Source organism: Triplophysa rosa, linkage group LG13 (genome assembly GCF_024868665.1).
Source record: "Triplophysa rosa linkage group LG13, Trosa_1v2, whole genome shotgun sequence".
NCBI lineage: Eukaryota > Metazoa > Chordata > Actinopteri > Cypriniformes > Nemacheilidae > Triplophysa > Triplophysa rosa.
The window spans coordinates 11,197,739-11,426,721 of NC_079902.1; the positions used below are offsets into that span (position 1 = coordinate 11,197,739).

The 228,983-nt window shown below is 38.4% G+C and overlaps 21 protein-coding genes and 1 long non-coding RNA gene across 29 annotated transcripts; 7 read left to right on the forward strand and 15 right to left on the reverse strand.

Annotated features, from left to right (window-relative positions):
- Positions 1-1,881: 1,881 nt before the first annotated feature.
- Positions 1,882-7,854, reverse strand: npas4a (neuronal PAS domain protein 4a). The gene is made up of 8 exons (XM_057349683.1): positions 7,372-7,854; positions 6,756-6,919; positions 6,533-6,635; positions 6,119-6,425; positions 5,893-6,002; positions 5,517-5,652; positions 3,648-5,419; positions 1,882-3,528 (listed from the first exon to the last, which is right to left on the reverse strand). The coding sequence occupies exons 1-8, from the start codon at positions 7,544-7,546 to the stop codon at positions 3,500-3,502; spliced, it is 2,796 nt and encodes a 931-aa protein (XP_057205666.1). The 5' UTR covers positions 7,547-7,854; the 3' UTR covers positions 1,882-3,499.
- LOC130563888 (uncharacterized) lies at positions 5,566-25,344 on the forward strand. The gene is made up of 4 exons (XR_008964172.1): positions 5,566-5,675; positions 5,872-6,018; positions 11,129-11,271; positions 25,231-25,344. It is a non-coding gene; the product is annotated as an uncharacterized LOC130563888 (long non-coding RNA).
- Positions 23,267-36,638, reverse strand: efemp2a (EGF containing fibulin extracellular matrix protein 2a). Its single transcript, XM_057349684.1, has 11 exons — positions 35,625-36,638; positions 30,174-30,414; positions 29,858-29,906; positions 29,579-29,782; positions 28,908-29,030; positions 27,937-28,053; positions 26,505-26,624; positions 26,295-26,414; positions 25,990-26,116; positions 25,199-25,394; positions 23,267-24,446 (listed from the first exon to the last, which is right to left on the reverse strand). Exons 2-11 carry the CDS (start codon positions 30,279-30,281, stop codon positions 24,285-24,287), a joined length of 1,326 nt encoding a protein of 441 aa, XP_057205667.1. The 5' UTR covers positions 30,282-30,414; positions 35,625-36,638; the 3' UTR covers positions 23,267-24,284.
- A 2,077-nt stretch (positions 36,639-38,715) lies between these two features.
- Positions 38,716-42,445, reverse strand: fibpa (fibroblast growth factor (acidic) intracellular binding protein a). Its single transcript, XM_057349580.1, has 11 exons — positions 42,322-42,445; positions 41,832-41,939; positions 41,523-41,721; positions 41,313-41,439; positions 41,138-41,238; positions 40,828-40,961; positions 39,998-40,106; positions 39,826-39,889; positions 39,597-39,683; positions 39,390-39,487; positions 38,716-39,033 (listed from the first exon to the last, which is right to left on the reverse strand). Exons 2-11 carry the CDS (start codon positions 41,914-41,916, stop codon positions 38,964-38,966), a joined length of 1,074 nt encoding a protein of 357 aa, XP_057205563.1. The 5' UTR covers positions 41,917-41,939; positions 42,322-42,445; the 3' UTR covers positions 38,716-38,963.
- Positions 42,446-44,264: 1,819 nt separating this feature from the next.
- Positions 44,265-47,137, forward strand: ccdc85b (coiled-coil domain containing 85B). The gene is made up of 2 exons (XM_057349464.1): positions 44,265-44,858; positions 44,970-47,137. The coding sequence occupies exon 2, from the start codon at positions 45,132-45,134 to the stop codon at positions 45,732-45,734; it is 603 nt and encodes a 200-aa protein (XP_057205447.1). The 5' UTR covers positions 44,265-44,858; positions 44,970-45,131; the 3' UTR covers positions 45,735-47,137.
- Positions 47,138-48,557: 1,420 nt separating this feature from the next.
- fosl1a (FOS like 1, AP-1 transcription factor subunit a) lies at positions 48,558-52,511 on the reverse strand. Of its 2 annotated transcripts, none has more exons than XM_057350195.1 (4): positions 52,065-52,511; positions 51,384-51,644; positions 50,427-50,534; positions 48,558-50,314 (listed from the first exon to the last, which is right to left on the reverse strand). In XM_057350195.1, exons 1-4 carry the CDS (start codon positions 52,185-52,187, stop codon positions 49,760-49,762), a joined length of 1,047 nt encoding a protein of 348 aa, XP_057206178.1. In that variant the 5' UTR covers positions 52,188-52,511; the 3' UTR covers positions 48,558-49,759. The 2 variants fall into 2 exon arrangements, with proteins under 2 accessions (XP_057206178.1, XP_057206179.1); XM_057350196.1 differs by having other exon boundaries at positions 51,384-51,641; positions 52,065-52,510.
- Positions 52,512-54,874: 2,363 nt separating this feature from the next.
- yif1a (Yip1 interacting factor homolog A (S. cerevisiae)) lies at positions 54,875-58,227 on the forward strand. The gene is made up of 9 exons (XM_057349609.1): positions 54,875-54,925; positions 55,232-55,273; positions 55,671-55,912; positions 56,057-56,161; positions 56,431-56,509; positions 56,660-56,717; positions 56,917-57,072; positions 57,185-57,278; positions 57,578-58,227. The coding sequence occupies exons 2-9, from the start codon at positions 55,243-55,245 to the stop codon at positions 57,734-57,736; spliced, it is 924 nt and encodes a 307-aa protein (XP_057205592.1). The 5' UTR covers positions 54,875-54,925; positions 55,232-55,242; the 3' UTR covers positions 57,737-58,227.
- A 211-nt stretch (positions 58,228-58,438) lies between these two features.
- Positions 58,439-62,397, forward strand: si:ch211-145o7.3 (forkhead box protein N2). The gene is made up of 5 exons (XM_057349868.1): positions 58,439-58,831; positions 59,721-60,321; positions 60,645-60,766; positions 60,912-60,967; positions 61,426-62,397. The coding sequence occupies exons 2-5, from the start codon at positions 59,767-59,769 to the stop codon at positions 61,716-61,718; spliced, it is 1,026 nt and encodes a 341-aa protein (XP_057205851.1). The 5' UTR covers positions 58,439-58,831; positions 59,721-59,766; the 3' UTR covers positions 61,719-62,397.
- A 760-nt stretch (positions 62,398-63,157) lies between these two features.
- Positions 63,158-72,854, forward strand: atl3 (atlastin 3). The gene is made up of 14 exons (XM_057349910.1): positions 63,158-63,262; positions 64,154-64,366; positions 64,470-64,604; positions 67,728-67,832; positions 67,947-67,997; positions 68,629-68,685; positions 69,457-69,549; positions 69,637-69,775; positions 70,057-70,184; positions 70,261-70,317; positions 70,394-70,465; positions 70,778-70,969; positions 71,128-71,367; positions 71,453-72,854. The coding sequence occupies exons 2-14, from the start codon at positions 64,157-64,159 to the stop codon at positions 71,519-71,521; spliced, it is 1,548 nt and encodes a 515-aa protein (XP_057205893.1). The 5' UTR covers positions 63,158-63,262; positions 64,154-64,156; the 3' UTR covers positions 71,522-72,854.
- A 1,078-nt stretch (positions 72,855-73,932) lies between these two features.
- Positions 73,933-79,826, forward strand: cfl1 (cofilin 1). The gene is made up of 4 exons (XM_057349965.1): positions 73,933-74,066; positions 78,351-78,649; positions 78,753-78,829; positions 78,903-79,826. Exons 1-4 carry the CDS (start codon positions 74,064-74,066, stop codon positions 79,019-79,021), a joined length of 498 nt encoding a protein of 165 aa, XP_057205948.1. The 5' UTR covers positions 73,933-74,063; the 3' UTR covers positions 79,022-79,826.
- A 2,792-nt stretch (positions 79,827-82,618) lies between these two features.
- Positions 82,619-86,144, reverse strand: LOC130563803 (serine protease 23). Its single transcript, XM_057349585.1, has 2 exons — positions 85,760-86,144; positions 82,619-84,693 (listed from the first exon to the last, which is right to left on the reverse strand). Exon 2 carries the CDS (start codon positions 84,673-84,675, stop codon positions 83,515-83,517), a length of 1,161 nt encoding a protein of 386 aa, XP_057205568.1. The 5' UTR covers positions 84,676-84,693; positions 85,760-86,144; the 3' UTR covers positions 82,619-83,514.
- An 18,062-nt stretch (positions 86,145-104,206) lies between these two features.
- ubl3b (ubiquitin-like 3b) lies at positions 104,207-113,037 on the reverse strand. The gene is made up of 6 exons (XM_057350127.1): positions 112,522-113,037; positions 111,986-112,138; positions 107,444-107,552; positions 107,185-107,271; positions 106,950-107,027; positions 104,207-105,791 (listed from the first exon to the last, which is right to left on the reverse strand). The coding sequence occupies exons 2-6, from the start codon at positions 112,019-112,021 to the stop codon at positions 105,739-105,741; spliced, it is 363 nt and encodes a 120-aa protein (XP_057206110.1). The 5' UTR covers positions 112,022-112,138; positions 112,522-113,037; the 3' UTR covers positions 104,207-105,738.
- A 364-nt stretch (positions 113,038-113,401) lies between these two features.
- On the reverse strand, positions 113,402-126,488 carry slc7a3b (solute carrier family 7 member 3b). The gene is made up of 12 exons (XM_057349936.1): positions 126,358-126,488; positions 123,562-123,971; positions 123,147-123,308; positions 122,697-122,871; positions 121,347-121,465; positions 121,039-121,261; positions 120,599-120,738; positions 120,418-120,520; positions 120,089-120,321; positions 119,710-119,876; positions 115,681-115,789; positions 113,402-115,502 (listed from the first exon to the last, which is right to left on the reverse strand). The coding sequence occupies exons 2-12, from the start codon at positions 123,929-123,931 to the stop codon at positions 115,357-115,359; spliced, it is 1,947 nt and encodes a 648-aa protein (XP_057205919.1). The 5' UTR covers positions 123,932-123,971; positions 126,358-126,488; the 3' UTR covers positions 113,402-115,356.
- Positions 126,489-126,732: 244 nt separating this feature from the next.
- si:ch211-126c2.4 (uncharacterized) lies at positions 126,733-131,540 on the reverse strand. 2 transcript variants are annotated; one of them, XM_057349833.1, is made up of 9 exons: positions 131,400-131,539; positions 128,980-130,975; positions 128,834-128,876; positions 128,149-128,304; positions 127,869-127,958; positions 127,287-127,352; positions 127,131-127,202; positions 126,976-127,047; positions 126,733-126,847 (listed from the first exon to the last, which is right to left on the reverse strand). In XM_057349833.1, the coding sequence occupies exons 2-8, from the start codon at positions 130,954-130,956 to the stop codon at positions 126,980-126,982; spliced, it is 2,472 nt and encodes an 823-aa protein (XP_057205816.1). In that variant the 5' UTR covers positions 130,957-130,975; positions 131,400-131,539; the 3' UTR covers positions 126,733-126,847; positions 126,976-126,979. The 2 variants fall into 2 exon arrangements, with proteins under 2 accessions (XP_057205816.1, XP_057205817.1); XM_057349834.1 differs by lacking the exon at positions 126,733-126,847 and having other exon boundaries at positions 126,975-127,047; positions 131,400-131,540.
- A 2,487-nt stretch (positions 131,541-134,027) lies between these two features.
- foxo4 (forkhead box O4) lies at positions 134,028-141,883 on the forward strand. Its single transcript, XM_057349709.1, has 3 exons — positions 134,028-136,765; positions 136,889-138,340; positions 138,453-141,883. The coding sequence occupies exons 1-2, from the start codon at positions 136,334-136,336 to the stop codon at positions 138,314-138,316; spliced, it is 1,860 nt and encodes a 619-aa protein (XP_057205692.1). The 5' UTR covers positions 134,028-136,333; the 3' UTR covers positions 138,317-138,340; positions 138,453-141,883.
- A 1,001-nt stretch (positions 141,884-142,884) lies between these two features.
- On the reverse strand, positions 142,885-155,671 carry sesn4 (sestrin 4). The gene is made up of 9 exons (XM_057350100.1): positions 155,478-155,671; positions 147,574-147,771; positions 147,190-147,372; positions 146,841-147,086; positions 146,301-146,403; positions 146,011-146,135; positions 145,578-145,744; positions 145,237-145,381; positions 142,885-145,068 (listed from the first exon to the last, which is right to left on the reverse strand). Exons 1-9 carry the CDS (start codon positions 155,541-155,543, stop codon positions 144,979-144,981), a joined length of 1,323 nt encoding a protein of 440 aa, XP_057206083.1. The 5' UTR covers positions 155,544-155,671; the 3' UTR covers positions 142,885-144,978.
- A 6,685-nt stretch (positions 155,672-162,356) lies between these two features.
- Positions 162,357-165,189, reverse strand: lg13hxorf65 (linkage group 13 CXorf65 homolog). The gene is made up of 6 exons (XM_057350111.1): positions 165,118-165,189; positions 164,848-164,934; positions 163,361-163,483; positions 163,093-163,158; positions 162,890-163,005; positions 162,357-162,645 (listed from the first exon to the last, which is right to left on the reverse strand). Exons 1-6 carry the CDS (start codon positions 165,140-165,142, stop codon positions 162,613-162,615), a joined length of 450 nt encoding a protein of 149 aa, XP_057206094.1. The 5' UTR covers positions 165,143-165,189; the 3' UTR covers positions 162,357-162,612.
- On the reverse strand, positions 165,041-170,356 carry il2rgb (interleukin 2 receptor, gamma b). Its single transcript, XM_057350109.1, has 8 exons — positions 170,244-170,356; positions 169,731-169,815; positions 169,416-169,594; positions 168,801-168,940; positions 168,552-168,717; positions 168,373-168,469; positions 167,914-167,998; positions 165,041-167,812 (listed from the first exon to the last, which is right to left on the reverse strand). The coding sequence occupies exons 1-8, from the start codon at positions 170,329-170,331 to the stop codon at positions 167,588-167,590; spliced, it is 1,065 nt and encodes a 354-aa protein (XP_057206092.1). The 5' UTR covers positions 170,332-170,356; the 3' UTR covers positions 165,041-167,587.
- A 148-nt stretch (positions 170,357-170,504) lies between these two features.
- zgc:92907 (uncharacterized protein LOC436733 homolog) lies at positions 170,505-172,106 on the reverse strand. The gene is made up of 4 exons (XM_057350112.1): positions 171,947-172,106; positions 171,620-171,782; positions 171,073-171,211; positions 170,505-170,845 (listed from the first exon to the last, which is right to left on the reverse strand). Exons 1-4 carry the CDS (start codon positions 172,025-172,027, stop codon positions 170,734-170,736), a joined length of 495 nt encoding a protein of 164 aa, XP_057206095.1. The 5' UTR covers positions 172,028-172,106; the 3' UTR covers positions 170,505-170,733.
- A 1,348-nt stretch (positions 172,107-173,454) lies between these two features.
- On the reverse strand, positions 173,455-175,978 carry rap2c (RAP2C, member of RAS oncogene family). Its single transcript, XM_057350121.1, has 3 exons — positions 175,699-175,978; positions 175,124-175,428; positions 173,455-174,337 (listed from the first exon to the last, which is right to left on the reverse strand). The coding sequence occupies exons 1-2, from the start codon at positions 175,969-175,971 to the stop codon at positions 175,150-175,152; spliced, it is 552 nt and encodes a 183-aa protein (XP_057206104.1). The 5' UTR covers positions 175,972-175,978; the 3' UTR covers positions 173,455-174,337; positions 175,124-175,149.
- A 1,175-nt stretch (positions 175,979-177,153) lies between these two features.
- Positions 177,154-217,630, reverse strand: mbnl3 (muscleblind-like splicing regulator 3). Of its 6 annotated transcripts, XM_057348905.1 has the most exons (10): positions 217,244-217,630; positions 204,876-205,999; positions 197,851-198,015; positions 197,554-197,754; positions 197,085-197,318; positions 188,703-188,853; positions 187,569-187,604; positions 186,505-186,612; positions 185,561-185,655; positions 183,392-183,529 (listed from the first exon to the last, which is right to left on the reverse strand). In XM_057348905.1, exons 2-10 carry the CDS (start codon positions 205,047-205,049, stop codon positions 183,512-183,514), a joined length of 1,182 nt encoding a protein of 393 aa, XP_057204888.1. In that variant the 5' UTR covers positions 205,050-205,999; positions 217,244-217,630; the 3' UTR covers positions 183,392-183,511. The 6 variants fall into 6 exon arrangements, with proteins under 6 accessions (XP_057204892.1, XP_057204891.1, XP_057204888.1 ...); XM_057348907.1 differs by lacking the exon at positions 186,505-186,612 and having other exon boundaries at positions 217,244-217,628; XM_057348906.1 differs by lacking the exon at positions 187,569-187,604 and having other exon boundaries at positions 217,244-217,626.
- Positions 217,631-218,162: 532 nt separating this feature from the next.
- hs6st2 (heparan sulfate 6-O-sulfotransferase 2) lies at positions 218,163-227,777 on the reverse strand. Its single transcript, XM_057350116.1, has 3 exons — positions 227,575-227,777; positions 226,915-227,481; positions 218,163-220,430 (listed from the first exon to the last, which is right to left on the reverse strand). Exons 1-3 carry the CDS (start codon positions 227,577-227,579, stop codon positions 219,581-219,583), a joined length of 1,422 nt encoding a protein of 473 aa, XP_057206099.1. The 5' UTR covers positions 227,580-227,777; the 3' UTR covers positions 218,163-219,580.
- Positions 227,778-228,983: the final 1,206 nt, after the last annotated feature.

Here is a 228,983-nt window from a genome sequence, read left to right on the forward strand (position 1 = left end):
ATATTTTGCTGCTTATTAAGAATTTTCATGGAATGCTCACTGAAAGTACCAACTGACTCACTCCACAGTTCAACAGTTTGTTTATTTTGCTAAATATGCTTATATTTAAAGCAGATACCTGATTGTTTAAACCATAATTAATTGATTGCATTCTTAATGCATGTTTTGTGTGTTAAAGATTGAAGATGTTTTTTCAGGATTTAATAAAAACAGTCACATTGGAAAGCAAAGAAGAAAGCTCTTTGAATGACCACATGGTGGCACTACATCTTTAAAAACATGGTATATGATCATCGCATGAACTTGTGTCTGGGGTGAATAACTCTATATAAAAAGACATGAGAAACTGTTCATCGTACCCTGCGTATAACTGCAAGCAAATTTTGCCACACTGAACCAATAATGAAAGTTGGTATTAGAGTTACTCTAAAAAACAACCTGGAATTGTTTTTTCCCATCAATTCACACATTTTTATTCTCTTATTTATTGGTAATTAACAGTGGAATTAAGGTTTTGTCCAGATCAATACATTTGTGACCATTGTTATTTTGTATAGATGCAAATATTAGTATAGTGAGCAGTCAAATGTGTGTCTCTCTGTGGATATCATTTAAAAAAACAGGCAAATCTCTCAGGCTTTCCACTTCTGATCCTGGCTTTTCGACCACTCATTGATTGTCTGTCATTGGCTTTACTTTGATGTGTACAAACCTTTGTTAACCAGGCGCTTAATTTCAAAAGCCTATTTTAAAAATGCGTTAGGCTGTTTAAAAAATGTCTATATGGGTTTTCATTGCTCTAAAGCACTGGTAAGCTGACCCAGTACATGTTTTGTTTTGTTGTTTTAAAATTACTTGCTGGTTTTATTCAACAAACCTGCTAGTTAAAGCTCAATTTGATATTTATGCCTAAAACTGTGAAGAGGATTTTCACTTCCCAGCGTGTGTTACATGGGACTAGATAGGAAGAGTAATGTCCATTTATTTACATACATTATACATACATATATAATTTATAAATAATAACTTATTTAATTTAATAATGATATATATTTATTATAAATTCATTATTATTCTTTTTTTTTGCTGGCTGAGAGGTATTTCTTTTATTAGTCACCAGATGGTGAAAGAGAGCCAATCTGGGTTTCTGTGACACTATTTAGTCTCGAGCCATAAGGACAGAGGCTGGAACAAAATGTTCACATGCTGACGCACGGCACAGTTCTTCTCTTTTATGACAGTTGGTTACTATACTTATGATGCTTGATTATATCTAAGCTCCCCAAGGTGCGTTGTGTCTAAAAATAGAAGGGAAGAGAGAGAAAGAGAACCCTTAGAGGTGATTGTGCTTTACACAAAAGAGCTAGAATAGGGAGGAGGCTTCAGATTGCTTCTTTTGGTGACTTGACATCAGCTGCTTTAATTGGCTGAGTGGCCCGTGCGCGTTAAATTCATTAGCATAGCAACACTGCTCTCCTCTCTCACACACTCTCTCTCTCCTTATTGGGAAGGATGCTGAGAGGATGGGAGGAGGGAGCTAAAATTGGTGCCTCACAGCAGGAAAGCCCATATTTGGAGTCTTACGATGCTGTCATGCGACGTCAGAATAGCAGGTACATTGAGTGTGGGCTTAAAGGGGAGGGGGCTACGTGCGTGTGGCATTAAGTACGTGTGTGCGTAAAAGCGGGAAGCTGGCGGTCTGTGTGAGTGCCTCTATGTCAAGTGTGTGCGTCAGTCTGAGTCAGATAGCGTCTCATCGTAAGCGTGCGTCAGTGCTGTTGCTGAGCAGTCCACGCTCCAGGGAAAGAGCGAAGAGAGCGCTCGGAAAGGATGCAAATAGAAGGGTGATGGAAGGACGAAGGTGGTTAGCAGCGGTGGTTAGCAAGGCAAGACAGTAGCAGGAACTGGAAACAAGAAGCTAGGAGACAAGAGTACTTTTAAGTGCACTTTAATATAAATTCCTCTGTTTTGACAACCAAATACATTTATCAGCGACACATAAGAACACTGATCCACAATGTCCATTGTTCATAAATAGCATATGTTTTCATACACTATAGAAATGTCTCTGATATGTACAGACTGTCGTTTGTACAAATGTACAAATTATTACAATCTTTAACCGTTCCGCAACATGCCTAGCTAGAGGCACGTGCACCAAGCACCCATTCTGTAAAACAGCATACATACAATAAAACATTTTAAACGTAGCATGTAAATAGCTAGAACATAGGAATCAATCCTTTACTTGACCGTAGACAACTCTACGTTAGCGTGTCGACACCATGGGAATAGAACCATTCTCAACCTGTGTCGATTAGTAACTAAATAGAAACAGAACTCCATCCCCATTTTCCAGCTCATTTTTTAAAACAAAACATTGCTTCGTTTTCAACCCCTCTCAAAAAAGAAGAAGCCTTCATTCACACATTGTCACCACTCCGCACCGCAGACAGCAAAGTTACGATGTCACCGTGGTATTCACTAAATTAAGGTGCCGTTTCTCTTAGTTCTGCATCCTCTTGATGTGCCAGGCACACAAGAGCTTCTGCAGTTTGCGAGCATTACAAATATTGATGCCGCAAAAGTCCAGTGCAATTGCTTCTAGCCGGGCTCACCAGAGTAGCCGGCTGAAGGATTTGTTACGTTGTCTCTGTAGTAGATAGAAATAGGTCTGTCCAGTAATGTCCGTGCATGCAAAGCCATGCACAATATTTTGTCCCTCTTTCTGGCGGCTTCTTCTGCAGCTTGTGTCCACCGGCCAGTAGAAGAACAGTGTGAAAACGAGACTTGTTTTGGAATTTGTTCACAATTTAAAGAAACATTTGTACATCACATTGATACACATTTGAAATGAAATGTCCTACAGTTGCATTCACAAACACAAAGCCCAATGTAGTTTGATTTTTGTCATTTATATTTATGTTGACATTGGAATTCCTATTACAGTTAGAATGAGGAAAATGAATCTGCTGTGGGAAGCATGCTGATGTTAATACTTATTTAGAAAACTCATCACATCTTTGATCCATTACATGAATATTTTTCACACATTGGGCTTTGTATTTGTGGTGCTGGATGGCAAGCACTGAGCCATAAGCTCTGTTGTTACTGAAATATTAAAGAATCTCTTTTCACTACAAGTGAATACAAATGCAAGTCTGTAAGTCGGTTTGCACTTACAAAGTCAGAGCTGTAACTCTCACTTATATAAGCTCTTGTTACATTATATCAGAAAGACGTAGATTGAACTTTTAGTCCTTCTTTTCAAGACTAATATATTGCATTGCTAGTATAAACATAAATGAATGGATAATTTGATGAACAGTTGTGAACGTGACAATTTTCTCTGAATGAATTTGAGGAAGTTCAAGTCTATTTAGGCATTATATACATTATGTATATATTATACAGTTAAATAATATTCACTTTTCAGCAAAAGTAGCTCCATGAAATATGACAATATGCCATACTTAATGAAGTAAGTCACAGACTTATTTTAGAACGGAGGATCACTTCCACTCCCATCTGCAAGACAAAAAAAGAAGAAACAAAGGAGAAAGTGTTAGAAAATAACATTAGTTTTCATAAAAAATCACAGTGAATTTACAGCAAAGCGTTCAGTAAAAAAAAAGTCTAACTCTCACCTTTGCGGAAGCACTGTTGCGGCGCATGACTTTGGAGTTGATACAACTCAGGTTGTTGCCCCAAGCCGGGGGCGATCGAGGCACCTGCCCCAAACATGGGTTCCAGGGCGGCCAGCTCCTCGAGGAGGGACTGAGCGCACGGCATGCCGGGCGACGCGGGGCTGTCATGCGAGGAGGCAGGCACCGAAACTGGGGAGGCGGGGGAGGCAATCAGCTGCAGTGGTGGAGATGTTGGTATTTCTGTGAACAGAGGTGATGATGCTACCTCTGTCTCCATGGCAACTTCGCCTGCCGCCTTCCCATCTGTCATACTGCCTGCATTGACTGGCGACATCGTAGCCCCTCGCCCGGCCACATTGTTACAGTGCGCCGATTGGACGCTACAGAAGTGACCGCCACTCACAGCAGAGATCCCGTCAAAGTGCAGGGGTGGGCACCAGCACTCAGGAGTGGAGGGGGAGGACGGAGGACTGGATGGAAACGAGGAAGAGGATGTGGGTGAGAGAGGAGGAGAAGACGTGAGGTCCTGCAGAAGACTCTCCAAGACACTCTCTTCAAACAGATACTCGTCATCAGGGAAGATGGGCACATCCAAGCCTTTCCATGACTTGAGTTGATAGATTTCACCCAACAGTGGGATTGACTCAAAACCCGAATCCAGAGATGGAGATTGAGGGTGTGGAGAGATGTTTGAAGGAACCAGCTTGGAGAGGAGTGGATCTAGGTAGAAGCCCTCTGCTAGTGTGCTAATGTGCTGGGCTAAAAGTGAGATCTCTGTTCTTTCTTTTTCTCTCTCAAGCAGCGAGGAGAAGAAAGATAGGCTGGGCTGTTTTCCAGGTGAGGCTTCAGGTGTGAGTAGACCCTCTGGTGGGTATGGGAGGGGTCCATGGGGTACATCAACAAACAGTGGACCACGGACCTCTGGCAAAGTCATGACCGTGCAGTCCCCATCACCCGGACTGTCAGGAGTAGGAGGGAGTTTCTCATAGAGAGAGCCACTGCAAGGCTCTACTGGGAAGATAATCTCTGTGGTTGGAGATGTTATTGTGAGTGGCAGAAGAGTAGAGAGTGTTGTTGTTGGAGGAGGTGGGCTGCCTTGTTGCTTTGATGGAGAAAGAGATGGAGCCAGTGTGGTTGTTACTGTTGCGGTTGGAGGAAGAGGAGGTGGTGTGGTGGCCCCAGTAGGATCAAAGCTGAAATGAGGTTCCCCAAAGGGAAAATTGCTTCCACCTAGCTGAGGTGTGTAGGGGGGCGTGCACACAAACTCCTTGGTCTGTTGGGCCTGGGAGGTCGTTACAGGTGGAAGAGGGAGTGGCAAGGCCGGTAGGGGGGGATCTATCTGGAATGCTGGTGGCAGCAAAATGTTCTGAGTGAGGAAGTCCAAATCAGACACTGTTGCAACTGTGACTGGAATGGGAGATGATGCCGAAGAAGGACTAGCCACAGGTTCACTAGGCTCATGCTGGAAGAAGCTCTCCTCTTCCAGAGAGGAGAGGCTGGAGCGTGGGCCACTTTCCATTTGTGTGGCCTCTAGTGTTGAGCTGCCACCTTGCTCTTCTGTCGAACCCGCACTGCAGGCAGCCGTGCTGAAGTCAAATGACTGACCAGAGAGGCCACTGCTTCCGGGTGTAAACACTTGGTCGGGGCTGGAGAGTGTTTCTGGGCTTTGTAAACTTAGGCTCTCCTGTTGGGAAGTGCTCGAGCCCAGCGCCAAAGAGAGCTGGGTCTGTTCAGAGCTCAGCTGCTGCCTGACTGACCAGGCCTCTGACTCACTGCAACACAGATAAAAAGACAAAAAAATTGAATTTTAGTATTAGTTCCGTTTAGGTATTAGATTAAGTGATTTGGAAAATATAAAATGAGCCTTACCTGATGATATAATTGTTGCTGACTATAGGATTTTCCCCAGTTTCCAGCTGCAGGACCATGTAAAGCCAGACCCACGAATGTTCGGCAGTCTCTATGCGAACCACCATCTCAGCTCTGCCTTCTCCTCCCTCTCTCACTAAGCGGGGAAAGAAACACAGGGTAAGTTGAAACATAAAACTTCTCATGAAATTTTATATCATGTCTTGATGGGTGGTCAAAAGTGCTTCTTCGCTGCAGTGGTGTATTACTGATGAATGCTTACTGTGAGTGTCAAACTTTGATAGGCAGCTATGTGGTGAGAGTGTGCTCATGCTAAGCCTAACCAAGGAAATGAATGTAACATTTCTGCTTTTAGTTTTTCAGGAGTGATACTCACACAGACTGCAGTGCTGAGCAGAGGCATGTGAAAGATCTTGGGGATGTAGGAAGCTATACCAGGATTGGGCCCGAAGAGTCTCCACATTCACACCCAAATAAACGTTTACGCTGAAAGTTGATAAAGGTAAAACATAAGGCATGACTCATCTTTCCATGCTCACCTGAAAACATATTTTTTGTATTTGACAGAATTAGAAAATAACTTGTGGGGTGTTTGACCTCACCTGTCTTGAGCCTCCTGAAGTCTCATGTCATGGCTATGCTGAGAACGGAAACATGGCAGGAAGAAGTTGCTCTCTAGTGCTGACACAGAGGGTGGTTCAGGTTCAGAGGAAGTTCCAGTTCGGGATGCGTGAGGCTCCAGAGGGGCACAAAAACACACCCACACTGGGTTGGAAGTCCAGTAGGTTGACGGGGAAGATTGACTGGGAGTTTGTGTCAGGCAGTGGGCTCGGATTAGAACGAGTTTATTGCCTGCGCTCTGCCTACGCACTGATTTGGAGGTGTTGAATCTGCAGCGGAACAAACGATCTGAGGGGGAAAGACAGAAAAATGATAAATGCTTACATATTTGTGTGTATTAGCTCTCTGTGTGGCAAATAATGTGTGAGGTGAAATTGTTTTTAAAAAGGTCTTACCTGTGTCAGGTGAAGTTGGCGGTACCAGGTTACTCCTCATAATAAAGTGATCTGTGGGGTCGATTATGTCATACACGCTGTCCCCTTGAGCAACCAGATCTACCTAAATATTTAAGAGAACAAAAGTGAACTGCATGTTTTGAATGGCATGTGTTTATGAATGAAAGCCAAACGAAGTCTATAAACATTTAATTAAAATAACTATTTTATCAGACTGACTCACCATTGAGTGTCCTAGGTGCTCAGAAACGCTATCTGACAGGTACAGTAGCTTTCCTTCTCTGGTCAACAGCAGCAGAAAACCTGGCATAAATTGTACCAACTCATGTAGCTCATGAAATTGAAGAAATCCAGGTGTTTCCTCTGCAGTGCTCGTGGAAGCTGTTTCTGAAATAAGTAATGTCAAACCTGAATAAACTATTTCCCCACATTAAGATGCGCATTATCTTTTACATAACAACTGAACTGTACGGGTGCGAGTGCACGGTTTTTTCTTTCAGAACCATGGACAGCTCTCGTGTTTCAGCACCGTGGACAGTAATTCCGCTTTTACGCGTTGTTCTCACTAAACATTATTTTGTATTATGTGTACATGTATTATTTTTAAGATAATTCGTATTATAGGACAGATAAACAGCTGAGATGTTCATAAGCAAATCCAGTTTTACGTCCACCTGTTGCTGCACTTGCAGAGCTTCCAGTGCGTGCCAATAATACCAGCAATACATCAGCAGAATTCTTTGACACTTATTTCATTTCATGCTTTAAATATAACGTTAAACAATTGTTAATAATAATATATATCGACTACATTTGCTATAGTTCTTAAATTATGTTACCTTGACTGAAGAAGACAGCCTTTCTCGTGTACATGCAGGCTAGCGACATGATGTGAAGATAGGAGAGTCGAGACTTGTCCGCATCGGAGATGGGCAACAAGTCCTTTAGGTTCCTAATCTCTGCGTTTATTTGGTCCCTCCGAGCTTTCGACGCTCCTTTGGTGGACCGATACATTGCGTTTTTAGTGATGGGGAAACTCTTATTGTTTCGGCTGAAAGTTTTAACTGCGCTTCAAGAAAAGAGTTGTCAGGTCTCTCTTAAGGTGTTTTCACGAGTGTGTCATCTCAACACATGTCCAGAGTACGACTTCTCTTCTCCTTTCGCCTGCCTCTCCCGGGTTTTATCACGCGGTTCCGCCACAGCTCCAGGCTGAGGTTACGGACCGGAGGCTGGATGGATTTTTCCTCCGGGTCGGAGTTTGAGTCAGTCGGCTGCAGTCTCTCACACAGATGTCGGGAGTCCGTAAATCTGGTGGAGTAATTCTGCAAGCCGGTAATTTATATAGGCTGGGACTCCACCAGTGTAGGGGGGCTCCCAACGCGCCAACACCGACGTAAAAAAAGGAGAGAAGGGAGGGGGATAGAGTAGAAGGGGGCCTGGGGGGATTTATACGTATCATATCAGTGTTTTCAATGCTGAAACTCACTCTCTCACCCCTCCCCATCCGTGCGCTCTGACTCTGTTCCGACGTCAGCATCTCCTCTCTCCGTTGATGACGTTGGCTTGAAATCGGGAGCTCCGGCGACGCAAAAAGCCCGATTTGGACAAAACCGAGCAATGGGCGGAGTCACAACGTGAAACGTAGACGAAGTCACCGCACTCCGGTGTATAGGGGGTTCTGCTACTGAGCTTGCATACAAACGAGATAGAGTACCACTGTGTCTGAATTCACGTAGAGACTTGCTGATTGCCACCAAACGACCGAGTTCAGTTATGATTCATAAAATGATTCCTGTTTTGCATTCCAATTTCTTTCACTGCATGTTCATGGATGCAGGTTTTTAAAGCAAGAATACAATGACAACTGACTGGGATTAGTACTGGTTGTCTCATGGTTCACTGCATCATTATGTCAGCAGCGCATTCAGTTTCTGCATTTAACAAGCTATATGAATGAATCATGAATAGACATTCGTCAAAAAAAGACATGGTGTTGCTTAGAAAGCACGCGCCCCGCAAGACTTATTGTAAATTGCGAGAAGCATTTATGTGATTGTATTGAAAAAAACAAATCCCTCAATGCAACAGTGCAATCGTACAAATTAATCCGATGTAACACTGAATTATCCGTCTAATTATTACATAAATCCTAGCTCCCTTTCCTTATAAGGGAAAGTGGAGCGAGTATAGAAAATGACAGCAGTTGTATTGCGTTTTGTCTAATGAGTTTGTGTGCGTAAGGCGGCATTATGTGGAATGGCCAATGGCTTTCTCAGGATCTAACAGCGCAAAATTGGTTGCTTCGTTATGAATTTGAGATGCTCCCGACAGGGCAGACGGTGAGAGATTGAGTGGACAGATAGCGGTTATCCATCGTGCTTAACTTGACTGCTGGATTTTGTGCATGATTCATTTATATTTCAAACGAACATTAATTCACCAAAAACACCGTAAAATTACATATATAGCACACGATAATTTTTTGACATCTCTTCTTTGCGCAGTTTGTTCTGTCCACACACAAGCCAGAGAATGCAACTTTTGCCATCCAGGAGATAAAACGCATAGCCCCACCGAACTATTTTTAGTAACTTTTAAAAACTCGTGCTTTTTGGAAAATTATTTTAGTGTTATCCTCGAGGCTGGCTCTTGTCAGAGATCATTCATCTATATAACCCTATGCTGATTTTCATTCATGGTGTCCAGAGGATTGCGTAAATCTGCACTATTTTATTTGGTTTATTTTATTAATTTTTTTAATATTCGACTACTACTGTAGACGCAATTCAGGGTGTTAATAGTCTTTATCAGTGGCACACGCGCGCGCCTCAGAAACCTGTTGCTCGTGAGGCGTGCGCGTGAAACGTCCGTTTCTCTCTTTCTAAAAATAGCTCGTGGCAAGTGTTGACAAACGCACTCAAAAAGATTTACCTTCCTCGGCAACACGTTTAGTCTTTTAATCACACATTTCTGTTTCGTGATCGAAAATAGAAATCTGTGTGGGTGTATGAGGTCTGGGGCGAATATAAAGGTTAATTTAGTGGCTACAATATTTAACCAACTTTTATGGTTGGAGTGCTTCGGTTAGCCTAATGCATGGTCACATTTGTTTTTGTTCGTAGCCGACTTTTTCATAAGTTGTTCTTATCATATTTAGTCAGGGCTGAAATTTTAAAAACAGCACATTAAAACAAATGAATCCTAAGAGTAATACTGTACACAGGGTCCCTAATTTGCTTTTAGTGCCTTATTATCAAAATTAATGTGTTGTTATGTAAGCTCTACATTATTAACTATAGACTTTTCTCTTAAAATCAATAAAGATGTGATGAAAAACACATCCCACACTTAAAAGTAATTAAGATGCACCAGCATGCAGGGGTACAGCTATGCATTAGTAGACGTGGGGTGTAGATCAAACTGATGATGGTCATTTGTGAAGTTATGCATGTTTTTTGTAGGGTTTTTGCAGATAAAATAGCCTGTTATTTGGTATCTTCATAGACACTAGTGTTGTTAAGGTGGCTAACTTCAGCAGCACCCACTTTTGGGAAGTTGACAGCAGCCATGATTAAGAAATTTTAACAAAGCTATGTTGGTCACTTATTATTAGGATTTGGTATAGGGTAGTTAGAACTGCACATGCAGAAATTTTAGGACATGCTTTTTGTAGATATGCTTATCTGTTGGTTATAAGTGGAGTGTACAACAATTAATAAAGTATTTAAATATGTACCAGTATCAATGTTTGTAACTGTTTGAAAAATTTGTGTGGAGGACGTTTACGCTCATGGAGGAACATTAACATTAGTATATTGCTTTGTGTTTATACTGAATTGCAAAAATGTTTTAAATGTATTATGTTGCATGTAAATAAAAGCATGGGATAAAGGATTAATTACATGAATAACATTTTAAGATCAAAGAATTGACGACCTCAGTTTCATGCATGAATCATTGGATGTTCTGTAATGGTTGCTGTTGACCGTAATTGGCACCCAAGAGCTAAAACGTAATTTTTGTAGTGGTCTTTGTATTAAAATATGGATTTTGTCAGCATCAGTGGGGAAAAAATAGAAATTCAATGTTTAAGTGGCGGATGTGAGTAAATGGAGGAAGAGGAGGTGAGAGGAGCACAGATCAGGCACAGGAGGATGCCTGGTATGATGTCCCTCTGTCATCACGAAGATGTCACTTAGCCTGTGCCCAGAGAACACGAGTGAGGTGACTGTGCCCAGTTAAAGCCCCATCTGATATTACACACGAGTGACAAAAATAGCCAAACAGGAAGTTTTCGATTTGTACAAATCACGGTCCTTTTTTAAACTCTTTAGCACATTAGGTACAAAATAACATAATGTTTCTAAATAACAGTGTTTGGATCCACTTGCACTAGTTGTGGACATTATGGTGAGGGAAACCAAAGAGCACATGCAGAATTGTAAGAGTGCATTTCGGAGAAATAAAGTATACACCGAGAGTGGTTGCAAATATACTTTAATGCCAAACAAAATGTCAGTGTCCTGTTCTGTGGTTGAAGTATGCTTGTCCTCTATCTCAAGATTTTTTATTTCCGCACTGTTTATTTTTACACAGAGAATCAAGGTCTTCATTCTGCCTCTTGAAAGAAAGGAGCTAACCTGTCGCCTAGCAACACCTCCTACTCCTGCTGGAGCTAGTAAGAGAGAGAAGAACAGGATGGATGGAAGCTGTCTGTGAAACTGATGAGGCTGATGGAGGTGAGAAGTAGGGTATTGGGTTGACTTTACACGAGAAAGGCCAGCACATCGTAGCGTAGTGTGCTTGTATTTTCTATATATTCACATCTTCTTGAGAATCAATGAAGTTGCACCTGTCATGGTAGTTAAATAATGTATTTAAATGAAATGATCTATTGTGTTGGGCATGTTTGCTGCCTTTTTTAAAGGCACATGCGGTGCTCAAACACCCACACAATCTCGCTCCCTTCCCCACCTCTGTCAGAGATACTTCCCTAGCCGCAGCCTGGTGAGGATTTTTTCTCTTGCAGTGTATTTTTAGACCTAGGGCTCAGAACAGGGAATATTTTGACTTTTGTTGAAGTATTTCTATCTTTCTTGCTCTCTTTCACTATTTCTGAATGGTAAAGACTAATTCATGACTCTTTAGTACGTTTTCACTGACAAATCAGCATCACTGTGTATTATGTAAAGAGTGCAAATTTACATCACCTTCAGTTTTTTCAAAGAAATAATAAGTGCTGAGCTATTTATAGTCTAGAATTATGTTTTTTTATTGGCATTCCATAATGCATTTTTCCTTGCCGTTTAATCTCACTATTCAGTTCTAGCGCTACATGCCAGCACATTGTGCTCTCGCCCTGTTCTCTCGCTCTCTCTCTCTCTCTCTCCCTCTCTCTCTCTCTCTCTCTTCCTTCGTAAGTTGTTGCTGATGCAAGGTTGCTATGGTGACGTGATGTAGATGTGTGACATCAAAACAGACCTCGAGCATCAGATTTTTTCCCCCTTCAGTCTGACGCTCACTCTGTTCTCCCATCTCATTTCATATCGAGCCAAAGGCATTGCATTACAAAACACCTCCATGAGCTTCTGATCTGAAGCAACCTCGCAAATGTAAGAAAGGTTCAGCTGTTCCTCTTCAAATAATGCAGCTCTTAGTGGCCATAGCGGGTCCATTATTCTTCGCCATTCAGGTCTGCCTTTGATAATAGCAGGAAAATGCTCAATGATTCAACGTGCCCCGCTTCATTTCTCCTGTGGTTCTCCGTGCCCTTCTCTGCGCAGCACAGCCTGAACACAGCCTGCTCTGAAATGCAGCTGTCTTTGGTTTCAGTTGTGCATGCAGATCATCCTTTCTGCTTTAGGATTTTTTCCCAACTTCATGTTCCATTTGATGTTTACATGGTTTTCAGGTTAACTGTTAATGGTACACAATTAACTCTGAACCAGTTAATACTATTAACAAGAAATCAATACTGTAGTGTTTTTTAATGTTAATGTTCCAATGTGCAATTTTTGGAGGATCTATTTACAGAAATGCAATATAATATACATGTCTTCATAGGTCCTAACATATTGAAACGTTATGTTTTATTACCTTAGAATGAGCTATTTCTATCTGCGGGTCCCCTTATCACCATGTTGTTTCTACAGTAGCCCTAAACGGACAAACTGCTCTGCAGAGTGCGCTTCGTAATTACGTTATCTCTTTTGACAAAGAAGCAAAAATGTGACTGCATCTTAGTTCTGTGAGAGCTGCCGTAGTGCTTCGAAAGGGAAGGGTGGAGTGAGCCTTTGGTTGCAATTCGCAACCTCACCGCTATGCCGCTAAAATCTCCACATTGCACCTTTAATTCAAACAATCACATCAAACTTATTTTATGCACATTTATAACTAATGTTGCTTGGCTATTATTTATTGTCACCTTCCTTCAAGGGGTAGCGGTGACGATGTGTTTGTATATACGACTTGTATATACAAACTTGTGCAGTTGATGGATGGATGAATAAGTAAACATAAGATTTGATAAAGCATTGCATGTATATCAGAAGAGAACATAGAGAGAATGTTAGAAAGAGGGAGAGAAAGAGGTAGATAAAGATAGTTCAGTGCCTTTTTTAGCTCCAGGCTGAAGTTAGGATTATTGCTTTTATCCATCCTCAATATCTCTTTTCCTCTTTGCAAGCAGATATGTTTTCCCCCAGGATCTGATAGTTTTCTAGTCATTAGTGATGAAAATGCTTTTGTACTTTTGGAGCAGTAAAGCAGTAGAATGGGGTGTGTCATACTCATGGCTTTGACAATAGCAAGTATTTTTTGGCCCTCTGAATCATTGATATAAATTCATGAATGGGGAGTCTATTACCCGACAGTTTTCCTCAACTCATGCTCTGAGTCATCCGAATGAACAGGCTCTGTTTTCTCCTCACTGCATTTGTCTCACTGTGAAGGGGCTTGTCATGAGGAATCAAACTTTTCTTGATTTGTTTAAATGAGAATTAATCATACTGTGCTTTAGGAACTTTGGAGAACTTGTTGGTTAGTATGAAAGACCAGGAGTGTTCTGTGTTTACTGTTCAAAATATACTTTACAGAACTTTAAGACTATGGCTGGTATCAACATGCAGACAAATAATCTACGTGATGCATATCAGATACCAAACTTTATGTTCTTCTCTACAATAAGACTTCCATTGGAAACATCATGTTTGTGAGTAGATTTACAGTATAGACCACTTTGGAAAACGCAAATAATGCTGATCCATAAGAACTTCCTGTTTCAGTTTTTAACACTACACATACAGTATGTTTACACAGAATACAACCAACAGTTTATAACTGAATCAAAATGTTAAACGCATATCTGTATAATTTATGAAGTAATAAAAATGGAACCGCTTCTGGACCAGTGTTCATCATGCGAAGTGAACTATAAGGAATATTTAGAAGAATTAGGGCACTTTTGTCTTTTCAGTTTGCAACATATAGTGACACGGTGACGCTGTAAAAAATTTGGTGGAAATGCTTTTGAGGCGTATGTACTGTACGCACCAATGAAAAGCATCATGTCTCGATTGGCCACCACCGATTGAATCACCTGACTTGGATGTTTAACCAGGTTAAAAAAGAAACTACTTGTTATCAAGTGAACAGGCAACTTAAAAGATTTACCAATTTACACCATGAGTACAGTAAGCGCGTCATGAAGTCATCTGGTAGAGCAGTGGAATGTGAGTGTGATTTGCATTTTTGCAATATGGTGTTAAATCTGCCTAGAGCGTCACTGAGTTTTGCCACAGAAGCTGTTTTCTAACACCCTATGTTAACACTCAGCAGTCAGACTCTCACCCGCAGGCTCGTTCATGGTGACAGACTCTCACACATTACTCATTCATTCATCACTTTCCTGTCTCTCTATCTCTGACATGGAGAAGCAGCATTATTAAGTCTCATAAGCCTTTGTTCTCTCTTGAGGCTCAATTTGAAGCATTAGGTTGAATATATCTAAATCCGTGCATCTGTAGGCCATATGTACGTAAAATACAGAACTAGAGGAAACCAGAGAGTTTTGCTTATCATTCTGATAGTGCAGGAAGGATTTTGAATGCATTGCATTTCATATAAATCCCCTAGAACCTGAGAAGAATTGATACAAAAGATTTTAATAGCTGCGCTCACTTCTTCATTGAAGGAGCTCTCTCTTTATTGCCGTACCCTCTGCCTGTACGCCCACGTGCCCATAGCAACACGTTGTCGTATCATAGTAACCACATTCGCGCAGGGAGAAAAAAATGAGGGGTGGGTTGTCGAGGTATCTTTCGCTGACCATCGTGAGCATGAGGCTTGGTGATGGCTTCTCTTATTTAACCCGTTACAGACGAGATCTTAGACAAGAGTAAGATTATCAAAGCTGTTTTTCACTAATTCTGTCGAAAATATTAAACCTATATGTTTAACATGTGACAAGCTCCATAAGATAAGTAAAACCTTTTGTTGTTATTGCAAGGGTATCATTATATGTTTGAATGATTTGTTTCAGCCGTATCCAGAAAATTAAAAAAAAAAAAATTTCTGTCAACATTTACTCACCCTCTTGTCATTTTAAACCTGTATGACTTACTTTCTTCTGCACAACACAAAAGAAGATATTTTGAAGAAAGTTGGTAACCGAACAATGGCAGTACCCATTCACTTCTATTGTATGGACACAAAACCAATGCAAGTCAATGTTTGGTTACCAATCTGTTTAACTTTAGGTGAAAGAAAGGGAAATGCCCAGAACTATTAGTGATGTATTTAGTTAGTTAAAGCCGTTAATATAACATCACATATCACAATATTTTTATAGATAATATTTTAGTGTGTTAGTCTTGCTGCACCTATGACACCTATTGAAGCACCACTTCAAATTTTACAATTTTACAAACATACAAAGAAATTGCCGCTGTCGGGCGGAATCCTCGTATCTCCAAAACCATTATTTTTCAGGAAGTTAAAAAACTGCATATTTTTTGAGTTATTAAACATTGTATCGTTAAAGTTGATATTATACCTTATATTGCTATCATATACTGTTGTGTACCAACATTAACACAAAAAGATGTTGGATCCCCAAAACCATGTTTAATCGGAGATACAAGGTTTATAACTTGGGAGCAGGGAGATACGAGATTACGCTGTCATTGATAAGAATGGTACGGACACAGACGTCGCTGCTGCCAGCAGTGTTCATCAAAGTCTGCGGTCGCGTTGAGCCTTTTGACAAGAGACGAGGCTTTAAGAGCTAATGAAAGCTAATGATTGTGGTTACATACATCTTCCTAAACTCTATTTTAAACGTTAGAGCTATGAGTGATGCAATACCAAAATAAAACGTTAAACAGGCTGTCTAATATAGGCGGAAATTAATCTGCACGCAAATAAAGTCGGCGGTCGCGTTGAGCCTCTTGACAAGAGAAAAGGCCTCAATTGTTAACCAAAGCTAACGACTGTGGTTACATTCATCTTCTTAAACTCTATTTTAAAGGTTTAAGAACTATAAGTGATGTAATACAAAAAACGATGAGCTGACTAGGCTGTCTAATAGGCGGAAATTAGCCGAATCTGCTCGCAAACTTACCTTCGTGGCTCACGGACTTCCTTCTGCACCGAAGCATTACAGCTATCGATTTTTAACAAAACAGACCTACTCAAATGTATCTAACCTAACTATTTTCACTCGTTATTGTCTAAAAAACTTTCAATCAGGAGACGTAATGCCGAGAAGCTCCAGCGGAGTGAAGAAGAGGTGGAGTTACGAGACTTCTCAGACAGTTGAAGTGTCCAATGGAGTTAAGAGATTTGCTCTCGAGCTATTTTCAACACTTTAGATTGGTTAATAATTTGTAAAAATAACAGACCCACATGGGGACTGACCAATAGCATCGATTTGTGAAAAAATATGAAATTGACCAAATTTGGACATAGGAGGTTTCCGCCCGACAGCGACGAAATGTAACATATTAAACGTAGGTAGGGTTGGTGATTCTTTACAGAATTATTTTGGAGGAGGTGTGGCTTGCGGTCTATCTTTCATTAAAGGGATACTCCACCCAAAAATCACAATTCTGTCATGAATTACTCCATCCCCAATCATCTTTCCTACTATGGTATTCAATATCCCAGAAGTTTCTAACATTTATCCAAATATCTGTCTTTGTGTTCATCAGAACAAAGAAATGTATACAGATATGGAACAGCTTGAGGGTGAGTAAATGAAGACAGAATTTTCATTTTTGGGTGGAGTATCCCTTTAAAAGCCACCTTGTTAGCCTCTTCGAAATTGCCTTTATTTTTTATTTGTCAGAGATTGATTCGAGTTTGCCTACCTGTCAATCCTAATTCTAGTCCCCAGTTTGTGAGCCATGTAATGTAATTAGCCCCTGTGGTTAGGTTCATGTGAATAGCCAATCAATGGCAGATGAGGTAGATGACTCTTATTCTCAAAGTCACTCCAGCTCGGACAAGGGCTTAATCAAGGCACATCAGTAATATTCAGAGGTCAATTTAATTCCCTTAAACAAATGGCCCAATTATCAGTGACCAGCACGTTTCCTTTTTTTACTCTCCATCTCCTCACAGGACCATCACCTGCTCTTCTGTGGAGATCCCCATTTAATTGGGATGCACTGGCCCGGAGCTAATGAAACATGCTAATGTCTCCGAATGCCTGTTTGAGCCGGTTTTACCTCCACACGGATAACTGTCCATTGGGGTGTTGCAAAACGTCTAGAAAGTGGCAACTTTATTTAGAAAGGCTATTTATAATCCTTTGTAAGCATGTTTTTATTAAACAGTGTGGCATAGTTATGTGGTTTGCATATTTGGGGTCACACGTAAAATGAAAATAGAAGAGATTCTTCTTTGGTTTGCTGACTTTCTCCCCTCCGACACAGCAAATATAGATCATTTTCTGTTGTTTGTGATGTAATTAATGCAATGGAAGTCACGGATGGTAAGTGCTTGTTTTGTTATGGCTCAATGTGCGGATATGAAAGAGGGGGTGGAGGGCAATAGCGTTTCCTACTTTCATTCAAAAATAACCATTGATATCAAGGTAAACATAATTAATCTGTCTCCCTGACTAACAGCATTAGTGTTTCGGGGGAATTTCCTGGGGATGCTACAGGACTGTATGTCTCTATTGTGTTAACTCTCTTGAAATCGTATACCCAGGGTTATTGTTAATCCAGGGTTATATGTTTAATTTTTGACCTGAGAATGTCCCTTAGCTGCTAAAATGAAACACAATACTGTAAAAAACACTCTTATTAATATTTAATGAGAAATAAGGAAACCATTGAGTCAGTTTATTTCTTTAACAATGCATTGTTACATTACATTCTAGCATTTGTTTACACAAACCTGTTACTACTCTGGAGCAGAACTTGAAACAAAATTGGGGCAATAAAATGTTTTTAACCAAGGGATGAATGTAGTGTACAAAGCCCTGCAGATATATGCATTGTACACAACTCCTTGTTCCTGCTTGTACACAATTAATATCAGATCAGCAGTTTCGTTCGAGTTGCCGACACACAATGAAGGATTGCAGGTACAAGAATCGCTGTCATGGCCAGAAATTGCACTGAACTTAGTTTGCGCTCATTCATTAGACTGAATTTTGGTCTGTAAATTTGAAACATGCACCTGGACAATGCACACAGAAACCTGCAATTTGTGAACGTACTACAGTTATATAGTCAAAGTTATATATTTGTACCGGGGCTGTCGCAATATTAGACATTCACATGATTATCGTGGCCAAAAGAATGAACAATATTATCGCAATGCCTATTGTTTATTTTCAGCTTTCTCTTCTGTTACAGGGATAGTTCACCCAAAAATGTATATTCTGTCATCATTTACTCGTATGACTTTCTTTCTTCTGCAGAACACAAAATAAGATATTTTGAAGAATGCTGTTAACCGAACAGCGCTGGCACCCATTCACTTCTATTGTATAGACACAAAACCAATGCAAGTGAATGGGTGCCGCTTAACAACATTCTTCAAAATACATTCATTTGTGTTCCATGAAAGAAAGTCTATGAAATGACAAGGGGATGAGTAAATGATGACAGAATTTTCATTTTGGGGTGAACTATCCCTTTAAGGCAAAACTTTAAATGGGTGCTGATGCTGAATAGTTTACGATATTATGATGTTTGTCAAATTAACACATTTTTGACCACCGTGGTTTTTAATATCATGGTTACTGTTAACACCAGTGTATTGTGACACCTCTCATCTTTACAATTATATGTGGGATAATTGGGAGGATTAGAGGAGTTTGTAACCAACTCTGTACGTTATTCGGTTACATCATTTGGTCTTGAGGCAGAACGTAGATAGTAGTGCATAAGCTCTCCGTAAAGTAATGCATAGTCGCATAATATGACCTTTACCTTCAATAGTCCAATTGCAGCCATTAAAGGGATATTTCACCCAAAATTTTAAATTCTATAATCATTTACTCACCTTCGAGTTTACTCACCTTTACTCACCAAATCTGTATAAATATTTTTGTTCTGATGAACAAATATTTGGAAGAATGCTTATAACCAAACAGATCTTGCCCCCATTGACTCCCATAGTTGGAAAAATTACTTTATCATTGTTTTTGTTCTATTGAACACAAAAGAAGACAATTTGAAGAATGTAGGACAGCAAACAGTTCTGGGGCACTTTTGACTACCATTATATTTTTTCCTACTATGGGAGTCAAAATCTGTCTGGTTATAAGCATTCTTCCAAATATCTTTCTCTGTGTTCATCAGAACAAAGACATTTATACAGATTTGGAACAACTCGAAGGTGAGTAAATGATGACAGAATTTTCATTTTTGGGTGAAGTATCCCTTTAAATGCGTGAGAAAAAGTTGTTGAAATGTTGTGAATTTCAAAACGTTCTTTATTTAAACTTATTTTACCTCACATAATAATGATAAAAATAAGTTTTTATTAAATATAATACTGCGTAATCATAAATAACAATAGGTATTTTATGAAATATTTCTAATTAAGATTAATAAACAAATGCTGATTAAAAACAATACAACATAATAAAATCATAATAAATGCCATGTAATACGGGTGATTTCATTTTACCGCCAAATAAATAAAAATATGATTTTATTTTGACATGTACAACACAGGCAGATACACAACGGGTTCTTGTCAGAGCCGCTAATGAAGTAATGTCATCACATGATGTCAGCATTATCATATGTGTAAAGCATTGAAGAATGTGTAGTGAAACGAGCTTATTCAGTGAGTCTGCTATTTTATTCCAAAAGTTACTCCTGACTGGAGGCTTCCGTAAATATTTAGTTTATAAATAATGCTACAACTAAGTTGAATGGTGCAACTCAAAAATATTTAGTAGTGTAAGTTGTAACTTAGTGCCCATTTAAGTCAAAACTAGGCTAAGTTGTAACTTACGCACAGCTGGTGCAACCAGTAAACAGGTCAAGTTTCTTCTCTCCATTCTCCCGGGTCATCTCTCCTTTTTTTCCGAAATGCCCTGGGATTTTTAATGAGCACAGAGCGCTGGCTTTTTATAGTTTGTGGTGGTGTCCCCATCGCTGTATTGGGGCACTGTACTCACACAAACTGCATGGTGAGCACCACCTGTTGGCCTCACTAACAACTTTTCCAGCTGCAACTTTAGTTTTCACAAGGAGGTCCACCATTCATGACATACGGATTGACTTCACAGCTCAGGAGAGTATGAAATAATGCCAGCAAACCAAAGCCCTATGAAGTTAAAACGTACTTGATTATGAAATGAACAACAAAATGTTGCCTTCACAGAATAGTGTAGTTATGGCATCTACCAGCAGGGGATTATGCTACCCAGCCAAAACTTTACCTTTCGGTCCATGCCCACTCCACCCACTCAACCACGCATTTGTTCGGACCGGCCCAACCTTAAAGTAGGATCATATTTGGCATGAGCTGTTTAAAGTGTCCCCCTGCTCCACAGGACACGGTGACAAATATGTAAGCGTAACGTTTTTATACACATTCGAACGTGCACGATCAGTCACACATACACCTTTTCTCAAGGACACCTCCACATGCGGAGGCATCATCATTGGCACAGCTCATCAACCCTCCTCTCTCTGTGCCTGCTGGGTGGATAGCGGCACACAGTTGGGTTTACTGTTTGTCTGCCGTCCCTCAGGAAACGTTCTCACCCACATACATCCCCGTCACCCACTTCCCAAACCTGTCTCTATCGTGATCTCTGCTATGAGGTAATGAATGAAACAACCTGCTCGTGCCATCTGTGTCCGTATATGTGTTTATTGGTAAACATGCCTGGTGTGTTAAAGCTGCATGCGTATGGGTTCCGACAGGGCTGTGACCACCAAAGATTGGGTATTCTCCCGTTAACCAAATTTTGTTTAGATTCTTAATCGATTACATTTTATCCAAGGGATAGTTTACCCAAAAATCTAAATTATGTCATCATTTATTCACCATATTTATATAAATTTGATATTTCAAGAAATGTCTTTGTGGTTTTGTGTAATTGTGTACAGTACAATAGAAGTCAACGGAGTCCAATGTTGTTGGGTTACCAATGTTCTTCAAAATATCTTCTTTTGTGTTCTGCAGATTAAAGTAAATCATACAGGATTTGAATGACATGAGGGTGAGTAAATGTTGAATGAATTTACATTTTTGGGTGAGCTATCGCTTCGCAGCATCGGTTTAGCTGAACTGAATGAGCATGGTTGTGGGTTCAGTCCCAAGAAACACACATATTGATTTGTATGAATGACCATTCGCAGTTGTACAGTCTAACATAGTACATTTAGCCCGCAGTCGGCTCACAGGAAGGAGGAAGAATCAGGTTCAGTAGACAATTAGGTTACAAAACCAGCTACAAGATTCCATCACTTCATGTTATGTCTATTTTGGGCCTAAAGACTCTGTGTACTACACTGCCCCCATGTGGCAGACCGGACTCAATGTTCAGCCCTATAATTATGTAAGATATTGCAGTGAATGAGTCATCATTGAGTAGTGTTTTACAGCGGGGTAGAACTGTGTGTGGCATGGGCGAGCCGTGCGGGGGGCGACGGAACGTGAAAGTGGGTTTTTCCCGTTTCTATTTTTTTGGCTGATCGTGTCAGTGGACGATCCTCAAAACCTGCTAAAGAGCGAATTTAAATGTGATGCTGTTGATTGTGGGTGGAAGTTTCTGGAACTGCATTTCTAGCTTCAAATAGACAGAATGTACATTTGATCTTGGACCGATACTGACCTTATTCTTTCAGGTCAGTCCGTACTGGCGTAATGCAGCATGTGCATATTTCAACTTAAAATCGTCGTCTTTGGACCAAAATGAATTTTTCTTATATTTAATTTCACATTAATTGTAAAAACGGGGTTCTGGTTTAATCTATTAAAACATCTGATGAATGTAGTTCTTGATGTATCTCGTGCCCTTCTCCTACACACAAGCATATGTCTTGTTACATCATTACCCATTAGCCTCAAGTACAATCATTCCATTATGATTTAGGCTTCCTCTTTCTGTGCAGTTCTGAGAACTGAGAAAAGACTCTTTTGCTGCCAGGATAAGCTTTCTTTGTTTTCAGATCAGATCTGGAGAGCTCTATTAACCTACGTCTGTGGCTCAGTGGAAAAAACAGTTGCATCGATCAGAAAAGATGAATCAGTTTTGCGATAGTGGATTGTACTTTTCAAAATGAAATTACATTGTCTGGCACCTTTAAAAGGTTTCCAGATATAGTTTAACGCAAGATGCTTCAGATGCTTCTGAGCATCCGATCAATGGCTCTTCAGTACTGGGACAAAACAAAGTTACAAAAAAAAATACGTATGAATGAATTATTTTGTATTTCTTTGTAATTTTGTATGTATAACGTAATTTTACTGTTTTTTTACGTATAATGGCCAAAAAACTGTAATTTTACGAATGTATTATTAACTGATTCTTCTCATATTTTGAAATATGGTCAAAACCCGTCAAATTACAGGAAAAGACTGCAAACAGGAAAACATAATTTTTCGGGGAGGGGGGGATTTTACGGGATTTTTGTACAGTCTATATTTTGAAATACGGTCAAAAAACATTAAATTACATAAAAAGACAGCAAATTTACAGAAATTGTAAAAAATATATATTTTACGGAATATTCCTGGCACCCCAGTTTTTTTTTTACTGGATTTTCTTTACAGTGTGTGTTTGGATGCAATTTGTTACTGTTTTTCTTATTTTATCACTCAATATAGTTTTGAGTTATAGATTGAGGGCAGGTGATTTGTTTTAAAGGGATAGTTCACCTAAAAATAAGGTTATGTCATAATTTATTCACTCTCATGTTGTTTAAAACCTGTATATGACTTTTATTATGTGGAACAAAAAGGTAAATATTTTGAGAAATGTCTCTGTGGTTTTGTGTCCATGCAGTGGAGGTCAATGGGGCCACTGTTGTTTGGTTACCAACTTTCTTCAAAACATCATCTTTTGTGTTTTTCAGAAGAAAGAAACATTTTACAGAGTGAGTAAATAATGAAAGAATTTTCATTTTAGGTTAACTATCACTTTAACTTTTGTCAAATATGAAGAAAACATAATGAAGCTCTAGTAATCACTAATTCCAACATATAAAGGTTGAAGTATGAAATATGAATTGCAGGTAAAGTTGAGGGACATGTTTTGTCTCGTGTCTGTAGATACACTGCTATAAATAACCGTCTGCAGACGTATTGATAACAGCACGTCTTTAGCACAGTTCTCTTTCTCGTCAGGCTTGTACTAATGAGACTGCAGAGAGGCGGACAGCTCCACAGCAGGATTCCAGTCCATCCTGTGGTTAGATGACTCAAGAGATCGGAAGGGTGGGCGGCAGGGTTAAGCGGGGCATTGAACGTGACTTTCCTTTAGGCGAAGAGGAAGTATAGCAGAGAAGTGGCAAGAAAATGTGCTCAGAGGAATGCAAACAATTGCAGGTCTGGAGCCAGATTTTTATGGTTTTATCAAATTTATTACAGTAATAAATCCAGGATTGAAAATACAACATTGGCAGCAATGGTATAAAAAACGACACAAAGTAATGTTGTGAACATTATTGATGATGGTGGGGGGTAGAGGTTTGGAATGACTGAGTGGTTACTGAAAAACAGCAATGAATAACAACAAATACTAAACTCAGGGATGGATTACACATAGTAGAAATTAATAATGGCTTTAGCTCGAGGCTGGGTGCATACAGAGATGCATTTTTACAGCCTCGGTGCCCTGATGTTGTTATTGCTACATCTGATTGAACAGGAGAAATTATTATAGTGACACGGCAGAGCTGCACCCCTCATCCTGAGGACAAGATTCTCTAAAGAAATAAACTATAATATACTTTAACATGGGAGAGTATCACAAAACATGAGTCGTACAGCAGGTTTGAAGTCATAGTGCAGCTAGAAACGTTTTCCATATGAGACAACATAGTGAGTTGAAATCGTACAGACATTTTGTCCATAAAATATAGTGCCTGTCTCTAATATCCTATATCTAATGTAGTAGTTGCACTGGTTGCTACAGCTCCCATGAGAATGACCTCTGTACAATCTTGGAAATGTTGGCAGATTCAGCTCATAAAACCCCATTGTTGGATGAATCAATCAGTGCTTCCACTCTTCCACCTCTGGTTCCCTCTCTGGCCATCTCTCTCGGTTAAAAGGCATAGGGCCCGACGTATACTGTTAAGCGAAGGGCTGAACTGGTCTGGTAGCTCATGCGAGGGTTGACAGAAACCATCTCAAGATCTAGCACATACTCTGCGGGGCCGTTAACGGCGCGGGCGAGAACAAGCATGGCGCTGATGTTGTTGATTTGCTGAGGAAAGAGACATAAAAGGCACGCGACTGTTATAAAACTCTGCTCTGTTAAAGGTCCAGTTCATGAAATTTAGCGGCATCTAGTGGTGAGGTTGCGAATTGCAACCAATGGCTCACTCCACCACTCGCCCCTCAAAGCATTACGGTGGCTGACACAGGACTAAGATGTCGTCACGTTTTCGCGTCTTTGCCAAAGGAGACAATGTATTCACGAAATGCGCTCTGTAGAGCAGTTTGTCCGTTTAGGGCGACTGTAGAAACAACATGGTGAATTCCATGTAAGGGGACCTGCGGTGTATGTAGATAGAAATAGCTCATTCTAAGGTAATAAAAACATAACACTTCATTACGTATTACCTGAAGACATAGTTATGTATATTATATTGCATTTCTGTTAATAGATCCTCCAAAAAATTACACACAGCACCTTTAAAAACAAATTGAAGCTTTTGCAAAAGATAATCAGTTTGGAAGGCAGTAATCTCATGAGTCATTCTTCATTTGACAGATTATTACTGTAAATTTATTAGCATTAATCAGGCTTTAATTATTGTCAGTCATTCTGGCAAATTCCTCTGTCCAAAAGTAATACACTATTAGAAATATTAGCATAAAGATGTTTTTTAGAATGTACACTTTGATTCTTACAGCAAAAATGATCAGACTGCATGACAGTGTTCAGTATAATCATATGCACACACTTCATTTTTATGAAGTACACACAGTCAATTAATATTATTCGGAATTTACCCTGAGGTAGAAGTCTCCATTTTCATCTCCAGAGCGGATGTGAAAAGTGTTATAGGCTCCAGGATAGACGATGGTTGCCTGGATCTGAAAGATATCTGAGGGAACAGAGCGTTCGGAGGTGATACTCATGTGGCGATGCACAACGGAATAGGGAAGGTCTCGACAGCCAGATGTTGTTATGGGACACACACAGCGACTAAAATGAAGAAACAGAACATCACAAGACTTGCTATCAAATTCTAGAAGCCTTCTACAAGCAAATTCTTGTATAAATTCTTCATAAAAGTTGTTCTGCACTGAAGCCAAACTTGTGGAGCAGACTGAACTGAATCCATCTTCTCTAAACTGAGTGGAGACCATTTTGAATTTCTGGACTGGTTGAGACTGGTTTCGTTTGAGACACACTAAAGAACACTCTTTAGTTTACAATGTACTAAAAAAAAAAGTGTTAAAAAATGTTTTTTGCATGACTGTTTCGCCACAACTGTACCAAATTAAATGAGAATGTGTACCATATGTCAGACATATTGGCTTAAAAAAAATTTCCCAGATATTTTTTTAGAAATGCGTGACCACCTGTTATTCATTAAAAGTTTGTGAAACTTTACAGACGATGTTGAGACACAGACTCTGGCATGAGATATGGAAAAATAAACAGGGCAATTTGAGAAACTGTGTCAGTAATGCCTCAAAAAGAAGTGATTTAAATAAAAGACATCCAACGGAGAAGAAAATACCTCTGAAATTCTAATGTGCAACTGTATGTGAGACAATTTGCTTTGTTTACTTACTTGTCAGCGACTTGTACATAGGGTTCCTGACAGCTTTTGGTGTCAACACATTTATGACCTCCATGAATGTTCACACAGGTTTGTCCATCTGAGCACTGATGAGTTCCCACCTCACATTCGTTTATTTCTAGATTTTGGAGTAAAACACACACAGCAAGAAAATAAAAAGCCTGAATGTTAAAAGAAAAAAACTCATAGAGTCAACAAAATTAAGTGCAAAGTCTTAAAGGATCCGAGTGTCCCAAATCTTCGGAGTAAATTGTAAAGCTACGTGTCACTTAAAGCGTAATTGAATTGAGACAAACCTTGGCAGAGACGCGAGCCCAGTAACTGATACCCATCAGGACAGACGCAGGAGAATTTCCCACGCTCATTAACACACTGATACTGGCACAGATAACTGGAGAAACTGCACTCATCGATGTCTGGACACAATCGACAAATATTTCCAGTTCTTTTAATTGTAATATGCACAGGTATTAAAAGTATTTTGTTTTCATTTGCTCCCAACTTACCATTGCAAGCGAAGCCATCTGGCCCCAGCTCATAACCCGTCTCACAGCGACAGAGGAACGTCCCGTATGTGTTGTAACACCTCTGACTGCAGGGGGCCCCCATGCCACACTCGTCAACATCTGAACTCAAACACAATTTCATGGCACATAATATATTAAAACATTTAGTGTAAGACAGACAAATCAGATAAATAATACCGTGTTCCACTTCAACCTTTTATGCAATTCCCTTGATCATTTCCTTGTTTTATGGACTTGTGTATGTGCCTCCTACCGACAGAACCAATGCAATGGGTTTAAATTGAATGGCTGCGGCCCATGATCATCTTAAACCCACTATCACTTTCTTTGCACACTTAGTAAAGTGGAACTGACATCCAAAATGGCATGAAGTATCCTTTTAATTTCACTATGATTTCAATCTTTGACATGGTATTACCAAAGTCCGTTTACGGAAGTCATGCCACCCGGCAGTCATGTTTGCAACGCCTCTGGGCAGTTATTTACGTCATAGCAAGTTAACAGTCCTGTCTTTTTGAATGTTGGAAGGCGGATATTTCTAAAATCGCTGGCGAAAATCACAATTAAATAGCATATTTCCAATCAATAATTTTGGTTTGCTAAGCTTAAATTGCAATTAAAAAAATCATCCTTTTAGAGGTCGCTTCAGCTACACGCTGGCACAGCCTGGCGAGCGCCTCACATAAACCCCGCCCCAGAGAATCGTCAGTCTTTTTTGATTGACGATTGGATCATTCTATTGGAAGGCGGGACTATCTTCGCTAGAGCGGCCATAGTGAGCGTTGCATTCCTCTCCACTCATTGTAATGGCAGTGGAGCATCTTGTTAATATATATTACTCATTCAATGTTATATTTCTTTACATTATGAAGAATGACTTCATGTAGAAAACAGTAAATCACGAAACATGCTGGGTTTTCACAGACTGGGTCACATTCAGAATGATGTAAGAACGCCAGAGAATACTTCTAGTGTATTCTAGTGGTAAAATATCCATAAACCACTGGCATAGTGGTCCATGAACCACTGTTCTAGTGGTTTTTGGATATACTGTGCCTCTAAATGCTTTTTTACTGTCATGTTGAAAACTCAAGCAGCTACTTCAGCCAAAAATCTCTGTCATGTGTTATTTCAGAGATATATTAAGCAACATTTCATTTAACTCCAGCTTTTTCCTCATTTTAACAGCATTAACATCCCTCCGTCGAGCACAAAGTCCTCTTTCAGCGCTTTAGATTTTGGCTCTGTTGAATTTAAATGAAGTGTAGGATGTTGTTGTGTAAGTATGTGGGTTTGGATTGCAAGTGTTTGTGCGTGTGTGTGTGCTGTTAAAGTGTGTGTAGGGTGTGTTGACCTATGACTCAGGGTATGGCAAAATAGGGTGTGGGAGGCAGCGTGTGGGTTGGCTTACCGATACAGGAGCGATTGTTGCTCGCCAGCTGGAAACCAGGCTCACACTGGCAGGAGAATGAGCCCGGGACGTTAACACAGCGATGCTGACAGTAGCGATACCGGCACTCATCGATGTCTGAAAAGTATGAACAATAGATCAAAAAGTAGATATTTTTTATGTGCAGGTTATATTGCTGTAAACACTCTACACTTAATTTGATGACTTTAGATTGAAACCAAGTTAACCAGATCAACTATATAAATTGTATTGATCTTATTATTGGGTGTGACTACAAATGTTTTTTAAATGGTAACACTTCACATTAAAGTACCCTTTATAAAGCATTTATAAATGTGTTCATTAATAATAAATAAGTCATTTGCAAATGCATTATGAAGCAGTTATAACTGCATGAATAAAAGGAGGGATTCTAACGAAATACCTGCCAAATAGTGAGCCATTTTTAACTCACACGTTATAAATGCTTAATAAATGTATTTATTCATTATTTATTTGACTCGAAAGCATATTCATTATTATCTTGATGTTGTTTGCAATATAGGCTGTCAGACTGGAGACTGTAGGGTGTTATGTTGTCTGTCTTATACCTGCTCAGCATTTGGCAGGTATTTCGTCAGAATCCCCTTTTTATTCATGCAGTTATAACTGCTTTATAATGCATTTGTAAATTACTTATTAATCATTAATGAACACATTTATAAATGCTTCATAAAGGGTACCCTAATGTAACGGGTTACCAATTAAATAAAAATTATATAAAATTAGTATAGTAGTCAATTGTGGCCAAGAACTGTTTGGTTATAAGCATTCTTCCAAATATCTTTCTTTGTGTTCATCAGAACAAAGACATTTATACAGATTCGGAACAACTCGGGGGTGAGTAAAAGATGACAGGATTTTGAATTTTGGGTGAACTCTTAGTTTTTTTTCAAGTTTTAAATTGATTTTTAGATTTTGAACTTTCTCACCAATGCATTCCGTGCCCACTTTGCGGTAACCGTCTGGACATTGGCAGGTGAAGGATCCTTCTGTATTGAAGCACTCCTGACTTGGCTGACAGTCATGCGTGTCTCGTTTACATTCATCCACATCTGCGTTTGTGAGACAGAATGATAGAAATTGATTGTGGATACATCTCTGGCTCCGCTTACTTCTGGTCTCAGTTATGGCCCTGTAGCTGCCATAACTCTGGAATGTTATTATTGCGGCAAAGACATTTATTAGTTTACAGCTAACAACTCATGGGATCTTCATAAATCCTCACTCGCTTTGTAAGTGCCTGCGTGCCGCTTCCAAGAAACGCTTTCTCTATTCACTTGACGGTAGACAACAGCTGGGATGTTTCAGTCTTGAATTCTTGGACCCCCTGCAGATCAGACCCCTGCCAAGACTTCAGCAAGACTCCCACAGTTGTCTGAGCGCAAACACTAGCTGACCACTTTCTAAATACCACCTGTTTCTGTCTGAATCATTCAAGTGTGAAGAACCAAAACTCGCATATAATGTCCCCCAAAACCACAACTACTATCACTTTCACGTACAGCTTTGATCTTAGGACACATGATTCAGTGACTCTCAACATTAGTGTTCTATTGTTTACGCAGGCCGTCTAACACCTGTTCTGAAAACACATGCTCACCCACGCAGCTGTCTCCCAGAGGCTCAAAACCAGTAGGACATGGATTGAAAGGCTCGTTGGCAACATTCTCCAAATTGGGGTGAATCTGGTTTGGTGGCTCATTGACGCCAATAGAGCGAGGGAGGCACAGGTACCCGCCATAGTGGTTGAAACACTTCATCTCTCCCTTACAGGCCTCTGGGATTGTCTCGCATTCATTTATATCTGCATACACATATTTAAACACGTTAGAGATGTTGATGATTGAGGTGATGTAGAAGATGAGTGGTGGTGATGTACCTTTGCAATGTTGTGTCTGTGGATCCCAATGATACCCATCTGTACATTTCTATGACATAAAAACATAGATTATGTTTTTTTCTTTGTTTCACTTTATTTATTAATTATATAGCGTAATTAAATTAATTAAGTAATAAATATAAGTATTTTAATTAAAAATAATTGAATTCAATTTATTTTATTATTTTATTTTCAAAAATAACAAGATAATGGCCTGAAAGGATCACACATCATTAACACATTTAATATGGTGAGGAAACATAGAGGGAGAGATGAGCAGAAAAGAGAGGCAGAAAAAGCTTTCGTCCCTTCTTACCGTGTAGGTGTCAGTTTCTGTGGGAGGCTGTGAAATAGCGTGGTGGAGAAACACAGAGATGCACATGCAAAACACCAAAAGATACATGGGCCGCATCCTCACACACATCTTCAGCACTCTCTTATGAGCAAAGAGGAAAACACACTTCTGGGAGTGTTGAGAAAAGAGAAGGAATCAGACACACATGCACACACTCGTAGAAGTTTGGTGTGGATTGGTGCTGAGAGGTTACAGAAGGAATCTGTAGATGAGAAACAAATAAAAATAAAATTCAGAAACAGCTCAACACATCACTGTAATAACACATTGTTAAATTATGACCACAATTTCAGTTTCTTGTCTGGAGCTTTCATGTTATTTATGCTCATGGTGCTTGGCCTAACATATTGCTTGATGATGGGACTCCCCCTGGTGGTTATTTTGAAATTGCTATAATTTTATCACATTATCGTGGCAATTCAAATAAAATTGACTAAAAAGTATATATATTCAGTCTTGACCAAAAGTGATGTCCATTTTAATTCAGATATGTGACCCAATCTGTGAAAACCCATTTAAAACAATCTTTATGTGATTTACTGTTTTACTTGGTCACATATATTAATAAAGTATTTAAACACTTTATATTTTCATTGCACATTTACACTTGGAGTATATAATAAGTGTAAAATGAAGCTCATCTTTGGGACTTGACAAAAAATTCCAACAACGCTTAAAGGCGGGGTGTTCGATTTCTCTGAGCCGTCGTCGATGTTCAAATCACCAAAACAAACACACCCCTAACTCCATCTTTCGCTTTCGTCAGCGCTCGGCTCGACTAATGTCCGTCCTGTGCACTGTGATTGGCTGTGATTACTGCTGATTGGCTACAAGGTTGTTTTGGTACTTGGCCCGACTCGGTTGTCTAAAGCGTAATTCGGAAATCGGTTACCCAGCCTTTAAAGGCACAGTTCATCATTCTGTCATCATTTACTCACCCTCAGATTGTTCCAAACTTCTATACATTTCTTTGTTCTGCTAAACAAAAATGAAGGTATTTGGAAGAATGTCAGTAACTAAACAGATATCACCCCCCATTTACTGCCATAGTAGGAAAAATAAATACTATGGGAGTCAATGGCGGACAAGATCTGTTCGGTTACTGACATTCTTCCAAATATATTCCTTAGTGTTTAGCAGAACAAAGAAATGTATACAGTTTTGGAACAATCTGAGGATGAGTAAATTATGGCAGAATTTTTGGGTGAATTGTCCCTTTAAATCAAGGCCCAGGAGAAAGACTACAAAATATTACTACACAAGCGGATCAATAAATATCAATAGCAAATTAGAAATCTAGTCAATGTATGCCTCTTTAGCTTTATGTTTTTCTATATTTTTCTTTGTATATTTGAATAAAACCCAAAATCATTTATATGCTTTTTGTTAAATAATTTTGTGCAAAAAGTACTTTTACAACTACAGGTTTCAGTGTTTTTACCATACACCTTATATTTTGATGGCTTAACCTGAAGGGGGTAAATATTGTACAAATATTCCCTCCTGGACGTCACTTTTGGCCACAGCAAAATCGCCAGTGTTAAAAAAGGTCAAATTAACTCTCATAGTGTATATATAATCCACACTTCGGTAGTGTGGATTATATATACACTGTGATTGTTAATTTGACCTTTTTTAACACTGGCGATTTTGCTTATTCATGTGACCAGGCAGGAGAATGTTATTTGTCATGAGGGCACTTATTTTTAATAGAGATGTAAAGAAATGAGGGATGTTACACTCTTCCCTCACAGTACTGAAGTGATATCATGGTACAGTGATGATGTCAGAGATTAATATAATACTTATAAACTGTTATTACGATGGTGCTTGAAGGTACTTCAGAAAATACCATTTTGACTTCCTGAGGAGTCAAGAGACAAAAAACATGACCAAAAACCTAATACTAACACACAAGGTTTAGAGAACCAGGAACAAAAGTATTGTCACATTGACTCGGTGTGACGAACAGCAAGCCACAAGGTGACGTGCAGATCTGCACATTCTGCCTGAGTTACATCACTTTCCAAACAGAGCTGTGCTTTCTTGCCCAAACCATGTGAAAATAATTGACTTGCAGGATCCAGCATGCAAGACACACATTTAAACTTTGTTAAAACAGAAATATGCTTGCTCAAATCTCAGCTGTCTGAATTACTCTTTTCTCCAGACTGACTTACGTGCTACTTATGGTTTCAGTAGTGCCCCGAACCAGGCTGTCCCGGTGGTTTTGCGTAGGACTGGGAAAAACCTGAAATCAACCATCATAACAAACTTGAGGCCAGTAGGAAGTTATGTCCAGTGACTTGGCCAGAGTGTGGGTGTGGGTGACGAAGTCTGCCATGCCTCAGACGAGGGGCAGTTGACCCTCTGGAATGTCAGTGGAGAGGATGTGGGTACCACTCTGCATAACGGTCAACTGGACCATTGCCGTGTTTCCCAGAGTATCGCGTTCCAGCGAAACCCCCCTCCGTGGTTCTCCAGAAAGGTCAAGTGTAGCTTCCCAGAATGCTCTAGAGTCCCCTTTTTAACAATCATATACCAGGTGTTTTAGATTTAGTTTGTGATTTACTTTGAAACCTTTCTGTCTATTATAATTTATAATTAAGACTTCTCTTGTATGGACGCAAAAAATATCTTTTTAGTGTTTCACAGAAGAAAGAGTCATAGAACAACATGAGGGTGTATAAATGATAACAGAACTGTTATTTTGTTTGAGTCCTTTCGGAGCCACGTGCATCTACATGCACACAGTCTACTGCTGACTGACTTGACATCCAGTGACCTCCACATGATCTGATTGAAAGTCATTTCAAAAACGGCTCTGGGAAATTAAGTTAGTTCTGAGAAACCACTTGGTTTAATATTATAGAAAATTCAAGTGTGGTTTATTAACTGCATGTACTTTTAGCAGTTTCTGTATAATACATGATGATCTGCGATGCATAGAATTAAAAGGATAATTCATAATAATCTAATTCATGTGTTTAAGTGTGGGGTTGTCATTGTATGGCTAGTTCTAGGGCATAATAAATTATGGTGAAGCACTTTAAGTACAGCACTTTAGTTTTGTTTGCTGCTCATACATTAGCTAACTAACACTGTATATACACTCTACGAATGTTGGGTTAAAAAGAGACAAACTCAACTGTTGGGTTATAAAATAACCTATCCTGTGTTGTTTCAACCCAAAATTATGGGTTGTTTTAAACCTATTGTGTAGAGTTAAATTAACCCAATAGCTGTGTTTGTCCCTTTTTGACCCAAAGCTGGGTTTAAAATAGCCCCGAAATTTTTAGAGTGTATATACATACATATATAGATTTAAATGTTGTGTAATAAAACCTGACCTTACAAGCACAGTGCAAGGACCACACACGTCTAATGGCAAACACTATCTGCCTACCTCTCTACCGCTGGAAATCTGACATGGTGGTCACTGCACATGTACATTTAAAATTCAAACAGCTTCCCATAATATTTGGACATCACTATAGGCTACTCATAAACCGATGTGTCTACAATATATAAATCATTATTTATGTCATTGCATTAAATAATAATATGTAATTATTATTACAACATTTAGGATAACAAGCTAATTTCCAAGCAAAACAACAAAGAAAGTTTAACTTATGTTTCGACTGTTCAAAATGAAAATATTCGTTGTCGCCTTGGAATTATAAGGTTCTGTCTGCATTCTGCAGAGTTTTGAGATATTGAGCTTTAAAGTGTTTGCATTTCCTTTGACTTCGTAGATAAAACATTTTTGTTTTCTAAAAATCCCCAAAATGTACAACACAATGTAAAGAAAAATACATCACATAATGTTAATGAGTTGTCACAGAAACATGTAAACTCAATTTTGACAGAAATGTCAGATAGAACCTTCTAAAGTGACGATGTGGACGTGCGAACATCATATTGATACTTTACATTTGACTAAAAGTATAATTTTAGTACATTTTAGTAGCACAGCAGCTGTTTGAAAGTAATTGGAAAAAATGCTATTTTGTTAATGCTTAACATTAAAATAAGCCAAATCTGTGGCCAAAAATGGAATTCTATTATCAATTATAATGCAATATGTTTTTTACTCTAAAATGAAACGCAAAGAAAAAAGATGTGTGGCAGAGTATCCAAGCCATGGTTATCCCTGGTCCGCAACTACTTTCATTGAAGGAACTCTGTCTCATATCTCCGTATGTGTTTCACCGTAGAATAAAGACACAAATGGGTAGAATGACATGACGGTGAGTACATGATAAAAGAACTTCCATTTTAGTGTAAACTTTCAGTAATATTTTCAAAATGCAAATGTCAAGTAGAAATTCTAAAAACGACTACAGTGGCTGTAACAAAAGGCTGTACTAAGACTCACTTTATGCCCCCATCACACTTTCTACTTTTAGACGAATACTCAAGTCAGCATCCAGCCATATAAAATAACTAATGAACAAAATATATAAACAAATGTGACGTAACTGCTGGGTATAGAAGTGGTCTGTGTAAGTACAGTAAGGTAGTGTTCCCTGTTCTGATCTCACATAGTCATTTTATTATGTGGTCATTTTTGTTACAACACCTGTATTTCCAAAGGGGTCCAGAAAGTTTTTATGCAAACACAACCGTTACCAAGAATACCACAACCTTTTGTTTGTCCTTAGAATCCGCTGGCCACACGCTGTCTATGTGTAATGTTCCCATTCTGCCATTTCTTGCAAATAAAACCAGCTTGTATAAACAGACAGCAGCGAGTATGAATAAGCTTTTTGTTTTCAAAAATAGAGACATTATCTAAACAAAGTCACCCGTTTACGTTCGCAGGGATCAAATAACCACTTACAGTGAATGGCAATAATCTGGTTGTGAAACAGTGGTTGGAAAAGCCATTGGAAAGTTTTGCAACACAGCAGAGTGTCTCAGAGCTAGATGTGTCGAGATGTGTAAAAACCCTGATGATGGTTGAGTAATAAATGCTAGGGGAAAAAATAAATTCAATTAATGTTTATGCATGTGCACCCTGTACCGGGGGCGGAAAGTTGTAAGATGATACGACGGTCACTATTTTGAGCTTGTTTGGTTGGAGACATGGAAAGTGCTGAATAATGTGATTGATTGTTTTCTCAATAGACTGGAGTGCGTGGTGTCTGCAGGATGTGGAAAGCGAGCGTGACGTGTGCAGCCCTTCAAAAAACTTGAAATTTTCCCTAGTCTGTTCTTTATCTCTTTATCTCGTCCTTTGTTGCACGCTGTATGTGGCATAACTTAAATTCCTGATTGACCTACATGATCATATATACAACGGCCCAGAGACCCCCCTCAAACAACAACCATCATATGACATTATTACATTTCAGTGCATTCACAAATATTTTCATATAAAGTCATATTTAAGTGTGCTTTACTTACAGGCCAAGCTTCTTCTGCACGTTTCTTTCTGCTATGTTCTTCCGGTGGCTTTGTGGGTCAGCACCCAGGATCCTCTGCCTCTTGTACGTCTTCTGTCCTTCCTCAGTCTGATAGAGCGAGCGTGGAGACGGACAGCTGGACTATGAATGTATGCAGGGGAGGGAAAGTCGGAAGAGAGAAGGACGGCCTATTCCGATCCCCATACAGCCCCCCTGCACGGCCAACCTCCGCCCCCAGAACCCCCCCATTATGAAAATTCCTGGTCTGTGGCCCAAATTCCAAATTTGTCCAACTCTGGAAGAACAGAACAGCGTACAGATTCACACACATAACCAACCAACCCCCTCCATACACATAAGCACCAGCCCCCGCGCACACCGACACCCCACCTGGTTTCATTTAAACTCACCCCCCACAGCCTACAACTTTCTTTCTCTTTTTTCCCCTCCGCCTCAAGTCACCCTTCATCTGTCCCATCTTTTTTGGTCTTACTCTTGGTCTCTATTCCTTTCATTCGGCCGGTTATTTATAGCTTGGGAGAAGCTAGTGGAATGTAGACAAAAATTAGAGAGCAAACTAGAAAGAGAAAGGGAGTTTTTTTGCCCATGTCTAAATATTTAAACTGGTACACGCATGCTGATATTAGGATGGAAATGAAGGGCAGTGGAAAGACTGACATTTTTACTGCCATTATAGCTTTACAGACTCTAAATATAGTACAGATTAATAAATCCATCGTCTAATAAACTTCAGACCTTCAGACTCGAGCTTCTCAGCTGGTTCTGCTTCATAGGACAAAGATTTTACATCGAAGTGGCAACCTAGTGATAGTGACCCAAACTATCCAAAAAATGTATTGTACATAGGTAAACAAAAATGTCTTTTAGATCGTACATAAAATCGAACGCAAGTGACACTGAATTTAATACAGTCTGGGTTATATTTTACTTCATGATTTTTTAGATCTGCCATATGACAGATAAACATGCACCAAACTTAAAGGAGTAGTTCACCTTCAAAATGAAAATTCTGTCATAATTTACTCACCCTCTTGTCATTTCAAACCTGTATGACTTTCTTTCTTCCACAGAACACAAAAGAAGATATTTTGAAGAACGTGGTTAACAGCCTCCCATTCACTTGCATTGGTTACAATGCTATAATGCAGGCTGTGCTGTTCTGTTACCAACATTTTTCAAAATATCTTCTTTTGTGTTCTGCAGAAGAAAGAAAGTCATGGCGTGTATGTGACGACAGAATTTTCATTTTGAAGGTGAACTACTCCTTTAACAGAAATAGATTGGAAGTATGGCCTTCATATCTTAAGGTCTAATGTCAATAAATAATTTATAATAATAATAAATTTTAAATGTTGATAAGCCTTTATATTTTGGTATAGGCTAATATTTATTTTACTCTACACTGTAAAAAAAATTCTTGCAGAAAAAATAAAATAAGTTTTGTTATTTTTTTACAGTGTGAGTAGAAGCACTTAAAGGGATAGTTCACCTAAAATAAAAATTCAGTCATCGTTCACATCATTCACCCTCACTTGTGAAACACAAAAGAAGATATTTTCAGAAATGTCTCAGTGGCTTGTGTCCATACAATCGAAGTTGTTTGATTATAATATTTTTTATAAATATCTTTTTTGTGTTCTGTAGAAGAAAGTTGTAAAGGTTTGGAAAGACATAAGGGTGAATAAATGAGGAAAGATTTTTAATTTTGGGGTGAACTATCCCTTTAAGGCAGATATTGCCTCTTAAGAGTAGCAAAAATCATAGAATGTTATTTGCATACGTTTAGTTTAAAACAGTTGGCATGTGAAAAGATTGTACTGTATGGTTTTGGAGGCATGACATTCCAATTTCATCAAAAACCACAAAAGGGTAACGCAATCTGCTTGCTATTCCAACACTTGTCCCAAAAAAGGGCTGGGTGGTGAGGCTGACAGCTGTCATTACAAATTGTTACTGCCAAAACACACATTATGGCACCAGGGCCCAACAAATTGTGCTCCCCTACTGCTTTCCAGCCCCCCGTGGACCCACACATAGACATGCACCCATCAATGTGTCATGCACCCACTTGTTCTGGTTCAAGCCAGATGGGTCAAGACGTGATCAGGTCCATGACACCACAAGCTACAATAGGCTCACATGTTCAAAACACAACATCACTTGTCATGTTTGGGTTAGTCCTTTCACCAAAAAAATGAAAATTTCAGTAATCATCGTGTACTCATCCTCAAAACCAGTATGACTTTATTTTTTTATATGGCACTATTTATAACAGAATTTACAGGAAGCCATTTTGTATACAGTTAAAGAGAGATCACTGTCGTCAGGAAATTTTGACTTTAGGAATTTTCTTGTATAGAAGGGACCTATTTCACGTTTCCGGCAGCGGAAGTCATCATAGTTGGGTAAACTTCTATAGCGGTGAATGGGAGACAGCCACAAATATATTTTTTGCATTCTCATTTGCTCAGATAGCAAAAGAAAAACTCAACGATAATATTCTCACTACTTTCAACAAAATGAAAAAAACAGACAGTCAAAAGAGAGGATGAAATTTACCGTGACTTCCATAGATGCTGTATAAGAAACATCCTCGCATTAGCATTACAATTTTTTTGTAATTCGATGCAAAGGTAATATAATACAAAGTATGTTGTTATAAACGTACATTTTTTAAAATTAAAATATAAAAAACTTTGGACGATTTACGATGCTGATGACCGTTGAACACGTCATCTTGTGAAAAAGGTCCATTGAGGCAATTGAAAACTTTTGTGTTCCCTAAAAAAAGGCATAAATTGGTTCAACATAATCAAAATAAAACAACGACAGCATTTTTTTTACTTTTAATAAAAAATACTAATAATCAATATTGTCAAAATATATTACTCTGTGTATGTATGTATGTATGTATGTACATTAGGTAAATTACTTTAATCTAAAAAAGAAACAAAGTCAAAGAATGCCATCAATGCTGTCATAAACACATTTACCATGTTTTGTCAATGGGTTTGGAAGCAGTATAACCCACACACAGCAGAGTTTTAAAACAAGACACTATGCAGACAGTGTCTGTGGAAAGCATGCTGTGTTTATTTGCAAGTCATATACTTCTGGAGGCCAAGGGGTGAAAGAATGAAAAGGGGATAAAGGAAAAGGGTAGGGAGGTGAAGAGATGGACAGCTGGTGGGGGACATATTTGGGAAGGGATTAAAGAAAGAAGATTATAAACAGGGGAATTAAAGACAATTAAGACATCAGATGCCAGACCGCATCACAGAAAGAGGAAATGGAGAGAAAATGTGTAAAGGGAGATTCTTCACTCGTGGTACATTCTAAGGATGCAACTTTTGATTACTCCCATGTATCTAGTCCACACACTATGGTGCCTGAGAGAGAGAAAGAGAGAGATTTTAAAAAGACTGTATTCTGTTTCGTCATACCATTATTTCTGTTCTGTGCAATATGTTTTTGCCACTATATATGAAATGTTGTTTTTCATAAGAAAGTCTTCCTTCATAAAGGTTAAAATAAATACATATTTTTAAGCAATTTTGGGTGTCGTGATTTGGCCTGTGTAAACACAAAACCACATTCCTCAGTGGTTCAACCACATAAATGACTGGACAGGAAACAAATCTGACTACATAAAACAGTATGCATAACACACAATGCCCCCTACTGGTTACAAAGAGAAGTTCACCATAAGTTTTCAGAAACTGTGTACAACCACAGTAAAACTTACTTGAAAGTGTCAAGTATATGTGCAGAGTTAGTATAATGAGTAAGGTAGAGGTTCACGTCTATTGATGTCCATCTGTCTGAGCGACAAGGTTCAATAAACTGTAAAAAAACAAAAAAAACAAGCAATTAAGGCCTGGTGGCAACTTCAGATCTCCATTCCGATTTCAAACTACATTTACTCAGAATTCAGAGTTCAAACTGCATCTACCTTTTCAACAAGGTCAATGAAGAAATCACGGACATCTTTTGCATTGATTAATTTGGCAGCAATATTTACAAGGCCCCTTGAGAGATTCTACAGCAGATGTTTTGAAAACAAAGTACACAGAAATATATATTACGCCATATACACAGTACGCATAATCTTTTGTGTGTTTGTGCGAAATGCAGACTACAAAATTATTGATTTCAGATGACGGATGCATACTCATGCTGACCTTAAAATTGGCTTCCATCTCAGTAAAGACATTGGTTTTCCCCCGCAGAGCAGTACACACTAAACTGTGTAGACAAGAAGGTTTAGATGGAGATAGTCATCATGCACTGTGATTTTTAGAGACTTAGTCAGAACCACATCTCTCTTTCACACACTCTCTGCTGAAAACAAACCTTTTGTGCTGATCTAAAAGATCTTTGTCTGTGATTAGAATTTTGAGTTCTTTGAGGTCTTGAAGGAATTCCTTATCCAGATCGACATCCATGTCTTCCATCATGTTATCTAAAGAAAAGATTTAGTGCCGTTTGAAAGGGCAGATCTGAGCACATGTGACTGTTTAATCTATGACATTACTACACAGGTTGTCAGGCTGACATCATCCATTGTTAAACCTTATGGGCTAGATACCCCAAAACATGCAAAGGTCGGTTTAATGCAATATATAAGGCACTAAAGGGATAATTGAGTATGTGCAGTCAGCTGATCATTATTAATAAATCCATAAAGGAAGATCAGGGTTCTGACGTTATATGGAGGGATCTTTTTACAGTACATAATTATACTGTGTCTGATGGCCTACATCTATACTATATACAATTTTTGCAAGCAAAATTCAGTATGCAAAATGAGTAGTATGTCAGAAATTTCAGTATACAAAAAAAAGAAAAAAGTATGCAAAATATCCAGATGGTAATCTGCTTCCATTGAGAATTTTCATTATGCGTCATGGACACTTTTTAATGCCATAAGGCCGAAACAACAGAGAAGCTGCCAAATTCAATTAGTTAATACATTAAAAACTCCAGAAGCTATATACCAATTATCCTTTCAAGTGTAAGTGATATGGTGCAAATAAATGTATATTTTTCATGGTATAATTGTATTTTCTTCATACACAACAATACACTTTAGCAGTCATTACAGGAAAATGACAGATCAAAATGTAGTATTCCAGACGGCAAAGGAATAATGCGTGTTAAATGAAATATTCAATCAGTCTTACCCACAGCTCCTAATGTCCAGTTGTTGATAAGCTGACCAGCACAGAGGGCAAAGTCTTGGAAGGTGAGATACTGCAACTTTTTCTTACCCGTCTCAAAGCGATTATTGGCAAAGAACACTACTGCAGCATAGTCCCTGCAGGACACATTGGCAGGATTGTTCAACAAAAGAAAAAGCGCTTTATCAGCATTGAAGCCATAGAGTATTGAACTTTCTAAAAGCATTCATATAAAAAGCCATTAAATGTATTTCCAAACAAAGAATAAATCCGAAGCAAAATAATTGAAGCAATTCATGTTCATATATTTTACCTTGCTAACTGGTCAGGCAGCAGAAAGTGTTGCCTTATGTTTTCCACCAGAGGGCCCTTGAGTTCCTCCACCACTTTGAACACTCGCTTAAAGTTATCAAACTGTGGACATTGGGAAAATGTTCAGTTGAAGAGGAGACATGCATCATTCCATTGAGTCTTTTGATTCTGCCTACCTGTCTCCTGCAGCTCTTCAGCGTAATGTTTGTCTTTGCACTGACATCATCCAGATCTTTCTTGGTACCCTTGGACAGCTTCTTTCCAAGGACCTCGCGAGCAAACGCATCATCAAAAGCATAATACCTTCCAAAGACAATGCAAATGAATTTACCTTGATAAATTGAAACTTAACCAGAAACAATGTTAAGGCACATAACTGTGCACACCTTTCAATGAGCATGGCTTGTCGGTCTGGTGGTATCTGGAAGAGAAGCTGATTGGCTAGTTTAGTTGGGTGATGTAAAAGCCTCTCACACATCTGGAAAGTTCTGTACTGGTCCATAGTGTCACTGAGCAGGACTTCTACACTCGCCTCACACTCCTCCATTATGCCGCCATCTATCCGCACTTTGACAGCATCATTCACTAAGAGCGCAAACACATCATAAACAACCTGTGATGTCACTAACATATTCCTATTTTCCTAATATTATACAGTACAGTAGCTCATGATCATATATGCATAATATTTTTACCTGTATATCCATTCAGCCACAGTTGATACACCTCTTTGTCCATAATGGTGGTGTTCCCAACAAATACATCCAGTTCCACAGACATCTTGACATCAGTGACTTACAAAGCTGCAAGGACAACATAGGATTAAAACACTCAACTCTTCGACATGAAAAGTATAGCAGAGGACTGACTGGTCCCTGTCTGACACAAGCTACAGCTTTTAAATTAGCAGCCTTAACCTTAAACCGTTAACTAATATCGTTACATGACATTAGCCAGTTAAGCATACCACTCATAACACAGACATACAACATTACGATGCAGTTTGTAACTATTATTATAAACCCGATGTGGACATACCGGACACAGACGTCACAAACTGCGACGACGTGTTTATAACCACAAAATGAACTTAAGATGTCACAACATTAGCTCTGTTACTATCTAACGTTACATAAAAGCATTAGCTCATGACATATGTAAGTAAGTATGTATAGAAATTGTTACCAATAAATGAATCGCTATGTCGGGATGACCATACAGTTGTAGCATCACATAAATCGTTATCAAACACCAGCTGTCATATCCAGATATTAGCTCAACTCCATAGCAACAGCACGAAGTCGTGACGACTTCCGGGTGTATGCCGCATTCATATTGCGTCACATTCACGTGACTGTATGTACTGCTGTTATGGTAGAAAAGCTCTGAGCTCTCACATAACTGGCATTATATTGATAAATGTATTTTAATAATGTTGTATATTTTAATATTATAATAGATTATATTACAATGTGAGATAATACTATACATTATTATGTAATTAAATGTAATTATTGTATTTTTTAATTGTTAAATTTTGATCCTCACAACCTTTTAACTGGAAATATGTATTTTGTTGCTGTCCTTCTGAAACCTCCAAATTAAAAAAAATGTCACCTCCAAATAAAAAAGGTCCAATTTGCTGTTTTTCAGGAAATAGACAAAAACAAAGTACTTTTTAAATTATTAAATACTGTGTTGTCAAAGTTGACAAGCACTTTTTAATACTTTTATGGGTTAGATATTTGCAAAACCCAGTGACAAACATAAAGGGTGACTAATAACAATGATTTATGGCGTCAACAAAGAATAAAAATTACAAAATATGGAGATCGAAGGTTTCAGAAGGAAAGCAGCGGTTTGTAAGATTTAGCACAATACTTTTTGCAAATGGCACAGTAGGAATACTTTCTTTAAAGTGTTTTTGTGACAGCACAGAATCGTGCAGACAAATTTAATATTGCTGAAGAAATATTGAGTATAAAAAGATTATTTATCATTAAATCAGATCACAAAGATGTTAAAGTTCAATGTTAAAGTGAGACTTTATACACATCTGTAATGGTGTCAGTAGTATGTGATTAGAGAACAAAATGCTTACCGTTTAAATCCATGTGTCTAGAAACTGAAGAGTTAATAAGATCTATGTAAGTACTGTCAGTACTGTGCCTTTGAGCAGGCATACCTAGGGTAAATGTCCTCTGTTTCAGTAATATACTGCCAATAAGACATGCAAAGGTTTGAAAAAATAATTCGTAGTACTCATTATGAAAATTACTGCACATTTAAAAACTATATTCCCAAAAGGGCTAACTAATAGATCATAATGTAATATTTTTGGACATGTTATTACATCACATAGTGTGCTTCAGTCACTGCATGGCAAAGGGATTTGTATTAATCGCAGATGCATTTACAAGTGAGTCTTGTCCTCTGGTTAATTAAGTCTTATTTCTCCAAAGAAGATTAAATAAATACATTTCTATGTTAGTATACTTCCTAAATCTCCCAGGTAAAGGTTCAATGTGAATCTTATAAAATCCCAAACTTTTCCCATCCAGATTGCAATTAACTCTCACTAAAATCACCCGAAGAGCATGTGTGTATTTTTGACACACTCTTTTTGTTCCACGCCTCTCCCCCGGTGCCTTGCATGCTATTGTTTAACCCTCCCTCTCATTTATCCTAAACTCTGGCCTGTTTTCATTCCCAGTCCAGCAACCCCCCTCTCACCCCTGGCCACGGTTAACACCCCACATTGTTACAGCCTCGTGGTAGCAATTGTGCTGAAGTGCTGGCCGGAAGGATGTGGCTAAATACCACGGTTTAAAGCACAGAAAAGCCTTTTGTCACTGTTTCCGTTAGTTTCGTGTGTGCTCCTTGTGCATGCTGTCTCATCCTGGACATGTGAAAACTTTATCCAGGTTGTTTTACAATCCAAACATCAATGGCCTTTACTATGTAGTATGTACCATCATTGTATTAGAAGTATATCACAAAGCTTTATACATCAGAAACAGAATATGTGTTGCTTTGTTTTGAATTAGGTGGGAAACTCCCTGATCTACAGAAAAGTGCGTATTTTTACTGTAAGGGAAGAGGGGAGGGGTGCACAGGAGAGAAAGGGGGAGGAGAGCAGGAGATGGGGAAGACATCACTGCCTCCCCAACCACTACCACCAAAGGAAACACTGTAATCTCAAGGAAAATCTTGAGTTCCTCAGGAATTAAGCACGAAGTACGCCTGCAGTCTTTTTACATACATTTCAACCTCGTTGCTTTGGATTATCCGATGTCTTTGACTTTATAAAACAGACCAATCGCAGGTAGCGACACAACCAGGCTGACCTACATTGCGTCTCTTATTTATTTATTTTTGCGTGTTTACAACGCCTTTTCCAAACGTTGCTTATTTGAGGTTTTGCCTGTTTTTTTTTTAAGAAGTAGAAAATAATTTAGGTTATCGAAGAGAATGCACTGGCAGGCTTTAGGGCGGAGAGAGACGGATGCGTCCGAGCCAAGAGAGGAACGATAAAAGCGCGGACATTGTGATCCTGATAACGCAGAAGAGATGCTGCACGAGGATTATTTTAAACCTCTGTGCTGATGTGAGGACCACGAGAGGAGGAACCAATGTGATTCTGCTTCTATAATTCGCGAAATTATACGAATTTATGTTGCATGAATACGAAATTAGTTACGTTTTAATGCACGAGGAGAGAGGTAGGCCTGTTTAGTGTTTCATTTGGGATGACTTTGTTGTTTATATCGTGCAATATGGTGCAAAGGTCCGTTACAAAGGATTGTGCATTGTATTTTTCCTCCTTTATATAGAGAAAATGCACCGTTCTGCTCGTGCCTGGATGAGGAACGCTGCGATCAATTGAAAGCGATTGACATCCCATGTGCCTCCCCCGACTGACAAGATAACAGATGGTGCATCCGTTGTAATATTAAACTCGTGACCGTTTTTTGGCGTATTACTTTTTGTACAGTATGGGGAGCGACAGTGAAATATTGAACCGGGAGCTGTCAAAGATGTCTGATGAGGACTTGCTGGCTTGCTCGAAGGAGGAACTCGTGAACCGACTGCGCAGGGAAGAATCAGAAAAGATGTCAGCTCTGATTCAGCGTGGTCGATTAATCAAAGAGGTCAATAAACAACTGCAGGGACATCTGCTCGAAATCAGGGAACTCAAAACCATCAACCAGCGGCTTCAAGAGGAGAACCAAGAACTGAGAGATTTGTGCTGCTTTTTGGACGACGACCGCCTGAAAGTGAAGAAGCTCGCGCGAGAGTGGCAACTCTTCGGCAATCACGCGGCCAAAGTGATGCGCGAGGACCTCGGCGGATACCTCAAGAAACTCGCCGATCTGGAGCGGATGCAAGACGGCCTGGTGAAGGAAAATCTGGATCTGAAGGAACTGTGTTTGGTGCTCGAGGAAGAGTGCGTGAGCAGAAGTGATTCCAGCCCGGGTGGCTCTACGGATCTCAACATACCGTGTATGGTGGCCCGAGACTTGGGTGATGGGAGCTCGAGCACCGGGAGTGTGGGAAGTCCAGACCAACTGCACTTGGTGTGTTCACCGGACGACTGAAGGAGAGGGACTGGAGCACAGCCATATCACTTTAACCTTCTCGTTTTATGCTGAAACGGACTGTATGCGTCTGCAAACTCAGAGAAGCGAAGTAGTTTACATTTTCTGAAAATGGCATCTCAGTGAAATAGAAGTGACATAGGCTAGTTTACTCATGGCCTTTTGATGCCATGTTTCATCAATTGCATTTTATAGTTGGTCACCTTTACAACAAAATGTTCTGAGGTTGGCAAGCAGAATGAAATTAGTTTTAAGCTTCACACTTTCACAGAAATCTGCAATTTGGCAGACATTATGTGTAGAATACATTGATGCTTAATACATATACTGTACATTATATGTATATGTATGTATTTTAACTGTATTGCTTGCCAAATCGGATTTCTTGTCCAAATCAATCCCATTTATAGTATAAGTACCATTATTTGAATGTAGGCTACTGCATGTTTATTGCTGGAAGGGTTTCACTCATCTCTTATAGGCTGTAGGAAAATAGGTTTCAAGGTTAACATTTTAAACAACATTGGGAGAAACTAACCATACTGCTAACTTTAACCAGGTTTAACTGTGCACTGATCTGTTCACGGGCTGATGTTTCTCCTGATGATGCACTACGACAGGGCTGAAATAAATCCTGAATCTTTAAAGATTCACATTTTTAAACTGATTAGAGCCATATATACGATGTAGTGGTCTGTTTAAGATCATTTACTAAAAGCACTGAATCATTTTCAGCGATGCAGAAGTATCAAAGGATTGTGCAAAGTAAAGCCTCTAGTGTAAGCAGATCAGATTGATTTTTGTGATTTAATATGTAAATTATGGCTGTATTTTGGAGGCCCGACAGTGATTCACTGGAAATGCACGTTATTAACACTTTTTTACTGTATGGATTTTATTTTGTTTTGTTTGTTTTGAACTGGACAATATAATTGACTAGATGTAGTGATGTGTGCTCCACTAAACAAAACTTTTCACGTTAACCCCACCTTATGGCATAACACAACTGTACTGTACAAAGCTTTTTGTGTTGAACTGTTGCTTTTAACTTTAATACGTCTTTAATTGACACACCGATGTTGGGACAGGACAACATTGACACATATGTAATTAGTTTTAAAATATTGTGATAGGTATTGCTGTTATAGTCAACTTTTGTTGGATTTCTTGTATTTGCTGCATACTACAAAACCCCTTCTACATAAGATTCCTCTGTTGTATGTTGTATATGTTTAAATCATATCATGACCAGTATTATTTCAATGACTGCAGATTGCAATGATTTAGACCAGACCCAGTTCTCTGATTTACTAGCCTTTGCTTTGTTTCAGGCTATGCTCGGAATGAAGGACATAGCTTTAAATACACTTGACTGAGACACCAACTTCTTTGTGTGTATCTTTCATTCTACATGGAAAAGGAAAATTTGTAGTCAGATAATACATCACTATACCTTAACTCCATTAGATTATTTTTAGCATACTGTAACAACAGTAATACTTTCAACCCGCAGGGCATACAGAGATCCTTTCACCAGACCATGTGCTTGCTGGTTCACCCAGTACAAACTCATGTTCTCAGAGTCACCTCCAAGTGACTCACTTGAAATCAGAACGATAACAGAAGGCTCAGTGTGAAGAAAAACGGTCATCATGTTTTTTAATTTGCTCTCTATTTTAGTAAGTTGCCTCAACTGCTTCTGCCTGTTTGTTCTCTTTGATACATACTTCTCTTCTCCAGGCCATTTATCTGTAATTTATTTCATTGTGTTCTTGAATTCCAGAGTGTATGCTGATAAGCGTCCGTCCTTGAGTGATATCATGCCTGTTGTGCCAAGGAAAGATGATTTTAAGTGCCCCCATCAGATGAATTTCTAGCACCAAACAGATAACATACTTTCAGTGTTCATTCAGAGCAGAGCATCTTTTCTGTTATTTTGATCTGTTTCTGCAAATAAATGCAAACAGAAACAATCTTTTTATTTAAAATTTGGGAGAAATATTGTTAGTAGTTCACAGAATGAAACAAAAATGACCGTTTTGCCTAAACACATAGCTATAAACAGTAAATTCAGAAACTGAAAATGGTCTTTTAAAAGGTCTCTTAACTTTTTCCACGGCTGTAATTCCAATACATATTGACACTGTTGAGGATATGACAGTCTAGCCCTTACAGAAAAGACACACGAAATTCACATGTGCAAAAAACACATGTGATCACATGTGAAATGTGTGTTTTTGGAACATTTTGGTCTGAATTCCATGTGAATTCCCATGTGAAACACATGTCATCCCATGGGTTTTTACATGTTATCCTATGTGTTTCACATGGGAATTCACACCAAAATGTTCCAAAAACACACATTTCACATGTGTTTTTTGCACATGTTAAACACATGTTGTATACATGTGATCACATACGAAAAACATGTAAAAAACGTGTGAAATTCATGTGTCTTTTCTGTAAGGGAGATGTTTCACATCTAGTTTCATTCTGAAGGCAAATCTGTGTGGTATTGAACTTTCAAAGTTTCAGTGATGTCATCAGGACATCCTAGGAGGAAACAGTGCGCTCACTCCTCCTTTCCTCTTCGCACGCAGTGTATTGAGAGGGACTCACTTTCCAATATGTTCTTCGGTTGTGCCGTATTGTTCATCTGTTTTCCCATTGAAATTATGTTACAAATGCAGTCTCTAGGTGGCACGTATTACTGCATCTTTTTCCACACAAATGAATGAAAACCATACTATCAAGGCACCCAAGCAGTGTAGAAAATAGCTCAGATAAACCCTTCTTGCAAATGATTCCATTAGCAGCACATACTATCAGTTACTGTTTATTAGACAATAAATAGCATGCAACAGTACTCGATATGAAAGAACAAACATATCAGTATAAAGTGTCATTTCAAAAATATACAGTTTTCAAAAATAAATACAAATCTATACTTTTGTGGTCAAGCCTTGGTAGAGTCTAACAAAGTGTACTTGGTTTAGCATAAAGTGTAGATCTTAATAAATTACCTATACTGGCCTGTGAACATCATACAACTTTGCTGCACTGTGCTGTGGAGTGATATTTTCAGTTAACGTGTAACTATGCAACCAGTGTAACGGTAAACTGTCATTGAAGTGCACTTTCCCAGTGTTATGTTGTGTTGAAAACAGGCAGAGTGCATCCCTGCAGTTTCTTTAGAACTAGCTTATTCACAATAACATGTATAACTTCGTATTATTCAAAAACATTGAGTAACAAAACAAAATAACTACATTCTGGGCATGTACAGTATAACCCAATAATCTTTTTTAGTAACTATTATACTGTCTCTAATTGAGGCTCTGCCATTTTTCTATTTGTAAATAATAATAAATAACTTTCTGTTTGGAACACACTTCTGCTTAGCCAAAGTACACAAATCACATCCCTTCCTGAAGAGACCGATATCGATAGATCTGGATTGTGCTTACAATAACTATCTAGCTCCCACAGCAAAGACTAAACAACTTACTACCAGGCCAGATATTTTACTGGAACAGTACCACCACCAATCTATTTAGCTATCTTGAAATAAATATGTGAAGTAAATGGACATTCCAATAATACTATTATTAATGCTAATACAGTCACATGTTAAGGCCTTTAAAGTCAGTCATTCTTCCTGTGTTACATAACAGACAGTGATGAAATACTTTCAGTCTTTCGCACCACATGAAAGATTCTGTTACGTCTAACTTTACAAAAGATATGCATGTCTGAAAGGCTAAAAGAGGAAATTTCTGTGCCACTAGCATCACCAAACCAAGCTTCCTGGCAATTCCCTCCATCCGCCATTGGTCAGATTATTCGTCCACAAGATACGTTTTACCTTTAACTTATGTGCGCCTCTTATAATGCATTTGTGTTCATTATTCCTATTATTGAAATCAAACACAATACCGTACAATCATTAATTGTTGTATTTGTTAAGCCTGTAAGGACACTTATGGACGACTGAAACACTTGTTTCGCACAGGGCAGATGAGTTTTCAAAGGGTGAGGATGGTTGGTGAATTAAGAGAATGATCTGACTGATCGCCACTGCTGCTGCTACGACGGTGAGCAATGCTACACGGCTGCGGGTTTTGAGACTGGCTGATACCGTGCTGAGAGGCAGATATGTGAGATGAAGCGGCAGAGCTGGTATCTAGTGAAGAAGAGGGATAGCTGAACATCAGACTGGCTGTAAAAGGAGTAAGAGAGGGAGTAGAGATGAGGATAGGGGTATGAAGAGGCTCAGATTCCATGGGTGTGCTGGCAACAGAAGGTGGCGGCGGGATGGTTATTTTGGGCTTGGGTTTATTAGGCTTAATGTGACTTTTTGATTTTCCAGAAGGCCCGGGAAGATCTGGGTCCACGGGCTCGATCTTGATTCCACAAAGGTCAGGGAGGTCAGCGTTGGAGTCAGAATCAGAGTCTGAGTCTTGGACTTTGCAGATGGGTCTGTGGGCCTCGAATACCAATTCTAGCTTCTCTTTTTCCTTCTGGAGATTAGCGATCTCCTTCTGCAGATGTGATTTTTCATCCTCCAGCTGGTCAGTTTCCTGGAAGGAAGAGATTGTGAATTTAATTTAGGTCCATGGTATTGAGTTATCTTTTCATTAAATTGTTCTCAGTTGTAAGCACAGTGTAAGTGAAGAGAGAGGATCAGCTTACGTTCTGCAATGTGTCGGTCAGTTCCCGTCGCCGATTCCTACACTTGGCCGCAGCCATTTTGTTTCGTTCTCTTCTAATTCTGCGCCTCTCCAGCTCCTCGGAAGATAGCTGATAAAAAAATTACAATTCATTTACAATGACAACTTTGACATCTGTAATAAAACAAAATTTGATTATAAGACCTGACTTTAAAAACACAACTTTCCCTCTTAGCTGACAGTTTAAATAGCATATAATATTGTGGAAATACTGCCATCTAGTGGATGTGATTTTTAATTTAGCTTTAAATGCATCAGGAACTTTAAAATTCTCACTTCTTTCTGTAAATACTTTCTTATCATTTTATTGATAGGCTATTCAGTTAATTAAGTTGATTGCGTTGTTTACTTTATGTGTGCATCATATGCAGTTTTCTGCTCTAATTTTGATGAATCACCTGCAAACACCCTAGTGACTCAGGTATGAGTCATATGATTCTACTCCAGTGAATCACATGATATCCCATTTCCTGTTTTATTGTGTCACCCCCATAGTACCCAAGACTTGGACGAATGAGTCAGACAGATTTCACGGGTTAATATTGGATGAGCATCTGCCATGTCTCCTCAAATTCATTTAGAGTAGCTATTTTCTAAATAGCGCCTATAATATGTATGTCCTATTCATACATATACCTAATTAACATTTACAGCTAAATACTTAACTCATTCTCCCAAACAAGCTTAATTGAGTACACCCAGGTCATGTATACACCCTACCGACTCACAACAGGATATTACACATTCTATGATTCTTGCACACTTTTGCTTTCAACTGTCTCATGTCGAGAAGTACAAGCGCAGCATAGGTTGGGTGCTGACAGGTGACCGTGGTGACAAATCATGCTGTCATGGTCTGCCGCCACGAGTCACCAGGACTCGTTTGATTCAAGAACAGACCCACAGGCTGATCACTTACATGGTCATCAGTTCTGCTTTGTGTTGATCTTCCAATCCCTGTAGGTGCTCTTATAACACCTGGTCGGGACAGATGTGAATGGGTGGGTTGAGGATGCATGGATGGTACTCTCAGTGGAAGGGGGTAAGAGGGTCGCAGTCCCCTGGACGGCCCCGGGGTGCCCAAAAGGGAGGGCTGAAGCATCCATTGAAGGTCCTGGTTTGAAGTTATAGCATTGAGACTGGGCACAAAATGACTGGATCCTGCCACAGAATACTTCTGCTTTAAAGAACAGGTGAAACAGAAAATGTGTTACTGTGTATTCATCATCATTGTGATAAAAAAAAACATTGTTTTGAAATGACAGAGGGAAAGAACAAAACACATCACACTCATAAATATATTTTTCGACACATTATAACCATCACTGTTTTCTTAATTATTTTCACTATTTTGTTCTATTAAAATAAGTGGGTCATGATTTTACATGAACAGTTAGTGGAGGTTTTTTTTTGTACGACTCAAATTTTACTGTAAACTGTAAAATAACGTTACTGGTTATTGGTAAAAATAATACTAGCCACCTGTCCAGGTGTATAGCATAATAAATGAATGAATGGTGAAGTAATATTTATTTAAAAAAGAACATTAAAATTCTAACATATAAAAGTTCATGAGATATGTAAGATAAAAGATGCGCACCTGTTGTTGTTGAGATGTCACAGTGGTTGACCTAGTGATGGACGCAGAGCTCGATCCTGATCCAGAGCTGTTATCTGGGAAGGTCCGGTCGATTCCTCTGCCTAGATTTCCGTAGTTGTACATGTATGCCGTTAACCGTTCAATAATCCAACAACAGTGAGTTGACGAAATCTGCGTTACTGTTTCTTTACTGCGTCTGCTTTCGCCACTTAGCCTTCGTCCTTATATCAATGACAGCTCAAACTAAATTCAAAAGCGAGTTGAAAATCCACCTTGTTGCGGGAAATCGGTAGAATCCACCACGGTGCGCTTAGGGGAGTTTAGAGGTAACTGTCCACGTTCGCATTGCGAACAACTATAGAGAACCTGTTCAAATAACGTTTTATCATTGTGAATTCCACTTCTATAATTCTACAAGTCTGTTGGTTTTCAGTGTTCTCGAGAATATAAATAAGTGATGAAGAGCCGCACAGTTTTCGCCCCTCCCAATTTACGGGAAATGGTGCTGCCAGCCTATTGAATGACGTACGGTCACATGGAAGATGACGTACATGACCATATTTGGTTTTTTCCGGGAACTCCTTGACTAAGCCAGTCATAGCTGCTTTATTACAGCTCTGTATCGAAACTTACATTAAACTGACCTTGTTGTTGTTTCAATTATTTAGTGTTTCAGTTTGACAAACTTGCTGAACACATTTTTCATACACTTGCATCCGGTTTTAGCTTAACATCTAGTAAGCAGTATTTGTTTTAAATTTAATTGGTCATACTTGCCAATTCAAGTACTTGTTGGATGAGTAAATACCAAAAGTGGTTAATGTTTCACTCTACTGAGGTTTCAGCACGTTCCAGTGGAGACCACATTAGAGTGTTGTAAAGTGAAACGATGAAATGAATGTATCAGAACTCATGAAACTATTTTCACTGTTTCACACTATTTAGCTAAATCATCCTTACAGCTATAAAATAGGAAATGATTCAACGTAATTAGACATGCACTCTAGTGTATTTTGAGTGCTCCTATTTTTGTCACAGAAAGGTAACTTTAAGTGAGCTTTCTCAGTTTACACACGACAAAAATATTAAATTGTATTTCCATTCTCCATGCTCTGTTTTTACGTTAAACGTCTGCTTCTTTTCATTATCATTGTCATTATCATTATGAGTCATTTGTATCTGCTCAGAATTCCATTGTACTCAGTACATTTTGATTGTGAAACAATGTTTGTAAAAATGAAACCACAAGGGTTAGATAGGCTATCATATTTTCCTCACTCATGTTGTTTGAGGATTAGTTAACTTCCTTGCATGGGAATGATGTCACTGTTCCAGTTGTCATTAGTTCTTCGTCTTTTCAAATGATATAACTGTTGCATCTCGGATCTCTGCTAGCCAGATCTGGTTGTAACCAGAGAATTAGTGCAATATCAAGTGAATTATGACCTAAGAAGTAGGGAATGTTGTGATGACACACCTCATGCAATTCTCTGGAACATGCCTTGACATGCCAACAAGGTGCATCTCAGCCAATTAAATTGGATCTGCTGTTACCAAAAGGTTTGGTACTGATGCAAGCAATCAATGTTGCATGTAATGGACACTAAATTATGGCACTCCTCAATTAATACCCACACCTACACCAAATATGTAAAACATTTGAAACTATTTTTCTATTGATCACAACATTGTTGCTAGCTCTTCTTTTTTGGCAGACAATGAGGTACAGTGCTTATTATTTGGACACAGTATGGATTAAGTATAATTAAGTGGATTAAGCCTGTTTGAATGTTTTCTTTTATTTAGAGCTAGTACATACAGACTGAGAAAGAAGAAAAATATGTCTTTATAAAACCCATTTAATTGCACTGGCTACAATTTAGTTGAGAGTTTGAGAGCTGTGAAGAAAGTTGTATTTTATGTTGCATTGTATGTAGATGTATTTGAAATGAAAAAGAAAACACAGATGGAATAAACAGTTACTCTAACAATTTAATTCTAGTTTATGACACTGAAAGATGTTTCGAAGCTGTCTTGGAGCTTGTAAAAGTGAAACTACTTTCAAAAAAATGAACAACAATATAATAATATAATATAGAAATATATATACATCATGTCAGTATCTATTTTGGATTAATAAATAACATTGCTCTCATATAAATCATGCTCACAGGACCCATTTTAAGTCATCACAGTTGTGACCAGTGGGAAAATTTAAATTAAATGTTAAAATAAAAATGTAAATGTACATTATTTAAGTAAAATAATGAAAATCTTGCATTTTTTTCTTGGTTTATGCATTGTGTCGTAGCACATGTGGAAATATAATTTTTAGATTATATTTTAGAGAATATATTTTTCATGTGGAAAAATGAACACTTTACAACATAAACACAGAGAAGTGTCATAAAGTTGAACCTGTAAACTGCTTTTCATTAAAACAAAAGCTTGGGTCTGAAATATATGATTACACTCAAACAATGACAAACATATTTTTTCTGTGTCCTCTGTAAAATATTTATTCATTTGCTTGCTATTTGTCTGCCTGTTTGTTGTTTAATTAAGTCACTGTTACACTGGACATTTCTTGACATTATTTAGGGAACAAATAACAGTTATACTACTTTTACCGTATGGACAAGAACTCAATAATCGCACTGTGTTTGTGTTTTTTTACCTCATAAAATACGCTGCACGTTTTTGATTGTCTGTGTCTACAGCCAATCATAACGTAGAAGCGCCAGCACGTAATCATGGTTTTAACCAATGCAATCGTGATGTTTCGTTTCTCTGCCACGCAGGCACATTCTCATCAGCCAATGAGAAGCAAGCGAGGTGGTCGTAAGGGTGAAGGCGTACCTGTGAGTATAGGCTAGCCCTCGAATTTACTCATAAATGAATATTTTAAACGTATATTTTAAATGACTGCCGATCGCGTATATCCACATTAGATTATATGTATTATTAATTACTTGTGCGCTACATTCAAGAATAATTTGACGCGTTTTGTTGGTCATGTTTTAGAGTAGCCACATAGCAAGCTAGTATATTATTAGTCTGATGCTGATATCAGAAACAATATATTAGTGGTGAAATTTACTATATTGAATTGCAGATTTATTCGGTGGTTGTGAAGCTAATCAATTTATTTAATTTTATATTCAAAGTGGGAGAGAAGATGGATTTTCAACATCATGGAAACCGGGCAAGTACGTAAGAAACAACTTGCCAAGAGATTGTTGTGCTTAATTTACCTGACATACGTGGGCAACATATTGTACTTTAAAAGCATCAGATGATTATAAGATGTTTGGCACCAAAGTACGATGCAGATAGTAGAGCAACAGACATCTTAGCTTGATGACGTTTTGTTTTAAAATACTTGACCACGTGCAACTAGTAGGTGCCACATCACAGACAAACCTAAGCAACCCTAAAATGAAAACAAATGTTCTAATCCTAATATTGGTGAGACAAATAGTGATTATAGTGAATATATAGTATTTTATGTAAGTTATAATTTCCTTAAATGAGACATTGTGTAGAGAACTTTGTCAGTCATTTCTCTTTGGAAATCTGTTCTGTAAATATCTGTTTTATCTGCAGCAAAACCCAGAGCTAGAGCATCTCCACCTACCGGAGGTCCACTACTTTTTGATGACACCAGTTCTGGGCATCCGCCCATGAACAACCAAAACTACTATGATTCAGGTTATAATATGGCAGGCGCACCCGCGGTAGGACAAGAACCCGCAGTGAGCAACCTGTTTGCAGATCCAATGGCCAATGCTGCCATGATGTACGGCTCATCACTTGCCAATCAAGGCAAGGATATGGTAAACAAAGAGGTGAGATGGAATGTTTAACTTGTTGAGAAGGTGCACAAAAATATCATAATGGTGCAGACCAAGTTAACACTTTAGGTATTACTGTATAGTTTAGGTTGTTTTGTTGTGTAATTAATTTTATCCTCCCTGTTATCTTTTCTGCAGATTAGCCGATTCATGTCGATGAACAAGTTGAAGTATTTCTTTGCAGTTGATACCAAATATGTTATGAAGAAACTGCTGCTTCTCATGTTCCCATATACACATCAGGTATATTTTCAAAGGGTTTGGGATTTAAAAAAATAATTGTTTCATTTCAACCAGTTCAATTTAGGTCTGCCAATGACAATAAATCATACTAAATATTTTTAAATATTAAATTTATGTGTCTGTGTCTGGTTACTGTAACTAAAAGTTACTGTGATTTAAAAGTCAAATTTGTCCTGCATTACCCATTCATGTGTTTCAGATTTATTGAAAAGATTTTGCCAACAAAAATACAATTGATACTTGATATTAATGATGCTTTTTATTATCAGGACTGGGAAGTGCGTTACCATAGAGACACTCCTCTCACACCGCGTCATGATGTCAATGCTCCAGATCTCTACATACCTAGTAACTCTCATTTTTTATTTATGAACAACCTGATAAATTGCTCTACTGACAGTTATTAATATTAGTAAATAATCATCATCTCAAAAAACATTCTTTTTATGTTTTATGATTATGTACTGCTGATTTATTAAAATTATTTTTTCCATCTAGCAATGTCTTTCATCACCTATATTTTACTGGCTGGAATAGCTTTAGGAATTCAGAAACGGTAAGTGAAAATATTTTTTGGGGAGAATCACTAATAGAATTTGTTTGTCTGTTTAAAAGGTTGGAACAAAATAAACATAACACATTCACACATAAAAGTAATAAAAACACATTGCATGCCCGTAATCGTATTAATTGTTGCAGTCATAAGTGTGCTGTACAACATCATAATGTTTGTTTTAATTTCTCTTTGTTTTCAGGTTCAGCCCCGAGGTTCTGGGGTTGTGTGCAAGCACAGCTCTGGTTTGGATCATCATTGAGGTTCTTGCAATGTTGCTTAGTCTTTACTTGCTCACAGTTCACACAGATCTCTCAACGTTTGATCTTCTTGCCTACAGTGGATACAAATATGTGGGGTATGTTTCGTAGTTATGTTGTTGTGTCTATGAGAGCTGTGTTTGTACACTGGTCCTTTGTTTAATAATCATGCAGTAATCATGGTTTCGTTGTTTTCTTTCTGTTTTTTAGGATGATTTTCACAGTATTGTGTGGATTGCTGTTTGGTAGTGATGGCTACTATGTTGCTCTTGCTTGGTCTTCTTGCGCCCTGATGTTTTTTATTGTGAGTATTTCTAGATGGTTTCTTTAGAAGGTGTGGCCTTTGTTTTAAGTTAAAAAACTTAAAGTTTAAGATCTATATCTTATTTTAAACTTTTAGAATGTGTTCAAAGGGATGAAAACTAAAGTGTCATCTCGTAAAAGTGTCATTTTTAGTCATTGTATTAAATAAGTACCATTACAGACTAAAGAAGTTGATAGTTTACTAAATATGAACATGTTGTTTTCATAGTCTATTTAACAAAAATGTTATTTCAATATGTATTTTAAGAACTGTATATTTTGTAAATATTTTTTCTCTAGGTGCGTTCTCTGAAAATGAAGATCTTGTCTTCGATCTCAGCAGACTCCATGGGTGCAGGAGCGAGTGTAAAGCCCCGCTTTCGCTTGTACATTACTGTGGCTTCTGCTGCCTTTCAGCCAATCATCATTTACTGGCTCACCTCTCATTTGGTCAGATGACCTACAGTGTATATTTGTACTCAATGGAAATGAACTTAAAAGTGACTTAAAGCAATGCTGGATGGGAGTGGATGTAACCCTCAATATTTTGGCATTGGTACAAAAAAGTGACTTTGCTCGGGATGGACACCACAACTGTCTCTTATATTGGCTCTATCTGCAGTCATTTGCAGATCAAATGTTAAAAACATTTAAATGTTAAAAATGATTTTTACCAGATTGTGTTTTGCCGTCTTCACGTGGAGGAGGTTTGATATTAACAGATGGATTGTTTGAGCGCTCTTGTGACTTAACCATGCTGCTTTAGTGACACAAAATCCTGACTCCTTTTAAAGAGGCATGCTAATTTATCTGCCCTGTGTGGTGATTTTTGTTTGATGTGTAATTGGTGAACACATGGTCAACTCAAGTGTCCTTCCTTTTTGGTTTTCTGTGCATGAACAGCAGTGTTTTCTTTAAAGCTAAATAAATTCCATAATTTAGAATTTTAATATCTGTTTCAGCACTGTTTTTTTTTCATTATTTTACAACACAGTTAAATTTATTGTATCATGCGTGTGCTATATTCATCTGTTAGTTTCCTTTGCGCCTTCTACAATCCCAAAGTGTTTTTTCACAACATCTATACAACAAAGCAGTTAGGTTTCATGTTACATGTGTTGTATGTCGGGTTTGGGAGTTTAAGGATTTGTTGTGTGCGGTTTTGTATTGCGTTTGCAGTTAGGTGCTTTAAACACTGGGTTAAACGACACAAGCATGTAAAATGAAGATAAAATGCGTTTCCATGTAAAATATCAGCACAAATAGCAAGTATCAAGAGTCGTTACACGATCAAACTAAACGCGTTTCAGCCACTGATCTATAGATCGTTCAGCCCAGCGCCGAGTGTGTCTTTAAGGAGGGGTCGAGCCGGCTGCAACGCGTCCTTCTGGTTTCCAAGGAAACGTGAGAAAGGACGACGCAGACAGGAGCGGGATAGTGTGATACACAGCACTTGCTTTTAAAGACATTTCAACACTTTTTTTGCGAAACTTTTCATCTGTACGAGTTCAGAGTTGGAGGTTAATTGTTGTAAATTCATAAGTTCCTGTTTGGGTAAGCTTTTCGCTGTTGTTTTGATCTTTTGTCATGCCATGAAAGGTCCACGCGAGAATGAATGCTTGGGTTATTATTCCAAATGTAACCTAATATTCTTGCGCCATTTTCTCAGGTGTATAGACCATGTGGCTTTCTGTGTTAATGTTTGTTGCAGTAGAATCTTAATTTTACTGATGAATTTTCATAATTTTTAAATCAGGATATTTAATTGCAGCTTCATGCAGTTAATGCATAATCTAAGTATCATATTCTGTGTTAGTTTAGTACAGACTGAATTGGTATATTATGACTTGGTTGGTTGGCTGCTCAATCGTTTACTTTAATCATTTACTAACTTACTTGTGCTCTCATTATTCTTAGTGAATTTGGAAAGGAATGTGACTTCTGTGGGTGGGGACTGATTTTCCAGCAACCTTCCCTTGTTTCAAAACCTTCGAAGTTTTTTTCCATGTAGTTTTGTAAGGCAGTATTCGTTGTAAATCTGGCTTCTATTATGAAAAGTGTTGAAGTTTAAATAGAAAATTTTAGCAGACTTTTAGACCTATGTCCTTCGCTGTCCTTCTGAAATCTCATATGTCCAAATTCGCTGTTTTTCAGGAAATGGGGAAAAAAACACGGTACTTTTTAAATGTTTAAACACTGTGTTGTCAAAGTTGACAAGGACAATATTTTACTTTGCGAAGATATTTGCAAAGCCCAATGATAAACATAAAGGGGGAATAATAATGATTTATAATATACAATTCATTATACAAAATCCAAAAATATGGAGATACGGGGTTTCAGAAGGACAGCAGTGATATTGTGCTCATAGACACATACTTCTTGTACATGTGTGTTCTTCTAAGCTTGCTATTTGTATTAATATATAATATATTATCTACAGTTCAACAGGTGAATGTGTGGACCTGTTCCCTGCAGCTAGAAGACAGATGGAGATAAACACACAAGCGCTGCCACCCCATTATCCTCTGCACACTCCCAGAAATCATCCAGAGTCCCTGTCTCTATCCCCCTCACTTCCACAGCCTGCTTCTCTTCCTCTCTCCCCAACCACCCCCTGCCCTTCCATCCCATCTTCCTATCTCCACTCCTCATCAACCCCTCAGGTATCTGGAGGGTCACACTGCCTTAGTCCCTCCACAGCATCTGATCAGGATGACCTGACCTGCCTTAGCTGGCTGCATCAAAGAGGGAACCTCTTGCCTCTGAAGCCCCTGTCCAGAGTCAGCGCACAGACCCTAGACCCCATTCCTGCCCAGTCACTACCTGCCTGCCCCGCTAAGCCCCCATACTCTTTTAGTAGTCTCATCTTCATGGCAATTGAAGACTCACCAGAGAAGAGACTCCCTGTGAAAGGAATTTATGAGTGGATTGTCGACAACTTCCCCTACTACAGAGAAGCTTCGGGTGGTTGGAGGAACTCTGTTCGCCACAACCTGTCCTTGAGCAAGAGTTTTCAACGAATACATCGTGACAAGAGTCAAGTACGTCAGTCCACTGTTCTTCCAATGATTGTGTAATAGTTCACCTAAATGTGTCATTGTTGATTTACGCTCTAATCTGACTCTTTGTTCTTTTGAACACAAAAGAAGATATTTTGTGAAATGTCTCTGTGGTGTCCATACAATGGAAGTCAATAAGGAGCGATTTTGTTTGGCTACCGACATTCTTCAAAATATCTTACAGGTTTGCAATGACATGAGGGTGAATAAATGAGAAATAAAGAGTACTCAATGATATGCAGTATATATACTCTGACAACTTTATTGCTTAATTCAAATAAATATTCCTATGTTTTGTGTTATAGTCGATTGGAAAGGGCTCCTTGTGGCGTGTTTGTCCAGAGTATCGTCCGGCCCTTCTGGAGGTTCTTCGAAAAACACATTATTGTCATAGTACAAACAGCAACTTGTTGAACAATACTGCTTTGTGAGTTTTTGTTATTTACATTCAATACACAATCTGATTTATACTATTTAATAATGGATCGGCTGATTTAACATTCATGAAGGGACAGATTACTGCTTCCTTTTAATGTAGGATATTGAGTCTGTCGTCTTTGCATTTTGAACAGGTTGGAGGCATCTAATAACGGGCAGATCTGTGTTAATGACAACTTGGAAATATCAGGTCAGTCGCAATGAAAGTATACCACACAATAGCATAATAGAAAACAGAGTTCATGGCTACAGTTTCGAAAATGTATATAATTTAGCACTAGCTTCTTTAGGTTTTGCCTGATCTTTTGCTAGCCGTCATTCTCTTTTTTGGAAAGCTGTAGTATGTTTGTGAGCTGTTGTCTTGGTAACAGCCGGACATTACTCTGGCAACCTATAGCCACAGTGATGTGATGGCAGGTCTCTTTTTGTTAGGCTGTTTTACTACAGGGTAAGTAGTGTAAACAAATCTTGAACGTATAGTCACTTCTATTGCTTCTATTTTCACTGTGTATTAGAAGCAATAATACAATAGTGAGCATTTCCGTAAATGAGAGAAAACTATAACGTTATATCTACAGCTCACAATTCTGGTCTAGGTTTATTGTATACTGTGATTCTAAACTGCACCATTCTCATCATTTTCCTCAGATCTTGACTCTCTGTCTTCAAACCCACCATACTCTTTGACTCCAGAAGATGAGGAGCTGGTCCCCATGGACTCTGTAGAACTTACAGAGGTTTCAGGCGAGGAATCAGAGAAGGATCCATTAGCAGACAGTGGCTACATTGAGTTACACTATTATCAGTATCAGCAGTATCAGTACTTGGTTCTTCCAGGAGACACCGAATTGGACCTGGAGACGGTTGAGATACTGCAGCTTGACCCAGAGGCTCAGGAGGCTGCAGGGTCACTACTTGATCTTGCAGGAGGAAACCACTGAGACGGATATTTGTATGCGCTATGTACCAGCAAGAAAGGTTAATATTGAAATGGGTCCACTGTGTTGGCTTGATGTACTATTGTCACTTTATAACTGCCTGAACTTTTATTCACTGTCATTAAAGGTGCAACACAAGCATACTCAAATAATGTAATGATTTTAAGACGTATAGGGAACTGACAGCACTGTGGGGAATCATGTGGGGCTTATTCTTGCTCTTAGTGTATTGTAACCTTGGATAAAAGCATCTTCAAGATGACAAAATATTTATTGTTTATTGTCATGTTTGACAAGTGATATTTAATGCACTTCCACGCCATTGTTCATCAAGTCATATGTTTGATTTGATTAACTGTATTCTATTCACATTAGAGAGCTCTGATGTGCTTTTGAAACATTTTTACAGTACAATGTGGTACAAAATTCTGAACATTTTTAAGTATTATTGAGACAAACTGCCAGCTGTTATTTGGGTGTATGAAAAGATTAATGACATTGATTTCTTGTTTCTTATTGTCATGCTAAAGCATTCTGAAGCATTTTGTTTTCTGTGTAGTGTAATGCATGTCATATTTTGCTTTATTCGTGTTTCTTTTTTTAGTCTAGTATGTTAAAGAGACTGACAGTAAATTACACTGTGACCCCATGTACTTACTAACATTCATTTAGCAATAAAGTACTGAATTCTTACAATAAAACATTCGTTTGATTAAATATGTCAATTATATAATTAATCTGAATGAGCACCATGTAGCATGTTTATTTTAGCAGATAGTATAGACCTAGGCTATACATAAAATGCATAAAAAGGCATTTAAGAATTCTGTAATTGCACTTTCCATACTACCATACACATTATTTTATTAGTGTTATACTTTAAACTTCAAAGTGTACATTTAAGTTTTACTATACAAACAATTAATCATGATTGTGCTATAGCAAACTATGCTAAACACTGCTTTTCTCAAATGAGACATTTCTCAAAATATCTTCATTTTGTGTTCAACAGAGAGAAGAGTCATACACAGGTTTTGAATGACAAAAACTTGGTCTTGTCTATAGTTAAAGAGGAGGGCACCGTGCTGATATGACTCACTTCTTGTGGAAAACTTTGCAGACAGTCCCTGAACATCTGACAAAACTGTACGTTACCTCTGAATGCCTTGTGGCATTCACATGTTGGTATAGATTGACATTGTACTACCCGTTTATTACAAAATGTGTGCAAAGCTATTTCACCATGGAGTGATATTAAAGCTGAACATTAATGTCTTCCGCATCCATAACCACTGCTATTTAACATCCGTGCACTCTGATAGGACCTGATAGAAATGAGGTTGCTCTGGGTGTGTCTTGGATGTTGTAGTTTTATGTGGTCTGGAAGCAGTACACAAGTCCGCGAGTTCTTCACCAAAAGAACTACATTTCCCAGGTGTGCATGCGTTGGGAAGTTCTTAATCGGACAAAGTTGTGTTTATTAAAACTAAACGTTCATAATCTGAAACAGAAGCGTGGCAGGTCTGCAGTTAAAAGATCAGGATAAGGTATTTGAATTCATAATTTACTTATAAAATAATCTACATGTCAGGTAACGTTGGATGGTTAACACGCGGAAGATGGCTTATTGACGTTTCGCTAGTTTCTTAAATCGTTTTCTCGAAAGGTTTGATTGAAGCACATCAGTCCTTAAGCGAGGCGACAGTTACGAGCAAGTTTAACATCAAGCGGCTAGTTCGAATGTATATACAAATCATATACACGCGTATTTTCATATTTCATCAAATAAGCAACTTCTGGTTCATATTTGGAAAATATTACATAAGTGAACTGGAACACAGCCATTCTGTAAAACGAGGAGAGGTGGTGCTTTGACTAGAGTTTAAGATGTGTATTGCAGTCGTAATCATTACTGTTTTACTCGTGTTTACTTAAACGTGACTGGGAGAGATCTTAGTGACACTTCAAGGAGGTTTGTGATGGCCATGAGCATGTTCATTTCAGCAAGTCTTTTCCTGTTCCACACCTCATTTAATAGGTTCCACCTCTGCGTTTTATGTGTATTTAACAATGTGTATTGTTTTGCTTACATATTTGTGCCTAAACTGTTTCACCATAAACAAGCCTTGCATAGAGCAACTTTCTCCGTATTGTTTTTAAGACTCATATTTGCCCACGGTTGAAAGCAGTCGGATTGATTGTAACAATGAACGACATTCAAGATAGTGATTCTGTCAGTGGAGACGAGCATGTTTGAACCTTTCAGCTGCTTTGCCACATCGCAACTTGCAAACAAACCCTGCCCTGCTGACCAACAGGGCCAGTACTGTCTCAATAATGCCTCGCAGAAATGATTTTATATGCTTGAACCTGAAAATGAATGTGTGACTGCTGAGAATACTGAAATAACCATGTTTTTGTCCTCCTTGTAATTAAAGAGAATGGGGACTGAACCTGGCCCAGTCCAAATCGTGAAAGTCAATAAAGAGAATCACTCCTTTGATCTGGATACAAAGGCGCTTAGTCGAATCCTGTTGGCACCTGAGGTTCGCGATAAAAATGTGGTGGTACTGTCTGTCGCCGGTGCCTTCCGAAAGGGGAAAAGTTTTCTTTTGGATTTCATGCTCCGATACATGTATAGGAATATGAAGGTTAGTGAGTACTGTTCTGTATAATCTGCACCTCCTGTTGTTGCACTTAAACCTACTTTCTATGTATATTCTGTTCAACTGTCCTTATTTTTGTCCCCAACAGGCTGGTCAGGACTGGCTTGGGCAGGAGAATGAGCCTCTGACAGGGTTCTCCTGGCGAGGAGGCTCAGAGCCAGAAACCACTGGCATCCAGCTATGGAGCGAAGTCTTTGTTGTGCAGAAGAAGGATGGAAGTGAGGTAAGAACCACTCACTGATCACTGTATTTGTGCATGTTTTGAGATATAATTACTTGAAAATGTATTTAGACATTAGAACTGACTACACTTGGCTCTTACCTGTTTTTATTAGAAATGTATTTTGTCATCATTTTGAAATATACACTCACCTAAAGGATTATTAGGAACACCTGTTCAATTTCTCATTAATGCAATTATCTAATCAACCAATCACATGGCAGTTGCTTCAATGCATTTAGGGGTGTGGTCCTGGTCAAGACAATCTCCTGAACTCCAAACTGAATGTCAGAATGGGAAAGAAAGGTGATTTAAGCAATTTTGAGCGTGGCATGGTTGTTGGTGCCAGACGGGCCGGTCTGAGTATTTCACAATCTGCTCAGTTACTGGGATTTTCACGCACAACCATTTCTAGGGTTTACAAAGAATGGTGTGAAAAGGGAAAAACATCCAGTATGCGGCAGTCCTGTGGGCGAAAATGCCTTGTTGATGCTAGAGGTCAGAGGAGAATGGGCCGACTGATTCAAGCTGATAGAAGAGCAACTTTGACTGAAATAACCACTCGTTACAACCGAGGTATGCAGCAAAGCATTTGTGAAGCCACAACACGCACAACCTTGAGGCAGATGGGCTACAACAGCAGAAGACCCCACCGGGTACCACTCATCTCCACTACAAATAGGAAAAAGAGGCTACAATTTGCACGAGCTCACCAAAATTGGACAGTTGAAGACTGGAAAAATGTTGCCTGGTCTGATGAGTCTCGATTTCTGTTGAGACATTCAAATGGTAGAGTCAGAATTTGGCGTAAACAGAATGAGAACATGGATCCATCATGCCTTGTTACCACTGTGCAGGCTGGTGGTGGTGGTGTAATGGTGTGGGGGATGTTTTCTTGGCACACTTTAGGCCCCTTAGTGCCAATTGGGCATCGTTTAAATGCCACGGCCTACCTGAGCATTGTTTCTGACCATGTCCATCCCTTTATGACCACCATGTACCCATCCTCTAATGGCTACTTCCAGCAGGATAATGCACCATGTCACAAAGCTCGAATCATTTCAAATTGGTTTCTTGAACATGACAATGAGTTCACTGTACTAGAATGGCCCCCACAGTCACCAGATCTCAACCCGATAGAACATCTTTGGGATGTGGTGGAACGGGAGCTTCGTGCCCTGGATGTGCATCCCACAAATCTCCATCAACTGCAAGATGCTATCCTATCAATATGGGCCAACATTTCTAAAGAATGCTTTCAGCACCTTGTTGAATCAATGCCACGTAGAATTAAGGCAGTTCTGAAGGCGAAAGGGGGTCAAACACCGTATTAGTATGGTGTTCCTAATAATCCTTTAGGTGAGTGTATATATGAAGAGTTTGGTTCCAAAATGAGATAATCATGTTTTTTTTACTGTGCATTCCAATTAATATCAATCAAACTGCAGTTGCTTTGTTTTGATTTAAACCATTATATCTATGAAAATACAGCTAACTCACACAATAAAAACATGATTTTTGAATATATATATATATTATATAGGGATATATATAGGGATATATATATATATAGGGATATTATTTAGTATTAACTAAAGATGCACCAATACTAAATTTCTCCAATACCGATAGCAGATTATTCTGCCTATATCGATTCATTTATACATTTGGCAGTGAATTACAAGTAGGAGAGCATATAAATGCCATATCGATACCGATTCCGAATATAACGTTAATATTTCTAAACTTTTTTATGTTTTTAATTTTCTAATGTTATTCATTCATATAATCGGGGATGTACATAAGTGGTGCGCACATGCGCACGTGCGACCAAAATTACAAATGCGCTCTGTAAATAAGTTTAGAACGCTCATTTGCGTACTGACATGGTTGAAACCTTTTGATGCACAATCACTGTTTTAGACCGACTAAATGTAATACTGGATAAGATTTCCGTTTGTACTGAATGCTGCCAAATCCACTGATATCTCGTTTGTTCCCGGTGTTAAACGGGACCTGGGTGTAAATGATGAAAAACGGAGTATTGGTAGCTCCGCCTTTGTTGGTTCTGCTTTCGTTACTAGAGAAGCACGCGGCACGCGCAGCCTCTGTGAATGTCTGGAACTGCACTGCGCTGCACGTCTACCAAAACACCGCTTCTCTTAAACGTTCTAAAAGGACAAGCTGATTAAACTTGACACTTGCACGCAGCTTGTGTTTCTCTATGCTATACTCGATCCTAGCTCCGCACCGCAAGTCTCCATGTGCGTTCGCAAGTGCACATCCCAGCAACTTGCCAAAAACCAAAAAGGTTGTCGTTTCAGGTTTCATAATTGGTGTTGAAAATTAATATTTATAATGTAAAAAGAAAAACAAGAAGAAATACATTATCATTGTATTTTAAGTGTACTTAAAATAAGTAAATAAGTATAAGTATTTATTGTTCATTAAAAAGTAACTACTTTTTTACTTTTATTTTTAATAGGTAAATATAATTTGTCACACTATGTGCAATGTGAGCACCAAACCGAATCTCCAGGTGCTCTCTTGAGAACCAGGTAGAAAAACTTATGTGCACCCCTGCATATAATGACTATTAATATTGAACATCAAACTGGTGGTGTTTCTTAACATTTTCTAAATACAGAGCACAAATTCATTGCATCCTCTTTTTATTGACAGGATATATTGACCCTTGCGACCGATACTGATTATTGGCCAATATATCGGTGCATCTGTAATTATAATTATTATAATTATATCATTTATAACCAAGAATACTTTTTTAAGAGAAAACCATTTGGTTTTTGTCTTAGTTTATACATTGTGGCTTAGTAAATAAATACTATTTGTCACTTTCAGCTCTCTCGAAATTCTCTATGACAGTTGTACTGTGAACTTTATTGTTAATCTGGGTCTTTATCCAGTAAGCAATATGCACTTGTGCAAGCACTGATATCAGATTTATGATAACTGTGTGAAGGGATGGCATCATTTCCTGCCAAGATTTAGTTGTCGGTGATTCTGGCTTGTTGCATAATATGCACAAACAAACCATTAAGACACACTGATACTTGAATCATGTTTGTGGTCACTTTTGATTCCTCTTGAGTTTTCTTGCTGTAGGTTGCAGTGCTTTTAATGGACACACAAGGAGCATTTGATTCTCAGTCGACTGTGAAGGACTGTGCGACTATTTTTGCCCTCAGCACCATGACCAGCTCTGTCCAGGTTGATTCAAAGCTGTTTTGTTTTTCTTTATATACATATATACTTGTCTTTCCTTTTATGTTCTCAGACATTCAGCACAACCCACCATAACGCTGTACATTTATTTTTTTGTAGATTTATAACCTGTCACAGAATATTCAGGAAGATGATCTACAACAGCTTCAGGTTAGTTCAATTACAAGTATGGAGAAATACAACTCGGTATCTGCCAGATACTTCACTGGTTAGAATACTCTGCAAACTTTTCAAATTGACCTTCCTTTGTGCATTTGGCTGCTGTAGGCACTAATAGATATTTTCCTACAGAATCCCTCACCCGAATCTTACTGTTACTACAGAATACATTTGGATAGTCTTTATATAGTCATAATATTTGTATATGTTATTTACCTTAATGGCGGCAGTCTACTTTTCATATTCTGTGCTTTTGATGTAAGCGCCAGTTGAGTGTTTATGGTTTTTTATTCTTAACATTTTCATTAACGTTGTGAAATCAGTATTGCTGATGTGACATTTCTGAATAAAAGAAAAACAAAGAAATCGTCTTTATTCTACAGAGAAATGTAGAAATGAAACATTTTAATGGAATGCAGTGATCATGCCAAAAATCTTTTTTAAAGATTTGTTGCATTTATACATACACATACAGTATGTTTACATATACTGTATGGTTTAACAGTGTTTTTATTATTCTCCACCTACCGTATACTTGGGTTTAAAATGTATTTTACCTGCTTCATGTAATGCTTTTCAAACTTAGTATGACTGTTGTAACATTGTTTTTGTATGTCTGTAGCTGTTTACAGAGTATGGCCGTCTGGCAATGGATGAAATATTTCTGAAGCCTTTTCAGGTAAAAACAAATCATGTCGTTAAAGGGATAGTTAAAGTTAAAAATCCTGTCATGAATTACCCAACCTCAAGTTGTTCCAAACCTGTATACATTTCTTTGTTCTGTTGAATAGAAGGGAAGATATTTGGAAAAATGTTAGCAACTGAGATTTCTGGGGCACCATTGACTACCATAGTAGAAATAAATAAAACGGTAGTCAAATGTGCCAGAACAGTTTGTTTTCCTAAATTCTTCAAAATATCACCTTTTGTGTTCAACAGAACAAAGAAATATACAATATTTTTTTCTACTATGGTAGTCAATGGCGCCCCAGAAATCACAGTTGCTAACATTCTTCCAAATATATTTCTTTGTCTTCAATCAAACAAAGAAATGTATACAAGTTTGAAACAACCTGATGGTGAGTAAATGATGAGAGAATTTTAATTTTAGTTCAAAAACTTTCATCAAGTTTGTCTGGGTGTAAGTGACACATGTGCTATGCGTTCTAATTTGTATTTCAAACTTTGTGGTTTTCACTTGGCATTCATGTAGTTTATTGAGCACAATATCTTTAGGGCCCAAAAAACACTGTGGCGGCACTGATACAGTGATGGGAACCGCATTGTCGCAGATGTGTTAATCTAAAGATTGAAATAAATACATACAATGCCATTATACTTAAAAAAGTATATATTAGATAGGAATCAAACTGAAAATGCATGTTTCTGTATGTGTTTAAGCAGGAGAAAATACCTTTTCATGCCATTTTAACTCTTTCCATTCCCGCAGTCTCTTATGTTCCTGGTCAGAGATTGGAGTTTCCCTTATGAATACAAATATGGGTTCAAGGGAGGAAGTGATTTCCTGGACAAACGTCTGCAAGTATGTGATTACACACAACTTTAGGAACTTGTGGTCTTTCCGTTAAGTGCGTGTATTGATCTCTCTGTTTTGTGTTGTGGCGTTCAGGTGAAGCAGAGTCAGCACGAGGAGCTTCAGACAGTGAGAGAACACATTCACTCCTGCTTCACCTCCATTTCCTGTTTTCTCTTACCACACCCTGGCCTCAATGTGGCAACAAGCCCTGCTTTCAAAGGACAGCTGTGTGGTATAGACTGCATTCTTGTTTTAATATTCATACACACTGTACATTATTCTGCCAGGACTAAAGATGGGCATGAGTTATCAGAAGTGGTAGCTGGGGTTTGTTGTGAAAATGGAGTCATTTAAACTAAACCATTTAACATGAAATCCATCAGAATGGATCTTTATCCATTTCAATTCAACCATCCATTTACATCTGTATTGATTTTTTTGTGTTGACTTGCATCAAGCTTTCTAAATGCTCATCTCTCCAAACATCTGTCCGTCTTTGAATGTGTGTCTCAGATGTGGCTGCAGAGTTCAAGGATGAGTTGCGTGTCCTCATTACACACCTGCTGAATCCTGATGAACTGGCTGTGAAGGAGATCAATGGGAATAAAGTGACCTGCAGGGGCCTGTTGGAGTACTTTAAGGTGAGCACACACCTGGCCCCATGTGATCTTGTTTGTCAGCAAGCGTTTTTCTTATGTTGTTTTTCTTATCTATCAGGCATATATCAAGATATATCAGGGAGAAGACCTTCCGCACCCTAAATCAATGCTGGAGGTAAACCTATTCACAGTATTATTAATATTTGACAGTTTCTTAATATGTCTATGAATATTTCATTTAATCCATTCAGGCTACAGCAGAGGCCAATAATCTTGCGGCAGTTGCGGCAGCTAAAGACCAGTACTACAAGAATATGGAGAAGGTTTGTATGATGATTGGAATGCATTGAACACCCATTACATAGGAGTTTACACCCATAAAATGTTCTGATAGTATGCTTGCTGTGTGTTGTTTTGTTAGTCTGAAAAATAATCTTGATTTTTTTTTCAAAAATTATTTTGGGGTTCCCAAAAGAGTCGATCATATAAAGCTCGACATGGCCAGGTGTAAATGTCTTCTGTTTAATTGCAAAACATCTGTGGGCATTGTATTGCTTTGTGTTTACATAATGCATGTAATTCTCACATATTTCTCATATACATTATAAACCTTTCCAAACTAAATTCACTTTTAGGTGTGCGGTGGCGATCTGCCTTATGTGGCCCCTGAAACACTGGAGGAAAAGCAGCGTTTCTTAATGCAAGAAGCTCTCCGTCTCTTCACTAACACTAAGAAGATGGGTGGGCGAGATTTCTGTAACCGTTATCAGGAACAGTTGGAAGCTGAGCTGAAGGAGATGTGGGAGTCGTTCAGTAAGCACAACGAGGTGGGTAATGTAAAAACTAAAACCTAAAATAAGCAGGATTAGTTTGCAAGAACTGTGGTGGTGTTTTAGTATTACATTTTTTGCACACTTTGTTCTTTGTTTGAAGAACACAATGTAAGATCTGATTAATATGAATATTTTTCTGTTTTTCTTTTCAGTCAAAGAATTTGTTTAGTGCTTTCAGGACACCTGCGGTGCTTTTTGTCGTGATTTGCCTGCTGTATGTGCTGTCAGGACTCTTGCTCTTCATTGGCCTGGAAACGATTTCCTTTGCATGTGACTGTGTAATCGGTCTGGCCATGATTGCTATGTTGACCTGGGCCTTTATCCGATACTCTGGCCAATACAGAGAAGTAGGCACAGCCATAGACAAGGCCGCCGGAGTCGTCCTGGAGCAGGTAAAATATATAAACCTTAAAATGGTTATAAAAATGAAACCACAAAAATGAATTTATTAAACAATGTTGTCCTTTCTGTTTCCAGGCCACAGACGCATTAAACAAGACGAGAGGCCAGGGTCAGCGGGCTGTTGAACACAAGAAAACAAGATAGCTTCTCAGGCAAACCAAAGATGCCAAAACGAGATGCAAACTGCACAGGAGCGACCAATAATACGATACCAAATAATAACGCACATCTCCAAGCATAGCACTTAAATCTTTTAATGCTTATTTTGACAGAATATCTAGAACCAGATTTTTTATATCAATGCAAACCAATAAGACCAAAAATCACAACCAGCGGGTAATTTTTCAGGGACAGGTATGGATTTAGCACAAGGGCTAAACTCTCCATAGTTGCATTGATACATTCGCAGTTCATTCCAATACAGCCAAAGACTTCTGTAGTGACACAGACATCCTTACTAGCTGGATGGGGTCCTTTTACTAGATAGCACTCTGTAGACATGCTGTCTTGTTTTTTTCTTTAGCCAGAAGTACCTTTGCACAATAACTAGCATTATTCATTAAATCCTGAGCTTACGTTGTATAGTATTAAAAATGTACCTACACTATGTTATGGGACCTTTGCAAGAGCTTTACTATGATCTTTGCACCAAACTGTGGCCTTCTATGCATTCCATCAGTCCAGCTTATACAGTCATCTAGGATTTCTTTGGAAAATCATGTTAATCATTTCTAATGTCTTTGCACTTTTTGGGGGTTCATAATCAGGTTTTACACATACTACTCCATTACAATATTCATAAGTGCTTGACTGGTGCTACGCACTTCTTCTAAACTGCTATCGAGTTGTTGCGTGTCTAATATAGACACATTCATGAAGATGTACTGAAAGTATTGAGAGAAAAGTCAATGTTAACGGTTTAACGGTGTCTTGAAGAATGCTCAATCAGTGTACTCGGTTCTCTTTTTCTGAGAGATAAAGCTGTTGTTTAATGCATTTTTCATTAGTAAACATCAGTTTCTGTAGGTTTGTTTATGTATATTTTGGGTATTAATGTTGTACTTTGGTTTTTGGTCAGCTTGAGTAGTTTTCCGAGTGGTGTTGCTCTTATTCTTATTACATTTCATGTCCCACCGATCACAGTAGTTCTGTTGTACCATGTATAAAAAATAATGGTACTTGTAAGTGTGGTATTGTTGAAATATTTTGTTTTCAGGTATATGTCAAGTAGCTGACAGTATACACCCAGATTTTAATGAAAGGAAAATTTACAAGGAAAATATGGATTTTATGGTAAAGTCTTTTTTTTTCATTCCAGTCACCAGAGCCTCATTTAGAGGCTTTGAAGGTGTTCTGTGGTCTGTGCACTTTTTTATTTTATACACCTTGCCAAAACTGACCAACAGGGATCATTCTGCCACCTTATATACATTATATATATATATTCTTAAATAAATCATAAAACTTTATGCATGCAGTGGATAGGGTCTTGGTTGCTGCGTAATTAAATGACCGTATGACAATTTAAACCAGAAGTCAACAATGCACACTAGATGTCAGCATTAATGGGATGTCTGTCTGTGTCTTTGAGCACCATTTTTTGCTGCCATGGCCACTGCCGTCATTTAAATCACGTGAACCTACAAATAAGTTTAGAAACCAATGACGTTGGATTCCTTTCAGATTGAAAATAAAGTGGCTATTGTATACCGCTTGGTCAGCGGACGTTTTCTTTTCTCTTTTGTCGTTTCATTCTTCACTGCTGCAAAATCGCTCCCTCTAGCGCGTGCTGCCTGAATGTTTCCTATAGAATTGAAACGTCCTCGTTTCCTTATATGGCGATTGGAGTCGCGAACCGCCTGATGTGCGCGGCTTCGGCTGATGCGCGCTCACGACTGTCACCATTTGCTTCCTTATTTGGAAGCGAGTTAAGCGAACCTTAAAAAGGGGCAGAGACAAGCACAAAAGGTTAGTCGCGGAGAGCAGGATGTCTTGAGAATAACTAACAAACATTGCACCCAGTGTAGTATGTGTTTTAGTCAAATTAGCAGTTCGTTACCAAAGGAATTTTCCACATGTCTAGTCACAATGCGTCAAATAGAAACCCTCCCGTTCAATAATTTCCTCAACCCTATTCATTTATGAATGAAATTAATAAATCAAGTGGCTAGTCTACATTTTTGAAAAAAATGTTTAATGATTTATATACTAAATATATAAAATATACTAAATATAATATAAATTATATAATGACATAAATTAAAATAAACGTTTACATTTTTAAATATACTCTTACATTTTTAAATACTTATCAATTTGTAATTGATGTTAAACACACAAAGTGCCTTTAAATGTAATATACTTTTTTATATCATTTATAATTTATTTTATCAGCGCATCCTGAGATTAATTGTTTCCTGCGTTACAGATAAAAGGTATTTCAAGTGTCAATTAGTGAGCATACTGTACAGGTGTATATTTAAATGTCCTCAATTTATGTTGACTAAAGAACTCCAGCTCCCATAACACACCGATAAGCGCGTGACATGGTTGCTCGTTCCCATCTGTCTCACGGCCACGCGCAAAAGGGCGCGTCCGTGAATTGTTTCAAGTGTGCGAGACCGAAGGACTGCATCACTGCTCATTCAATTTCTCCCCAGACGCCGACTAGCACAGAGATACAACCATGGTATGTCCACGCTTAAATAATTATATAATTTACCTTTAGTTTAAACTTATTTTAATGTTGTCTTTGTAATAAGAGTGTGGTCTTATTCGTTTTTATGTGAATAAATAATGTGAAATCGGCAGTATTCGATTGACGCCTTTCTTGAATGCGAAGGCTTCGCTCCGTACGCAGGTTATCTGAAGTGACAAGGATTGTTGCAATTAATGATTTTTTTTACTGGCTCACTTACCAGGGCCCACGGGTCCTATTTTTAAACGTGGAATTACACTCGCCCTTCTAGGTTGTTTTATGCTTGTGCGTGGCCTTTAGCTATTCGGATGCTGTGAGATTTACAAAAAAGCCTGAAAAATAACTGGCGCCATTTCCCCGCTCCGCTTCTTTATTTCCGTGTATTCAGGCCCAGGAAAGGCCTTTCTGTGCACTTGACACACCACCCGCAGGCCCAAACGCTTTACAAATCCGTAACATTGCACGGAAAATGAAGGAGGAGTTGAACAAATCGTTTACCTCCGGCCGGTTGTGTGTATTATCGTTAAACTATTTTAGCCGTCAAGATGAAGCGCTTCCTCGAGCCTGTTCTTTGTCTGAATAAGGCCATTGGCGGCATCCTGAACACACTATCGTTTTTACCGCACTAGAGAGGTTGCGTGCATGTGTATAAACGAACATGCCATCATAATATAGAAGCATTAAATGTTTATTTCTTTGAAAAAGGCATCAACTTGGCGGTTTAATAGAACACATGCACGAACACTGCGATCGTGGCCCCACCCTAATTCTTTGATGCACAGAAGATGGTCTTGGTTATTTCTTTGGGCAGAAAAAGAACTAGAGTAAAAATGCACATTAGCTGAATTATTTGTCTTTTAAGGGCTGAAGTTAACGAATAATTGCATTGGATGCAAGTAAAGTGTGTTTTAAACCGTTACGTTGCATTTGCGTGTCATCAGGCAATGTGTGCGCGACCAGACTCTTCCTGGTAGGAACGTAACTGACGTCGCGTAATGCGTTTGGAACATTGCAGCTTTTTCTTAAACGCCAAAGTCGTGGCTTTTAGCCATTTCGTCCAGTACCGTTTAGGCTTTTGTGGGGCATGAACACGTTTGTCTTGCTTGTGATACGCCATGTAGTACGAATATATATTGTGTAGAGAACAATCTTTGCTGGTTTCAATCTTGTTCGCTGTATTTTTAAGACCTTTCAAGTTGTTGGAGAAAAATGGTGTTTTAGGCATAAGGAAATGCCGGTTCCGGTACGAACAGTCTCAGTATTCTAGTTGCAAGTACGTGAGGCCGGGAACAAAAAGGGACCTTGAGCCACAAGCTACGTCATTTTTTGTTAAGACACGTGATATACCTTATTTTAACTCAAACTGATTCGACATCTTTAAAGTATCATTTCCGTTATCCCTGTACTTATGTCTCACTGTCGGTTTTACTTGTTTCCTCAATGAACGTAGGTGAATTAGCGGTTGCACTAGTGTCATTGGTAGGGATGTAACGATTCACCGTGAGCCGGTTGAAAATCGGTTATAATGAGTGTCGATTCAAATCGGTTGAGGTATGAACTGAATCGCAATACATTTTTTGAACAGCAGGGGCCGCTATTTTCATTGCAAATCTAAACGTGGACATGCTGATATTTCTTAAATGCAAAAAAATCCAAGAAAAGCTCAGACAGTATTAGTTTGTTTATATTAAAGAGACTTTTTCTATTATTAATTTGTTATAAAATTGCAGTTTAGTTTTGTTATTTGAAATAAAACATTATTTTATTATACAAAGAAACGTGAAGCATTTAAGAAATAATGCAAGGGAAGTTGTTCATTTCTAATTTGTTTCAACTCATTTTGTAAAAATAAATCGCATCGTGAGATCAGAATCGTGACTCGCATCTCGTTACATCCCTAGTCATTGGATGTACACTTTTGACTTTACACCTTTGGTATTTTATAGCAAGATATGGCGGATGACGCGTGTAAAGATGCATTTATCTGAAAATTGTAGCAATATGTTCCTAAATCAAACATACAAAATTAAATTTATAATGATTATATTAATTATAATGGAGTATTGTGTTCATTATAAGTTTTTTTTCATCCATATTTTGGGACTTTAAATCTGCAATTTTCTCCATATGTCCATGGCCATGTTATGTAAAGAGTAGTCTGACATGTTTGTGTTGTCCCGGTATGTCTTTCACACCTTAAACATACCTGTTTATACCATATATATTTTCTGTAAGTGGGTCAGTGATGCATTGTACCTCTTAAAACCTGGACTCATGCTGATCTGAGGCTGTTGCTCATGTTCACATCTTGTCTTAATGTACTCAGTAGCAGGAAATGAACATTTTTCGTTAAGAATTGTATGAAGTTTTCAATCTTATGTTTAATATAATAGGATAGAGGGGTTGCCGCTTTGACTGTTGTGGGACCGTTTGTTGTAATCGAAATCAAAACCTCTGAATAGATTTATTGGGGTGTTATGACTGATGCCACTTTAATTTTCACAAAAGAATCATTGTCTCTTTAGTTGTTGTCTATGACAACGCTACTTCAAATGGCATTAGGCCCAACTTGTTATATTTAGCGAAGCCAGCTTTATCTTATCCAAATCATCCAGTGCATACTGCTATACATCTCTAGCCTGTAAGCTTGCACCCTACCATCAGCACAGATTTCGTCACAGACCTTATGAGGAAGTGCCCAACCTTGCTTCTGTTCAAATGTGTTGGAGCATGTCTGAGAAATGTGCCTTAAGAATGTATCAGATCGTCTTTGGGTCCGGTTTCCGTTGTTGAAAGGCAATCCATTCAGTAATTTTCCCATGATATTGGGTTTGATCCATCAATCTGCCCATTGGAACTGATTACCTTACCTGTTGTTATTGAAATGTGCTGATTCTCTTGTGTGTCAGTAAGGGTCCAAAAAAACCTAGACACAAGTCACAAAACGCCTCGGCTCAGTAAAAGGCTACCACCTTTGTCAAAAGGGCAGTCAGTGTAACTAGGACAGAAAAGACTAGTGATCGACCGATATTGGTTTTTTGATACAGATACCAATTATTTGCATGTTTATTTGCCCGATATGCAGAACAGATGTTTATTTACTGTTATACTCCTGTTTTTGACACACTGATTACAACACAACTGAACAAACTATTTTAGTCCCTCCTTCCATAAAAGTAAATTATTTGCATCTATACACCAATAAATAGACGGGTCTGAAAGAGTGAAAATAAAGTGCACTGTTACTAAAGTGTCTTACATGTTAAATTTCATTTTCAAAATGCAACAATAAAAATATTTTAAAAATCATCAGAAGCAACAACACTAATATTAACAATAGGCAACAAAATGTAGAAGGTCTAATATTTTCAAAGTAAGATCATAAATAGAGTTGGAGTTCATTTTGCAGTAATAAAATTAAAAAATATATATTTTTAATTAATTTCAAATCTCATTAAAAGGTGAAGAATAATTCGCTTGATAACATTAATTTACTGGATAGTAGCTGCAAATACATGGTCATGAAAGTAACAAACAAAACTGCATATAAATAATTGCATATCTCAACTGGAATGTTACGTTAATATTTTTGTCTTATTAAATACCTGCGGACAAAGCACTGTTTATATATGCAATTACTAACATTATACATTCAAACTGCGGTCGCTTGTGGAGATAGAGCATAGACAACAAAGGTAATTAAATTTAGCTCTTTTATTCCCAACATGAATTAATTCATAGCTGTTTCACTTAATTCATGTAAAGTTACGTCTTTATTGGGGGAGGAATTGATAGCTTAGGCAATGGGACTCTGTGAGTTTGTCTCTATTAGCGAAGCTGCATAAACTACATATCAGGCATTAAATGTAACATCTCATTTGTGCATTAATTGCTCTCATGTTAAATAGAAGTGTATTAATAAAGCAAGTGAGTATACATTACCTGTGCACGCTGTCGTTTCTGTCACGTCTCCCCTCAGAGGCTCTGCTGCAGTGACGGTCCTGCACGCAATTCTCTAAACGGCCACAAGATAGCGGAGCTTATCGGTGAATCCGATATTAGAAAACGGATACCCGATGATGGGAAATTGATTAAACATTGGGAAAATTATCGGGGAAACAATGTATCTGTCGATCTCTAGAAAAGACTGTTTGTTGCAAAACTTTCACTCTTTCAGTGTCATTTATACTTGATCATCAGTTCACTCACTTCCGTCTGTTCAAAGGTAACCACTGATAGGCCATGTGACCTTATCCTGTGTTTGTGTGCTTGCAGGCCTCCGGAGTTACAGTTGATGAAGTCGTGTTGACGGTCTTCAACGATATGAAGGTCCGCAAGGCTCAGGCCAGTGAGGAAGAGAGGAGGAAGAGGAAGAAGGCCGTTCTCTTCTGTCTGAGCGAGGACAAGAAGCGGATCATTATGGAGGAGGGCAAAGAGATCCTTCAGGGAGACGAAGGAGATCCTTACCTTACGTTTGTCAAGATGCTTCCATCTGACGACTGTCGCTATGCTCTGTATGATGCCACATACGAGACAAAAGAGACCAAGAAGGAAGACCTGGTTTTCATTTTCTGGTAAGTGGGTGGTTTAAGAATTTTGCTTTACTTTTAATGGACTGCTATGAAGTGTAGTTTGTTTTGATTGATGTGAAATGCTTTATTCTGTTTCATCGTTCAGGGCCCCGGAAAATTCCCCATTAAAAAGTAAGATGATCTACGCCAGTTCCAAGGATGCCATTAAAAAGAAGTTCACAGGTAAAAGTTAGTTTGTTTGTTTATCTTTACACTTTTATGAGGTCGAGTTGTAACGTTCTGTTTGTTCTTACAGGTATTAAGCACGAGTGGCAAGTGAACGGTCTGGAAGATATCAAAGACCGAAAGACCCTTGCTGAAAAGCTTGGCGGAGCATCAGTGATCACTCTCGAGGGGTTGCCTCTGAACGATTGAGGCTGACACATTTCAGGGGTTAGCGGTTCATTCCAACATAGGTGGGGCAGATGGGCTAGCACAACTGTTGTGGGGCCACTGGGTGGGTAATTGTGGGTGGGGAGGGTTGAGTAAAAGTGACAGTTTACAAACTCCACACATGCAGGAAAATGTAGGCTGTCATTCCAGTTCACACATACAATGAACAAAAACACAAAAAAGAAAAAAGATCTTAAGACGAAGATGAAGGACGATTATAAAAACAAAGTAATATAACTGTAAATGTGTATGGACAGGTTTTTGTTCTTTCTGGGTTCCCTTAGATTGTTGAAAGGAATAAGACGGCAGACATTACATTACAGCTATTCAATCCTGCGACATACTGTTTGTTCAACAATTACAGCTTTTTTTTTGCCAACCTACTTGTTCAGTTTTCTAAGTATGTATGTGTTGAGACTAGGTGTAGTACAAAACAATTTACTCCAAAATCACAACGTATTGGACCATTCTGAGAACACGGTTATCCCCCTGTTTTATTTTGAGCTCACAAGTTGTTTTAATGCAATTCCATCCAATTTATATATTTCCAAATGTAATTCAAAACCATGGCACTGGTGTCAAAAAAGTGAACACATTCCTTATACCTGTAAAATCTGGGACCTGGAGGGTGAGCGGTCTGTGGATGAATTGGATTGAGTGAAGGTCGCGGATCAGGTTAGATGGGGAGCGATAGGTTTGGACAGCCTGTGTACAGAGCTTTGATGGATATTGGTCAGTGGATGTTTTGTATCGTCTCCTTATCTCTAATAAAAAAGCACTAAACAACTCTGCTGTGTTTACAACTTTTTTTTTGTTTTACTTTTTTCGCCTATCTGCACTTTCCTTGTGTTTCATGCATTCCTGCTCTTAGTGTCCAGTCCACATACAGTATTGTTCTTTTAGTATTGATTTATAGATTCTTGATCAACTGTCCATGAAGATGCTCTTCATTTTGTTTCTGTTTTCAGTGTTCCGCATGATTTACTGCAATATGTGATGGCTTGCAAAATGTGTAAAAAAATAAAAGGACTGGTTGCTTTGTCATACTTTCCAGATTTGATAAGTCGCAGATTTCATAGAAAGTGTCAGGCTACTGCTCAAAAACAAGCTTTAAAAACAATAGATTTGCACTGTGGGGTATTACAACAATATTTGATGAGCACACAGAAGTGCATGTCACGGATGTTTGGGAACCGGGTTGAGCATGAAAAACACATTTCTGTGTTATGATAAACTGCTACCTGGTAAAAACGGATTGTAGTGAAAATTATTCTCCACCTGCCTCCAGTTTTCTTATCACAGCTTAAGGCTATGTGACATGGTCTTGTGATTATCAAGGCAAGTCTCAGAGACGACGAACATCTGAACATTTGAATTCAAGTCAATATTAAAGCTATCAAGGTTATATTTTCACCGAATGATCCTTACGTTATGAAGGGTAATCGTAGGAAACCGTAAATCAGTAAAATGACGAGCTGTATTTGTAGCGTCACATTTGTTCAGAAATCATGTTGTGGTTAGATTAGCAACGCTCGTGTTCACTAGTAACAACACATTTGTTTTTAACACAGTTTAAATGAAATTTTAGGAGTCTAAATAACGTTACGTCGTGAAGAAGTGAAACGTCATTGGGAAAGAAACAGCTAACGTGAAAATGTACTTTGCGTTGCTTTGTCGACAAGGTGAACGCTTGTTTAAATATTACAGCGATGAATAGAAGAAATTGATCAAATGAAATGCTCTCTTGTGAATAGTTATATTTTTACACAAAAAACCGACACTGTTTGCTTAATTTGCGCTAGTATTGAAATGCTATAAACGGCCATGTTATGCGATACAATGAATAAAATATGTGCTCATCCTCAACCAGTGGAGGGCAGTAAAGACTCGCGAATGAATATGGAAACCTGTAGATTTCCACTCTCTGGATCTTTGATAGCCAGTTGCTTGGGTCTTTAATCTTTGAAACATCACGGCAGTAATGATTTTAAATATTAAACGTCATCAAGATAAAATTATTATGATTAATATTTGCTCCTGGCCTACAAGACCACCACTGGTTTGGCACCCCCTTATCCCAAAAATGTAAAAAATCGCTCTCACGGACCTACTCTGGATCTGCCTGCTGCTACTCAGAATCAGCAGATTCTGTGGCCATCTTCAAGAATCGGCTGAAAACGCATCTCTTCCGTCAGCACCTGACCGATTATTTATGACTGCTGTATCTTTTCTACTCTTTTACTTAGTAAAAGACTACTTTACTTTTACTTTTACTTAGTACTTATTGCACTTATGCTTTTTGTTTTCCTAATGTTGACCCAATTGCTTCCATTGTTTACCCAACTTGTAAGTCGCTTTGGATAAAAGCGTCTACTAAATGACTAAATGTACATGTAAATTAAGACCACTGTGTTATTAAATTAAAACCAATATTCTGTGTTATTAAAATAAATATTAAATATTCTGGAAAAATAATTGGACGTTTTATTAGATGTACTAAAACCACTGATAGAATATAATACATGCATAATACAAATTAAGAAATAGTGGAGCAAAGTGTCCATGACTATGTTATCATCCATGTTAAAGGGACGTTTCTCCCAAAAATGAAAATTCTGTCATCACTGACTCACAGTCAAGTTGTTCCAAACCTGTATTAGGCTAATTTCTTTGTTCTGTTGAACAAGCAAAAAGCACCATTGACTACACCATAACAGCTTTCCCCCAAATGGAAGTCAGTAGTGCCCCAGAACTGTTTGGTTACAAACATTCTTCCAATAACTTTCTTTGTGTACAGCAGACCAACAAACTTTATACACGTTTGGCACAACTTGAGGTAAATTATGAAAAAAATTTTTTTGGGGTGAACTGTTCCTTTAACATTTTTTTAATCTTTACATTAGCCTAAGCTTATCTTGTTTGAAGTAACACATTTGCCTTCCAAATGGCTACCAGGTTAACATATTTTTTATCTCTAGTTAAAAGTTTTATGTTCTTGTCATACTGTATAGTTCTGTATATTGTATGTACTATAATAATACTATATATTATCTATAATTTTATTAGGTATGATTTATGAAAACTCGCTTAGGCATCTATCTTTTTTAGACTGTTACGGTAATGAGATTTTTACGGCCTTATTTTGAAAAAAGTGTTTTAAAACATTTTAACGTTATAAAATTTCGAACATGCTTTTATGCCTAAAAAGGACATTTGTTCATGAAAATCATGTTGGAATCCAAGATTAATGCAAAAAGTTTGTGTAAAAATGATTTTTAACTCTAAAATGAATTTGTTAATGTAAATGACCTAGCAACAGGTGTTTTTATATGAACTACACTGGTGAAGTTTTAGTGTTCTGCACATTGTGAAAAGGCCTAGAAAAAACTGAATTGTGGACTTACCACAAGAGGGTATCAAAACTTCATATTCTAAATATCAGCTCATGTAAAATGTTATAATTATCAGACTATAAAGCATTTGTGTTCTTTAATAATATGAATATAAAACACTATCAATTATCCTATCATCGATCTTCTGCAAAAGTGAAAGCAATTCTTCAAGACACAAAAATGAAAAGACATATTTTAGTTTATTAAAATAAAAGCTTTTTTCACATATAATTATATTCAGCATGTACCCCACAACCTTTGTCTTAGTTAATGTGCAGTCTTTATAGTGATGCAAAAGAAGAAAATAGATGGCGATTTCCCAGAAGATATTGTAATGTTACAATTGTGACTGCTTTGTTGAAGTTGATTTTAAAACTGAAGAAGAATGAATTGTCAGCTTGATTACAGATTCAAACAACGTAGAACAAGATTTTTGCATCCTACTATAATACTCTATATTAACTCTTTTAATTTACCATTGTCTACCCCCATACTGCATCTCCCACATGTCTATTTTATTTTTTTATGAATATTTCAGACAACATTGCTATCTTTAGAGGACCAAACCGATATTTTTGACAACACTTAGTCACAATAAAATACACACATCTCTGTATGTTACTTGTGTTACCCAAAAACAAAGACCAAGTGAGTCGCTGAGATGGTTATTATCCCAGATTTAACCTTGCTCTACCCTTGATCTGTGCTTTAAAAGTGCAAACAGTAACAGGCTTCTGTAAAGCATAACTTAAGCATATCAAGGCTGTCTAATGAAGCATCTTACTGTGATCGGATATCTGCTAAACGCTGGCAAAGACCTGACATAAGATAAATCTGTTTTGTTGGCCTGGAGTCTAAAACAATGTGTAACAAGCTAGTGGTTAAATAAGATCCAGCTTAACCCATGTGAACTTAAAACCTGTGGGAAGTGATCTACAAGCAATGAAGTCTCGTATCTTATATAGTAGCCACAACCATTAAAAGACTGATCGTAAAGTGCAGGTTCCAGAAATCAGACACGTTTTGTCCATTCATGTACTATTCTCACATTCTTAATTTTCCCTCCTCATCTGTGCTGTGTACTCAGTCCTGACTACAGTCCACCTTATTTCCATGAACCCAGTAACAGATCTGAGCAAATTTAAGTGGAGTAAAGCGAACAGCCACATTATAGTCACGATTCTCCCCGTTGATTTCCAGCCACTGGTGTCCCGAGAAGATGCCAATGACTTTACGCTCCCAGCGTTCTAAAGTGTTGTCCCACACACGACCGTAGACACCAGAGCCACTTGCCCCCGGGCGGGCGTCACAGTGCTGGTAGATCAGATCATTGGACTCATCCTCCACTGGACAAAAGCGGTACACAAGCTCCCCGGCCCGGTCACTGTCAAACCCAGAGAAGTGGATGCGTTTACCAGCCAAATCGTCAGAGGAGGGCAACACAGCCAGTCGCATGAAAGGTCGCCTGTGAGGCCAACGCAGCTCTAAAAGTGCATAATCGAAATCCATGCTGACCTCCGGTGGACCTTGAATCCAACCTCTGGGTACGCGGGTACGTTTCACTCTCACCCAACGCACTAAAGGTTTCTTGACGGGAGCCTGACCTGACCTTGTGCGGTTAAGAAAAGGAGGGATCAAAAAGCCCACCCTGAGTTTTCTTGCTCCCTTGACATAATCCTTCCCATCATGCACGCAGTGGGCTGCAGTCAGCACATGCTGCTTAGACACCAGAACTCCGGTGCAACCCGTGGAGATGCGAACGGCCGTGGAGAACGGATAGTCTAGCAGGAAGTGGTCGCCGCGGATATTAAAGCGTCCGTCGGATCCGTAGATCTGACGTTTTAGTCGCTTACGTCGTGGGGATGTAACTTTGGGAGGCCTGAGTTGAAGTTCAGCATTAGCCAGAGGCTCATATTCATTTTCTGTCAGGTCAACAGTAGTTAAGGTACGGAAGCCATCCGCATAAAGCGTTTCGAATCCTAATTGCTCAGTTAGGTGCTCTTTATCGCTGTCTTCTCTTCTGTAGTAGCAGCTTTCGTTGCAGTGAGTAGTGAGGTCCAGTTGAGCTTTGGCGCTGAAGCGGGAGCGAGACAGTGGCAGAGTGGAGTGAGGTATCAGTGAGGGGAGGTGGCCGTGAAGCTGGTGGCGAGGTTCTCTCACTGAAACCGAACTGGGCAGAAGTAGTAAGAAAAGCAGGCTAATACAGCAAGGATGGGCCAGACCCGATCTTTGGTTGGGCACCATGGCTGAGATGTTTGCTACCTATGAGAAAAAACAAACAAGCATGAAATTCCACTGGGTAATATAGCTCCTCCTTTGTGTAGATCTGTCACATCAAAGAATCAATTAATTTAATGTGCCAATGAATTTAAACCAATTAAGGTCCAACTAAGTTAAGTTATAATATATACAGATTAAAATTTAACCAGTGTAGTTTGTTTAGCATTTTGTCAACAGGAATAAAAACAAGAATTAAGAACTAAGAAGTGTACCTCTGTACCTCTCTGTACGTGCGGTGCGTGTGGGTCAGGGCGATCATTAAAATACAATAAATCGCTGCAACTGACCCTACAATAACCTAAAGAGTAAAAACTGTAAAAATGCTCTGATACTACGCCAGACACATCCTAACAACTTTTGGCAGTGGAAAGAAATTAGAGATAAATATTTAGGTTATAAAATGCGATTTTCTGTTATGCGCTTTTGAGGTACAGCAGAGAAAATTCCCAACATAAAACCTATTTCGTTTTTGTTTTACTTTATTTCATGAATTGACCAATGCATTATTGTGCAACGCACATTAATATCTATATAACTAAATGACTCCAATGGTCGTAGTATAAAGGAGCGCTATCATCACGCACATCCATGTGTAACACCTGGGGAATTCCCTGCGCGCAATTTCCCAAAACATCCCTTTGTCCTGAAAACCCCCAACATCGTTTTTGTTGTTGTCTCTCACATCATGAATGGATGTCCAACCAACCCTACCAACGCCTTGTTTAGTTGTTAAACTCAAGGAAAACAAACAATGTTTACCTTCCCTCACTTTCCCATTGGGGATATTCAAACCAACAACTGGCCTGTGCACTTGCGCAAATGGCAACTAGGTCATATTCCTTTAAGAATGGTGATTATGCGTAGTATTAGCATGAGCAGTTTGTGGTCTTGTCATGTCTGGAAGCATTTCGATAATGTAATATCGACATTAAAATAAGCATACATGAGCAGCGTTTGACACGTGCGCAACAGCTTTACGCACGTCTCTCAGTGCGCAAAATGCCAACAAACCATTAGAGATTCAATCGGTTAGTGCAGTATACTTAACTTTAAGGTGTAATGAAGAAGGCTTCTTTAAATCCAAATCACACTTTCCACTCTTCGGAGTTCACCGGGTATCTCAGTGTCCAGGTTTACTCCCATCTCGTCTAGGAAGGTTTTTGCTAGAGTGCGTGACAGGTCCTCCAAAACCGACACAATACTTTCAACCGTATGGATTTTGTTCAATTTAAGAAACTATTTCGACGTATTAGACGGCATCCTATGCCCTCCTCTACACGGTGACTGCTTTAGAGCAAAACCGAGGTCGCCAAATAACCGAAGTGCAACATTGACCCTCTCCGCGTGGTCCTAGTGCCCCTGCAAAGAAATAGGAGATGCGTGTGTGTCCAAAAACAACATATGTATGTATTAACAGTGTAATCGGGCGTCTTCAGTACAGTCTTGCCTTCTTCCTCCCACCTTTCCAAAGATAGATCAGTTTGCCAACAGAGCATTTACCCTGGGCATGTCATGGCACACACTTCATGAGATGAAATTATTCTCGCAGGTGTTATTAAACTGTCAAAAAGTGGCGTGAGGCGAACATGTCTTGAGGATATGGATTCCTTTCTAATTCAGTGAAGTTACACATGATGTATTATGCCACACTCATAGAGGAAAACACTTGTACCCTTGTTTTGGTAACTCTTTTTAGCTTGTAAACCTATTTGTCTTCACCTGCACTAGATTTTGACTTCATAAATCTAAAACTTACCTGTAATGGGTTAAAATGACCGATTTTTGCTAGGTTGGTCTTATGACGGGACGCATTCCAAAAATACTTGGGTGTGTTGCAATTGTGACGGCGTCTTGAGCCATATTGTGTGCTTGAAAAGGACCTTCTGACCTTGATCTTCCTCAGACACTCATGCCACTTGCCCTTACATGCTCAAAACACTTTCACACTTCCTTCGTGGGGAGGCTCGCAGATTTCTCAAATTTTTGGTCAAAGGGATTGTTCACGCAAAAATCAAACCTCAAGTTTGATTTTTTGCTTAACTAAACAAGCCAGACAATCAAAACCCAACGTGACTCTCAGATTTGATATTTTCATTCAAGTTGGTGCAGTACAACTAGTTTATTTCCAATATAATTCCCACATGGGCTGTGCACTGAACCCACATTTTTATGTGCTATATTTTGTCTTCTAGTAGTTCTAGAAGAGTGTAAATATCTAATACCACCGCAAGACAGTGTCCAGTGATGGTATCATTTACTACACGCAGTGTCACGGTGGGTGAGCGAGATTCCATTGATGTGTGTTGGCACTGACATGCTGTATTCATTGTCAGTTTCCTGCCCTCTCTTTCTGGTTTTCTTCCAGACGCTTCCAGACATATATCTTATTTAACATCACAAGCCACCGGGGACTAGAGTGGATATCATTGTAGCTCACAAGTCACTGAAATTTGCACTGTTCTTTCACAGTTAGTGATAAGGGGTTGGAACTTTCTAAATGCAGCCCAAACATCATTCACTCGGCAGGAATCTGCTACCTTGGACAATCCCCAGATCTCTTTACAGTAAGACTCTTGTTCTTGACCTGTCCCGGCTTCGTGGCTCGTGGAGGGAGGTGGGATCGGGGCCTGAGGAGGGGCCGTTGAAAGTGTGTTCATTCCTCCACAGCAGATCTTTTATCACCTCCAGCTCCATCTCAAGTCCTGTGCCTCCGTGGCCTTGTCTTTATTCATAAGGGTGTCTATTTTCAAAACAACTGAATTCTGTCTTCTCTTCTGTAAGGTTTTTTACACATTACAAAAAAAAGCTTCACAGCAACACTAGATAATTTGCTGTTGGATTTTGAAGCTCTAGTTATTGAAAAGCATGGAAACAATTTTATATTACATGCAGCCAATGTTCTGTCAAGTTTTTTCCCCCAGACGTATACACGATACATAACCATTGAAGCGCAGACATATGCATTGTGGCATGTGTGAGCTGGTTCTGGTGTGGACTGGTATATAAAGTTTCTATTTAAACACTGAGTCAAGTCAAAGCAAGACTGAACAAAACCAACATTTCCACTTTAAAGGTCCAGTGTATGAAATGTAGTGGCATCTGGCGACTGCAAATTGCAACCAGCAGCTCACTCCACCTCACCAGAACCTATCTTCCCCCCCCCCCCCCCCCCCCCGGCGCCTTTCGAAGCACTAGGTGGCTGCACAAGGCTATCATCACATTTTTGCTTTTTTGCTGAAGGAGATAAAGTATTTACGAAACGCGCTCTGTAGAGCAGTTTGTCCATTTAGGGCTACTGTAGAAACAACATGGTGAATTCCACGTAAAGTGACCCACGGTGTATGTAGACAGAAATAGCTCATTCTAAGGTAATACATATATAACACTTTATTATGTAAGGTCTTTATACACCTCTGAAGACATAGTTATGTATATTACATTGCATTTCTCTCAATAGATCCTCCATAAAATTACACACAGCACCTTTAATATCTACCATTATAAATGACCCACAGCATTAGCAGATAATGCAGACGATAGAAGACTCTTTGTCTTGCACTGTAAGCTGAGAAGCCACAATAGCTTGAAGAGTATTCAATAACATTCTCTTTTTAGTGGGCCATGCTTTCTTCTCTTTACAGACCCCGAGTGGCACTCCTTTTAAATGAACCGTGAATGCATGTATGAACTTTGTCTTACATACACAGGTGTGGTTAAAATCCATTATAGTGTGCAGCACAGAAGTCCCGTCCTCTCCAAACCCTGAAATCACATTAGAGTCAGCGTACATTAGCCAGCCAAGCAAATAAGTATTGTTAACAAGATCAGAACGCTCCCTCTGGGATCTTTAATCCAGTAATTGGCCGCTGATTCGACCCCAGTGATTTGGAGCCACAACAATGGAAAAAGCTTTTCATAACAATAGCCATTGAGCTTGATTCATTTCCACAGCTTTCACATAGCATTACCACCAGCCAGACAATTTATCAACATCAAGATGGTCAAGATTTTGTGATATGAAAGCTTAAAGGTCCAGTGTATGAAATTTAGTGGCATCTAGTGGTGAGGTAGCGAATTGCAACCAACGGCTCACTTCAACCCCTCCCCTCTCCCTTTGGAAGCACTACGGTGGCTGACAACTAGAACTAAGATGTCGTAATGTTTTCGCTTCATTGCCGAAGAAGATATTTACGAAACATGCTCTGTAGAGCAGTTTGTCCGTTTAGGGCTACTGTAGAAACAACATGGTGAATTCCATGTAAGGGGACCCTCGGTGTATGTAGATAGAAATAGCTCATTCTAATAAAAACATAACGCTTCATTATATAAGGTCTTTATACACCTCTGAAGACATAGTTATGTATGTTATATACTGTATGTATATTATATTGCATTTCTGTCAATAGATCCTCCAAAGAATTACACACTGGACCTTTAAGGTGAAGTGTGCATTATGAATTAATAGAATTAATAGATTTGTCCATGTTTTACAACATGTTTTTTTCAATTGAACCTCATAATTGTGCACCAAATGCATTTCTTGTCTTTCTTGTTTTGTGTACTGATCTTTACTATTCCACTCCAATAACTTCAACATCCCTCCTCTCGCACAACACAGCAGTCCTCTACTGTCTATTATGCCACGCAATTTAATCTTTCCTTGTGTTTAACCTCTTCTATCTCTCCCCCTCTTCAACTCGCCCGCCTGCACTCCCCAGGAGCTCCAGGAGGGTATAAATAAAACTCTGCTTCGCTCACAGTATGAGATCATTCCAAACTTGTCAGCTCGGAGGAGCGAGCAGAAAATCAACACAGAAAACACATAGTTTGCCAAAAACAAGCTGAGGAATGCAGAACATATTATTCTTATCGCAATAAAACCTTTCTGAGGGCCGTGACTAAACCTGGCTCCAACTATAGGATGCTCTGTTTAGCGGAAATAAAAAGTTATCCATTTTCCAACCCTTGAACAATAATGTAATAATAAGCTGCTATCGTGTTTCATGAGCTCAAGTTTTCATCTGGATTAAAGTCCTTCAGAGAAACAGATTGGCCTTGAATTCATTTTTTGTTATCTTGAGAGAAGCTAGTTTACAGTTTGAGATGGCAGTTCAAGATAATGATCATCTTCGGCCTTGCAATGAATTTGTTCATTCAGAAACAAAATGAAGATCAACAATGTCACACCCACTGTGCTGACAGGGTAGAAACGAAGGCATTACTAACATGTTTAAAATGATGGGGAAATGATTCTCACAGTGAGAAGCGTGGCCAAGAAAAAGAGACCTGATGTTTTTCCTCACCCACCTGCTGTCTCCAGCAGAAAAGTCTTGCTCTTTACAGGCCTACATAAATGTTGATTTTTACCATTACAGTAGCCGTGGAACAGAAAACACATTTGAAGGAGCGATTAAAGGTTCAGCCAAAAATATTTTGTCATCATTTACTTAGACCATGATGCTCCAAGCCCACATAATTTAATTTACTAAGTGTATAATGGTTGCTCATCTCATGTACAGTACAGCATTTTTTAAACTTGCCATGTCATGTTTGGTCACTTGACATTTTAGTCTGCTCTTCACATGAAGAAAAACCAAAAACACCAAGTTAACCTAACTCTGCTGGTTACTATTACTGCTGGTTGTCCTATCCTCGTCTTCCCACACTTTAAAAGTGTAAAAGCATGTCATAAGGATTTCTCTATGAAGGCTTTGCAACATGAAGTGGCATTAATTACTTGTACATTTATTCATTTGTTGCATGCTTTACTCCTAAATGCATGTGAAGAATACTTTTTATCAATCCTTGCATCCCCTGAGAATGCTTTGCATTGCTAGGACCATATTGAGGATCTCTAAAACAAACAAATGAATACCAAAAATGACATTAAATAAAACAAAAACCAAATAATCATGGCCGATGAAAATCAAGCTGAGCATCTGAAAGGAGTTAAATAAATGAGTTGGCCATGTTGGAGGGTCACAGCAATGTTCTGCGTGTAATGTCAGGACTGGCAGACAGACACAGCTGCTGTTGTGCGAGTATGTGTGTGACTGCTCTGCAGATGTTACCACAGACACACTCCAACACTCATCTGCACGCCTGACCTTACTGAAAGTAATGGCAACTTAATAGAACTCCACGTCACCAATGGCTGGTGTTCTCAAGTAATTCTGAGCTGGAACGTTGTAATGGCAGAAATGTTGCATTGCAACACTGAGGGGTTTTATGTCAGAACAATAGGATTTTGGGGAGGATTGGAGGAAAGGGCTTCCAGAACAGCTAAGCAAACAGAACAATCTTCTGTAATAATAGCAGATTAATGCACAAATTTCAGATAATAGTCATGCATTCAGCTGCTTTGTGTTGAGTCATGGGACAGGGGTGGTGTTGTGGGAGAATGACAGACAGTTTTTGAGGCAATTTTCAATGCATTTCAATGCCCAGAGTATCTTAAAGGTGCTGTGTGTTTATAGTTTTTTTTTTGAGGATCTATTGATAGAAATGCAATATAATATACATAAATAGACTTAACATAAAAAAGACTTTACATAATGAAGCATATTTTTTTATTACCTAAGAATGAGCTATTTGTTGTTCTACATACATCACAGGTCCCTTATATGAAATTCATCATGTTGTTTCTATCGGACAAGCTGCTCTATAGAGCTCGTAGTGCTTCGAAAGGGAGGGGTGAGTGGTGGAGTGAGCCGTTGGTTGCAATTCGCAACCTCACCGCTAGATGCCGCTAAGAAAATCTTGATATTATCATGCATCAATACAACACTGGACATTATATCTATTTATAGTTAATTGTTTAAACTTCACAGTCTTCAAACATACAGTCTCCATGATAAAGTAATGTTTTCTCGACCACATACCTTTCAAATAAACTGCTGATGACATATTGAAAAGCAATCAATTGAGCTTATTGCTTTAACACAGCAGCTCAATAGCCATAATGGCGAAGAGAGGAGAAATCAAGCTGTCTCGACCCGTGTCCAGTTATGACGGATAAATGGCTACAGAAACATCAAGTGAAAAAACAGAGAAAATCCACTGTGAGCCTCTCTAACAATCCCAAATATTTACGGTAGACCTTGCTGTGAACTGTTTCTTTGGCTCTGACACATGAATTCGCTGTAAGCACAGGTGAGCTTCTGACACTGCCCTTACCTTTACATTCTAAAGACAAAACTGCATAGCAAACAGAGTTGTGTTTGGGTTTGATAAGAATGACAATAGCAGGATATGCCTGAGCAGATCTCAGACTCAGACATGTCTGTCATGCACAAAAAGGTCTATTATAATATTAAACCACTAGTTATTATTAGATTAATCTGCCTGAGATACAAAACAGAGTGACTGCAGTTTCTGTGAATAAAAATATTTCGATAACACTTTACAAAAAGGTGCTATTTGTTAACAGTTGTTTAATGCAATAGCTAACATGAACGAACAATGACCAATCCTTCTACAGCATTTATTGATCATAGTTTATGTTAATTTCAGCATTTACTACATTTTTTAAATCAAACGTTGTAACTGTTAACATTAGTTAATGCACAATTAACTAACATGAATAACTGTATTGAAAGTAACTAACATTAACAAGGATTAATAAAATGCTGAAAAATATTGTTCATTGTTAGCTATTGTTAGCTAGTGCATTTACTAAAGTTAACAAATATCACCTTATTGTAAAGTGTAACTAATATTTCTTATTATTTCTAATGTCATATAATTTCAAGACAATAAGATGAATAGAAAGATATGTGACCTCATTAGCAAGTTGACGAAGAAACAAACAATACAAAGAGCAATTCATCTCTTATGTTTCGAGTATGCTCCAACACAGACATTTTATTGCCCCATTGCATGTCAGTCATCCGCACAATTATAGTTATTCAGAACAGCTCAAAGTAATTATCAGACATACTTCACAAGCCAAACAAACAGCCGTCTGTGTTATGTTTTTGATACTCTATAATGAGACATTTCCCCTTGACAATTTTTAATTCAAACAAAACATCTCCCTACATTTATAATTAGAGTTTAGCATAGCAATGCTTTTTTAACAGATTAAAGATTAAATACTTTCTTTGTAAGCATACTGTATATGTTGAGTAAAGATGGACATGGTTGTTTATTTAATTTATTCCAAAAATATTATAAAATAATTCAATTCTGTTATGTTGTCTTCAAGCCTGAAGCATTTGAATCACTCATTCCTGCCAAAACTGTGGTACAGGGAAAACAGAATCACGTGGAATAGACAGGACAGTTTCCATGTTTTCTTCTTTTTTGAGGGAGAGTAGAAAAAGGGAAGAAAATGTGGCTTTCCTTCCTGCTGAATTCTTTCCTTGATCTGGAATTCACTGAGGTTTTGGCAGACAGCTTTTATTGCTCTCCTTCACTTGGGGAGGACAAACTGTATGGACCACGAGAGTGCAGGACACCGAGCTCTAAATCATCTAACAACCTCCAACAAATCTCAACTGCCCTACCTCATGCTAGTGAATAAATAACACCCAGCAGAGTGGGTCACACTACTGATGATAGAAGCATTTCATAAATAACATTCTTGTATTACGGACTCAAAGTCATTCTTTTGAATTTTGTCAGTTATGAGTTACTTTTACTTATTAACTTATTGTTGTTATTGTAAAAATATATGTTGCCACTTATTGATAATGTTTTTACAGTAGCCTATTTAACACAAAAACAATAAGGATCGCAATTGACAGCATTGAAATGCATTTTACTCTACTGGTCAAAAGTTTAAGATTACTTAGTCATTCTTTATTTACATTTTTTCCACATTTTAAAATGAAAGTAAACCCATGAAAACCATGAAATAACAAAATGGTAACTGTGAGAGTTATGATGTGACAAAAGCATCCAAAATAAATGAACTCTATAAGTTATATTTTAGCATCTTCATCTTTGCCTATAACTTGCAGAATCGCAATTTATCATCCAGATTGTTAAGGTTTTTTTTCAAGATTTTAATACTCCGTCAAATTACAGGAAACGACTGCAAATTTACAAGAAAAACACGAAAAACGTGATATTATGAGAATTTGTTTTATTTTTCAGGATATTTCTGGCACTCCAGCTGCCGGAGTATTTTCATTTTTTACAGTGTATGCTGGACTCTGTCTGCGTTTTATTTATTATTTGGTCCAAGTTATCCATTTAAAAAAAAAGTAGTTTTCTAATTAAATAAATGAATATGTTGGCACAATTATATATTTTGTGTACAAATGTCATTTCAAACATTGCAACATACAGCTTCAGATTAAAAGATTTTTAACATCAAAAGAAACCTTTTTGTCAAGTGATCCTAAACTTCTGACCGGTATAGCTTATGTAAATAAACCCACACTGATACATCTAAACTAGTGATAAACAGCACAAATCCGTCACATTTTCCACCACCACATACAATTTTGCTCAGTTTTTTTGGTATTTCATTAGATTGTATAGACCGTTGTCCTGACATGAAGTTTTCCCGTCTTTCAGCGTGATGTGGATTCCATTGCAGTACAGCAAGCACCAGTCCTCTGGGGCATTATCACCAGCAAGACCAGGCTCATCATAACTCTGAATGCATGTCAGCGTAGCAGAAGATCTGTGTACTATCGCAAACAATTAGTGTCTGGCCAAAAATAACATAGGAGGAAAAACATCATTCCTGTCTATGACAGCAAGAATCGATCTATGAGAGAAGATTATACAAACACAGCAAACGTGCTACAAAAGAACGGATTGTAACGGCGGGCCTGTACCAGCAACAAAACCAACAACTCGTCATTGTGTTTATCTGTACAGAACAGTCACAGCTCTGCAGCTCTGTGCTCTATTCACAATATAAACGACATGGGCTCGGTACATGTTACACTTTAACAAAGAAACTATGGGAAGATATCTGACCTTTCATAGAAATGCTTAGTTGGGTAACCATAAATATGTGCTTTATGTGGCATTCAGATATATCTGAACCTTTCTTTTGCAACGCCCCATACATTATCAACCACAGACTTACATCAACACATACAAGCACAAATCCAGATTGTGTTATGGAACAATAGAGGTGATGCAAAGATATGCAAGAAATGTTCGACAGTAACTTTGTCTTTATTCTCTTGTGTATCAAAACACAATTCAAAGGAGGCCCATCTGTAAACGGACTTTAAGATCTATCCAGCTGCTCTTTAATTAATAGCATAAGGATTTCAGTTACGTCTCAGTGTTCATGCAGAGATCGAGCTGCAGCTGCGTGTCCTCTCGCTCAACCTCTTCATCTCTTCATTTTGTCTGATTGAGCGCAAAATCTTCTATCCTATGAGAAAAACTTCTGTCTCTCCAAAACTCTGCCAAGCGCAGGCTAATACATCCTCCTCCATTCCCAGTTTCCCAGCACCTCCCCGAAACCAAATGCAGAGAGCCAAACACCTCACGCTATAGAGAACAGGAGCTTCGGGGACAAAATCCAGATCATCCCTTCAGACCTGTATTAGAAATGATGAAGATAAATGAGTCATCTTTAGGAGTTTAGATGTTACGTGCTGCTGCCAGCATGGTGTCAAGGTTAATAGTGAAGATCCGGAGCCGCGGAGCCAGTCCAGTTCTGAGACCATAAACTGTGAGTGAGAACAAAATGTGAACCAGCTGTTATTATGCAACATTTCCAAAATGACCCATAGCAGTTGCCTCGGGCGGGCTGGCACAGTTTGGGTAGATTGTGAACTCCTGACCTCACATGTACCGTACAATCACTGCTGGAAACTGCCCACAACAATCAACATGGAAGGCGTGGCAGATTTTTGTAGTTGGCTGGGGTGTTGAGAGAAGAGCACGCTGAAGGATGTCAAACTCAGCTTCTTCCTGCAGGGTGATGAAGGAATGGAGCAAATCTTCTGCCAGATTAAATTGCTTTAAATGATTTTCTTGTATCTGTGAACTGTCCCATTCTGCATGAGCATAAAGCCAAAAAATTCAAATATTTATCTAAAAATTCTGTTTTTAAAAGAATTTAATCAATACAAGCTGATGTGAATCTATTAGAGTAATGTTTGTTTAGCAAACATGACAATGCGATAACTAAAAACTTGGCTTTGCAAAAAATATTACAACACAGTGGGGTCCAAAAGTCTGACTAAGTGCTTGCATGAGTGCACATGAGTGTCATTAAAGAAAAATTCATGTTATTTTTTCAACCGATGTTCACTTAAATTGTTATCCTGACAATATAACTTATGATAAAAACATCAGTGTTTAATTTTAAGCATAAAAAATGTAAGCTAGCGGTCTCATTGGAACCCACTGTACAGATAACATATAAAAGGAGTGAATGGAAAATTTCAGAGTTGAGAGCCTGAAGCTGAGTTTGAAAGATCTGAAAGCAGAAGTGATTTACAGCAGAGCTTCTCCACTCTTTATGTAGTCATAAAAGAATGGTTTCCTCTGCTTTAGCTTTAACAGATATATCTAATGGAAACTGACACCTATAGAGAAGATAACAGAACACCTGTCTTAGTTTGAACATCTCCGGAGGGAAAACCCTGTAAACAGAAAGAGACGAATGAATTCCATATACTTGACCTTCACGATTCCTCCCAACAGCTTTAATGAAATATGAGATTGAACCATGCACTTTCCTCATCTATTTGGATACTGACAAGCAAAACTGTGTGACATGTTCTTTCATTTGAAAAGCCTTGAATGTTCAGCCAATAAAAGATTAAATGAGCTCAACTTTCCACATCAGTCAGGATTTTTGGTCTGGACATGTTTCACAGCACCCAAACACAAACCCAGATGTAGAGTCACGGTAACTGTCTCTGTGTCCACATATATAGTATCTATACCAATCAGAAATGAAAGAACACATTATGTCTATATATACTGTATGTAATTTAAAATTGTGTAATTTCTTTGGCTTCATTTACAATAAGTAACCAATATTGCCTAATTTAAAATACAATTCTAGATTAATTTAATAAATCAATGAAAAAGTAATAAAAAATAAAATAAAACAAACAGAATTGAATTGAACAAACAAAAATAATCACGATCACATGTATAAAATAAAATAAAATCATTAAATATAAGTTAAAATAAAAATAAATATAATAGTATTAAAAGTAGTAAAATGGCACTCTTGTTTATGTGAAATTGCTTATTTATTATACAATTCTTTATCAAATATATCGTTTGCAAAAACCCAGATTTTTTTATGGTGGGAAAATCGCAAAAATCCAATTACGTATGACAGGGATTATGCCAAGATTTATTTTAAAACATAAACCACAAATATTAAAGAGAAGCGAGTTTACAGAGAGTGAATATTGCAAAGATGTTATCATTGGGAAATAAATCACAGAATGTTGATGAGTGTATAGAAACTGCATGACAAAAACGTCAAAAACAAATAACAGGAAACAAGATGAAAGAACGCATTTTGTTGATGTGGAGGGGTGGGAGAGGTTTAAATGATATCATCTGGTGCATTGCTTTTGTACATAAGTTTATCCCTCATAGAAATTGCCTATTGGGCAAATTACGCACAGATGTATATTTGAGTCAGAGAGACACCAAAGACAACTGTATATATTATTAAATCATCTCCACAGGCAGAGTATTGGTTGATCTATTTCTCTTTGCCCTATTGAATATGAACTCTGAATTCATTTTTCCTCTTCCTTTTTTCCTGGTCCAATCTGTTTTTCTCGTTTTGGCTGGAAGTGTACAAAACATTCGTGCAGGCCGCAGAATGCCTTGATGAGTCCAGAGACCTCTCACCACTTTGTAATCCTTCTGCTCCCTTCCTAGTGACTGACCCGAAGCCTTAGCATTGTGGGAGATATTGCACTGTGGCATAACAGCAGGACAGCATGGAAACATCCATTTTGTCAGAAAAAAACACCATTTCAGTTATAAATGTCATATCAATTTACAATTTGTATAGGGACACAGAAAGAGCATAAAGGGTAGATTACTTGGGAATTGAAATCAGTTACTGATTACAAACTACATGGCAAAATTTGTAGTCAATTACGTAATCCATTAGATTACACATTTCTTGTAACGTAATCAGACTACTTTTTGATTACATTCAGATTATATTTGTTTACAAGTGTGTGTTTTATCTTTACCTGCTGTATCTATGTGTCCACAACACTTTTCTTGTTAAATTAAAAAATATATATATATTAAAATAAATTATATTAAAGAGTACATACGTAACTAGGGATTTTTAAGGTCCTACTTCATTTATGGAGTGTCCAACAACAAGTTTATGTACATAGAAGGTGTAAAAACACTATTATTTCTTAATAATAGGCAGTTATTCTTACCTTACTTCTTGACTGACTCTCAAGGGATTCGTTCCGCGATTCATCTGTCTAATCACCTCCTTTCCGCTAACCTAGTCTGATGTGATTGGTCAGATGGTCTAGTCTGCTGTGATTGGTCTACCGCGAATGAGGCTCACGAGCTACAGTGTTTGCAGGAGAAGAGTGAAGTTTTTCACGGGCAGTCCTAGCAAAACGTAGGCGGGGTCTATATGTAGTGACGTAAATCCGCGAATCGGACTAGGGACGACTCGTTTGCGTGATTCAGAGTCGACTCCCTTTTTTCCAAGCCAATAACTTTGTTATTCATTCACCTTCAGATTTACAACTTGGCAGACTGCTTACCTTTAAACACGGCAACATGACACACTGCATGAAATGTCATTTTCATGATCTCATGTTATGTACTCTTTAAATTATAAAAGTACATAAAGTACTAGAAGTTAGTAAAATGCCTTGAATGACTGCAATACAACAGAAAATGAATATTAATAATGTAGTTACAATAAAAACATTTAAAGAATAGAAAAAAAGGCCTTACATGGATATCAAGTGTAGATACCAAATCATTGTAAATGTGTGTAATATTCATGCAGTGATGGGCAAAACAAAAAGTATTCAGACAGCAATCTGACATCAAATTTATAGTCAAAACCATAATCTTTTGTCCACATAATTTAGATTCATAAATACCTGCATATATTATAGCCACATTAATAAAGGTTTGCTAATAGCAAATGTAAATGTTCACAACAGAAAGACTGGATTACAAATGACAGGTACACACAGTCGCAAAACAACAAAATCAAGTTGTGAAAGATTACATTTATGATGATGAATTGTGATTATCTTCCAAAATCCAATTTAAACAATGGAGAATATATAAATATTTTTCACATGTATTAGCTTTGTGAACAAACATTTTGAAACTAGATGATGTATTGTGAATGCTGGTCGTGGACAATTCAGCAGCAAAAATATATTTTTGACTAATGCAGTTTCGCAATGAATGTTGTGATTTGCGCGATCAGTATTATTATTAGTTATATTATTATTATCATAGTATTATTGTTGCTAGACTGTGAAGATTGACAGTGTTCTTGAACAATACATAGCGAACATGAATGCTTGAAAAACAAAAACATGTCAGACTCGCTATCTTGGGTTGGTTGGTTGTCTTAACAGTTAAAGTGGTAGGCTTACCAAAAAATAAAAAGCAATATGTAATGTAATCTATGCAATGTAATCTGTAACAATAAAATAGTAACTGCACTCTGATTACGAGTATTTTAAAATGTAATGTAATTCAATTACAATACTTGATTTTTGTAATTCAGATTAAAAGTAATCAGTTACTACCCAGCAATTGTCTCTGACTTACTCGAAGTGAAATCTTTGAGATGTGTTGTTAAATCTCTTAATAAGTAACATGCACAAAATCAATTTTGAATCAATAAAACTCTCCATATGCCTCTTTATGAAACACTGTAACATTCAGACACTCATGGACGGCTGGATGACATAGCACGACAGACTCTAGGGATCACTGAACCGGCAGTCTGATTGGTTCCCAAAAAACATCCCATGGTTATACGATGTGAGAAATAATTCGGCAAGCTCACTAAAGTAACAAATCTACTGCTGCAAACAGGCAGCCATAAATCAGTCAAGCAAATCGAATTCTTCCACACAGATGGAATTAGTCCTACCACGTCTAAAAGCAATACGTCATATTAAGTCATATTCCTGTGTGTGTGGCAAGCTTGCGTTCACAGATTGGATGGGTCCATTTTGAATGCTTGAGTAACATTGGCGAGGGGAATATAAACAGCTCACAACACAAAGTTACAGTTTTTACAACATAGCAACTGAGCCGATGGTTTAAGCATGTGAAGGAAAAACTAAACTGTCTGTGTATATTTTGTTTAGAGATAAGGGATATTTCGTGTTTACGTCTTGGAAAAAGGTTAATGATCTCCCAACACCAACATGTGTACTGTTACAATGAAGAATAGGATGCACCATATACATTTTAGCTTTAATCCTACAACTGTTATTCTTTCTGAATGTGTATATAAATGAATGGCTTGCAAATGTGACCACTAAACAGCAGCATGTGAACAGATGATAAATTAGCCTCATGCAAAACTATCACAAGAGATCCAACAGCAGTCAACTGAAATCAGCATGAAAGCTCAAAAGCAAACAAATTCTTTCACGCTTAAGTCTGCGGTTTGAGCTTCTCTTTGTTTGTGGTCGACCCATTACAGCTGGAAATCTCCATAGTGATACCAAAGGCTGCTCTCTCAGCGCTTGGCTCAACCTCCGTCAACTTTATATACAGGGTCATACATCTTTTTTGCACCACCTTCTCAAAGAAACCACAGGAGTTTGACCAAAAGCCAGGTCTCCTGATGTACTCGCTTTATACACAAAGAATGCCCAGATACAATTTGTAAGAAAACGTCTTCCAAAATGCCCCAATACAAACAATTCTTTAGATCACACATCATCTGTAAATGATTTGCATGGTTTGCTCTGATGAAAAGTTGTATAGTGTATTATTCTGCACAATGTTTTAACAAGAGGAAAAAATATTGTTTGGTTTGTAAACGCATAGTTTTATTATTTTGTTTTTCGCCTCAAAAATGATTGGGGTTGTGCCAGTCCAATTCCATGAATGCCTGATGTGGAGCAAAGGCGGCGATGAAATTCTCTAAGGGCAGTCCTGGAGGGCTGCAATACTACATTTGCTCATTTAGATGCAATAACCTTGTTTTTTCCAAACACGTCTGCCAGGATCAGCGTTTATTTTAGTCTAAAACAAAGAAAGTGACATAACTTTAAAGGACTAAACCCTTCAACACGTCACCTATGACAGGCAATCTATGTGCCTTCAGAGAAAAGTCTCAACCAAATTATATCAAAGACAATTAAACATTTGTAATATGTGCTTACCCGTGTATTTCAAAGTTCTCTTTTGGGACATTCAAAAAATGAGCTTTCACATGTTATGTGGCCATGAAATAAGTAATAAATCGAATTTAATGTGCAGCTCTAAAGAAGGTAAGTGATAACGCCGAGACAGCTGGACGACAACTAACTAAAAGAACAACAACAGCTGATATTCATCACACTGCTGTAAAAGAGTGTGAGAAATGTTCCACCCATAATGCTTTGAGGCACATGTCTGTAAATCCTCTTGTACTGGCCTCACTCTGTACCCTCGTAGCCTCCCCTTCCATCGCCATGAGGTACAGAGCTCACATTGTTATTACACGGCCTCTGGTCCTCCCTCTCTCTCTCCTACTTTTTAACAGTGACATGCTACTAAACTCCAGGGACCACCTGGTAAAATAAACAGGCAAATAAAAGGGGACATGTAACAAAGATCTGGTACCTCCTCCGGCCCAGCCACCTTCACTACCGCCTTTGCTGTCTGGCTATGAAACTAAGAAGCGTGTCCATTTCCCCTCCCACTCCACAGACTCATGGATCTTATTTTACAGAGATTTTCCTATGTTAAACTGCAGCCACATGCGCTCGTGTCATAATTTAAAAAAAGGCTTCTGAAGGAGTCGGGGTGAGCCACGAGTCCTCGCATTCTCCCGAGAGGTGACCTTTAGCGTAGTCACGAAAGTGTTTCGCACATCTAAGACATGTATACATGCCTGCAGCAGTGACTTGGCAGTGGACGCAGGCATGCGTGCAGGATAACAGCACTGGCACACACGCTCATGCCCTCTTTGTAAGCAGGGAAATTGGCTTGACACACAATACTCTTAACTCTCCACTCTCTCAGACACACTAGTACTTAGCAGTCCGATAAGCAACAGAATACCGCAGGGCAAATGATCTGGATGGACGATCAGACGGACGGTCAGCTCATTTTGTTCACAGCTGGTTTCAATATCAGCACTAATGACAGGTTGGAGGGACAGAATCGAGACTGGAATCTGACTAAAAACACTCCCCCACTAGTGCTGAACTTGACATTTCCATCTTTCTGTGTTTATTTACATGAACTCGTTTGTGTTTTCTAGTCATGTTAAATTGGGGTCATATGAAACAGAGAAGCGCATTTTAACGTGTAAGATATATAGCGCTCTTTCAAGGTCTGGAAGGTCTCCTGAGGTTAAATTGATCAAACCATGACGGAGCTCCACATCCACTGACCATCTCCTCTATGTCTTAGAAAGTTGTGTTTACCCTCAGGGAATACCCTAGTCAAACAGAAGCATGAGATTTAAGCTGTGAGGCAGCTGCTCAATCACTTCCATGGTTTCTTTCCAATCTCCCATGAGACATCCTGCTAAACCATTAGTGGTGCTTTCTGTTTAAGTTAACCCAAAGCTGCACCGTTCCTTTACTCATGGCACGCAACCTGAATTCTTGTAGGTTAAGTATGTTATTTAAGCTAATGGGTAGAAAATCGACAAATCTCACACTGACTCTAATGGAGCATGATTAGACACCCTTTATTCAGATGTGCCATTAGTATACTTAATTTAAACTGAAAGAAACTATAGACCTACTTTAGTCTGCTTTTTATGTAGGCCTAGTTCTCAGAAAAAAAGTAAACTATTGTTGGACTTAAACTTTTTCACTGTTACACTTAAAAGTATTGTTAAAAGTACACTTTTATAAACTAGGAAATTCCATGCAAATGTCAACCTTAAGATAAACATTTTTTACCAACGTTTTGGCCATACTGGTATAGGTCAAATGTCAATATTTGGTGGTTTAAACAAGTCTCTCTTAAAAATTTTAAAGCCTTTGTTTTTAAAGCATAGTTTTGCATTGTCAGATAAGTGAATTTTGTCACAGCCATAAGAGTCCATATTCCTCATGAATGGGCACATGAAAATTGAAACAAAACAACGATTTTGTGACATATAAAGAGTCATCCCTTCTCTATTTGTTGGGTATTATTGCTTCTGGTTTGTACATTTTAATTTACAGAAATCCTACAAAGTATGTCTCTCAAAAACGTGTCCTTTTTTGTCACATGCATAACACATTATTTTTTTTTAAATAGAAAACTCGACCAGAAGACTGATATTTTTCTTATGTCTTGACTCTATCATCAGGGGTTAGTAAAACAAAAACAAATCATTCAATATATTGGTAATAAATGCATTCTCTGATAACTTATATTTCAAGTTTTGACTGAAAATGTCACATTTATACGTTTACATTAACATATATGCATGGCCCAGTTCATAAGGAGAAACATGCAACATCATAAACAGTTCACTACAAATCAATTATGAGTTTTTGTGCTGGAGTGAGTGCACTATCTGGACAGCTCTTCCTTCTCCAAGACTCTGCCAACATCAACTGGAAACCTGGACATTTCTCAACAGTAAATCATGAAAGGATTTTTCAGACACGGTGTGGAAAATGCATTAAATGAGAAAAGGTCTATAATAGATTAAAACATATTGCAATCATAAAAGGAAGGCATAAATGTAACTGGCAACGCTACTTTAGAAAGGTCACAGGAAAATTTTAAAGGCCATAACAAAGACTTCCCAGAGTTCCTCTTAAGTGATCTCAGCAGGAATATACAGGTAAGTAATACTAGTGTTTATGCTACCTCGTTTATTTCAATGACTGCTTAAGAAAATGCTAATTGTTTCAACACAAGACCAAGCTCGTAATGTTTGATTCGTATGGGTTCAGGCTGTGTAATGAAAGACACTTGCGTGGATCACGCAGAACGTGATAGCGTCACACGCCTCTTAAAGAAGCGGAATCATACTGCCCTCTAGAGGCGTTTAACCAAAGTGTTGCAACTTCATTTACTGTATAACGGCCTTCATACGCCATCATTTCTGAATAAAATCAACTGTAACGCTAGACCCACATTTAATACTCAATGTTAAAACGTACTACGCCACAGTCAGGTTACTGAGAACGTAGTATTAGCTATTAAACGGTTAAAATGTATTTTGTATAATTTAACAGGCGAATTAATCCTTCCGCCGGAAAACAGTGCCTGGCAGTGCGCAGTAATCCACAAAGCAGTGAGTTATGTGAACAGGTTTTTTCACCATTGTGTGTGGTTTGGTTTTCACAAAGCTGGAATGCTGTATTGATACGAGATCATCTAAATAAACACACAAAACTGAAAGTTTAAAAACTACCAGGTCCAATAGTTTTATTTGAAAAGTTTTATTAATTTATAATACAAGATTTAGGTTTTTTTTCTATACATGTAATAATTTGTAGCTAATTTTTAAGCAGTGACGATGATTAACACACTTGCATTAAGTTGGCCGTTCAGTTTCTGTGGACTCCTCATCCTCATCCACAATCACTGCACCATCTTTTCAAAACAGCTTCATCCTCTCTCTCTCTCTCTCGCGCGCACACGCACCACGCATACTTTACATGAGTCGGCCATCTGAAAAACGCCCAACCATACTCAGACAAAATAAAATGACTTACAGATCACCATTGTTAATAATAATTATCCACAATTAAAAGCCAAACATAACAGACAAGCTTACAAACATTGGGAAATAAAACACATTTTGTTTTCTTCTGGCCCAGTGGGGACCCATTCCGTGTGGTCCTCCCTGCTCACATCTTCACCCTAGGAGCACAGCAGGGATCCATGAATCCATAGCACTTATAATGGAGGCTATCAAGCCGAGCATCTTCATCAGAACAGAAGCTTTTTGGGAATTCCCTTATATTCTGCACATCAGATGGCAGTGACCGTCCCTCAGGACGGATGTTAGTAGAGGGTTCAGACAGAACGTTAGCACTGACTTGTGCTTAGATGACAGTGGATACAGATGATATCCAGACTGGGCGAGAAGAACAGTTTGTGTAACTTTAACATCAAGCACATTTCACCAACCTTCCCACATGCTTCTTCGTTGGAGATGATGAAATAAATCTATTCAAGTAGACAGAATGAATAGTTTTCAGAGAAGGCTGGTATACACCCAAGGTGAGGAAACACTAGACTACGATCATGCACAGGTGTTGACATTTGAGAGTCCCGCGACTGACAGCCACCGATTGGTCCTAGGACAAATGCATACAAATAGGTGGCAATGGCACACCAAATCAAATCCATCAGTGATCAAGATTCCCATCGCTACACCACAACAGACTGATCCTCAAACTGGAGTTCACATTTATCACGCTTCTCTCTCTCCTTCTGTTTGAGGCAGGCTGGGAGGGTTAAGACTATAACACACACCAAAACATTGTGACTTCAGATAAGGATCAGTGTTAAGTGCAATCAAAAGTCTGAGATTATGACGCATATTAAGCCTTGTCTAGTGCCAAAGACCTGCTCACACGTCCGTTTACATAATTTCCTTTCAATGATTCGAACATTTCATATTTCCACAGTTTCATATTTTCAGAATAGGCCCGTAAACAAATGGCCATGTTTTACTAAGCAAAAAGTAATTTTGGCAACAAACGATGAAAAACAAACAAAGGCAAACATGAATAGATTTGATGAGCTTGGCACAGAAGAGTCCCCAGCCACTACACAAAACAAAAACACTGAATGAAACCTAGTCACTCTCCCTGGAGCTCATCTGTGATCATCCAGAATGCACCATGGGTTGGTGAGGAGCAGACAGAAGAGGGAAGGAGGAGGAAGAGGAGAAGTAGGTGGGGAAGGTTTGTCCTCTGCGATTTACAGCAGCAGACAGCAGCTGCTTTCTGTAGTCTTCTCCCTGTTCCTCTGGCCTAAGAAACAAAAATACTGAGATGAGAAAAAAATATCCTTTTGTATTGGGAGACCTAAATGCTTGCTAGTAGTCAAATCTAAAGAGAATAAAAACATTTTTAAGAATTTATTTGAACATAAACCTGAAGGGGATATAAATGCTGACCCAGATGTGAGGTCAAAAGGTCAAATTTCAACTTTTATTAAATAAAATTAAAAATGTTACTATTGGTTGAATGACTATTTAGACAATAATTTTAAAACTCAAGAAATTAAAAATTCTCATTTAAAGAAACAGTTTGGGACATCTAGGGGTCGAGCTTGGTATCACAGTCTAAATTCAAAATATTGGAGAGGCATGTTTAGCCAAGGAACGGTTCTTCTCGGTTTCTTTTGCTTGTTATCAGAAATAGTCTGCAGGCACTCTATTATTTGCCAATGTGTACCGGAAGTTAAGGGCAGAACACACGCATGTGCAGTAACGTTTGTTTATGTTGTTGCTTTGCGTGTGGCCTGAAGTTAACTTCCGGTTGCTGTCTATTTTGATTTATTTTCATTTACATCAATATTTTATTGTATAATAATTTTATTTAATCAACAATTTGAGTTTTATTGCATATTAATTTTATTAACTTGTTAACTTTGTCACTTTTAAGTTCAGCCAAGTAAAGGTTCCTCTACTGGTAACCCAAATTAATACTGGCTAGACATACTTTTAACTTGCTAGCTAATGTAGTTTACTTGTTATTTCTTTTGCTTGTTAGAAATAATCTACAGGGACTCTATTCTTTGAGGGTGTGTACCGGAAGCTATGTTTAGGTCACAAAAGCGCGCATGTGCAGTAATGTTTATGTTGTTGCTTTAAAACAGTTTATAGTAGAGAGGTAAGTTACAGGCATCTTATATTACAGGTCATATGGTTTTGACTGCGTTTTGTGTGACAGGATGAAGCTCTGTGCCAGGCCTCTATTATGAATGCATGTACTGCATCCTAATAATTCCAGGAATCAGCCTGAAAGATTAAAACCCCTGGAGCCAGTTGCTACCTGGCAGGAGTCCATAACTATGATGCCCTTGTCCTTAAAAACAAAAGTGTATTGAATGGGAAAGACAAGGACATTCAGCTGCAGTATATTTGGAGTAATAGGAACCTTCCAAAGACACACATCAGCTCTTACCATGAGAATTCGGCTCTGGAAGTGTTTCTCTGGCAACCAAGTGCATGACAGTTGTTCGGCCAGGGGGCAACTTTAGAGCTGTTAAACAAAAAGATGTATGCTTATTATTTGCAAATACCTTAATTCTCGACGTAAATCCGACAGCTTTACGTCTTAACCATATTGTAACATCATATTTAACAGTCATGGTGTCTATAGTCATATAGACTGTTAAAGCATTCACAGAGTGTCTCACCTTCTAGTGTGACATTGCCATGCAGGAAGCGGCCCTGGAAGATGAGCCTCAGGATGCTTGGGCTGCTCACAAGCTCTTCCTCCCAACCTAAAACAAGTCATTACATTTAATTCAGAGATAAAGAGGCTCATATTATACTTATCTTTTGCCCACATTGTTTCAAAATAACCAGACTTGGTATAGCCTATATGTACAACAACAATTCATTTCATATTCGATTTTATTTCTCAAATGTATCAGTAGAAACACTGAAACATACCCGCTGGCCAGTTTTCAAAGACATGACGAGCGATGTCTGTAGCGGAGTCATTAGGAGAGAAGATGAAATCCTGTGTCTTCCCACTCACAAGAATGAGCCGCAGATTCACCTGTAGCCAATTAGAGCAAAGAAACAAATTAAAATGTGCCCTACAACATAGATATGTCATGGCATTTTCATCAAACACAGGAGTGAGTTATTAAATTTACATGGCCCATGCATAACCTCTTGCAGCGGGGGGCGAAGACAGCACGGTGGATTAGCACAATAGATTCGCTCCATGAGTCGCATTAAAAACAACAGACAGACACAATGCCTCTGCAGGCTAGATTAATAGCACCTCATGCTACTGCCCACAAGCCAACACATACGCACGTCATGCCAAAACTTAAAACATTTAACCGATACAATGAATTTAAAGGGCAATAAGGATTTGCTGACCATTTTGGGACAGTAGAAATAAAAGTAGTAATGCAATTTCATTAGATGCACGCACCTGGCTCGAAGTTAACTACCGGACTGTATTTGTTTTATCAGTCTGGCTAGTCGATAATAATATAACTATTTATATTTAATTTAATATAATTATAATAATAATACAATTATTTTATTGTATAATAATTGTATTAAATAACCAATTTGTTGAATGGTCGTGTAACTGTGTCGCAGTTTAGCCAGTTTGGGCCACAAAGGCATACATGCGCAGTAACGTTTGTTTATGTTGCCGTTTTAAAAATGTCTATACATGTTATTATTGCATTTTTTCCTCAATAAGATGCACATTGACAAAACTTTTGTTTGTAAATGCCACTTGCCATTCATTATTTTTAATCCTATAAACTGGAACTGCAAAAAATGTATGGCACATGATCAAGAAACGTAACAGTAACAAGAGCTTGACAATTCCACCAACTGGCATGAAACTTTCTCTCATTGGCCCTGGGGCATCATGCTATCCTCACCCTTGAGTCCTGATTTAGTAAATTAGACGAATGAATTATCAATTCATTATTTAAAATAAGCAGCATCATAAGACTCACTGTGAAAATACAGAAGGTACACACAGTGTGCCACTACATCAGCCCTAATAGTTTCCCAAAAATAAAACCGGACAAGGAACTTTGTATATCGAACTTGGAGGAAAGTAACTTTGAGATTCCAAAGAGTCCCTTGTTCAGTTTTTTTCTTCCAGGGTTTAAACATACTTTTTCCCCTTTCAAGGTTTTCAATGACTGCAATTTAAACATTACATCACCCAGAGTCTGTGTGCGGAGCTAGGCCGAGGCTTAATGCTTTCGTTCAGAATCAGATGGAGAAAGGGGGTGGATCTAAGAAGGTGAGCCAGTGGGTCTTGGCACCGCTGTGTTTAAACACAGGGCACAGAAATGAAGCAAAACAAGCTTCATGGAGACACTGCAACCAATGAGCAGAGCACATTTAACATAAAACACTTTGCTGAGAATGTGGAAGTGAGAAAAGACTGACTTCCTCATAAAGCGCCGGTCCAAGAACAGCATAGAACATTTGCCTATTCTCTAGACAATACTTGAAAGTGCACAAAAACCACATTGACGGTCTAATGTAAACACTATGGTGGTGCCAGGTCACCAGCTCACAGTGGGAGGGGGTTCAAGTTTATATTCCACCCCGTTGTGACAGCGGTCCAGGTCATGACCCAAATACTGCTGGCAATCAACATGACAGGAAAAGGACGACCTCTTCATTCCTTCACACCACGTGCCATCTAAAGCTTTGAACCCAGGGCCCCCCCAACGCCCCAACCTCTTGTAAAATCAGGCTCCTGTGCTGAGGGCATGTGTAATGTAGGGCACCCCACCCCCATTCAGACGCTCTCGAAAATATTCGGCTTTCACCTAAAGGAATCTGAGAGGAGAACAAAGAGATCGAACCATGTTGAATGACGTCATGCCAACAGACTGTTTACAAACAATAAGCCCCCCCACCCGATAAAGGCACGTAAAGCCTTCAGCCTCTTCCCCTCGCTAATCGTTGGATTAGAGCGTTATCGACAAATCTGTTACTGGTAATATAGACAAGAGGGCATAACACAAATAAGCACCTCCTGGTGCCCCAGTTTCAAAACCCTTGACAAACACAAAATATCCAATCTGCCTAAACGCCCCAGAAAATGTATGTAAACACTTCTATAATCTCACAGTTTATACTTTATGCATTATCTTAAAACATGTGGCTTGAAATTTCACCTCCTGGCAAAAAATAAGATCCTCAAGTCATCACCATTTGCAAAAACAAACAGGTTCCAATAACAAGCCTCAAACAAACATGAGTAGTTCAATTCAATTCAATTCAATTTTATTTATATAGCGCTTTTCACAATGTGCATTGTTCCAAAGCAGCTTTACAGGAGCAAATAAGAAAAACACAGAAAGGTAAAACACAGCACAGTGCATGGTGTTTATAGACCAAGCAAGATCATTATAATAAATAATATCTAATAAATAAATGAATAAATAAATAAATAAAGTAGTAGAGTAGTGTGACTGTAACATCCAGCCCATGGTCTTCCAGCAATTCGTTTTATACCTTAAACAAATATGAAGTATGTTTATTTTATAAAAAACATTATTATTCGATTATCATTAAGGGATCAGCAGGGATTGTAGGTGGGGGGAGAGAATGATCAGCGCTCTCCTCCACCTTCAAAACCGCGGCTGAGGTGAGACCCTTGAGCAAAGCACCGATCCCCACTGCTCTGTGTCAGTGTTGGGTGTAACTAGTTACTAAGTAATTAGTTACTGTAATATAATTACTTTCCCCTTGGAAAAGTAAAGTAAGGGATTACTCTTATTTTTTCTGTAATTTAATTACAGTTACTTTTGATGTAATTAAACTAAATACTTTCTGTAATATATGTGTGTGCAATAGTGGAATTGACATCAAAAATCAAAGTCTAACTTTAAAATCCGTGCTTTAATGTATAATTCTCACATTTGTAATACTTTGGTCAGTTAATAAGAGTACTTTATGTAGCTTAATATTATTTATTTGAATGAATTAAAAGAGCTCTTTCGTGCCTATCCTTGAACCACTTAACTATAATCAAGGTTGATGTAGGATATAGAAAGTAATTAGTAATAAGTAACTAAATACTTTTTGGAGAGAGTAATTTTTACAGTAATCTAATTACACTATTGAATATGTAATTAGTAACTAGTAATTCATTACTTTTTCAGAGTAACTTACCCAACACTGCTCTGTGTTCACGGTGTGTGTGTGTTACTCACTGCTGGGTGTGTGCACTTGGATGGGTTAAATGCAGTGCTCAAATACTGAGTATGGAACACCATACTTGGCCACACATCACATCACTTTCACTTTCTGAAATTATTAATCAATTAATCAAGAATACCACAAAATGCATGCCACTGTTGTCCTTTTGAAATCTCGCATCCGATTTGCCATATATCATTATTATTAGTCACCCACCCTTTATGTTTGTCACTCGGTTTTGCAAATATAGATCCATAAAAAGTTTTTAAAGTATTTAATTATTTTAAAAGTACAGTTTTTCTATTTCCTGAAAAACAGCATTTGGAAATCCAAGGTTTAGAAGGACAGTGATGGTACTGCACAGAATCAGGTCCACATAATAGAAAACATCTCCAACAGTGGTTTAGGGTCACTTGACTGAAAAGTTTTTCCTGATCAAACACCTTTTGATCTGAAGGCAAGTTAAAATTACTTATATGGAGAAACATATTTGAATTTAGCATCAGATGGTTTTTATTCAGTTTCGCCATTTTCACTTTTTTTCTTATTTGTTGTTTAATCAATGTAATCGATTAATTGTTAACATCACTACCTCACATAAAAGCTCAACTTTATTACTTCTCTAATGCATAACCACACATTAGCACAAACAAGACGCTGAATCATGTTTGGGTTTTAACAAATGATGTGTATTGGATGGCGCGTTTGACGTCGTCCATTCACGCCACCTGATTCGCGTCTTTGCATTGACTTTGTATGTAATTTACAAATCCCTTAAATCGCGTTTGGTGTGTATAGACGATGACAGATTTTTATGTCTTCCGCGTTAGCAGAACATGTTCAACTCGAGCGAAAAATTCGCGCAAAGATCTGAATTGACACCTACGTGAAGCTGTTTTTTTGCGTCACTCTCGCGAAAATAGCGAACTTTTCTGGGCGAGGAACGCGATTGTACGCATTTGGTGGGAACACAGCATTGTCTCAAGCTAAATGTATGTTGTAAACAAGAGAAAGGCAGACATTTTTACTTTTACTGAATTACTATCAAATTCACGAGGATTCATTATCATCCAAAAGAATAAGTGTTTTGGTACTTTCTGTTCTTTTTGATGCAAGACCAATAGTCACCATCCTCTTCAAATGGGTAGAAAAATGGGATGGGAAAGCAAACCTGGACATTATGCTTGCTAACAACTTAATATGATCACACAAATATGATTCCATCTTGCTTTCATAAAACCCACTTCTCTTATTGTGAATGTCTGGTTTTCAAGTTTCGCATATACTCACCATGTCTGTATCTCTCTGAGAGGTCATGGCTGTCATCAGAGGTGGAGGGCAGTCAGGAATCGATGGGTGACCAGCAGCAGGAGGGGAGCACCAACCCGGCACAAAGACTCAGTATGTGACTTTTGCCTCTGGCTTTTCTCTGCCTAGCACGGCCTAGCACCAAGTCAATCATTCACAACATGTCACACAGATTTGTTTACCATACACAGTTCAGTGGTTAACTTTGCATTAACAAGTTATTCTCACCTTAAATAACAGATTTTACAAGGAAAACGCAAATGTTAACATGGCTCAGACGATCAAACATTCTTGTAAACATTTATATAAAGGTAGCAAGCAAGCAAACTGATAACGTTAGATGGAAAGTACTGTGCAGGTAAATTGATTGATTAAGATTACTGAACAAATGGTGGACTCAGATCGACCACCTGAAGGATCTGTACTCTTTGTAAATGAATATGTTATGATAATACACACAGCCTGATGTTTAAACAGGTCATGCACAGAGAAAAACCACAAAAACAAATATCACATACCTTTGGTCTGCTTAATTCACAATCAGACAGGTGCTTGTTGTCTCACTCGATCGTCATTATATACCTCCCAGATATCTGTTTGAGAAATCCTTGAGTGAACCTGATCAGCCACCAAACCAAACAAGACGAGCTCGTTTTCAGACCCGAAGAAATAACTGCCAGTCCAAGGTCAAAGATGCATCAAAAATGACGATTCACATCGCATTAAAACACGAGACGTGTCTAAAAATGGGAAAAGTCTGTACGAGCAGAGAGACAGTGAGCGCGTCCGCTGGCCTCGAGCAGGAATAATTTCTGACTGCGGCAAAAATAAAGAGGAACCGACGGCGAGCACGGATCGTTCGCGATGTGATCAGGTCAGAATCGTGCTTCAGATCGTAAGGGGTCGTTTGATCGTCCAGGGCTTTTCTCCTAACTGACGGGTTCATCCATCGTTTAATCACAACAGAGGTACCTTGAAATCACTAGAAGCGCTGCGAGCAGATTAATGGCTGAGAATTTAAAGACACCGGAAGTCAGCTGGCGATATATGCAGGAAACGGAGAGCAGGGCGTTAGGGGATTTGTAGTTGTAAGGCAGATCTCCATTTTGTTCGCAAATAGAAGTATGGCAGTCATTTCACAGCCTATGTCGAGGATTGGGGTTTATGTGTATTTTTTTTATTTTGCTTGTGCTTTTTCTAAACTCGCAATTAAAAAAAATATATAGCGTATATTTATTTATATATGTAATGCGTATGTATGTATTTTAAATAAATGAACCTTTACCATTAATTTAAATTTCCAAATAACTTAAAGCCAACTACTGCGTTAGATCAAACGTGTTTTTCTACAATATAATGATTAAAAAATGTGAAAATTCATATACAACTTTAGTACATTTTAGATATATTTATTGATAGCAAAGGCACATTTAGGCTATTTACAAAAATGCACATAAACAATTTAACTTACAATAGATTAAACAAATATGCATGTTCCATTAACATAATAAGCAAAGCAATACTTCTGAAAAATGTGTCAGTCACATAGTAGTAAGCCATGTAAACATCACTGAAGTAGAAAATTATTCCTCTGCTATCCAGGTAGAAGGCTGACTCTCTTTAAAGATAAAAGGCCTACAACTGACTGATACATATTTGTAAGATTTACGCATTTGGCAGACGCTTTTATCCAAAGCGACTTACATTGCATTGTACTCTACATTTGTTTCTAAGTATGTGCAATCCCCTGTGATCGAATCCATGACCTTGGCGTTGCGAGCGCCATGCTCTAACCACTGAGCCACAGGAAAGCACGTGATCACCTAACAGATATGGTTTTAATTAACTGGAAAGCAGCTTTGTGTAAACATTAGCTGTAAAATTCTGTAGCGCCAGCAAATCGTAATGAATTAAGATATGTAAAATAAATCGATACATTCTGCTTTAATGTTCATGTAATTAAAATATCATGTCCCGGTCAAAAAAGACACCTCAGTAAATTGTCATAATCTCATGTACAATGTAATCCCCACCATGACCACCTTTTCATAAAGAAAACGTATAGTCCAATGTTTTCACAAAAAACATTATGAAAACTACATAAACTGTTATCTTAAGATAACAATTATCATCGGAATAAAAGTGCTTAGATGCTGATGATAAAAAGTAAAATTGTAACCAAAGTTCATCACCCAAGTAAAAAAATATTAAGTTAATGACAAAGAGATAATGTCAACTATTTCCTCCCACTGGTACATAAATACGTGTAGCCTATACATCATCACAAAAATACATCACAAAAATAAAGAATATACTTTTGCAAATAGAAAACTCCTGACAAAATGGCAGTTCTAAATATATCACAAATAAATATATTTTTTTCATCTATAATCTTTTCTCCAATCATGTCAAGTTTATAAAATGAATTACTAGGACGTTTTGAATTCAAAACAAACAACACATTGTTTTACTAAATGTGACCCGACAAAACCAGTCTTAAGGGTCAATTTTTCGAAATTGAGATTTTTACATCATCTGAAAGCTGAAGAAATAAGCTTTCTATTGATATATGGTTTGTTAGGATAGGACACTATCTGGCGGAACAACAACTATTTACAAAGCTGGAATCTGAGGGTGCAAAAAAATCTAAATATTGAGAAAATCGCCTTTGAAGTTGTTAATCTGAGGCACTGTAGCAGGCCATCCACTCACAAAAATAAAGTTTTTATACATATACAGTAGGAAATCTATAAAATATATTCATGGAACATGATCTTTACTTAATATCCTAATGATTTTTGGCAAAAAGAAAAATCGTTAATTTTTACCCCTACCATGTATTTTTGCCGATTACTAAAAATGTTCCCGTGCTACTTAAGACTGGTTTTGTTGTCCAGGGTCACAAATATAAAGTGACTTCACTTTTTGACCTCAACTTGAATTCACCCTTCTTTCCAAAACTATCTTTCCTGAACACAATCCCATTCACTATGGGACAAGAGTCAACTTAAATGACCAGAAACCCCCACAGGCAGAAAGACACCCTGCACACAAGCACATTTTCTTATGCAACAGTTCTGCCCCACCTCTGATCTGGTAACAGAAAAAAATACTTCCACATAAAGACCTTGTAAGACTAGATCAAATACTGTTCACACATGTTTGTTACAGTAGCATTATACACTGACACAAGGTAAACAATCAGAAATAATATACAGTTGACGCACTGTATAAAACACTCTTTGTCAGTTTTCAAAGCAGACTTCAGATAAAACATAAGGTGCACATGTGAAACTGCTGCATGTTACAAAACTGGTTGTAACATGGCTGCCAGACCAATCCAGTTTCTCTTCCTAGGGCATGCCCCCCTCAATTTCACTCTCATCTTCGGTCAGATAGATGGGTCTTTTTCCTTGCAGAATGGGCTCAAGTTTTTGTGGAGAATTATTTAGACCTTCCGAGCTGTTCCATATACCATACACAAAATAAATAAGAAAACCTAAAAAGAAAACATTGAGGTCAAGATCTGTAACATAGTACTATGGAAAACGATTTACCAAACAATTAGAACATAATTATCATTAAAGCCCATGATCACTATTTTAAAACATTATTCCATGATTTCTAAACAACAACTCCAATGTTAGCACTGACCGCAAGTCTATGATGTAACTCACCAATAACCATCCAAACTGTGAAACGTAACCACGTATATCTGTCGAATAGCATCATGAGGTAAATATTTACAAACATACTGACCAAAGGCAGCAAGGGGAGAAAGGGAACCTACAAAAAAAGAGAATTATTATAAACACAATGATATTAAGCCTTCAGAGAATACCTCCTAAAAAAGAACCAATCTGTATATGGGCCATTTTGCACAAAATTCGTGCAAACTGCTGTCCCACATAAAAAACACATTTAAAAAGCATTCAAGTATTCAAATCTTAGTTGTTTACTAAGATCCTTCTATTATCTATTGAAACCCACAATAATATCAGTAAACTTAATATATATAAAACCATCATTTATTGGGTACTTTCAATTGGGAGATGGGTGTCCCGAACCCAAACCCCTAAATTTCAACTTTATTTATATATGAAATTATATATATATACATATTTTAATTTTTCCATTGTTGTTTTTAAAAACATCTTTTTGATGTTTTTAAAAAAGTGAAGTTCAAAAAAATATTTATTTTATATTTTATTTTAAAATGATTAAACTGTGTAAAAAAATGTGTCCCAGATTTTCATGTTCACTACCGAAACAGTGTATGTTTTAGTCCATTGGCTGAGACTGATTTTAGCCACACCCCTACATTTTGGATCAAGAATCATTACTGTGTCCCTCTCTCTAATAAGCTACATGGTGAGTAGATCTGTCTTATCATTTTGAAGTAAATGTGTTCAAAAGTCTGAAAATCTGTGTGTAACTAAGGAACGTCACTACCAAACATCTTTTTTTCTGCAATTAAGCAAACTTTTTTGGGCGTTATTCCATAAAATATAGTTTTTATGTGTGTACATCTGTTCAGAACTGTGCTTGCCATGTGCTGATTAGCATCTTTGAGCTAGGCTCAAAAGTATTCAAAAATTGTCACTACCGAAACAGACATGACCGAAACATATCACTGGGTATCGTTGTTTCGGTAGTGACAAAAATAGTTTCGGTAGTGAGAAAAAGGAACACTTAATCCTTTATTTGGGGAAATAAACAAAACTCAGTACAGTTATGCAAATCATTAGTATTTAAGTATGTTTAGTAATGATATAGAATGTGAGCTGTAGGTTTTCTATTAAATATTTACTGTCAGATGTGTGTCTGCTATATGTGCTGGCTGCGTATGTGCAGCATAGTTAGTTATTTGTATAAACATAAAATGTTGAAAGTCTGATTCAGCTGTGCAAATTAAATAGTGTGATCACTACCAAGACATTACCATCACTACTGAAAATGTGTGTGTCATGACCAAAACATGGGATGTTTTGTCAAAAATAAAGTATATTAAATTATCAACCAAGATGTTATGATAGTGTTTGGTTCAATGTATAAATAAACTAATGAATCCTTAACTTTGAAATCAGTATGATCAATTTTATGCCTTTTACAAAGATTGGATTCAAAATACAACAAATCTCATAATTACACTTGAAATTTTTTTAGTTTTAGTTTTTTAGGGACCATACAGTATACTGTTGTACCATGTACGTGCACTGTCCGAGCTTAATTATGAAATCGTTACTCCCGACAGAAAGAAAAGAACTCAGATCTGTCATGTAAATTTATTGAAGCCTTTTTTCTCCCGCGGTTGTCAACAAACTGATGTTAAATCATCCGCTGTGGTCAGTCCTGTGACTGAAGGGCAGAGTCAATCTTCGGTGGGAGAGAAGGAGGGGGTTATGGTTTTAGACGATGCTGTGATGCAACCTCGGTTAAAAAATTCTGAGACTCTGAAAGATTTGGAGCGTTTGTTGTCACATTTATCTGTTTTGCAACGAACAGAGTTGTCAAAGTTAATACAAGAGTTTCCATCATTGTTTGGAGACGTTCCATCACAAACTCATTTAATAGAGCATGACGTGGATGTGGGTGATGTTTCACCTATACGCCAGCGCTTTTATCGCGTTCCCTTTGAAAAACGTCTAAAATTGGAGTTAGAGATTCAGTATATGCTGGAGAATAACATTGCAAAACCATCTGTTTCAAGCTGGGCTTCGCCGTGTTTGCTGGTCAGAAAACAGGATGGTACGTTCAGGTTTTGTACGGACTATAGAAAACTTAATAAAATCACAAAACCTGATGCTTTTCCACTCCCGAGAATGGAGGATTGTGTTGATCAAGTGGGATCGGCGAAATATGTCAGTAAATTCGATTTACTTAAAGGGTATTGGCAGGTGCCTTTGACACCCCGAGCACAGGAAATCACTGCTTTTATAACTTCTTCGGGGTTGTATTCTTATTCTGTCATGAGTTTTGGGTTACGCAACGCTCCAGCGACATTTCAAAGATTAATGAATCATGTAGTCTCTGGTTTAGAAGGCTGCGCGGTTTATTTGGATGATGTGGTAGTTTACAGCGATAGCTGGGATCAGCATGTGACACGGGTACGGGAATTCTTTCAGCGTTTAGCGGAGGCCAATTTGACCGTGAAATTTAGCTAAATGTGGATTTGCACGGGCAACGGTTTCTTATTTGGGAAAAGAAGTGGGCCAAGGTATGGTGCGTCCTTTGAGAGCTAAGGTGAGCGCGATAGAGAATTTCCCTATTCCTGGTACTAAAAAAGAGCTCATGAGATTTATTGGGATGGCTAGTTACTATCGTAATTTTTGCCCCAATTTTTCATCGGTCGTTTGTCCGATGACTAATCTCTTAAAGAACTCTGCCAAATTTGAGTGGACTCCTCATTGTCAAAAGGCATTCGAGAATGTGAAGTTGGTGTTGACTGCTGCTCCTGTATTAGCAGTGCCCCACAGTGGTCTTCCATTTGAGATTCAAGTGGACGCAAGTCAGGTGGGAGCAGGAGCGGTTCTTCTCCAAAATCAATTTGGTGGTATTAGTCATCCAGTTAGTTATTTCTCACGCAAGTTCAATTCTTATCAATTGAATGATTCTGTTATCGAGAAAGAAACGCTGGCGTTGATCTGGGCACTTCAACATTTTGATGTGTATGTGGGGGGAGGATCCCCAGTTGTCATCTATTCGGATCATAATCCTTTGACATTTCTTCATACATTACAGAGTCCGAGTCAACGCTTAATGAGATGGATACTTTTCTTACAGCCATATAATTTATCGATCAAACACATTAAGGGCGTTGAGAATGTCTTAGCGGACACTCTGTCAAGGGCCCCCGAGGTGGAGTGAGGAGAGGGCTAGTTCTGTCCACAATTGGAGTGAGTGTACCTACTGTTAAGTGTATTATTATTTTTTGTGGTAACAAAAACATTTTTTAAGGGGGGGTGTGTTAGGATTGAGTTGTGTTTGTTTGGGTTTGTTGGTTTCTTTTCCTTTGTGATAGGTTTTCTGAGTGGAGGCTGATTGGAGCGCACCTGATGCTCGTCATGGTGGTTATTTAAACCTGGTACGAGAGTTCGTCGGCGGCTGCTCATTTGTTACCGGAGCAGTTTTGCCAGAGCCACGTTCAAACCTTGTGGTGTTATGTTTTGTTTAGTATTTGTTTAGTTATATTCCTTATTGATTGAGATTTTCGATAGGTTGTTTGATTTATTTGATTAGTGTTGTGGTTATATTTTGTTGTAATAAATGTTATGTTTTTATGGATTCCGCCGTGTCGTCTCCCTTTGTTACATCTTTGAGCCAGGTGTAACAATTGTTAAAATTGTAACTGTTATTGATTTACATTTTTAAAAATAGCAAAAAATATATTTAAAAAAAAAGATTTAAACAAAATCTTAATATATAAATATAATCCCTTTTATTAAATTATATATTACTGTGTTTCGGTAATGACAAAATTTTGGGAGAGGAAGAATATTCCAAAACTTCCTGAAAATACAATATGAAAATTAACTGCACAATTACTAGAAATGTGTACCTTTAATATTATACATTTTGCACAGATAACAAAATTCGGGGGGAAAAATATTTTTTTCAAGATGTTTCCAACTCTGATTTTGCACCAATTCTGTAGAACGGCCCATATACTAAATATCAGTATAACATAAAGTAACAAAAAGCCTTACCTTAAAGGTAAGAACTTCCTTGCTCTGGGGCTGTCTCCAAATAATAAAGATGCAGATGCAGGACAGAAGAGTTAGCACAACAACCACAGTAATATGAACAGGGCTGCCCTTCCCCACTTTCTCTCCACACACCGACAGCACCACACATAGCAGTGTGAAAAGCACAGCTGGAAAAATACAAGTAAAGGTGATCATTCACCTGTTCAATGCATGACCTCACTAAAGAGATTATGCGAAGCGGAAGTCGAAATTATTTTACATTTCCTGAAAGCGCAAATAGACTGTTGCTCCAGGAAATAAATCTGTATCCTTAAATAGATCTGTTTCTAGAAATAGATCATGAACCAGATGAAAGAACAGATAGCAAGGAAATGCTTACAGATGATGCCTGTTACAGAATAAACAATCGAGCCCGACATCATATTTGGCACGTCACAGCTAGGCTGCACTAGCAGCCTGATGAGAAACTTCTCTTTAAGTGGTGTTGTCTCTAGCTCCTGGCCAGACTCATCTCCACTATCCACATCTGCCATGGCTCCTTTTGCCTCCAGCCGCTGTATCTCCATTGGCCTCCGTTTCACACCTCTTGAGCCAAGAGTGCCTGGCTGATATCTGTGAACGGTGAATTCAGTTTTAACTAATAGTTTTAAAACCGAGAATGTTCATGAACACTACTGTATATGACATGTATGGAAAAAGTACACTTACCGGAGAATGAGTATGCACACAGCGACGAGTGTGTATGCAAGCAGCGTCCCAATGGACATCAAATCCACTAAGGCATCGAGTTCAAACAGGAAGGCCATCAAAGCTACAGGGAGAGATTATGGAAGTCAGACACATTAAAGTAAATACAGACAGTCTTATTATGAATAAGGTGCAGTCGTACCTGCCACCATGCCAGACACGATGGTGGCCAACACGGGTGTCTTCGTTTTCTTGTGTATGCGGGAGAGGGAACGGAAGAGCAAACCATCCTCAGCCATAGCGTAAATCACACGAGGCATAGGGAACATGGAGCCCAATAAGCTGAAGTCCAACATTAAAACATATGATGAGAACAATGAACAAACACAGGCATAACATGATATAATTATGATGAGTATAACCGATAACAATAGTCTATGATGGAATTTACAACCTAGTCTGTAAAAAATGACAGAGAATAATACTTCGTAGTACAAGGTCTGGTCCCGCCCTACTTTCTTCTCATTACAACACGTCAGGTTGTGGAAGAAAACAGGGTGTGAATGTTCTACGTCCTCTTTGAGTGAATAGCATTTCTCTAACCACAAATGTATGTTCTGCTTTCTGAATTGTTTAACATACCTGGTGGAAAGAGCACATAGGGAACCCACAGCCACTAAATAGCGTGCAGGGTCCCACTGTATATAGCTGAAAGCCTTGGGAAGCGGACTCTTATCGTCCAACAGGTAATAGGGTATCATGAGGGTGAGAGCTGCTGAGACTCCAAAGTATGCAACAAAGCAGATGAGCAGAGAGGCCACTATCCCTATTGGGATGGAACGCATAGGGTTTTTGGCCTCCTCGCCTATGAAACCAGGAGTGAGAGGTGGTGTGAGAATTTTTACAAGGAAGATATACTGGTTTTACGTGATGTGTTTTGCGTGACTTACTCGTAGTAGCGATGCAGTCAAAACCCACGAAGGCATAGAAGCATGTGGCAGCACCGGAAAGGATTCCGGTTAGACCGAATGGAGCAAAGCCGCCCGAGCCAAATTTTTTCTCAATTTCTCTAAGATTCAAAAGAGATCAAAACTTTACACATTTTGGGTTCATAAATGCTGAAATTCCTTTAATTCTGTATTTTCTTATGGTAATATAATTTGTAATGAAAAAGTGCAAAAACGATTTGGAGTGATCTAAGACCTTTGGACCCTACTGTATATTATATTGTTATCACTTTGATATACAGCCACAGAAAAAATGAAGAGACTATTCCAGATCTTCATTCAAACAGCATTTCTAGATGTATTGTATTTCAGTCTAGTGTCTGTTGAATTGTAACTAAATTAAACCTTATAGGAGTGACAAAGTCATCCAACAGCAATGTGATAGACAGCATAACAAGACACATGAAAACTGTGATAAAAATCGAGGTTATCACATAATTTGTTTTACTTTTATTAAATGCATGTATTGCTGAATGTTCATAAGACTGACATGACACCTTCATAATCATGACATGACAAATGTCATGAATATGAAGGAGATTTTATGCATGTTTATGACAACTGTCATTAAGTGTCATTCACTCATTTATGTAATTTTTAATGCAAAGATGACATTGTTTGAGATGTCTTTGTCAGGACAACTTGACATTATCAAGACAACATAACCTGTCATAAACATGACATAGCAGAATAATAATCAAACTTAAGAAACTACGTAGCTTTATGGGTTAACATTACATAAAACTGTCATGTAGTTGGTTTTGACATTGGCAGTCATGAGGCCATTACATTCACATTTACATTTATGCATTTGGCAGTTGTCATAAACATGCATAAGATCTCCTTCATATTCATGACATTTGTCATGTCATGATTATGAAGGTGTCATGTCAGTCTTATGAACACCCCGTCAAATAAAGTGTTACCAAAACTTTTTGTGTTATTTTGACATGTTTCTCCAGTTTCCATTATCTACAAATAAATGCAAATAAAAAATATTTTTATTTGAGATAGAAATATTGTTAGCAGTTCACAGAATAAAATCAATTTGAAATGTTCATTTTGCCTCTTAATTTTTTCAGCGGTTGTATTTTTAAAATCAATTTTAACATCATACTCATTTAGTTATCATGTCATTTGCTTTTTAATACTTTTTTACCATGTCAACAATACAATCATCTGTGATCAGTAAATAACACTGGCCCAACTGCCAAAGCTTCTAAACTTTACTTTTTTCTTGATTTCTATTGGTGTGTCTACTTCTAGGTCTAATAGCAGAAGCGTTTCACTTACTGTTCTGTTAGCGACTGGTTGGTGCTGTTAATAAAATCCTCCACAGTAAGATTCCAGTTGGCAGTGTTGCCTTTCACGAAGCCTGATATGATGACAAATGTCAGAACCACCAGGTTGACTACTGTGAAGATCTTGTTGACAAGTGCAGACTCACTCACTCCAAATGCCAATAATCCTGCAGCGTAGGAGGTGAGAAGGAACAAATTCACACACAACTTCACCACTTTTGCATGGCAATGGTAAAAAAACAGTACTATTACAAATGAGTATATTGGTATTAAAAATTTGAGAATCAAAAAACAACTGTTCCTTTTTGTGTTCTGTGCACTACAATGCCTCGCTTTATGAAATAATAGAAGGGAAGCGAAGCCGGATCAATAAAACACCTGTTTATAATGTGTCAGGTGATGAAAAAGTCAAGTGTATCACAAGAAAAAACATTCTTCTCACCAGTCAGTAGCATGACCAGGATAAGAGCGAACAGGTCTGGATAGTCAGCCAACACTTTTCCAGTATCTGGAAAAGACATGGAGTCTTTAAAGAAACCAGAGATCTTTTTCTCCACCAGACTGTCAAAAGTTGAACTCCAAGCTCTTGCCACACTAGCAGTGCCTGTGAAACAAAGTGAGACAGATGTCACAGGGAGTAGATGCCTTATGATCTCCTCTGGTATGTCAAGAGCCCTTATTTCCAGAGAAAAACACTTCATACAGTACAAAGTCCACTTAAACACATCTGTAATTACATCTAATTGATCAAACTCTTGGACGAGCATTCAGAATCACCTCTTGGGGCTGATGGTTAATTTGTATACTTGAATGCAAAAGGCCAAAGCACGCCATAAAATTTGGACCCACGTGCTCACCTATCACATACGACAGAATGAGGTTCCATCCTGTGATGAAGGCCCATATTTCACCCACTGTGACATAGCTGTACAGGTAAGCAGATCCTGTTTTGGGAACCCGTGCACCGAATTCAGCGTAGCACAGACCGGCAAGAACTGAAGACAGGGCTGCAATGAGGAATGAAAGCACTATGGCAGGTCCAGCCTTGTCTCTGGCCACTTCCCCAGCCAGGACATAAACACCCGCACCCAGTGTTGCTCCCACACCTAGGGCTGTGAGGTCCAGCGTGGTGAGACATCGAGAGAAGCGGGTTTCATCCTGACTGGTGTCCAGCAAACGACGTCTCATCAGCATCTTCCCGAAGGAGGCCAGTTTATTTTTAGTCATTATGACACGCGGTGAGGAGATTAGAAAAATGCTGGTGGTACTAAAGGAAGCGAGAAACAACATAAAAAAATTAAATTTGACCAATTGACTACAATACAATAGGGATGCTGAGGTTTGTAATTTTTGTGTTTAAAATCTCCTCGTAAAAACAATTGTTCACATAGGCTGAAGACCTAGAAAAAACCACTGATAAAATATTCGTCTGTCTATTTGGGCATCCAAACACTGGCTGCGCCAATGGTGGGACTCTGGGTGGGACTATCAGTTTTGACCGACCAATTGCAGATAGGGGGAATAATCAGGAAACCAATCTGTAAACAATCTTTTTTTTTTTATTCTATTTGGCGACACAACAGAAATGCAGGCCTTTGCATGTTTCCCAGCACACCCCGAGACAAATCACTTTGCACTTTATGAACAACACATATGACCACAGGGCAGGTTTACCAGGAGAATTAACTGGTGAAAGTTTAAATCTAAGTCTATACACTCCTTTAATTAGTCAGATGTAATCCATGTAGTACAAAAACTCCAAATCCCACATAGGGAGCATTGACATTGTGTGTGGATATAAGTCTCAGACAAGACCAAACTAATTAATTGCACTTTTGGCTGGATTTAAAATGAAATGAACAAGGACAACAACTAGGTCAACAGAAAAAAAATAATGGGAGACAATTATCAAGGGAGTGTACACAGGAAGACCATTTAATATTTTATAAAGGTCATGCTATTGTGATTTCACTCTTTCCAATACAAAACACACATAAAAAGACTTAAAGTTACACAGTTTTCAGATGGAACAGTGTCTGAGAAATCAGTTAAATAAAGCACACAAGGTTTGTGTCCAGTAGCTTGAGCAGTCATTAATATTTGATCATATTCTGTCTGTGGTACTACAACCACAACACTAGAAGTAAACATGCAACTGCCAAATTGTTTTGAATGACTAACTCTTGACTCCTTAAGCATTTTCACTGGATTCTTAAGAGTGTGATCTGATGAACTATAGAGAAGGAACAAGGATGACCATTTTAAAAATAAGATCATGTGATCTAATACTCAGTAAAGTACACCTCTTTCTGCGTAACTCCATGACATCACTAGAAAGAAAACATTTCCTTCCACTAGTGGTAACCTGCAAGACGTATACCATGAGGGGCATTACGCGAAACCCACAAGTGGCACATCAGAATCTAAACACACCTCAACAGTGGTCAAATGTGTATGATGTGCATTGGTTATCATATTATGAATGAAATCTTCTAAACAGATTCTAGTCAAGAGGCTTTTTAACATCAAGTAAATAAAACTGCACAGACATTGTTCATAAAACATGCAGATACGGTACAGTCCCAATTTCTCTGCAGTCAAATAAAGAGTATAATCAAGCAATAAGTTGTACAAACAACATTTCATCCAACAACAAACAACTACAAATAATATTTAATGCAACAGACAATGAATTAACAGTGTCTGGAGACTGCCATTGTGGTTATCTTTGCTGACAGCATTGGGGACTATTGCTGGTTCAATAATTAGATACATACATTTCATTATTACACCTGAAAGGATGTGTAGTTTTGTTTTTAAGGCAAAGGTCTTAATTAACAAAGTGAGCTGAATAACTATAACTGTAAATATAAATCTTTATATGACAGGTATCCAGTAAATCATGCAAATTATGACATACAATCAATTGAAAACCAGCAGCACTAGCTGACACACCTTGGTTCATATTTATAAGGAAATGGACTTTCATTATAAAACGACTCAACAGCTTAACATTAATGATGCTATTGTTATTAAGAGTCACAGGATACACACTAAAAACTAAGGTATTTGTCACAGGTATTGATTCAGTTAAGAATGGCTTATCTTTACTTCGGAAGCATAACTGACCTTTTACACATTATTAATTATTACTACAAAACAAAACATAGATGCTGCCGAGGACATTAAAGAGCGACAAGTCGAGATGTTTCAAAAGAAATTCATAAAACTAGCAGCTTATTAAAATGCTGTACACCTTTAAAGTTATGTGTATACCTTGAGGTTGCCTTTACCAACATTAAAATAATATAATACGCGCATTCGTGTTTTTAAATTGATTGCAATATTTTATGAAGACGAACGTTAAAGAACAAACTCAAATTATTTTATATTTTACTTGGTTTTAATTGTTTATTATACACATTGTATGTATACACCTAAGTTACAATAATGCCAATAGGTTTTGAACCATCCACATATCTACAGCCTGCGCGCGCGCGCGCCAAGAGCACCACGAGGATGCTTGTAAAATGTTATTTCCGCCTAATGTTTCCCCACAATAAAATAATCCATTTATAAATTTAACAATAATTTGTACTTGACATATTTCGAAGAATACGCATTTGGGGTTAAAGACAAACAACAGCAGTTACCTTTTAGAGACGACGTACGAATCAGAATCCTGCGGATTAAACGGACATGCGATGCTCGCGCTGCATGAATTGATCAGACGGATAAATGAGTCTAACAAGCGTGCTTTATATCCTGTACGGAAATACAAGCCTTATAAGGACCAGTTGGTGACGTCAACATAACACAATAACGATACAACCTGTGTTGTCCATGACAACGGTAATTGTTATTCAGCAACGTGATTTTATCCTTGAAAATCCTACTTCAGTTGTTGATACATTTTAGATAATAAAACGAACAATATTGATCCACTGCCAAGCACATAACACAATCAATAAACCATACATTAAAAATATGTAAACAAAATGGGGGAATTAAATTGATAATAAGGTTCAATTTTATTAACAAACCACATTACATTGAGAACAATATATAAATGCATATAACTGCATAAAATTTCCACAACTATTAGAACATTTTAAATTTCCTTGTACATTTTCTTCTTTTATCCTGTGTGGCAATGGGGAGAGAGGGAGAGAAAGTGTTTTAAAAGTTGCATACAATCAACACACATTAAAAAAGATTTAATATAGGTGGAAACCTCAAAGTTAAAAACATAGTGTAAAATGATGTAATACCTGCTTAAATTCTCTTTAATTCCTCTACACACTTCTCAAGTTTTTCGTGCAATGGTCCCCAGTTTTTACACTCTATGAAATAACAATATGAAAACATTTAATAGAAGCAAACAGTAAAAAATATTTCCATACAGGAAAGAAATAAAACAGAATACCTGATCGTAATCTCACTAGCTCTTCAAGGAACCTCTCAAGTTTTTCGTGATGTTTTGAACAATTAATACAGTCTGGAAGGAAGAAGTTAAAAGAGATAAGACACTACACAAGTGGTAACTCATTTCAATGCATTAGCTATACGATGATCAATCCACCTGACTCATGGGCTGCTTCGGCTGGTTGCACAGCATCACTGACTACTGTAGGATGAACAGTAGGCCCTGTTGATGCAAAAAAGACAAAGAAATGTCAGAAAAAAGGCTCTAAAAGACCATCTAGTCTGACTATTAACATGAATCTGGATTACAACTATTCAAGCAAATAAGAACAACTGTGTTAATAATGACTTTATTTGGTTGCCCAATAAACTCGGTTTACTAAAATGTTGTGGACAGAAACTGAAGTGAGAAAGAAGGCTATACATAGCATGCGTAAACTACTGCAGGAATGACATTTTGGTTATTTTGAAAATTCACATTTTATCGACAAGTGTCAAAGCTCCAAAAGATTTTGATTTTGACTTCAAATTTTTTAAAGAAACAAAAGTATGTATTTATTTAAACCATCACATTGTATTGTACAAGGGTTATCTGCAGCTACTTAATACTTTAATTTGGTTTCCATGTCACCCATCATTGCTCTTATTAAAGACCATATAAGAGATGCATCTATCAAATCTCACAAATAAACGAAGCAAATGATGACAAAAATAAAGAAAAAGGGACAAAAGGTAATACCAATTCTTTTTCTCTTTGCTGAAGGCAAATCATCATTGCTCAAGTGCTTTTGGCCCAGACCGGGAAGCAGTGAATTCCTTGTCCTCATACCTTTTATAGATAGAATTAGAGGAAACATTCTTTTTTTCAATCAATACAGTGCCCTTCATTTTCATTTGTCGATATAATCTAGCATTTCAAAAAATAAATATTACAATTATAAAACTGTCAACCTAATCTAAACCACAATTACAGTATCTAGGATACAAGTTGAGAACATCTCTGTCACTGTCAAAAGTACCTGGTAATCCTGATGGTTTATTACTGGACGGAGGCTGAACAGTTTCAACACAGCTTCGTGTAGTCTGTGGGGTCTTGAGAGCCATTCTTTTCCGAGTTGGAGGCTGTCGCCCTGATGGTTTCATCTGTGGTATACCGGAGCTTGAAAGTTTTGAAACTGCAACAACATGTTAGTTTAGAAATTAACAATTGTACAAAATTAAAGGGATAGTTCACCCAAATATGAAAATTCTGTCATGAATTACTCACTCTCTAGTTGTTCCAAACCTGCATAAATTTCTTTGTTTGGTTGAACACGGAGAAAGATATTCGGACAAATGCTTGTAACCAAACAGTTCTTGGACCCCATTGACTACCATAGAAGGAAAAATGACAATGGTAGTCAAAAGTGCCCCAGAACGGTTTGCTGTCCTATATACATTCTTCAAAATATCTTCGTTTGTGTTCAACAACAAAAACTTTTTTTTTTTTTGTTAAGTATTTTTCCTACTACGGTAGTCAATAATGGGGCCCAAGAACTGTTTGGTTATAAGCATTCTTTCAAATATCTTTCTCTGCTCAGCAGAACAAAGATATTTATACAGATTTGGAACAACATGAAGTTGAGTAAATGACAACAGAATTTTAGTTTTGGGTGAACTATCCCTTTAAACAAACACATGTGTATTAATGCATAAACAACTCACCTGCTGTGAAAGTATACCCAGGCACAGAAGAAACCACAGGTGTCTGTTAAAAACAAACACGTCATTTAATCAAACCTAGTGCAAATATAATCTGGTAGTGACTAAACCAGTCATCTACAATTTATAGTCATTGGCAAAATTCCTACTTTAACAGGGCCGGCTGATGCTGTATAATTGACATTTCCAATGTGCTTTGCTTTATTCAGCTGTCCTGCCTTCTTGTTGCCAGGTAGAGTAGATGATGATGCTTCAGCCTGATTTGGCACTTGGACCGTCTTAGGTCTGACCGCTGCTGAGGAGTTCATGGATGACTGCGGTCTTGGTGGCAGACCGGATTTTGGATGACTGAGCTTGGAGGAGAGTTGAGGTAGCTGTCTTTTCACTATTGGTTTTGTTGGAGGTTTTTTCTCATTCACTGGCTCTGATGTACTGTGACCTGAAGTGCAGTGTGTCGAGACTTTCTGACTACGGTTCGAGCTCTGAGTCACATGCGCGGCAACGGTCCCATCATGATGGCTCGTTCCAACAAGTTCTTCACATGAATGTGCCTCAATACTGTTGATCACCGAGAGCCTTTTTCTCATAGGTGTAGGCTTTGCGTCTCTCAGTATTTCAAACCTGGGTTCTTTGCCAAAGACGATAGGCGTGGATGTGACCATGAAGCTGGTCTTCATGTCCAGCGTGTCATCCAGACAAAAAATACTGTTTCGGCTGATGTTTCCTGTGTCAGAGTTTTGAATGCACTCAGAGTCAACAAAACCAGGTTTTGATGTTTTTGGGGGGCATTCATCTACATTAATCTTAGAAGAGTCTGAGGGAGTTTCCACAGGGTGAACAAAAGCTGTGGTGCTAGTCTCAACTTCTGCCTCTCTGTTTTTAGAGCCCGTTTCAGCATTACTCATAACCGATTTAGAGACATCACTAGCCTGGCTTGTTATTTCTGTGCTTGAGGACTTGAATTCTATAGTGGTGTTCTTTAAAATGGGAAGGTCTGGGACAGCCAGTTGAGTGGTTGTGTTAAGTTTAGTAAAAGACCCCTCACCTGGCTTCAGAGACACGGAGATTGACTGAATATCACCTGAGGCTTGAAGAGCAGCGCTTTCAGTTTGCTCCACACTTTCAACTGTTACATTAGCTTTCTCTGAGATCTTTGTAAGTGGACTCATTATTTTCGCATCCCTAGTAGAATTAGGGCTTCCATCCCGTCTCTCCTCTTCTAGCTCATGTGGCTGAATAACTATAGTGCCGTCATGTTTTTCACTTAGCCGTTCTGTAGTAGTGTTTGAGGCGCCACTGTTATCACTACATGAATTTATTTTATCATGCGTGCAGTCCAGATTAGGAAAATTCACAGTAGCATTAACACCAGTGTCAGAATCTTCTTTAGTGTTCGGTGTCTGGACCAGGTCGACAGTGGCATTACCTGATTTTATACGAGCGACATCTAGATCTACTGTTGAATTAAGTCTAGCATCAGAACCCTCCCTAGGTTCCTGAGACTGGACCGACTCAGAAGTGGTGTTCTTAATGTCGTGTAGATCAACAATTGCATTAATACCAGTGTTTGTAGTATTAATTCCACACCTTTCCTTCAAATCTTGAGTCACATCAAAAGTATTGTTCTTCTCCCCACTTATGAAATCAGATTTCTCGAAAGATGTAATGGAAACTGTTGGAATATTGCTAAAATCATTGCTGTTTCCTTCTACTTTGCTTGCTGTTACATTCGTAATGTCTTTATCATTCTGCAGTGATTTACTAGATGTGCTTTCATCTGCCAAGTGGCTACATACTCCAGGCATAATAAAATTAAGATCAGAGATGTTGGCAGTCTCATTCCTTGGTGCTATATCTACCTCATTCTTATGTTTTGAAACTCTTTCTGATTGTATGCAAGCAGCAGAATTCAAAGCGGTTCCTGTTTCATTATCAAGGAAAGACTGTCCGGCTGTGTCTTCGAGAAATCCAGAAACTTGTGGAAAGGGTTCATCTGCAATTGAATAGAAACTGGAGCAGACATCTGGCAATTTCTTTGACTGGAAGGAGGAAATGGGCTTCTGAAGAGACGATCCACCCAGAATGGTGCCACCCTGGGTAAGCTTCCACCTTAAAAAGCTCTCCATGCCAATAACAGGTGTGTCACTAAAAGAAAAGAAAATTCATTTGTGACTGTCAATAACTAGGTTTCAGGAAGTCACATATCTCACTGGGGATGTACAAACTGTTGTTTACAAAAGGAAGTAAGTTTAAATGAATTTCTTGAATACTCAACGTTAAATATAAACAATAAACTGACACATTTAGCAAAAAGGAATCAAGACAAACAGGAAAAATTCCAGATATTAGTTGTGAAAATATAATGAATGCAACACTCAGTTTGTATTGAATCCTTTACTTGAAAGCTCACTGTATAACTGTCATTGGTCTGTACCATAGCAACATAAATCGTCCTGCCACGTCTAGTAAATTGTTGTTGAAAATGTATGGTTTTCTCTTCGAAACTAATAAGTACAATATAATTTCTAAGCAAATAAATCGCAATCTTTTAAAGAAAAAAGGACCTTACCACCAGATCTCAAAACACAGCGAGTGTATGCTATTTCCGTCTCGATTTTGAAAACGGAGGACGTTCTAGTGATTGGATCAGTCCTCGTCCAATCAGAGTGCGGATCCGTGAGACGTCCAAACGCAACATCGACCTCTATTAGTGGCGGGGGTCTATAAACAACAAAAGAATGATAAGCTGATTTTTTTTTTCAAATTAATATCCCGCCTCTTACCATACATTTTTTACTGTACATAATGTTTTTTTTGTTTTTATTGTTTGCTTCGTTATTTTGTGTGAGTGTGTGTGTATGTGTGTTTTGAAATTTCCATATAAGGAAGAATGTATTTCTCTTTTATTTTTCTCTCTTTGTTCAATGTGCTTATTATAATATTGTAAACTTTAAATTATCTTCTTCTTCTTTGTATTTTATGGCGGGTTGCGAACCAACCTAATGGGTAAATACCGCCACCTACTGTGATGGAGTGTGAAGAGAATGAACTATGCACTCCTAAATCCTATTATATAACCCACTACTCTTATAAATCTCATGATTGCATTTTACTTGTATTCCTGAATTTGGTCTGTCGTTTAATAAGCTGGTTAGTGTAAATTCCTGATACCCTGATGCTTGTAATTCTTCCTTAAGACTCCTCCTTTCTCTATATGCCTTACATATCATCAGGACATGCGGTCTCCTCCACTGATCAGGCATCACATAAACCTGTGTTATGCTTCCCTATACTGTGTAAGGTATGGTTTATGTTTGAATGACCTGTTTGTAGACGTGTAAATATAACTTGTTCTCTTTTGCTTAAGTATGAATTGCTTTACTATTCTTTATGGTTTGAATCTTGTAATAGTGCCGACCTGTATGACATGAGTCCCAACCTCTCTGACATTTCTTATTGCATGCTTTTAAAATAAAATGTTTTCCTTCTGATCTACTGAGTGAAATATTTATACTTGGTTCATTCATCTTTATTGATTCTTTGGCTATTTTGTCTGCTTCCTCATTACCTTGAATTCCCACATGTGCTGGTACCCACATAAGTCGAATTATTATTCCCACCTGTCGTAGATTGTATAACCTAATGATGTTTTCTGTTAAAATTTCTGTTTCTATTTGGTTCCAATGAATGTAAACTCACAAGGACTTCCACTGAGTCTGAGCATATTATCACCTTCTCAGGTCTAACTTCATAAACCCACTCTAATGCCATTAGAATTGCTGTCATCTCAGCCGTATATACTGATGTGCCGTCTGTTATCCTTCCAGCCTTCCTCACCTCAAACTCTGGAACATAGAATGCAGCCCATGTCCTTTCAGTGTCTACACTCTTTGAACCGTCTTTATATATCTGAAGAAATGAGTAGTATGTGATTTTATATATTAATTTACACAATTACTTAAACAAATACAGTGGCTTCATCCATTTCCTTTTTGTTCTCGTGTGATTTTACATCTACTTATGGTTGTGCAAGTATCCAATTGGTGGGATTGGGGATATCACAACTATTGGGGCAACTGATATTGAGTAGACCATCTTCCTTAACCCACTCCTTAATTTTCCATGCAAAGCCTTTACCTTTTGTATTTAAAGTTTCCCAGCAATCATTAAAAATTTCTCTTACAGGGTGGTTATCACTTTGTCAGTGACGGGGGTCATCATAGCGTCGACTGTTCCTGACAACTATGGTCGTGTTTTATTTATTTATTCTGCAAGATGTACCATTTGCAATATATACTATATGCTAAATTTTATATTACATTTCCTTAAACATTAGCCTGACATAAAACCTGCTTGTTGCTTGATTCCAGAATAGGAAGTGCATCTTTTATATATCAGTGATCCCAGGGTAATGATGTGGTTCCCAAAGAGCAGTGTTGACAACCGCTCATTTATAAGAATAAAAACAACTGTTGTTTTAAACAATTATTTCAAGTGTGTCATACTAAAATAATTTATTTAAAAATATAACAAAATAATACAAAATACAAATGTTTTATAGTTTTTATTTTATTAATAAAACAATGTAATAAAACATGGTCAATAAACATTTTGTACAACATTTGTACTTAAAATCACGCTGCTGCTTGAAGGAACAATGTTTGCTAGCTTATGTTGAAAATTCTTATGTAGACGTTTTTATATATTCAAATTATTAATTAGAATTTCTTATATACTATTTTAACTATTGAGAGTCAACCATAACCTCTGTAACTTGCTGTAGAGGGCGCTCTTTAACTTCTTGATACTTTACAAAAAAATACAATTCTGTCATCATTTACTCACCTTCGAGTTGTTCCAAATCTGTATACATTTCTTTGTTCTGATGAAGACAGAGAAAGATATTTGGAAGAATGCTTATAACCAGACAGATTTTGCCCCCGTTGACTACCATAGTAGGAAAAAATAAAATGGTAGTCAAAAGTCCCCCAGAACTGTTTGCTGTCCTACATTCTTCAAAATTTCTTCTTTTGTCTTCAACAGAACAAAAACAATGATAAAGTATTTTTCCTACTATGGGAGTATTTCTGGTCAAAAGTCATACATTTCAAATGAAATCAAAGGTCTTTCTTAAGGGGAGATTGTAGCCCCATTCTACGTTATCACTAAAGACTGAGGAGTTGCATCATACAATGTACTCTAGACCGAAAGGGGTTAATGCCTTATGAAAGGTCCTGTGGGAATTGTAGTCCTTATCGCAGGCCCGCTCCCTAATGTAGCGACACTGATGGTTTTCAAATGACGAGCAACAGCTGACCTAGAAGGAACGACACACTAGCAGATGGTATATCTATTTTAAATTCATAGGCGGTTGCATAACATCGTTCAGGAGCCTCTTCAAAAAGTATGTAAATTTCCTTCAACTTAATTTGAAAACCAAACCAGTTCATCCGTAAAAGTAACCCAAACGTGCTGGAATTTCAGATTTTCCTTTCTTACAATGACATTCTGAAGTAAACATCTAACATAAAAATAGCTTTCATCCACTTGATCTTCATTAAGAAATGAGATTGTAATTTTCTACAGTAACCGGGTCACAAGGGCTCAGAGATTCTCGAGCACAGCCACTCCACTCTAGTAGCCTACTTGCAAGGATTCACTTGCTTACCCTATGCCTTAAAATGACAAAACCATTTACTCCCAGAACCCCTCTATCTCTCTCACGCACATACAACTTTAGAAACCATTACATAACGACTATTTCGTGTGCTCAGTCTTTTTCGAGATCCCGGTTCGCTCCGGTCGTATTTACGGCGCACCAGGATAACCCGTCACATGACCAACTGCAATTCCCGTCAATCCCTTTGACGCATGCGCAGAACGCGTTGTCTGGCGGTGGTAAACAGACGTCAGAAGGGAGTCTTCGCCTCGAGTCAAAACAAACCAAGAAAGCTCTACAATAGACGTTTGCCTATCTCTGTCAACAGCCCAAGGGAAACGATTTAGTATTAAATCTATCAGACGAACTGGTTATTAAAGAAAGGCTGGTTTCTTCGACTTTCACCGGAGGCATTTTAACTCGTAAAAACTGAGTTGGCTAACGTTAACTAGGTGGCCATCTAGTTACTCTCCGTAGTAAAACTACGCTTTGAATTTTGTCCCAGAGGCCGACGAGCTGGCGGCTAAATTCAGGAAGTAGACAAGGGACAACTTTTTGCCTGTTCGAGGAATAAGGTGGACATCGACTGTATTTGGATTTTGGATTACTTCTACCGGGCGGACACATTCGGCTTAGCTGTGCCCGCGTGAGCATCGTGTGTAGCTGCGTCTCGAGAAACATGGCAGATGGTGACGCGCCAGCACACAGCGTGGAGGACCTTGCAAACTTGAACGACAATAACACATTGTTTTTTTTCGTATGGTAAAGCCTTAAAACAACCGATTACGAACGAGCACTCTTGTAAGACATTGATTTGGTATTTTTTCATGTAAAATTTTAAGTTAAAGCGCGCTTTTTCGCCGGCTTTTCAAATCATTTATTTTTTGCTCATCAAACTCAAAGGATTTGTGTTGGGGACACTTGAGATGCACTTAGTCCGTTTTACTCCTTACATTTTTTATGTTTGTAACTCGATGAATCCTGATTAACTCAATAATATTTTGACAGGAGGTCAGTTGACTTTGACAGGCAGCTTTCCCATTCACTTGAATAAGTTACGTTTAAAAGGGCAGTATTATTACATTGTGTGGTAATTACGCTAGAAACACACTTAGTTTACACGTTTGATTAGTGGACGACGTGAAGCTCTCATATTAAAGTGGTTCATCGCTATTTGTGGAAATAAGCACGTTTGTGTAATCTAATTTTTGTACGTCTAATTGCGAAATCCAATCAAGCATCGCTGCTAGAATAGGCAACGGTGGGGATGTGGTTATTTTGAACAATTACGCGGTATGCTCCTATTGGTTTTGCAATTCTACTTATTTAACCGCATCTGAGAATTGTTGGATTTAGCGAGTTTTTGTCTCTTTAAACGTGTTTATCTAAAGCAAAGCTTGTCAAACGTTTTATTTATCACACCGTCACTCCATAGTCTCCTGTTTTTATTTTTATTTCAGTACGAACTGCTACCAATCCAGCTGTTTTGATGTAGTGATAATGATGTGAATTTCCTTTGTTCTTTCTACATAAACAAAGAAACCCCCCCATCTTTGTTTGGCCTATGTCCATCAGAAGCTTTGTTAGTTACTATTAAGGAGATTATTTGGCCCCTTTAATCTCTCATCTGCGGATTAACTGACGCTATATTGGTGTGTTTATATTATTGTGAATTCGCTCCATTACCCTTTGACTAATGCGGTTAAATTTGGTAACTATAATAAACTTGTAGTTGGATATAATACCTCAATCGTCCGTGAAAAAAACAAGTTACTCCACTGATCCACAGAACACGTTAGTTTATATCAAGTCTTCTTCAGAAATTGTCTGGATTACATCACATAATGGAGGAAGAAAACGTACTCCCGATTGACCCAGATTTTGAGCCGCAGAGCCGACCGAGGTCATGTACATGGCCGTTGCCTAGACCCGACATCTCAGCTGTCAAAACGGGCGGGACGGACGGCTCAGAATCTGCCGCTGGGACTCCGCCCACAGAGGAAGATAAACACGACCCTCAGCCATCCACACCTGAGCCTGATAAAGTTGCGGTGTCGGAGGGAGGAGTCCTCACGGGAGTGGGCGGGGCTACGCCTCGAAAAGGCACTTCCAGACGTAATGCCTGGGGCAACCAGTCGTACGCAGAGCTGATCAGCCAGGCCATCGAAAACTCGCCAGAGAAACGACTTACTCTTGCTCAGATTTACGACTGGATGGTGAAAACGGTGCCGTATTTTAAGGATAAGGGAGACAGTAACAGTTCTGCTGGATGGAAGGTATTGAATATGATATTTCCTAATATAATTTAGTTTTGGCCGTAACATTGTATATTCTAAAAATCTTTTTTTTTATTACCCAAGTTAAATGAATTCATACCCTCATTTTGTTTCTCTTTTTAGAACTCCATTCGCCACAACTTGTCGCTCCACAACAAATTCCTTCGAGTGCACAACGAGTCGACAGGGAAAAGTTCCTGGTGGATGCTTAACCCAGAGGGGGGTAAGACCGGCAAGGCCCCTCGCCGCCGTGCCGCCTCGATGGACAACAGCAGTAAACTGCTTAAAAGTCGCATGCGGGCTAAACAAACTAAAAAGCAGGCTGGAGCATCTGGGATCGGAGGCTCCGCTGGTGCGATGCAGGGTGAGGGCGTTTCTGGCACCAATGGTGCAGACAGTCCTGGACCTCAGAGCCAGTTTGGAAAGTGGGGGGTGAACAGCAGCAGCCCCTCCTCTCGCGGCAGCCTGGATGACCCTGACATGTGGACGAGTTTCAGGCCACGCACAAGCTCTAATGCCAGCACTCTTAGTGGCAGGCTTTCTCCTATCGCCACAGGGCAGGAGGACGAAGAGGAATTACCTGAGGACGGTCTCCTGGGGGGTTATTCTACAGGTAATCATCCTCCGATACTAACTGAGACCCTCATGGAAGAACTGGACTTGATCGACGGGCTTACTTTGATGACGGGTCCGCAAGGGGGTGCGAGCCCAAGCACAGCCCCTCCTGCTCCTCCTCAGCCGCTGCCTTCTGCATCCACTCTGCTGCCTCGAGGGTCCAGCTTTCCTTCATTTAGACAGCTGGCATCAACAAAGGCATCGCAAGGATCTACTCCGCCAGGGCCGCAAAACACAAGCGGCGGATCCAGCACGAGCCCTTCGAATTTTGGAAACTCGCTCTTCAGCCCTCTGTCAGGTCCTGGATCCCACGGTGGTTTCAGTCCTCATGTGCCCTCCAGCCTCGAGGCTCTTCTTACCTCTGATTCACCCCCACCCAGCGAAGTCATGATGACCCAAATGGATCCTCTCATGCCGAGTCAAGGAGGCCTTTTAGGCCTCGGGGGATCTCTTTCAAGCAACCAGACCAAGCAAAGTCAAATGATGTTGAGTAAGAGCATTGACACGAGCGCTGTGGGGCAAATGTCCCTCCAGCCTCAACCCCAACTTCAGCACTCGCAGATGAGCTTCTCAATGATGCATTCAGGCATGAACCAGGAGCCGCCTCAGCTCGCAACCGTAAAGACCCAGCATCACGTGCCAGGGCTTCTGCAGCACGGAGCTGTCCCGTCACCTGGCGGGAATGGAGGTCTGCAAGGTTTGGGCCAATTTTCGACACCGCCCTGTTTTATGCCTCCCCAGGATCGACTGCCTACAGACTTGGATATTGAGATGTTCACTGAAAACCTGGACTGTGACGTGGAATACATTATCAACAGTGATCTGATGGATGGAGATTTGGTCGACTTTAACTTTGACCCCATCATACAGGGTGGACAGGGTTATACCGGGCCAGCGACCACACAAAGTTCCTCCCACAACTGGGTACCCAGCTAATTCTGATATGAAACATAAAAACAGGTAATGTCCTCTGAAGCAATTGTTTTTACTTCTGTTCTGTTTTTGTTTTTTATGTGTAATGCATGTATGTTACGTTTTACTTTCTCAATGCATTTATCATTGTTTTCTTTAGTCACAGGACATTCCCCCATTCAGGAATACAAAATGGACAGTCTCATTTTTTTGCCTCTGCATATGCCACTGTACCTCAAACACACACACTGCTTTGGCTAACTTGGCTGGTTTTTCAAACCAGTTGACGAAAGAACCTACATTTTAAGTGCCAACGTCAACTTGAAGAATGTGCTGTTGGACAGACCAAACATGGTCTTGAAACATATTTTCTTCTTTTGTGTTTATGTGCAACACCTTTTTTGAAAGTTGCAGTTTTTTGGAGTTGTCTAGGCCAATTGTGAGACAACCAAGACTAAACAAGCACAACTAATAAACAACTAATTGTGTTCATTACAGTAATGCAAATGATGAGTGACACCAGAGTAGTGTGAGACAGAGATGGTACTCATGTTCTTTGTTCTGAAATACGGAACTCATTCAGCCAGGAGGATCAAACTCTGCAGCTTTTTTGGCGTCAAGTCTCGTTTGTTGATCGGCAGCTGAGAGGTCGAGCAGTCTTACTGTTCTGGTATAACTTGACAGTGACACAGCTGACATGCTGTGGCTGTTGATCTCAGACCCACTCCGAGGAACTCAACATGGCACCACCGGATTGTTGAGAACAATATGAATCCTCTTCATATATCAGATCCTCTTGCGTGGCAAAGGTCTCACAGAGCACGGTGGATCAGCCCGTGTGCTCTGAAAGCACTCTCTCAGCGGTACGACACTCGCACACCTTTTACGTGAAGGGGGCTGAAAGATTTCAAGGTGGTTTGGGCGATGCTGGTGTTCCATTTAAAATGGTTTGGCTTTTATGACCTCTGCTCTCAAGAAGGTGTTTTTTTCTCTGTTGAACTAAAGAGTAGAGGCTGATCATTGAATGATTTGTCTGCTCTTAAGTGTTTTGTTTGTAACGACAACAGTATGAAGAAATGGTATTTTACATAGGACATTTTGATGCATTTAAATCCTGCCAACAGGTGAAATAGCATAGTGTTATCGTTGGAAATCGAGTGCCCTTTTGCAGAAAGCAATAGCTTAGGAAATAGTGTGTGTTCCCAAGGGGGTCTATGTACGTGTGTTTGTGTGCAAACATGTTTAATGCTCCCAAAACTTGATTCCAACACACTTGACACAGAATTTAAGGTTAAGCTGAATCATTTCATTTATGGGGAGGAGCGTGTTATTTTTTGGTATTGGTGAGGTGAAAAATCTTGAAGAGTAAGGCTTTAATACTGTGTATGTTATGGTATATTGACTGTGTACTAAAGGCAAGGGGCAAAAGTTATTTTATCAAAAAGTTTTTCATAAACAGCACTACTCACCTTTTGTTATTAGAGAGCAATATATATATATATATATATATATATGGACGTATATATATATATATATGGACGTATATATATATATATATATATATATATATATATCAATTAAAATTGTAATGTTATTGGGGAAAGATACTTATAAGAAAACATGCTGTTAATGTGCTTTTTTTACGATTCTGAGCAAAAGATATTACAGATCATTTTTAACGGTCATTTTCTATGTAATCTTTTATTTTTGTAAAAGGTGAGATGCATGTAGATTTTATACATAACCAAAGGAACACTAAGAACTGCATGTCAGAGAGCGAGAGAGCGCAGCAGTACAGATAAGCTTTACAAAAAACTCAAATTAATTATAAATTGATTGATTGCATGAGTGTATAATACCATGCTCTAAAAACAGATTTGCAATCACAGATTGTGCTAAAAGAAGGAAAAACAAAGTTTTGCTTGCATTACAAGTTCTTAATTTCAAAGCAATGTAGCTGATTTCATCTCAGAAAGCAAGACTGATCCAACTGAAAATGATTAATGCAATGTTTCACGCTCAGGGTTACGAATAATAATTAAAGCAACTTCTGTAGAGAAGTAGTGAGATAATCATGTTATAACATCATTGCTCATGGCCTTTTCTAAATTATGAGTCATTTATGCAAGCCAACATCACCATAGATTTTTTTAACATTGCTAAAATATATCTAATGTTGCAGTTTATTATGAGATTTATCCAATGTATGCATTTGTAATTCCTACACACTTGTAAACTGCCAATGAACACTATAGCATGTTGCTGCAAAGCAGATACAGTTTTAATGCCCTTTTTGTTTAAACATACTTTTTCTGTAGTACAAGGGTTGACGTTGTGTTTTTAATTTTTTTAGATAAATACACTGTTTTAAACCAGGATTCTAAAGATTTTCTTTTTTGTATATTGAGTTTTTGTTTGAGAGCTGGATGTAATGGTGTGAGTATATTAGATGCTAAAGCACTCTCTCCTTACAAGAGGAATAATTTTTCTCCTATTCATTGGTGCTAGATATTAAATAACAACTAAAGAGGGCCATATTGGATTGGTGCATATTGACATCAGGGCCTTTAATAATTTTATGCAACACGTCTTGATTTCTTAATGTAGAATAGTATGAGAAATTTACCTATATTTTAATTCCCAAACTCTGTTTTATATATATTATAAAGCTGTGAATGGGGAGGGAGGGGCTTTGCCATCTTGCCACAAATGATGTAACAATGCACCTCATGAATGATATCAGCATGATTTGTTATAACAATTGATGATTCAGGCTAAATTCAATCAACCGTTTACATTAATGTGCTCATACCTTTTCTCATGTTTGTGTTTGTGTAATGCAGCTTCTTTAAAGTGATAGTTGAAAACACATGGTACAGCTTTCAGAAAACCCAAGCGTTGACGGTCAGCTTTGACGTTTTCTTAATGTACTTGATTGGATACAAAGTTTTCAGTCAGAAGTGGATTTCTAGGGTTGACAGCTTGGCTCAGTTTTGTTTAAAGAGTTGGCTGTAATGTTAAATAATGTATTGGCTCCATCAGGACACCTTAAAGGGATAGTTAACCCAGAAATGAAAATTCTGTCATCATTTACACACTCACTTGTCATTTCAAACATGTATGACTTTATTCTTGAAGAATGTTGATAACCGAACAACTTGCATTGGTTTTTGTGTCCTTACAAAAGAAGTGAATAGGTACCGCCACACGTTCTTCAAAATATCTTCTTTTGTGTTCTGCAGAAGAAAGTCATATAGGACTAAAATGATGAGAGGCGAGTAAATAATGAAAAAATTCTCATTTTGGGCTTAAAGATTCCTTTTAAAGGGCCACAGCATGAAATGCAGGAAAATCCACACCTTCCCTCTTTTCAAATCACTCTATTACTTTCCTTGTTTGATATTAGCCTTCCTTTTTCATTTATCTTCTTTAGTATTGTTTTTAGTTCCTTTAAGTTTTCATTTAGCTAAATATCCCAATTGATAACACAAAACTGTAGTTATTGGTCTTGGTTGTTTTTATCTTTGTTTTGGGTTATGGCAGTATGTAAGACTGATGCGTTGTGCATAACCAATAAAATGTATATGTTGATTGCTTTTTTGATCAATTTATTTTGTCCCCCTTAACTTTGTTAGCCAGAGGTCATTAAAATCAGTTCAGCATAATAGAAATAAACCTAATTTGTTTAACTCAAGACTGTTTTGTTCATTCAGTGTTCATTTGTTCAATTGATCTGGCACAGACGAAGGTCATTCAATGCAGAGAAAATAGTTAAAGGGCCAGTGTGTAATTTTTTGGAGGATCTATTGACAGAAATGCAATATAATACACATAACTGTCTTCAGAGGTGTATAAAGACCTTACATAACGAAGCGTTATGTTTTTATTTCCTTAGAATGAGCTATTTCTAGCTACACACACTGCGGGTCCCCTTACATGGAATTCACCATGTTGTTTCTACAGTCGCCCTAAACGGACAAAATGCTCTACAGAGCGCGTTTCGTAAATACGTTATCTCCTTCCCTTAATACAGTGTGTCCAAGTCCTGGCATTGCCAAACACGTCAACATTCTCTGACCAAGTCCAACTTGAAAGTCTTTGCTAATAGGCTGGGTGAATTGAATCAGGTGTGTTCAATTATGCAGACATCTGAAAGCTATTAAAAAAACTAAATTGTGAAACAATGCCTTAGTATAAGGCGAACCTCAAAGTTTAAGAGGTGCTATGGTTCCCCCCTTTTGAATAGACACCCTGTCACTTCAACCCAATAACGTTCTAAAGCTTGGCACAGCTAGAAATATGTATATTGTTTTATAAAAATAAGAAATATCTGGATCTTTATAGCTTGTTTTAAATCATCTTGAGGCCCCCTAGTAGCCAATGCAATGTTTTTCGCCAAGAGGATGTGCACGGAGGTTGTCACTAGATGGCGTAGTCTCACAAGTTTCCAGCTCCACATTTTTAACACAACTCCACAAGCATTGCGTGTACATTCATTTAACCATGACGTTCATCACTCAACCAAAATCACTACACCTGATCAACAAATACGAGTTCGTCGTTAAGCTGTAAATAAAAACAGGACACAGCAATGGTATTGCATTTCTTTATAGAAAAAATAAGCTTTCACATTTCAAAAGTTTTTTGCTCATTTTTTCATTTTTTTTTCTTTTTTTGGTCATTTCAATTTTTATAGTTCCTACATTTACGTGGTAAATAAACATTTTGGCAAATGCCCTGCTCGTTCGTTCTGTCCTCCAGCTGAGGTGGAAGTCTACATCTCAGGGGATGTGGCAGACTGCCATTCAAGAACAAGCATTTAAGACAGTCCTGCTTAAGGTAGAATGGCCATTCATTCAGCAGTCCTATTCTGCTCCACAAGAAACGCCACTGCTGGAGCAGTTTGAATGTTGTTGGTGTTTACTGTCAGTAGGCTTTGATAAAGAACGCTTCCTCCTCCAATCCCAGCTTGAATTACTGTTAATGTAGTAGCGTGAGGTTTAGTTCAGAAACTTCAGTCTAGTGTAGTCATACTGATGAGCTACGAGTCAACAGCTCCTGTATGAGTTCTGTACAAATTTCTGATGAAACCAATAAACACCATCATCATTCCTCAAAAAAAAAAACAAGACACTTGAACGTGAACAAACATAATGCAACGTTTAACACACATAGACACACAGGTGGTGCCCAAGTTGTTTCGCCAACTTTCGTAACCAGCCAGCCATGAGTTTAACATAGTACAGGTCATTGGCCTTCCCAACATTCATGGCATCAGTGGGATCAATGCCTCTCAAAGACATTTGTAATGAAGAGCTGCAAAGAGGCATTTTGATCACACTTGGTATACGTGCAAAAGTTTCAGTGCAAAGAAAAGAACAAACGGTGCAGATGGGCTGACCGTGAACCCATTCGCATTAGAAAGACAAAGTTGACAAAATAGTTCTGTCACAACACAGGTCCTTCGTTTGATCTACACCAGCATGTCCATATTAAAATCACATTTTCATAAGCTTATCTGAATGTTTATCTCCTCACGTACATTTCACGGTGACTTCTTATTTAAAAAAAAAAAGATAAAATAAGTCCCAATTATTATATACTTAATGCCAACACTTGATGTCCGCACAATATTTCTTAGTGATCACTGATCATTTGACAAATCACTCAGTGGGATAGTTACTAATGGTATAAATTAAAGAGAGTTGCATTTAATTTGTATTTAGCAGACAATTTAAGGGAGTTCAATTATTTAGTGAGTTAACTGGGCAGTCTGTATAGAGCAGGGAAACAGATTGTCTGCCACGAGAGACCGAATAAAGAAATTTCGAATGCAATTTAAGCATTTTGAATGTGTGCAAATTAAACCTAGCCATTGTAAAGTTTGAGATAAATAATTAGACCAGGTGTTTTAAAACCTATGAATGTACCCACATCGATCTTTATAGCGCCTATGCAACAGGCGTGATTATCCGTACACATCATCATTTCTAATCTAAATGAGTGAAAAATGCTACTTGGACAAGTTGTGTGCCGAATAAAGGTTATGGAGATAATCTACATACCGTCTTAAAAGTGCTAATTAAAGCCAAAGTAATGGGCATTTTCATACCCTTGGTTAAATTTTGCTCTGATCTCACTGTTCAACATTTAACATATGAAAGCCATGTTAAGCAAACACATTTGTCCTCTCACTCATATCCTGTAAACAGTGACTCAATTGGCTTAGACTCTTCCAAGAAACTTCAAAACCTTGGAATCAAACAGTTGGACACTTCTTTCTCAATTGAATAGCAACAACAACAACAAACAAACAACGAGGAAAATATTAATAACAACTGAATAAAAATAATTGCACATTAACAATCCGAGATAATGATACTAAAAAGGTAGAAAATGAAGAGTACACTCACAGAACACTATAGAAACAAAGCAGAAGGGAAAACATGCAGAAATGACAGGAAAGATTGCTTTGCACCTTATTTCCTAAAGTTTCTCCTTTGGCAAAGAAATGTTTCACAGCAGTACCTTGTGTCACCCCAGTAAACTCGCCATATATCACAGACACAACACATACAGAAGAGACAGATGTCGTGTTCAGACTTCTCCGTCTGTGATTTTCCTCTTTCCTCTATTGTCCCATGCGATTGTGTCACACTGTCTCTGTGGCGTTAAATACTTGTGTCCTACGCGATCATGTATTGAGTGATGGCTCGGAGCGCATACAGCAGCTCGGCCTGCAGACGTGCCTCCATCACCAATACATTTACATGGACCTATAAGTGGAAAGAAAAACAACAGAACTATGATTATGGAGTGTTGTTGTATGGTAAGGTATACTTTAAAGACATATAACAGCATAACAAGGTGTAAATGAAAGACAGATGGTACAAAAGTGTAGACAGAAAAGTTGGACAAGAATGCAGGTAAGAGAAGAAAACCACCTTCTCTGAAGCTGTGACAGGAGCCCAGGAGAGTGGACACAGAGGGGTCTTGCTGGAGTCGGGATAGCAGGCCACGGCTTTTATATAAAGTTTCATGCCACGCTCCATCAATCGGTTAACTTCCCCGTAATCATAATCATCATACCTGAAAAATGATTGATTTTAATAACAGACTTTTTAGCCACAGGAAATTGAATGTAGGAGTGTATTACAAGGCCTTTCATTTCAGAGCCTGGTCTCTTGATATCGCTTTATTGCATTGAATTTCATGTTTCATTGAAATGCAATCTGACGCTTTCAACAAACCAAATACAAACAACAAAACTTGAATCACATTGTACCTTATGCCGTAGATGCAATGAATATAGTTCCAGATGGCTCTTTTGAGGTCGGGGCTATGAGGGAAAGGGAGGGAAGCCACATTGCGAAACCGCTCGTCTAGCAAGTGGCCTATATCTGAGTACAACCTGTTTACCAGCGAGAAGCCGTGATCCTCCCACGAGTAGTCCTGTACATACAACGTATCAAAAACAACAACTTGACCCAAGCATTTTTGGCACTGCTAACTTTAGAACATACAAACTAGTCCTATTTAAATCAAACGTCACACACACAGCCTGCTTGAATGATATGGACATCTGAGAGGTTCAAAGCTTCCTTTTAAGGTTTTGACAGTCTTAAGGGGGAGGACGCTAGCTGTAATTCGGACTCTTAGAAACCCTTGGCTCTGTCCTGCATTTGGTAGGTGACACCCAATGTAGAGTCTGTCCCCACCTGCACTCGGAATACTTGGAAATGGTCCTCCTCCCGTCGGGTGAATTCCTGGTAGCCGAATTCTGGATCCGTGACGAAGCGGGAGGGGTCTGCGGCACACATCGCCTCCTCCTCTTCCTCTGCATCTAATATGGGGTTGAATTGGAGAAAGACAGCTTACGAAAGACCCTCCATAGCAGGTTCCACAAGGGGGAGACAGAAAAAGATTCTTGTGTAAAAATAACTAATTATTTAACCCAAATTACACATCCTGTTTTCAGCGATTATATGACACACCAGCTAAGTCATACCTGCGTGTGGGAGTGTCTGTGACACTCCTTTTCTTTCCTTCTCCTCTTGAGATTTTTGGATTTGCTCTCGAAAGTAAGCGACCTCACAGCTGGAGTCTAGGGACTGTAAAAAACGACAGAAAATGTTAACTAAACAAACCAGGCAGGTTTTGTCAGTATTACTACTCACTTCTATCCGTCAAAAACAAACATTTTTTTGGAGACAACATGTTATTATTTTCAAACTTATATTGTTTGCAGTCATGCCCCATGTTTGCAAAGTGTTTGTGTCATTTAGATTTATATCTGATTTATATATTTCCTGTTAAATAAAATAAATAAAAATACTTAAAGCTGTTAAATACAATATCTGGTAAACGTACAGTATTAACTTCATTTGTATCATTGTTCTACTGCTTGCCATTGTTCTTGTTTTTCAAATGTTTATTAGCTGAATCAAGTAATTATTAACACTAAAAGGATATTTTAGTGTGGTTTCAAGAATGGACACCAAGGATTTGACAACTGAATGTATCAGGTGAAAAGTGACCCGTCCCGTACCCTTCGCCGTTGTGTTTTTTCTGTGGGTGCAGCAGGGGCTGGTGATAGAGCCGTGTTGCCGTTAGCAGCATCACCGAGACAGAAGCCAGGGGGCGTGCCGCGAGGAACCCTGGGAGTGGCCGCGATGTCGGGGTCTGAACCGGAGCCAAAAACAAAACTACAAAGCGAGTGACAGTGGGCCAGAAGAACCACCGCCTGTACCAGCTCAGCCAGAGACCAGCACTGCTCTCCTGTTTTGAGTAGCGCCTATAATACACGAATGAGCAACATTACTACACTCTAAAACGCAAACAAAAACACATGAGCATTTACTGCATCAGAGAATAAATGTATTGCTTATGTCATGTACCTGTATGTGTGAGCGAGCTGTGAGCCAGGGTTGATGGGCCAGGACCTTGTTGATGTGGTCGAGCTGTTGTAGACGCGGGGGCGCTGCCTCCAGCCCCTGAAGCCATGACGGGTCTCCGCCCACACGCAGGAACTGAGCCGAGTGCAAAGACACCAAGTTCCTACAATGATGCCGTGCTGCAGCCTGAAATATAAACACAAAGACGCTTAAAACAATGCATGACCATATTTAAAAACAACTACATCAAATATATTTGTTGGTAGAGGTGTTGAAGTGGCTCATCAAATAGCAACAAGAGATCAACAAGATATCAGTTGGGCTTGTGACTATTGAATGTTACAGTAAGTCAGTATTTTAATGTCTGTGTATGTGCCATACTCCTACCATGATGGCAATGTAATGGCGGTAAGGCAGGGGCAACGGGCCATCCATATAGAGGATGTAGTGCTGGGTTCGCAGGAAACTCTCCAGGTACTGTGGATGAGAGGCCATCTGCTGAGACACCGTGTCCAGACGCCCCCTGCTGGCCAAAGCCTTAACACGCAACAGAGAAGCACGGTCTTTCTCAGAGTTTACCATCACCTGTCAAAAGAATAAAACATTGAGAAATTGTTACCTTACAAAGATAAAACTGGTATTCAATGAATGTTAAAAATGCAAATAAGATGGAGGCAATATATGTAACAACACATTGCACATTTGATACGAATTCTAAAAGAGCCACCTTACAATAACAGAATAACATTCTTCAAATAGCTTCATAACAAAAAAAGCAGCAAACACATAAGGCCTCTTCCATGGGTATAGGGAGACAGTAATAGACATTCCACACGAGGAGCAGGCCACTGACTAGACAGATGTCTGTTGACCCGAATGTCCAACTTTCACACCTCAAGATGCTTAAAATACATCCAAACACTGGTCACCATACCCGCTGTTACAGGCACTGCTTTATCAAATCGGCAGGCAGAAGCAAAATCTTATTTTTGATTAATAGACACCTTATAGAAAGAGAAATGGGGTGGCAAAGACTATTTCCAGATGCCCTTCTTGAATCAGCGTTAAGGAGATAAGACATGTGCTGATTCATGTCTTTGTGCTTTAAAACGCTGACCGTAAAGCTGAAGCCCTGTGCATGTGCCTTTTGGCCTGCTTTGTGTCTGACTGTGCGATTATGAAAATCCTACCCACTCCCCTCCTGGTACACAAACCAATTCTTGGGGAGAAATGGCACAGAGACGAACTGGAGACTGGAGAATAATCACAAAGCTGAATCACAAAACTGAAGCAAATAAAACCAAATAAATTTCATTGATGCACACGATTCAGATTCATTCACCAAAATGTTCTACTTTCTCTGTATTTGGAACGACTGACCTTTTATAATGATGTAATCGAGGCTGCGTGGGTGGGGAAAAAAGGAGGCATCAAAGCCTACTTTTAACATCCATTAGATTAATTTAAACCCCATCTTATTATATTTCCCACTGAATATTGTGTTTCACTCAAATACATAATAGTACAGAGGTTAAATGCAAAAGTTGCCAGTAAGAAAGGAAGTTGTAAAGAACAAAGATATCGAAATAAAACAGCAAACTAGCAGTTAACGCATCTTGGCTCTTATTTCTAGCATGTGAAAGTGCAGCTGTGTGTCTGTTAGAGGTCTTCTGAAGCATTGACAGTAGTGGCTTCTTCGAGTAAACAGCTACTCAGTTGGGCCGACTGGAGTCATGGAGAGGAGGAGGTCAGTTACACTTTCGGAGGGGTTGGCTTGTGACTGAACTCAAACATGAATGTGGTCACGTATTGACAGAAATCCTGTTACATAGTTACGGGGGACAACTGAGGGCCCCTGCCAACACAGACCTGAGCCAACGTAACATTTACTGACACTACTGGATATTATTCACAAGAGTGGAGTGATGGCACAGTGTGTGCAACAAAGTCTAAAACCTAAATATAATTAGATAAAAAGAAAAAGTTTACACTTTCCTAACAAAGAACTTCTATTTTCCTACACATTGACTGTCAGTATATTAAATCTGAGGAATAATTAAGAAAATTATTTTTAGTTTCCGTTCAACTGAAATGATCGTTTTTGTTTAATCTTCAATCAGAATGAGAATCATAATAAGCTTTATTTGGCAAGTGTGCACACAAGGAATTTGCTCTGGTTACAGGAGCTCTACTGTCTTAAACACACAGTATATACATAACACAGGAATAGAATAGAAAAGAAAATAATGTAAAATAAATATGAGACTAAAAGAATAAAAAATATAAATAGTATACAAACGTGCAGATTAGTTATTTGCAAGTGTGCCTAGTAAGTACTGCATGTTACAATTGTGTACTGTACATTTTTATAACCATAAAAGATTCAATGTATTTACATAAAGTATAAGAGTATAAGAGGTTAAGATATTGCACTAAGAACCTCTGTGAACTACTGACAACATTTCAACCAAATTCCAAATGAAAATATTGTTTTTGAAACCGGATAAACTGTTGTTTGCAGATCTTAAACAGGCCTACTGCAAAGAAATCAAGCTCGTATTAATGTTACTTTAAACAACACAATACTAATGTTTTACATGTATTTTAGAATTCAAATGATACAGATGGAATAAGCTTGATCTTTTCACAACTTTCATGTGTCTTTGCATTCGTTCACATTGCTGATAGGTGACTTTATGTCATTCCTGAGGTTCGTTTCTGTTGAAATTCAATAGACACGATGCACAGAAATGTCATCCTTACCCGTCAGATTGTCCTACCAGGCATGCGCACATCAATATTATATTTTTTGCACTGTAAAATCATCCTACCTGTTAATTTTATACTGCTTCGACAATCTGTATTTTCGTTGATAAATCATTCTACATATTTATTAATAACAATTTGATCCTACCTGTTTATTTTATACTGAAGGATAATCTGATAGGGTATTTACGCTGTAAACATTTTTAATGTGTTTATTTTAAGCTGGTAGGACTATCTGACGGGGTATTTTGCATTGAAAAATCATCCTACCTGTTTATTTTGTCCATGTGGTTTAGATTATATTAAGTTTTGCCCTGCGGTAGGAAAATCTGACAGGGTAGGACAATTCGACAGCACACCGGCATCGTGATTCCAACAAATGTTTCACTTTGTCACGTGACTCTCACTGATCTGTGCTACGATGCTAAAAAAATGGCGTTGTAAACAAATGTGAACAAGGCTAAGGGGCATAAAACCTTGCACTGTTCAGATCAGACTAGCCTGACTTTATAACTGTGGAGCTCGTGTTGTATAAAGAAGACGCGGCTCACGATGAACTCTTTTATTGAATATAACATCAGAATAACAATACAATCAAGCCTCATTTTACATATAGCTCGTGCTGTACATATGACACACGCCTGAATTGATAACTGCCCAGCTCGCGCTGTATAAAGATTTGTCTCTGCGCAGCTCGTGCCAGACGTGCCTCACTTTATAACTCCGCAGGGCGCTGTAGCCATCGTCCGATGCCAATTTGGTAGACATCGCCCAACCCTATTGGGTCCAATACATGGCAATCTATTACTTAATATATTGCATTATATTTTTTTAGGTTATGTGTAAGGATAAAAAAGTGTGTGCCGCAGTTGTTGTCAAAAACAAGTGAACTGTGAAAGTTTTCTGTTGAATTCTGCCAGCATAAGCTCTGTGCAAGTCTACCTATTGGTCTTCCCCTTCCTACTGTAGCTTTTCATACATGGGGTTGACAGAAAGGAGGGGGTTATAAATAGTTCCAAAAGACAGCTGAGATAGCAGATGCACAGATAAGAAACATACGGCAATCCTGCTTTACTTATGTGGGACATCATAAACATCTCTCCAGAGTCCAGACTCTATAGACTTGCATATGAACCGTCATCTAAGGCCTTCGCTGAATGTATGCAGCCAAACCCGTGTTAGCGCAAGAGACCATTTCTATTCAAAAAGAGTTGGAGTTGAGTTTCGCACAAACTGTGTCAATACATAGAGATGGTACAGTGGTTTGCACCCCTTTTCGAAAGTGTCAACCCTGTGCCTAAGGTTTTCAAAGGTCTGACAAGCTCGATATTTCATATTAAAACCAAACAACTCGCACTGCAGATAGTTTAAGAGTCATTTTGAGAAACCACCTGAAATAAAAGTCAGCGGTATGATGAGATACCAACAAAGACACTGACCCACTTCTATCAAAGAAATCTATGTCAGACTGGTGCTGAAAGCTACACCATGTTTCTGTATGAGAGAAACAGTCGAGGATTGCAAAACATCTGCAAGTAAAACATACCATACAGAGTACCATGGACTAATATTACAGTAAGTCATTTGACATTAACATGTATGTATAGATGTGGCCTATTTTTACACACAACCCATACTTTGGTTGGACTGGGATTTGTTGCACTGGGAAAGGCTCTTAAGCGTAATGTATGGTCGTGCGTAGGACCAATGCTGTAGGCTGTGCATAGCTTGGCGTAGCCTGACGTGCACATCTCCAAAAATGTAACAACGCGTCAACTCAACGCGGACCGCAAGAGCTGTGATTGGTCTGTTTGAACCCCTCACTCAGGTAAAAAAAACTGCGATAGTGTTGTGTTTACTCAAACGCAAATCCGAATGAATTATCTAAGTAAATTATTTGTTCTTCTATATTTAACATATCAAGCTGCAGCAAAAGTGACTGTTTACTTGCCGCCATCACTGCTAATGCTTCTCAAACGAGCTGCTTCTTCGGCTCTTGTCTTGGTTACACAAGCAACACGCGCGTGGACACTGTCGCCTAGTGGTCATTGCCTATCGACGCGGACAACGACGCACAAGTATAAAGGAAAACCGGCGCGTTGGCTACGGCGAAGGTCCTTCACATAACCATAACTTGCCCTTTAGACTTTGAATCATATAATACAGTGAACCTTGGACATATTGCATTAAAACAATAAACTAAAGCCACACGCCATTTAATGAAGAGGTTAGCCTTAAACAACACATCAAATACGATTCACCACCGGGCCTCGGGTGCACTTTCCCTAGTAAATATATCATGTCTTTGAGACTGTTCGAAATACCCAAAACTCATCAGCGGTGACCCAGAAAAACAGACAACTGTAAATAAAGATAAAATCTACATTCTATTGCGGTCAATACAGAGTTGAGCTTATAAAGCCTGTATTGACAGGATGACAAAAAACCCACGTCGAAACAGCAGTGACTCGGGATTTAGACAAAACATTGCAATTAACTACTAATGAAACTTTAGAGGGAAATTAGAGACTAATGCAACTCATATGAGAGGCTGGTAGATGCGCTCACACCCACAGAGTCAGCTCAATGAAACAACGCAGAGGATGCTGTCAACTGTCAACAACACTGTGAAAAACAAACAAGAGCTAAACTTCTCTTATTTGACGCAGAAAATTAGGTTCATGATACCAACAAGAGCCACAGTCATGGTCACAGTGAAAGGTTATTTTGAAACTCGGGACACTTTTCAAAATACAGGATGTCTCATCAGCATCGGTAACAAGCACAGACATGTCTTTACCAACAGTCAACACGAAACAGGAAGTCAGTCTCATATCCTCTTGGCGAGTCCCTCTAAAATTCAGCTGAACTTTCATTTCTTGGTGCCAATTTAAGTTGATCATAATTTATCACAATGCATGTTTGCCAACTCTCTCAATCATATTTTCTAAACTTCAGAAATGTTTTCTTTCTTTCTAATTTTGTTTTTTTTATATAATTATTGTTTATATAATATCGTGGGAAGTGTGTTATAGAAAGCATCTCACTATGTGTTCGACCGTGTGTGGTTTAATTGTGACAAATAAAAACAATGATAGTTTCTCTGGCCTTTTTAATTCATTTATAGACCATTTGTTAGTTTAACCTGAGGCGATACACAGAAACCAGCATCAAAAGGTGATATCACTACAAAAAGGTGCATTATCATGTGACTTTTCATGAACAAACAAAACAGTGGATTTGAATAGACTTGCGTGTACCCTTACATTGAGATTTGAATATTTCTAGCTGGTCAAACAGCCCAAAGACAAAAACACAAACACATATAGATAGACATCCAATAAAGGTATTTGTCATACACCTAACAGAACCAAATAAAACCGATGTTGTGAAAAACAGCCAACTGCAAGTCTTTTGTCGTTCGAGGACGATCTAAACAGGAGGCATTGAATGACTGCTGGAGGCATCAGTTCGGGGACAGAGTCCAGAATAAGAGCAAGATGCGATATTCAATCTGCATTCTCAGAAGGCCTAGAGGGGTCTATCCTTGACACCCGCACATGTCCCAACGTCTGTTACACAAACCCATCGTTCTCTCCCTCTCTACAAAGGAAGCACTATTTTGGCTTGCCAACCTGGAAGAACAAAATAACCAGCTGCACCTCACTGGGGGCTGGACTGAAACTGGCCTGATGGCAAACACACACACAGACAAACACGCCAAGTCACACATGGATACAGTCAGACAAGAAGACAGCGTGACATACATAAAGAATAGAGACCTGCACAGCTCGCACAGAGAAACAAACTCAAATATGAGTAAAGACAGATTTTTCATGAATCGACAAGGTTATTTTGCCATTATGACTACAAGTTTATTGTGTTAATAACTATGTTTCATTCTACATAAGCGAGACTAACCGATTGGTATTGGATTGCAATAACATTCAGACGAGCTACGTGTCTAACGTGAGGAAATCTAAAACAAGCTCTCTACACGCTTTTCCTTGTGTAAGGCCTGATGAAAGACATAAGAGGAGCTTGGAAAGACACTGACATGTTTACTTTACAAAAGAACCAGCGCCTGAGAGAAAATGGGAACGTGTTTATAATGTTAACAATTCATGTACAGGCCTGCGGGGTTTTTATGGCCAGAAAAACGAGAACATATTCCAGAGAAATGTTTAAATGACATTCCTCTATTGTTCTCTTGCATGCGGAGCGGCGCTCTTACGCCCCCGCAGGTTAAATGGGGTACTGCAGGCGAATGAGGAGAAAAACAAGTTTGATTGGCAGTACATCAGCATCACATCATACATACGGGAGGCAGACAAAACACCTCAAATCTAAGTAGCCAACCATGAAAATGTGTTTATGAATGTTAAATCTTCCCTCAGAGTTACATAGATCGCGGTGTCACGTTATATGGCTGTATGTATTCACGGGGCTTTGTGTGTTAGCGCTACATGAAAAGCGACAGCGTCACGGACACTTGAGAAGATTCATTTGAACAAATGCTTAGAAACAGCTTTGAGGCTGTCGGGAGTAGAGAAATAGAATTGGGAAACAATAAAAAACAGTACTAAAGGCACAATAACTTCAGTGAGTTAAATGAATCTACAGTATTGATTCATTTGCCGTCTTGTACAAAACAAGAGAGTCAAGCAACTCAACGCTCTGACAAAGGGCTCATACATTTATCAGACTTGAAGGACAGTAAACACACATAACTTCTTTTTAACATGCCAGAATTATTTCAAAGCTTCAAATATTACGTTTTTGGCATAAAAGGATTTTATAAGGATTTTTTATAAAGTCCACAGCCGTGGCTTAGCAACCCCCCGGACTGCACCAAAGCAAGGGTTTTAAGATTGTTCCAGAATGCTGCAGTAATTCCCTCTGAAACATTAAATGAGTTTCTTAAACGCAAACCTTTGCAAGTCAATGTGTTCTGTGAAAGGCTATGTGAAACAATGACCAGCTGAAGTAGGAACTGGGGATATAGAAAGACACCAAAAAAGGTCTTTTAAACATATATCATATTCTTTGTTATTAACATATGGGATTTGCACAACCTTTTCCACATTTTGTACATATAATGCGAAACAGAACTACAAAACATGTCAGAGGTTCAGCCATACAGATACATACATTGAGCCAGAACTCAAAGTGAAGAGTTAATTGGTTGAAAAGTACGTTAGCGACTGTAATAACAATACCCAAACGAATAGTTTTTTATATGAATCATGACATTTATGTATGATTAAGAATAACGGAGCATACGTGGGAGAACTCTTTCATTTAAAGAGGAACTCAAGACTTGAAATATATATTCAAAAGAGACATAACTATGTACTAAACCTTTTAATTATGAATAAATAACCACACTGGAAAAAGTTTCGACGTTTTGTGTTGTTAAACGGACTGTCAACTTTGAAACTTCACTGCAAGCCCAAAAGTCTAAATACAGTTAGCTCTGAAAACGTAACACAATATGTTAACTAAAGTGTTATTTGGTACGTTACCTGATTTTGAACCAACTGGCACTGAGTTCCAAGGCGATAATCCATATTTTTTGTACAGATGATCATTTTCCTCTCTGTAAGTGCATGAATGCGGCTCCTCTTGCTTTCTCGGTTCTTCTCACCGACCCGCTAACAAAGGCCAAGCCGCTATGAGCTCTACATGTCCGGACACACAGCTGCAGTGTCACTGGGCGAAAAATCGGTTGACTGACACAGATACGGGGATCTCGTCCAACCAGAGCGTAGGTAAGGCGGGTAATAGAGCAGAGTGATGGCCAATCAGCTTACAGAAGTAAAATTTATAGCGACGGCGGTGTTTGTCTGACATCTGAGCCAATGAGCGGTGTCATGTGGTGGAAAAGTACCTGTCAGTAAAACGCACTAAGCCCGCCCACTTTCATGACGTAATGCAACCTGACAACCAATTACGATATAATACTGTCTTTATACACAATATGTGTGTGTGTGTGTGTGTGTGTGTGTGTGTGTGTGTGTGTGTGTGTGTGTGTGTGTGTGTGTGTGTGTGTGTGCGCGCGCGTTGAGGAAAATCAATCTAAAAACTTTGAAAAAATCTCACAAACGAAGAAGGTCCAGGTGTCAAAAGATTTGAACTTTATTTGCTCGAGCCAACAAAGTGAAATGTCCTCAAATCATCTGAGGATACAGCATTTTGCACCAACAGTTATACACAAACTTCAGGGTGTTCTCCGCCTTTTACCAATCAATCAGGTAAGGTCCCGTTATCTCTTATTTTCTTTAGACCATTCTTAATTTAGTTTTTTAAATAAATTTACACACAATAGATACGCTTATGTTTCTCAAAGATACCAGTCTCCGAATGTTACAGAAAAACATGTTTTTACCAATATTGCTGGACCAAGACCATTACTATGGATATTCCTAAACAGTGGAAAGTCCCCAGAATTCATGCAAGCTTCTGAACAAAGGTTGGTTCACTTTTAGGCCTCAAAGCCTTAAACTCTAGGCCTCAAAGCCTTAGGCCTCAGACATTACTGGTTGTTCAAGGTGCTCAAATGTGCTGAAAAACCATATAAAGTGCATTTGTGTAAGTAACAATTTGTTAGATATACTGATTTCAATACTTTTAGTTATAATAAAACTGTAATATCATAATAGTGCAACAATTTATTAACACACATGATTTCAGATCATCATTCTACTAACATATCTATGTCAGCGACTTTCCTATGAATACTTTTTAGTTGAACATGATAACAGTGCATAACATAGTTGTGGTGAATTAATAATGGTGTGCTTTTTGCTTTATACTGTAATGTGAAAATCATCATATATTCCGTGAATATACACAATAATTTATATATATATATAATAATATATATAATTATTATATATATATATATATATATATATGCTGTCTTTAAAAGCGAAATAATATATAATATGCTGTCTGTAAACAAATTTATAAAAACTTGTTATTATTCGACATTGACAAATTTGTTAAGGTAGCCATTTGTAATGTCATATAGCTCTTTTGATCTCAACCTGTCTCAAAAAAGTCATAGACCCGTGGATAACATCCATCAATAGGACTGTTTAATAAAAGCTATACAACTAATTTGAAGCCCTGTTATTCTTGTACTGTGGTGATTCTAAGTGCTATTTAGAATAGCCTGAAGAACTTTAGCACTTTTGATTTGTAGAAGTAGTGTTTGGTCACCCATTGTTCAAAGATCAGAAGACATCAGTTGAAAAGGCCTTTTATTTTCACTCCCCTCTCAAATACATCTATAACTGGAATCAACTTGAGCAATTTTTCACTTTAGGAACGCTATATCAGATAGGCCTATATTTTTGAGCAAAGCACAACCGCAGGAATTTTAAAATTCTCAAAGCTAAATTCTCAAAACTACCTCAACGAGCTAAACTATGAGTGTGCATACCGTAGAGAACTTTAGTGGTGCCTCTTATGTAACAGCCTCACATAGGGCCCAGGATAACACAAAAATGTAATTTTAAACTTTTCAGGAAATAAAAGACATGCAAGGTTGCTTAATACACCAAAATTGGTATCTCTCTGTTATTCAATTGACATAACATGGCAAAAGTCAACAAAATGATGAAATGACAAAGCAACAAAATGTGTATTTGTTTTATTGGCTAAGAATGTGCAAAATGTCTTAAGTAATGTTTTCAAAGGTCTAATTGAAGTATTGAGGTCTTTAGGTTCTTTAATTGAGTTCTCTCTCTATATAAAGTATCAGTAAAAAAACAAATTAAAGTAAAGTAAAGAAAAGAAAAAGGATACAAAAACTAATCTCACCATACCAATACTTAAAATACCACCGCCACATTTGAATTACAAAACACTAACATTTCATATACAATGTAGGCAATGTAGGGAAAAGGTGATTAAGGTTTTTTTCAAGTGCCTAATTGCAGAATGTTTCCAGACAGAGTTGAAAATCAAATATTACAACAGTGCTTATGGAACATGTGATGTCTTCCAGTTCCGTTCCCCACAAGCCAGAGTGATTTTAACAAAAGCCTTCTGGCCTTTATTGTCTGGACACATGCCATCATCTCTCCAGCTACAAATGAATGAGACTCTTGTATTCAAAAGTGACTTACTATTTGAAATTCATTTAATTTTGTGCCATTAAAATGAGATCATTTTTAGGTATAGATCCATGAAAATCTGCAGGTTACAGTTACAGACCTAACCCCAATTCACTACAAATGTGGTTACATTCCTTTTTGGCTATCTACACCAAACACGAGAATTATTACAAAAGTGATGATGGCAAGATGAAATAACAAGAATTCATTTAGTTCCCTTTTCAACACTGCATGCTTATCTAAGCAAAATTGAAAGAATGTGATAAGGTGGAATTAGGTCTCTGTGCTTTTCAAACAGACAATGTTTGCAAAATTGTCTCAAGAATGTCTCTGGCACCTAATAAGAGGTTTAAAAAGTTTAAGGGTAAAGTAAACACATTCTGCAACAACAAGATCATTATATTTTATCATACCTGTATACATCAACATGCTGCAGAACATCAAACATTTCAACAAGGCATTAGATAAAACACTTGAACATTTTTATTAATTATTTTATTAAATTATTTATTAATTTATGAATTAAATAATTTATATTTTGTTTATGGGCTAGTTGTCATGTCTCGTTAAATTTTAAACGCCTGCCTCACGTCTAAAGAATGCTAAGCGCAGGGCATCGTTGACATGACTGCTTGATTGGCGTCGCTCCGGTGAAGCTAACTTCAGCTAAAAAATGGAGAATAATAAATCTCCACTCGCAGTCGGGAAGCTCGTTGTGCAGTTTCTGTGCTATACAGTATATAATCCATTCAGAATTGTATAAAACTTGTTTTTCATGCTGCTGAGACCAACAGCCACATACACGCTGCAAAGTTTCGGGAATTACATCGGCATATAAATGCGGTATTCACTCTTGAAATAGCTATGATTGACATATTGATAGTCATACTGTAGTTATTTCTTGAATAAAGCAGACTTTTGGACTGAAATGGTTGAATAGTCTGCTGACTGACAGTGTCGTGATTCTGCCTCATCTTGTCATGTCTTTCTTGATCTTGTGGCAGAATCACAGCAGGATCCTTTGTGTGGAGAGAGTCATTTTGACCCTGTCGGCCTTCGATACTCTCTCCGGTCCTTGTCTGTGTTCCCGCCCTTTTGTATCTCTCGTTACTGGTTGTTTATTAGTTCATGCCCTACACCTGTTCCCCTTTGATTTGTCCCTTTATTTAATGCCCCTGTGTTCTCTGTCTTGTGTTGGTTCATTGTGCTGTGTCTTGTTGCTTGGGGTGAGTTCATGTCTTGTTAGTGTAGTCTAGTCTTTTGTAGTTATATGGTAAATGTTATTTTTTAGTCCTGTCTAGTTTAGTTAGTCCATGTTCCTGTTTATATCTTGGTTATTTTACCCCATCGTGGGTTTTTGTTTTGTCCACGTTTTATTATTATTAAAGTCTTGTTAACCCCTTACCTCCTGTCTGCACTTGGGTCCTCTGTTCTTGTATCTCTGTGTCTCTCACCCCGAATCTTGACAGACAGACTCAATCATAACAGTCCCTTGCCGCCACCTATTGTACGTAACTATGTTAACTGCACTGAAATCGTTGAAAAATCCCCACAACACTAACACACAGACTGACAGCCGGTGTTGTCACAATTGATATTTTTAATATCTAATAAACTAGTTTCTTGCATTTAAACAAGTCTTTTGGAACAAACATTATTATCACAAAGTGTCAATCATCCAGTTGTTTTTAGGGAAAATAGTAAATACTACATTGGTAAATAATGCTAGAATTATTCTTTTGGACATACACTACTGTTCAAAAGTCATTTCTATTCACCAAGCCTGCATTGATTTGATCCAAAATACAGTAAAAGAAGCCTGTTCTTTTATGTAAGCCTGTTTAATAAATAGTATATAATTATGCATATTATGATCAAATATATTGTGCATTTTGTATAAATTGTATATTTCGAGACTAACCCCCAACAAAAAAATCTTTTGGTGGGGGACCCCCATAAGACTTGACTCAATTCGAGCACTGATCACCTTCTCTCCAGAGACCATCATGATGAGCTTGCGTCAGGATGGACGGCCTCTGGAGAGATATGTGGAGGAGTTTCTTGAGGTGTCACTGGGTGAGTTGGAACGATCCATTTCTCAACCGTTTGTTTGTGACTGATCTAGATGACGATCTGCTCGTCCTCACCATGCTCCCCAACGCGGATGAGTATCCGCTGGAGGACTTCATAAGTCGAGTCCTCCAAGCGGGTGGCTCTGAATTCTGCGTCGGGAGGGCTGATGGGGACTTGAGCGATTGTCGTCCAGCGCCAGTCGTTAACGGTGGCTTCGTTCCACCTCACTCCGGGTTCACGCCTCACTCCTCCACCACTCCGCCATCATCCAAGCTAGCGCCACGGCGCTCATCCAAACCCGCACCGTGTCGCTCCCCAGAGCCTGCTCATCGACCAAGGGAGAATATGGAAGGCCAAAGGGTCAAAACTCCCCCGACCTATTGGACTTCTTTGCTCCCGTGCTACCAGTCCCCCAGTTCCCGAGATCCCAGGTCTCACTAACCCCGAGCTCAATCTGGTGGACCAGCTGCTGCTGGACTTTACCCTCCAGAGCCCGCTGCCCAGCAAGGCACAACAGCACAAACTGAGTGTAATGCAAAACAACAAAATCTCAGGGTCATATTTCTGCATAACAGGTGTTGAATATCCTGTAAAATCTTTATACAAGAATGTAAATTAATACACAAGTATTGTATCGTAAGTACAATAAAAAGTGTACTCTACAAATGTGCTTTACATTTTGAATAATATAAGCATTTTCACATTGTACTGTAAGAGTTTTTTGCACTACTGGGTATTGGGAAATGGTCAGTAAATGTGTCAGTTGTCAGATTTATTGACAACATGTCTACCTTTGGAAAATGGTTGTTGATCTTGAACATATTGACAATAAGGATATTTTGTAAAATGTAGAAACTTAAGGGTATACAGTATCAATCCATTTCATGGATATTGGGAATCATTTTAAATAAAGAGCAACATTATTTTTAATGACACAACACCAATAACCTAAAAAGAGCACTACAAATAGAAATGAAAAATTTTCCACTATTAACAGATTCTCAGAAAAATAGCCACAAGAGGGCAACTTTACTTAAAGATACACACTTTTATTTAAAAAAACTAACATTTATAAAATATACTTCTTGTAAAATATATTTATTGTACAGAGCTAAAGATCAATTTTAATATTATAATTACATTATACACAACATGGACATTGTGATGCTTCCAATTCATCCCAACCACCTGAATAAAACGTGTAAAATTCATGTACTTTCAATGTCTAAATCAATAACATTTGCAAATGTTGGCTGATTATAAAACTTTTAAATCAGAAATTCAGTGAATTTACACAGAGGTAAGGAAGTCTGCATTACACTTGCATTACACATTGACCACAGGCAAGCTGACAGCTGCAACCTTCTGTTTGTAATCTAGGGCAGCATTACTGCACAGTAAGTCTATCATATTAAATCTTATCACACAGTATGACGTCCTTTTAATGCACTTTTCACAATACAACTGACATTTGACATTTCTAAATATTACAAACATGGGTATAAAAGAATAAAATCAGGTGTGTGTGCCAAACAACATCAGGGAAGGATGTCACAAAAGATTATTATAGCCGTAGACGCTAAAACCACTAACTGGCATTTCACCCACGTTCCTGTCTAATGGCTGCATTCCACCCACATGCTGAAATGCTGAAGGAGAAAAATCTATGTGCTGAGTAACACATCATAAAGTTCTCTGCACCTGCAGGGCCTACGTTCAGATAAAAAACTGCAGCTGCATGGATGAGGGAGGCCTTGCGAGGCAAACAAGTTATTGATCTCGAATTACATTTCAAGAGATCATCATGCCTTTGACTTATTGCAGAAATGCAGTTTACACCCACTACTGTTAGCACTCAGACAGGTTGATTGCACACCAAATATAGACGCATCTTAAATGTCGTGCGGAAATTCAAATATGGCACACGTCAATCTAAAAAATGATTTCGCTCAGATTATCTCTCAATTTGTACTCAGGCCCAGCTTGAAAGACCTTGGTAACAAACAGGTATTCATACTAGCCAATCACAGGCAAGATGATGACCTCATCTGTTGCTTATTCAAGGGACTATTGGAAAATTACAAAATCTTTAGAAAACATGCTGAAGAAAGGCAGGTAGAGAAATAGATTGATGGTCACTGCCAAAATAATTATGGACATAAATGTTTATTAAGATGTTTTATTGAGATTTTTTTCCCCACTAAAACATTTAATCTCTGATATAAACAAAGGTTAATATTTGGCAAGGGTTCTGCACAGTATTACCTTCCAGACACATAACCATCCATTAAAAAAAAGACAATATATGTTTTATATTTTAGATAACACAATGAAACAAAGTAATGCAGACTTTCAGGTGAACATTTTATAATTGAACTCAGCATTACTGAGCATGAATAACAGAAGCTCAGACTGGGTCAGTCGCTGCTCCTCCTGTCCCAAGTGTGGCGCTGGACTTCTTCATTTACTTGCGTGGCCTTCCTTTTAGTTTTTTAGTCTGCAGAACCAAAGGAAAAGAACAGAAACTTCTCACATATAACAAATATGACATGTGTGAAGGGACTGGCATGTGGTGTTTGCCAATTTATAATAGCAGTCTCATAAAGATTGTTCTGCTGGTCACATGATAACCAAATACTTGACCAACAGATACATCGTCTACAAACTTCTACATTGTAAATTTCTGAGCAGGTGAACAGACTACACAGAACTTTAAGTGACGCGTCACCAAAAGGACTCACAGTTTTGGGTGGTGCTTGAACGGTGCTTTCCTTTAATTCAGCACTAGGAGCCTCCAAAACACAAAACTGCTTTAGGCGAGTTCGCTCAAGATTGTCAATTTGACCCTGCAGGGACTCTGTAAGGACATTACACACGTAAAAAAATTTTTTTATTAATATTGATGAACTAAGAGAAACAAGCTGAATTATACATGTTATGACACCTAATAGAGCAGAATCAACACCGGACAGTAGTGATGTGACAGAGGAATATGCACCATCAGAGGTACCTGTAAACAGAAACAAGGAAAATCTTTTATTTAGACTCGAATAAACTATTTAATCTGCTGGAAATAAAGTTATCTGTATAACACAGAAATAGAGACAGGCTAACAGAGAAATGGACAAATAAAGAAGACAATAAAACAGAGCAATTTAACTCCTGAAGTGAATTTAAACAGATGTAAAGTGATGCAGAAGCGTCAGACTCACGGTTGACACTGCAAACAATAAAAGACTCTCTGGGCTTTAGCAATTCATGAGCCCACTTCTGTGTATTCTGGGGCAGGAAGAGACATGTCATTGCTCCTTGTTTATCACACAGATCTATGAGCTCTGAAACACACACATATCAGAATTAAGAATTTGTCTTGGTTGTAAGAAACTTCCAGTGTAATACAACGTAACTTAAAAAATAGTGTTATAATAATACAAAGAAAAATAAACGTGACCCTGGACCAGAAAACCAGTCATAAGCACGGGTATATTTGTAGCAATGCCAACAATACATGGGTGAAATGATTGATTTTTCTTTTATGCCAAAAATCATTAGGATATTAAGTAAAGATCATGTTCCATGAATATATTTTGTAAATTTCCTACCGTAAATATTTCAAAACTTTATTTTGTGAGTGGATGCAGCAAAATCGGGAACCAAAAAGGCCCAAAACTCGCTTACAAACATCGCTCGCTGCTGCCCGCTCTTTGGGAATTACCCACTCAAGTTTGGTATGTGTAAAGCTTAGAATTTCTGCTTTCTGGTTCATCTGCTCTCCACAACATCATTACAGTGGTAAACCAATAGAGAGCGTAAAAACAAACCTGTTTCTTCTTAGCAACAGCTTGCTAGCTCCTCTGCTGGACAACTTTAAAGGTGATTTTCTCGGTATTTAGATTTTTTTGTACCTTGGCCAAATATTGTCCCATCCTAAAAAAACATACATCAATGGAAAGCTATTTGTTCAACTTTAAGATGATGTATAAATCTTAGTTTCAAAAACTGACCGGTATGGTTTTTTGGTCCAGGGTCACATATAGAAATCAAGAATGTATAGAACTAAACAGACAGAATGACACGTGTACAGATATACTATACAATATGTGTAAAGGAAAATATATGTGCAGAGAAACATCACAAACATCTTAGGATATATAATCCGATGGGATACAATTTCAGATACGTGTCAAAACTGTTATATAATACGGGATATCAATGCATCATTTTGGGTCATCACATTGAGGATCACAGACACATGAGGGAGGAGGACAGTAATGACAAGTGTAATGACTACTCCATTAGTGACGGGCTGCTTCCAGGTAGGCTAATGTCCTTAACTACATGCCACAGATGTAACGGGATACGTCATACTGACTATGTGTGGAGGGTGTGAAATATTAACACCAGAGATCCATGACCTTCTGCACTGAGGTCACGGCAGGCACACACTGGTCTCAACTATAACCTCCTCTGACCAGACATCTCTAGAGTATGTGCCAAGTCTGACCTACTCTCAGGTACACTTTATAGTATCAAAAGTCAATTCTTTGTCCTCTGTCTATCATCACTAAGCAACACAATATTAGACTGGGTATTTGTAGAAAAGCAGGAATTACACATAACTATGACTGTTAATGTAATTTTGACAAATATCCACAACTTTAGGTCATTTAAGGAATGTCTGAAAGAGAGATGTACATACCTGACTCAGCCAGTCCCAGCTTGGCTCTTATATGCTGCATTAAGAAAGTAACTGGACAATAGGTGTTGACAATGAAGTGGTCATTTTCTAAACGCATAAATATTATATAAGAATCAGCTCCTTGCCATTTTCATTAAACCTACAATACATTACACAGTAAAATAAAGATATTTATATACAAGAACAGTTCATATACAGACTGTCTTTGTTTTATTGAGATCAAAATCTTACAGGTGTATGACAACACAGAAAGACATGAATGAATCTTACCTCCATGTTTAATGTAAACAAACATGTTTGCAGAAAGCCACAGAGATCAAACCATTATTGTCTGCTGTTCAGTGTCTAAGATGCTGCCTGCTGTAGTCGTGCTAAGAAATTAGTAACAGCGCAACAGAGTAACATAATCTTTACAACTATGATGTCACAATGACAGTGAAGCAGAGAATAAAAAATTAGCTTGTGATGGAAGAAAAATATAGGATGTTAAAAGTTTGAAAAGTTAATCCATTGAAAATAAGTTGGCAAACTAACATGAAAGTTACATAAATTAATATGCATATACCAAATAGCATATAACAAAAATGTTGAATGTACTGTCTAAGAATCTTATGACATGACAAGATATTTCGCATTTGCTCAATATCAATGTCTTTGTTAATCCCTTTATTTATCATACATCAACATGCTTTTGATCAAAAAAATAAAAAAGACATGTAATTGATCTTTCTACATTGTAAAAAACTGTATTTTAACAGAATTTTACTGTTTTATTTCACAGAATTTTCACATATTTTTGGACAGCTGTAAAAATGTTAAATTACACAAATAACCGCATATTTACAAGTTGGGTGTAAAATAAAACATATCATTTACTTGAAAAAAAGGTTACTTTTTTCTGTCTTTTTTACAGTGTTCTCTAATAAATACTTTGTAAAATAAGATTCTAACAAAATAAATGTAAAAGAAAATAACACGATGGGCCGGTTGCATAAACATAGCCATGATTTTAAAGTCCCCGTGAACCGGAAGTTGCATCGTAATTTGACGCATTTTCTAATAAAACTGAATGTTGAATGGGACAAAATAGTGGATGTGGCTTGTTTTTTTCACTGAGATTTGATTGGATGTATAAATACAGTCGTTGCATTTTGAAATGGAACTGGCAGCAGACTGACAGTTGAAGGGGAGGAGTCAACAGATGCTCAGTCCAAGTCGTCTAACTCACATCATTTGAGATTGGATAGTCACTAGAGGGCGGAAGTGCATTTTCAGATTTAAACTGAAGATTATGAGGGCACATTAATTTTAAAAAGAGAATGACCCACACTAAGATATTTACAATACACGGTGAAATATTTCATGAAAAAACAGGAATGTAATTTTTAATTTTCACTGGGACTTTAAGACAGTGTCTAAGAACTAGTGTGACTTAAAGTCACCATGAAATCAAACAAGAAAATTCTAAGTTTTACACAGTGTTGCAGTGATTATTATAAATGTTTTATCCGTGCACACCATTCCTTTTTTTAAATTAATTTACACTTGCAATCTTTAATCAAAAACATTAAGCTCCTCTCCCCCTCTCAACAACAACTCTTCACTACATGATGTAAGCAACAAAAAAGAGGTATAGAACTATACTGACTGTCCAATGGCCAGGCATTTTTAGCCCTCCCCTCCAGGCCCAATTTACAACAAACCAATCAAAAAGGGAAAGGCAAAATAAACCCCCGCCTTACATTTTTTCTAATTGCAGAAGCCGTTTCACTCTGACATAAGTCACAATACGGAAAAGAAGTCATTCGCAACTTCCGTTTCATAGTGACTTAAGGCTGAAATACACTACAAGACTTTTGCTCAGATTTTCAGTCAGGACTTGTTGCAGAAAGTATGCGCTAGTCTGCAGATTTTATAGCGTAGTTTGTGATGCCCTGTTTTTCTCGGCAAACTTCTGCAAGTGTGTGATGTCTATAGTTTTTTTTAAATCTGTTCAGTCGTGTTAAGTTGTGTAGTGTATTCCAGCCTTAACCAAAGTCAGTGAAGAAAGACTGTTGTATAAGCTCATGGTTGTCTTTAGTAAGACAGTCTAAATTACACAGCTTTGTGGAAAAAGTAACTGAACAACCTAAAACAAAATGGCAGCGAGTAGGCGCTCTACCCAGTTTTCCTTTACAGAAAATATTTGCATATTAGAGGAATACAATGCTGTCAATTCAGGTCAAATAAACACATTTAGTGATGCAAATTATAATAAAAACAAGGCATGGACTACAATAACTGGTGTAAATCAGTAAGTTTCACAAACCGTCAAAGATGTTCACAAAAGACGAGTCAAAGAAGAAAGTCTCTCCAGCATTTCTTTTCAAGGTCTTACAGTGAATATTATTGGTCTCTGAAAACTTTTTCTGTTCTTATTGCCCATTTATATAAATAATTTGCTACAGCACAATATAAAGTCAGGTCACTTTTTGAATCTAGATCAGTTGACTGGTTTCCATGACAACATTGATCATAACAAAAAGTTAATCAGGGTGTCATTAGTCTTAAGTTTTTGGCTTAATTTAGACCGATCAAAGGTTTTATGCAACTAACACCCATCTTAAAGGGAAAAAAATTAGACGACTAACTTGTAAAACTAGTCTAAAACAGATTTATGCAACCAGCCCCAGATGATTTAGCATGTGAACATAGCCTACAAAGTAAAAATGGGAGTACAAACAGGTGAAATGATCACAAATCACACACTGGCCATTGTGGCCAATGAGCTAAGCTGTTTTTCAGGCTGTACTTTAGGCTGTTCTTCGGTGTTTGTCTTATCACAGGTGTCAGCTTGGGATGTGGGAGTGGCCTCAGGTGTGGCACTGACATCACAAGAGGGTGAAACCTCACATACATCACAGGCAGGCTCTGTGTAGTCTGGCTCAAAGGCTTCCTTAAGCTCTTTGGAGATGTGAATCCAGCTCTGAGCAAGGTAGAGAATTTTGAAGGTCATAGAACATTGAAATCTGAAGAGCACAATTACCAAGAGTAATAATGATGAATAGATTGTTTAAGAGTGGATACCTCAACATTTCCATCATGTTTATGAAATAAATCTTGTAAGTTCTTGCTAGGGTCAGGCACAATTGGAAGTAAGATAATCTTTACCCTATACATTGAAGAGAAATATATTCAATTATTTATAGGACGCACACTCTTGTTTACAAGATGCAACTTTATCACTCATCTTGTTTGAAACGTGTGACTTTTTCTGCAGAACACAAAAGAAAATATGTTGAGGAATGTTTGTAACCAAACAACATTGCTATCCATTGACTTCGATTGTATGGACACAAAACCATTGACACGCTAGTAAAAACATCTTCTCTTGTGTTACACAGTCATATACAGGTTTTGAACAACATGGGGATGAATAAATCCCATCATTTGTATTTAAGTCATACAGCGTTTTGTGAGCAGAAATATTCTGAAGTCTGAATATACTACTATCTTCAACTCTTAAAAGTTATAAACCTCTCTTACCTCTCACAATAGAACAATAACCAAACCAGCAGGAATAGCAAAGTGACTGGCAAAATAGCAAACAGCCCTTGCCACCAGCCTGATCTGCTGATGTTCTCTAAAAAAATCAAGATTTATGAACAACAACAACAAAAAATGGTTAGAAAACAAAAATAAGAGCAAACGCATTATATCCTTACTATTTGTCTTTGTTCCTCCATTGCCCCACTTCACCCAAGTGCTCCAGTTACTCCAGAGGTCTGAAGGCCTACAGTTATCAGAAAGAGTGCTCCGGACTCGGAAAGCATATTGTTTATTCTGTGACACAAGCGGCAGACTGCATGATGATTCTGTCACATTAAAGTACTGTGAGCAAGAGAGACATTGAGATAAGACATGGGCAAGAATATACTGATGGTCATAACAATGTCTCTCTTTAACAGTTTCACCTGGTTTGTGTCTGTCTGCTGATCCACCATATAAACCATACACTTGTTCCCAATGTTAGTGCTCTTCTTCCACTGCAGAACGAGTGTGCTGTTTTGTTCAAACCACACCACTGACAGGTTATAAGGAGGGTTTAACCGCACTAAACAAATACACAACAAAATGAAACATGATAGTTCGGAATTAATTCATAAAATCAGATCCATTATACAAAACATTTCTTTATTTCTTCAAAGAATGACTGACTGTGCTATCCATGTTACACAGGCGCTTAGCTATCTAACCAACCAACCAACCAATTAAACTTGTAATGCTGATTTTAGTTTTTAAGTGGTTTATTTAAATTTATATTATGTAAGAATAAATAAACAAATGTTACCAGAGACATAAATCCAGAAAAGCTATGTAAAGAATATACAAAGATGTTTTTCATTTGACAATTTAACAAAAATATTTGACTGCAGAAAGCAGCAACTGACAATACAAAACCAAACATTTCATGAAACCTATTAAATATATTGTAATAATAACTGATATATATTTCCAAGATATAATGTTTGACATAATTGAACACATCATGGTCTTATTGTTATTGTAGGAAAAGACAGTCATCTTACCATATTTACTGAGGGATTCAAAAGCTTGTGAAACAGATTGGTTTCCTCCAGTAGAAATTTTTGTATAAACTTTATCAAATTTCTCTTCATGATTCTTTAGAGGAATTCTGCAGCCTACAGTGTAATTGTTTACCAGCATGTATTCTGTACAGTCTTCATATAAAGCATCATCTTTAAATCTGACCGATTGAAAAATGAGCACAAATCAACATATGCCCACAAAGCATTGAATTGAAGCAAATTTATTAAATAGAAAATCTAGCCCAGCAGTATGATGAAGAATTTACAGCGCCATATAGCTTGAGGGAGACTTACGCAATGCTGAAGGTGTAATTCATCCTTGATGTCTCTGGCCATGTGCACTCCACATACTCAAGGTTGATGATCAGACACTCTACACCTAAACAGGCCAAAATATAAAAAAAATCTTTACATACTTAACTAGAAAATCAAATTCTGTCTACATTTTTATTATTGAACTGAGGTTTCACTCAACCCACACACAATGCTAAAACCTCTTCTCTGGTAATGCTTCCTCATAATCATGATACACAAAATGATATGAACAGGCAAGAAAAAACACTGTGGAAATCCCCACTAAAATCATCCAACCCTAAAGCTCTCAATTTTTAAACTCTTTTTATTTGTATTTTAAAAGACAAAGCTTAAATGTAAACAAAAATTAAACTCTCTCTAAAAGTATATTTTAAAGATGACTTAACTGCGATTTTTTAAATATCTCATAAAGGTTTATGTACTTCATAACACCATCAACTACAAAAATACTATTTACTAATACAACCATGTTGTGCGTAATTATATACTTACTCAGATTAGCTGCTGACCAGCATCTTTCGGACGACAGAACAAGAAGCAAAAGCACAAAATAAAGCCTTGATGTATGTGTGTAAGTCATGCTCGCCTCTGAGCGAGTAAAAATATGAGTGTGGTCTAACACTACACAGGATGCTCACTTCAGCATGTTTCCTTGACAACTTCCGGTCCGTATAAATTGACAAGCAATGTGACTGTTTGGATTGGTGCTAAATGTGCCACAAACTCGAAAGAAAATCTTTTAAATATGTAAATAATTTTATTGAGTAATTAAGGTGATTATAATTATTTTATTATATTATATGTCAAAAAAGAGGCCACCCTACATATCACAGATGCATACGATTCTGGCTGAGCATACAGACCATCAGCACACCTCAAAGTATCGACAACAGCTTTTCACATTGGAGAGTGAATGACATGTATTCCCACTAACGTAGTGTAATCCTCGTGTCTGAATCTCAATCACAGCTGACCACAGTCCTCAAACCAGTCCAATGGCTTTATCTAAAAAATAGGCAAAGTTTTGAGGTTCACCGGGCGTGTAGGTTGTCAATAAAGAGAGGTCCATATCTTTCAAAGTCTGAGACAGGGTGCTGCAATAAAAAAATGAAAAAACTTTAAGACGACACTTTGTGTAGACACAGAGGCAACACATTATGAAAAACCAAATGACAAACATTAGAATCCATCCCGTGAAAAATCAACAACAGATTTAAGTACAACCATTAATAAGGGCCCTAAAATTGAGGGGTCACGATTATTAATATCACGTTAACTACTAGTTTTAGTATTGTATAGTAATCGAGTCTAAGAAACAAACCTGCAGGTACAGTAAATAAGGTGTGAATCTGCTTGCAGCTGCTTTGCAAGCTCCAGCTGGTGATTGTCCATTAATTTGTCATTGACCACCACCAGAAGAGGTTTATTAGCTCCAAGGGCTTCCAAACAGCTTCCTGCTCCTAATGGAGATAAAATAGTACAAAAAACTGAGTTATACTGTATGTTTCTGTAAAGCATTGTGTTACAGCATTTTGTAGAGGTTGTGCGTTCAATCACATACTGATAAAAAAGCATACATTAAATTCACTGTCAACATGTTTGGATAAGCATAAATGTGAATGTTCTCTGTGGCCAGGTCTATTTACAACTATATTTACAATTTGATCATTCTTAACAAGCAAATGTAATGGTCAGTCACATACAAAGACATTCAAAGAAATATACAACCTTATTACACTATATGATTTTGGTGAAAATGGGTGTATAATCTCATGACTTGTTAAAATATTTCAACCGTTTATTTGGGTTTCAAAATAAAAATAAACTTAATTTGGTAAGTGCAGTGAATTATGTCGTGTTTTACCCACCAGCATGACTGATTATCAGGTCTGCTTGTCTTATGTCCTCAGAGATCGAGTCTTTGAAACGAAACACTTGAAGTGTCAGACCCGAACAGATCTCTGGATCAGGCACAACTGATCCTCTGCCAACCTGAAGAACCAGGTCTGTGTATCCCCGATCAATTAATGCCTTTACACATACATACATATGAAAACAGACATTAAACAAAGCGAGGTTATATGCGTATGTTTAATGTATAAGGCTACACTTTTGTACTATTAAGTCTGCAAGTGTTGAAACTTAATTTTACGCGTATGACACTTTTGCAGATATATTATTAACAACGCCATTACCTTCACACATTCATTTGAAGTCACAGTGACAATCAAATCATCAAAACTTGTTGTCCCGACAGTAACAAATACAGTTTTCATCGCATTCGTGTGAAAAGGTATTACATTTGATGAAAAAGGAAAACAGAAGCAATGAGAACCGTATGGCGTCTGTAATATCATCCCCTTCAAAATAAAAGTCACGGTCTATACGGTGGTATTTCTCTCTTACAGCTTTCTTTAGCACACCGTTTAAATACAATGCATTACCAGCATACTTCAAATAAAATACGTTGGCTTTTATTTTTGCTAAATAAAACAAACAAATTATTGTTTTTGAATAGAATTTTTAATTTGTGACAGATCTACAGGTCTTCAGACTGAATTCATGTCTTTAGATATTTTCAATAGGGGTCAAATCTGAGTCAGGGTCACTCAAGGACATACCGAGACATGTCTGTAAAGCACTCCAGTGTTGGAGTCACATGCTTTTGACTCAGAAGTGGCTGCTGTCAAGCCACGGATGTCTGAGTGATTAAATACTGCAGATGGTTATCATTCCAGCAGCTTCTCTTAAGCCCCTGATAGCAACACAGCAAAAGGAACAGCCTTGGTAAAAACGTCTTCAATATCATAATAAAAAGTAGTTTTTGTACTTAAATGCTGTAATTTAAATACAAACGTGTGTTGGCACCAAATTCTTTCTGCCAGTTTATGAATTATAATTCTGGTTGCAGTGATGTCTACCTCTAATTCGGCCACAACATTAGATTAAACCTTACATCAAAACTTTGAAAGAATCTTTGTGCACAGGTAGAAATTGTGATATTGGCCACATATTTCCAAGACTTAGTCAACGTGCAGTGAGTTTTTTCCATCTACTTGAGAACCTTGCAAGCAAACAGTTCTCGCCTACAAGCATTTATTGTCACAAGACATTTCAGATTTAAGGTCTTACCCGTAGGCGAGATTGTTTGGAACTGATAACGGTGGACTTCCAGGCAACTAAAAGGTCATTTTCAAAAGCGTATTGTGAGCTATTGCATGCTATGACTTTGTTCTTTAGTTTGAAAATTAATTGAGAACCCAATACAATCTTTGGTGCTTTTTCAAATGTTATTCTTTTTGGGGATTTGCTAATGGGCATTTTCTCATTACTAGGAGAAATTGAACTGTTTAAAACGAGGGCAGCTAGCCACAAAAGGTGATTATACTATGTTAATAATAATACTTAAAAATTCCCACGATCCCCGATAGTTTTAAGTCATAGTTCACTCAAAAATAAAAATTCTATCATCATTTCAAACCTGCATGACTTTCTTTCTACCGCAGAACACAAAAGTAAATTATTTTGAAAGATGTTAACTGGAGCCTATTCACTTGCATTGGTTTTGTGTCCATACAATATAAGTGAATGGGGTCTAGTGCTGTTTGGTTACCAACTTTTTTCAAAATATCTTCTTTTGTGTTCTGCGAAAGAAAGTCATAAAGGTTTGAAATGACAAGAGGGTGAGTAAATGACAACCGAAATTTCATTACTGGGTGAACAATCACAGCGACATTATTTACGAAACTGGTAAAAGACAATTGCGCTTATCAACTACATGGGGGAGCCGTGAGCAAAAGTTCCAAAGTGTTGCTTTAAAACCATAATAAACATTTGCCTGCCAAGCCAACAAAACAGGCTGAATGACATGACATCCTGAAAATGAGGAATGATATGAAAGGAAGGAACAACAACACAGGTTTCAGACTGTAATTATTTAAGGCATCATCAATGCTGTACATCAGAAACAATGCATACTGCAGTCACAAAAAGCCAAAACAGCCAACGGAATATAAAAACGCAATATTATTCTATCATGGTAATTAAAGACTTTAATAAATAGGGTATTAGGAGAGAAAGCAAACATACCAGTCGTTAAAAAAAAACGAAAACCAAAGAAACATTATTGAGGTCTCAAACCTGCATAATGGCTGGAACAGCTTTGTAGTTAGATATCAAACTTAATGTTAAAAGAAAAACAGGGAAATTTACAACGGAGCTTCTTCAGGGCTATGACAGCCCTGGGCTGACCTGCTCGTCATAACCCTTTCCCTATATAAGAAAAATAGCTATTAATAGCCCTGTCACAGATATCCCCATTCCCAAACGTTTTCTGTGCTCCAATTTGCAGACTTGACTTGTTTCCAGGTAACCAAAAGACAACTTGAAAATATTGTAAATGTGCTCTGCAATCCAGACCCCTGTGGATTTGGAGAGACTCCGCATTGATTTACTTCTGGGTCAAGCCTTGCCAAATGTCTTTATGTATCAGAGTTCAAGGGGCTCAGTGGCACAGATGTGGCTCATAGGGTCATAAGATCATCAATGCATTGACTGGTTTAACAGATTCCGGTGGGATTTGGTGCCTACGAAACACAAAAATGCACTGTAATGACAATAAAAAACAATACAAATACACAACTATATGAATACAATACATTTTTAACACTAACTAGCTACAGCCAAAATTGACATTGTGTTTGTTTAGAATTTCACCATTTTTTTCACCCAAAAACGAAATTTCTGTCATTTATTTAACTCCTTTGTCATTTCAAACCTTCAAAATATCTCCTTTTGTGTTCTGTAGAAGAAAGAAAGTCATTCCGGTTTGAAATGACACGAGTAAACGCTGACAGAATTTTCATTTTTATGTGAACTATTCCTTCAAAATAATGAAATTTCTGTTCAAAGAAACGCGTTTATGTCAAGACACCACTGAAATGACTGGGTCTGGGTAGCCACACAATTCTCTGGGTTTCCTGTTTTGCAACATCACTTTCCATTCAGGATGTTAGGTTTTCCTTTTGCTTGACAAGGATTCTCCCTGTTCTCATGTGCCTGACTGCTAGCCCAGACAGCTCCGTCTCTTTATGCTTCATCTCACTGGTATCGGGATTAAGCGGTTTCATTCTTCACACCACATTCTTGGTGCGATCCAATGATAACAGAAGCTGAGTCAGCCTAGAGCAGCTTATCTCCCCTTTCTCTATTGATACAACACTTCTGCACTACAAACTATTGCACAGATGCAGAACTGATCTAAATCTGAAATGATCATTTAAAAGAGTATGAAGATGTACATTCGTGTGCTAAAGTAAGGCATTTAATGCCAAACAGTCTGAATGTTGTTTCATGGCTTTGCACTTTCATACCTGGAGTAAACGTAAGGCCAGGAAGCTCACTGCACAACACAAGCGGTGCAGCACTGCTCCTGCTTCTCGGGCAAAGTGGTGTAGTTCATCTGCCTTACGATCTCAGCGAACAGCTCATCCACCATGCTCTTGCTTTTGGCAGAGGTCTCTATGAACGGGCAACCCCATTCTTGGGCAAGGGCACGGCCATCGGAGCCCGCAACCTCCCGTTCGGACTCCAGGTCCACCTTATTACCCACCAAGATGAGAGGCACCTTCTCGAAGCGTTTCACGCGAACGATCTGGTCACGCATGGGTCTGATGTCCTGTGAAGCACAGATATCAGGCGTGTTTATGGGAATGATTCATCAACAGAGAGCAGGGTTGGGTGTATACGAACAGCATACATAATGCCAATTCTAACCTGTTGCATATGCCATAAACTACTTTCCAATGACAGATGGTTTTCTGTATTCCACTATTTGACTAAATGAACTCTCAAAGGATTCACAAAGCAGGGTGAATTTTATAGTAGCATTAATACCTTAATCTAAACCTGATGTACCTATTGGCTATAGATAGTTTGCAGCACTCACCTGAAACGACTGCTGGTTGACGAGGCTGTACACTAAAATGAAGCCTTGCCCATTTTTAATATACAGATCTCTCATGGAAGCAAACTGCTCGGTACCAGCAGTGTCCAGGATCTCCAGCACCGAGGGAGACGAATCCACCTCGATCTCCTTCCTGTAGAAGTCTTCGATGGTTGGGTCATATTTCTCTATGAATGTCCCGGTCACAAACTGGACCGTGAGTGCGGACTTACCCACGCCGCCGCTGCCGAGCACAACTACCTTATACTCCTTCATTTGGTCTGATCCGAGCTCAAGCTACAGCTAACTTTATCTGCACACAACCGGCCATAAAAACACATCAACGCCGTTTCTCGAGAGGTTCTGTGATCAAAGCAGCACTTGTATCGGGTTGTAGCAATCAAAGCCACAGACTGAACAGAGGAAGAGAGCGTTTTCTCTGGGTGAATGTTGTGCTTCAACTAGCTAAATCCACAACGACCCTCCATCTGCACTCAATATCCATCGGAATCGGTTCAGTCAACTGTTAGTAAACCACAGAGGCGATACATTTCACAAGTATTATGTGAAGTCGCGTCCATGTTTAGCGTCCGTGTGAATGGAGCCCTACATGACTAGCGTTAGCTGCCTGCGGGCATTCGCCACACAATCACATATAAACAGCCCTTTTCCTGCTTTTATAATACGTCGGACGAACCGTCGAAAATAAACCGCGGGTTTAGGATTCCACCTTTGATATTACTAACTTATAAAAGCCGACTCGGAATCCAACATTCTCCTTGTTTCTTGTTCCTCTCTCTCCCGGCCCGCCTCTGCATATCGGCCCCAGACAGCAGCAGCGGCGGCCCCGCAGCGGAGCTTCTCTCGCGCACACGCCTCACACCGACCAATCAACATCCGCCGGAAATCACGTCAGTCACAATAACGCCTATAAAAATAGCATTTTAAAAAGAATTCAAATGTGCTGGTTTTAAAGCGCATACATATGCCCATGCCATTTAAAAAAAAAATCGTTATGAAGTAAATTTAAATGAGATTATTATTTTTGGAACGGACTTTCCGCGAGACTGTATTCTGATTGGTCCGAGCGGTGACTGGGCGGGGTTTGGTAAAAACATTTCAAAAAATGAGAGAAAAATCAAAACATCATTAGTTTTCATTTTATAATACAGCATTTCTTTACCAAAGTTTATTTGCCACATTAATATTACGATTACAGCCATGATTTCTTCTCATATTAAACCTTCCAACACACCCATTAAGACGATAAAAGATATTATTGTAGATTTTAGACATTTAATAAAAGTCATTTATATAATATCTGGGGTCTGAAACCCAGCAAATCTTAAAACTATTAGAGGGAGCAATATGTGAGCAATGGCTCAACAGACAAATAGAGATATTATTTAATATAACTTTCTTTTTCACCACCAGATTAAAAAACACCACAACCAAAAATTGCCTTTTAAGTGCTTTATTAAAATGTCAAACAAAAAGAACAGAAGTCTTATATATTCCATACATTTATATATCGCAAAGGGATTGACAAGAAGCACAGTTCTTGAGCACATACAAGCACAATAAGCTAAATAGAAAGAGAAGCATTTCATATAAAGAGTCAAAGCATTCAGTTTTACCTTGTCCTACAGTGGGAGAGAGAGAGGAATCTTTAACATATGGCTTTGAAACAATGTAGACATTCTTTTAACTGTTCCACACACACAACAGCATTTACACAGGCATCAGCATTTGCCACCAAACACCTACTGACGCCTTTAAAGGGACATAACCTCTGCATCAATGAGTGGTTTTCATTTCGAAACTATACAACTTTGTACAACATTAATGTCATGTTCCAGTCTCAGTGAAGTCCAAACGTTAACAATAACCACTGACTCTAGTATTCCAGTCACGGATATGAAAATTTGGTGACTGAATGTAGCGCACAGTTAGGTGGAAGTCTAACCTCAATGGCTTTCTTTTAAACATCAGTTCGTTCACATCACACACAATGTTTAGGCACAGGAAAATGGATAGCAGAAGAGGGTTTGTTTGTTTTTCCCATCAAGCACAGTGGTAAAGGAGCGTCCTGCGTTTGCATTCAGACTCTGTATGCAAGTTGGGACACCGAGTTCTAAATGTAAGTGCTACCTCAGCTCTACAGTCAAAAGGCTGAGATTTATATGCAAGAACCTACAAAGACTCAATCTCTCCCTCACTATAAGGGCAAGTGCCATGGCAACAAAATTATTGGCTTCCAAAGCAAGTAGAGCACAGAATGTACAAGTTTTCTTTAACAGAGGGTTTTGTCTGGTGGTTTAACATCTGATTTCAAAGCAACCTTGATTTTGATACTGTGAGATATATTTGTTCTTGGTGGATGCACAAGAGTGGAAAATGATCATCATTGACTGAACCAAACCAAAGCGAAATATTCATTTTTGTATAACCTGTAGCAATGCTTTCCTGCTAAAATCTGATCCTGAAGTCTGAAGGCTAACGCTTGTTGCGGCAGATCGGATCTGCATTGAATGTCCCCATGCTGTTCTCTTTTTCTTTCTGGGCAGAACATTTTCTGCCTTTCGTGGAACTACTGAGAACAAAATCACACCATTTTTTCTGAAGAGGTAAAAGAGAAACAAGATGGCCGTCCTTTTTTTCAGGACACATTCTTCTATGCACAGGTAGGGGAGGTAGACACATACAGTATATACATATATATATATATAGGTGTACAGTATGTTTCTACATCTCCTACACAACCACGCTTCAGGATCAGATATGAGCAGGCACAGTGCTCAGCTCAATGCGCTTCTGTAAGCTATGCAAAACTAAAAAGGCTTTTGACATCATTTTTTTCTCCCTTTGTCAGCAAGCGACATCATGCTTCATGATGAGAACGAGGGCATTAGCAAACAAAACAAAAACAATATATTCCTTGACACCCCAAAACAGCATCTCTTTGACAACCCTTTATAAAGATAACTGTTTAACCGTATTCCGAACAATACAGTCATTTGATTTGAATCTGCTCTTCTACATACATATATATATATTTATTCATCTATGTATATTCAAAATAAATTCGGAATATTTTGACTCAGTTATGTACATAAGTGCAAACAAGGTGAATAACACATTCGTACACCAACGGGGTGACTCGAGTCACCAGTTCCCAGCACAGCTGGGTGCAGTCTGGGTGGGCCAGAGGGGGACAGAACTTGATTCCGGGGGCTCCATAGGCTCACTATGGCTGATTCCGTCCTTTGTTTGTGACATCATGGGTTGTGTTATTAAAAAAAGCTGACACTTTAAAATCTTTTTTTGGGACACACCATTGCCAGTGCATTACCAGCCCTCTACAATGCGACGGTGCTTTTAAATGACATGAATTTAACCAAATGTGTGTCTCCAAAGTCTTTTTTCTCCCAATTGATCCATCAGATTGGTTGAAAAGCTCAAATGCTGTTTACACAAAAGACCGGTCACCCATCAAAAAGTAATCATTAACCAATCATTAACCCCAATAGAAAAATAATAATCGTTATAACAGAATGTATGTCTCCAAAGGGCCTTTGGATATTTGTATCTCACAAGTCTGTATATATGTATATTTTTTTCTTTTTTACAAAATAGTCAATCATCTGTTTTTCCAAGACAATTTAAGAACACATTCCCTTTCTGAATAAGTTAACGTTGTACATTATTTCACTTGAAGTGTGAAAAAATTCACAATTAAGATATACAAAGGTAGCCATGTTGTAGTTTTGTTGCCATAGCAACAAGAACTTACTATCATAGGTAACAATGAATCTATCATTGTAATACATACAAACGTGTATATAGATATAGAGATATAGAGATTAAGTAATTTTTAAAAAAATCTTAAACCACTAACTGCACAAACTATGATGTAGATTATTCAGATTATTATTCTAATTTCATGCGATGAGACTTGTGCAATGTAATGTAAGTAACCAAGTAAGGATAATAATGATCAAACTGAAACTAAACAGTCTAACACTGTGTCTCAAAACACACCAAAACATGACTGAATTCAATGAGGATATAGTTAAAACAGGTTCCATTAATGAAAAACTATAATGATGATGCGTTTGTAATACGTACACATAGATTATTCTAGCTAACTACATTATGCAGGTATGCACACTTCTTAAAAAGTGAGTTCTTAAAATGCTAAAGCCCCCGATGAGGCACATTGTTTTTTCTTTATCAAGTATTTAGTTGATTCCAGCTGGATTGCAGTTGGAGAAGGCATAATTCTTTATATGAGAGAGAGAGAGAAAGAGAGAGAGAGAGAGAGATACAGACAGAGAGAAAGAGGTTCTACACCTTGGCTGGGCAATGGAACTTAATTACAAAACACAATCCGACACATTGATAAACAGTTCTCTCCTAAATAAACCCAGAAATATTTGCCCCAGGATTTCCTAAAAGAATCTTACAGCACATGAACATTGTACAGAGATGTATACAATACACATATTTCACTTATAACACAATATAGCATCATCTTTCTCTGATTTTATATTGACCACCAAGATAAACAATCGTTCGTGTTTTATACCACCATTGTATGATGTAATAGATTTTGTGTTTGGCCTAGATACAGTAGTGTGTGCTGACCGCCACTAAACTAGCTGAATAGAAGACCATGATGTTTTTAGATCAGGTTATCGCAAAACAAGCATCTTTAGAGCTCTCTCCTGGGGCTATGCTGCTGTAACAGTGAAACAACACTGCCGTCCCAAAGGAGACGACGGATAAGAGAACTAAATTACATTTTTTGTTTTTGTTTTATACATCAACAGTGGATGGCATTGGTCGGCTTTCGCTTCCTTGATATGTTGAAAAAGGTTGATGTTTCGTTCGAGAGAAGTGGTGAGACAGGCATCCTCTCATGACATTCACCGTCTTAAATGTCACATTCATAAATGCTAGTAAAGCCCCACGAGGAGCGATAATGTCTTGTAAATGAACCTTTGGCTGATGAGGGCCTTTGGAAAGTACCCAGGTCTAAAAATAATCAATTTCCTTCCCTTTTCTCTAACTGTATCGTTTCTGCCCGAGTGTCATGGCTCTCAGCTCACAGTCCAAACCAGAACACTTTTCCAATAATTCATGGTCACCTTCGCCATTGCATTTTAGAGTCTGCCGACTTTTGAAAGTAAGGACACAATCAGTGATTTACACCTGTTCGAAACTCCGAACTGACACGTTTCATAAGCACAAACAAACACGGTAATTTAAATAGTTTAAATTCAATCAGCCATCATCCTCCAAGTCAAAAAGGGGCAAAACCTTTGGATTGCAGGCCTTGGTGTACAGTCAGTTTGACATCAGTTTTCACGTTTCATCTGATCCATGTTTCGACTATTAATAATGTATTACAGCAGAAATGTCTTGGTTGGCGAGGACTGGAACTCTATTTGCGTGCGCACACAGCATTCACTGACGCACTAATAAAAACACCTGTTAAAAATCACCCAGATGTCAATTTCCCAACTGCAGGACACATCTAATGAAAGGTAGCAATAACTGAGACGTTTCAAAACAAAGCACGAAATAATAGCTTGCTCGAATGGGTTAAATTTGTTGCCTGGGAGGACACATTTGCTTTTGCGGGAGAATGATATTGCAATTCAGATCCATCTGGCGAGTGACCTTGGCGCGTCAAAGCCTCATCAAACAGTCTGAACGCTCTCGTGATTGGCACAGACTGACCTCTGTCTGGGAGTCGAATGGCACAAAATCCGTGCACTTGACATGTCTGTGCCGCCTGCCTAGTAAAAAAGCACAAGGTGCTGAATACAGCAAACTAATGGAAAACATGTGGGATATTTAAATCAGGTTCCAGTCTGTGACTTTATACAGATTTCCACTTTGTAATTTAGACAAGAAATGTAACATGTGAGCCCGTCTGTCCTTAATGCGACTTATCAAACTGTTTAAGAATAATTTTGGCAATTAACTGATATTGAAAATAAAGGGCTTGAAGATACGACGCTCAGGGATAAACAAGAAGTGGAGACTGTCACACAGCAGGTAGGGCAGGACAAGGGCTTTGGCAGAGACAGTCTAGCCATCAGAAAGGGTTTGAGTTACACAAGGTAATCGAATAAATATGTGTCTCTGTCATATTTCATCTCAAAATTAAATGAAGCAAAAGGCAATTTGCAGTTTGAACAAAGAAAAATAGATCTTTTACGTGTTGTTCACCAGGAGCTACAACACACAAGAATATATAGTGACATCATTTAAAATTAAAGTATGAATATATTCTGAACATTTTTAGTCATTATTTGCGGTACATTTCATCCTAAAGATGTAGATTTGATAGCTTAAGAGGGAATGTGTATAACCATCATGAAAATAATAAATAATAAAGAAACTAATCTTAATGCTCATAAAATCAGGCTTCACTTTCTTTTAGCAAATCAGACAGTTTCTTTTCAAATTGAGGTGAAATGTGATTTCTTCACACAACAACCATAGCAATGTAATATACGCTAACGTTCTAATATCTAAGCACAATCTAAGGGTTATTTCAAGGTCATCTTTGACTGAAGGGATCCAGCTGGAATTAAAAAGTCCAGTTTAAACCAGTCTGTCACACCATCTCTCCTCAATGAGACATCGTATGCATCAGAAGTCTTGCAAAAGTCTTTAGTGTGCATCACAATGTTCAGCAAGAAGTGCTGATATTATGTCTGCTTAAGGCAGTTCCATTTCAATGGATGAACCAATAATCTACGTAACTATGTGTCTCGATGTGAAGCTTGAAATGCGAGATACTTCTGGTATGGATAATAACACTGATCTCACTAAAGCTGTATTTGTCTACTGGACAGTGGTTAATAAATAATACTCGTGTATGAGATCAGGAAACAAAAAAAAAAATTAATGAAACGTTGAATGTGAAAGGCTACACGGGTATACCCTCTTAGTCTAGAATAAAATCTAAGTGGATTCAGAATTGGGAAAAAAACACACACACACTTGTAACTCAAAGGCACAAACAACCACATTTTGAAACCTTACTAAAAAGCTTAAATCAGTATCATAAACAGGTTATCTTACAAATAATTGTTAAATTATTTTCATCCTAAATTTCCAAATGTAAACATAAAACGTGCCACGTTTATTAATTAGAATTAAATGTTAAAGAAATCAAAGTACCATCACCGCTATCTAAAATATCATAAGCGCTTGCAGCTGTCAATCATTCTCATTGCAATGGGCTCTGCACAGTTATCACATTCGATGACAGAAAAACGCCTTCTACCTGCTGATGTTCTGCTTACCGTACCTTAAATAAGCAGGATCTAAAGTTCACCTCCAGAGGATCCGCTCTTTTCATCAAATTGGTTTGCATGTATTTGTATGGCTGTGAGTTATAAGAGCGCTCTGTCTCTCGATTCAGCATCCGGACGCTCCCCTTGCATCAAGATGGCATGCTTCCTTTAACAGTTGTAGGTCCGAGCTTAAGTATTGCCTGTTTCGATATCAACAAACCCCTGTTGACTTTGAATGAAGTGGGCGTGTCTGATATGGAGATGAATGTATTGCCCATTAAGGACGAACTGATTAGGCACACGTTTGTTGCATTCATTTTTCAGCTGTGTTTGGGCACATGTTGCATGAGCGATGGGCCTGATTAGGTTGTTGGTGTCTTAACTGGGATTGCGGGAGAGGCTTACTGGATTCAGCGTCATGGGTGCAGCGACCAGGAGTTTGGGAACTGGGCAGAAATGGGTCTCCATGGGAACGCACTGGAGGTCGATCGGGTCTGCGCTCAGTACCTCGGCGGTGTCTACTGGAAGACATGGACAAACACACCGAAAAGAGATAAAGAGGTGAAGCCCTTGTGGTTAAAAACCCAATAAGCAAAGACAAACGTGAAACGGAACACAGCTGATTTTTATCTTATCTACTCAACCCGAACTTCATTTGAAAAATGCGAATAAGAATTACTGGCGAATGAATAAATATTTTAGAGTAAACGCAAGTGAAGCAGGAAATGAACGCTGACACCACAGGTCTGCACAGCATTACTAGGAAATACATTTAGTCTAACATTACAATTACGCTCAAACCATAGCTGAACATCCTGACAACTTGCAGTTTGCTTAAAAAATCCATAATTTAACATTTAACGCATTTGGCGAAAGCTATATCCAAAGTGACTTGCAATGTATTCCAGGTACACATACATTATCTCAGTTTGTGTTCCCTTTATCTTGGCGATGCTAGTGCTATTCTCTACTAGCTGAGCTACAGGAACAAATGCGTTAAGAAGCATAGAGCAAGCAAATCACGTCCATTCTTAAAGATAAGGTTGGTTTTATCTTTATTTATTTAGTGAAAGTTTGTAGCTTGTCTGTACACGGCAAAACCCATTTACTTAATCGGCAAAATGACGAACTACATATTTCCTCACATTACGTTCAAAGGTAGTTCTTGTTTTAAGACGGAGGAAGGAGAAACAAAACTAAATTCAGAGAACTGTCATCTGAAACCACACACCCATATTCTATTGACAGATAAATGCAGAGGACACGCATACATACATATGCACTCTGATATGAGCCACTGAAACAACCTTCTCCTGTGTCAAATCCTCAAAACATGGTGAGAGAAAAAAGACAATGAAACATGTAAAGCAACAGTTTCATACACAGATATGAAAATTCTCTCATTATTGACTCGCCTTCATTTTCTGTTGAACACAAAAGTAGCAGTTCATCACATGGGCATGCTCCTCATTCAAATCCATTGTGTGATTTTGGAATATTTTATAAAATAATAGGACACAAATATTATGGATTAATATTTAATAGAATATTTATTTAATAATTTGCTGTTTTTAAAGTGTGTTAAAATACTTAAAAATCCAAGAAATATATGACTAGTCACGAGATTAGTTATGAGGCATGCAAGAACCAATGAGACATTATCATCAAATTATTGTATTATTATTATTATTAAATTGTCATCATATTTGAAATTAGTGCTTTTATGTGCTTGTTTGGTTTCAATTTCGCTAAATAAGCTCGAATAAATAATAGTTTTATCTCACAAACCGTTTCACTTCAGAAGACATTTACTAACCGACTGAAGTAACCGGGCTTACTTTAATGATGAATGGATGTTGCTTTTTGGAGCTTTTAAGGTAAAACATGACGTTCAAATGCCAAGAACAGGCTATTTGGTTTAATCATTTGTAAATATAATGTCATATGTGACCCTGGATCACAAAACCAGTCTAAAGTAGCACGGGAACATTTTTGGTAAAAGCCAAAAATTATTTATTTTATGCCAAAAATCATAAAATATCACACCTTTGAATGTAGCGATTTGCCAATCAAAATCAAGTATTCCAGAGCACCGTGTAAGATAACACGGCCATATAACATTAGTTTGTGTTCAACTGATAAAAGTCACAAACATATGGGACAGTATGACAGTGAGTAAATCATGAGAGAATTGTCATATTTGGGTGAACTGTTCCTTTAAATGTAGTGGTTTGCTCTCTAACACACGGTGACAGAGAGTAAAACAGATGTAAACACAGACACGGTGGAACTGGGACATTGTGCTACAGAAGTAAAGAGGCTCCTCATTGGTCCACAGAGAACTCAATGACTCAAAGATTGTCATTTTCTACTATTTTGGATGAGAAAGCATTTGTATAAAAACTGGTTACACAATTACTTACTCACATTACAACCTTACGTATAATATTTTGATCTTAAAGTCATTAAAACTTTCAGGTTATCGTCTATGGACCAGAGTCGGATGCCTCACAGCTGTATAAAGGAAAGGCCAAAATGAAGGGGCAAACCTGGTTGGAGGTGGCTGATTCAGCAAAAGGAACATTGGTGACTGGGGTCGTAGCCGACGAAACAGTGGAAGTGGTGGCACCGTGCATCATGGGAACTTTTTTCAGGCGAGTCAGACAAGAAACAAGGGAAGGGGTGGAGGGGAGGAGGAATGTTATGAGTACCATGACATAATACGCCAGAGGAATAGGCTGAGTCATGGCAACTACGTTTTCATGTACTGCAAAGATGATGTCTTCACTCGAGAACAAACATGCAAACAAAACTTAAAAACATACCATTTTATTCCATTGTGTTTTAGCTTCGAGAGTTTTATCTGATTACAGTTACACTGAGATAAAACCATATAGCAACCTCTAATGGGCAAAACAAAAACATGGCCATCATCAAAATCATCACTCCGATCAGACAATCTGAGTGTTATATTTTGATGTAGGCCCCAGACCATAAAAAGTGAACAAGCATAAACATAATACATTCCCATTCAAATAAATAATATGACACTTCTTTGATGTTTTTTGGGATAACCTGGTTTTTCGAAACCATAAATATGATTGAATTAATTGAATTTAGGATCTATTAGAATCAAATATCATATAGAAAGATAAAGGTCATATTACATGGAAAACTGCAAATGAATACAGCATGATGTGTACAGAAAGTGCACTGAAGATGTCAAATAATGGCAAAGGAATTAAAAATACAGACATGCTCACAGGCACACACTGGCACGCTCACTGGTTGGGCTTGTGCTTCACTCACTGGTTCTAATGTCCTGACAGAACTGATTTCAATGTTACCCAGCTAAATAAAGGTCATTAACGGACAAATCGACCGCCTATGGCCACAGAATTGTTGTAGGAATTTGTAGAAGGGTATTTTATGCTTTCTAAACAGGAAAAGAATGTGTGTGCATGTAGCGAGGGGACCTAGGCTCTACCCTCACCAGTATGTCCAGGCCCTGACAGGTAACGGCTTTGGGGGGCCCTGCAGCTGGTCCAGTCCCGCCTCTCCCAGCGGCCCTCTGTCATGGGGCCGGGGGGTTTGAAAAGGCCTATAATAGATTTAAGGGAGTGAGGAAGAGGAGAGGATAAAGAGGAAAAGGGCAAAAAAAGAAAAAGGAACCAGTCTGAATGAGTCACGCTGAAGGCTTTAGCCTTGATTGTGCCCTCACTGTGCCCTCAGTTCCACACGCAAACAAAACCACACACGCACGCATGCACAAACTCATACAACATCACACAAAGAGCCACAAAAATGAGCAAATGATAAGAAGCCGTGAAAGGTTGGGTGTAAACACGGAAACAGACAGGAGAGGATCAAAGCTCTCGCTTGACAGACTCGACTAATAATGAAAATAATCTGCAGTAAAAATCTTGTAATGTCGGGTTATGAAATATATAAAAAAGGTGTTTCTTCAACTATAGACACATCAGGACATTTAGAAAATACATTTCTGAAATAATGAACAATCCTTAACATTATTGTGGACATCACAATGTTATTTTTGCTATTTAAAAATAACAATTCCATGTTGTTTAATATCATAATGTGGTGAAAATGACAATGATGGAAATGACATTTGAAACATTTTTGGAAGAAACAAATTTGACTCTTTTGTCTTGCGAAGGCTAATTTAAAGGATAACATTTTATGTTTCCAAATGATACACAATAAAATATTTCACACTTTTTGCATAATTTAGCAAAATCACAGCTTCAAAAAAATATGATTATAAAATATATTAGGAATATTGATAATTAACTTACATCACATATTTGATCAAGTATGTGCTTCAATGAAAATTTTGTCTCTTTAAGAAATAGAACGAACGTTTAATATTATTTGAAACAAAATATAATAATTTTATGTCTGTAGTGAAGAAAACATCCTATACTGTATGACAGTGCCGGGCCTCTGCAGTTAGTCGTGGATCACCCTCCTGTCTGTCACACATCTAACATGCTGCTGTAAGATAACCTGATCCAGAGAGACCTGGAAGTGACCTACCAATACCTCCAGATGGAGCCATGCAGAACACGGAGCCTGCAGCACCATGCAAGAGCCCAGGAGAAGAGAGGCCGAGGTGGATGAGGGTTGGAAGAGATGAGAAGGGAGAAGGGGGAGTGAATGGATCAGTGAAAGCAGCATGAGAACAAGACAAAACAACTTCAGAGTTAGTGACACACAGCGAGAGAGCGATGACTATCATTATGGGCAACGTGGTGGTGAGATGGAGACACTGACACAATGCAGAGACAAACAGGAAATGAATCACACTGCTAGAAAGGTCCTCACCTGGAGAGATTTTTAGCCTGGATGCCAATCTGTTGTTGTGTTCATGTCTGTCTCATCAGCTAATAATCAAAGGTTCGGACTGAAACTTGCTTTTTTACACAACATGTAAAGCGCATTTAAAGTGATTGTTCACCCAGAAATGAAAATTCTGTCATCATTTACTCAAATCTCTTGTCATTTCAAACCTGTATGACTTTCTTTCTTGTGCAGAACACAAAAGAAGATATTTTGAAGAATGTTGGTACTGTAACTGACCAATGGCGGGACCCATTCACTTCTATTGTATGGACACAAAACCAATGCAAGTGAATGGTTACCGCTGTTGTTCGGTTACCAACATTCTTCAAAATATCTTCTTTTGTGTTCTGCAGAATAAAGATGGGTGAACTATCCCTTTAAAACTAACAGACCAGCTCTCATGAAGTCGGCTGCATAGCAAACCTAACTATTCTCTTGAATCCTCTTTATATGTTGCAGGAGGATTTCTGCTACAATTACTCGTGAAATCTAGTGCTAACTAGGCCTAACAGATTAGCTACCCTGAGAAAACAGTGCACACAGTGCATTTCAGGATGAGAGAAGCTAATGCTCAGGTGCATGAGGAGACAACGAGGGACCGTATGTGTCATGGGACTAATTAGCATGACACGTGCACAGGTGAACTATAGAGAGGAAAAGGGAGCATGTGGGTTTACAGAGAAAAAGATGGCAAGCAGAAAAGTGCTCATATCCTCGTCTAGCCAGGCACTTTGTCTTTACAGTGCTGTATGTATGCAAGCCATTGCAGGAACGATAGGAATCAAAGTAAAAAAAGTGAGAGTTTTTTCTTTTGCCTGCATGGCTCACCTGTGGGAATGAATGCTGGCTGCTGCAGCTGCATGCTGGCCAAAGCCTGCTGGTAGTGGAACATGCTGGGGTTGAAGATGGCAGCCGCGCCGTTGGTCTTCTCCAGGGTCGGTCTCTTTGGTAGCTGTTGCATGGCTCCTGGTGGCAAAGCCTGATGTGATCAAGACGACAAAGAAGAAAAAATAAAGAGAACACATAGGAAGATGAAGGATGGAGAGGGGAGCGTTACAAATGCAACATAATATGTATGGACATTTTTAAGAGACCACTCCCATTTTGCCATTTTCTGCATGTATTGTGGTCATTTCATTCTAGTGTCTGTTAAAATCTAACAAAGGTAGCAATGAGAATAACTGAGCGTGTGCCAAAATACACGAAAACCTGGCTTTCTATTAAATATTATTCTTTTTTAAATCTTCCTAAATACAAAAACATTAGTATTGTGTTGTTTAGATTAGATTCAACTTTATTGTCATTGCACATGTACAAGTACAAGGCAACGAAATGTGACCTCTGCATTTAACCCATCCAGAGAGTAGTGAACACACGCACAGCAAGTGGTGAACACACGTACCCCCGGAGCAGTGGGCGGCTGTCACTGCAGCGCCCGGGGAGCAAGTAGGGGTAAGGTGCCTTGCTCAAGGGCACCTCAGTTGTTACCCGCTGGCCCTGGGAGTCGAACCGGCAACCTTCTGGTCACGAGTCCGACTCTCTAACCATTAGGCCACAACTGCCCCTTTTGGTTCAGAAGAACTTCCTGTTTCCTGTTATATATGCAAGATTTAAAAAAATAATTAGGACTGTCAAACGATTAATCGCATCCAGAATAAAAGTTTGTGTTTACATAAAATGTTTATGTATTTATAATACATATGTATTTCTTAAATATATGCCTATGTGTTTACAAATACAAAATGAATATGCACAATACACAAAGATATATTATATAAACGCAAACATTTATTCTGGATGCGATTGATTGCGATTAATCTAACCTAAAAATAATAATATGAAATAGATGAACACTGAAACCGGATGTGCCTCTGGACCAGTGTTCACATCTTGCGAAGTGGTATTTGTGTATAAAACCATTGCATCTCCTTGTTATTCTGACCCGTTTGTCCCGTTTTCATTTTTTGAAAATATACGCAAATAAAAAACTTCACACCATACCTAATTTTACCACACCTATAAAATTTTTAATTATTAAAAAAATGAATTGTGAAAATAATTAATGTGAAGTGGAGTCTGTAAATGTGATATTTTCCATTTATGTTGTATTATGCGTTTTCCTCTGACTGTACAGGTCTTACTGATTTAAAGAGCATCAGCCAGTATGTGCGACCTTGCAAGGGAAAGAATGATTTGAGAAGCTGAAACTGAGGTAAGGCAGCTTATCTGTCTCTGATAATTAAACCCAGAATGCTCAGAAGTGCAGATGAAGGCACGGCGAGGAGGATGTATGACTGTCTTCTACTCTGTAACTGTGTCTGTATACTGATATGCAAGCCGATAAGAGAAAGGTCAACAGGAAAAAGGATATCTGTGATTTACTGAACTAAAGGATTATGGGTAAGCAGTCGGATCTCATGATTTACATGTGAACTCAATCTCATAATGTGTTCTACTGTATAGAGCTTAACAGTCGGGTTGCAGAGATAAAATTCCCATCCCCAAATCTATTTTAAGCGGACACAAACCTACCATGAGTTCAGATATATATTCTGTTATATTTTTCTGTATCGCCATGACTCAAAGAATGATCTTGACTCTGATTGGTCAATCAGTGAATTCTGCTGTCAAATAGTAAATACTGTTAGTTCAATTTTTTACAAAGGACGGAAAAGGCACTTTACGTCTTGTACTTTTATAATTGTAATGTTTTTTTTATTTTCTCCCTTCAAATGAGATTTTGGAATGTTGGAAGCTAGTTTGTTTAACTCTTTATTGCAAAATTATATGACAATGATATTGAGGAAATGTGAAATGTGCTACTGAAACCCAGGCTGCTGTGAAAGTGTCTGTGGGTCACTATTGCATTCCATATTAATTCTGTTTTATTTTACTTCAAAGAAAATGATCCGTTCAAGCAGAGGTTGTGGCACATGCAAATTAGAAATTAGACAAGAGTAAATAACTTTTTAAAAGAAACAAAAAAAGGGTGAAAGGCTAATGTACTAGATTGAAAGCTGGCTGCAGGCTGCGCTTCAGACGACGTGCTGAGGGCTTCGTGAGCGAGCAGTGACCACATGGCGATGGCAGACCAACGAACGACAGCGGACGAAAGCACGAGACAAGAGAATGAGCCGTGAAGGAACAGATGCAGCTGAGGTTAGAGAATGCTGGGTAATAAGCTCACAGGACAACAATGAGAGCTGTGAGGCTGTAAAGACAATCAGGCAGTGTTCGAAAAGAATGACAGCATGAAGCGAGAGGCAGTCAAACAAAATCAACATATGATAACGCCTCGGTCAAATCAGGTGACTGCTTGAAGCAGGGGAGCAGGTTTATCATAACAAGGTTTTTCCTGCATAGAGAAATTGGAGGCGGCCGCCTCCGTCAAATGTCGTGCCGCCTCAGGCTCTCGCCAAAATTATGTTGTGAGTCTTCACAAGAAATGCTGCGTGCATTTAACAGACTGTCATTTGTAACTGCAGTTGCGACATTACGCCACAGTGGAGGCGCTGTTTCGTTATCAGCACACTGAGGCACTAAAAAGAGTTCCAGAACAAGAGCTAGCTGTGTTTCATGGCTGTTTGTTTTGCATCCAAGTACGTTTAATTTCTTGATATTTATTAAATTAACATGACGTACATCATTGTAATGTCTTTAGCTGTGCAGTTGGACCGTTGAATCAGCGTATACTGTACACAGAGAGTTCGCCAGTATGAACGCACATTGCGTACAGAACGCACACGAATGACTCACTTGAACCGATTCATTTAAACTATTGAACTTTTCAGTCACTAGCGAATATAAGAGATCTTTGAGTCATTTAAAGTGAACCACAGAGAATGCAAAATGTGAATGAGCTTTGCTCATTTAGAAAGACTGGTTAATTCAATTGGCTATTGTGGGCTGAAAAGTTAGTTGAAATGATAAAAAAGCTTTATTTGATTAAAAAACATTTCTGTTTGGTTGAATAAAAGTAATGTTTTATATAATAATTGTCATTTTTATCTAATTTTTTTAGAACTTTTAATATGTCAAAGTCACTTTGGTTAAGCCACTTAAAGGTACGGTAGGCCTACGTGTGTGTGTACAAGATCAGGATGGCACCACCTCCGCCTCATTTTGAGCCAGGAAAAACCCCGCATAAGGTCTTCTCCACATCCGTGCACTGTAAATAAAGCTTTGTAAAAAATTGCGACATGATGAGACTTGTGTGCTGGGGACTGAGATGTTGAAAAATCTAGGCCCGGTTTCACAGACAAGGCCTAGCTTAAGCCAGGACTATGCCTTAGTTGAATTAGCATATTAAGTCGCTTTTATAAAAATGTTTAAAAAAAACATTACTGGTGTGAATCGTAAGACAAAACAATGGCACTGACATATTTTAAGATATGTTAGGGCAAGTTATTTTCTGTTAAGACAGCTCAAACATTTATTTTAGTCTGGGACTAGTCTTAAGCCTTGTCTGTGAAACCGGGCCCTAGAGTTTTCGTAAAGATGTCAAAATATTAAAGGGGAAAAGGGAATTCTGTTTACTCATTGTTCTGAATGTGTTTGACTTTCTATTCTGTGGAGCACAATAGGACAAAAGGATGTGCTGGTCGAATCTAAAGAATGACGACCGAAGCTTTCAAGCTTCATAAAAGATTCAAAGTACCATAATAGTGTCATTAAAAAGTGTCCATATGACTCATTTGGTATATTCCGAGTCTTCTGTGTGAGAAGAGCAAAATGTAAGTTGTTATTAAATGAAGTTATATAGACCACATGTATTATACTTTTGCTTGAAGCTCAAAAGTATTGGTGCCTTATTCTTGAAATTGCTTGAAAAACATGGCAACTACAGACTTCTATCTGAACTTCACATGAAGTCATAAGTGTTTGTAAATGATTGACATTTTGAGTAAATTGTTCCTCTAAAGAGAAATTCACTGTGGTAAGCTTGGGTAAATAGCTGTTAGCTAATGGTGGTTTCCGTTGGAATCAATTGCTTGTTTTTTCCTCTTATCTTTTTCACTTCTGTACTGCAACGCACGCACACTCGAACACACGCACAAGCACACACCTCCCCCCCACACACTCACACAAACATGTCTAGTTTACTATCTCTGTGGGGACAGTCCATAGGCGTAATGTTTTTTATACTGTACAAACTGTATATTTTATCCCCTAACCCTAAAGATCATAGAAAACTTTTTGCATTTTTAGATTTTTAAAAAATATTGTTCTGTACAATTTATAAGCTTTTTTGCCCCTGGGGATCTCAATTTTGGTCCCCACGGTGACACGAGTCCCCATGTGTTGGTGTGCATTCAGGTTTAGGGCCCCACCGGGATATAAACACACGCACGCACACACTCACACTCCTGCAGGGATCTGAATTATTTAACACACTCCTAAACCTCACATTGAAGGTGTGTGGACAGTGAGTTATAAATACATACACCTTCATCTGACACTAGCAGAGCTTATTGAAAATGGGGTGGTGGTCAAAGCTCAGCACCCTGTAAGGTTGCTGGTTCAAGCCCTGAAGGATGAGCCATCACCATCGTGCACTCTTAAGCAGAGCACTCAGGTCTCTCCACAGGGACTGTCCCTGAAGTAATCGTTTTGGAAATCATCAAATAAAATGACTGCTTGCTTACTAAAATGTCCAAGTATGAGTTTCAAAATGGCCAGGGTTATACGTATCAGTACACCGATTAACCACTTATTGAGAAAAAGAACACAATGAGAGTTCTCCAAATCTCTTTTTTAAAGGAAAAGGAAATTTTCCCTTTGAAAAGAATTTGTAAAATGTTTTTGTTCCTTTCACTCATCAAGATCTTCATGTTAGATTAAAAATGCTGACTGCAGCCGTGACTATGTTCACAATTGACCCTTCGCTAAGCCCCGCCCTCCTTAGTTACTGTTGCTACGCCTGTCAAGCTTTCACGCCTGGCAAGTATATTACAGTGTGTATGCACCGGTGTCAGACATTCCCAAGGAGATAATTAGTAATTTTTGGCGAACATGTGACATATCTGAGAGAGCAAGACAAAAGGGACTGCAGTGTGCATTCGAGGGATATATCCACGACATAATATGCAACCGATTAGAAAATAATTTAATCAAAATTGAAGCTAAAGCCTATGAATGATAACATTCTCCCGCTTATATTTTAGTAGCGCGCCAGGCTACTGCTCACACGTTGTGGGTCTAATCTACGCCTTGGACCTGGCAAGAGCCAGAGATGCTGAGCTGAGCCACACATCATCAACAACACAAACAAATTTCCGTCTTGCCTTTAACCATCTTATTTTACGTTCAAATATATGCATTATGAACAAAGAACCGTCATTATTTCCAAGCAATGATGTGCTGAGTTAGCTAGCTAGCTAACATTAGCGTGCTCTTACCTTGGAGCAAACATAGGTGTTTTGTTAATCCTGTCGACCTTTAGTGGGACATTCTAAAACGCTTAACGTGAAAAACGCTTAACGTACCTAAACAGCGATAAAGGAAAACCAAGTTTCTGTCAAATTTTACTTCTAATAAACACTTGCTGTTGTCAAAAGAACGAGCTCTTGGTCCGCGGATAAAGTGAATATCACGTTAAGCGTTCTCACCATAGAAGTCCATTATAAGAGAAAACATCTTAACGTGGCTTAGACAAATTTCTGTCATTTTAGTTGTAATTAATACTTCAAAAGCCACCGTGCATTGTGTTAAAAAGTGCAGTAGGGGCTTCTTGCTTCTTGTCTTGCCCCTGTCTGAAACCAATATTAAGAAATGAGGCTGAAAGGCAATAAAGTTGCTAACTCCTGGCTTCAGTGTTGTTACATCGAGCTGAAAAACCTGTGGAGCAAACTAGAACAAAACAGCACAAATGTTTCTAAAAGCTCTGATAAAAAGGGACAGAAATATAAATGAGACGATACAGTGCGTTGTTTGGCTACGTTACGCCACGTTAAGCTGTTTCCTTATAATGGACTTCTATGGGGGAGAAAACGTGATATTCACTTTATCCGCAAGAACAAGAACTTGAACAAGAGCTCGTTCTTTTGACAGCAGCAAGTGTTTAATTCAAGGAAGGTTTGACAGAAATTTGGTTTTCCTTGATCGCTGTTTAGGTACGTTAAGCGTTTTTCACGTTAAGCGTTTTAGAATGTCCCACATTTAGTTGTGAATGAAGCCTTCCACACTGCTTGATCCACGTCCGACATTTCTCCCCTTGGGTTTTAGGTTTCGGGAAGGGAAAAAATTCCACCACCCCGTCCAAACTTTTAGGATACTGGCTATCAGATTCACACAATCCATAGGCACGACGCTTCGGCATGTTTCCCTCGCTCGAAAGCTTGACAGACCTCCCGCGCCTAGTTACGGTTGCTAAACCACGATTGGCCTGTGGCGGTTTTCGGGCGTGGCTTAGCGAAGGGTCAATTTGGCACAGCCATAGGCACATGGTCAAGTGATATTTAATAATTTTTCTTTTTTAAACTAGTTCTATTAGAAAAACAGTCCATGGCATGCAAACAGTAACAGAATACTGCTATGCAAAATAAAAAACAATCAGCTATGTGTGACGCCAAAGTCCCTTTAGGGAAGTCGGCATACTCGGTGGCAATGTTTACAACACCTCCGGGCAGCTATTTTAGTCACACAAGACAGATATCTCTAAAAAAGCTGGCTAAAGACAACAATTAAATCACATATTTCTGATCAACACTTCAATAAATAAAAGAGTAGCAGTACCATAAATTTTGTTTAAGCTCAAATTGTGCCAAAACACATTTTTTCAAGGTCGCTTTAGCTAATGCACATGCGCACAGTTTGGCAAGTGCCAGACCGTACAGAGCCCCTCCCCAGAGAATCATGGAGTGTCGAATCCCTCTTTATGCTGGAAGGCGGGACTTCCTTGATTAGAGGATTTCCCCCCATTCATAGTAAAGGCATTGGGGCATCTTGTTAATATCTATTATGTGTGGTGGTGAACAGTGAGACAGTAACTTGGAGAAGACATCATTATAGACCCCTTTTGCGTCGACGTCACGCTTACGTCACGGCATTAGCTGGAGGCAAAACAAAGCGAAAGCTGGAGGCGGCCAATACAAACCAGCACAGATTCGGCTACATAAGGAGTTTAAAATATCTTCTTATTGTGTTGTGTAGTGCCTCAATTGACAGAATACAGTCTCCAATTTGATATTTTAACACATAACGTTACCTGCTGTCATTGCCAGACAAAAACACTGACGACAGCTGTAGTTAAACACAATAAAACGAGCGGACTTAACAGAAACAATAATCAAATGTATTAATCATAATAAATAATCAAAAATACTGTCTTTTGTTGGTGTGGATAATGATTTGGGTATGTGTCTAAAAATATCTCATATGCCCACCTAATCAGTAACTGGGGAACACGGTTATTTTTCACGTAGCGTTAACTTTTGAACGCATTAGGGTATGCTAGCTAACTTTGTTAGTTATACAACTAGCAGTTAACTATCGGCCAGAAACTAAACATAAAGGAAACTGTTTGTCATCTCATTTTCTTTAGTTGTCACAAGTGCATTAGTATAAAGGGAGAGGGAACAGTGAGAAGGCTCATGTTATGTGTCAGGTTTGTGTTCAAGTAAATGCATTTGCTAACGTTTGCCACTGTTAGTACATGCAGGCATCTATAGATGTATACGCTCTCAGTTTATCTTTACTGTACACGCTTGGTTTCTCTGTCTGGTAGGTGTAGATGTCAGGCCACTTAACTGGAGGTAATCCTGTCAGTTCGTCCCTGGATCCATTGAGTGAGCGTGTACAGGTCGGCCAGGTTCCTTGCGTTAAAGTTAACTTTCTCAAAAACAACCGTGGTCCTAGACAGTGAGTGACCTTCTCTAGTCATTGTCAAAAGCAAGCAAACAAAACGTGCTACCTAGCATTAGTAATGCGGTCAGGGGGATCTTTCTTCCTCCACCTAAGCTCCAAAGCTCCTGGAGCACAACTTGCTATCAGCATTAAACTAAACTAAAGCACCACCGCTAAGAATGTCTGTAAGATGATGTCTTGCCCCACTCTTTATGGTTTCATACAAAACAAGTACATCACCTTCAGTACTGGGACACACAGAAAGGTGGGTCGTAGAGATAATGCGTGTCACACTATAATACGTTTGTTATAATGGGAGAATTAGGGCTTGTGATGTCATTGTAATGGGACCTCTGAGTGACTCACCATGGCAGCAGCGTTCTGGCTTGCCTGGTGCTGTGCCGCCTTTATCCGGGCCTGCAAGTGAGCCGGGGGATGAAAGTACTTGCATTTGTCGCGAGTGCAGCGGCCCTTGATGTAATCCATGCAAACAATGACAGAGTTCTCGCTGCCGTCCACCATGGCGGCTTCCATTGGGTGGGCGTAGCGACAGTCATTCTCCCCCCGTGTGCAGTTTCCTCGCTGGAATTCTCGACACACCTGGGAAGAGGACGGAAGATGTTTGTAACTACAGTAAGATTAAAATTGCAGTGATTAGCCAAAATAATAAATACTTTAAATATTAGTCAGGCAGTTTTCTTTTTTCTTTTACGACACATATTTTAAGACTGGACATAAACAGAGACCCCAACACTCTACCAATAACAAAAGTAATATTTTCCCCTAACAACAACCATTAATATCAAGATCAAGAGATTTTCACTGCGTTTAACACCTCAAGCTTGTCTGTGCGAACATGTTTCTGCGTTGAGTTTCCGTTGCCCATGGCGATGCCGGTGGGGCTCCCCGGGACCAGCACGGGGGCACTGGGCAGAAGTTCGGGCATGAGGCTGATGCCCGGGCTCATGTGACTCAGGTACGGGCTGAAAGCCATGCTCGGACTGTTGGCCAATGACGGTGTTACTGGGAAAGAGGTCTGGATGAAAGAGACAGAAGAGCAATATCGGATCATAAAGCCAACAGACACAGCGATGATTCAAATGTTATTGGTTACTAAAATAAGTGATCTTACTATGGGCTGCAGCTGAGCTCCAGGCAACATAAACTGCATCTGCTGGGCCAGCATGGCGGCGGCGGTCTTCTGCTGGATTAGGTTGTTCCTGCCGTTTATCTCCAGCTGGGTCTTCAGATGAGGTGGGGGATGCAGGTACTTGCAGTTATCACGTGTACAGCGTCCCTAGTTGGGTTGAAGAGGGAGACACAGAAAGACAGAGATATAAAACGCAATGAATCTCGGCTCGTAAATGATCGGAGATATGTGACAGGAAGATAAGGGTTACGCGATTGAGAGGATAAATTAAATGGAAATCCCTGGATATTTGACTGTGCCGATTTTAGCTTTCCACAACAATGGAAAGATCCAAAAACGTATTAAATAAAAAAACAGCAAAATCTCAAGAGCGGCAGAAATGTTTTTACAAAGGTCTGAGTTTAGAGGAAACGGCTCTATGTGGGCTAAAGAAATGACAGTGCTTAGGGACCAACCGAAACATTTTCACTACTTCCAAATGAATTGAAAGTGACAGTTCTGTGTGTTTGGCTTTCTGCATCTACAATCTGCCCGTCTGTACAGCGTCTGGCTTTTCATAGAGTTTAACACGTTCACACTACATATGGGTCAGACATATACCATGATGCTCATCATCCAGCTGTCTGAGCAACAGACACGGTTAAACAGACACACCTAATGATCTCGAGCGAGGTCGATTAGCAGCGAAACAAACTCAATGAACCTTCAAGGTAACGTCATTAGTTCTGCAATGCGAAAGACACCATAATAACCCTGTTGGGAAAGATTAAGCTCCCTCATTCCTACAGTTACACACTACTGCAGTCACGTTTAATTCCATCAATGCATCATGGGATTGGAATTCATTGCCTTTAAATCAAAGTTCTTTCATATCTCTAAAGAAAAAAGAAATGGAAGAAGCATTTTTGATACCAAGTTGTCATGATACCAGATTTCCATGACACGATTATCGTGTCCAAACGAATTCGCAAAAACGATATAACCTCGATATCTATTTAAAAAGTGTTTAAACTGATGCTAATTAAATTAATCTTTAATTTAGTTTGTTTTTATTTTCGCTTGTTGGTTAATGAATTACTTTTAATATATGAAAGCAGGGAGACAGAGAGTTTGTAACCATTGTGGCTCTATGGAGTACCTCAGAGATTACGTATCTTTGTAGGCCAACCCGGAAGTTAGCGCCGCGCTGGTTCCCTTAACCGTAAGCCTATGCATTTTTTCCATAGACTTTTGGAAGATTGCAAAAACTAAGATCTTTGATTAACAAATGTTCATGATGTTTACATGATTTGTCTATCAAGGCAATCTATTTTTGAAGCCTAAATACAATCGGCAGAAGTAAAAAGCTAACACAAGGCTATAAACAGACCCTATGGTCGCTTGCTATCAACGTCACCACCACCAAGCCTCCGAAACTTTATTAAAAACCTGTTCTCTGCTAAGTAATTCCTCCGTAAATGAACCCCAAACAATGTTTTTAGAGATTTGTGCCCATGTTACATTATTTAGAGATTTATGTGCATCTAACGTCCCCGCCAAAGGATGTAGTTGCTTTTAGCAACCTGTTAGCAACCGCCATTTTAAAGACACAATAAAGATTTTAAAATCACAAGCGGGTTGTAACTGGCGTGTTTTATGTCATAGATTAAAACGTGAAAATATTTAGAGGTTTTGTTAACCACAGACCTTACTTCAGGTGATTTACCAAAAATCCGTTCAAAAAACCCATAGACTTTGGGTCCTAAAATGCTAACTCGCTTCTGGGGTTTGCATACAAAAATATGTCATCTCTGAGCTACTCTATAAACAGGTGCTGAATTATTTACAATTTTACTATATCAATTATTGTGGTTTTAATATCAATATCGGTTATTGACAACTCTGGTGTATTGTGACACCACTAGTACCAAGTGGTTAATGCTGTTAAGCATTATTCCAGTAAAAAAACCCAAAGGATTTTATGTTGACTTAAAAGACAGTGTAACTGACACAAATTCAGTTCCTTAAAAAAAACTTGCAACATACAGACTTCAACTGCTTACAAAAAACAGGGTATGACGCATCTTTAATGCATTCAGATCTTTGAAGGAGACGGGGATAAAACCCATCTTACTGCTCTTAAAGATGACATGCTCTGTCAGTACGCATGCATAGGCAATAATAACTTGAATTGCTTCAAAAACCTGTAAAAACATCCTTGGACAAGAGTGTTTTCTTACTTATTCATGCCATCACAGCTTCTAATGAGGTGTTAAGCTTCCAAACCAAGCTGAGCTGCTTAACATGAAACACAGGGTTTCAACATGAAGAAATCTGAACCATGATGGAACTGGAATGCATGGAATTTGTGGAATGACGGATCCAAATGGGATCTGTGGAACGCTAACCGTTCTGCTGGAACGTTAAAGGTCACGCCATCTAAACGAGATGTGTAACTGTCCACCAGCTACAGCAATTAAAACACTTCTGTCCTCAGCAGCAGCCTCCGGCCGGCTTTTAACAGTGATGAAGTCTTAACCAAATTTGAAGTGAGAGAACGTGGGGGTGTCTCTTTGCTGGCCAGTGTGACGAGGTGCACTTAATGGAAATGAAAGTGGGTGTCTGAAGTGTCAGCGTTCAGGAACAGCGTGATGGATGGGTGCAGTGATGTTGAGGACTTGGAGATGTTACACCGTCCCACTGTTGCACCATTCAATGAAACACCCACACGCTCAGATCTATCTGAGGCCAACCTCACATAACCAGACCTCTGACTAACTGGCGTGAGGTCTGATCCACAAAACAACTTATTTTGGATCTACCGACATAAACAGGAAGAGTCTGACAAATCCAACCAACAATTTTCATTTTCTTGCCACCTTGGGGTAGGTTTATCCGAAATAAAATTCATCACAGCAACCACTGCACATTAAATACAATGTATTAACAGAGATCGTTCACCTAAAAATAAAAAATAAATCTTCATTTATACACCCTTATGTTGTTTAAAACACAAAAGAAGATATATTGAGAAATGTCTGTGGTTTTGTGTCCGTACAATGGAAGTCAATGGGGCCAATGTTGTTGTACCGCAGAAGAAAAACAAGTCATACAGGTTAGGGAAGACGTTAGGGTAAGCAAATGAGGAAAATATTGTAATTTCTTTGAAATATCACTTTAAGAACACACTTGTGACAGTAAAAAATAAAAACAAGACCCACACAAGGACCTACACAGCTGTGCTCAACACTGTAAATTGTGTGCCTTGACACTTGTACATTTCTCTCGCACGCCGACACTGAGAGCAATTGCATCAGCGGTGTTGTGGGAGTGTGTGGGTAATGAGCAGACCATCTCAGAGGAGCAGACAGGTGAACCTGCCAAAGCACACATGAGAAGCAAGCCTTACATTCTGGAAGACACAGAGAACAGAGCGCTCGTTCAAACAGTACACTGGGATACAGAAAGCACGATGTAAAAACACAGAGAACCGCGCTGGGGGATCAGAGTCCCAACGAGCAGAAAAAGAGGAAGAAATGAAAAGCTGTAAGTCATGTCATGTAGGATGGACTAGGTCAGGGATCTCCTCAGCGTAGTCATGGTAACACACCCGGCAACCGGGAGTAAGTTTTGCCTCATACTGTCTCCTCACTAATGATTGGACGGAGGGAGAGAGGGAGAGGGATGAAGAACAAAAGAGAGAATGTACAAATGAAGAAAGCAGACTGAATAGCTTTTCAAACCACAATACTCTCTGATAAAATCTCTGCCCTAATGGTTTACATAATAGTGATCTTCCTTTGTCAAAATGCATATTCTTAAAGAGGTCTTTTAGGAGTATTGTATTTTTCTCAAATAAAATCAACCAGATCAGGGAGATCGGAGACATTTAATTATAGATTGGAGTCTACAGGCTTACCAGTAATGACAAGAAAATCAACCGGTAATCTTAGCCAATGTGTCATGTGCCTAAAATGCTATAATTTAACTTTACACAACCATTCTTCAACTCAATTTTCTTCCTTCACACTCAGAATTAAATGGTTTGTTTGCCTACGATACCTATTCTATTCTACATTGTATTCCATTATATAGCCGTGTAACAAATTAAAAGACCATTTCAAAATTATTTTGAGTTTTTCCTGAATTTACTATTTACAGGTGTGTGTTAAGGTAAAATGATCATTTTGTTTCATTCTGTGAACTACTAACAATATTTCTCCCAAATTTCAAATAAAAATATTGTTTATATTTACAGAAAATGAAAACTGCAGAAACAGGTCAAAATAACAGAAAAGATGCTCTGTAATTTTCCAGACCTCAAATACTGCAAAGAAAACAAGTTCATAATTTATTTTAAACAATAAAACAGTACAGGTATTTATTAAAAGTTCAATAATTTTTGTCTTGTCATGCTGTCAGTCTTTCACATTTTTGTTGGATGACTTTATGTCACTCCTGGAAATTATATGTTGTGAATTTTGTATGTACATAATTTATTTTATGATTGGCTGACCATCACATATTGCCAAAAGTCACACAGTATATCAGGATGTGGTATTTCTTGACTATTTCAATGTCTACAGTTCAATTTTTTGTATAGAAAACCTTGTTTTTTACGCTATCTTCCCATTCAATTTACAGTACTTCCCGGAAAAAAGACTCCATTTATTTGTTCCATTTTCTAAAAATACGTTTTATCTCATGTGAATAAGATGTAGCCAATGACAGTTTAAATACTTGCTCATTTAGTTTTTGACAAAAGACTTTGCCAGCACCAGCGCTATATCAATACCTGCATTACATTTACACAGACTAACTGAATGAGTAATTTATGTGTCTCTAATAGGTTTTCAAGCTAAACCAAATAGGATTAATGGTCGATGAATAAAAAGCAAAACCTTGTGCATCAGGGGTAGAAGGCAGAAAGAAGGACACAGTAGCAACCATTAGGGGATGTCGATAAATTAGCAGAGAAATGAAGGCGTAGAGGAGAGAGAGCAATGGAGGGTGGAGGGGGATGAGATTGGGTCTAGAGATAAATAATAATAATAAGCTATTTAAAAAAACACAATTTTACACAATTCCAACAGTTGTTTGCCCTTTTATCATCATTCATAATTCAGATATATGGATGATACATATATATTATGTGTATACATTTCATATTTTTATAAAATATAAAAATAAAAGCACCCGATAATATAAGCACGCCTTTTTGACAAAAAAAACGTATCCTATATTGATTATATACATTTTATTTAGACAACGTACATGTTACTCAAGAAATAGGGGTTTGCTCAAATCCCAAGCCTTAAATTTCCATGATACTTGCCTAGCCATGGACTATTAAAAACACATACACACACACATCAAAAAGGAGAAAACTGTAAGAGGGAAAGTACTGTGACCTCCATCTTTCTCTCATTTTTTTATCTAGCTTTTCTTTCCCTCCCTCTCAGTCATAACAGCTATCTGACCCTGAGTTTTAAGACAGTGGTGGCCTTTCTCTTCTGATATCATAAATATTAAACAATTGGATGTACACGGGTCCCAGCTGACAACTGTAACAGTATTCAGTGGACAACTGTATGCGTCCGACATTGTTGCTAGGCCTCGTCTAGATTCTCTCACTCCTCCTGATCTCCCCCACACACATGCTGCACAGAGCCAAAAAATTACCAAATAATACATTCTAGCTCAATAAAAGAGACAGCTGCTGCACTCGGACAGAGAGGGCCTTGTTTGAGGCTTTGCTACACATTAACACATATACAGAGACGTACACAAGCAAACACATTTGTTGTGATCACAGCACAATGCTCAGAGCGGTGGGTATTTCGAGTCATGAATGACCTACAGGTTTAGAGCGCTTGGAGCTGTTTACCGACATATCAGAAGAAAACATAAAGCAAACATTTGAGCTTCTCGTCTACAAATAGTGAGAAAATTCTGTTTATGTGTAGAACACTGCATTGACCTCTTATTGATATTTCTAGAATGCAGTTTTCTTTCTGTGATGACATTTTCCCTATTGAAACAAGACTGAACTGGGACATGTCAAAGTCTCTTTAAATAGCCAATAGACTTTAGTGTTTGTCAGAGTCATGAACATGGTGTAATAGTCAGACTCAGAAGTAAGAGGAATTGGGGAGGGACATTAAGACAAGACACAGTATTATTGGATAAAATTAGTTTGTGCAAGATGAGTCATCAATATTTTATTTCTGTCTCTGTTTTCAGAGACTTCAAATTTTAGAAGACAATTTTGCCAAATTTTACAACAATTTTGTGAATTTTAGAATGGAGTCTCTATGAGTCATGTAAAGAAATCCATGACTCATAAACCCATTTAAGGTCCAGTGTATGAAATTTAGCGGCATCTAGCAGTGAGGTTGCGAATTGTATCCAATGGCTCAGTCCACCCCTCCCTTTCGAAGTGCTGTGCCACCGTAGTGCTAAGATGTCGTCACGTTTTCATTTCATTGCGGAAAGAGATAATGTAATTTACGAAATGCACTCTGTAGAGCAGTTTGTCTGTTTAGGGCTACCGTAGAAACAACAGGTCTTTATACACCTCTGAAGACATAGTAATGTCTATTATATTGCATTTCTGTCAATAGATTCTCCAAAACAATTACACACAAAGTACAATATGTTGTTACCATACTGTTTGTGCATATACCGTGGTAACAGCATAGTTTAAACATGTACCATAGTAAAAGCAAGGAATTATTTGTAGTACCATACTATTTCAACACAAGGTACCACCAAATTACTTTTTATTTGCAATTGATCAAGCCATGACCACAGGCTGCAGAGTTTATGCTGAGACAAACATACAGCCAAAGGCTCATTTCAGGGCATCAGCATTCAAGAGATCACTACTCAGCAAAATAACCTGAGGTGTTAAAGTTTATGCGAGTGTAATCAAATCTTTAAATAAATCACATTCTAATAACGTATTAATGGTTAACGTTTGACATTCTGAAATAGTGCATGTGTGTGCGAAGCTGCGTCTGAATTACCTTGAGTGAGTCGAAACAGGCGATGACGCGGCCGTTCTCCACGTGGCAGGTGCGAGAAGGGTGAGCAAACTTGCACTCGGTGTCCGACCGCGAGCAGGCCCCCCGCTGAAACTCTCTGCACACCTCCAGCGTCAGCCACTTGGTGTCGCGGCCCATGGTCACATTGACGGCCATGGCGGTCCCTCGGTGAGTGGCGGGTGAGTGGAGGGCTGGGGTGGGGCAGCCAGGCGTGATAAAGCACAAAGGCAAAAACTGAGCACACTGAGGAGGAGGGAGGGGGGCGATCCTTAGACTACCTGTCCTGAAGTAAGCTAACTCTCTCAGGGACAAAAAGGGGGCATAGTCTGTTGATCAGCCGTGGGGAATTACGAAGAGAACGTAAGATCAGTTTAAAGTCAAGTATACGTGCAGTGAGTATGGAGTGAGAGATATCGGAGAGCTGAGGTGGGGTAGGTCACTGTGACATGCTGTGGTGCATCTTCGGCTGTTGTCCAGGAAAACTAAAAGCAGTACAGAACGGCACTTTGCAGTGGTCGCCACGCTGTCTACGCTGGCCCCTTCGGAGCTGTGGGTTTTATATAGCCCTCTTGCATTGACAGAAACCCTTCTCTAATTTGAGGCATCCAAATACCTGTATCCTGTGGCTGTTGTCGCAACAGTCTCTGAAGATGCTCTCATGTCTTGCGAGGATGGAGACCCAACAGAACGGGATGCCTAAAGACAGCTGATTCAAAAGAGGAAACTAATCGACTGGTGTCCTTGTATTAAAAGGTGAAATGGAAAGCATGCAAAGTTGGACTCCAGGAACAGAGAAATGGGCTGATTGACTGTCAGGGTGAAATATAGCCCGAGCCAAGGCCAAACGCGCACACACACACACACACACACACTCTCAAGTCAGCGGGGATGAGAGCGATCCGAAGCGTAGACCATCCGGGATGGGAGTGCGGAGACAGACGCGAACTGCTGCACCGTCCAGATGAGGCACTTTGTGGTGATGCAAGTCGTCGTTCACTTGAACCGTTTCCTCATTCCTCCTGCTCTTCCTGCGTCCTCTCTCATCGCACCGCTTTGTGGGGGTTCTCGCACACTTCCACGAGTCTTCTAGCCGCAGAAAAACCTGTCTTTCCAAAAACACACAAAAACACAGGCGAAAAATTTAGTACTCGTTCCATAGAAGCACGGCTGAATATTGCACAACATTAGCATTACTTCATAAAACACAAAGTAGAAAATAAAAAGTCACACTAAATAACAAATAAAATGTCTCAGCTGTTTGTTGCAAACCTGTAACTGGGGAATACGGAGGTGAGAGACAAACAGAGCGAGCTTGAAAGCGCATGGCAGAAAGCGCAAGTGTGAGAGCGCAAGAGAGATAAAGGAGGAGTGCAGACGGGCGGCAGGCAGCAATGCAAAGGAAAGGGCAGGCTGTGTCTTGATTAAGAGATAGAGGGAGGGAGACAAAAAGTGGGAGGAGAGAGGAAAAAAGAGAGCGAGCACATGGGAGACGGGATGGCAACGTCACTTTACGACTCTCTGGCATATTGAAGCAACAACAGTAAGTGCAAAACAAAACAGCATTTGACGTGGGGGTCGCAAACTACGCGCAAACAACGCTGTCAGTGTGCTGAATATGAACGTGGCTTTTTGTGAGAGAGAAAGGAAGTAAAGCAGACCAGAGGAAGGACAAATCCCCATAGCTGCAGCTGCTGAGCACGGAACACTGCAACAGCCAATCAGCCGCTGCGTTGCAACCAGGCAAGGCGGATCGGCCAATCGGGAGGGCGGAAATATATTGATCACTTTTTTCCCAACCCTCTTTGTCATTGCATTGCTCCTTGGCTGAGGAGAGTGAAGCATGGTTGTTTCTCTGCTTCCTGAAGCGTTATCAGGAGAGATAACCTGCAAACTTGCGCACGCATGTACAAAGAATGAGGTGAATGAGGTAAAGGAAAACAAAATAAATGTTTTTGTTATCAAATTCATAATATTATATATTATATTATACAGAAAGGTGAGGTTTAGTTTGTAAAGATGTAAAGGGAGAAAGACGGGGGCAGCAGCATCACAGGAAAATGTGAGCTTGCATCTTGGGTGGGTCTTGATATGCAGTCCCCTGAGAAAGAGATGTAACAGTGAGGGATAATCGACGGCGTGATGACCAAGCACACTTCAAGTGATGTGTAACTGAGGGACGTGTGGGTAAACGGATGAATCGACAAAACAAAAACAGATAAAAGGCAAGGTGAATAAGCAGACAGTAAGCGGATTACAGGTTAGAGCAGATATTATCTGTCCATGTCTCTTACAGCGACAGACACAGACGTCGCAGGCGAGTGTGTGTGCGTGTGTGCGCAGACAGTCCAGAAGGATAGCAATGCGGTGAGGGAGATGAGGAGAGAAAATGAGAGGGGGGTGGAAATTGAATTAATAACACCCACCTCCAGACACAAGAACAAAGGCACTAAATGCAACGTAACGCAAAGGAGAAATAGGTTTTACAGTCTAATGTACACTCCCTCCCCCAATATCTGCCCTACAGTTAGATCGATGAAGATTTCCCCGCAGGGAGCACGGACCTGCATTGAGCCGTTCGTCAGGGCTGAAGTTAGCACAGCTCTGTCTCGGAGCGGCGTGGCACCTCAACCACACCTGCCTCCACTGCACACGCACTCCACGCCATCTTCAAAAGGCCAATTATCTCATTTATAAGTGAGCAGGTGAACAGAGAGGTGATCCGTGAAGGGAACATGCTATTGTGACGTAAGCCGTCGCATCCCCACACAGACGCCGTTAATATGTAGTACAAGCATCACTCTTTGAACAATCGCTAATCCTTTTCATAATGACAATCAACATCATTTCCCAACTCGGATGATTTTATCTACACGGCTTGTAGCGCTAATGATCACAGTCATCCCTGAGACAATGAGACCAGTTATAAATAGATGTCCCAAACTGATTTCACAACGTGATTAAGTCAATTATTAATGCAAAGCAGATTGACAAAACATGGCCTGGCTAGTTGGTGTACGTCTGGCCTAGTTATCACAAACTGTCTTCCCTGGAGAGCTAAAAAAGCGTATTACGCTGAAAGAAAGGTATATCGTAGGGATGTAACGATTCACTCAGCTCACGATGCGATGTGAGTCACGATTCTGATCTCACGATGCGATTTATTCACGATTTACTCACGATTTATTTTTACAAAATGAGTTGAAACAAATTAGAAATGAACAACTTCCCTTGCATTATTTCTTAAATGCTTCACGTTTCTTTGTATAATAAAATAATGTTTTATTTCAAATAACAAAACTAAACTGCCATTTTATAGCAAATTAATAATAGAAAAAGTCTCTTTAATATAAACAAACTAATTTTTTTGCATTTAAGAAATATCAGCATGTCCACGTTTAGATTTGCAGTGAAAATAGCGGCCCCTGCTGTTCAAAAAATGTATTGCGATTCAGTTCACACCTCAACTGATTTGAATCGTCACACATTATAACCGATTTTCAACCGGCTCACGGTGAATCGTTACATCCCTAGTATATCGTTTAATCTAGTAGAATGGATTTGAACAATGGTTGACTGCCGACAAACTTTTATTGCAGAACAAAAAGTAAAACAGTAAAGCAAATCAAAACAGGCTTAAAGAAAAGTTCCAAGGCGAAGTAAAACTCTGCCGACAATATAAAACTTAGAATTTTAAAGTTTTACTTAATTAATATTGCATATAGGAATTTATAGTCTGTTATATTTGACCTGTGCTTCTCTCTCCTTTATCTTAAATGTGTGCTCTCACTGTGCGTGCGTGTGTGCGTGTCTTTGTGTGTGCGCGTACTTGTCTGTGTACGTGCGCGTCGTGCGTGTGTGTCTGTTTGTATGTGTGTTAGTGCGTGTGCATATTGTGTGTGTGGAGTGTTTTGTATATGGGTATGTCTGTCTTCTTTGTTTTCACCTTTTTCTTGTTTTTACAGGTACAACTTTAATTGTTTTAATTATAGTCAATATGTCTCATGTACAGCTGCTTTGTAACAATGAAAATTGTTAAAAGCGCTATGTAAATAAAGTTGAGTTGAGTTAAAACAAATAAGTAGCTTAAAGTCCCTGTGAACTGGAAGTTGCGATCATTTTTACTTCTGCATTTTGATGCATTTCGGAGTGAAATGGAATTTTGAATGAGAAAAATAGTGGACGTGGCTTTCGTATTTCTCTGCAATTTGATTGTTTGTATAAAAACAGCCGTTGCATTTTAAAATGGAACTGCCAGCAGACTGACAGTTAAAGGGGAGGAGTTAACGGATGCTCTGCCCAAGCCGTCTAACATACGTCATCTAAAATGGATAGTCATTACAGGACAGAAGTGCATTTTCAGAATTTAACTAACAATTATGAGGGCACACGATTTTTTAAAAGTGAATGACCCACATTGATAAACTATTTACAATAAACGCTGCAATATTTTCATGAAAAAAAAACATTATAATTTTTAATTTCACTGGGACTTTAAAGGGACAGTTCACCCAACAATGAAAATTCTGTCATCATTTCCTTACCCTCTTGTCATGTCATGATGTTCTTTCTTCTGAATAAAAGATATTTTGAAGAATGTTGGTAACCAAACAACGGAAGTACCCATTCACTAGCATTGATTTTGTGTCTATACAATAGAAGTGAATACATACTGCCGTTGTTCGGTTACCGACTTTTTTCAAAATCTTTTGTGTTCTGCGGCAGAAAGAAAGTCATAGAGGTTTTAAATGACAAGAGGGTGAGTAAATGATGACAGAATGTTTGGGTGAACTATCCCTTTAAATTTATCATTACATTTCTTTCATTTATGGGAAAGACAAACCAGCTAGCTAGCTAAAAAAGACATTTATGTTCAATATTTATGATTTATACAGAATACAAGGGTTTTACAAATTCAATTTAAAAGAAGTCCTATAGTCTGACAACAGGGTTGCAAAAAACAAACTCAAATATAAAACTTAGTACTGTATATAAACAAATGGAAAATAAAACAGCTCGACACAATCAGGTATATCATCATTACTAAATCAAAAATACTTTTACATAACAATTTCTTCACATTTTTAGCCATTTTGAGCTTTATTTGTAGAAAGTACAACCTATAATAAAATGCTCAATGTCCTTAATAAAAAATAATACCTTTCAAGGGCTTTTCTCAGCATTTACCGATTGCAAGATGCCACAAATACACTAATGTGTCACGAGAAGCAGCACCGATACGATGCCATGGACTAAGGTCAACAACTATACAGTTGAACAATCCCAAAGAATTTCACAACTAATTAATTAACAATCCAAAGACAAGTACAAAAACAACCGTGTGTTCAATATTAATTACATAATCAGCATATGTAGTACAATAGTTATTTGGGTAAGTATAAGCAATGGTTGTGTGTAGTTACTTTACTTCAATGTTTTACAGCAGAAAGATGGCTGGGTGGGAATATACAGTAGAACACACCATACGTGTGAGTGTGTGTTTGGGTGTTGCTGACGGAGATATACAAAGTAGGCTGTAAATATCAGAAGTGTGGAGTAGGCGAGTGTATTGTCTCCGCAAGGTCACCGAGCTGTACACATATACAGTACACACACTGCACCTGTGGTGTCCTTTAAGCATTCAGTGCATAGTATGTTCATACACAAAACTCAAAGACAAAGACGATGACTTGACTGTATAGAAGTGTGTTTGAGAAGCAAATATCTTTCACTCGATTGTAGTTTTAAGACCACAGAAACAGAATAACATCTACAATATGTCTGTCTGTGAGAGGTAGACAATGATATTCTTTTTTAATTAGATGCTAATAAATGGTATATGACATATACATTTGTAAGCAGAAAACCCAAAAAAGTGACTTGCAGAGTCTGTTGTGCATCCGAGACACACCCACTGAACAAGCTAATCTTAGATCTTGGAATTATTGATTACAGATCAATATGACAACAGCTGCTCTAGGTGTAATAATCACAGTGATTACTATAGTAAACAATGTTTAACGTTCATTTAACATCTATTGTCATTTTATTCTAGTATGTCTTCCCCTGTAATATCTACATAAGAGTGAAGCATTTTCATAAAATTAAAGGAACATTAAATTGGAAATGTCAGTTCAATATGCAGAAGCATATTGATACCACTGTTAGGTAGGGGAGTTTTCCAGAAAACCTGTTTTAAAACAATCATTCATGACTCACAATTCTGTTTTGTTACACACTATGACATGAATTCAATTAAAACAACTACAATATAAAAAAACTGCAGGACGAAAAATCTTAATAGCCCACAAACATTTAATGGCTACATGAAGCAGCATTCTGCAGACGTGTCTTTTTTTCAGGTCCCACCGGAGTGCAACATTTTGCTTATGTAAATAAACCAAAGGCCATGGGGCCTTTACGTTTTTATTTCCATGGAAATTCACCGTCTTTATGACATGGCTCATGTGTCAACGAAAAAAAAAGAACAATGCAGCACTTCCATGGTCATAATCATAACCATAACCAAAGTTGACCTTGAAATGCTGGAGGGGAGACGACGTGAAAACGCGGTGCCATTTGCCACCGTCGTAGCGTTCGAATCACGACTACACAAAAAAAACCTTCAGAACTGAAACATAATTACAGTGCGAGTCTGCGACTCAGATAGCATGTGGTGGCAACTGTACAATAAAGACTAACCACCAACGAGCCCAGGAAAAGAAACTGAAGTAACTACATCGGAATCATACGCAGAATCCGACGCCTGATTGAATTTGGTTTTCCGCCTCTTCCGCGTTCATCCGCAGAGACAGGAGTGGGAGTGTGAGGGTCAGTTGGCAGAGGTCAGGGCAGGAAAGAGAAGAGCCTGCTGTTCCAACGCACTGCAGCGCTGGAGCACCACAACATAACCTTCATACCACAGAGCTGACGCATGCAGGCAAACCCAGCATGACCAACACACACTGCAGCTTTACACAGCACATACAGTACACCCCACATGCATTCTGCCTGCTGCAGCATGTACTGCAGCACTTCTCGCTGCAAACAGTACAGCAGGCGACAGCGGACCTTTCCAATGCTTTTTAGCAAAGGTCAACAGCGCCTGTTTTGTTTTGGACTCGGCATGTGTTTCAAAGATTAACTTTACACATATTGTGCTGCTGAAGTAAAACCATAAAGATCTAAAGCTGATGCAGAAATGAAAGTAAATCCAGCCTGATTCTCAGAAATGCCATCGTTCTGTGCAGCCTGTTAGGTTTTAACAGGTTTGTTCTTTATCTAAATCAATCATATTTATTTATAGGATACAGGCCTCTTTGACTTTCTGTCAGTTGTTTTTCTTGCTTAAGAAGAGCTTCAATCTTTGTTTACATGCACAGCCTTACTCCGATTATACTTCATAAGCTGATAACAAGTAAGGTCATGTAAACGCTTAAAACCGTTTTATTTATCGGGGAAAGTTCATAAACGGTGTGAGCAAAACCCGCTCGGCAGAGGTAGTTTTTTGCCCATTACTCTGATTTCACGCTGCATGCAAATGCATTTACCGGTTTTCTCTCAGTTTTGTTCATGTGTGCATGTCTGACAGCACACATAGTAAAAGTCCCAAATGGAAGTATCAGTAAAATAACGCATAAAAGTCCGCTCTCGAATCATGCAGTTGATGTAGAAACAGCTAAATGAAAAACTATTGTTGCAATTGCAGGTACTGCAGACATGAGAAGAGATATAAAAATACAGCTTCTGACCGATTTCCCACAGCATTTTTAATTACTAGACAGACTATAGATGGTGACGTCACTGTAGGCGAGAAACCTGGCAAGATATGCATGTAAACACTGTGAAAACAGTTTTCTTTTATAAGCTGATTTTTGATAGATATCTGTTTATTTTGTGCATGTAAAAGCACTCATTGAAAAATCGTAGATGTGCATATGTACTGCATATTTACGTACTGTACTGCAATGAAACAAAACATTTATGCTGGTTATTTAACTTTCAGAAAGATATTTTAAAGGTCAAGCGTATGACATTTAGCGGCATCTAGGGGTGAGGTTGTGAACTGCAACCAAGAGCTCACTCCACCCCTCCCTTTCGAAGCACTACGGTGGCTGACACGGGTCTAAGATGTCGTCACGTTTTCACTTCTTTGCCGAAGGAGATCACATATTTATGACACACAATGCAGAGCAGTTTGTCCGTTTAGGGCTACTGTAGAAACAACATGGCGAATTCCATGCAAGGCAACCCGCGGTGTCTGTAGATAGAAATAGCTCTAAGGTAATACAAACATAACCCTTAAGCTCTTTATCGACCTCTGAAGACATAGTTATGTATATTATATTGCATTTCTGATCCTCCAAAAAAATTACACACTGGACCTTTGTTTACAATTTAAATTGGTTTTACATATCATAAGTATTATTGCATCACAAATTGTATACATAACATTATTTAGCAAGTTATCGCATGTCGCATTTTTCCACTATTTCGTGCAGCCCTAGAACGTTACATACTTTTTTCGATCAAATCTCATGAATAGAGACACTGTCCGGCCATTACAGGGAACAGTCTGAATGACATTTAAAGGACAAGGCTGATCAGTGCAGAGAATCTGATGCAGAAGTACGACCCAAATGTAACCGATATTAATACGTACGTGTACTGTATTTCCCCCCCAAAAAAGGAAGCAATGTGAAAATACACAGACACTACGTTTTTGTTCGCCTGAGTCAGAACAACAGTATATTCAAGTAAAAACAGAGAAATAGACAGTACTGTTAATCATACGAGGTTTAACACGGCAGAGAAACGAAGGGAGCTGGTGAGACAGCACTAGCAGCGGTGAAGTCGAGGAGAAAAGCCCCCAGCCACAGGGAAAAATAATTAGGTTAAGTATATATAATCCTTTTAGCTTATTACAGCCCAATTGCCTCCATTCATAAAAACATGCAGCTGGTTAAGTTCACTCACAAACTCAGAGCCGAGGACAGAGACACATACAGAGCTCTGGAGCGCACAAACGAACTCTAAAACCACAGGCTTAGCAACATGGCACACTACAACAGGCATTACAAAGTCTCTATACCTTCCACCCAGCTCAGTCTAATATTGCAACAACAAACTGGAGAAACAAGAGAGCTGTGAGGAGCAAGTGTCAAATCATGACAAATACATTCATGTGATTACATATGAATGTCAACCAATCAAAAAACTATTTAAGTATATATGAAAATTACTGTTCTCAATTCGTTTTTAATGTGTATTGTGATTTTTAAATAAACCAGGAATATTCACAGTGGAATTAAGTTTATGCATTGAATTAACTGGATTTTTAAAAGTGTGCGTTGCATACCAGAATGGAGCCAGATTGAATGTGATGCCTGAAAAGTTATTTGTCTTTTATACCCAATATCCCACGCGGCGTTTTAAAAAATGAATTCATATTTAACGCTATAGAGATGAACTATTTGTTTCTTTGGGATAACAAACTGCTCACAATACGCATTTAAGCGACAGTTCACGCAAAAATGAAAATTCTGTCATTCACTCACCCTCAAGTTGTTCCAAATCTGTATAAATGTCTATGTTTTGTTAAGCACAGAGAAAGATATTTGGGAGAATGCTTGTAACCGAACAGATCTTGGCCACCATTGACTACCATAGTAGGAAAAATTACAAAGGTAGTCAATAGTGCCCCAGAAATGTTTGCTTCCCTACATTCTTCAAAATATCTTCTTTCGTGTTCAACAGAACAAAGAAATTTATAAAGCCATTTTACCTACAATGCAGTTAATGGTGGCCAAAAACTGTTTGGTGTGTTTGTCAAAACTGTTTGTCAAAAACATATCTTCCTCTGCATTCAACAGAACACAGAGATGTCTACAGATTCGGAAGAACTTAAGGAGGGTGAGTAATTTACATTTCTGGGTGAAGTGTTCCTTTAGTAAACCGGGTACATTTTGATTTCATGTTGACTACCATGTTGACAACCAAATCCTAATTCGCACTGGCGCAAACATGACTCAAATGATATCTCTTTAGAGAAACAGTACATTGCACCTCACAAAATACTGGTTAAAAGCTCATTTGAGAGTAATACAATCTGAGCATGTCATAACCTACTTGCAAAAGGAGGGCAGTGGACGTATTAATAGCACACAAGCAATCTTGTTCCTATGTAGAATCAATTAGCAAATTCAGATCTTTACTGCAAGCAAGCTAAATATGATGGCTAAATCAATATTACGTAGCTGTTCCATGCTGAATAATTTGTAAATGGGGTTGCTATATCAGCAACAAGCGCAACATTTTATTGGCGTTTCAAAACATATGGCACTGACTGCTGGGCTGGCCATATTTGGCCCCGCAGAGGGAGAAAGGGGAAATGAGGACATGCGTTTTGTGTGTACAGTACAGTAACCTCGCTCTGCGTTCTTATCATTAATTTTATAGGGTGAATGAAAAGCAATCAGGCGAGAGCAAAGTCCACGCAGTCGGTGACGAATCAAAGCGAGTCTGAACCTGTGGTGCAGTTTCAGCACATGCGGCAATATGCTACAGTGCGGATGTGAGCCTGTGAAGGTTTAACAGTGTGTGCATGTTTTCTCTGTTCCAGAAGGCTCTTTGACTGTCAGGGTTGCTTCCTCATATCTGAGACATTTCACTTTAGTTATTACAACTGGCATTTCAGCAGCTCATAACAACAAGTCTTCACCTGGTTTAACCTCACACCAAGATTGAGCTTATTTGTTTTTCCGTGAGCGCTACGAACTAATGGAGCCTGTCGTCAAACAGCCGTCTGTCTCAACGTTGCGTGAAGCTTATGTGGGTCTAATTCAAGTGTACATATATTTTAAATCAGGGATTTTTTCAATCAAGAAGTGCGGGGTAATCAGAGCCAACGGCTGAAAGCTTCTTAAAGGGTACGCACTGGATTTGCCACCGAGATATATGACTTGTCAAGTGCCTGAAGACCTTTAAATCGCATACATAACCAAAGGGCAGTCATGCTACTGACGATTGACCAGCGCAAGCCCTCTAAAGCAGCAGGACGCTTCTGACCTGACCTTTGACAGAGCACATCACAAGGTGTGAAATCAAACAAAATGTCAGCCGCCAATGCTACAGGTCCCGCCCCATGACGGCTCGTCTAGCCCATTTTCACTTGAAAACAGAAATATGAACTCATCGATTTCCATATTTAATATACTATTCACTACGCAAAATCTGGGAATATCATGTTATATAGCGTACGTTCAAAATAAAAAACCAAGAAGATAGATGTTAACATTAGGTCTTACATGCAACGTAACAGCTGGCGGGTTCAAGAACAACTGTACTGACATCTAGTTTCTTACAACACATTATAACATACCTATTAGCAATTATAACCAAATAGGAAAAAAATAAAGCGAAACTATAATATGATTAGGCTGACAATGCAATAAAGGTCATCAAAGGACTACCACAAATTTGGTAGACAGGAAAACATGCAACTATTCATTTACATGCAAGAACACAGTCTGTGACAACAAAATCAATTTAAGCTTCGACTACGGACAGTGGTCTGTGATGACAGTGCTGGCAAATGTCCGATGATGTTAAAGGTAATCAGAACAAAGGACATTTCACTTCAACACACAGACACAAAACCACATCCCCCAAACACACACACACACAACTTGCAGATTCCACCCCAAACACACACACACAACTTGCAGGTTCCAAGAACCCAAGGACAAATTTTGCCTGTACCGTTGGTGAACACCTTATGGTGGAGACTGCACCCAGTTCTGGCCATAAGTGAAATATCTGCATTACAACATTCCTAGTTTTATATGCCAGACACAGACAATATCAAAACAAGACATACAGTCCAATACACATGACTATTACAGACCCTTACAGATGTAAGTAACATGTAGGCAGAGCTGAAGCACCCTGTTTACAAACTCGGTTTTCAAGGCACCACAGAATCGACGGGAAGCTCAACAGCTGTCAGCGAGTGGATAATGAATGCATGACATCCAGTTGCGTTATATTAGCCCACACTAACTGACAGCTCGTGCAATGATATAAAATAAGGTTTGGTTTCTAAAAATGATCAGAAATTCGAAACAGATCAATTTCTTATGCGTCACTGTTCAAAGAGGCCATGTGCGCAAAAGCAAGGTTAGAGATGGAGACCCATAAGCAAGCAACTGTCTGATAGCCCTGGTACAGTTAGCCCGCATGGCGCGCATGAGTCGTGACAGCCAACGATGAATTACAGTAAACAGATTTAAGACCACGTACGTGTAACTGGTGCGAAAGATATAAGAATATAGCGCTTTGTAGAGATGACTCACCTGTGCAGACAGTCCGTTTGTTCAGTAGTCCTGCGCGCGCGACCGAAGCTCGCTGACATCAAACGCAGAGCGAAGCGAAATAAAGATTTTTTGATAACTACGTCACAGTCGCTGGCTGATGCGAGGCGCGCACTCCGGTGGGGCTCTGTGCAAAAGTTCCCGCGTTTAGCCTAGACCTTTCGACGCGCGGCTTGCTGCTCGACCAGCAGACGCGGGGCGTTTCGACGAAGCGAGCGATGGGTAAGCGTGAAGCGAAGTTGCTAGCTGCTGCTAGGCAGAAGACGAGACGAGGTAAAAACGAGGGAGGGCAGAAGGGAAGGGAGGAGTAGAGCGAAAGTGTAGATGGTACTACGTGCGTTCCTCCATTTTAGGGGGATTCCCACTCAACCTTTGAGCGAACTGAGAGTCGTGTGAGGATAGGAGATGCGTTTTACCTGAGGGGTGTAGGGTGGATTATTTTAAATGATTTAACCGTTGATGCGTTAAAGAAACAATGTAAAGTTACTGACAGACACCAATCTAAATATTTAGACATGGCGATATGTCATTGTAGTGTAAATATAATGTTTGCACTTACGCAGCGTTATAATGTTATCCTGAGTCATGTGCGTTTTATTACAAAAAATGTGTATTTTTATATAATCTATTCTGTACATTTAAAGAATGTTTATTTTGTATAAATTGTGAAGGTTGTATTTTCTACTTCTAAAGGAAAATTTGGTATTAACTTACTTTAGTTGCACGAAACTGTTACTTTGGCTCCATCTGCTGTACAAAGATAATAGCAAACAGGATTTTCAAGGACTCAAAAAATACCTTGACTTTTTCTGGATTCTTTTATTACAAGAGATTTTTTTTTACCGTAAAATGGTTTATCTCTACTATTTGTTAGTACTCGTAAATGAAATGGAATCCATGATGCGTGTCACAACGGCTTTTATTTTCAAGTAACAAAATAATATAACCCATATCCCATGGTTCTAATATTAGCAAACAAATATAAATAAAGATAAGGCCAAGTAAACATGTTTTTTTTACAACAAAAGTCGTCATGTTGAATTAACAAACAGTCAGAAGTCAAATATTTGACTTCAACATACTGATTTGTAACATGCAGGTGACTGTGGAGGACACTTGGGCAATATGGTGAATCATATTCATACATTACAAGAATGTAAATATAAGTGTGCTGCCACCAGAATCTCCCTCAATACAGAAAGACTGAAAATGGCATGTTTGAAACATTCCAAACTTTGGCTTTTATATTCAGCATATACATTTCATCTGTAGTGATTTGCGGTTCAATAAAGGGATATTTCACCCAAAAATGAAAATTCTGTCAGGAATTACTCACCCTCAAGTTGTTCCAAACCTGTATACATTTCTTTGTTCGGTTAAAACATGACTGTACAAAACATGGACGCAGTGTCCGTGGGTTTGTGAAGAGCAATTTTGCGGAGCCAGTCATCGCCATCTTGGCAGGGCGTCAATCTCGGATAATAAAAAAGGGCAAAAGGCGGGACTTGGGTGCAGCTGAGGTGCCTGGTTGGCGAAACCACGCCCTTAATTATGCAGAATTGTAAGGCTTAATATAATTTAAACGAATGAGTTATAAAAAATTCACCCCCTCACAGTTGTCATGAAGGACAAATTTGCTATATAGACCAAAATCATTTTTGTAGCAGGCTGTAAACATCTTTTTCTCTGCTATAAAGTTGGGCATTTTAACATGGGGCTCAATGAGATTCTGCTCTGTTTTGCAGCCAGTCTCTAGCGGCCAGTCAATGAATTGCAGTGTAAGTCACTTCCGTGTTGGTTTCAGGACAGAGACCGGAAGGTTGCAAGATATTTGGATAAATGTTAGCAACTGAGATTTCTGAGGCACCATTGACTATAATAGTAGAAAATAAAATTTGAATAATTTTTTTGTTCTGTTGAACACAAAATGAGATATTTTGAAGAATTTAGGAAAACAAACAGTTCTGGGGCCAAAGAAATGCAGGTTTGGAACAACTTTTTCATTTTTCAAAACCGAATTTTCATTTTTGGGTGAACTGTACCTTTAAACGAAGAGAAAGGGGTGTGTGGACCTTCTCACATTCACAAGACATGCAAGACGATTCAAAATCTGATATTTGAAAATGGTGTTTTACAAAAGACCTTCATACGTGTGACTACGAAAAACAGAACATAAAGAAACTGCTACTAACAACCCGTATATGCTAATATTTAATATTAGCAGCGATTGAAGCTTAAAGGATTGTAAGTACGCCGTATAGTAGTGTACCAGAATCACAATTTTCTCTAATATCAACCCATCCCCCAAATAGCCATTAGCTACCGCCACTGTTCCACATTTTCTAAATAGTCCAACATGGTTTCACTGTCATCCTCTTCTAACCAATTGTCCTCCACCTGTCCTTCCGGCTCGCGCTCCAGTTTTTTTTCTGTGTCCACTTGTTTTTCTGGAAAACTCATCACAGAATATTGTTCTGTCTGCTGTGGTGCTTTGGTGGGGTTAAAAACATTTTTTCCAGTCGTCCCCCACCACGGCCTAACCTTGGCACGCAATTTGCGCCTCTCCTGCAGACGTCGCTGACGCGCTTCTCTGCGCTCCTGCTGTCTCGCATACTGAAAGCGCTGGAGGAAGAGGTCACGGGCGTACTCGTACAGCTCCACATCCCACTGGTTCAGCTCCCGAATCCTCCGCTGCGTCTCCGGTTCCACCTCTACGCTTGTAGCGCGGGTGCCGTTGAGCTGCGTGAACGGGGCAATGAAGGACAGGCGGAAGGTGTGTTCGAAGAGGTACTGCGTCTTGCGCTGATATTCGGTCAGGCCAAAAAATGCCATGTTTCGCAAGTTGCGCTTGGCACTTTCCACCAGCACGGCCCAGCGTTGGCTCTCACTCATTATTGAGAGGTTATAGCAACCCACCAGGCTGAGATCTGCCAGCATACGGGTCTGTCTGTTGCTGGCAAGGTTATAAGGACATGCCATGAATTCCTCCAATGTGCAGCCTGACCAGTCATCTCCGGTGTAACAGCTGGGCAGCTCATTTAGGGTGGGTAAACGGCCGTCGCACATGTGTTTAGAGGCCTTCCAGGTGGCACCACGCTGAACGTGCCTCCATTCACTCAGGTACCTCCACACCGGATCCCTTAAGATTGTGATGTAATAGTAGTTTCTTCTACATGAGAGAAGGGAAAGAAGAGATGTTAGGTTATAAAATTAGTACGATTACACAAGTAGACTGTGCATCATTCATTTACCAAATTAATTCATTAAATTGCATGAAGTTAGATGACTAGAAAAAAACGAGTAAAAAAAGAAATGTAATGCATATGAATCATGAAGTGGAATAATGTTGTCATTGTTTTTTGAGTTCACAGCAACATAATTATTCACGGTGCAGTTGCTGTTAGTAGAGTGTCAGGGGAAAGATCTTGATGGAAAACAGAATGAATTATGGTTGGGTGGCTGTAATTATGGGAATTTTAGCATAATGGGCAAATAAGGATGATCATTTTTCCACTCGCATCTAGAACACTTTCAATCTGAATATCAATTAAGGATGCCTGGTCAAATCCATTCAACAAATGCAAAGAGAAATTCTCTGGAGAGCCTCAAACTCTCATCAAATGCTCACCTTATCCATCACTTCCATGGCAACAATAAGCCCATGTGATTATTATTTGATTAAATCTTATCCAATCCAATAAATGCAGGGTTCCCACACTTTCATCAACACCAAATTCAAGGACTTTCAAGGACTTTTTCAAGCACATTTTGGACAAATTTAAAACTGCGTTTTTGTGCCGTCGCCGGGCACTTTGGGAAAAGGTTACCATTTTTTATGATTTCTCTCTTCACAAAGGGCCATTTCAGAAGTCTGTTAGCAAAGGGTACATGCAGTCACAGACATAAATAGACACCGCATTGAAGGCTTTGGCCTGTTGCTGTTATGGGTTCAACAATGCTGCCATATTGGAGAGGACAAGACATAAACAAAAGGGAGCTTCTTTGAATAAAAAGCACAATAACGTTTACATTTCACATCGTTTTTTTAATGATTTACAGTCTATGTGGAGTATAAAAATGTCTTGTCTCGAGTTACTTATAGTAGATAGTCAGACTTAGAAAATTGTTCATTGTTTTGAGGAATTTAGAAAATTCACACTGGTCAATTAGTGATTTGGCTTATTTTTCATAGTAACTGTGGAGACATTCCAATGCAAGTATGGGATACTGTACGGTACAGGCGCCCGCTTATGATAGAATAAAGGACTGAAGCGGAGACAAGTATCACACAGAAGGGGTTTCTTTTGCGATGACAACCGACTGGCTGAACATTATCCTGATGTTAACATGGCTACTTGCTTCAAGAGCAAATTACACTGCGTTCCAAATTATTATGCAAATTGGATTTAAGTGTCGTAAACATTTAATTTTATATTGTTCAATTAAACTTATGGACGGTATTGTGTCTCAGTGCTCTTTGGATCACTGAAATCAATCTCAGACACCTGTGATAAGTAGTTTGCCAGGTGAGCCCAATTAAAGGAAAACTACTTAAGGACGTTCCACATTATTAAGCAGGCCACAGGTTTCAAGCAATATGGGAAAGAAAAAGGATCTGTCTGCTGCCGAAAAGCGTCAAATAGTGCAATGTCTTGGACAAGGTATGAAAACATTAGATATTTCACGAAAACTTAAGCGAGATCATCGTACTGTGAAGAGATTTGTGGCTGATTCAGAGCACAGAAGGGTTCGTGCAGATAAAGGCAGAATGAGGAAGGTTTCTTCCAGACAAATTCATCGGATTAAGAGAGCAGCTGCAAAAATGCCATTGCAAAGCAGCAAACAGGTATTTGAAGCTGCTGGTGCCTCGGGAGTCCCGAAAACCTCAAGGTGTAGGATCCTCCAGATGCTTGCAGTTGTGCATAAACCTACTATTCGGCCACCCCTAACCAATGCTCACAAGCAGAAACGGTTGCAGTGGGCCCACACATACATGAAGACTAATTTTCAAACAGTCTTGTTTACTGATGAGTGCCGTGCAACCCTGGATGGTCCAGATGGATGGAGTAGTGGATGGTTGGTGGATGGCCACCATGTCCCAACAAGGCTGCGACGTCAGCAAGGAGGTGGCGGAGTCATGTTTTGGGCTGGAATCATGGGGAGACAGCTGGTGGGCCCCTTTAGGGTCCCTGAAGGTGTGAAAATGAACTCTGCAAGGTATGTAGAGTTTCTGACTGAGCACTTTCTTCCATGGTACAAAAAGAAGAACCATGCCTTCCGTAGCAAAATCATCTTCATGCATGACAATGCACCATCTCATGCTGCAAAGAATACCTCTGTGTCATTGGCTGCTATGGGCATAAAAGGAGAGAAACTCATGGTGTGGCCACCATCCTCCCCTGACCTCAACCCTATTGAGAACCTTTGGAGCATCCTCAAGCGAAAGATCTATGATGGTGGGAGGCAGTTAGCATCAAAACAGCAGCTCTGGGAGGCTATTCTGACATCCTGCAAAGAAATTCAATCAGAAACTATCCAAAAACTCACAAGTTCAATGGATGCAAGAATTGTGAAGGTGATATCAAAGAAGGGGTCCTATGTTAACATGTAACTTGCCCTGTTAGGATGTTTTTGATTGAAATAGCTTTTGATTTCAGTAAATATGACCTCCTAATGCTGCAAATTCAACAAATGACCATTTTCAGTTTTTTACAACCTATGAAATGTTTTCAAACTCTGTTGTGCATAATAATTTGGAACAGTGCATTTTGAGTTTTTCATTTTTTAAATAAATACTGTTGTCAGTGGGAGGTTTGTTCAATAAAATTCCAAATGTACCCTAACTGTTGATTACTTGAAAATTATACTGACTGTCATTTGCATCGACAAATTAGGAAAACCAGAGAAAGATATCATTTGCATAATAATTTGGAACCCAGTGTATATATGTATTATGTATTGATTTTAAATATTTTATTAAACCATTTCTAACAAATGCAAACCTACTGCAGGGGAAACATGTTTACTTTTGGTTTTTAGGCAAGAAAAAAGTAAAAAAAAAAAAAAAGACAAACATTCAATTTGGTTTAATCATTTGTAAATATAATCTCATATACGGGTTTTTCCTGCATAGAGAAATTGGAGGCGACTGCCTCCATCTAATGTTGTGCCGACTCAGGCTCTCGCCAAAATTATGTTGCGAGTCTTCACAAGAAATGCTGCGTGCATTTAACAGACTGTCATTTGTAACTGCAGTTGCGACATTACGCCACAGTGGAGGCGCTGTTTCGTTATCAGCACACTGAGGCGCTAAAAAGAACTGCAGAACAAGAGCCAGCCTGTGTTTCACGGCTGTTTGTTTTGCATCCAAGTACGTTTAATTTCTTGAAATTTATTAAATTAACATGACTACATCATTGTAATGTCTTTAGCTGTGCAGTTGGACCGTTGAATCAGCGTATACTGTACACACAGAGTTCGCCAGTATGAACGCACATTGTGTACAGAACGACTCGCACACGAATGACTCATTTGAATCGATTCATTTAAACTATTGAACTTTTCAGTCACTAGCGAATATAAGAGATCCTTGAGTCATTTAAAGTGAACCACGGAGAATGCAAGATGTGAATGAGCTTTGCTCATTTAAAAAAGACTGGTTAATTCAGTTGGCTATTGTGGGCTGAAAAGTTAGTTGAAATGATAAAAAAGCTTTATTTGATTAAAAAACATTTCTGTTTGGTTGAATAAAAGTAATGTTTTATATAACTTAATAATTGTCATTTTTATCTAATTTTATTAGAACTTTTAATATGTCAAACTCAAAGTCACTTTGGTTAAGCCACTTAAAGGTACGGTAGGCCTACGTGTGTGTGTAAAAGATCAGGATGGCACCACCTCGGCCTCATTTTGTGCCAGGAAAAATCCTGATATATGTTATTATTATTGTACTTGTCAGAATGACAAGTACCTGGATGATTGTGCATTATTAGTTTTGATAATAAACGATGAGAATGCCCTCAAGGAGCTTAATTCAAAGGGTTCTGCCCCTCAAAGGTAGTACAACATAGGCGAGTTCACTTCTGTTTGGAATTCGCCTTTCATTTGAATATTTTTATTTTCAATTTATTTATTTAGCATTCAACGTGACAAGTAATCAACGGTGACCTGAGGGCGCTATGTACGCTCAATGTCATCTGTCAATCTGCGTAAATAGTGCTCTGGAAAGTTTCAAGACATTATATAAAATAAATTTTAAATAAAAATATATGATATTACTGTATGATGATTCTCTGAGGCGTGCAGGAATACACCAGCATTCAAACATTTCGTTCCATCACTGCTGATATGGTGAACTTGATAAAAAATGACTGAGCGACTTCAGACAAAGCAAGCTCAAATATCCAAACCTCCACCCAAACACACAGCAAAAGTTCATTACTGCAACAGATAACACTGCTGGGAGCATGTTTTTGTTTTCGCTAAACCAATGCTATCTAGCTAGTATTTCAGTGTTTCTTAACATCCTAAAAACGATTCAAACTCTTAAGGCACATTCACGGACAAGAATAATGATAACTAATGAAATTATTCTTGAAATGAACGTAGCTGAAAAGAAACTTATTTAGCAGTGGTTTAATACAACATATGTTTGACTGTATACGATGATCTTAACCGTTTTGCTTGATGCATAACCTGCTGGTGTACTCCACAACTTAACTTTGATAAACCATATTTTTATTATAGCTCAAGCATCGGTGAATTTGCACTTGTATGGCATTGAGCGAGTTAAATAACTCCACGCCTCTGACTGTTTTATGCAGGACTGCACATGATCACGATCCATCCGCTCAAAGCCTCTTTTTTTAAGTTCTTCCCGCTTTCCGCCAGATCAGCAGTGTTGTTTTGTTCTGGCTTCGGCAACACTAACCAATATTTTTAACAGCGCGATGCAACTAACAAAATCTAGTTTGTTTAATTTAAGCACTTTCAAGTTCCTATGTCTGTTTTCAAATACTTTCAAGTCCTTGAATTCATATGTCAGAAATTCAAGCAATTTCAAGCACTTTCAAGAAGAGTGGGGAACCCTCAATAAATGGGCCTTTACAGTGTTGATAATTTTATATCTACAGCAGACAAATCTATCAGTTTGTACCTTATTCTTCTTATCCTCTTTGCGTAATGTTGCTCTATCTACTGTCATTTGGTCATTAGCAAACACAAATTTGTACTGTGAGTGCTAACATTAAAAAGACTTTGCCACATCAGGGATTTTTAATAAAACAACCTAAATCAATAAAATGTCATTCAAAACAAAGTTTAAGCTAAACTATAAATTCAAATTTTATTTTGAATGAAGACATTTTTAATGTTTTAATGGTTTTCACCATACTGTTAGCTCCATTGTCAATATTTGGTATCTCTCTTTAAAGCATTTTTTATTCTTATATTGATGTGTGAGTGTGACCACATTAAATTATATTTATTTAATTATATTAAAATAGTAATTATATTTTATGTTCTATAAAGAGCCACCCCTTCTTAAATAGCAAACGTGTATGGACTGATATCTGGACAGAGGTTTTGGAAAATATAAACAGATTGTTGAATATAGTGGTATTAAATACACTCTGGGAATTTTTAGTTGAAGTTTTGACACAAAATGTCACATCCAATCCAATTGACCAAATAATTTGTTGTCCAAGTTAACAGCCAGAGAACTTATTTTGGAAAAAAATACTTAAACTACAAAACCATAAATTATCCTTGTCTAATTTTTTTTAATATAAATGTGGTTCCGTTTTCTTTGCATTAATGCGATGAATCAAAAATGAAAATTCTGTCATAATTTTCTCACCCTCTTGTCATTCCAAACCTGCATGACTTTCTTTTTTCGCAGAACACAAAAGAAGATATTTTGAAGAGAGTTGGTAACCAAACAGCGCCGGCACCGATTGACTTCTTTTGTATGGATGGACACAAAACCAACGCAAGTGAATGGGTGCCGGTTAACAACGTTCTTCAAAATATTTTCATTTGTGTTTTGCTGAAGAAAGTCATACAGGTATGAAATGACAAGAGGGTGAGTAAATGATGACAGCATTTTCATTTTTGGTGAACTATCACTTCTTAAGTATTGAGTTCATCAACATTACATAATGAAGTATAGAAAAAAACAACTTTAACTCATGGTCTCTTTAATCGCAAACCTAAATTAATAAAACTCATGCACCCCTATGCAAAAAAGATAATCACTATTCTATAGATAGTTGTTTTAAAGAACATGTCAGATGTTCTGGTGCCAGCAGGCTGTCTGCCCTCCAGGGCGTCTGAAAGGGTGAGTGATTATTATGATGGGTCCCCTGTTGCAGGAATGCGCTGAATAAAAGCAGACCCTCTGGGGCAGAGCTCGACCTGTTGGAGTTCTCTTGTTTCCGCATAATTGACTCGCTAAGAGGCTTCACCACTGAACGAGAACAATTTAAGGCGAAGCGCACTGTGAAATCATACAATTACCCGATACCATAACAAAAGAAATACATTTGTTTGTTTGGCCAATCTTTCAGTTTCATTCCACCGCAGGCAATGATTTAGTTTGATAGACGGACAAGCCCGAACAAACGATGGGCTGTTTTTGAAATCATCTCTCTCACCTGGGAGTTTTGCGCATCTCCTGAGACTCTCGGTTGCTCATGAAGGAAGGCACGCAGTTAGTGAGTTCAGTCCAGTCCGCATGCAAACCGCAGCTCCAGCCGGTGGAGAAGCGCGAGAACAGCCAGGTGTCCCGTTTACCTGGCCGGTAACACGTACATTTCTTTTGCCCAGCGTGGCACTCACACGGCCTCTCTAGTTGAATGTTGCGGACCAGGTGGCGGCCAAACGTGGTCCCACCAGTCTTTTGAATATGGAGGAACACTATAACATCGTCCTCCTTTATGTTAAAATGTACAACGCGATTAAGGTCTTTACTTGTGAAATTAAATCGCGGCACGAATCGAGCTAACGCGCCGTCTTCTGAACTGTACGGATCTCCCGTGCTGGCTCCGTCTGCGCGATCCCCCGGCGCTCGACTCCCAAATCTGGAGGACAATGATGCCAGGTGTAGCAGCTGGCAATCGGACGTAGGACAAACATATTGTAGCACAATCACGCCGAACAACAACACCATCACCAATGCGATGAAAAGCCGACTGTAGTAGGATTTTTCATCCATCTTCTCGCTGGAAAAGTGAGAGCATTACTCAGATGTGTTGTTCCCCCGCCGCGTCGTCGGCCGGGGAAGAATGTTGAACAAAACGAGTGACTCGTCTTACCACATCAAACGATAACGTCCATTGTTTAACTTTCTGGATGTATTTCTGCTCGCATTGACTACGCGTTCAATGTCTACATGCTTTCACAAAGCATCGCCGTCTCTATTTACATCTTATTGGTTTGAGATCTTCAGATAACTTCTGCTGTTTACCTCCACCACAATTTCGTACTCGCTCTTTCACGATTTCCCAGTAGTCCATAACCGCCCCCATCCGTATATCACTCTTCATAATAAAAGTCCCAAAGATAACTTTTATTTTACTCACTTTCCATGAATCTGCTAGTTTATTTAAATGCAAGGGGGCGTCAAATGTCTAGAATTAGACTTGATGTATTAAGTTTAGCTGTTGTGATTATGAAGCATTATGAAATGTACTAAGAAATGTATAGTTTTCCGTTCATAACAATTGAATCGTAATATAAGCAAAACATTAAATAACTCAGTCAACAATAAAAATATATTATTTTTAAAACAATATCATAAGGAATAATTTAGTAAGTTGCAATATATTATTGTCAATTTATGAATTGTTTATATTATCAATGACTTACAGAGGGCTGCTACAGAGACATATCATTGGTTAAAACATGGCTGGCACTGTCATCCTTCTAAGTACTGAGAATTGCTTTAATTTCGTAAGTGCATCATAGGAATATAACATTTGTTGACCCTCATTCACATTTTGTATTAACATTTTTGTAATAATATATCAAGCTTTAATACACACTATACTATACAAAATTCTTAGGCATATTTGTTGCTTTTGCTTTAATGTGTCCATAGGAAATATCAGTAAAACATTCTGTGCCTGTAACAATCAAGAGAGATTTTTTTATATCCAATCTCACCATCAAGAAGTCAGTCTGAGATTACATAAAGATTGGTATATAAAATACATACAGGATAACATCATACCGATTATGTCATATTAAAGTGAAGTATTTTAATCTTGTAAATACAATTTTCAATTGGATATGCTTTAGTGACAGTCTCAAAGAACACAATGTGCATGAGGGAATAAGCAGAACAAGCTATTGATTAAATTTAAATATGATTTACTTGATTTTTTTGGTGAAATAATTCACACTCAAACAAATACTAAGTATAAATATATATACTATTTAAAATAAGTAAATTTAAGTAAAAAATAAATAAATATATATATACATACAGAACTGGGTAGTAATTGATTAATTGTAATCTGGATTACATAATCAGATTCCAAAAATCAAGTACTTGTAATTGAATTACGTTACATTTTAAAATACTCGTAATCAGAGTATAGTACTATTTTATTGTTACAGATTACATTATGTAGATTACATTACATATTACTTTTTAATTTTTTGGTAAATCTACCACTTTAACTGTTAAGACAACCAATTAAGACTGTTAAGACAACATTTG

Bases quoted from the DNA above. Each gene is read 5' to 3' on its own strand.
- npas4a (XM_057349683.1), bottom strand. From the start codon at position 7,546: ATGTATCGGTCCACCAAAGGAGCGTCGAAAGCTCGGAGGGACCAAATA. The intron at 6,636-6,755 runs GTGAGTCAGTCT...TTAAATATTTAG, and splicing joins AGCACCTAGGACACTCAATG to GTAGATCTGGTTGCTCAAGG. The intron at 3,529-3,647 runs GTGAGAGTTAGA...TTTGTCTTGCAG, and splicing joins GCAACAGTGCTTCCGCAAAG to ATGGGAGTGGAAGTGATCCT.
- efemp2a (XM_057349684.1), bottom strand. From the start codon at position 30,281: ATGTGTGTGAGGATGCGGCCCATGTATCTTTTGGTGTTTTGCATGTGC. The intron at 29,783-29,857 runs GTACATCACCAC...ATGTGTATGCAG, and splicing joins ACAGACACAACATTGCAAAG to ATATAAATGAATGCGAGACA. The intron at 26,415-26,504 runs GTAAGTTGGGAG...GATTGTGTCCAG, and splicing joins AGATGGCTTCGCTTGCAATG to ACATCGATGAGTGCAGTTTC.
- fibpa (XM_057349580.1), bottom strand. From the start codon at position 41,916: ATGTCTGTGGAACTGGATGTATTTGTTGGGAACACCACCATTATGGAC. The intron at 41,722-41,831 runs GTAAAAATATTA...TTGCGCTCTTAG, and splicing joins GTGGCTGAATGGATATACAG to TGAATGATGCTGTCAAAGTG. The intron at 39,890-39,997 runs GTTTGTTTTCAG...TTGTCTACACAG, and splicing joins CTTTTAGATCAGCACAAAAG to TTTAGTGTGTACTGCTCTGC.
- ccdc85b (XM_057349464.1), top strand. From the start codon at position 45,132: ATGGGGAGCGACAGTGAAATATTGAACCGGGAGCTGTCAAAGATGTCT.
- fosl1a (XM_057350195.1), bottom strand. From the start codon at position 52,187: ATGTACAACTACGGAAATCTAGGCAGAGGAATCGACCGGACCTTCCCA. The intron at 51,645-52,064 runs GTGCGCATCTTT...TGTTCTTTAAAG, and splicing joins TGACATCTCAACAACAACAG to CAGAAGTATTCTGTGGCAGG. The intron at 50,315-50,426 runs GTAAGCTGATCC...TCTTCCTTCCAG, and splicing joins TGACCGACACATTGCAGAAC to GAAACTGACCAGCTGGAGGA.
- yif1a (XM_057349609.1), top strand. From the start codon at position 55,243: ATGGATTTTCAACATCATGGAAACCGGGCAA. The intron at 56,510-56,659 runs GTAACTCTCATT...TTTTCCATCTAG, and splicing joins TCCAGATCTCTACATACCTA to CAATGTCTTTCATCACCTAT. The intron at 57,279-57,577 runs GTGAGTATTTCT...TTTTTTCTCTAG, and splicing joins GCGCCCTGATGTTTTTTATT to GTGCGTTCTCTGAAAATGAA.
- si:ch211-145o7.3 (XM_057349868.1), top strand. From the start codon at position 59,767: ATGGAGATAAACACACAAGCGCTGCCACCCCATTATCCTCTGCACACT. The intron at 60,322-60,644 runs GTACGTCAGTCC...TTTGTGTTATAG, and splicing joins TACATCGTGACAAGAGTCAA to TCGATTGGAAAGGGCTCCTT. The intron at 60,767-60,911 runs GTGAGTTTTTGT...CATTTTGAACAG, and splicing joins TTGTTGAACAATACTGCTTT to GTTGGAGGCATCTAATAACG.
- atl3 (XM_057349910.1), top strand. From the start codon at position 64,157: ATGGGGACTGAACCTGGCCCAGTCCAAATCGTGAAAGTCAATAAAGAG. The intron at 64,605-67,727 runs GTAAGAACCACT...TTCTTGCTGTAG, and splicing joins AGAAGAAGGATGGAAGTGAG to GTTGCAGTGCTTTTAATGGA. The intron at 67,998-68,628 runs GTTAGTTCAATT...GTATGTCTGTAG, and splicing joins ATGATCTACAACAGCTTCAG to CTGTTTACAGAGTATGGCCG.
- cfl1 (XM_057349965.1), top strand. The intron at 78,650-78,752 runs GTAAGTGGGTGG...TTCATCGTTCAG, and splicing joins GACCTGGTTTTCATTTTCTG to GGCCCCGGAAAATTCCCCAT. The intron at 78,830-78,902 runs GTAAAAGTTAGT...TTGTTCTTACAG, and splicing joins CATTAAAAAGAAGTTCACAG to GTATTAAGCACGAGTGGCAA.
- LOC130563803 (XM_057349585.1), bottom strand. From the start codon at position 84,675: ATGGTGCCCAACCAAAGATCGGGTCTGGCCCATCCTTGCTGTATTAGC.
- ubl3b (XM_057350127.1), bottom strand. From the start codon at position 112,021: ATGACAGCCATGACCTCTCAGAGAGATACAGACATG. The intron at 107,553-111,985 runs GTGAGTATATGC...AATTGGCTACAG, and splicing joins CTCAGAGAGATACAGACATG to GTGAATCTGCGGCTCATTCT. The intron at 107,028-107,184 runs GTGAGACACTCT...TTTGTTTAACAG, and splicing joins TGGCAATGTCACACTAGAAG to CTCTAAAGTTGCCCCCTGGC.
- slc7a3b (XM_057349936.1), bottom strand. From the start codon at position 123,931: ATGACTAAAAATAAACTGGCCTCCTTCGGGAAGATGCTGATGAGACGT. The intron at 120,739-121,038 runs GTATGTTAAACA...GTTGGACTTCAG, and splicing joins CTATGTGCTCTTTCCACCAG to CTTATTGGGCTCCATGTTCC. The intron at 115,503-115,680 runs GTGAGTTACATC...TTTTCTTTTTAG, and splicing joins CACAGTTTGGATGGTTATTG to GTTTTCTTATTTATTTTGTG.
- si:ch211-126c2.4 (XM_057349833.1), bottom strand. From the start codon at position 130,956: ATGGAGAGCTTTTTAAGGTGGAAGCTTACCCAGGGTGGCACCATTCTG. The intron at 127,959-128,148 runs GTACTTTTGACA...TATCTATAAAAG, and splicing joins TAAACCATCAGGATTACCAG to GTATGAGGACAAGGAATTCA. The intron at 127,048-127,130 runs GTATTCTGTTTT...GTTATTTCATAG, and splicing joins GCTAGTGAGATTACGATCAG to AGTGTAAAAACTGGGGACCA.
- foxo4 (XM_057349709.1), top strand. From the start codon at position 136,334: ATGGAGGAAGAAAACGTACTCCCGATTGACCCAGATTTTGAGCCGCAG. The intron at 136,766-136,888 runs GTATTGAATATG...TTCTCTTTTTAG, and splicing joins ACAGTTCTGCTGGATGGAAG to AACTCCATTCGCCACAACTT.
- sesn4 (XM_057350100.1), bottom strand. From the start codon at position 155,543: ATGATCATCTGTACAAAAAATATGGATTATCGCCTTGGAACTCAGTGC. The intron at 145,745-146,010 runs GTGGGGACAGAC...TTGTATGTACAG, and splicing joins TCCAAGTATTCCGAGTGCAG to GACTACTCGTGGGAGGATCA. The intron at 145,382-145,577 runs GTACAATGTGAT...ATCATTTTTCAG, and splicing joins CATTGCATCTACGGCATAAG to GTATGATGATTATGATTACG.
- lg13hxorf65 (XM_057350111.1), bottom strand. From the start codon at position 165,142: ATGTTTGTTTACATTAAACATGGAG. The intron at 163,484-164,847 runs GTATGTACATCT...TGTGTGTTTCAG, and splicing joins GCTGGGACTGGCTGAGTCAG to AGCTCATAGATCTGTGTGAT. The intron at 162,646-162,889 runs GTGAGTCCTTTT...TTGGTTCTGCAG, and splicing joins TTCAAGCACCACCCAAAACT to ACTAAAAAACTAAAAGGAAG.
- il2rgb (XM_057350109.1), bottom strand. From the start codon at position 170,331: ATGACTTACACACATACATCAAGGCTTTATTTTGTGCTTTTGCTTCTT. The intron at 169,816-170,243 runs GTAAGTATATAA...TGGCCTGTTTAG, and splicing joins CTGGTCAGCAGCTAATCTGA to GTGTAGAGTGTCTGATCATC. The intron at 168,718-168,800 runs GTGAAACTGTTA...TCTTGCTCACAG, and splicing joins AGCAGACAGACACAAACCAG to TACTTTAATGTGACAGAATC.
- zgc:92907 (XM_057350112.1), bottom strand. From the start codon at position 172,027: ATGAAAACTGTATTTGTTACTGTCGGGACAACAAGTTTTGATGATTTG. The intron at 171,783-171,946 runs GTAATGGCGTTG...GTATGTGTAAAG, and splicing joins CTTCAAATGAATGTGTGAAG to GCATTAATTGATCGGGGATA. The intron at 170,846-171,072 runs GTTTGTTTCTTA...TTTTTATTGCAG, and splicing joins CTTATTTACTGTACCTGCAG to CACCCTGTCTCAGACTTTGA.
- rap2c (XM_057350121.1), bottom strand. From the start codon at position 175,971: ATGAAGGAGTATAAGGTAGTTGTGCTCGGCAGCGGCGGCGTGGGTAAG. The intron at 175,429-175,698 runs GTGAGTGCTGCA...TGTGCTTCACAG, and splicing joins TCAACCAGCAGTCGTTTCAG to GACATCAGACCCATGCGTGA.
- mbnl3 (XM_057348905.1), bottom strand. From the start codon at position 205,049: ATGGCCGTCAATGTGACCATGGGCCGCGACACCAAGTGGCTGACGCTG. The intron at 188,854-197,084 runs GTGAGTCACTCA...TGATCACATCAG, and splicing joins GCCAGAACGCTGCTGCCATG to GCTTTGCCACCAGGAGCCAT. The intron at 186,613-187,568 runs GTAGGTCACTTC...AATCTATTATAG, and splicing joins GGCTCCATCTGGAGGTATTG to GCCTTTTCAAACCCCCCGGC.
- hs6st2 (XM_057350116.1), bottom strand. The intron at 220,431-226,914 runs GTGAGAGAGATG...TCTCTCATGTAG, and splicing joins GAGATGCGCAAAACTCCCAG to AAGAAACTACTATTACATCA.